This window comes from Cygnus atratus, chromosome 14 (assembly GCF_013377495.2).
Source record: "Cygnus atratus isolate AKBS03 ecotype Queensland, Australia chromosome 14, CAtr_DNAZoo_HiC_assembly, whole genome shotgun sequence".
NCBI classification, from domain to species: Eukaryota; Metazoa; Chordata; class Aves; order Anseriformes; family Anatidae; genus Cygnus; species Cygnus atratus.
In genome coordinates this window covers 4,797,231-5,079,870 of record NC_066375.1, presented here as the reverse complement: position 1 = coordinate 5,079,870, position 282,640 = coordinate 4,797,231, and the positions used below count along the sequence as shown (strand labels likewise).

Below are 282,640 nucleotides of genomic sequence, written 5' to 3'. Positions count from 1 at the left end.
CGGAGAATAAAAGCTCTTGTTCTAGCTCAGGGTAAGTACGTGAGAGGCAGAGCCCAGTAATTTCTGTGGGTTTTGAGCTGGATCGTCCTGCAGTGTCCTTAGGGGAATGGAGTTAGGCTGTGAGCACTGCTTGCGCTGGGCCTTTCTGGTTTTGGAGGGCTGCTGCAAAGGAGGAGCTGGCCTGCTTCCTGTGCCTGCCCGGAGCAGCATGGCTCCGTGCCTTGTCCGAGTGCCAGCAGGGACAGGACAGAGACCTGAGGGCTTGTCTGTGTGTTCAGGTCACTCCTGGGGTGATGTAGGTGCTGGTTTGGAGGTGCCGGGCCCTGTTCCTGGGCCGAATCTTGAGGTGCTCTTGGTTAGAGCACTTTCCATGGGGAAGGTAGAAACGCAAGGAGAATTGTTCAGTGTGCAGGTTTGTAGCTGCTTTATACAGCAGAGGGCATTTTGGTTTGGGTTTTCCCCTTAAATCTGGATTAGGAGGGTTTGTGCTTGCCTCCTGATCCGCAGCACCCAGAGGAGGCTCTGCACGGGAGGGCTGCGGGGTGAATTCCTTAGGGAACTGACTGGGGGCGGAGATGAGTAAGAGGTGAGAACCAGATGGGATCAGAGGAAATAGAATTGTCATCTAATTCCGATTAGATACCCAGAAACCAAAGCCCTGAAATTCACTTGCTGCTCTTGCGATCTCATTCATGCGAATCTCAGCAGTGCCTCAGCCGGTGCAAGGAATGGATAGGAAAGGGCAGAGAGCCGGCCCGCGTCCAAATGCAATCATTGCTATGGAGTTGGGAGAATAGTGCAGTTAAGTGTTCTTTCCCCACCTTTTCTATCTCATGGTTCTTTTCCATTCTGATTCTTTTGTGTTTGTAAGTTGTGCGGCTTCATTATATTGCTCATTTAACCATTTCCAGCAGTATTGGGATTGACAGGTTGAGCTTTCTGCAATCTCACAACTTCGCGGACTGTAAATTGAATGTTTTATGAACTGTTGAAAAGGTGAAAAGAAAGTTACATCTGCTACCAGCCTCCTAATTGCATCAGCATCAAATAGATTATGAGTTTGTTAATGCCAGGTACTCTTGCTGGAAAAATATTTACAACCATGGCCTTGACAACTGGAAGCAATTACTTTGCGGTGTTTTTTCTTTTGTTCTCTGAAACATCAGAGTTCTCTCTCTCCTCTTTCCGCTGCTTTGCTCCCTACAAAAGAAATAGGAAAAAAAATCTGAATTTTAACTCACCGTGATTATCTTCCAAAGTTTAGTGGTTTTTTTTGTTTGTTTGTTTGCTTTGTTGTTTGTTTTTGTTTTTGTTTTTTTTGTCTGCAAAGATGAATAGCTTGAAAATTACTGAAATTAATGTAAAGAAAAATGAGCATGTGTTACTGAAGTCTCTGCTGAGCCCAGCGGTGTGTAGGGCTTGGATGACAGCAGTGGTTAGGTAGTGAGGCAGGTGAGACCATTGCACAGAGGCTGTATCTCCTTCACCTCCTGGTGTCCAGCAGAAGGGTTCCTGAAGCTCTGTTACAGTAATCCTAGGCAGACCTACTTGGACAAACACTCATTTTCCTACAGAGCTCACCTAGGAAAGACTCATTTTAAAAACCTAGATTTCTCTGCTGGCGAAGAACCCTGCTTTTGTTAGAAGCGCTGATCTTTGGCTCCCCCAGCTCCTAATGGGCATGCTGACACTGCTCCCTGCCCTGGTTTGGCAATATGCCGTGGTATCACCATTTGTTTGGAGGTAGATATGTGGGCACTTGTAGGAGACAGTCTCTGCTTGGCTGGACAAAGCAGGGGATGCGTTCCCGTGGTGTCGGAGTCCCCCAAAGTTTGTAACACCACACTTAAGATGATTGCCAGCAAGGAGGCACTGGGAGCTCTAAACCTGAGACATAAATGCTGGTGTTTACATCTGACAATTAGCACAACATGAAAGCTGGCATAATGAGCCTACAAGAGCATCTCCAGTCTAATTTTAAAGCTGGGTGTCTGTCGTTCTCAGCCATCATTGATAAAGTGTCTTCATGCCAAATAGTGCATCTACAGACAGACAGAGCCTCGTGGCTCTGGGTTCTGCCTTCAGGCTGCCTGTGAAATTGTCAACGGGGACGACTCAAAACCTGCCTTCGTGGTGCGACCTGCCCCGCAGTGTGATTGTTTGTGCTTCGGTCGTTACCTACCTGAGCCTCAGCTTAGGGGTCAAAGTGGTTTCCAGGCTACCTAGCTGGTAGCTCTGGTTGTAGCTTGGACCTCAGTCTACTGAATAGACTGGGAGTTGGTTCCTCTCCCACCTGCAGCATGAAGTAGACCAACTTTGGCTCTGGTTTCCCATCCTACCGTTTGTCCATCACAGCAGTGACTTTCTGGGGGGACAGGATTCACCTGCATGTGAAGTAGAACCAACAGCACCTGGGTTTGGTGGTATTGCAGCTAAACGTTGAAGGAGGTTTGTATGTCTGCTCTGTGCTGCAGACCCATGCCGTCCATTGGATTACTTGGACCAACATCCACCTAGAGAAGTTGGTAGCTGCTTGTGATTCTTGTGATTCTTTCTCTCTTCCATCAGCTCCATCAGCTGCTGATGCTTTTGAAGCAGAGCAAATCCTTCAGCAAAGCTCTTCCAGTGTCACGTGGAGATATCGGCAGTGGTTGGATAATAGGCTTGATTACTAAAGCTGACCAGGAATTCTCCCAGAAGTGTTTTTTTTTTTCTCTTTTTTTTTCTTTTTTCTTTTTTTCCCCCAAAAAATCAATGTGTACCATCTTCATTTCCTTGAACTCTCTGGCTTTTGGTGACAGCTTGCTCGATAGAGACTTCTGCAGGACTGAGACAGGATGCGAGACATCTGCCACCTTTGTTCAGATGGGAATAAGAACCACTCCACCTTGCTCTGCATTAGGGATATTTGTTCAAGTCTGTGCCTTGCCAGGTTATGCATGACCTCGGGTCTCCTGTACCCTGGTGAGTGCCTGCCTGTGCTCACTGGGCACTGCCTCACGTGTCCTGCGTCCTTGCAAAGAGGACCCCGCTGTCATGGTTAGGAGAGGGAACGAAACCGAAGCCTCCCTGATGGCACAGGTGGACACCCCAGCCTCCACACCTTCCCTTACCATCCTCTCTAGCTCCTGTAATTCTGGTGGGAGATCTTCAAAAGCTTGTGCCTTTCATCCCTGAAGTGGGAAGGGTTTTATTTATTTTGTTAATCTGGAAGTTAAGTGGGTGGGAAGATAAGTCTGCAGCCCCACTCTGTTTGTCACATGGTCCCAGCTCTTGTTTCCCCTTGAGAGGAGCAGAGCAGATGGAAGGCAGAGATGAAATGGAGATCAAAAGTAAACAGTATGATTAAGTTTTTGATAAAAGGATAAAACACTTATCACATCAAAGCTGCTGAAAAACACATTAAACGTTTCCCGAACATTTTGTGTCCACGTAAGCATTAACTGTACTTGCTACGGGGACGTTTGTGATGGCAGGCAGTGGAGTTGAAGAATGCTGCTGGGGTATTTACCTTGCAGTGGAGCTCCACTGGTCAGGTATTTACCTTCGTGGCCCTGCCGTGATCACCAGCTAGCAGGAGGAAGGCCGAGCTGTCAGCCTCTTAGCTATCCGCCAGCCCACTAGACCTCTCCTGCTGCAGTCTGAATTGAGCCTGGAGAAACGTGAGTGGAAGAAGAGGCAGGCTTCCTGCAGCTTGCTGGGTCCCTGTTCAGTGCGTGGCTAGGCAGCCCTTTCTCCAAGTCATGCCCTGCTCAGTTTTCCAGGTGGGTACTGCTTTTCCAGAGGTTTTAAGACACTTGCAGATATATGTTGGTGTGGAGTTTGTGGGTGGCTTCTCTCCCAGGCACTGGTGATGGGCTGCTTGTTTTGGCTCAATGAATCAAGTCCTTAAATGTTTTGTGTGAACAGCAATAATTTGTAGTGAGAAATGTCTGTGGGCTACCTGCTTTCATCAGTGTGTTGAAATACTGTGGAGTCTGGGGCCACTTCTGGGCTGTTATTTCCAGGTAAAGTAGAAAAAGGTTTTTATACCCAACATGGACTTTTTTTTATAAATATCTTATGATCTGGACTAGATTTTTACTTGTTATAGTTTACACTAAAAAGGAAGCCTTCACTCCCCCACGGGATATTCTCTCCCTACTTATGATATAGCCAAGAAATGGGGAAATACTGCACTGGTTTGAGAGAGACGTATCAGAATCACAGAGAAGTTGATCAGAAGGGACCCTCGTGGTCTCTCATCCAAGCCCCTACTCCGGGCAGGATTAGCTGCAAACTTTGCTCCGGGTGCTTGGAGCCTTGTCTGTCTGAGTTCTGAAAATCTCCCGGGATGGAGACTGAACATCCTCCTCCCCAGGTCCCTGTTCCAGTTGCACTCTGCACTCGGGAGGATTTTCTCGTAGTTCAGCAGGAATTTCCCTCCTGCAGCCTGTGTTTGGTGCCTTTCAGCCGCTCACTGTGCTCCCCTGAGAGGGGCTGGCTCTACCTCTACCACCGACCTTTTCCATGGTACGAACCACTTGGTACAGTAAGGCAAATCTCCTTCAGGTTCTTGTTTGCTTCTTCGTTTTCCTCTCTCAGTGCTTCCCTCGTTGTTCCTGAATTCTGTAGGTGATTGACAGCACAACCCCGTCTTCTGCCCACTGCAGCCAGTCCCACACTCGGAGCGTTTCAAAGCAAGATCTTATTTCTATTTAGAGCTTTTGGAAAGACCATTTTGGAAGCTGCATGAAGAGAAAAAGAAACAAGGTGTCGCAAGCAGGAAAGTCACCGTCCTAAACTCCTGTCTGCAGAATGCCAGCATTAGTTCTTACCAAGATGAGGAGTGCAAGGGGTTTTTGGTCTCTGGAGAGTTGGTCTTCATCCTGCTCTGAGGGTAACAGTGTCAGACAACAGTGAGCCAAAAGCCATGAAGTTAAAGCCTTCAGGTTTGCAACAAAGGCACGTCATTTATGCCGGAAGTGTCACTCCCTTCAGTGGCAAGTGAGGTGACAGCCAGGCACCAGCTCAGATCTGACACAGGCCTCGCCTGAAAACTTGAGATCAGACCAGGAACTTCACAGTATGAAGTGAAATTTAATTTCTTAGCAGTACCCGAGAAGGATGTCTCAGCAACGTTTGTACAGCTGGTTTTATTCAGTCAAAAAAACAAAAGATAACTTTTAAAAAAGTATTACTGTGCATTTCAGCAAGATTTCTCATGTAATGAGATGCAAAAGTTCAGGCAATATCCTGTTCAGATATGTTTCTATTTGATAATAAAAAATGGCGTTGACAGTGAGGGGTTGCACTGAATAAATCATTACTTTGAGTTTTGTTTTACACCGAGGCCGGGATGTGTCCTGTAAGTTCACAGCTGTTTTAACTTTTTCTTTTTGTCATCTAGACAGCTATATGTCCATAAGATTTATTTCTTGATCTATACGGACATGTAATCTTTCTTGGGATTATTGCCATAGAAACAAGATGTAACATGGAGCGTGGTGGAAGTAACAAATGGGATTTGGCAGTCTCTCCCATTTACTACACGGCGTCTGAGCTGTGTACAAAAGGCAGCAATTACTTGCTCTCAAAGCCTTATTAACAGGCACATCTGCACGATCGTTAAAACTGGATACTTCAACTTTCATTCTGCCTGGGATGACGTTTCGATATTACGGTCCTTAAACTGAAATCCTCGCCATCTCGTTTGCCTTGCAGTTGAGGCAGGAGTTTGTTTCCCTTTGGGCTGCAGACCCCAGAGGCAGCCCTGCTCCCGGCCTCCCAGACGATGCCGTAACCCCGCCACTGGCTCTCGGTCCCTCCTTTGAAGGGTGAAGCCACCCCAGTTCTGCTCGTACAGCCTGATCTCCCGCTGGGCTGGGGCTCAGCTCCCGGCATCTCCCGGGGCTTCGCACCCGGCCTGGCTTACGGGCGCTGCCCTTCCCCTCCTCGGCGGCCAGCATTGCTCTGGGCTGGCAACTCCCAGCAGCCTGAGCCCGGGCGAGTAGCTGGGTTGTGCCGGGCTGAGAAGTGCTTCTGCGTGCGGGGCTCTTCGGAGGAGTAACTACAAAATGTCGTGCGTGGGACTAAAGCTGAGCTGGCTGCCAGGGGTACAGCACGCCCTGTAAGCGTGAGGGAGAAACGTGAGCTCAGGTTTGTAAGCCAAATCCGTGGGGCAGCTTTGGAAGTTGTGTGGGACGGCAAAGAGGCAGAAAACGAGATGGAGCAGGGTGAAGGAAATGGCAGAGAAGGATGCCAGGAAAAAAAGGTGTATCTGCTGAGTGCCTGAGGCCGAGCACCAGCAGGCAGGACGAGCCGTCGCAGCAGGCGGTGTCAGCCTGTGGCCCTGTGCCTCCCTGCGTGGGAGGTGGGTGCTGGCCCTGCAGGCCACAGGGCGCAGATCCTGCTCTTCCAGCAGGCAGAGGTTATGCTCGGGAAGGAGAGCTGCGGTCCTGGGAGATGTTTTGTAGCTGCTCAGGGGAGCAGAGATTGGCTCAAGGACTCCTCCCTTTTGTCATCTCTTCCCATCCTCCCTCCTGTTGAGGTAAATCAAATCTCGAAGCAAATTGTCAGGTCACAGAGGGTTTGTGTGTTCAAAGAACCTTGGTCTGGATGATGCATTTGCTGACCTGGGAGCGAGCGTGCGCTGTCCTTTTCCCAGTCCCTGTCCTGCAGCCCAGCCTCTAGCTGAGAGCAGAGCTTTGAGGGGGCTTTCGGAGACAGCTGGAACTGCTTTAAAGCCCTCAGGGCAAAATCTGTCCTCTCCCTGCACCAATTCAGAAACAAAACTACTTTGCTGTACAGAAGAAACGTTTAAAGCTCATTGTAAGCCACAACATTGAGATAGAGCTCAGAATGCAACCTGGACAGCCCAGAAAACTGAAATACAGGGAGCTTGAAACTGGGCTACGTGCTGCGAGTTTGCCTGGCCTCCTTTTCAAAGGTGCTGAGGACTCTGCAGCTCTAGTGAAGCTGATGACTGCTCAGGATCTTTCTGAAGCATATACTTAGTACCTAAGTATAGATCTAGGGCTGACTAGCTTCAGGCTCCAAAAATAGCGCAGGTGTCTGCCTTCTTCCTCTTCCTCGCTTCTCTCTTCTTTGCCCTTTAATCTCTTTATCAACTCCCACATTCTCCGTTTCTCCAACTCTTTCTATTTTTCTGTCCTCCTCCAATTGATTGCTGCTGCTGCTGCTGCTACCACTTGCTCACTCTGATGGCTCTCCTGTCCCATGGGAGCATTTCACAAAGCTCTTCCTGAGCAAACCCAGGCTGGCACCCCCTTTTCTCTCCCTCTTACCCTAAATCCAAAGGTGTAAATCAAAACATTTTCCTGTGTATTTCCTATCACAGGTGTGATCTGCTAATGACAACTCTAAAAGATGATATAATGAAGAGAGGATATGAACAGGAGGCTCTCATTATTGGCTTCTGGTTTTCAAAGCAACCTGAAGGCAGTTGTGGCTGTGAACCTGACGGATCATTGCCTGATGTGAGCTTTTCTCTCTTGCAGGAAGGCATGCCCCAAACGCTGACTTCTACCAGTATGTTTACCCCATGTAGCTTCAGCCCTCATCTACATACTGCAAAAGAAGATGAACAAGGAGGACTGATCTTCCAGGATGGAAACCTTACCTCAGCATCTCTGGATGCTCTAATCCAGCATCTCATACCTACCACTGATTACTACCCTGAAGTAAGCCATTCACAGTACAATAACCAGTTTATTTTTGATGAATTGGGGCAGAGCTTTATGCAAAAGTGCAAATGTGTTCAATTTTGAATTAAGAGGGCTTATGTAAAGGCTGGGTATGTTAATGAATTGCTTTGAATGCTGTTTTACTGTTCTGCATTTGTTTCCATGAAAAAGTAGCTCCCAGAGTTGATGCTGCCTTTAAGTAAGAGAACAGGGCAGGGGGAGAAGCTGTGGCAATGATGAATTAGTGATTTAGCAGTAGGAGCACTTCAGCAATAGCAGTGCATCCCAGAGAGTTTTAGATGAAGACTGAAGCAAAAAGTTTCCAATCTGAACTGGCATTAAATTAGCTGAATTTGAGTAGCTGCTGAAGTCATCCAGGTTTCACTGCACATACAAAGCGTTCCCTCAGTGACAACAGAAACGCTGCTTCTGGTCGCTTCTTAATTTACCTGGGGTTATGATCACAGTGACTTTGCAGTCACTGGACAGCAGGATCTGGACCCTAAGCCTCACTCCATCAGTGAATATTCAGTGTTTCCTCATCAGCAGTGTGAGGATTTAAACCATGAGCAGGTTTATGGTCCTGAAAGCCATTGACTTCACTGGATTTTGCACATACTCAGTGGAATTCAGAACAGAATTTTACTGGAAGACTTTCAAGTGCTAATATGTCTCTGTGGAAAGGCTTGTATTTCAAAGCACCGGAGTAGCATTGACTTCTGGGCAGTTTAGAGAACTACTAAAGTTATCAATGCAGAGCAGACAGCGTGTTTTAAATTACCCGCAGCTCAGTTTCTGATCAGCTAAAAATAAGTAATAAAGAAGCATGTTAATTAAAAAAGAACAGAAAGGCAATAAAAATAGGTAATGGCCAGATTAGTCTGAGAGATTTTCATTAAGCAATGTGTGATAGGAAATACTGCACCCGCCGCTCAGGAGCATGGCTAGGTCTGGGGGAAAGAAGATAATCCAGGCACCAGGGTGGGTTGGGAAGCAAATGACTGAGGATTCATGCATATATTTTAATTTCACTGCAGAAATACTTTAAATAATCCAAGGATTTATCCAACAGACCTGTTCCCCTCAGGTTTACTGATGTGAGGCTGCACATGGTATAGTTTAGCTGATAGAAACGTATTTTGGGGAGTTAGTAGAATAAATGAAATGTTCCCTGAAGGAGGCAGAGTGAGACCTTCAGGGCAGTACAAAATGTGATTCATCTGGGGGTTTCTGAGCTCGCAGCCCTGTACAGCACTGGGATGCCTGAGTCTACACGATCAGCTTCCAGTGGTCTCTGTGCATTCCTGCTGGTGCTGTATCCAATACCTGGGCTAGCTCCTGCAGAGTGACCTACACACAGTCTTCGTTGCACCTTTGCACAGGGTTTGGGCAAGAAAAGTTTGGACATGGATGCCGTGGAGGTAGGAGATGCTGCTGCCTCCTGTGCCCACTGCAACCCATTCTGTTTGAAGGGGCCAGGAATTGATGGCTTTTAGACACACAGCTCTGTTCTGTCTGTGCCAGTGGAAATAAAACCATGGAGTTCAGGGCTTTTATGACTAATATTACCCACTGTGTGGCTGGCTTACAGCAGGTCTGCTTGACTTTCTCCCACAGAAAGCCTATATCTTTACATTCCTGCTGAGTTCCAGACTCTTCATCGAACCCCATGAGCTTTTGTCCCGAGTTTGTCACAAGTGCATTGAGCAGCAGCGGCTGGATGACCCTGTGCTGGACAAGGTTAGTTCATCTTTACATCAGAAAAATGTGAGGCATTTTCAACAGAGTTCTGGGGCTCTGGTTTGTGGCTTTGCCTCCCTTCGGATTGAATGAAACATTCTCATAAGTGTGACGGTTGTTGCTGAGATCCTGACATTGAGGCATCTTAGTACCCATGTCCCAGAGCAGTGCTCCAGCCACTAGTCACTTCAGATCTTCTTCTAATTTCCCTTTCCCACTGTCTCAGTCTTCCCAGGTGACTTTCCTTCCTAACTTCTTTAAGGCTTTGAAGCCTGCAGGATGCCAGGAGGTAGGACATAAACCTCACACACTGTCAATTGCAGATGTCGGCACACTGCTCCCTCTCCCATTTTTACTTAATGCGTCTGACCTTTTTCTTTCTTGCTTCTGGTACAGTATGTAACAGTTCCCTTTGGCCTTACCTGTCACCGTGAACGCCACGTAACAGCATGCAGCTACCCACTAACCTCCCGCTGCCAGCACTGACAGATTGTCTGCACAGCCATGCTGCAGAGCGGCGCTGTCTGGCACACCAGGAGCGAGCTGGAGCAGTAGTGAGGCTGTGACAAGCTGACAGAATGAGCAAATCCAAGCTGTTAGTGCATCACTGCTCCTCCTGTTTTGCCCTAGCAACTCTGCAGACCAGTACAGTGTATACCAACACACTTGCATCCTCTGGCAGTCCCACAGGCACTGTGATACAGGTGGATCCCATTGGATCGCACTCAGAGCCTCAGTGCATGATGGAAGACCTTTCCAGTACACTACCTGGAGCAGGAGATGCATCTTGAGTGCAGTGGAGAGGAGAAGAACATGCATCAGTTGTAATTTTCTAAAAAAGAACCCGAAATTCTGGAATGATTCTCAGGATCAGCTTTCCCAGCTTTGAAACATGATGTTTTTAGCATCAATGTTCAGTCACCAACATCTGAGTGTACCTGCTTCTTTTGGCCTGTGCAAACCTGAGCAACTGGTTGCATGAGTAGCAGGAGCTATGCCTTCACTGCACAGTACAGTCAGCCAGACTCCATAGAAGTCTAGTATTTAGGTTGCACATACAGTGTGAGTTGGAAATATCTGTGTGAGCTGCAGCATCCAGAACAGTTTTTCTGAGGTGTGATGGATTCTGTTCTCTGATGCTATGCCAGATGCAAATTCAGGAGGATTAAAAATGTGAGCATTCCAAAGTTTCACTGCTCATTAAACCTTGCAAGAAATGAGAAACATTATCTTTTTATGATCTCAAATCTACCTAAAGTGAATCTGCATTTTGGACATCCCTGTAGTAATGCACAGTTGGTGGGACAGCTGATTTTGTGTTACTGAGAGTGGGGCTGACTTTGAAACTGCACATCAGTGACCTCCCATCCCCTGAGCCATGTCCTCTGACTTGCACCACGTCCTCTCCTTCCATTCGTAATAGCAGTTTATACAGCTGGAGCAAATGTCTCCCCAGACCTTTGTAGTTTCCAATAAAGCTTTCCCTTTAGCAGCCACCTGCTGGTCTTTGAGCATGAGCTTAATGCTAGCTGACAGCAGTTATTTTTAGAGATGTGGTTCATTGAAACCTGTTGTTGGTGGAAGGCTGAAATACGCGTTTCAACCACCTTGGTTGAAAAGCAGGGAGCTCAAGAGTATAATTTTTCCTGATTACAGGGTACACTTTAGCTACAGTACGTAAGATGCAAAAGAAGGCTGTTTGTTTGGGTCTATGTTTTCTGTAAATAAAGACGCAGTTTGTTGTTTAACGCGATTTCCTTTTCCCATGTTCTTGGATAATGGAGGATGAAAGCTTTGGAAGCAGCTGCACTGGCCGTCTGTTGAGATAATACTAAGGCACCGATTGTGCTGTTCCCCATATTTCCCTCCTTGTTCTGTATCATCCTGACTGTTCCTGCTGCTGCATCCTCAGATAAATCTACACCAAAAGCAAAGTGGGCACCAGCTGTGTGTTCTGTGAGTGGGTGTCCTTATCCTATCATGACCTTGAGCTCATGTGGGAAGAGAGCAACATTGTCAGTAGTCTAGGTAAAGTTACTAAGGCCTGGTGTTTTGTCCATTTGTTCTTCCTCATGTTATATATGCCACCGGTCACTAAGCAGTTTTTTCATCCACACAGAAAGGAAAGAAGCAGAAGACTCACCACTTTGTTGGTCAAGAGATACGTGATAATCATTTTTTTGGGGGAAAGGATGAATGCATACGAGGGTTGTAAGTTCAAAGGAGAAGAACACATGGTTCAAATCAGCCAAAAGGCCAGTTGTTTTCAAAAAAGGTACAAAGGTTGCACCAACAAAATGTCCAGCCAACTACAAACTGGCCAATTGCATGTGCAGAATACTTAAATCTGCATGTAAACCAGATTGTTGTGCATGCATCTAAGTACGGGTATATTTGCATGCCAAAATGTGTCATTTGTGCAACACACCATTAGTTTGCATGTGTGCAGATTTTGCAGGTGCAACTCTAAGTGTCTTCTTTGAAAATCTGGCCCCACATTCAGTAAGATATGTATTTGCTGGGACTTTAATGAGTAAACCCATTTCAATCCCTATGCATCATTCTGGTTTCCATTTCAGGCACGGATCAGAAAATTCGGACCCAAAATCTTACAGTTGCTGACAGAGTGGACAGAAACATTCCCGTATGACTTTCAGGAAGAGCGGATGATTGGCCATCTGAAAGACATGATTCACAGGATAGCCCCATGTGATGAGGTGAGGACGGCTGACTTGTGACATTGTGTGGAAGTGTTCAGTTCATTTTCCCACTCGGTTCTTCGTTTTCCTCCCGCTGTTTGCCACTTTTCTAGGAACTCTGCCTTGGAACTCTTCAAGTTTTGTTCTCCTCTAATGGTTAAAACCTGTAGTAGCTTCCCTGAAAGCCATGTCTCTTGGCGTAGGTACTCCTGTGTTAGTAACACAGGGAAACATCAGAGTAATCAATGGGACTCATCTACTGCATATTCCTGTTTTACAGACGGAAGATCTGATACATAGCATAGACTGAAAGTGGTGCTTAGAATTCAAATAGCAACAGAGGTGTGATCTCCCAAATTATACTCTAGCAGAGGAGTGAAGTATCATGACCTGAGAACAACCATCCTGCCCAAGCCATGGCTTAGGGAGCACTTCAGGATGTTTAATTTAGTGAATGTGGAGTGGAACAAGCAGCTCATCATCAAGTGACATTATGAAACTAAAAAAGATGATCAGTTGCTTAAAGGTGCCTGATAAAGGCTTCCCATCTCTAAGAAAATGAGTAGCTGTGAAAATGGAAACACTTTTCATTCCTTACCTTACGTGTCTTCAATCTGGTAACTGTCTTGAAACAATCTTTGCATTTTGTCATCTTTTTCATCAGTGAATCTAACAAGGGTTCAATTTGCACACTCCTGTCCTGTGTGAAAGAGTTCACAGGCCCTGTGCTTGAGCTGGTTCATATGGTAAAGCTGGCACCCAGACAGAAGGTAGACAGACACAGAATGGCAGACTAATGCCACTGGGATCCCCATCCAAGTCCACGTAGCTCCTGTTGAATCCGGTCTGTTTTGCTGACACGGTGGGATTGCATGGGACAGTTCCTACCTTTAACAAAAAATAAAAATGGTTATGGGCATGTAGCTTCTCTGGGCGTACAAAAGTGGCAGAAGACAGCAGTTCGTTGCCCTCTGGGCAGAAATTCAGTCTATATGGTTACACGGTCTTGGTGTTCAATTACATGGGCTGTGTGTGGCAGAGCAGGACACAGTCAACAGCCCATCTGTGAGACCTGCTTCCAAGTTCAGGTGGGCGAACTCCATAAATTAATTCAGAAACATTAAAAGTACCACAAAGTCCATGAAAATAACAAGGATAAGAGCAAATAGCGCATGGAGAGTTTCTAATTACTTCTAGGTTAACCATGGGATGTGGAAGGACTCAGTCCCATTGGCAGCATCAAGGTCAGGCCACAGATGTGTGCAATTCAGTGTAACAAAAGGCACGATACCCACTAGGGCAAAAGAGGGAGGGTGGAGAGAAAAAGAGGAAGAGTTAGCAGAGTTGCAGCAAAACGGAAATGAAATTGAACCCTCCTACGCACATGAAACACAAGAGAAATGGAAACAGCTGCTCTTGGGCTGGGCTGGCGTCACAGCTGGCACTTTTGGGTGGCTCTCGGCTGGCATGGCTCGGCTGGACCAGCCTGCGGGAGAGACGGGGTGGGAAGGGGAAGCTGCGTGACTCTTCTCTGGAGGTGAAGGAAACAAAAAGGGCTTCCAGAAGGGGCCCAAATCCATTGACCTGAGCAGTCAAAATTCTTCTTCAAGGGAAACAGGCAATGAACTTACTCCTGCCAACCGCCAAGAAAGGCACCAGCATCTGAACTGTACAGACCTACCAAAATCATGTCTACTGGAAAGAAGGAACCAGCCAATGGGGCAGACAGCAGGGGTTTTATGGGTGTAGAGGAAACCATTTTAAAGGCAGCTGCTTTGTATTAAATACCTGCCCCAGTAAAGAGAAGTAAATGGTACAAACCAACCTTCTGTGTACAAAGCAGTCATTTATTTGCCTAACCTGGGCAGATGCTGCACACCTTTGCTTTGGAGCATGCATAGATGAGCAATGACATTCTTGGGTGCTCTGGGGGGCCTCAGACTGGATTAGGTTCAAATCATTGTTTTTCAAATACTACTAGGAACTATAATTGCAAGTAATTATGCCTGAGCGAAATCAATAATTAATTTAAGGAACAGCTCGTATCCTGCAGATGCAAATTTCTTCTTTTAAGGGGCAGCATGAAAGAGTGGTGGTGCCCATTAGTTGTTTGGAAAAAAAGTTGTTCCCGTTGCGGATGAGAGAAATTAAAGATTGAAAGATTTGTGAGGTCATCTGGTCCATGTAGGTTAATGCAGGATTTTCCCCTGCAGTGTATGCTTCTGTCCTTTGTGTAGTCCAGAGGCTCCGTGATGTGCTTAGGAAGGTGTCCATGCTGAGAAGCATTTCTTAGTAAGTGCTGTGATTTGCATTTAGAGCTAGAAATTTTAATTAAAATTTGAGCTCCTGAGCCACCTGCTGAGGCCTGCCGTTCTTCAGAGTAACTTTCCCAGTAAAGAATGAAACATTTTCTTTAAATATTAAACAGTAGTAGGCTTCTTTTGACTGTTAACGTGGCAATGAAGTGAAATAGGTTGACAGAGTCCCGCACACGGCTCCTGTACAATGGGGGGTCACTTGGTGGCAAGGTAATTATCAGCACGTTGAAGGTAATGAACAATGTTGTTTTCACCTACTGAACGTAGTTTAAAGGAGGCAGGAAATACTTTTAAAAGGGCAAAAGCAGTTTTTAATTTTATTTATTTTTTTTCTCCCCTGATACACAGAAAAGGTTTCTGGGTGAGTCTCTCAAGAGCTCTCTTTTATGAATAATCTTTTCTATGTCCATTAACTCTCTCATTTTGTTATGTTATCTGGTTGGCTTACCCAAATCTTTGTCTATTGTTGCCTATATCAAATTTTTTGTGTTATATTCCCTATGACACTAGATGAAACCAAATCTCTTGGTGATGGTGTATTGAAAGACTTGCTAAATATTCATGTCTTTCAAACAATTCTGCTGCTTTTTGGCTTTTCATCCAAACAGTGAAGAATTTGATACTGCACAGACATGGCTGAGCAAAGATTTCTCATCCAAACTCCTTTTTGGAAGCAAACCTGGTTTTCAGCTAATTTTTTTTAGCTGAGTGCTTTAGAAAAGTTTGATTTCGGAAATTAATTTCCATGATTACCAAACATGTTCGCAAAATGCCAAAATATGTCACTAGTTGATTTTCCACTAAAAATAGTATTCTATTCATAGACCTTGGTAGGCTATTCTGAGTTTTGCAAACATACCTGGATGTAAGCTGGAGAAATATTTAGATGGTATTCAGTAGTTCAGGCCCAGAATGGTCTTTGTAAATCAAACGAGTGACCATCTGTTTGAGTAGGGAAATACATGAAGAAGACCAGCAGTCTCTTTTCCTTGGAGCTGGTGTATATCAGGAAGAGATAAAAAGTGAAAGATGTTTTGTATTTTCTAAAAACTATTTCATTTATTTATTTTTACATCTTCCTCACTCAATTTTCACTCCTCTGTGATTGTTTCTGAATGAAACCTCTGTTGATGTTCTTGAAGATGAGTCCCTCCTGCCTTCTAGGTACTTGCTTTGTTTTGGACTTAGCGGCTCTGGTTTGCAAAATAACCTGGCTACATACTGCTTCTCTGGCTGTGCTCCAGCCTGGCTCGAAAGAACATCTTCCTTGCATGAAACGAGAAGTACCTCAGCAGTGTGAAACCTGCTGCTAGAACTGTGTACACATGACAAAGCATTGCAGCAGAAGTTGAAGCACTTGGGATGTTCTGAAGGCTTCCAGCCTCAGACCATAACGGGAACAGGGCAGAAGTAAGCATGTTGTGGAGACACTGCTTCCAGTGTGCAGGTGGGATCCTACGTCAGCAAGGAGAATACTGCCTCCAGTTTCTGGTACTTTGGATACCTAACACATGAGCTCTAGTCAGTGCCGAAAATTGAAGACTACCTGCAGTCTACAGAAGTCTGGAGAAGACAAAGGCTGTTTCTAAACCACGGGATTCAGGACTGCTTCCCAAGCACGCACTTGGGCTTTGTGCAGCCTGGGCTGTGGCACAGGTGTGTGTTGGCCTCCACGGGAAGGCACACGTGGGCCAAGTCCCTGTTGTGACAATAAAAACTGCGTGGAGGGTGCCAAGGTGTACATCTGCTGCACAGTACAGATGTAACACAAGAGGGCTCTGTGCCAGCTCTGGTTTCACACTGGCGTTTTACAAAATGATGTTACTGGCAACTTGACACCACTGAAATCTGCTGGGATGAAGGGGGAGGAGGTATTCCACACGTGAGCAGCCAGAGAATCTCTCCACTGTGCATCTTTGTGCTGGCGGAGGAGCTGATAACAGGCCAGCCTGAAAACTGCTGCCCCAAGTGACTGCTCTCTGAAATGGAGCGAGCACCTGTGCCTGGTGCTACTTCTCTGGTGGGGAAAGCAAATGAGGCCTTCCTGCAGAGGAACACCTCAGCACAAGTATACCCTGTCCTCCATGTGAAGCTTTAGCCCAAGGACTTTTACAATTAATCTTCGTCTTCAGAGCCCATCCACCAGTTCTCTCAGCTTTATAGTGTCTGCATCTGTCAGTCATGAAGAATTGAATTTCTTTCTGCCCATCCTCCATGGCCAGCAGCTCCACTCTTTTTTGTAAAGAGCTGCTCCAGCTCTGAGAGCAACCTGCACAACTTGGTAATGGTCATCCCGCTGAGCACGTGGCCGTGCCTGGAATACGATATGAGCTTCCTTCAGTAGCAATTAACATTTTGGATATTAAATACTCAAAGCTTTGCAGTGCTCAGACCACTTTATCTGGGTAGCAAGTAACAGCGTGCTTCTGCTGCTGTCGGCTTAAAAGGTTGTAGAGAATAGCTTTAAAAACATTTCTTCGTCTCAGTAAGTTAGAGTTGACCAGGAACTATGAACAGGTAGAGTTTTCAGCCAACATGTCACTGACATAAAGGATGGGTACCAAATGCTGCTGTGCTCCAGAAAGCTGAAATAACTCATGTTGCAGCATTACATCTTCTCTGATCCCAGCAGCACTGGTGTTGGCAGCAATATGTGAGTGCTGGTGCCAGCCCAGCCCACCAGCCCTGCTCGCCTCTTCTCTAGGCTGCAGTCTGTTGCTGCGGTCTGGAACACAGAGCTGTAATTAAGCCAACCGATTATTCTGGTAACCTGTTGCTGGCTTAGGAGTATTTTGCAGAAGGCAAAATTCAGCTTAAAAACACACCTTTGTCAAATGCTGTGAGTGGTTTATGTTCCTTTCTCTCCCTGTCTCTCCAGGCCTACTGGAAAAAGATGAATCAACTTTTGCAGACCCTGAATCAGAAGCTTGCAACCCTCAGCCATGGGCAAGAAGGGATTGTCAAGATCAGTGCTGCTGTCTCTGATAAGCTGGTTGCCTTTAAAAGTAAACCGCCATCAATTCAGAGAGAAATCCTGAGCGTCTGCAGTGACCCTTACACTCTGGCTCAGCAGCTGACACATGTGGAGCTGGTACGTAGGAATGGTTTCCAACTTCTGCAGTCAGAGATATTATTTTAAGCCATCAGCTGCTAAGTATTCCAGACACAACCAAAAAATGTCTGCACTGCTGCAGCACATCCCGTGCTGTATCATCACTGCAGCAGGAGGCAGGGTTTGATAGGTTAAGAGATGCTTGGGAAGCAAGATACACATCAGAGTGTTCCTGTGCATCCTGGGGCACATCACTTTACCTTTTCAGCTTGCTTATTCATTAAATGTGTCTTAGTCCCAGGAAGGTCAAGAGGTTCCCCCATCTGTAAGGTACTCCCTCTGAGCCCTAAAACCTGAAGGTGCTATTGAAATGGCTGATCATTAGCCATTTTATTAATTTGGGAGAAATTTTAACAATTCAAATCCATTCTTACAGATACATAAAGTATCTGAGTTGCCTGATGTGTTTTTCATTCTTCCCTTTGTTACTTTGTGCACAGACATCCAAGGGTGTGCAAATACCAAAAAACTCCCCACTTCCACACAAAGTCCTGCTGTTTCCTCCTTAGACTGCAGTTCACTCTCCACCAGAGTTTTGATGGTAAATGCACCAATCGCAGCACCAAGGTCTTGGCCAGAGTGCTGTGCTGCACACCTTTCTCCCATGTTCAGGTCCTCCGTGGGTGCTCACAGAAGAACATAAAACATTATTGCTGCCATCTGCAGATCTTCTGATGTTTTAATAATTTCCTGATTGATTTTAATGGTTTTTGAGTGTCCTGAGATTAGGTTGTATGAATTCTAAAATATCTCCACTAAAATAGTTTGTGATTTGTGACCTACTGAAAATGTTTTTTTTTTTCTAATAAACTTGTTAAAGGGAACTGAAATGGCAAATAAGAAGGGACATATTTATTGCGTGATTAAAAATACTGCCTTTGATATCTGGTAACCTGGTATGATCATGCTAATGACTCAGTTATCATTCCAAAGCATTTTGGAGACTAGTGACAGTGTGGTTTTTTTAGCCCACAACACCTACTGTGGTCCTTGCTCCTGGTGTAGAGGAATATAACCGCTCTGCTGGTGGTGTGACTGGAACTGCCAGGAGCTGGTGGAGATCACTGTCCCTTCCTAAGAGAGTGCTGGGTGCTTTGTTTACTCGTGGTTTGGGTATTGGGTAATGCCTGGGACGCTCTACAGAGTAAGCAATGCCTTGAGTAGGAGCAAATGCATCTCTCGTGCCTGCCTTCCCCAGTGGCACCCAGCCAGCACCCCAGGGCATCACCTGAGCTGCGCTGGGCAGGGGGGTAGGGTCAGATCACTGTGTGCAGCTGGGCGCCTGATTGCTGTGGTTACCAGATGACAGCATTGCTGCCACTCTGACAACTGGGAAACAAAGCTGTTGAGAAATGCTGGACCACAGCAGGTCTGTGGCAGTGCCAAGCACAGAACCGAGGACTTGCTGGCTCCCCCGTGAAGCCTTGTGCATCCAGCACCTTTCCCTCTGCACAGCGGAGAGGGCTCTTGCTGTGGCTTCTCAGTAATGAGACGTGTTTATTCTCATTTTCCTCTTTCTGCTGAAATAACTCTAATTGTTCTTATGAATTTTAATGTCTCGTGCTAGTTGGCTGTCTACCAGTTCAGCAACACCATTCAAAACTTAGAGATAATGGGAAAGTTTTACCAAGAGAACCAGAAGACTGGGATGCTTTCTTATTTCTTCCTGTCTCTCTCCTTTTCCCCTCCAATAGGAAAGGCTAAGTCACATCGGACCTGAGGAGTTTGTGCAGGCATTTGTACATAAAGACCCTCTGGATGGCACCAAGGTACGATTTGTTCACATGCAAAATGGTTCCTGCAGTAACTGTTTGTTCTGGGTGAACTGATGTGAGCTGAACTGACCCATAAAAGCAGTGCCTGGGACATATGTCAGCCAACTGGCAGAGCTGTATTCTGACGGCAAGGATGGGACCTGCTGGTAGGTCTCTTGCTGGCAGGTCGTTGTCATTCCTTCCTTGTGAGAATATGTCCCAGCCAGAGACTGGCCTGCGTGCTGAAATTCTGACCTCTGGCTTCTCCTCCTAACCTGTTTTGGCCAGGGCAGAGGGCCTGTAGCCGCATAGAACCAGGGGGTGTCTGCTCCTGGTGTTAAAGGCGTAAAGACTCTGGACATGATGTAATGCGCACAGCGTGTGCCCAGACACCACAGTAATGAGTCAGTGCGTCATGAATCAACAGCCTCTGCTCTCTGCACACAATAGCTTGTAACCCAAAGCTCTGTGGGGAATGGAGTGCCTGGTCAGGGCTTCCTCCAAAGTTGTTGGAAGCCAGTCGGAGTCTTTCCACTGATTCCAGTGGGGTTTGAAGCAGCGTTTCAGTGAGTGCCTCAACAAGGGAAGAGACTTTCTGGCTGGAGAGTGGGAGTCTGAGATTTCACGTGCTGCCAGGAAAGAAAGAGGGTGGAAAATTCCTCCCCAGAACCAGACCCATGCATGGGCTCCCACTGAGGTCATCCATCAATGGCAGAATTTTATCATTAGAAACAGGGAGACTTCTGTTTGTAATGTTTCCCAAAGAGCGCCAGCATAGCTTGTACTTGTGAAGGAGGCACGGACAGACAAAAAGTGCAGCCTTGGGCTCTGTCCTTCTCTCACTGGAGTTATGGAGATTCAGGGAGAGGGGAGTAAAATGAAAGGGATCAGATGAGGGTGCTGAATCTGAGTGAAGTTTGGAAGAGTGGGAGGGAGGCGGCAGCAAATGAAGTCAAATTCTGTCAAGCCACAGAGGGGAAGGGATGCTAAGAGGTAGAGGGAAATGTTCAGCAACAAGGAGGTGTGTGCACAATGGCTGTAGCTGTATCTAGAATTTCTAATGTGGTGCCAGCACAGAGTAATACCGAGATGTGAAGGGAAACAGCACCTAAGGTGGACAGGTAGGATTAGAACGAGAGGTAGAGAGCCTGAAAGTAGCAGTGGGATGGGAAATCCAAGCAAATCATCTCAATAGACTCTGACGAGATTTTTCTAAATAAACTTGACGGTTACACATGTTCTTCAAATGCAAAACTGAACATTGGGGTTCTGCCCCGTACCAGTCCTGTGACATCGCTGTAGTGCATATTCAGAGAGAAAAGAAGAGCTCAAAGCAGGGATGCATCACTGCATTGCCTTCTTGCATGAAGGCTTCAAAAGGTTTCATTTATGAATGTTTATCAAGCACTTTGAGAGCTGCAGATGGAAGATGCTAGGGAGGTGCTAAATATTGTTGCCGTTTATAAATCTTAACCTTTAAAAAGCTGTCTGTTTCAACTTCAAATGTATGCATTTTACACAAGTTTTGTGGCATTAGCTATCGTTCTTGTGACCTGGCACGGGACAGCAGTGTTGTGATGGAAATATATTCAGAACAAAATCTACGTTTCGTATACTTTTTTTTTTTCCCTGTAACAGGGAACAAGAAATACCACAGAGTGCAAGAACAGCAACTGCTGGGGCTGCTTTGGGTTTTCTTTTTGTTTGATATTCACGTGCTGCTTGCCAATGTTTACTTCTGAGATGCTTTTAAAATATATATATATATATTTATTGTATGTGTAGTCTACTCATAAAGTGGCTAGGAATTTCAGACTTGTTAAGATTTGCCCCCTAGTATGGTACTGTGATTTCTGTTCCCAAAAATGCCTGCATGCAGAATTGCAGGTAAATATTTTCTTTCTTTGAATTACCTTGATTTGAAGAATCTTCATGTAAATCACATTAAGGCCTATTTCTTGAGGGTTTTTAGGTGCTTGTTTAACTTATATAATATGGGTAGTCCCGTTGACGTTCATGGAGCTGTGTTTATGCATTGTGATTTTCTTCTTGGTGGCATGTATTTATGGCAGCTCTGGGAAATGATCATCTGTGTAAAACAGAAATTCAGTATTCTCTGATACCCTCTAGTGGATGCTAACGAATGTTCAAGTAAATCATGTGAACTCCAGAGAGCAGCGTGTCTGTCCTCTACGGACAGTCTCAGAATTTAGAGCTGGGAAAAGAAGTTCTTACAATTCTTACAACCCCAAGCAGCATCTTCAGGCTGGGTGAGCTACCCTGTCACTCTGATGAAGTCAAATTATCTGCTGATACCAAAGTAACTGCAGGAGTCCAGTCAAGTATCTGCTCCCACAGCCCCTATCAGCTGTGGGGATTTATATAAAACTTCATAGAAGAAGTGAAAAACGTGCTTCTTGTAGTGACTCTTACTGAAGAAGTGTCTTGCATGTATGTGACTGTTCCAGAGCAGCCAGCAAGACAGAGCTGGGGCACTGCACAGCCTGTTATCCTGAAAACTCGAGAGAATAAGAGAAATATTTTTCCCATAAAGAAGTAACTAGCAGTGTTTTTTCTTTTGCTTACCACTTGTTCACTTCCCTGAATTATAGGGAACTTTACTGCCTTCTAGAAAAGAGCTGTGGGTGATGGTGTTCACTGAAGTGAGGGAAGTGCTGGAATCAAAGGCACAAACCAGGCGGCTGTGGAAAATTGTGCTTGTTTTACCTTCTCTGCATGGTGTTGTTGCTGCCTGCTGGCTGTTAATAGCAAGCAAGGGTCAGCACAGGCTGTGTTAGTGAGCAGACAAAATGGGGATGTTCTCCAGGGACTGGTCTGAACTGCGTGGGGTGACACACGGGGCGAGACCCCGCGCTTCCATACGGCACCCACCCACCTGCTGCCTTTCTCCAAGGAGCCCTTAATGCTGTCTTCTCGGTACCTGAGAAACATGTGGTCAAGTGATTGCTTTGTGCAGGATGTACCTTAGCAATCGGGCAGCTAACTGAAATGCAATTACAAGTCTTCCTGTGCTTTTTGCTCCCCAGCCTTGTTTCAGTGAACAGAAGAAGACCAGTAACCTTGAGGCCTACGTGAAATGGTTCAACAGACTGTGCTATCTTGTAGCAACAGAAATTTGCATGGTAAGTGGAATATATGTGGCATGCTTTACTGCTGCTTGAGGTACCTGTTTAAGGCGGCACATTAATAAGGAAACCTGGGGATTTATTTCTTATGACCTAGCTAAGCGTCTGACAGTAAGTTTTAGCAGTGCTGCATTCACAGGAACAACCTGATAAATGACAAGCATATTGCAAAACTGGGCTGGCAACACACTGGGGATACGCTTTCTATTGATGTAGTAGGAGCACAGTGTGGAATAATGAACCCTGCAGGGAAAAAGAGAGGAAAAAATGCCTTGAATTATCCTCTGAGATTTCTGCTGGAAAAGATTCTAGTGGAGCAGTATTTGTTAGCTGTCATCCTGAAGCTCTGTTGTGCATGTGAATTCCCATCGCATGGCGCTTTGTCCTGCAGCCCATTGCTGTAGCTGTGACTAGTGTTTTGGTTTTTTTTTTACTGGTAGTGGTTTTAGTTTGTTTAGATTGACCCCATCAAAATGAAATTAATGTTTTCACCTTTGAAGGGGGGAATAGTAACGGGATGAACAGCATACATAGCTCGTGATTTGACAGCATTGTCATCTGAAGATCTTCTTTGGAAACGTGGGGTGATTCCAGCCCAGTTACAATGCGGATTAAAATGCAAGGTTCCATTAAGCCTGGCCATCTTGCTGAAAGGCCCAGAACAGGGGAAAGAGATTAATGCAGGGAAACAAAGCCTTTCTGGGACAAAGGTGCTGTGTCATATGGGTGTGAAATCCTGCTGTAGGAGAGTCAATGGTGATGTGCCCACTGACTTCAGGGAGGCCAGCAGGGAGTGGAGGCACTGCTCCTGGGCTGTTTGGGCTGCCTGCTGCACCACGGAGACACTAACTGAGGCAAGCCTGGGTACTGCCGTGAAGTTCTTCCATGCCATGGCAATGAAAGCTTTGATTTTGGACACTGCCAGTCACCGGCATCCACTGGGTTGCTGGAATAGAATTAGGGCCAGTGGCTGATAGCAACAGGTAGCTTAAGTAGCGTGGACCCTGCTATGTGTGGGATGATTACCTGAGATGCCCTCCAATTCTGCATGTGCGTATTACAAATATTTATTTGTTTTAATTTGCAGCCTGCAAAAAAGAAACAGCGAGCACAAGTCATTGAATTCTTCATTGATGTTGCCCGAGAGTGCTTTAACATAGGGAATTTTAATTCACTGATGGCAATCATTTGTAAGTACAGCTCCTAACCAGATGTTACCACTGGCTGTAACGAATAAAGGGGAAGCCTGACTCTCATCCATGGCTTTTCTTTTCCACTCTCTCCCTCACAGCCGGAATGAACATGAGTCCAGTTTCCAGGTTAAAGAAGACTTGGTCAAAAGTGAAAACAGCCAAATTCTTCATTCTTGAGGTAAATGAATAAATAAAGGCATGCTGCTTGAATTGTATTTCGGGTTTTTTGTTGTTTGTGAATTTTCCCATTCCAATGAACAGTAGTTAGAGTCTTTACTGTTTTTTATTAGTTAGGCTTCCAATAAACAGTAATTAGAGGGCACGTTTTTTAACCACCTATTCGAACAGTTTATGCAGAGGGGTTGGTTTTTATATGGAGAATACTAGGATTTAGCATATATAAAATTTGCAGTCCTTAGTCTTCAAATAAAAGCTTGGAAAGTTATTAATAGAAAAAATCTTAGTTACAGTCATGATCTGTGCCTGCAGAGCTCTCATTGTATCTGTGGTTCACGGGTTTTGTGTGCATGTGGATTTTTGAAGATGTAGGCTAAGCTCTGTTTACAGTTTGGTACAACTAAAGACAAAGCTGCCTTCAGAGGACCCAGGTTGTGTTCTAACCAATGCGTTGTCTTTTGTGTATCTAGCACCAGATGGACCCTACTGGTAACTTCTATAACTACAGAACAGCATTGCGGGGGGCAGCTCACAGATCCCTCACTGCACACAGCAACAGGGAAAAGGTAGGTGTGACCACATCCCATTCACCTCCAAATGGTTGGTGTGCATTGCTGCTGATTGTGCATCTCCTCTCTTCCATGGGGCACCAGTGCAAGGCTTGTGCACTGCTAAGTTCAACTAAAAATGTAAGTCTGCAGCTGAAGGGAGTCGGAAATGGATCACAGGGCTTTTGTGGGGAGGACTTCGTTGCAGGCATCTCTGTATCTCTTGAAAATTCATATTGTTTAGATTGATAAACTAGATGGAATGGACATTCCAGGCTAAAACGACTTCTGTTGTGGTATGGAGCATCAGCTTGGCAGGCCCAGGTGGAGCTGCACTTTGTTGCAACTCTGCCAGCCAGCTTCTCTGTGCAGACAAGCCCTTACTGTAAGTGTATGATTTGAGACAGAGACTCATAAAGGGCACAGCACTCAGAGATGATAAGCTAGTTCTCCATTTATGTTACAGAAAGATGACTTACTGCAAGTCATGCCAGAAAAGTCTGGTCTGAAGCCATTGTAGGAAATTCGGGGTGAAATTCTCTATTTGTGAGTTTTCATTTCATTTGGTTGTTGATGGCATCTTGCTGAGCAAGAATTGAATCGCGAGTGTTAGTGGCAGATATATAGCTTTCTGAGACATCACTGATGCTGCAAAAGATCGGATCGATGAGATGTTAGTGCATAATCCTGCTGTTTTGGGCCTCAGTGTGCATCTTGTTCATTTTCTTCTTTCTTCATTCAGTTCTCTTATTTATTTTTATGAAAGAGTGTTTGTGTTTAACATTGCAATTGCACATAGTAATAAATGGGTAATGTCTGCACAGAGCATGGCTAAGGAAGATACTGCATGAACAAGCATAAGGCAGAATTGAATATCCTTTCACTAGAGGAGCCAGGCTAGATGCTGATCTCACGTCCCTGTAAATTTGATGGCTGAAGCTAATGGAATCTTGCAGCATTTATGGTGAAATGAGATCAGCAGCTGGTCGCAGGCTGACTCAGCTGCAAAGGCAGTATGCTGAGTTGTTCTGAAAAGCACTTCTCTACACAAGGAGGAGACAATGGCTGTGGATATTTGTGAGCAGCAGAAAATTCTGTTAACTCTCACAGAACACAGCAAGGACCCATCAATCTGAGATGTCTTTGGAGTTTAGTTCTTCTGCAACCGTGATATATATTCAAGCCAGCTGCTTTATTGTTTGATTTAATTTCCTGTGGAAGTTCGCAGTCTCTGTCATATCTCTCCCCCTAGGAAGTTAAGATGGAGGACAGAGAGATTATTAGATTGAAAGGAAGCTATTTTACATAAGAAAAAGCCTATATTCTATTTCTTTTGTGTATGTAACATTAGTTCAAATGATCAAGCATATGACTTGGTAGTTGTCTATGCTGGGTATTTTACAGTGCCAGATGGAGAAGGTCATGTCATTCATGCTGTAGGAATTAAGGAATTGTGTTGCCTATTGTAAAACAGATTATTAGTTATTCATTTTAATGACTTTGAGTAAAATTGAAAGAACACAATCCCTCTTTTGATCAAAAATGTTACCTTGTTTTGTAGTAAGCTTGTAGCAAAGCTCTCTCATAGAAGAAAATATTTTTCCTCTAATTGAGCTGTGCTTATAATAGTTTGAGGTCCCAGTCCCCTCTGCCCCTCTTCTCAGCAGTTGGGCACCACAGGAACACGCATGGAGGCCTCAGTTCACCTGCTTGAGAAATACATCATCCACTCCATCAGTCCATCAGTCCATCAGTCCATCGATCCTCAGGGTGCTGGCATGAGCCTGCAGCACAGGCTGTAGGAGAAGATCTCAGCATACCCATGGAAGATCCCCTGACCTCAGTCCTGACTGTTTTAATCCTGTCCTTTTTTTCGTGTGTAAATGGCGTAGTTACAACTACCTGTACTTGTTCGGAAGCAGGTTTGTAAAAAGGCACGGCAAGGCAGCTCTCAAAGCCAAGAGGTGCGATACAGTGGCAGGAAGAAACCTGCCAAAGTGCAGGGAGAGAGAACTGGTAACGAAGGAGGGATGGTGTTTCGTGCAGCATTCAGAGCGCTGTGCTTGTCGGGAGCTAAGCCTGGTTTTATCTGTGCAGTCGGCTGACCTGTTCCATCTCCAAAATAAGGCAGTCCACTGGGACACCCTACACAGTGCTGATGCTGTTTCTCTGATCGGCTTCGAAATGCTGGGAGTGTGTACAGTGCCGTGCCGCGTGTCGCTGCCATCCGATGCTACGGAGGAAGAACACGTCTGATCTCATCAGCTTTCTTCTTCCCGCAGGAGGCAACTGTCCTTCAGCATGTGGGTGGGTTGGGTGCTTTGGGGGGAATCAAAAGGGAGTGAAATAGGAGTTCCTGGCACTGACCCAGATTTTATGCTAGCAAAGTGCCTGGACCGAAGCCAACATTTAAGTGTAACTCTATCCACTTCTGTTGTTTTTACTACAGAAACTTGGAAGGCAAAACATGCAGGGTGACGTATTTTTACTGGGGAAATAAACGGTGACCAGAAGATAGAAATCCTCTGGAGATGAGTGGAGAACTGGTATCCTAGGGAATGTCTTTGCTGCCTTTTGGATGCAGATGAGAACAAACTGCCCACGCTCTGAGCTGACTGGTGGCTTTGTAACTGTATTAGCATGGCACTGAGCCCACGTTAATATACCTTCCTTCTCAGCAAGGCTTTTAGTTTATGTTCAGTACCACTAATGATGGTGACCTAGCTCCCAGGCAGTGTGGAGCAGGCAGAACAAGCTTGTATCTGTCTGAAAACAAGTATGTAGGCAGAAGCTGGCAGTAATTCCTAGCTGGAGATCAGTGTCTGGCTCCAGCTCTCTGGGTGTCTTTTGACTTTGTAAGACCACTGCCATACTGGATACTGAGTATCATAATTTTTGGTAGAAAACAAACCATAGGCTGGATTGTATCCCTTACCTCAGGCTGGTTAGCTAATTGGGATGATATAAAAATGACACTTAGCTCAGTTTGCCTAGGAATCAACCCACCTGACCCTGACAGGAGGGCTCAGCATGTTTGGGGGTTTAGACCCAAAATACTGATGCTGTGCTTTGTTTCCATTCCTGTGTTATTATCATGGTGGTGTATCAGGGTAATGCCAGTAGCTCCTGGAATGTCATTCCAGCCTTTTTTATGGCTATTGCACTGACATTAGAGTTTGTCTGTGGCTGTCCCATAAAAAGGCCAGCAGAGATGCATATCTTTAGCAGTTCTCTGCATGTGTTATTTTAGCTAAAACAGAAATTGGCTTCCACTTTTACAGCAAGAGTAGATAGTGGCTTGTAGACTCCTTGCCTCAGTATGTGTTTTTTGTACTTGCTCGCACTCACTGTTGCATTGTGAAGGCTGTACACTGGAAAACAACAGCTGCCATCCTGCCCTGGGTCTATTTCATAAGCCCTTTCAGCTGATGAGATGGAATACAGCCTGAGATGGACTAACAGTACAAGATCAAATCTTACATATATGATTGCTTGGTTGTCACCAGCTGCCTTGGCTAGTCTTGCGTGCCATGAATGCACTTCAGCTTTGGTGCACATGTAAGAAGCTACGGTTCAGTTAATTCACAAACAGGCCAGTGGAAACACCTGGACACTACCATGTTATGTGCTCTCCTCTAAGTTCATGGTAGTTAAGTTCATACTTACTGGCTTCAAAGACAGGTGTGGCTGCCATGGGAAAATGCTTACAGAGGCTGCTGACTTTATAGCTCAAACCCTAAAACCCAAAATGACCTTTTTCTGTCACAGTGGCACTGCTGGGTACACTCAGATTTGAATGTCAAGTCCAAGAGCCACGAGTGTCAGCTTTGTCCCATACTGGTCCTTTGCGTTCTCCTTCTCCGTTTGAGTTGTGTCACAAGAGGGCTGGATGGAGTTTGCCGCACTCTGGCTGTCTGCTGAAGTGCTGGGGATGAGCTCCAGGAGCACTGCAGATCACCTGGCTTCAAATTTATCCCTGCTGTAATTCTGTTAAGAATTTTACCTTGAAGTAGACTTCTTCTATAGCAAAGCAGGATCTGGCTTTGATGTGTCAGAGAAAAGGCTTGGATCACTGTTATGTGTCACTTTGCCCTGGATGATGGCCAGGGCTCATATTGAATGCTACAAAGATCTCTTTGGCTTCTGTTGGTAGTTTCCTGTCAGCTAACTTTGTATTTTCAATCCTACTGTCTGCAGGTTAATTTGGGGAAGCAGGTTGTAGTAATCAGGCACCAGGAAGAAAATTACGTACCTCAAGAGGTAGCCATGCATGGAGCTGTTGAAAATGAAACGGCTCCTAGTTAACTGTCTGGGCAGTCACCAAATTTTATTCTGTCTTTCCTTGTTCAGAGACAATAGTGGTCTTTGGTTCCCAGCTGGCTCTAAGTTGCTTGGTTTGTGTATTCAACTTCTTTGCTTATAAAGACCCAACAGAGGGAGGAAGGGTTAGGCAGTTTTATTTTGCTCTTAGCTGTCTGATCTTGTCATCAGACAATGATGCTGTGATATACCAAGAGTTAATAAACTGGATTATTTGTATTTTCTTAGTCATGGTAGTCTGTTTGGTGCACAGTGTTTTCAGTTCACACTCATTTCAGCGTTCGTTCTCCTGATGACTGAAGGTGTCTCTATGCCCTCCTGCCCTTTTGCTTGCCTGTCACTTCACTGCTTTGTAAGTGCACAAAACACTGAAAAGTTAATACTTCTTTTTTCTCCTTTCTCCTGGCTGAGTTCTCGTTTCATGCAGGGAAAATACTGAAGTGGAAAGATAATAGTTATGCCATTTCTTTTCACAGATTGTGATCCCCTTCTTCAGCCTATTGATCAAAGACATTTATTTTTTGAATGAAGGATGTGCTAATCGCCTTCCAAATGGACATGTCAACTTTGAAGTAAGATCTGAAAACTGTTTTTATCTATCCCATTCTGACAGCACTATGTAAGACCGTTTGCCTGCAATTTCAGTGCAGACCAACAAAGACTGAGTATGCCAAAAGGGACAATCTCAAACGACCGCTTGAAGGTTAAACCAATCTCAGAATGTTTTCTAAAAGCAATAATGTATATATTTTATACAAACATTACAAACAGATTATTCTGACTTGCTTCATGTGGGTTGGCTGCTAGAAATGCAGTGTCAGCAGTATACATGATTATACATATGACTTGGAGGGGAAGAGGACTTTTTCAGAAAACAAGGAAAGCTGTATTTTCCTTACACACATGTTTTGACAAATCAGTATAAAACACTTTTTACTAAATTTTATCTGCCTTCTTAGCCCTTTCTCACTTTTAATAAAGAGACTTGGCAGAGTAAGACTAACTAATTGTGGTCATTACAGAAAAAATAGAATACAAGCAGAATTACATATAGAGTACAGAGTCACTGTGTTCGTGAGGTAAATATCATGCTATTGATGTAAGGATTAGAACGTGTTATCTCCTGCCTGCAAGTCTTAACCAGAAGAATTTCTATCAACAGAAGTAGGATATTCCCCCGCAGCCCCAGCACTAGGTACTAACATATCCTGTTCTGTGCCAGAGAGGGTGGTTTTATGGTGGTGCAACTTGTTGCTAGTGGCTGTGTGCAGGCACTCGGGTTTTCACATTGTGCTGTGCCTTGCAATTGCTGTGTTCATGTAGTCTGGTGGGGGGGCAGAGATGAAATGCTTTCGAAAGAACTGACCCATGTCAATGAGAAAATGGTTCTCCAGCCCTCAGATTCTTTGTAAATCATTTCTTCGGCATCTCTTTGATCAGTTGCATTAAATTTCTCTTTCAGCCATTGCCATTGTGAGATAGTAAGTAATGCATAAGATAAAGCCTGGCGTCCCCTTAAATTATATCAGAATATTTTTGCCACGTACGTTTACTGTTGGAAGGCCTAAAGAGTTGTGAGGGATTGGAGTCATTCCACTTCATGTAATGTGTATAATTCTGTTCCCTCCTATTCCATCAAAGTTTATCCCCTCTGTTCTTAAGTATGTATAACCCTAGCTTTGTTCCTGGATACATATTCACTTACGTACAAACTGAGACTACTTGTAAGAAGAAATGTAGCACACCCTTTCCTCCCTCTTTCCCCTGTAAATGAATGGTGAAAATGCACTCATCTAAAAGACACAAGGCTCCTTTCTCCTGATGTCCTTGTGGTTGGCACAAGGGATACTGGATCCTGGTCTTCTGCTTGGATGTGGTTACTTTGTGGGATAATGGTACTGTACCTGAATGGAATGGTTTTATCTTCACAGAAATTTCTGGAACTGGCTAAGCAAGTAGGAGAATTTATAACATGGAAACAGGTGGAATGTCCCTTTGAACAAGATGCTAACATAATCCACTACCTGCATACTGCTCCCATTTTTACTGAAGATGGTAAGACAGTACAATCTCTAATCACTGAAAATATGTCTCTTCATCACTACTAATTAACAACCTGATTCATGCTCTGGAGACCTCTCTTACTGACCAGTCACGGATCTTTCCTAGCTTTCCTGTCATGCAGCCTGTGTATTATCCCCAAACTATCAACATGCTTCTGCAGATGAAACCATCTATCTTGTAAAGCTGCTGCCTGATGGCTTTTCTCTAGTCCATAGCTTCTCCATGAGGCACTGTCTAGGAAGTTGCTGTGGTGGCCCTATTTTTGTAATCAAGGAAATAGCCACAAAACCATGTCATGGACTGCTGTGAATGTCAGCTGTCCCTTAGCCAAACTCATTCCGTGATTGATGGAGCCAGGATTAATCCGTTCTGCAAACCAATGCTGTCATTTCTTCAGTGAACACAGCTTGGGGCTGTGGTAGTCCCGCTGACCTCCTTCACTACAGCAAAGAAACATATTATCTACAGAAAAGAATTTTTAAGAAAAATCCTTTCTAGTAATTAATTTAAGCTGTAACTATGAAAAGGCTGGTCTGAAATTATGTCTTTGGTTGTCTTTTTAGTCCTATCTGTCCTTTCTTTTCTTCTTTCAATTTGGTGTCCAGCACAGTGGCCTGTGCCATTTCATATTGGGTCATGTCAGTTGCTTCTTGTACATTGTCACGCACAGAAGTCATCCATAGCTATGTTCCCATAAGCTATACTGGCATTGGGTTTATTTTTTCTTGATTCTGTAGGCAGTTTTCTGTACTGATCCAGGTTAATCAGACCAGACAGCTTTTATTTCATAGATTACTTCAGAACACAAAATAGTCCCTCAAAAATCCTGCCTAAATGCTAAGAGAAATAACTGCCAAAATGGAATAATTAATGCAGTAAAAGGAATATGTACTGAAAGGAGAGAGCATGGAGGCATTTGTTCTGTATTTGGGCTCTGAAGGGACATGAAGTGAAAGTCAAGGGTATCTCAGAAGTGGTGTTTAAAAGTACAGTTTTGGGGCTGGTACACTGAAAAAGAGTGACCTCAAGCCACTAATTGCTTGCAGATTTTCTCTATGTCCTCTGCCATATTCATACACTTCAGGAGATGCCCATTGCAGAAGCCACAGCAGGCCTCCCGTTAGCCAGGAGGAAGTGCTGGGTAGAAAGATTCACCCTGAGTAAAAGATGGGAGAATATATCAGATAGATGCAACCCTGGTACGTGAAGTACAGCTGGACTGTGCTTGTCACACCGTGGAGGAATAGTGGGCCAACCCTTGAGTATTAAAATGTGCTTCAATTATAGCACAGGTTTGAATACTGAGATGGTTCCAGCATTAAAGAGTGAAGCATCGCTAAAGAGTGAAATGAGGACATGCATGTGAACACATATCATAGCCTACTTTTTTTAAAAAAATTGTGAAGACAGTGAGACATCAATGCAGCACCAAAAAAAAAAGACCTGTTTATTTTCTTTTACTGTGTTGCTTCTCTGGTTTCTGTAACTCATTCTTATCTTGAGACTGTTTTGTATCCATTTAAGATACCGTGTTCTCTTAAGCTTTAAAAAGATCGAGGAAGATTAAGTTGTGTTAAGTAATGGGAAAATCCTTAATTTTAAAAGCGTGCTTGCTTCACTGTCAATTCTCTTTTTAAATGTTCATGTAACACTTTGGTAGCAGCACTGTGATGAAGTAAATAGGCCCAGATCTTTTTATTCAAAACTGGAGACCATTTAACTGGTTCGTGTTGTTATAAGAACGTCATGCTAACATATTTTAACTCTGGGCTCCTTTACGGTTCCATCAAAATGAACTTAACAGATTTCCAAAGGTAAAAATGTGAGCTAAACACCAGTGTCATACTGATTACCAGCTACATGATAGACCACCAAGAGAGGGAATTACTGTTGCAGTTGAAATAACGTATTTTTACCTTTTATAGGTTTGTATCTGGCTTCCTATGAAAGTGAAAGTCCAGAAAACCAGACTGAAAAAGACAGATGGAAATCTTTAAGGTAATCACTCATTGTATCAGCTGAGTTCTGGAGTACCTCCAAAATGCTGCATTGACGGTCAAAACCTGTAAAGTGCTGGCATTTGAAGTGTGACCTCTGTTAGAGGTCTTTTCCATTTATGACTAACTTACAGAGCTGGGTCTGTGCTGATGAAAGCTAATCTTAATCTCAAATTATCCACCATTTAAAGGATATCTTCCGCTTGTGCGTTTATACAGTGCTGTACCTGTAATCTTCCTACAGTTTACATCTCTTATTTGTAAGAGATTTATAAGTGACGGTAAATGGTTTGGCGTAAATGAGAATCTGAAGAGAGTGATGTAAAACAATCAGAAAAACCCACATTTGTATTTACTACTTTTTCATTGTTCTTATGTTTTAAATTTGCAGATCCACTATTTTAGGAAAGACTTGAAGATTAAGAGATTATTGCAGTAGGTCAGAGAAAAGAAATCCGCAAACATTTTGCACTACTGATTCCAAAGATGCCTGTTTGGGATGTAGACAATTTACTTTGTTTGAGTTTTTTGTTGTTTTTTTTTTTTTTTGACTGCCTAACATGCTGGATGAACTGGATTCATCCACTGAAATCAACAGAACTGTGCACATGGACGCTTTTCTAACTATGAGAGAGAGAAAGGAAGGACAGACTATTTGTGGCTGTGCCCAAACTGCGTCAGGATCACTGTAACCTTTGCCTCTGAACGAAAATAGAAGAAAATCAGGAGCATGGAGAACCATGGTACTGCAAAAGAGAATGGAAATGTAAAAATAAAAATAGACACGCCTATTTCAGAAGCAGGTGCTTCAGATAGCAGCTCTTTAAACCCTCTGAGGATTATAAAATTAAACTGACACAGCAGCAATCTGGTTAATTGCTGAATGAAGAAAGAAGAACTTAATCTTACATTAGCAGTCCCCCAGCCTTGTTGAACAAAGCACTGACTGCAACAGGTATAAGCTTCCAGTGGATGAAAGTGACGTCACTCGCTCATACGTACACATGTATGTCATATACAGATCACATCAGCATGGGAGAGTTGGACACATCCTATGAATTTTTACAGAGAACAATCTGAAGTATGGCTATTGCTTAGTTACTCTTCCCACCACTGTTGTTGTTTTTCTTACTGTGAATCTCGGCAGATCTGCGGAGGGCATACAGTGTAGACGGTATTCCTTAAATACCACCTCCCCCCAAGCTGAACTGAAGAAGCAAATTACTCTGGACTCACCTTACCTCTATTTAATGTATGTAGTGTTCTCCCTAATTTTGTTCATGGTGAGATGCATCTTTTAGAGGGCTTTATCACACTTACAGAAAAAAGATACTGCATTAGCATTTGAAAAAAATCTGTCAGGTTCCAATTAATACAGTACTGTTTGTTTTGCAACATGATGCTAAGGGGATGGGAAGGGGAAAGTAATTGCTCAGAAGTGGGAACTATATGGTATGCTTTAAAAAGACAAAGGTGTTCAGACTAGAATGAATGAACTAAAGTACAAAATTTGTCATTCATTAACAGGTAACCATTTTTATCTTATTTGGTTTTTAGGGTCTAAACCATATCCACCACTTCCTTACAGATAATACAGAGACTGTGGCTTCTCTTCTAACTTGTACAATGATCATGGTGCTACTGTAATCTATAAGAAATGATAATGAACTGTATGGATATTAGATTCAAAACTAAGCCCTAACAGTAGGCTACTTGTTTATATGTGAAAGGGCTGTTCCACCTGCCCCAAAACAGACCTCAAGAAGCTTTGATGAAACCTAAATGTCATGTGATACTGAACTTTGTTTTAGTACTGACTTGATGCTGGCCTTTCAAATGTTCCAGTCTTTCTCTGTCTACAATGGCAGAACATAACATTTTCTTTGAAATCATTAATTGCTTTATTTCAATTCAGAGCGATTCCAAAGTGGCTGCAGGGTTTGGAAAGATGAGGCTAATCGTAAAACCTGGCTATGCATTTAGCCAGAAAGCTGGAACTGTTCCTGCCCACTGCCAGGCCTCACAAAAGTTACCCATGCATGAGTGAGTTGTTGAAATGTGAGGGGCATCGGTGAGTTATTATTTGAGGGCAACCCAGAAAATGAAGCTGATCTAGGGTACAGTGGCCTGGGACATGTTCTACATGACATACTAAAGCTTGGTAGTGTTTATAGTGCAGTTCTTGTGTTGGGTTTTGATCTGTGAAAACCTGTGCAGTCTGGACCATGGCAACCTGGAATCCACTCTTGCAGTTTTGTGAGATGAGCAGTTGAAGTGAGCAGGACAGTTTTGTCTAAATTTGTGTACGGAGGGGCTTGAGGTAGAAATCCAATTCTCCTTTTCGTTTATCTATCAGCACATGAGTTCTAGCAGGGGCAACGTGTCAGGGGAAAATGTCATCTCAATACTCAAGCTGTGCATGGAAGAACTAAGTGTAAGATCAGTACAACATCATTCCAGCCAGGGAGCAATGATTCTGGTGACACTATTGATACTGTTTGTTAATTTTTGTACATGAGCTGAGAGCTATACAGAGAAATGTACGCACACAGCCATTCCTTCAACCAGAACCATTTTCAGAATGATGCCACTAAAATCCTGTTTAACTCCAAACAAATCCAGAGCAATAACCATAAATGTACCTGCAACAATGCTAATGCTTGCATGTGTTTGCTAAATGGGCTCTTTTTTTTTTCTTTTTTTTTTTTTTTGTGATGTCTGAATCTTTTTAGTAGGCACAGTGTGACTTCATGATGGAATTGTTTTTTTTTTAGTTATCTGAAACCCACTGTAGGTGGATGGGCCCTTCCTTAAAAACTGTTTCTTAAAGCGCAAATGGTCACTCCTTTTCTAATGATCCAATTGAGGCTGGTACAGCTGAGGTATTAACACCCGGAAGATTAATCAAAATGTGATTTCTCTTGATAATATTTCACATTTTGGTAAAGGTACCTTCCTGCATTCAGGCAATTTCATAAGAATGAGTTAAAATTTGGTCTCATAAAGTTTATCAGTGTTGCAAGCTGAACAACATTCATAGTCCAAAACTTTCAAACCTCAGTGCTTAAAATGGAAGCACAGAAGTCAGATTTACGGAGGTATTAAGGGCTTAATGGGGCTTTCAGAAGCACCAGATCATCTTTAAGTCTTTATGTAGTCACACACTTTTTTTTTTTTTTAGAGGTGCTAAGCATCCTCATCTCTTGGTGAATACTGAAGCAATTACTGCTTCATAGAGGTGCATGGTATAGTGACCCACAGCATGTGGTCTCCAGAAATGCTGACTGCACCTTGCAAATAACTCGGAGATGAGAGTACACAACAACTTAAAATGAGAAGACAATACTTTCAAAACAGACTTTAGGAACTGTGGCTTGCCTTCACGTAGCTCTGTGGCCAAAATCCTATTGATTTAAATAGAAACCATTTTCAAGAGTTAAGTTACAGCTTCAGTTGCATTCGTGCCTTATGCTTGGCCTGACCAGGGAGTACAGCTGCAGACAGCAGGGTGGTCAGAGCTTTGCTTCACCAACAGGCATTGCAAAGCCTGAATACGACTGAAATAAAATGACAATTTGGGGAATGATTTCTTTCAAAAAAAATTATTAGCACTATGTGAAATAGAAAATGAGATAAAGCGCCTCTGATACTTATGTTTTCTTGCTAGAAACATGTAGAGAGCTCTTACCATGATTTAAAAAAAGCCGTACCACTTAATGCCAAACACTAGGCTGTTGTACAGTGTGTAGTCAAGACAAGTTACTGTTAGTAATGCCATGGCTTTCTAATTCCACTGTTTTCAGTGGATTTGCCTTCCTGACGACTGTTTGAATTAATGCTCCATGGAGAACAGAGCAAAGCTAGAGCTGTAGGCCTGTGTTAGTATGAAAATCCTAAGCTAGTAAGATGTGACTACATGATGCAGTCTTTCAGAAGCATTAACTTAGCTTCTGTGCATACAGCAACATTTTAAAAGATTTGAATATATTAAATCACTTCTGCATCCCCTCTTGTGTGATCAAAGTGGTAACAAAAGTCCTGTTTTTTCATTTCTTGAGCGTGCCATTCAGCAACCCAGGGCTAGATCCAAAGCCCAGTGAAAAGCAATGAGGAAATTGTGTGCCCCCAGCGTGTGTTGAAGGCAGTAGATAAACTTGCTCAATGCCTTTCAGAAGACACATAATCATACAGTTTTGCCCTCAATTTCACTTCAGCATCAATCACATTACCTCGTTAAAGGTGGGTGGATGATTAAGCGTAGATCCGCTGGCCGTGACTGAATTCGGAGCGTAGAGAACTCTTGCGGTGAGTCTTGCACACAAGAGCCCCGTGCAGCAGGTGCACTGTGCTTAGCATATCGCTGTCCCTCTGGCAGGCAGGTGAGGGTCCCTCGTACAGCTGGCTGGAAGCAAACCGTGATCTCAGGCCCGGCTGAGATGGCACTTCAACAAAGTGCAGACACAGCCACTACGGCATCTCAAACAAGAAGCAGTTCAAGCGTAGGGGTATTTTTCTCAGCTTGAAAGTTTTTTATGATGTGGCCAGTAGCGATAAGATAATCACCCACTTAAAATCAAGCCAGTCTCTTACTGATACCTTTGTTACTTTATCATGCTGTATTGCAATAGTTTGTGCACCTTTTTTTAAAGCACATGAGCACTGCAAATCTAGTTTAGAATGAAGTTCAGGTTAATGAATCTGTAGTTGGAGTTATCAAAAAGAAAATGTGTTAGTAGAAAAGATAGTTATGCGTATCAGTCTAAAAATGTTACGCAGTTAATAGTATCTGGCCTAACAATGACTATTTCGTAGAGGAAGACCGAACCCAAGCACAGGGATGTGTCGGGGAAAAACTCCGATTGATTTTGGTGGGTTTTGGAGCAGTCCTGCAACTATACGGTTTAAAGTTATGTATAGGGATTAAATTGCATTGGCAACTGGTATAGTCCTTGGCCTTTCATTTGAGCCAACTGCAAATCTCAGATGGGCAGGTGCACTTAATAGGGTGAAAATCCAGCCTTGGCAAAAGTTTTCTTTGATATTGTTCTAGTTTCAACAGCAAATTCAAGGAGTGAATTTGATCCAGTGGATTATCTCATCAGAGAGCAAAATTTGGCCTTCTGGCTTTAAGAAATCTTTTTTTTTTTTTCTTTTTAAAGAGGTAGAAATCAGCCTTACTATCTCAGGAGTGTCTTTCTTTGGAAATTAAAACCCCTTTGATTGTAAACATTATTTCCATTGTTGTAACTGCAGAATAGGATTAGGAAGTAACAAGGAAACATGGAAAAGCTCCTTTGTCACTACTCAGAGGCTCAACTGTGGGCCAAAGGCTTTTTTTAAAAAAAAAAAACAAAAAAAAAACGTTAAGTGAAATTACCTCGGTAGTTGGTGCAGGGCATTACTCAGTCATGGCTAGGGAACAGTGCAGATACAGCTGGTGTCTGTATGGCAGCACATACACTAACAGGTGGATGTGGCAGTGATGTTCCTGTACAAAGCTGTCATGCACATCCGTATCTGAGCCTGCACCCTTTGGTTTCTGATGCTAGGACACAATGCTTTTGAAAGGTAAGAAATTCTTGGAAGTTCACCTGAGGCAAAACATACTTCCTTCTCCATGCAACAGAATAATTACAAGAAAATTCTTTAAACTAAAAGAGGTTCCTCTGGAGGATTTGAAACAGTGGAGAATTTGTTACTTAGTTGACAGAAATTTTAAGATCTAAGCACCATGGTAAAATAAGTATGTAAGAGCAATACTTTGACGGTTGTTAACTTTTATATTTCACAGCGTGGCAGTGGAGTGCAAAAAGACACCTGTGCATGTGCTATTCCTCTTAATATCAATGGCAGCTGGGCAGTCCAAAGCAGGAGAGAATACAGTGAAAAAGTGATGCATGCAGCAAGCTGTTCCAATATTTGTGTTTTCACATTGGGTATGTTGGAAAAAAAGCATGCTGCCTTGCAGTGGATCCCTTTCTCTACAGCCATTGTTAGCTGCTCTGTAGTGATCCAGTCCCTGAGCTGATCGGGGAGGCAGCAAGCAAGTTACCCTTTTCAGTGGAACAGATCTGGAAGCGAATCTGTTTTGTATTTATTTATTTTACAATTCTTTTTGCATATTTTCAGATATGCAAAAGTTATCAAATACATTAAGTTAATGCGCATACAAGGCATCGCATTCTGCATTTTTATACTATGCAAGATGTATATTAGAAGTTAATAGCTTGTATGGGTGGCATTTCCTACATTCTGCACAGGTGCAAGACGCTGAAACTCGGGCGATAACCTGAGTTACAGAAAAAAGTAAATATGAGTTACTCTTGTCTAGATCCCCTACCTTGCACTGTGGCAAGACTCAGACTGTAATGCTGTAAATTCGGGGTGGCTTAGAATGCCATCTCTCCCTCTGATACCTTTCCTTCCACAGAAGTGGTATTTTGCTCTATCAACAGCTCCTGCAAAATGCCATAGGAATATTTTTCTAGTTCTCTGCCATACAGGGACTCTGCAGTCATGTGCCAGAGCTGTCACGCTAGGAGTCCTTCTCCCTTCTTCCCTGGCACTAAAAGTGCTAGCCCAGACTAATACTGCAGTGCAGCAACGTTCCCAGGCCTTCTTGAATCCAGAAGACTTACGGGTTCAGAGCTCACAAGTCCTGTAAGTTAAATCTCTGTACAGTAAATTTCCTTCTAATATGTGCACAACCTATTTAATGGACTGCTGACCAGAAAATTCCAGCTACCTTTCAGAGAAAATGCAACTTCCTTAGCGCACTGTAACCGGTCAGTGACGTCACTGCTTTCATCATTTAATTCACTTCTAGAATTCCAGTCTTTTGGGGATAACTAAGCATATGACGGTTTCCTGGTGTTTGGCCCATGAGTGAAAACGGGAGTTTGAAGAGCTGAGAAAGAGTTGAGAAAACAGGGGTTGGAGTCTAGACAGCTGACATGATACGTACTTCCAAAACAGCCCAGGCTGGGTTATCACTTACAGTATGTCCTTGTCTTGAACTAGAAGGAAATTTTTCCAGTAGAATCCTCCTAACTCTTAGTGAGCGATACAAGCACACAGCTATTAAATTTAAGTGTTTCAAGATACGATTCTTACAAACGTGTAAGTACTTCCCTTAGGAGTCAGTCTGTAAAAAGAAATAAAACTGCTAGCATGCCGTACAGATGGAAAATAAATTAGCCGCTGGGTTCCAGAACTGTTGACTCTTAGCAAGTAGTCATTGGTATATAAAGGTGAGAAATCAGATTTTAGTATTTTTTTCACTTTTAGCAAGTTCTGTGAAATGTGACGGTACCAGTTATCCTAAACCTATACCCCAGGAACATATTATTCCAAAACATTTATTCACAGACCTAAACGCACAGGGTAAAAACGAGTAAGCAGAATTGTCCTTATATTCAAAATGAGAAATTCAAAGATTGAATGATGTGTCTGCAGTCACCTGGAAAGCATGTGCTTTCCAAAATTACCCCATATTGACATCCAAATTCTAGTCTTACATTTCATCTGTTATAACTCCGTTTTACAATTGTGCTTAGAAAAATGGGAAATAAATTATTTTTTTTTTAATTAAGAATAAGCTAAGAAATAAAAGAAATATGGATTAAAAGACTGGTAGCTAATGATTGTGGGAGCAATAGTAATGAGGGGCTCCGCTTTTCCTGTACCTTTTCCTTTAAATTAAGCTATTTCATGTTACGATCAGCATTTTTGGGTCAAATCAAAATCCCCGTACCCGCCATAATACTAAACCCATGTAGATTTGTTAGAAGTCCTCAAAGCAAATATCACCACTGTATTAATTGCGCAGGCAGAAAACAGTAAAGTTACTTGAAAGTGGCTGTTATAATTTCGTGACTGTACATAGATCTTGCAAAATGTTAATGGTAATATGCATACTGTACCCCACATAAACACCGCCAGAATAGCATGGTCATTGTTACGCTTTATAGCTGTTGTGGAAAATGTCTTAACCCGCATTCATGATTATAGTGCCCATCCTACTTCCATGCCTTTTTATACAGTTGTGGTAAGATTGTTATGAAATCCTTTTGTCAGTCATGTTCAAGCTAACTTACCTATGTATAGAATTTATATATTAAACCCCCCTAATTTATACTGTGTTTTAACAGTTTGCCTGAACTGTCTATGGTTTCTAAATTTTGTAATGTGAGTGTCAAATTAGAATAATAAAAAAGAAAAATTGGCTCAGCCGTGTGTATTTTGTTTTTCAGCTTTTATTTCTAGTAGAGATTTCAACAGCTCTAAATTATGGTATAGGCTGGAAAGAAACCCTGGTTGCTTTGAAAAAACAAAAATACAAAGATATCCCTGACTTAACTCAGCAGTTCATGAATATGCATGTAGAAATAAAAGTACCTGTAGTGTCTGCTTTTCCTCATTTGTACTCTACTGCTTCGCTCTTCATCCTCATACATTCAGAAGATTGCACTGCACCGTACACTACAAGGAAAAGAAACAATTTTTCTTATTTCCCATTATAAAACATTTTCCCAAATAGGAGTCACAGACGCAAAGTATCATAACAAAAGGAGAAAGCTGGGCCTCAGCGTGAGTATTTTTAGTCCGTTCCTATAAAATTCCATGGTACAGCTGATGTTTAAACGTGTTCTATTATTTATTATTTATGATCAGTATTGCAGTAATCTGGGAGCTTCTAATGGGGTGAAGGCCCCATTTCAGTAAGCATGTACAGAAAGACAGATCCATGCATCAAGTAGCTTAAAATTATATAAAGAAAGGCTCAGAGGTGAAACTCTTGTCTAGGTGTAAGTGGTGAAGTTTCCTTGATAAAAAAAAATAGGCGTCTGCATTACGTTACTTCTGTGTTGCTTTTATTCAGCACAGCCTGGTTCTGTGCTGTTACACGAGCAAGGACTGCAGGCCTGTGTAAGCAGTACCACGAGCTCCAGAGCCTGCAGAAGTGCCCTGTGCAGCCCCCGTTCTCAGCACTGCGCTCGTACAGTGGCAGGCTTCTTGGCAAAAAGGACTACGTCCTCTGCTGAATGTCCTCCAACCTGTAGCTTACTCAGGCTTTCCAGTGTGAAGCTCCCCTGCCTAGGCTTTGTTAGGCTATAAGCACTGCAGTCCTCGGAAGACTCGGCTCTGCCACAAGCAGAGGGTGAGGAGCTGAAGTTGCAGCCATCCGTGAGCCTCGCAATAAAAGGGAACGGATCGGGTCAGCTCAGCCCAAGGGGACCCCAGCTGGGCAGGCACACCGCGTGTTCAGGAGTTAAAACCAGCGTAAACACTGGAGAGCAAACACCTTGCCTGAGCGGCAAGCTGCCAGGCATTTAAGGCACAGCATTTGGATTGCCCTTTATGTGTTAATACGGCTATGAACACGCTGCCGGCTGTGCAGGCAATTCCAGCCTGCCACCTATCCCGGCTCAGAGGGAACAATCCCATCACTCGGCCATGACTTTTCACAATGCACTTGGGAATGAACACAAGTGCACGTGCTCACACAAAGTTTCTGGGGCACTGATTTCCCAAGAAAATTTCCAGCAACTCATTAATAAGGGAAATGTGTCCCTGAGCCCAGACCTTAATTTGCTGTGGCTGAATATTTGCATTTTTCCATTTCCTATTTGAATTTTTGAGTTCCTATCATCTCTTGAATTTACACATACCACAACAATCTGGGACACCTCCTTGCTTGATCATTAGTTATAGTGATTTGTGAAATTAATAGCACTTTTTTTCCAACATATCTTAGAAAGGCTCATGATTGTTTTTTCCATCCCCATTGCTCAGACTCTCCTAAACAGGCCGTATTGTCTTTATTATGTCCCTGAGCCCCTACAGCTGCTACCACCCAGTCAAGTTCTATGATATTCCCTCCATCACTATAAAAAACAAAGCCTGGAACTGCAGAAATCCATAAACAACTAAAGGCAAAGCACAACTACTAATCAGCCAGCCTCTGACACTAACCAGAGGGAGGAATAACAAAACCAATGCATCTTTAATTAAGAGAAAGCAAGCACAGTACTGGAAGTAGTCAAAGCCAGGAATTTTTGGCTCTGCCATTGCGCCTCTTTCTGGGGCTTTGGGCAAGGCAGTCAGCCCATTTTAAATTTTGTATCCAAACAATGAGAGAAGTAGATGAGCTTTACATCTCGCAAATGGCTGCTGTGAGGATGAATCACCTACCGCTCTAAAGTACTTGAAAGAGCAACCAATACAATATTGCATTTTGGAAGCAAATGTTTTGAATGTAGCTTTTCATACATGCACAAATGTCTCCCGCCAGGATAATAACACTGAAATGTAATGTATTCTGTTGTACAGAGTGAACGAAAACATGCTTGTATTGTGTGTTACTCGCTCAAGTTGTGCATACATTTGGCATTGTACAGTCTAATTAAAAAAGGAAATACCTCTCATAAACAAAAGTAAATACCATACCAGTTGGCAACAGAAGTAGCTATAAATGCACTCAGAGTTTCTCTCCCGTTGCTGTAACGTAAATTCCTCTAATTTGATTTTTCACCGTTAGGTCATTCCCATTCTAGAGCAGCTGTTGCTTTGTTTGCACCACATAACCTGGTCATGGCCAGCGAGCGTCTCCTGATTCCGTCCTTCCCAGCGGTACCACCTGAACTCCAGCAGCCTGATGGCTCTCTGCTGCTGGGTCTCCACTGCCACCTCCCGCACAGGAAGGAAAGTTGACTGCTTTCGATGCCGCTTTTCTTTTGAATGTCTGTACAGGTATTTTTGAAAGCACTGGACTCCGTTTAGCACAAAGAGAGCAGTATTTGAAAGTCTGCTTTGTAACACACAGAATACTTTCTCCAAAATCTGTCATAAGGCTTTTGCTTCAGTGTGAAATTTCTTTCATTTACTTTATGTGTGTCTGATGTGAAGGTATGACCTTTATATACCCCTTTTCTTCTTCAAAAAGGTTCAAAATGAAAAGCTAATTATTCTTACCTTCTGACAGATTTATTCCTCCTTCAGTTGTCAGCCAAAAACCTTTAACTGAAAATGGTAAATTTTAACTAGCTCCCATTCACTGCATTTTCATAATGAACAATAGTTGTTTCCACCCCCTTTTCAGTCTGAAAATCATTTTTCCTAACAGGCAAGAACCACAAAGCCCTAGAACCATTTTTTTTTCCTGCTTTCAAGGTATGCTTATTTCTGATACTCCCTTCAGCTACAACCTTTTCTGTTTGAATAAGTGGGACTTCCCCAAACTGTCTCTGAGCTGCTGTACCATGTAGAAGTGCCTGTCATGTACGCAGCAAGACAAAAACAGCAAAAGTGAGACTCCAGAAGAGGCAATAAGGAAGGCACATGAAGTGCTTCTGTCACATCCCATCTTATCTGCCCTGCCAGTGTCACAGGGCACTGGTTTGCCACCAGCCTTTCTTCAAGAGCACTCATGGTCGTCCTTCTGGATACCCCTGAGACATCGCTCCTGTGACACGGAGCTGTGGGAATGGGCAGGGAGCTGGTGCAGAGCCCTCAGCGTGCGCAGCGTTCCTGCACACAGGTCCTCATGTGCCCGCTGTCTCGCTGTATGCTTCGCTTTGTCCCTCCTCACTTTTCTTGTGTTGCTCATGCTCTGAGAGAATTGCTAAGGCGGGGATGTATCGGTGGATGTTGGGAAGACAATGTTTCGCAGGTGTTAGTGCTATCTTTATAAGTAACCACCAGTCACTTACATGCTAGAATAGTAAACCATCGGCACAAGGCCACACTGGGTGCTGACAGTGACGTATGGTGAGGGCCGTGAGGTAACGAGGCCTTTTAAAAACTAAGGGAAAACAAATGGGCATCAACGCTCTGTATCTCAGTTTCCCATCTTAAAAAAGAGAAATGGGACTTTCAGTCTAGTGAAAAGCAGGTTTAAATGCTTCTTTTGCACTCACTGGCAGAATTTTAACGGAAGTTTTAGGAGCACAAAACCAAACCTGTCTCTCCCTTTCGGTACCACGTGCTAGTGCTTTGGGGGCTCACTGAACGCACCCCTGCTCGCTCAACGTGAGGTGCTGTGGTTTGTCTGTCAGCAGCAGACGTTCCCGTGCAAGATGTGGCAGAGCTGCTGCGGGGAGGAGTTTCTGTGTCCGGGACCTTCCCCATGTACCCCCACACCCCCCCGGGCTCCCCCCGGTCCCCTCAGCGCCCCCCCGGCCTCTGCCCCTTGGCGCCGCAGGGGGCGGGGTCCCGGCGCCGGGCGGGGCTCGGCCGTTGTGCCGGCCGTGTGACGTCACGCCGCACGGCGCCGCCGGAGGCGTGGGGGGGAGGAGGAGGAGGAGGAGGAGGAGGAAGGAGCTGCCGGGCGCGGGGCGGCGGCCGCCATTTTGTTGGGGCGCACAGGGCGGCCGCGGGGCTCGCTCGGCTCGGTCCTCAGCGGTAAGCGGCGGGCTCCTTCCCCCCGAGGGCCCCCTCCTGCCCGCCTTCTCCCTCCTTCCCCTCTCTGCTCGAAGCGGTGAGAGGGCTGAGGGGCGCAGCGGGTGCGTGAGGGGCTGAGGGGGCAGCGGGGCCCCGTGGGGGCCGGGGCGGGGGCCGCGCGGTTACCGGGGGCTGAGTGGGCCGGGGCCTGCCCGGGGGGCGGCGGGGCCGAGCCCGATCTCCACCGGCCGGTTCCTGAGGCCTCCCGCGGCGGGGAGGGGGCTGGGGGTCGCGGCTGGGGCTGGGTAGGGGCAGTGGGCGCCTGCTGGGGGCCTGCCCGTACCCCTCCCCCCCCCCGGGCCTTGGCGGACTTCGTTCGTGGTGGCGCAGCGAGCCTTTGACCTCCCCCGGCCTGCGCCGCCTGCCAACTTCTCCGGGAGAGACATTTAAAAAGTGCTGCGTGTGCAGCTCGCCGCAGGGCCGCTGCGGCCTTCCGCAGGCGTGGGTTTTTTTTTGGGGGGGGGGCTTCTCCCAGAGGACCCCTCCTCGGGAGCCGCGTGGCACGGCGTGGGGGCGAAGGCGGCCCGCAGATGGGGCCACACGCTGTATAGGAACGCGTGTGGTAAAGGCAGCTGTCAGTATTACATAAGTGAGGCGCTTCAGCGCATAAATTTAGAGGAAGTGCATAATGTGTTGTGTTTTTTTTTTTAAATCTTAAGGTGGATCCTACAGAAAAATGGGTTTTGGCTGCTTTGAGCCTCGCACAGATCGATTTTCTAACAATTATCTGCTAATTTGCATTTACCTGCCTCCTTTGGGGATAGAACATGCAAATTCTGTCTAGATTTTGTTTGTTCTCTGAGGACTAAAATGTAGTTAAGCAGCAGTTAGTCTTCAACTAAACCTTTTCCTCAAGATTTCTGTGGTTATTTTTCCACCCCAAAACCTCCCTCTTCAGCACTCCTTCTTGGGGCTTTTATTTACATATTTATTTATCTACTACAAAGCTTTATTGCAGGCTGCTTTCTGGCAAACTGGGGAGGGGATCATAGGTAAGATCCTGAATTCACCTATTGTTGAGTAGGGCGTGGGGCACAAAACACTTCCCACCTCAAAAGTACAGTAACTGAAATCTGGGTGTGTTTGGTAATTTGAGTTGTGTAGGTCGAAAATAGAGAAAGATGGCTGCTGAATTAGGTAAGAAGATAAGAAAATCAGGCATGTAAATGAAGGAGTAACAGATTTTAATTTTGTCTTGGTCCTTCAGGAACGATGATTGGTCCTTAAATGTGTTAGTATTTTTATTTCTTACTAATGCATGGTAAATGAGTAAGATTTTTAGGCGACTTGCATCGTGACTGATTCAAAGGTTGCGCCAGTCACTAATTTTTGCAGAATTTAAAACAGATTACTGTAAAAAGGAAAAAGGGAAAAAACATGCTGATATAGGCGTTAATTTGTTAACTGCCAAGCTGTCAGAAATCTGAAGTGTATCAGAAAACCTCTTTTTCAGAAGAAGCTTGCCATTTACGTGAGCATTTACAGGCTCTAAAAGTTCCTTTCTTCATGCCTCTAGTTGGTGTGGAGGCAACCATTGTTGCTCCGTGTCAATTTGCACAATGATATATCACTATTTTTAATGCTACATTTCTATCTAAACTTCTTTTCTTACTGTCAAAAAGTACCATGGAAATCTTTCTTGTCCTGTCTTAGTTAATTCTTTAGAATATGCTAAAACAGATATGTATTTTTTTCTTGTTTTTAAATATTTCTGCTAAAGGATGAATGTAGTTGCTTTTGATGTGTTCCTAATTCTACAGCTGTGCTTTGCTTTCTTTTTCAGTTGTGCATGTACCTGTTTGAACACAGAATTCCTGCATATAACGTCCAGCAACAGGAGCTGGTGGGTTTTGTCTTTGGCAAATCAGCTGTATTGTAAAACAACTGCTTACTCGTGTGCTAACAGAGTTCAAAAATAGTGGTTTGGTTCGTAGGACTGCAATTATATATTAATTTATCAATGTTTGCTGTGATTGTTGCTACAACTTAAAAAAAAAATTTAAACATCTCTGTGTAACAGTGATTTGTAAAGAGGTTTGTGAGAGATGTTTTAGGCTAGTTGGACATACTTGGTTTTCATGTAGCAATTTACGTATAATGTAGCGTAAAGAACGAAATCTGTTTTTTCATAGAGAATGTTTGAAGATTAAGGCCCCTCTCCATGGGAAGGCTATTTAAGGAAATGGTTCTCTTTAGTCACTTGAGAGTTTATTTAAAACAGACTTTAATAACATGTTTGAAGCTATTAAGTGAAGATGGGTTGGCCTATTTAATCTTGAATTGTGTTTTGTAACTGTGTTGGGATGAGGTAACTGCTCACCCAAAACCGAAGTAGTGTATGGGCAAAGCTAAGGAAAGAGGATTGAGGAAATGGTTCTCTCTAGTTCTGACTCGCAACTACAAACCCCAGTGTAACACTTTTGTCTTTTATGTGTTTGTGTTGTGTTTTTTGTTTGTTTGTTTTGTTTTTTTTTATTAGTGGAAGATGCGGCACTCAAAACAAACTCATTGCCCTGAGTGGGATGATAGAAGGAGCTGGGATCAAAGAAAGCACAGCAGCAGCCGTAAACGCAGGAAAAGGTCCCACAGTAGTGGACAAGAAAGCAAGCACTATAAGCCAAATCACGTTTCAGAAAGGTATAAGACTCTGAATCGTGTAGTGATAATTTCTTAATGTGCCTAAAATAAACACATTTTCAGGATATGAGGTTTTAAATGCCCAGAGCTGGTGATTCCTTAAGGTTTGACTCACTTAAGACAAACTGAAGAGGTAGTTGGTTTTGTTAACACAGTACCCGAATCACTACATAGAAATTCTTTAATAAAAACAGTAAATGTTTACTAGTTTGTTTCTCTGTTGTCAGTTAAGTATTGGCATTGAATACATTCAATATTAAATTTCAAATGAGAAGTATGTCTGTTCGTTTACTTAATGTGAGCAAAAGGAGGGGAAGAGAAGGTTTGTTTAGTCACTTAATACAGTGGTAAGTATGAGTTAGATTTCTCTTACTAATTTGGAGGTGGTTTGCTTTTTCTCCCACACTGCTTTCACTGGAAGGATGTGTTTTTCTGTTTTTCCCTTGAGAAGAAGATCCCATGGAATTCTTTTAAGAGCTCATACTCATGCTTATAAAATGCTGGAAGGGGTAGGTGTACAGCAATATGGGGGCACTTTGCCTCTGCAGCTTTAAGTTTGTTTTTTTTCTGGGCAGGAGACCCTTGATCCAGATACTTCCTGAAGTATTTAATGTTTAGGGCAGAGTACTAAGATCAATGCGGCTTACCTCAGAATCTCCAGGTTTTATTTTTCTTTTTTAATGTCGTGAGCTTTGAAACCGTAGAAGGATTATTACTGTATTAAGAGCATTCGATATTGTGTCTTTGGAAATTGTAATTGAGTTGCTTGGTATATTTAGGAAGTCTCTCTCCTTTTTGAGGCTGAATTTCTTTTACTGTGCAAACTGTGGACTGGTTATATATTGTTCCTGTGGATGGCTATGTATTTCAGACTGACAATGTCATTAGATCCCTAATAAAGTTAATGAGAAAAGCTCCACTTCTTTTGAGGAGGGAGTTGATTAGAAAACTTTCTTGTTGTAAAGACAGATACTGTGTAACCCTGTAACTCAGCTCAGTCACTTATCTTGTTGGAACCTCAAGTTTTTGAAGTGGAGAACATTCACTTAAAATATATTTTCAGTCATTATTTGGACGATAGAGCCATAAATGAAAGAGACCATCATGACCGGAGATATGTTGAGGAATACAGAAATGACTTCTGTGAAGTATATGACCACAGGCATTATCACAGAGACTATGAAAAGAGTCACCATCATCACTATAGCAAATCCTCTGGTCGGAGCAGGAAAAGTAGTCATAAAAGGAAGCATAAGAGACATCATTGCTCCAGTCACCAATCACATTCGGTATGAGTAATTTTTAACTTTATTATTAATGAATTAGTGGTAATAGACTTCTTAAGCAAGTGCTAGAACTTCAATTCCTGGTCACAGTACTTTGGGGAAATATTATTTTATTAATAAAGGATTTGTAATTGAATCCATTTGTGAGCATGTGAATATGTTCTTAGTTGAGGTTTTTGGATCAGGATGTTGGGGGGATTATCATCAGTACTGGTTACACACTGGGGATGTAGGTGGCCAGCAGCTAGGTCGCTGGGGATTAATCTGAAAAATGTGATCTTGAAAGTGAAGACAGGTAACTGTGCTGTTTCGCAGTGCAGTTATCACTTTAGTCTTAGAGCATAGTGAACTATTTGTTTCTCAGGTAGACTCTGAGATGCCATCCATCCTATTAATAAAAATAATTGAAGTAATGTGCCTTTTTAATGTAAACTTAACTGGGGGTATGAAACATGCATGTCTGGTAAATTGATAAGAAGAAGCTGCACAATTCTACACCTGATTTCAGAAAACTTTGATAAGTTATGTGCCTGACCAGTGGCAGCTAATGTCTTACTGAAGATGGGATAAGCTTGCTGCTTGCCTTCTTTGAAGGCATGCTGTGTGAATTTCTCATTGTTGGCATTGATGCCCACTGATAAATCTTCAGGTCCAAGTATTTCATGTCACATTTCTGCAATAGAAATGGCAAATTGTATTAGACTATACAATGCAGATCAAATCAAGGGCTTGAGAGTAATTTTTCTTCACTCTCCTTACACGAGGGAAGTAAAATTACTTGATAGTTGATAATATTTAGATTACAAGAATTGTATGTTTTTAAAGAGAAACATTTCACCTGACTGTAAGCTTAGCTATATAAATAAATAACTGCTTTTTGCTGTTTGATAGCAAAGTATTAGAAATAGTGACGTTGCAGTCTTAATCTGTCTTCAATTAAGCCACTGTTTGAGAGTCAAAATTGTGTTGTTTTTTTTTCTGTTGCCTTATCACTTTAAGTATTTATCTGAAAATCTGTTCCTTGCCATGTTTTTCTTCTGTAACATAAACTGTGCCCTGTGAATTTCTGGGGACTGAATTTGAAATTGCTCCTGCCAACTGTTCGTGGCCTGGTGCGTAACTGAATGCCTGAATATCTCCCCGCTGAATGAATTGCGTATTCTGCCCTGAATTCACTCTGATATATTGATTGGCTGGACGATCTTGGTGCCGTTTCCAGAAGAGTCACCGAAGGAAAAGATCCAGGAGTGTAGAGGATGATGAGGAGGGTCACCTGATCTGTGAAAGTGGAGACGTTCTAAGAGCAAGATGTATAGAACATTTTTCAACACTTCTTAAAAACTTTTCAGCAAAAAATCTGTTTAGAATAGTATGTCAGAGGAGGGGGGCTAAAGAAATCTTCATTGCTCTTTTTATTTTGTTTTTTTTTTGTGCTTTTTTGTTTCTTTTGCATATCTTCTTTTCTGTAGAATTTAAGTACTGTGTTCAAAAAGTTCCAAGTAGTAAATGAACTTGAATCTTGAGATTAGAACAAGAGATAGTTTTTTGTTTTTGTTTTTTTTGGCTAACTGTTTTCATGACAACTGTCCAATAAAATAACACATTCAGATGCTGAGATTTAAAGTAATTATGCTTTTGTAATGGCACATTTTTAAATCTACATTAGTAATATTCATTCTTGTTTAAGTCGTTGCATAATTCTAACTTGTGTTTGTTCTTTTTAGATGAAATTGTTGCGACTTTAGGAGAAGGAGCTTTTGGAAAAGTAGTGGAGTGTATAGATCATGATATGTAAGTGTCAGTAAGTACACCTCATGATAAACAATGCTGTTTAGCTCAGAAATTAGAGTTCAAGAATGTTTTCTTTAAAACAAAGTAAGTTGTGGTTCAAATAGTGTTGCAGTATATTTAAAAAAGAAATGGTTTTATTTTGATCTGAGCTACCTTTTCAGGTGACTTCTAGTTGAAAATTTTTAAGGGTTTTTGGATGGAAACAGTATCTTTCCCTGATCATTTTTAAGGTTCTTCAGTCATTGCTTTCAATTCTATAAATGCTTTTTTGTTTCTCCTTTTGCTCTGCGAAAGGCCCTTGCATGATACTAACTTTATGCAAAACGGTATACAGAGAAATATTTTTGGCTACTTTTTCTTAGATTTTTGAGAAGCTGTCTTTAACAATAAACTTCCTTGACCACGTTTGCCTTTGGAACCATCTGCTTAGAGAGGATTCCTTTCAAAAGTAAACCTTTGTATATTCTAGACAGGTTGCACAAGCAGATGGAATAAATGCCTAATTACTAAGTAGATATCATCTGCCCTTTTTTAAAAGGGGAGAGTTGTTTTCCTTCATTATGGTTTTCGGTTGGTTCTACAACCACTGTTGCCGTAACTAGAGGATGCGCAGGTGTGCAGAGAGTATGGAAACGAATTAAGAGACTGACTTTGAGGATGATGCTGAGGAAGTAGTTTTGGTTCTTAGTGAAAGCAACTGCTTGGAACTGCTAAAGCTGTATATTTCTTTCCTTCAGTCTTCATAATCAGACTTAATCCTTTCAACTTTCTCTGCATGCGCAGTAGTCGAGTCATGCTTTTTTGATAGCGTGGTGACTTCAGTGTGATGGCATGTTCAGTGGAGAAGAAGAAAGTTATTGTATTTCTACAACTTGTGTATTCTAAGACATTTAAACAATTAGTAAAACTCAGATTCAAGTTATAGCAACCATATGTTTTATATCTGCAGTTCAGTTTAGTGAAGCAGTTGTAGTTTGTTTCCTCTGGCTTTGGTTTATTCGGTCATTTCACAAGTTAAGACTGCTCAGGAGCTTGAGGTCATGTTGTAAAGGCAGACAGCATTCTGAAGTCAGCAGAATCTAAATACCTCTACCGAGACAATTAAAAGTTGTCCATTAGTGGATAGGATAGAATGGCCTATGTGTATCTGTTCCATTTAAGTAGTAGCGTTAGAGTTTGAATGTTACACACATTGCACACAGAGTGCAGGTCTGTCTTCACTAGTACAAAATATTCAGAATATAAAGTTCAGATATTAAAATAAATTACTTATTTCCCCTGGTTCCATAGGAGCACTGAAAAAGAGCCAGAAGTTGTTGTTCAAGTTGCAGAAATTTGACAAACTTTTGTAGTACATTTTTCAAATGAGAACTTTTGATATTTTTGAGTCATCTTTCAGGTAGATTCCTGATATTTGTTCTACCTTAAACGAGATAATAAGACTGAGAAGTAGGTAATGTAGCATATGCTGTGGGTATATGAACTTGACCAGAACCGGTTTTATACTGATTTTTCCTTTGCAGTGTCCTTAAGTCACGTTCCCCTAATCCAACTCACAGTTCTCTGTGACCTGTACTCTTTGTGTTCACTCTGTCAAAATCAAAATGCTTTCAGACTGTAGATATTTCACAGTAACTGATTCAATTTGTGGTACTTTTCTTTCTTTTGAAGGAGAGGAATGCATGTAGCAGTTAAAATTGTGAAAAATGTTGGTAGATACCGGGAAGCAGCCCGTTCAGAAATACAGGTATTGGAACACTTAAACACCATGGATCCAAGCAGCGCTTTGTAAGTGTAAAAGGAGAATGGCATACTAAGGACTTGCCAAAAGGTTCAATAAATTGAGTTTTCATGTATTTGTGTTTCTCTTTCAAGCCGCTGTGTTCAGATGCTGGAATGGTTTGATCATCATGGCCACGTTTGCATTGTTTTTGAGCTGCTGGGACTTAGCACGTATGATTTTATTAAGGAGAACAGCTTTCTGCCGTTTCATATTAATGACATTAGAAACATGGCTTATCAAATCTGCCAGTCTATAAACTGTAAGTAAATCTCAATACTTTTATCAAATATGTTGCTATATTACCTTTTTTTTTCCCTTTAGGAAATCAATGTATTAATTACAGAATGTTTTTTAACTTCTTTCCTTGTAGTTTTGCATCACAATAAATTAACTCATACAGATTTAAAGCCTGAAAATATCTTGTTTGTGGAGTCTGATTACATAGTGAAGTACAATGCAAAAATGGTAAGTTTTTGTTTTTCCTCTCAGCACTGAACTTCTGTCTTCATCTGAACTCTTCTTTAAAAGTAGTCTTTCTATGCATAAAAAGGTCAAGTGATAATCAGAGTTATGTTTCCTAGATTTCTTGTGCCCTTTGAGACGTGCTGGATTTCTGCTAAGCTGGTAACATTGCTCCAATTCAAACTGAAGTGTTTCATCTGATCATTAGCTAAATTCTTTGCTGTTTAATGAAGTTGTGGCATTAATAGGAATATATTTTTTATTATAGGAATAATATTTTAATGGGTTTGAATTTGGCAAGATCTTTTTCCTTCATTTTTCTTTAATGAGCTGTTTGAATCCCTTTCTTTAAAGTTATTTGTAAGTTTTGAGAAGTATGTCAGGTTTTGCTTTCTATTTGATTGCCCTGAAGGCCCTGTCAGCTCAGCAGCCATTGGCTTAGTAGCTAAGATGAATTTTCTTTGTGATCAACATGTGATGTTGATAATTGGCATGGGCCAAGAATAGGACTGTTCTTGATCAGTTTATTCCTTTTAAATCTAAGAAAACACTAAGACATATAATGTTAGGATGAGAACTTGGCTGCACTAGGAGGAAAAAAAAGCATTTCTTTTTGTGCTGGTGCTCTTTTTTCAAAGTTCAGAAGCTTCCTAGAAACAGAAAAGCAGTATGGGCATCAATACATCTAGTTTATGTATGAGGCTCATTTTTATTTACTAATTCGCTTTCAAGAGCTAAACTTATATAAATGAAAAATTATATAAAATTATATGAATGTACCAATGGATAGCAAAAAATCTAAGACGTATAACTAACTGAAGTTACTGTTGAGGTTAACAAAAGAGGAAAGGAACTCTTACTGTGGAAAGGCCTTTAGATATTCATCTGTCTTGAGTATTCAGATTAAATTGCTTTATGTGCTCTTGTTCTTCCTTGGAGCTGGGGCTGAAAAGGAATCGATGTATTGCAAAGGAGTGTTTTGTTACATAGGTTTAATCTTTAGTATGATTGTTAATTGGAACTTGGAAGATGATTTAGATTGATAATGTGGTATCTTTTGCCTAAGCATGCTTTTAAAAATACTAACAAATAGCATTTGGATTCTCTTACAGAAGCGAGATGAACGCACTTTAAAAAACACAGACATAAAAGTTGTTGATTTTGGAAGCGCAACTTTTGATGATGAACATCACAGCACATTAGTGTCTACAAGACATTATAGAGCTCCTGAGGTTATTTTAGGTCAGTAGAGACTTTCAAACCTTCTGACAGCTTATTACAGTTCATTCAGATGTCTTTATTTTGTAAACTGGAGTGGCTGTTCGCGGTTCTAACAATTCAGCCATCTCTTACAGATAGTGCGGTTAATTTTTTTGAGAGTAAGAGGTAAAAAATATTCTAAGAACACAAGTCCAAACACATTCCTTTCCCCCTTCCCTCTAACAACCAAGGTTTGGGGAGAGGCATGGAGGAAGGGAAATAGGCATCAGTAATTGCATGAAAACTGGGGATATCCTTCGTGAATTACAGGTTTTGAGAATATATTAAAAAGTAATCCAAATTTTGCCTATTTTGCAGCACTGGGATGGTCGCAGCCTTGTGATGTTTGGAGTATTGGATGTATTTTAATTGAGTATTACCTGGGGTTTACAGTTTTTCAGGTGTGTATGCGAATTTAAATCAAATGTTTTTGTTACAGATTTCTGACTTGGATCTTTTAATGATGTCTACCTAACTGTTAGTTTGAAAGGCATAACCTTACAAGCTTCAAGTATTACAGAAATGAGATTGTAAAGACAGCATGCATATATGAAAGTGTGATGTTGTGGACATCTACCTCAGACTATTTAAGATACGTATTGTAGCTTCTTGGATAATGAAACGTGTCTAGAGTTTGAGGGTGCTGCTGAAATTAGGAATAAAGTAAACATACTCATACAAAACTTGGGATGATGTCTAAAGATAATATGGTGATGCCTTGGCAAGCATACTGTTAATAGATGAGTGGTGTTACCAAGTGGCTGAGTATAGAAAAATCTGATAGTGTGCTCGTTGCTTTTTCCACACAGACACATGACAGTAAAGAACACTTGGCAATGATGGAAAGAATACTAGGGCCTCTACCAGCTCACATGATCAAAAAATCCAGGTAAGTACATTATAAAAGGAGTAAGTTACCTAGTATATTTCTATTATAAAGGAAATTTTAAAGGTTCCATTGTTAGTTGTGAGCTTCTGAAAATCAAGAAAGACTTCCAGGTTTGTTACCTACTAGTCTATTGCAAGAAAGTGTGTCAGCTTTAGCTGAATAAAATAGTGTTGGTGTTAGAGCTGTTCTCAACTATCTTAAAATCATTTTCCTTGTCATGCAGAAAACACTATTTTCACCATGACCAACTGGACTGGGATGAACACAGCTCTGCAGGTCGATATGTCAGGCGACGCTGTAAGCCTTTAAAGGTAAGACTGAAGACTTTGATTATTGTGTTAGATTTGCAATTGTGAAAGATCTCTCAAATACTTTTTTTTCTCATTTCAGGAATTCATGCATTGCCAAGACACAGATCATCAAAGTCTGTTTGACCTTGTTCGCAGGATGCTGGAATATGATCCAGCCAAAAGAATTACTCTTGATGAAGCTTTGCAGCATCCTTTTTTTGAACCATTAAAAAAATAAATTCAAAGATCTTTTACACTTCTCCAAGGAGATTTCCTAGACTGTGTCAGTCAACAGAGGTTGCATGAAACTTTTGTAAACTTTAAATTATTTTGTACAGTTAAGTCTGTAAATATTTACATATGTTTTGTATAACTGTCATGTTTATCTTGTTGAACAGTTGTAGTCTTGATTATGGATATCACAGTGAAAAATAAAAGTACTTTTCATTTTTGAAAGTAGTTTTCTCTTTGAAACTTCATTCCCTCCCTGCAGGTAGGGTTAGTTAATCATTTGACTTTTCAGATGAATGGGCTAGCTAAACAAGTCTTTATATTATTAAACGTTTTCAGCTAGCTTTCTTTAAATGTTAGTCTCAAGATTTCAAGGTCTATGCTTACCTAAGAATGTGGTATATAATACCTTTTTCTAGTATTTGGAAACATGATTGAAGATAGGAGTTTAAAATCTAAGTAGATAACCTCTTGTGGGTCCCCTATTTCCCAAAACTTCCTTTTAAACGGCATGTGTTGCTCTTTTAAAAGGAGTCTAGTTAGAGACTCTGGAAACCCGTCTGGTGTTTTTAGTGGCAAATACTTCCCGGCAAATTTATAGGTAAGGTTTGGAAAGTAGCATTTCATATTTTCAGTACTGTTTTGATTGATGTAAGACTAGCATTTCTGTGATAAGGTGTTGTTTTTTTTTTTTTGAAGGACTGTACTGCCCCTGGAAAAAAAAATGCCGAGAAATACTCTGAAGTGGTTGTGGTATATTTAAGCCCTTCTCTTGCAGTAGTAACAAGATAAGCCTGAAGTCTTCAACTACATATTTTTGTGGGGCTTGATCTGTAATTACTGATAAGTAACCTTGACAACAGGGAAGCACTGTCATCAGACTGTAATATAGGAAGGAGGAGGATGGGTTCTCAGCTGTAACTCCTGAACTTAAGTGCTGAGTGGTACTACTTCATAAGCCTCTTTAATCTACTTTCTTACGTAGTTCTTGCTCTTTCATGTTTAAGTCGGTGTTTTCTTAGCCTTTCTCGCTGCTGAACAGGAGGAATGGTAGGGCTCATCTAGGCTGCCTGCCAGTCTAGATGCAATTTGCAAGTTTTAGCCATCTATTGCAGTCTTTGGCATGCAAGTCTTAGGGAGAGAAACAGTGAATTGTTTCAGCTCCACAGGAGCCTCACTTCAGGTTCTGTGCTTGCTGTGCAAGTCCCCAAACACAGTAAGGCTTTAAACTGGTGTCTGTGTTCCACTGATGTGTGGGGCAGGGAGAAGGCTTAATTTGCAAGAGGCTCCAGACATGCATATCTCTGAGCTGGGGAGAGACTACAGCTGAGACAAGGCTTTGAAAGCTTATCTTCTGTAACCAGTGCCACCTACAGTGCTTGATTATATCTCCTAATACAGACACCCCTCTTCCTGGGTTCTTTGCATCATTGTTTCTTCTCTGTGTGACAGAACTCAGCAGTTGGTGCCATCCAGGTCAGCAGTGCCTTTGGTGGGACTAAGGAGGACAGCAGTGAATTTCGGCCCTGACTTCCTCCATCAATACTTTCCGTCCCACGCTTTTCTCAGGAGCAAAGCAGGTACTTGGCTGAGCGTTTCAGCATAAACAATACAAACCAAAACAGTTCTATCAAAATTAGAAAGTAAAGGATTGTGTGTTCTTCCTGAAGGAGTACTTGAAGCTGCTGCTAATGTAGTTACTAAAACACATTGCACTTGCTAAAGGAGACGCATGCTAGAAAAAGTGTGCGTGTATACGTATATACACGCTATCCTGTTGAAATTCACTCTCCTCCTTGTAAACTTTAAAAATAATACTATGACAATTAGTAGAACAACTGCAGCAAGGTGCCAAATAGTTTTGTGGGCTTTACAGCGTTGCATAAATGAAACTTTAGTTTGGAAGGAGGAAGGGGCACAGGTCCAACATTGCTGGGCTCAGTAGCGGAGCAGCACAGAGCTGCTTGTAGCTGAGGAACAGCTGGGTGCCAGGGGCTCTGTCCTTAATCGGTCTGACTTCTCCTCCTTTGGGCTGCCCTCAGTGGCTTTATCTTCACTGGGAACGAGATGTTCACGTGCACGTACCCCCTTGTCTTGTTACTACATGAATATAGTTGGCACAGTTTGTAATCTCTGCATGTTTGGATCAAGTCAATGCTAATCGCCTATCGCTGTTGGTAAATAATGACTAGATCTATTTACATCTTTCTCTGCACTTCTGATTTTTAGCTACCATACCTAGAACAAGTCTGTAAACCTGCGAGTTGTTGTCAGGCAGAGGCAGAGCAGCCGTATGCATCTCTGTAACAGGTCAGTTCTACATTTCACTAAGTGTAGATGATGGGAGCAAATTAAGCTGTCTGTTAAGTGAACAAAACAGGCTTTGTAAGGTGCAAACAGCGTACAAGATCCAGCGCTTCAGAAGCTGACTGAGTAGGGCAGGGGAAGAGTTGCACTGGGGGTGAAACTTCAGAGGAAAGAGGAGAGGAGTTGTGGGGCAGAGGGCTTGGCTGCAGTAGCGACTTGTCCTGTTTCCTCTTACCTTTTCTGGATGTCCCTAGTGTGAGGAGGACTCAGGCCATGATGTGCACATGTTTTAAGGCAAGACGCTCTGAAAAGCTCCCCCAGGCTGATAGTACTGTGTACATGCACTGAGAGCTCAGAAGCGAAGTCTCAGCAGGCTTGTAGAAAGGAGACAGGGAGAAGGAAGGGAAGAGGTTGCTCATAATAACCTGGCGTTTTCCTTCCTGTGCCTTCAGGCATGTGAAGGGCAGGAAATAGTTGTTAGCAAGTGATATAAATTTACCTGGCTAAGTGGTTCGGAAATAGTGGCTACAGAAAAAGCACTACATGTACACCAGGGCAGTGTGCTTGACAGGGCTGTGTGTACAGGTGTGTTTTATTAACACAGTTGCTGATATCACTCCTAGCAGTTTTCTCTAGCGCTGTCCTAGGCTTCACCTGTCTCTTCTAGAAGTCGGGAGTACGTGTACAAGGGTGGGTCTGGGGCCAAGAGGCAAAGAGCAGGTTTAGCTTTGTAGAGTCTAGACAAGCGTTACGTTACCTCAGGATGTTTTATAGGTGAGTCAAGCGTTGATGTGATGCAATCTGTAACAAAAAAGACAAGGACGTCTGGCAAAGTCTGGGGCTGCTTAATGTTTGTCTGGGAGCGTAGCTTCTCTCCTTTAAAGGCTCCCTGAAGCAGACGGGGCGCTTCACTGCGATTCAGTCCGCGTGTTCCAAGGCGCGGTGGGACACCGCTGCGCTTTGCGGGGACGGTCTCTTCCCTAAATCACCTCCCAACCCCATTAGGAGCCGCAGCACGGAACGGGAAAAAGAAGCGCGGGGAGGGGGGGGGGGGACAAAATCCGCGGCCGTTCCCAGCTCCGGCAGGTCACCCCTTAGCGGCCAGGGCCGGGACCCGCTGGAGGGCGCCAGCTCCGCGGGCTGCCGAGCTCTGCGGCCCCGGCCCGGGGTCCGGCCCCGTCCGGGCCCGCCGCTAACGGGGGGGCGCTGGGAGCCGCAGCCCCGGGGCGGGCGGGCGGCCGGGAGGGGCGGGGGGAACACCGAGGGGGGCAGGGGGGGGGGGACAGCTCTCCCGCAGGGGGCCGGGCAGGGCAGCGGGGGTGGGCTCTGCTGGGCGTGATCCCCCCCCCTCCCCTTCCCGGGGGGGGCCGCTCCCGGAGCATCCCCCCTTCCCCGGCTCCCCCCCCCCCCCCCCCCCCCCGCTTCCTCCGTTTAAAGACCGGCTCCCGGCGGGGCGAGCGGAGGAGCAGCGGCCGCTCCGCAGCCCCAGTGCCGCGGCGGGGCGCGCAGCGCACGGGGCGGGCGCTGGATGCGGCGCCGGGGGCGGGCGGGCGGCAGCCGAGCGGGTCCGGTCCGGTCCCCGGTCCCCCCCCCCGAGCGGGTCCCCCCGGAGCGGGTCCTCCCCGCGCAGCGGCGCGGAGCCGGGCGCGATGAGCGCGGCCGCAGGAGCCGGCACCGCGGCGGGCACCGCCACCTCCGCCCTCTGCCTGCTCCTCTCGCTCACCGCCGTGGCCGTCTGCCTGCTGCTGGGCGCCAAGACGGCGGAGCTGCAGGGCCGCCTGGCCGCCCTGGAGGAGCGCGGAGCCGCCGGCCCCGGGCCGCTGCTGGACGCGCTGCAGCCCCGCCTGGAGCAGCTCCTCCGAGAGGTGAGTGAGGGGCGGCCGGGACGCCAACCCCCCCCCCCCCCCCCCCCCAGGGCTCCGCGTGTCGGTGCCGGCTTCGTTGTTCCCTTTGGAAAAGTTTTCTTCTTCTTTTTCCCCTTCCCTCCTGCCGAACGTTGCCCCCTGTTATGTCCCGGCCCGTTAGTCGGAGCGCGGGGGGAGGCGTGACGTGGGGTGGCCCCTCTGGTTGCCCAGAGAAAATGCCCTAGGGGCCGTGTTTGAGACCGTCCCGCTTTCCCCCTCGTTCCACTCAATGGCAAAGGTAATCCGAGTGCTTACATGCTATTTATCCCCGGGCGCAATGGACTATAATTTCCTCGTTAGCAATGCATGCAGATGATCCCTGTTATCTAGGCTCTGTCGCAGAGGATCGAGTGGTCCAGCAGCGCTGAGCTGATTTCTGGTGGGTAGAGAAGAGCAGCGACGGGTCCCTTCACTTTCAGCCCCAAAGTTTTCTGAAATTACTCACTAAAAATTTCTGTGCTGAAAGACCTCTACTTAGCAAACGGTTGTCTACGCCGATGTCCTTCTCTGTAACTAAGCCAAGCCCCCAGGAGAAGTCACGCTTGATCCCAGCACTATATTTTTCCACAGACTGGGGTGTTTTGGCGCTTAGGTTTGGGGCTTTGCACAGGCGGGGGTGATGGGGAGGGCTCCCACCACTTGTGGGAACTGCTTGGAGATCCCACGGTCACTCTGCTGGGTCCATGTAAACAGGAGCTCGCAACGTGCGGTGAGATCCAGCACGGCTTACGGGGCTGCGGCAGGATGCTCCCGAGTGACCGGCTCTGACATCTGGGGAGGGTTTACGCTGGTATTTTTATTGCCGGCCTGACCAGGGTGCAAGGCACGGTGCTGCATTAGCATCGTTGCAGCCATGAAGCCTCAGTCGTGCGAAAATGTATTCTCATGCAGCTCCCTCCGGCTGTGAGCAGCTCCGGGGAGCGAAAGTTGCACCGCGTGTGTGCGGGGGCTGCGTGGGGGGGCAGAGGCAGCGCTGGAGTGAGCAGGAGAAATTCTGCTGCTGCTGTGCCTTACGCTTGGAGCTGGGTACCGCCGGCACCGCTGGACCATGCCCGAGCTCCTGGAAACTTGGTCGCATCGATGTGTCTTGATAAAGGGAAAGGCTAAAAACTATTTTCGTGAAAACCCTGAATACCAGAACAGAGGGGTGCTTGTGAGGCGTAATCAGAAAATCTAGTTAGCGTCTTTTCTGCAGGCAGGAATTAGCCTGCCAGTCGTGGCAGTGGTTCTGTTCCAATTACTCCAATAAATGTGCTTAGCAATGGGAATGGTTTCTGTGGCACTGCCTAAGATCATGTGCAACCTCTTGCTGAGATTTAGTTAAGTGTGGAAAGCTTGTTTTGTACTGGGAATGCTCAGATGGAGATTGTACAGGGGAAAATAAAGCAAAACCACATAATTGGGTTTCTAATGCAAGAGTGAGCTTGTTGAAACGTTTTGTATGACCAAACTTTTGTCAATACGGAAAGCAAATTTTGGGAAGGGTAACAGAATTAAGGAATGCATGGTAGCCGTCGCGCTATCTATTAATCATCATTTTAAACAGGCTTATTCACTGACGTTAAGGTTTCAGAACGTGCCTGTTTCTTGAGCAAATTCCTCTTCGTTACATAAGACCTCTCGCTCGTCAGGCAACTTCTGTCCTTTCTGTGCTTGGGAGTTTCTGGGGAGCGAGAGAATATTTCCATCAACATGAACATCAACTGATGCCTGGGGTCAGTTTTTTTGTTAAACTCTGTTTTGGTCCTTCTTTGAAGTTTACCACAGTATTTCAGAAGTGAAACCAAAGCTCCATATGCTCTCTGTGCATGACCCCTGATACTTTGTTCTCTGTCACTACACAAAAAGCATGACTACATATACCAGTCTTGGGGTTTGTGAGCGTAATTCATGGAAGAGCTGCACATGAAGAGCTGCAAATGCAACACAAACATGCTGGTTTCCATTCCTCTTAGTGTTGTTTAAATGTTTGGCAAGTTAAAGAGGATAGGAAATAATAAAGGAAGGGTAAATGTGTAGTAAAGGCAATGAAAGCTGATTTGGACAACTGAAGTTTAGCTTTTGGCTCCATGACAGACGACCATCTAACTGTGGAGAAACTGCTGATTTAAGGATGCAGGAACTTAGTTTTCCCTCGGGTACTTCTTTAACTGAACTAGCTGCAGAGTCCTGGTTTGATGCCGTCTGAAACATTTCTAACACTGTGGTCCAAATGTGGTGGCATCTACCTCCACTTGCTCTGCGGCAAAAGGCCGAATTCGAAGCACATCATTTCCATACTGGAGTGAAAAAGTTAACGTGAGGATTATAGGAGTATCCAGTTGTTGTAAACAAAGCCGGACCGTTTTGTTCACAAAGGATTTATTGTCCGCAGTAGGCAGAGAGTGTCCAGATTAATCAGCTTCATGACAAGAACAATTCAATGGGAGAACAGAAGACTCGTTCCAGGATTCAGGACAGGAAAAGATCTCCTCTGACTACAAAACTAAAAGGATGGAAGAGCTTCTTTCTTTTCTTCGAGCACCTTCATCGTCCAAATAATTTAAAACAAACACAAAATTTGAGTGATGCTCTGTAAGATTCTGACTGTAAGTGGATGGCAGAAAAGTCTCTTCAGATAGCTTTTCCACTTTTTCTGGAGGAAAGTGTACGTGCTGCAGTAGGCAGCTGGGTCGTTCTGCTGTTCGTGCTTCCCTTAGGACAACTTTTCTGTCAGTTTCTTTGTAACCGAGTTGATACTTTCAGGACCTCTTTGCATCAAGCAGCTAGAAAGGAATGCATAGGATTTCAACAACAGATAAAACTATTTAATCCCTGAAATAAAAGGACCAGAACCTAACTCACATGTAGCCTAATTCCTGAATAGTCCACAGCGGTCAAATATTTGAACACAGACTTGGTCATCAGCTGTATAAAATTCAAGCCTGAGCACCCTGAATCCAATAAGTACACTGAATTTTCTCTCTTTTAAATGTCTGGATGTGGACTCCAGTTGTCAGATAGCTGGTTTCTCTTGTGGTAAATACCTTGGGTGAGAGGGGATTCCCGAAGGACTTAGTAACAATTATGAGCAAAGAGGAGTTGCTCCCACCCTTGCAGGGCTGCCCCAGCCACGAGGTGCTGTGCCTGAGCTAAGACAACTTCCATGTCATCGGGGTTTACTAACTTGAGCTTGGCACTGTCCTAAATGCAGGCACGAACGTTTTGGTAGGCTTAGAGAGCAGGCAGAATGCGCTCACATCTGTCTACAATATGCCACATAGACATTGCTTTAGTTTGGGGAATTTTTACATTTTTAGTAGTCCCACCAATCAGCTTTTCACCTTAAAGATGGTAACACGTTGGGCTTCGGGTGGGCCTGGGGTGGGACAGCACCGCGGACTTGCTGGCACTGCCCCCCCCCCGCTGTCCTTCATCCCCTCACCCCTCTCCTAAAGAAAACTTTCATACTCCACGTAGCATGAATTTTAAGTTGAAAATCAGCAAAATCAGGTCACATCTGTTCTGTAAGTATCATCTTGCCACGTAACCCCCAGAGTTTGGAAGCAGCTTCGCATTTGATTACAGCGGGGCTTTTCCCCGGCATTTGCCTCCCGTTGTGTTCAGCCCATGGAGCAGCAGCACAAGGAGCTCTGCAGCACTGCTTCTGCCACCAAATACGCTGAGATGGTGCCAAAATCCGCACATGGGACTTAACGATATCTAACACAGGACCAGTATCTGCTCCATGAATGGGCATGAATCCAGTCCGTGGGACTTGGCACAAGGGACTTCTGGGCTTTGCAGCAGGAGTCTCTACCTGCTCAGTATGAGGGCATAGACTAGCTGCTTGCTAAGAAACTTTTAGTATTTTGTGTGCTGCTGTAGGTGTTACCAACAGGGGCTGAACACGGCAGGGTGAAACTATTGCCTCACTCGAAGGAAGTGTGACGGATGCTTTGGCTGCTGGAATGCACGCGCAGCATGCATTTAGATATAATGTATTCTCTAAACGGCTATTTTTATTCCTCCTCCAAACAGAAACTGGGTGAAGGACTAGCTAAGCTGCGGACAGCGAGAGAGGCTCCGTCAGACTGCATGTGCCCCCCAGGTAGGTGCAAACGAATCGGCACAGCCAACGCCAGACTGCCCGGGAGCCGACGGCTTGCTGGACCGATGCTGCTGAACTCCTCTTCTGTTTTATGTATTCCCCCGTTTCAAGTAAAATGTGCTAAGAAGTGTTTTTCCAAGCTGAAGCACTCTCTTGTGTTTGAGACTATTAACTTCTTCCACTGCCTTGCTTTGGCCTGTTTACAGATAAAGGAGTTTGAGGTTTGGACAAAAGCGACATTTGGCTATAAAAGAGTGAACAGCTTTACTCGGTTGTGAGCCCTGGGTGTTGGGCCAAAACAATTTAGAAGTAGTAACAAAATCACTGTGTCTTAATGCAAGTGTGATAATTAAAAGCTGCAGCCTCTCTCTCTGCCTTTTAGGAGGGTAGCAACTTCTCCAGTGCCTTGCTGTATGAAAGCTGTCACTGATTGTTTAAATTTCCTCCCAGAGTTTAATGAACTTCTTAAGCTGTCAAAACTTCCTGTTCTGCTGTGGAAGTGCATGCTCCTTGGAAACAATAAACAGCTTAGATTAGTTTGTAAAGGAATCTCATTCTAGAAATACTCAGTAAGTGCTCTGCTGTCATACTGAACGGCATGAATGACTTCGGTCTGATGCACTTCAAACCTTTTGTGTTTTTTTTTTCAACAGAAGTAGCTAAAGATGGGAGAAAGATGTGCACTGCTTTGATGGTGGAGAATGCATGGGCCTGTTACAAAGCTTTGCAAGCAGCAGATAGTTCAATTCTAGTTTTAAAGAAAAAAATTTGAATGTTACATGTAGAAGCATTATAGGCAAATGAGCAGTGTCAGATTTTCCTGACATCCTGGACATGAATCATACCAGAATACACAGCATTAGTGCATGCTCACAGGACTAAACAAAAAAAGATGTTTGTTTGTTTGTTTTTGATTTAGTTTTTGTTCCCCCACCCCTGTAAAATTATGTGTGATAGCCTCAGAAATATTTCGGTAATGATTCTGTGCTGCTGCAGTTGCCCTAACTGGTTTTCAAGTGGAAGGCTGCTGCGGGCGTCCTGCATACCTCACTGCCTCGGAAACAAACCACGTCAGCCGAGACACGAATGATGCTTATTTCCATCTCTTTGGAGACCAGTGGTCATATTGGCTTTCTGCCCTCTGAAGCACAGACTGAACCAAGTCCCTTGGCCCTGTGGGCTGTATCTTGCTCCTGTCCATGCAACGGGGACGCTGCTGGCATGATTAAGTGGTCAAAGGGCTTTTCCTTTGCTCTGCAGAAAGCAATTGGGATTTAAGAGCTCCTTTGTTGCCAGGCACATCCCAATTCTGTTCTGGGTCACTGGGTTTGCTGGTTTCTGTGTTTAAAAGATGGGGGAAAGAGAGGAGGGGAAGGTTTTCCCACGTGCTGCTGAAATGCTCGTTACAGTCATTAGCAACAAATGTCTAGGTAATTTGTGAGCCAAAGGCACAAGTGCTTGTCCAGCGGACAGAAAGTGCTGCAGCAGCGGTGGCTGCTCCTGGCCACCTCTGCTCTGGAGCTGAGCGCTGCGCTGAGGCGAGGACACGCTGTGGAACTGTCGTGAAGCCTCCCAGCTCCTTTTTGGGTGAATCAAAGGACTCTTTACACACAATTCTATTTCTCATGCCAAGTAACCGACTAACAGTGAAGCCTCCATTCACATGCCCCAAAATAGTGTCCAGAAACCCTGTGAGTTGAAGCCGACTCCTCACAGTGGGCTCTAAGGCCAGGCTCTGTGAAGCCCATGGCGGCAGGGCCGTGCCCTCACGCCACAGCCAGGCCCCGCAGCTGGGCCTCTTCAGGGAGCAGCAGCACTCACAAAGTCCCTGCAGTAAGCTGTGTGCTTGGAGCTCGCCCTGCACTCTGGGTTTGTTTTGGAGAAGACACGTTTTGCCTCAAAGTGAGTCAGTTTGGGGTTTTGTTGCTTTCCGGGGGGGCGGCAGAGGGGCAGTGAGGAGGGCCGGGGGCTGGACAGGCGCTGAGGTGCCTGGGGCTGGTGGCCAGCAGAGGGGGCCCGGCCGTTTTGTCAGCACCGCGAAGAAATCTCGATCGTAAAATAAAATAACGATAATAAATATTTTTTTAAAATGCTACTGTGCCTCTTACACTCGGGATGCTCCAAAAGGTGTCTTTGTGTTTGCCATCAACAACACCTGTGTTTGTGGGATATCATGGAAATGTGAACAGATTTGTTTTATTTTATTTATTCAACAAACGTGGTGTGGGTGGTGGTGTGGGGGGGGAAAGTTTTGTGTCATTTTTCACTTCTTTGCAGTTTGGGCATTTCTGTGGTATGGAATGGGAGGAAAACACTTGTGGGAGATGTCCAGAGGTGGCGGCGGTGGCCCTGCTGTGGTGAGGATTGGGGCAGTGTTGGCCCCACTGTGGTGAGGAGCAGGATGGTGGTGGCCTCGCTGTGGTGAGGAGCAGGATGGTGGTGACCCCGCTGTGGTGAGGATTGGGGCAGTGGTGGTCCTGCTGTGGTGAGAAGCAGGACAGTGGTGACCCCACTGTGGTGAGGAGCGGGGCCTTTTGGCTTCAATGCCTCCAGCTATTTTGGGGTCTACAGCCATTGCGTGCTGCCGGTGCTGGCCAGACCGAGGACAGGCTGTCCCCATATGTTGGCTTGCTGTGAAACAGCAGCTCAGTATTTTTATTATTGTTATCCTGAGCCATGCGTGTGATACTTTGCAGAGAGCCTCTCTGTTGCCGTACATTCAGCCTCTTTCTCTGGATGGGATCCGCATACAGCCTTCCTCATAAGATACAGCTTAGCAGGTGCCGAACACTTGTTTACATGGCATTTAGGACAGCCTTCAACTGAGGAGCAAGTGGAAGTGGGTTAAAAACAAGACTAAAACTTTGTGCTTGCAGAAACTTTGTTCACAGTTGTGTGGCCTCTGACTGCTTTTATCTTTTTTTTTTTTTTTTGAAGGAGTCTTTCCCCTCCACCCCTTCTATTTTTTTAGCAGTCTTTTGAAACATGAGGTGTGAAAGGCTCTTGTTAAATAAAACTCTATGTGGTCTGTGAGGAAGTCTCTCAGGCTTGAGGTGCTGGATGTACCATACTAGAGCCTGAGAGCAAACTTCTCTTAAATCCAGTAGAAATAGATTTAAAAACAACAACAACAAACAAAAAACAGGACCAAGTCCTCAGAAAATGCCCTGCCCATCAGCTCATTCTTTGTATATTGCAGACTGAGGGTGTGAAAGTCTCCAGCTCTTTGCGTGGCTCTAGCACTGCGTCTTTCAGCATATGCCTGGTGTCTCCGCATGCTGTATCTCCACAGGCTTTGCACTCAGAGTTACTGAGAAGCCTTAACTCCGAATTTCCTGGCTGCTGGGTGATGCATATCCCTGTCTTCATCTCGAATTCACGCTGAGACAGTATCATATGCTTTTGAACGTATGTATATATTACAAAGCAGCGTTAAATGTTCAGTGTAGTAATCTGATGTTCCAGTTAATATGTGACAAATATTTCCCAATAATGACTTGGCAACACAAAGAGGTGAGTGGTACTTCAGCCTGCAGGACGGCGCATCGCTCCATTTCTTGCCAATTCAAACCATGTGTACTCAGGGAAGTCTATCACTTACAATCCTCTATACCTCTTGCAAACTCTGGAGGCTCTCTTGCTGCATTTTATTTATTTTTATTTATATTTATATTCCTTTTTAAGTACATGGATGGACTTTTCCCATCTTGCTGGGAAAGTTTGGCACAAAATGTTCTGTGGTTCCCAGTGACTTGAAATGTCTGCCTAATTTTTTTTGGTGTAAATGTTGTCTTCAAGTGTCACTCGCTATCTGCCTTCTCCCCTCTTTGTCTCCCCAGGTAATTAGCACAACAGAATTTCCCTAATTGTTGGAGATCAAGGAGGAGAGGGTTCTGTTTGCTTTGTAGTCCTGACAAATGGCAGATGTTTTCCAGCAGGCCAAATGTGATACACTGAGCTCTGCTAACGCGGGCTCTTTGTTTCCCACTCAAGCGTGATAGAAGCTCTCTGTTATTTCTCTGTTTCTGTGTCTTCGATATATGGGTCTGTAATTCTGCATTTTCAAGTCATGATTCCTTCAGAATGCTTAAACAGATATAGAAAAATATCAAATGAAAGCAAGTATTTCTTTTTGAAATTACCAGTGATCTCTGCCTCTGTGAGTTGCTTTGCATCTACTGATCTTAAATGTCTGACGTACTCCTTACTGTCACTTCAGGAGATGTTTTTCTACCCAATGAAGTCATTAAGATTCAGTATTTTTTTTGTAATTTCTGTATTTTAGAATGAGACAAAGAGCTTTACAACATCTTCAAGATTTAAAATGTTTTCTAAACCCTGCTTACCTCAGCTTCTATGAGAAGCCCATCCCTTCCCGTACCCTGCCAGTCACTTTCTTTCATCAGGGTTTACTTCCTTGGTCTGGCTTTGCCCACAGGAGGCTAGGACACTATAATTACAGGATTTGCTTGCACTAAACAACAATCAGAATTCTTTCCTGTGTAGGAAAACCTGTGCCAGGATTTTTAGAGATTAGCCAGAAGCCAAGTGTTAAAGCACCCAAATGATGAAGAACAACGGTCTGGGAAGGACTTTTAACAAATTGTGCCATATAAAAGCAGGAACTCACTTTCTTTTGCATGTGTTTGCAAATCTTACCCCTTCAAAACACGATCCAATTGCAGATCGTAGCAGCTTTTGGAAAAATGCCGCTCCGCGTCCCTTTGAGCATAAAAATTGCTGCCAGCTACATTCCGTCAGCTCCTTCCTGGCGACCATTCCCCGTCCCTTTTGGATATTCGTGGAAGGTCCCAAGGACATCTGGAGCCGTGTCTGCACGCCACATGTGCAGGGGCCGCCAGCCGGCTTCTCCCCGCAGCTACCTGGGATGGGCACTGATACCCTACGGCTTCTTGCAAGGAGCTCCTGGAAAGGAGCCGCTGCAGAGCGCCGGGGCTGCTGTTTCTCCCAAATCAACCAAAGCCACCCAACGGAGCGTGTGTCACCTGTGGCAGTGTGGTGGGGACAGTGCTTGAAGCCCGCCAGCGCGAGCCAGACTTGCTGAAATGTGTTGACTAAACTTAATAGCAGACTGATCTCATGTTGGAGCAGAGCTGAGCTGCGGTGTTTGGCTGGGCTCGGTCTCATCCTTGGGAGCCTTAAAGCTGCGCTTAAAGAGATGTTTTGCATCTTCAGGACTCTGCTGATAGAAATCTGTGAGTCAGGAGCTTGGTTTCTAGGAGCGGTTGCAATAAATGGAAACAAACAGAGGGGAAGGAGTCCTGCTTGGTCTGGCGTCTCCTTCCAGGCGTACAACGAGCGCGTGTGCTGTGTTCTGCGGGGAGCCAGCTTGCAAGGGGGAAGAGGCCCAAAGTCCCTCTTGAAAGTAGATTTGTGAGTGATTTACTCGCTGCTGTGTGTCTGGAGGGGTCTGCTGGTACTGCAGCAGCCGCCTGGTATGGCATGGCAGCGTCAGGCATACTTCTGCTGATGCTGGCTTGCTTTTCTCCCCTGCAAACACCGCTTCTGCCACCGCTCCGCACCCTTCCTGAGGGTGTTGTGCTGCCGGAGGGAGATGCAGGTGTCAGCCAGCCGTGCAGGGGAGGGCGGGATGAATGTGGGAGCTCGAGGGCTGCTCTCAAACCTGAGGTCCCCACCTCGCCAGTGTGCAGGGGAAAAGTTGTCCTCCACTCTCGGAACCCATCGGAACTATACCCTCCCAGATCAGGCGCCGTGTCAGCCAGCAGCGACATGCAGTGCCCTCCTGAGGTGACATTAAATGCTGGATGAGGCCGGGACTTTCCGAGGCAGGAAATAGCGTGGTACCAGCGTTATTCCCAGAGCTGGCAGCGCCTCTGTCACGGAGTCAGAGACACCAGTTAAAAGGCAGTCTGGCCTCCTCGCTGGCTCTCACAGAAGCCCTGGCACAGGCTGATGGGCCGGAGCCATCTCCCAGCGCGACCGCGGCGGTGTTTAATCTGGTGCTGTTTGGTGCGACCGCGGCGTTTGAGCGCTGGGGCCCGGAGCGGTACACCAGGAATTGGCCCTCTCACAGCAGCATTTGTTTTCAGACCACTTCAGCAAAAATTAATTAAAAATGGTGACATCAATGGGAGAAGGCTTTGAAAATTTATTTTTTCTAAGTCTGCCAAAGTTATTTTGAGTGTAATGAAAGCTACAAAAATAAACCTGATGACCATATCCTCTGCGAGAGGCTCTGTGTAACTTTATCTTTGTCTCGACATATGAAGTCATTTATCTAGGCACTGATATTTTTTGCTGCCAGCCCCTCCAGCGCTGCCTGTCCGGAGAGGAGGCGCTGAAGCAGGTTGGTTCGACGCTCGTGGACTGCCTCACCTGGGAGTTCTCCATCTGCTGCCACTTGGTTTCCTTCTTCTTGATCGAATGATGGAAGAACGTCGCCCGTGTGGGCACCGATTTGGCTTTGCAGAACTGATTACGGAAAGTAGCCTGCGCTTGGCGCGGTACCTGCTCTGTCCTGGTGCTGCCTCATCGAGCCGGCAGCGCTGCTGTTTTCCATCCATCCTGTTTGTATGGGGATGGGAGCGTGTTTCAAACCCAGCGTGCTTTCAGTTGATCTTATCTTTCATGCACTGTTGATAGAAGCGAATTTTGGCACAGAAATCATTTTTGGACAGTCAGCTACCTTTGTTGTACTCCTGCAGTGAGAGGTGCCGTATTTTACTGGCACCGAGGAGCTCCAGGCTGATGTTTCATGACTTACATTGCATAAATGCACGCTGCATTGTAAGCACAGTCACCTGCACGGGTGGCTGGGGGCATGCAGATAACAGCCACCAAAGATCAAAGCAGAGCAGAGGAGCTGTACGACTGCTGCATCTCCTCTCCCTCCAGTGGGTGGGCTTTGTTTCAGCCCCATCTGCCCCGCCAGCCTCTGCCCTTCCCACCTGAGAAGCCCTGCACAACCCACAAACGTGGCGTGTTTCCTGTTCTGCCATTTTAGGACCAGAAATGTTGCCCTTACCACGGCGCAGCTTGCTTGGTTCTGTTTTACTGCTCTAAGATGCTGGCGTTTGTTTTTCTTTTTAGGGCTGCGGGGACAATAGGTGCAGTGCAGTTTAAAAACTCCAGATGTATCTTCAGCTCTCCTGTCGCTCTGATAAAGGCCTGTTGGGTCCTGGGGAATTAACCCCAAGGAAATAAATCTATCAGTAGCTTTTGGACTGTTTTACAGATTTCTGGGCGAGTGAGTCCATTTCAGTTCTTGTTAGAGTTTTCTAAAAGGAAAGTATTCCTCTGAACTCCAGCGCCTAAGTAGCAAGCCTTCGTGTCGCCAAATCTGCTCGTGCTTTGACCATCCTGTGGGGAGGGAGGATTGTGACGTGGTGAGAGGGACCCAAAGCTGGCTACAGCTGAGAGTCGGTGGAGGATTTTAACCAAGTAATTATGTGGCAACAGTTGCTCGCTAAGGAGGGCTGCTTGCCTGGTTTACGTGGACATGGGTGTGAATCCAAACACCAGCCCCATGCCTGGGTCATTGCGCTTCTCTCTGCTACCAGCCCAAAACACAAGCCCAGCATTGATCATGCCGGCCGGGACCACACCGAAACTCCAGGTATTATTTCAGATGCAGAACACAGAGTTCGGGGAACTTCTGTCTTATTTTCGCTTGGAAGATGCAAAGAGGTTAAAGGGGAAAACTGGTAAATATGATGAATAAATTCTAGTAACTCTTTGTAGTCACTGGAGGCAAAGAATCAGGGTGGATCACACCTCCAAAAAGTTTGGAAAAAACTATGGTTAGATCATGAAACATTTTTATAACCGAGATAGAAACACGGCTCAATTTCTGTTCAGCTTCTGCTCTGCCATGCTTGGTTTGATGGTTGTGCTCCCTCCTAATTGCATTTCTGATTCTGCAGAGCAGCCTCCTTTCGTCCCTAAATCAGCGGCGGCAGGTCTCCATCTGAATGCTCCCACCCCAGCTCCTCCTGGTATGAGAAACAGACCCTGGGGTACTGGGGCTGCTTGTCTGTGCTGCATCCGGTGACACCCATCGGAGAACTCGCCTGGTTTACGACCGTCCCGTCCTTTTGCTTTCATTGATGAGACTCTTGGGAAGTCGGCTCGAGTGGTGCCAGCAGTGTGGAGCAATGAGGCAGGATTTTCTTTTGCCAAAGGGTTTCGTAACAGAAGCCGCATTAATCAAAGCGCATGGGAATTTTACAGCATGAAAATCATATTTTTGTCAGAGTCTTGAGTAGCTGCTGAGCTCGGTGCGTCCTCCTTAATCCTTGGCACCGAGCAGGGTTTACCTTTATTGCAGGTATTTCAGATCAGCAGTGAAGTTAGTAACTGTCTGCCCATGGACCTCCTGCAGCCTGGGACGGGGGCTCCCGCTCCTCCGTTTCACACGAAGCCGCCCTGCCTGCAGGGGGTCACTGAGGAGCTGCTTTAGATGTGGCCAGCGCGGAGGATTTGGCTGCAGGTTTGTCCACCCGTGGCTGTGAGGAGGTTGGAGGCAGTGCTGCTGCAGTGGTGTCCCTCTGGTCCCCTGGCCCTGGGGTGCCAGGACGGGTGGCTGGAGGCGGCTCGGGTTGGTGCTGGGCCGTGCAGGAGCCTACCACTGAAACGATCTCGCCACACGAGTGCACGGGGCGTGCTGGTCTGAGTGACAGGTCCTCGTGGTGGCACGCTGCACGGAGAAGCAGCACGAGGCAGATTCAGTTGCTGATCTTTTTTTATTTGCACCTGTCTTGCCGTGATAGCCTAGACAGTGAAAAGGATGGATTTCTTTCTGCTTTTCTAAATCGGACCCAAGAGGCAACAATTCTCATCATTTCCCAGCTGTGACCCCGTAGCAATCCCACGACTCGTACGCAGCATCCAGCCCCGGGGGAGGCGATTGTCTCCTCGGGCTGCGCTTTCCACCCCAAGGCCAAGCGTGGTGGGCGCGAGCATTTGCGTTAATGCAGCTTTGCAGGTTGCAATCACATGGCTTAGTGACCTAATTAAACCTCCACCTGCTCTGTGTTTGTCCCCGTCAGTCTTTGTTTTATCCTGCGGCAGGAGAGCTGCCGGTGCTGGGATACTCCCGGACACCAGGGCTCGGCAGCCTGCGCAAGCACAGTGCTTCTTCGGTTTCATCCCCGCGGCAGATGGATTGAGCTCCCAGCCTCTGGTACGAGTGAGAGCTGCTGAAAACCAAGGGGGCGGCACTGTGGGGTCTGGCGTCTCCCCCCAGCCCACCCAGCATGCGCTCGTTCGCTTTTTTTATAGTGACATAGTGGGGCAAGGAGAAGGAACTGCACGTGTGGGATGGATTGGAGTGCAGCTACAGGACCCATGGAGGGGGCTTAGATCCTGTCGCCATTTTCAATGTTAATTTGATGCCAGAAGCCCACCTTGCTCTACAAATTGGAATGGGGGAGGTACTGGTGAAAGACCTCATATTCATCTTTTAGGACTTTCTGTGGCCATACGGAATCTCAGTTGGGGTAGGGATTTAGGGCCGCATTGGTTGTATTTACTTCATGTTTCTGGCACACTTTAAATCTGGACTATTTATTTATTTAAGATGTTAAGAGAGCTTGGCTTCTGCTGAACTACATCTGTCTTCACGGTTTAGTTTCAGAAAATGCCTGCAATCGTGACAGGACGTGGATGCCGAGAGGAACCAATCCGTACCTAGGGAAGGCCGTGTAACACAAGTTACTTGTTACCCCCTGAGTTGCCCCCGGTGAGATCCCCCAAGCCAGAAGGTGGGCGCGGGGCACAAAGCAGCAGAGGCCCATCGTGTGCGTGAGGGGGTGCTGGGGACACCACGGGCCCTCTCTGCCTCGTGGGAGGAACGTCGCAGCGATGACACCGGCGGTGCTGGGGGCTGCCCAGCCCCTGACCCCGACGGTACGGAGAGGCTCAGGCTGGCAGCTCTCAGCCTTTAACTGCTGCTGCTGAGTGGCACCTCCCCAAATCCCGCTTAGCTCCCCAGAAGGCTCCCGCTGGTGTGCGTTGTCTGCCTGGGACCATTTATGCCAAGACAACTCCTGGGGTGGACTTGGCTCCAGACCCACGTGCAATATTTCTTGTGCACTTGCAAGAAATCCCACGTTTCTCCCTTTGCTTCTGGCCTTCCCATGGCACGGCCGTGCTCCTCAGCCGTGCGAGCTGCTCCTGGAGCCTCGTGGCCCCGGGTGGACCTCCTAAGGCCGTGCTGCCACCTGCGTTTGTACCCCGGGTGCCCCAGGCTCTTGGGCGTTTTCCCAGCGAGTACGACATGGAGAGGGAATTGAATAGGTTCAGTGGAGTTCCCAGCCATCTGTACGCTTGTGGTCAGGCTTCTAAAAAAAAAAAAGAGCAGTGCAGACGAGGTCTATCAGCACCGTACATCTGGAAATGTTTCTTTCTGGCTTGACTTTGTCTGGGTTTTCTCCCTGTTTGGTGCTGTCTCTGAGCAGCCCCTGTTCGTGCTACTCCAGCGCGAGGCACGCGGCGTGGAAGGAGCAGGCGGGTTTGTGCTGCTTCGCTGCTAAGAGAGATTGAAGAGCTTGGGCGAGATGTTGAACAGATTTTTCTTTTTCTTTCTTTTTTTTTTTTTTTTTTCCCCCAGCAGATCTGTCTGGAAGATGAGAACAGTTGGTATTGATATGGTCTGCCTCGTGTTTTGGGAAGCTTTGGCAATAACTCCAAGCAAATAATGGTGCTGCCGGGTCCCTGTCGTGCAAACATGCAAATACGCTCAACTGTGTTGTGCAGAGTCCCTGTCAAGAGACTAAAGCACAATACCAGTGGGACTTGAGGGCATGGCTGGTTGCAATAATGGGTCTTGATAGAGAGCTGTAAGGAATTCTTGTGCCATTTTTCGAGAGAGAGCCTGATTTTTGCCTACTGGCAGCTGGTATTAGCCTGTCTGAGAACAACTGTTGCGGTTTGGTTTGCGTTGGTTTGTTTTTGGAAGGTCATCAGGTGTGAGACGTGCTGGTGGAAGTGGGCAACGCGCTGGTGGTGCGGGCAGTGGTGCTGCGATCCACGGCAGTTCTGTGCCACGGATGCCTTGTGTTCATTTGGTTCTTTAACGTTTTCTTCCTAAACTCTGCATCCTAAAACACGGCTTTTCCAGCTCAGTCCTGCAGGCTTGACTCAGGAATGGGGTGACTGCTGCTTGTGGGTCTGCCCCTGCCCTCCTCCCAGGCACGCGTCGATCCTGTGCTGGAACGTGGTGTGGAGGCAGAGGAGCCCTGGCCCTGGCCAGCAGCTGCACGTGCTTGTCTTTTCTCCTGCAGTTTCTTTATTTCTTTGTGGCTTTTTTGTTGTTGTGTTGTTTTGTTTGATTGATTTTTGTTTAGTTTGCTTTTGGTTTTGAGCTCTCCATTTTGTAGACCAGGGCTGTATACAAGTCTTATTTTAATTCCAAAGATATGGTTAGGTTCCCCAAGAAGAAATGTTCAGGTCCGGCTTGGGAGTTCATGCAGCCCACTTTGACATTAAGGATAAAAGCACTGCATTTTAGCTGCTGGGGAGTTGCTTTAATGTGAATTAAGCCAGACCTTAAGGAACTCTGTTTCATTTTCCAAGTGAAAAGATTCACAGTCTTTAAACAGTTTCTTCACACAGACGTGAGGTCAGGGTGCATCGATGCTCGCAGCGTCCCCAGGCGCTGCCGTGCCCTGGTGCTGGCAGCAGACGGCTGTGCTGGAGACAATCAGACACGCGAGGTTTGTAGTAACTGGAGGAGCAGCAGCACAATCACCCCCCTGGTTTGGCTCCCCTCGGTTGCAGCGACACAAAGACACATTCAGGCCTTTGATAAAAGCCAGGCTTCTCCGCTTGTATGCAAGGAAAAAAAAAAAAAAAAAGAGGAGGGGAGACTGCGTTTTGTTAAAGTAGGCACTTGGGGGTTAGCAAGGGAAAAAAAAAAAAAAAACAGAACCCACTTTTTTGAGTTAATGAGGGGATCTGAAGTTGGAAGGACCCCGTCTCCATCCTGTCCATGGATGGTGTTCGTACGGAAGAAGGCTTTTTTTTTTTATAACTATACCTATATATGTGTGTATAAATATATATCCACCATTACATACATAATTCTGTGTGTGTATGTATATACTCATTAGTGCTTGTTAATGTTAAGCGGGCAAAACAAAATGCAATGAAAACAGAAGAGCAGGGAAAGATAAACACATTCCTTCTCCTTGGTGAATAAATGCCATCTGCCTTTACCGGGTTTTGTTCTGTTTTTTTGCAGATTTTATCTCCTCTTTGCTCCAGATAGGCCCCACTAGGTGATTTTGTGCCAAGAGCTCATCCCAGGGGAATATCGTTGTGGGGAACGGGTGACTCTGGTTGGCTCCATCCTGATTTGGTTTGAGCTGGTAATTACGTGTGGTTTGAACACAACAGCTTTGTTGATCTGTGTTGCTTTAAAAATGATTTGATACCTAATTTTGGAAGCCTTGACTGCTGTCGTTGGGGATTTGCTATGGCTGTATCACGGCCGCATGTCTACGTGCCCTTGTTACCCTGAATTTCAGCCTCTTTACACAGTGAGCTCAGTGCCTCTGGCAGAAATCCCATGCAGAGTAACTGAATTGAGCCAGCAACGTCAAACCTGGCACTGGTTCCCCAAGGAGTTTGGCCTTTGCCACCAAATGTTGAAAATGTTTGCTTTTCCCTGGGTGTAAAACTGCATGCGCTCGGGGAGGGAAACACACGCATTGAAGCTGTGTCATTTGGGATCCAAAATCCCCTTTCAAAGCATCGTCACGTGAAGGAGCGTTTTATTCTTTAGCTGCTGCCCTGCAGCCTGATGTGCTGGCAGCCCCAGTGGGGAGTGCTGGACCTCTGAATGCCTCCCAGCATCCTTGTCAGGGCAAAATAATCAGAACCACGTGCTAAACTTTCACACTTATTCATGCTGAAGCTCTTAATGCAATTTTTAAAAGTCCAAATGCACACTTTAAAAAGAATTTCTTGTCTCAGCTGTATAGCTCCGGACCCTTTCCACAGCGAAGAGGAGAGCAGTGCCGACCCCAGCCCGGGAGGCAGCGGGGCTGTGACACGGGAGGGACTGGTGAAGACACCCCTGCCCCACTCACGCGTCACAATGCTGGTCCTGTATGGCCAGGTCCCTCCCTCACACACCCCTTCCCACCCCCTCTGTCCCCAGGAGTGACCCCACTGCTGCTGCCTCCCTTCCCAGGAGGGACGCGAGGAGCGTCTGCTTCCTCTGAGTGTCTCAGGGAAGGGGGTGGAAAAGCAACAGAGCTGCTCCCCCCTCCTGCAGAGGGGAGCACTGCTGCCCTGTTTGGGGCATTAACAAGCAGGGCTTCACCTGCTTCTACCACTAACTGTGTACAGCTGCTGCTCCCCGTGAACCACCTTCAGCCCAGGTGTATTTGAGGGCCTCTCCCTCCCCTTCTTGCAAAGCCCGAGCTCGCTGTGGTGCTGAGAGGTCTCTGTTCACCCGCTGAGCTCTCCTGGGGCTTTTCATCGATGGCTCGGATGGGGCTTGAGTCCGGAGGTCTCCAGGAGGTCAGGACGCGGCTCTGTGGTGAGTCTTGTGGTGTTTACTCTTTTTTGTTTCTTGGCAAGGTGGGCATCTGTAAGCGTGTTAATGTTTGCCGGGCATGTCTTTCAGCCTGGGAATGGGAGTTAAATACTTGAAAGTAGCTGGATTCCCTCTGCCCCTTTTAAAAGATGAGGTGGGGGACTGAGATGCACTGGAGTGGAACTCGTTGCAGCAGGACGGAAAGCAACGTGTGTATGTGTCTACCTGGAGCGGGTGGGCTCACGGAAGGTCTGGCCCGTGGGTAGCTGTGGCAGCAGCCTGCCTGGGTGCTGGCTTGGGAGGTCCTTTTGTGTTCCTGCTGTTGGAGGAAGGTGCTGCGAGCCCTGTTTTTGCTGCAGGGGGTGGTGTGCTGCCCCAGGGGGCCTGTTGGTTGGACGGACTGCCCGAGTGTGCTGTTTTGAAGGCTGTTTCCATTCTTCCTCTGTGGAGCTCCCGATTTGCTTGCCGCAGGCCGTGCTGTACCAGCGGGTGTGAGAAGCACCTAACAGACGTGCACCTTAAGGAGAAATCCCTTGGGGCAGGGTGAAGGGGCCCAACTCCAAGATGTTAAGCCCCAAGACGCTTCTGAGGGGTCTCTACCTTCCCAGCTGTTAACCTTGCTAATGCTCTGCTCGTGTGAAGCACCGCTGTTACTCCAGTAAAGTGGCGTGTGCTCCCCAGGCTCCTGAGCGAGTGGGTTCAGGGGGGCTGCAAGCCACGGTGGGTGGCCTGGCTGGGCCGTCTGTGAGGACGTGGTTGGGGAGTTCAGGAAACCTCGCTGAGATGGCTCCTGGAGAAACACAGCAAGAGGGGACTTGCACAAAACCGGCAGGTGGAGTGGTCCTTATTGCAGGAAGGTGGCTCCTAGAGGTGGAAAGGCTTCCTCTGCAGGGGGAAAAGTCAGCAACCAAGCTCGGCAGCTTTTCCCACGCAGCTCTGTGACTGCACTCCTGCCTGTATTTTCTTTTTTAATGCACGGAGCGTCGGTGCTGAGGCAGGACAAGCCTTTACGATGAAGGAAGCGTCGCCTGCGATGGGCGCTGCAGAACGCGAAGGGGCAGGGGGGCAGACCCCGAGCTGGGAAGGGGCCGTGCTGCGTGCCGGGCAGTGACTGCTCGGGGTGCAGTCTGCAGCTCGCCGGCGCTGACAAAACACGAGCTGGGGCCGTGCCAGGCGGGCGGGGAGGCGGCCGCTGAGCGGTGCCAGCCGGCTGGTGCTCCGTGCCAAAGTGCTCTGGGACCCGACCCCGGCGCTGGGTAGAAATCCGCAATAGCCTGTCTTGGTGTAATTGGGGCCCTGGGTTGAAGCCGTTAATCTCTTCTGTTTGGGGTTGTACCCTTGCCAAGGAGTAGGGAATAGCCTAACGAGTGGGGCCAGCTGAAGCACAGCTCTCAGCAGATCGAGGCCGTTTGTTGAAGCTGTTTCCACTCAAATCAGGACAGAGTGAAAGGGCCTGTGGATGGTGCGGATCATCAGCACCTGAGACTCTGGCTAATATCGCATGCTGAAGGCAATTTGTCTTTATCTGATGGCTTTAAGTGCAAAAGCTGGAAGGAGCAAGGTGAGGGGACCAAGTGGCTGAGATCAGCCTGGGGACGGAGGGTTTGATTTCCTTCTCCTGGCTGCCAGCGTTTCGAAGGGGAGCCAGGAATGCTGTGGGCTGTGAAATGTGTTCGTTTTGCTTCATTGGGTTTGTGCAGCCAAGTCCTCATCGGGGCTGTCACTCCCAGGGAGGGAAGATGCGAGGGCCGCGTTTTGAACACCTCTGTGGGACTATTGCAAGGAAGGGGTCCTTCCCAGGCGTTTTAAGAGATGGATTTTTTTTATTAAAGTCAGGGAGGATGTTTTTTCCTTTTTTGAGCAGCACAAATGGATTTGCTGGTTGGAGCCATAAATGGTACAAATTGGGGCTGAACTGAAGCTTTCTGGTGCCAAGCATCTCACGCAGCTCCAATCAGCTGGGGAGCTGCAGCTGAAATCTGCATTTTTTTTTCCAGCTCCTCTAGGTAAAAATACATCAAAGCTGTGTGTCCCGCTGCCTGGATCCTTATTTAGGGATTGGGCTAGATGTATAAACATCACTAATGTGTTATCATTTAAGTCTCTATTTTCTGTTCACATGCGACTCTTCTGCTCTCATCTATAAATAATGCATCTCAAGTTGTGCCTAGCGCGCTGAAGTTGTTTGTTTGCAGATATTTTTGGTTGGAGGAGCCCTCTTGGTTTGCTTGTCTTCCTTACCAGTTTATGTATCTTGACATGTCATTTCCTTCGTGGTCTTTCCACCCTTCCCACCCTCCCAAAATGGAGCTGCAAATGAATAATTAAAAACAAAAGGACACAAATCCCTATCGTGAATGTCTTTCACATTGGGTAAGACGTGGCTCTGGGGGGGGGGAGGGATGCTGGTGTAATCTATAACTCAGACGCCGCAGACAAACCAACTTGTCACGGGAGCGAACCCGCTTTACAGCGTGAGCCTCTCGTCTTCTCCTGGTAGATGCTGTGCTGCGCTGCCTGCCCTTTCTTGAGCAAGTAGCTCGAGGACTGTGACTTGGTCAGCGAGCCCTCCTCTCCCGAAGCCCGCCGGGCGGCCCGCGCTCTCGCCGTGGCTGCGTGCCGTCGGGTTCATCCCGGGGCTCCCGTGTATGCGACGAGCCGGTTGTGGCTGCAAGTCAGCTCCCAGCTGAACGTAACTTCAAGTCCGCGGGTTGTGCTGAGTCCTGGTTCTAGCTGCTGTTGATAATTGGTCCTGGTTATCGTTACCAGGTCTGTTTAGTCTTTATTAGGATTGAAAGGTTTTTATTAGGACTTGAAGACTTTTATTAGGGTTGTGTGCGCGTTGATTTGTCCAATTGCTCGGTGTCTCTCTGGGAACAGCTCACCCAGACGAGTCTCCTGTTTCCCCAGGCGGTCTAACTGTATGGTCCCTGACATCGTGGTACCACCCTTCAAACAGCTCGACCTTCCAGTTCCAGTTCCGCGCTCTTCTGCCAAAATGATTTCCTCCTTTTCTCCGGTTCCCGTTATCGAACCGTGAAGCTGTTAGTTCTCGTAAGGGTGCTGCTGCCCAGGGCTGGGCTCCGCTCAGACCTGCTCGTGGTTACTTGTGCAGCCCGGGGCAAAGAACAGGGAAACGGGGTACGGGGTTGAATAGCCCCGTCAAGGAGAAGTGATTTTTGTGTGTTGGATCGTGGCGATGTGCTGGGGAGTTAGGGTGCTGTGCCTTCAATGAGGGCGATGGGGCAGGTTGGGGCCTCCTTAGGAAGAAGAGAGGTGCTGGCTGCTCCCCTGGGGGGCCTGGAGAGCGCCACTGGATATCTGCCCTGCGGGGATGCAGGCAGCACGGCCTTCTGACCCCTCCGGCTTTACAGGAGGGACTTCTGCCGAAGCACAATACATTTACTTCTTCAGAGAAACCTAATGCGAGGGGGCGGGGTCATCTGTTTTTCAGAATTACTGTGTAAAACTTCTATTGGAAAATCTGGGGTTATTTCAAGCGCTGACCGAAGGAAAATTGCGTTAAGCGTGAATTCATCAGTCCCCTAAACCCCTCTGAATATGAACAGACAGCAAAAACGAGCAAGCTGCCCTGTAGGAGCCCAGCTGGCCCTTGCCTTAGGGATCCTTCGGGGCTCTCAGGTCCCCAGGTTGCGTGAGCGAAGCCGGAGGCAGCGCTGGTCCTGGCACCCCAACCCTGCTCCTCTTCTGCAGCTCACGCCACAGCAGAAGAGCTGGTGGAAGAAACTGGGAACCTGCTGGGAACCCGACAGTTTGCGAATTTGTTCTCTTTGCTTGAGCGCATGATTTTGGTGCTGTTAGTCTGCTGTGAGCATCCTGCTTGAATGGGAAGCTGCCGTGCTGGGCAACCTTACCTCCTTTTGCACAGCCACAGCTTGGCTCGAAAATAGTTGCTGCGACTTCCAGCAACAGCCTCAGCGACCGAAGCAGGCCTGCCTAAGGCTGCTGCGTTCTGCCACCTCTGTCAGACCCTCACAACCCAGGCAGTTTGCACATAATCACCCTCTGAGCCTTAATTGGTAATGCAGGAGACCAAATGGTCTGTGTAGCGGAGTTGGTGATGGTGCTCGAGGCATTGCTGTGAGCGGGGTGGCTGGGGAAGGAGGGAGGAGTTTGGGGTGGGAAGGGGGCAAAGCACCAAGGAGTTTGAAGCTGGCTGGGTCCTGGCAATAGTACATGAAATACTGGCTCACGCTGAATGAGGAGGTGGTCTTGGCATAATTCAGTGACGAATCTGACTCTTAAAAATGTGTGGCTTTTCTTTAGATTCCCTCTTAATACACTAAATAATCTCTGGCTTTGACGTTTTAATTGTACAGCCCAGATGTAAAAACTTTCCACCAGATCCTGGCAGAAATCCCAGCAAACTGTTTCAAATAGAGAAGTTTTAAAGGGGGGGGGGAAGTGTTTCTTGCACTTGTAAATCCTATTGTTTCAGAGTTTATCAGCTCATATCGAGCTCTCCAGGCTTTATAAGAAGCAGGGTAAGAGTTGCAAGTCTCCGCAATAGAGCGGAGATGTGGTGGTGGCACTTTTTCCTGGAAGTAAATGGTGTATTTGGTGGGTAAGGAGAGGGAAGCTTTGGATGTTTGTTCGGCTTTTCGTGGCCAGAGGCAGGCACCTGGTCCCCGGTGTTCGGGACTGGATGTTACGGTTTTAGTGCTGCTGCCCGGAGTCTAATCCCCGGGTACCTTCTTGCAGGGGACAGGCTTCTCCGTCTGCTTGGTGATCATACTGGGCCTAATTCCTTCTGCATCCCCCCTGGTGCCAGGAAAGATGGGAAGCATGCATAACATCTAGAGAACGCACGTCAAATCCATTATGTAATTTCTAATTCTTTTGAGCCCCTTTGCTCTAACGAGCGAGCTCCTCGAGGGGAGGCATCCCAGCCCCGAGCTCCCACGTGTCGGGAGCGCCCCTGGGGAGGTGGGGAGCCCCTGCGGCTGTTCCCTCCCCCAGAGCAGCGTGCTGGCTGTGCGCGTGTCCTGGGCTCTCCCTTGTAGATCCCGCTGCTCTGGGGGATGAAAATGGAGTCTGAATACAGCTCACGGATCGTCCTGTCCAGCCGCTGTGCTTTTGGTGTCACGGACTTTATGGGGCAGGGGCAGAGGAGGAGCCTCCGCTTGCATTGTGCTTGGCCACACGTTTTCTTGTTTTTCCACAGCTTTAAGGCCGGCTGTCGGTAACGTGGTGAGGGCCGTAGGAACGGAGGGGAGCTGCTCTGTCCTCCTGTCCCTTCCTTTCTCTGCTGGCACGGTGTTGGCTCGGCCCTGCTGCTCTGCAACTCCCGCGCGCAGCCACAGCGCCTGGGTGGCAGGATGGAAAGAATTGCCTTCTCCGGAGCCTGCCACAATCCCCAGACCGGGCGTTATAGAACGTCGGTTGTGATTAAAGGAGCGTGGCGGTGGTCACCCCTCTTGCTCGGTGGGATGCTAATATCGGGCTAACCAAAGCAAGGCTTTTGCACCCAGATTGCCTGGAGCACAGTGTCTCGAACGTGGTGTCAGATCAGTTCAATAGCTTTGGGGGAATTGCGGGCTGTATCGGACAGAGCCTTTGTTGTCTGAATATCTCCCTTGTTCCAATGGAGACTGGAAAACCATCAAGGGAAGACAGGACACAGCAAGCCCTTGTAATTGGGCTGGTAAATCCAGAACACCCAAATGGGATTTAAACCCCAACCGTGCATCTTCCCAGTATCCTACAGAATGTGAACTGATGAAGGCATTGAATCCAGGGAAGATGGATGGGTGGCAGCAGAGGGGCTGTAAATGAAATTCCCACGTGGAACATGGGGCTGGAATAAAGCAGGAAGAAGAACTGGTCTGCAGGCACAGCCACGGCTGTCGGTGAGGGCATCTGGAGCTCGTGAGGGCTTGAGGGCTGGAGCAGAGAAGCGTTGCTGGGAGTTCAGCGCTGCTGTAGCGGTGGAGAGAGCAAGGGGATTAGAAAATGGCTTGCGAACCCCCAGTGGTACGGCCGAGCTGCCTGTGGTGGTTGGCGCTGTGGTTCTGGCACGTGGGAGTTCATCGTGTCCGCGCTGTGGGCACATGGAGCGAGGGAGACGGCAGCTCCAGCAGCGCTGCTCGGCTTGTCTGCTGCAGGCCATGCAGCTCTCCTCCGGTGCCATTAAATATTGACCAGGAGGAGTGGTGGTGGTGGGTTTTCTGTTCGTACGGCTGGGCATCAGTTCCGCAGGGGCTCTCCCAGAGAGCTCGGGTGTCTGACATCGCAGCGAGCCGTCCCTGGCGCTGTGCTGACATCTCAGGTTCCCATTAGCTTGGAATCGCTGTTAGCCTACTAATTGTTTCCCCCGCGCCCTTCTTCTTTTGCCTGCAGGAAAACGTGTGTGCTTTTGCAAACCCTGTTTGTTATTTAGCTCTGGCTTCACAGGATGCCTGTGAAGATTGCTCTCCATGAGAATCGCTTGCAGACCGTTTTCATTGCGAACAGAATCCTGCAGTACATCCATGTGCAGCCGGGTCGGCTTCTCCTCGGAGCATATGTAATGGTTTCTAGATGGAAAGGAAAGTCAGAGATGAAATAGATCATGACATGATATTTTCAAAGTTTATGAAACAATAAAACACAGTAATCATGGTTAAAATTTGATAAATATGTGGTGGTGTTTTTCTAGCACAGAATACAGTTCTGCAATAAACCCTAATTAATACAGTCTGTGTTAAACAGATTAATTCCTTTTAAATTCAGAAACTTTCCATGCCCTGAACTCAGACAAACTTGCGTTTTAGCAGCCAGCGTCTAACCCAAGGAGCGCAAATCTTTTTGCTCTTTTGTTGTTTTTTAATGTATGCCCTGAGCAAGGACCAAAAAAGGCTCGGGCAGCGCTGGGTGGCATCGGGCTCTGGCTGCGTGCACGCAGCCTCCTTCCTTGCTGTGAAGCACGTACAGCCTAATCTCTGTCCGCGTGGGATGTGTGGATTTGTTTTTTTCACGTAGGCAATGTTTTCCCCACCAGCCCTGATGCTTTTCCACCCATGGGCACATTTCCTTGCCCCCTTTCCCCCAGGCTGCAGCGTGTGGCTGTAGGGAGACACGACCGTCCCTGGGAAGCAGTCCCAGTGAGGCGAGCCGCTGGAAGGGGTTAGAACTGAACTCGGGGCTGCCTGCAGCTGGGCAGGTGCATGCTGTTTTCTTCCTGCTCAGAAATGTGGTTAGGAGCCATTTGGCTACTCAGCCTTTGGTAAACCAGAGTTCCGGAATATGGAAGCCATGGGACACCAGCGTGTGGTGGGGACTGCGTTAGGGGACCTGTGTGTTGGCAGCAGGGAGACAGTCGTGTCCAGGGCTGAACTTCCAAGGCCGTTTGTGCATCAACACAAAACTCTTCCTGGGTGGCATCTAAAATTTGTTGTATTGAGCCTTTAGTTTCTTGAAAGCTGGAAGGGTGCCTGGGTTTTTGCGTTGCTGAAATGGACTTCGTACTTGCTACGTACACCAAATGGATCTGCTCTGAAAACGCACCTTTTCACCTCTCTCCAGCTGTGGTTTTCCTAATGTGGGTGTTTGAAACAGACCGAACTGCCAAGGAAAACATGAACTCTTCCACGTGCTGGGAAGGGAGGATTAAGTTCTGCGTCCTGATGCGATGGTGGCTGGACTTCACGCAGGTAGTTCAGACCCAGTAAAATTCCATTCTGGGGGTTGGGGAGAGAAAAGTCTGCGTTGGCACTGACGTGGGGCTCAAGGGCTGTGTACGCTGGCTCTGGTCACGCAGATTTGGTTTCCCTGGAGCAGGGAGGCCTGGCCTCATAGCACCGGTGGAAGGAGCCCCTTGCACAGCTGCTGCTCTGCTGTAAAACTCCTCAGGTGCATGACTTACAGAAACGGTCCACTGAGGTGCGTGAGAACTCGACAGAATTAGGTGGAGGCTACACTTATCAAAGCTCTGTGCTGGTGCAGCTTGCGCTGTGGCTGCTGGAAGAAGCAGTAGCGGTTGTATTGCCTCCGCCATCTGGCAGCGGGGCCTGGGGAGGCAGCGCAGTGGTGCAGCTGGGCTTGGTGGGGTCTCTCCTGGCGCAGTGAGGCTGGGGGGGTCCAGAGAGCGCTGGGTGAAACCAGAGCTGTGCGTGGCAGCAAAACCCTGCCCGTTGTCAGAAGGCCTCGCAGGCTGACAGGTGGCTGCTTGCTATGGGAAGCCAAAGGCAAGCTTCCCGCCGGAGCAGGGCCTGGAAATAACAATTGAAGCAAATGTTTCTGTAAAATTCAGCTTACTGGTATTGCAGCCTGTGCTCAGGGCTGGCTCTGGGCTGCCTCCGCTCTGCGGATGTGATTAAGACCAACTGTCCCAAGAACGTCGGGTTTGCTGCGGGGAGTTCCAGGTAGCTGTATAAATCTTCACATGCACGACTGTGAATTTGGGATGTATGACTCAAAACCTGATAACGTGCCACTGGACGTTTCCTGAGGGAATATATCAATGCCTTGTTTGTTTACCGAACTGATTGACTTTATCATGTCCACAATGTTCACGGCTGTCGCTGGAATCCTTCAGGCAGGCACATTAATGTGTTTTCACATACCTAAAGTTTTAAAACCTAATTGTTTACTGAGTGTTTAGCCATAAAGAATTGTGCCAGACTGAGTTTTCACACTGATGTCTGTTTACACCATAAGCATTTCTGCCATGAGCGCCTTGTGTTAGGGCATTGCACAGCCTGGGCTGATCTCACTGCCTTCTCACCGCCCCTTACGCAGGAGAGGTCCGTGTGTAATGCTGGCGTGCCTCGCTGGGCAGGATTCAATCAGGTGGAGTATGAAATACCTACAGACCTGCTTCTTCTAAACTTTTCAAACTTGGGTGGATCGGATGTCCTCGAATACCTCCTAACAGTCAGCAGGCTGTCTCTGTGCTGGGCTCTGCGAGGGCGCAGCAGCCCTGGCTGCCAGGAGTGTGCTGTGCCATGTCCTGAACCCCCGAGGCAGCAGGCTGGCTGGTTACGAGGACTGCTGCAGAAATGCACTGAGGCTTTTAAGTCTAAATTAATTTAAAGAAGTTATCCCAAGAAGCAATAGGTAGTGAGAAACCCAGCGAGTGAATAATTTTCTCTGCTTAGGATGGTTTCCATTCTCTTTCTCCTCTGGGCACTAAAAGGCCTTCTACTAATTCTGACCTCTGAGTCGAGTGAATGCTTTAATTAATGTGTGTGTCTATTGCTTAACCACGAGGAAAATCACTTGGAAAAAAAGTTGGGGTTGTTTAGAAAACTAAATGGCTTGGATGGTTTCAGCCTGAAAACAGCCCTGTTGGCATCCCCTCCTTGCCCCAGCGCCCTGCTTCTGTAGGAAGTGCGGCAGTAAGAGAGGGAATCCAGTGACCTGTGAGATGGCTGACAGCATCCTTTACCCCTCGGGACAAAATATAATCCTGAATTTCTGCGCTCCTTGTGGGAAGGAGCGGTGGTGGTATTGAGAGACTCAAGTCTGTCCCAGTATACCCCTGCAAATGGGGGCAATGCCTGATGTTGCTTAGGATTTGCAAATAAGATTGAAAACTGACATAACACAGCCAGAACTACTGTCAGGAAATTAACACCTCACTCCTGAGAGCATGTTGGTGATCTCACATCTCCACCTGCTTTGCAGCTGAATTCATTTTTAGATGCATGAAGGTGCCTGTGATTGCTGGGAAGGCCTCGCTGCGGCAAACATTCCTTCCTTTTTCCTTCCCCCAAAGGTCAGTAGCTGCAAATCTGCCGGGTGACTTACGCAGCCTTAACCAGGCTCCCTGTCAGTGGCGTGATACACCCCTGAAGGTATCTCGCATGAGGTCGCGTTTTTTCCCTTGCTTATCTTTTGCTCCCTCTGGGAAAACAACTGTTACCATCCCGTGCTGTGGGAGAATCGAGAGCTGCCGGTTTTCCTCCTCTTCCCTTTGCGTTGCTCTGGCTTTCACCTGATTTACCTCCTGCCTCTGAGTTTCTTCCTGATGGCGCACGGCCCCAGAGCCCCTGGGGTCTGTGGTGCTGGTCCCCTCGCTCCAAGGGGCCGGAGCTCAGCACCACGGCCCTGCCGAGTTACGTTTACACCAGGTTGCTTAAACAGCAGGCTTTTGGCTGTGAGCCTCTGAGCTCTGCCTGGCCCCTTGGGAGGGAGGCGCTGGGGCTGCTGTCAGTGCTGTGGGTCGGCGCTAGGTGGGCACGGGTTATTTAGGGAGCATGAACGTGTGTGAAGCCTGACCTCTGCCAGGCCCCGGACTGACCTGCAGACGAGCACGCCTGGCACCTGTGAGCCCGGCTTCAGCCCCCGAGGAAACCTGGGAGAAAGGCAAAGAGCTGCGTTCTGCTATGAGGGGTGGAAAAACAGAGCTTGACAAAGTAGAGAGGAAAAACCTGCCAGCATTGCACTCATCTATGCCGTGAACTTTTGCCTTCTGAGCTGGAAGTTCGCAAGAGCCAGGCGATGGTCTCACCTGCGGGACGTCCTCGTGACTGAGGGCGGCGATCTGACTCTCCAGGTGGAGTCCTCCTTCTGCCTCTACACCTGCAATCAAGAGATGAATAACGAGGGTTTTATGCATGAGAAGGAACTACTCCTTTTGAGTAATCTTTCCTAGAGAGAAGATTAAGTAACCGTTTGTAGTGATTAGTTCTGAGTTTTTTGGATTGAATCAACAGCAGATGTTTCTTTCTCATGACCTGTATGAGAAGGGTATGTGTTTTCATGCTAGGCTGACTCTTCGGGGTACCCCGGAGGTAAATCAGATGTCTTTAAAAGCCCTAACCTGCCTTGTGCCAGAATGCCGTGTGCCTGTGAAGTGAGTGACAGGCAGCTCTGCTGGCCAAGGCAGCCTGGGATTTCCGTAAGTGATTTTATGCTCTTGCAGCCAGCAAACATCAGGATGTGGTTTTCATACGGGTTTTCATGCTAATTGAGTTATACGTGGAAAAAAACTAACGTGATACGAAATCACCTTCATTTTCAAAGACTGGTCAATTTTTTTTCCTCCAGTCAGAGGTCATCTTTGTGGTTCATTTCAGAAACTGTAGGCTAGAAAATAGGAAGACTTGTTTCTAGCGCGTTACTTCATGTAGCTGGTTGTCTGCTGATTAAGTTTTATAGGTCGTCTTGGGCAGCTCAATTAGCAGGCGTCCATGTGAGTGGAAAGATGAAATCTGTTTAGGTTAAAATGTAAAAATCTGTTCTCTGTCACAAGTATTTGACTCTGATTTATGTGGTTATTCTTTACTTCTTTTTGTTCCTGACAAATGATGCCAATTTGGCTGCTCTGGAATCGGCGATCGTGATTATCTACAGCAGAAATACAGGACTGCAATGCTCAAGTTGGGTCAAACTGCCTTGCAAGAGCATGTTTGAACGTGGCTAATCAGAGAACAGGCATCTCAAACTGCTCCCACCTGGTGCACGAATACCTCGTGTCCTAGGGACTGGGGCGGGACAGAGCTCTGCGGGAGCCTGGGTTGCTGGCAGCAGGTACGGTGCTGGGGTCCTTGCTCCAGTGAGGTCTCCGATACGCCGCGCTTGGGCAGCAGAGCTGCTGGCAGCGACTTTCCTGTCACCCACGGAGCTCTGCCTCACGCTGAAGAAATGGAAGCTTCAGATTTCATCATGGTTTTTCTGAATTGGTTGCTAGACTTTGTTCTGACTCGCTTGCAAAACTTACCTGCAGTTTCTTAGTAAGCTCTCTTGAATAATATAAAGATTCGGCTTAAATCCTTGCTTGTTTAACCTTTTTCTTCCATCTCTGCCTCTCCTGGTGTACAAAAAGCTTTTAGGAACTGTAGCAGGGGAGATGTTTCCCGATCGGTATATTTTTCTCTCGGGAAAATACCTGGATCACCTGTAAAACGTGTATGAAATCCCCAGAGGACCGTTTCCTCTGGAGTGACCCACTTTCTTGGTGAACGCTGAGCACGCTCCCAATAAGATACCAACTGGTTCCAATTTGCTGGGAGAATCCGTGCCTGTGCATGATGTATTTTCAGGGAGGAACTTGCCAGATGCGCTTTTCCTCGGCTGTTCAGTGTGGTGATGTGGGAGCGGTGTGCGGGGCCATCGGCTGTGCGGGGCTGGGAGGCACGGGGACGGCCCCGCCGTGCGTGGGGGGGCACTCGCACGGCAATGCTCACCTGGGAGAGGGGAGGACCAAAAGAAGTGCCATGAAGTCCTTTGCAAGTGTCCTGGTCTTAGCTTGGCAGACTGGGCTGCTGTGCACTGACACGCAGGGGTGTGCCCAGAGCCCAGCTGCACAAAGGATGTCTCTGAGTTAACTGAAAAACACAGATGCTTGGTCATGCTGAAGGCTTTAGGAACAGTAGTTAAAGCGAATCATCTTCAAGCCTTGGAATCTGTACGCGGAGTGTGGGTGTGTTTTGGGGAGAGACAAGGTGTGCACTGTTTCTTCCTGCTTTTGTGTCAGTCTTGCGCTCATGGTGCTGGTACGTGTAGCACCCAGGGAGCTCAGTTACGGAGCATGTGGTACGCGTGCTGCAGACAGGCACCCGAGGGTTGTAATCCCTCTGTTACTGCAGCAGGGTTTAAAAAAAAAAAGTAATCAAGGTAACTCTTTCTGACTTCGTTGTATCACACCAACAAGTTAAGAAAACGAAGTTGTTGCTGTGAACTTGTTTTCAACATCAGCTGCAGGAGGCGGTAATGAAACCGCCTGGATGCACGCAGGGATGTCTCGCCTCTGGCTGCCCAACTCTGTGTGGTTCAGCTCAGTGTAACTGAGCAACGAGCTCAAGTACGCTCTGAGAGGAATCTGGCCCTTCCTCTGGGGCTGGGTCAGTAGCACCGAGGGAACCGAACCCATCCGGCTCTCGGCTGGAAGCTGCGCGCTGCAGCACTCGGTGCCCCTCCGCTGCCGGCTGCATGGCACCGCCTGCTGCTGGCGTGCCTTTTCCCTCAGCACACGTAGTGCTTGCGATATCCAAATCCTCTTCTAAAAGCTCGGTTTTAGCCTGATGTCTGGAAGGAAATGTCACGCGTGGGACAAGTGGAAAATGCGGTGAGTTCTGGTGTTTCAGTGGTGGTCCCTCTGTGTCCCTGCTGCTGGAAGCTGTGAGCCGTGAATAAAGTTTTCCTGTTCTGAATGTGAAATGTAGAAGTCGGTGGGAGATGCACAAAATACTTCATTGCTTACAAATATTTGCAGCTTGTAGAAAGGTTCTTCTCAAATCGCATTTTTCTTTGAGTGATCACAGCAGTGTGACCTCCATGTCTAATTGGGGTGACTTAATAAACTCCTGCCTCGTGACATAAGATCCACTTCACATGGTTTAAAATGGATGCAGGCGTTTTCCAGCAGTTTGGATTTCTTAAAGCAGAGCTTTCTTAGAAATGGATGAAATAAACAGGCATCCCTTTTTAAAGGCTCAAAGGTGAAAATTGCATCATTATGAAACGGCCACCGGGAGCTAGGCCGGAGCCCTCGGCTTCAGTGGCGTGGGGAAATGCATCGGCTGTGCTTAACTGGGGACGTTTCTCAGGAACTGAGGTTGAACTTTGCAGACCTGTGTACTTTCTGGTGCTGGGTGCTTGATCCCACAAGACGAGCACTTGAAGCCTGCTTTCTCTTTCGCTGCAGCTGTAGCCAGCTCGCTGACAAGGCTCTGCGCCACGTTCAGTTATTAAGCACCCTGCTATGACATGTTTTATGTCTTGACCCGAAGACTTATGCCTGTAAAGTCTTTATTAATGATCCTCTGGTGTAGGGAAACCCGCTGTGTCTGTCTCTCCATCAGCGCATAGATTTTCTAAGCGATCTAAAACGATAATTGAAAAAGGTCCCACAGTTGTCGTCGCCCTTGAGCCAGTCAGAGACGAAGGCAGACGATGCAGTCGCGTTGGGACTGTTCTCTGCCAGTTGTTGCCTTGTCCATGGGGGTTTATCTTTTCTCCTTGCCATTAAAGTGGGTTTCCCGCTGTCTGTGAGCGGCCGGGGTCCTGCAGGTCTGTGGTTTAATTGCACATAAATCTAAAAGTGATTTAATGAAGGTCCAAGGCGTTGGTGTCTTCTCGTGCCTCTTACTCTTGCCTATGGCTTGCTTTGGCTCTGGGGCATCCCTGGCTCCGGGGTGCAGCTGCCTATTGCCCACGGGCAGCTCGGGAGAAGCTGGCTGCAGGGGGCAGCTTCCTCCCCGGGGAGGTGCCGCTGGGGTAAAAGCGTTGTGCTGAGCCTCGCCTGGTGCTTGGCGCTTCCTATGTGATTTTTAATCGTAGCATTTCCCTTCTGCATTCCGCTGTCCAAACATCTAATGTTACCCCAGTGCTTGTTTAGTGAGTTCTAAGGGCTGCAAACATGTCATAAATATTAAAACTCAGGACTGGTTAAGTTTCACTACGAGAACGGCGCTTTAATTTTTGCAAACTATGTATTCCAGATCCTCTGGGGAGGATTTTATTTCTCCTAATGCTATGGTGTCAGTTTGGCAAAGAGGGGCATAAATGGATTTTTATTCTTTTTCTGGTTCATGTATCGTTAGCTGGGCTTTCCCTTCCTGTGGGGAGGACCTCACTTGGCTTCCAGACTTCGGAGAGACCCTGGGGGGCTGGAAGCTGGATAGTTTTTTTCTTTATATGTGGCTGAAACTGAGTCAGGGCCCGCAGGTGTGACTTTACATAGCTGCTCTTCATCTGCGCTTCTGAAGTGGAGTGGTGACGGAGTTGTTCGTGAAACACTGATGCGAGCAACTCATTTGGTCCAGCTCTAGGCAAGATGTACGGGCACAGAAATCCTGATGTCCTGTCTCGGTAAGGCCAGCACACAGGATAAGGTCTCCAAAATGAGCAAGACTAGATGATCCGGAGTGGGATTACAGCAGCATAAACTGGCGTGGTAGCAGTGGTACCATCTGCAGCCTCCTGTTTGGGCAGCGATGGACATCTCACGGTGCTCCGGGGGCGCTGTTTTACTGAGCCTCGCTGTGGAAGGTTGTGACGTTTAACTGGCTGCATTGTAAAACCTCTCATCTGCCTTTGGACATGCCCACGCGCCAGCAGGAGAAAACAAGGTCTCTTGTTAGGTGCACACATCTGGCTGCCCCGCTCCTAGGGGGCTTTTTCCCCCCTCCTGCATATGACGAGCTGCTGCAGCTCTCCAGGCCCTCGGAGCTACTGTTCCTTATGTTGTGATAAGCCACAGCGCTTTAATTCTCTTGTGAAAAGCATTGTTTGAGTGTGTTTAGGCTGGAGGAGCATTTATGACTTTTTGATGTGGTCTGATTATGAATATCATGTGTTGAAAACATAGATAACTTTTTTAAACACGCAGCACATGGGGTGGAAGGTGGAAAGCTTTTTTTCTCCGGTCCCGCAGGGGAGGCACTCTGCCTGACACCAGCCGTGACTCTGGCGGTTCACTTCAGGTAACTGCTCGGAGGTTTCCTTCCCGCTGGCTTACGTTTGAAAGAGCCTTTAGGAAAAAACTGATCGTGGCTTCATGGAACTGCACGCACAAACCATAAAAACAAAGCGAACGGGAGCTAAGTACCAGTTGTTTGCCTAAACTTGGGCTTTGAAGTGGGTCCCAAGTGCTGTATACAAGTCTGTGTTCTCCACGTTTTTTGCTGTATCTGCCGGTTTTTCTGTGTCGGTCTCTGCTTGCTTGCCCCCAGAAGTCATGCCTTGAGTACCTCGTGTGGGGCAGTGTGACGCTAACCACTCCTGTGTATTGTAAAATTCGGTATCTGGAAGTGCATTTGCAAGAGATCAGGTGAGACACCTTTGCCTGTTCCCTCAAGGTATTCAGCTCGTGAGGAGCCAGTGGCTGCTGTGGGTTGTCTTCAGCACGGCATTGCGAATAGAGAAGGGTAAATCCAGTGTGACCCCTCCAAGACGCGTGCGTTTGTGTGCCTATAACTGCTAGCAGAGCTGGATCTGCTCTGCTGAATCTAATACCTGCCTGAAGAACAGAAAAATTGGTCCTGTAAAGTTTTGCTCCTGCCAGGCTCGTTCTCTGTTTCTGTATGAACCTAAGTTGCTTTATCATGTACAGGAAAATCAGACTAGGATTTCAGAATGTGAGATTTCCGTGAAGCCAAGACATCAGTAAATGCCACGGACAAGTCAGGTAACTCAGTGCTGGCAACGCTTGTGGTTGCTGAAGCAACTTTAGATGTATAAAAACACTTTGATTAACGCAAGATAGCTGGAAAACAAAGCAGGACTTGCACTGAGTAGGCACAGGATAGTATTCAGCGTAGAATAAGTCCCGCTTGACTTTCCAGCTCTTATTTCAGAGCTCTCCAGTCTGGTAGAAATCTTTCCCATGCACAGCTGCTCGCGCACCGTGTTTGAGCCGTGGCTTCACTTTGAGCTCGCCAATGGCTCAGCCGAAGGTGCGTGCGATGGGGTGGGTCGGGCTGGGTACCAGGGAGGGGTTTTTTGGGAGGGCTCCGCGGGGAAGTGGCTGTGACCCAGAGCCTCTCGCAGTTCAAGGAGCGTTTGGGCGATGCTCTCAGGCGTAGGGTTTGATTTTTGGGTGGTCCTGTGCAGAGCCAGGAGCTGGACTCAATGATCCTCGTGGGTCCCTTCCGACTCGGGGCGTGCTGCGATAGCTTCGAAGGGGAGCGGGCTCCTGCGGGGAGCGGGCTCTGCCGTGCTGCCTGGGCGGGACAAGGGACGGGAGAAATGGCGATTCCCTGGAAAGCCTCTGTAAACCGGTGTGCTTGGGGTTTATTCTCGCTGAAACCCGAAGTGGTAACACCTGGTTTTAGTTGTTAAAGGAGCTTGTTGCCTCCACTACTCTATCAGGAGACCATGACATTTTCCATTACTTTAGGAAAGAGTTTGAGAAGTTTGTTTAACAGATGTACTACTGTGGACTTCTTCCAGTTTCTAAAAATACAAGCCCTGTTTTCTAGTCCGAAAGGATGTGTTTCCAGGCACTAACTGATTACACTACATTTTGCCTATAGTTCAGTAGTGTGTGTATACATTATTTTTTCCAAGGAAAACCCAGAACTTAAAAGTAGTCGGGAAGGAGTCACGGGTGTAAATTACTGCCATGCCACCGAATGTCACCACCCTGCGTGCACACGGTTATGTCCGCTTCTGTAATTGAGATCTGGTCCCAAAAATCTGGCTTACCCTATACATTACAGTTAACTGTACCTTTTTTTGCCTGTGAACATCTGATCGACTCCGCACATGATTTGGGAGAACTTGCTGAATGCCGAGACTTGATGCTGACAGCCGGAATCAATTATGAAACCTAATATGAGATTAAAAGGTTCCTGAGTATATTTGTAATTGAATTGTACAAAATGCCTGATTTGTGCACTGGACAGTGCACAGAGACCACAAGCACAAATGAAGCAAATTATAATTCAATTATATAAATGCTTCCAGAGCACTTCTTCAAATCACATCTTTAAGGCCGCTTAAAGCGCAGAAAATGCTTTTGCTATTTTCTCTCAAGGTACAAAAATAAGCTCTTATCTGACGGATGTCCTCTGTACTGCTTCTGGAAGCAAAAGAGAAAGAGAAAATAATCATTCATGGTGATGAAAGGCAGCCCACTTTGGAGCTACCTTGCAAGCCCTGCTCCAGTTGTACTGGTTTCATGAGGTATCCGAGTTCAGTGCCCTGCAGAAGTTGTCACCAGCGAAGTCAAGGCTGACTTAAATTTAATTCAATCCAACTTGTTCCTAGCTTGGGATTTTTATTCCTCCTTTTGTTTGTAATTTGTTCACGTTGAACTTTTTTTTAAAAAAAAGTTCGAAAATATCAATGCATGCTTGGAAGTTTATCACAACATTGTAATATTTAATTACCCACCAGCTGTTTGGTTTAGCTTCATGAGAAATTTAGTCCTTATTAGAAACAAGTGCCTAAGCCCTAGGAGGGGGAGGAAATAATTCTGAACCCGAAACGAGAAACCGAAACATCAGAAGCATTTGCAATGTGAAGGCTGGAAATCGCTTTTCTCTTCCCAGAAGGTGATTTGTAGCCCAGCGTCACCACCCACAGCAAACAAGTGAGGGTGTAGCTGTGTCCGTGGATCCGCGGAGCTGCAGAGAAGTGGGGGAGGAGATGTGGAGCCAGTTGGCCTGGAGACTTGCAGGAGCCCGGGCAGCCTAGCTGGGAGCGGGATGCTTGGCAAGTCACAGGAGGAATAAGAGGTCTTGCTTGACTTAGGTCTGAGGCTGATTCGTATTGTTTTTTAGCAGGCTACTGTAAAAGTCAATAAATTCTTCTGAAATAATTTATTTTCCTGGTGGGAGAGGTGAACGTAACGTGGCGTTACACTACCATGGAGCCAACAGCAGAAGACTGACAGTTGTGCTGGGCTTTCTTGGCCAGGCTTCCCAGCTCGCTGGGCACTGGTGGTCCCCTGTGTACCCAGTTAAAATATATATAAAAATATATACATATGTATGTCCTGAAAAACGTGAGGGTTGGGAGGGGTGCGACTGGGCGGGCTGTAGCCACTCAGTAGATACCACAGGAAATTGCTTAATGAGAGCAGATACAGGCGTATATCTGCCTCTAAAAAATGCTTGGCGTGCGTGCTCCCAGATAACGTGGGTTAGGCTGTGCTTCGGGAGGCCCACAGGGCAGAATTGGCACCGCTGCGCGGCGTGCCTTAGGAAATAACTGCTGCGCAGATAAGGGAGGGCAAGGTTGCCTATTAATTTTAATTGTAAGTGGTGAACAGGCTTGCTGCTTACTTCAGGGTATCCTAAGGAAAAGCCCCGTTCCTGCACTGCTGGTAACTCTCAGGCGGATCTGAGGGAGGGTTTGTGCCTCGTCCCGCCCCAGGAGCCTGCCTGGGGATGCTCCCGGCGCGGGGCCCCTCGCCCAGGAGGGCCAGCGTTGATCTGGGCGAAGGCCTCTGATGTGAGAGGCTTATTTCTCAGCATCGGATTGCTGCGTAAACAAATCAGGCTGAGAAACAAGCTGTCTGTTTAGATATTTAGCCCCAACCTTCAGTGTTATCCAGCAGAGTAATGATGAACGTCAGTGCTCGTGTTAACTCTTGTGCAAGTCCTGCATAGATGTGACTTACCCTGCAGCTTTAAATGGCTGTCACCTGCACTCCATGAATATTTTAATTAAATCACCTTTTCCACGCCATTATGCACAGCTTTTAGATGTGATGATATAAATAGTATTTCACAGATGTGCTCGGGACAGCGAGCCAGCCGTGCTCCCCCCGCGAGTCTCTGAGTCGGCGGAGCTGCAGCAGCGAGGGGCTGAACGTGGTGCGTTCAAGGCAAGCATCGTGCGGCTGATAGCTCTGCTGGTTGTGGGAGGCATTCCCCAATGTTAAACATCTTGCTCCTTTCAGTTTCCTCTTTTGAAAGTCCTGAAGTTCGAGAGACCGTGTGATGAATTGCCAAAGTTCACGTTTTAAATTACATTCCTTCTGGGCCGTATAAGAAGTAAACGAGCATCATGCTGCTCTTGCATTTCTTGTTCGCTTTATTATGTTCTGGTTTCAAAAGAAGTGATTTTTTTTTTTAAGAAACTTGTGAAATTAAATGCGTTCTTTCGCCAAACTGATGCACGTTCTGATGTAGTGGGGGGCGGGTGCTCGCGGGTGAGGTCTGCGCGCTGTGCGGCTCCGGGCTCCCAGCAGGACGGGCTCAGGGAGGTGCCGAACCCAAGTCACCCACGGGCACCGTTCCCCAACTGGAGGCCGTGGTGCTGTGTCAGCTCTCTAGGGAGTGACTTAACACATGTGCGTGTGCTCCTGTAATTACCTCTTCTCTTAATTGCTTTCTGCCTTGATTCTCGTCCTTCAGCGCGAGCAGTTTGTTCTCCAGCAGTGCCTGCAGTTGTGCACTCGCCTTCTTTGTCTCCCTGGGGATGGCTGCGTGAACCCGGTGGCTTTTGTGAGTGTTCTGGCTCTCCTCTGGCCGCTCGTGCCTCATCCTCCTTTCTCTTGCTCTCCAGGTGGAAGAGCAGCAGGGCAGGTGTCCTTGGGTCTCTGGCCCTGGGGATTTGCTCAAAGGAGTTGCTTTGTGGTATTCTTGGATGTATTTTGACACTAACCGCCCCCCCCCCCCCCCCCCCCCCCAGCGGGTTGCATCTCTCAGCAGTGTGTCTGCAGACTGCAGGACCCGGGCTGTGCAAGGGCTTGGCCTTCCTTCCACGCAGGTATCCCAATGATGAAAACAAGATCTGTCGTTCCAAGTTTTTCTTCTTCCGTGAAGTCCTCATCTTCTGCGTGTGCTATGCTTTCGCTGGGCAACAGGCTGTGAACAAGACCACTGAGAATTAAGAAGAGTCTTGTGTGTGCTTGACTGGGAGTTGGGGCAGGGGCAGCCGAGGTGTATCGGTACCGTACTGGGTGGTGCTGCTGGGTTTTGGGGGAAAAATCTGTAATCTACCCCCAACTTGGGGGGAAGATGAAGGGTAGGGGCTCTTCCTAACCTTTAAGCCAAGCGTGCGTTTGTTTGGAAAGTCTGAAGAGCTTTTTTCAAACAAACGCAGAAGCGTTCTGCCCAGCACAGAGTTTTACAAGAAAATAATTTAATTTCTTAAACTCTGGTGCTCTTTGGTCTGAGAACGTGGTTCCAGGACAGCTAAATGTGCTGTCTGGGGAAAGTCTCCTGAAATAGTTTTGTTTCTCATCTGTTAAAAACTCCTCTCCCTTCCCTTTCCTACCTTAGTTAAACTGTGAGGGTAAGTGCAAATTTATGACGTTTTTGTGCCCAGCTTGAATCTGTGCTTTTTATGAGCGATGTTATACATTTCCTCAGCTCTGCTGAACTGGATGTCTTCCTCTCCTGGAACCATCAGGAAAGCTCCAGCGCAGTATATCACAAATGTATGGTTTAGCTGCTCCTTGCAATAGTAACTTCATTTTTTATTGCCTTTTTAGCCTCAAATTAAGATGTTTGCTAGCTCCCATTCTCCAATGCTTAATTAAAAAAAAAAAAGAGGGGGGGGGGGGACGGACAGCAAGAGAAATAATAAAACTATGAATGAGCTAATTTAGGAAATGGCCCTAAAATACCTTTTGGCAAACTTTTCCAGGAATGGGCAACGTGCCACAACGTGTCTTTGGAGTTGCAGGAAGTTTAATTCTCTAGAGCTGATCAAATTTGCGAAGCTTTGAGCTCGTAGCGGCTCGGTTTTGTGGTAAATCGCCGGGCTGCAGCAACCTGCGTCACCTCAGCCCTTCTGGGATAAAAGGGAGAAAACTCTCCCAGTGCAGGAGAAGTGCTGCTGCTCCTGGCTGCCCCAGCTGCGGGTTGTGGGGCTGTTTTATGCTTATTTCTTAAACGTGCACAGAGGCTTCGTGTCTTAGTCGGTTGGCGTGGTGCAGGCAGCAGAGGCTGAGCTGGGTGAGCAAGGGGCGCGATGCAGAGCTGCACAGCACCTTCCTGCACGGGGCGGGTGCACCGTGTGTTGGGAATCGGCCCTCGCGGGGGCTTTGGGGCCTGGGGGAGGACCACAGGCTGGTTTGGGTTTGCTTCACAGCACACCCAACTGCGGTGTGCGGGCTGAGCTGGCACAGGGCTGGGGCTGAGGGCTTGGGTGAGGAGCCGAGGCTGAACTCAGTGCAGCACGGTGTGGCTTGCTCCAGAGCCACTGCTGCGTGCATGAGCGGGGCTTTCCTTTAGAAGCATGCAGAGCTTTAAATAAAAACCGGTTGTGATCGCTTAAATAAGTATGCAGTCCTGTAGAAATGCAAGTAATCACCTATGCCCTGTGCTGGCTGCCCTGACCTTCGCCTGCTGCAGGTTCTGTCCTTGCAGGGCAGAAGGGCGGCGAGCGTGTGGTTGTGCCTTTGCTTTAGAGCAAGTGAAGAAGGCAGAAAAGTCATCACCTGCACTTCTGGGTGGGAAAGCTGCCTCCTTTCCTCTTTCCAGCAACAAATAAGCTAGAAATGAAGGTGCTGTTGGATGCTGACTTGGCCATGAATGATTTTCACAAATAACTTTTCCATTAAAGAAGGTAGGCTTTTTGCAGAGCAGCAATAGCTCTTCCCCGAGCCCCGTCTGTAGCAGGGCAAGAGGATGTGTAAGAAAATGAAGCAAACCAGACCCTGACCTGCTGCTTTTTATCTCGTTGCCGTCGACCCAACTGATCTTGATTGTTGACTTCTGCGTTCCTGCAGTTTACTTGTTTATCTGAGCACGGGCCAAATCAAACAGCCGCAAAATGTGCCTTTAATCTCCAGTGATAAAGAATACCTTGGAGAGGAAATTACATTGTAATGTTGGGAGCAGAGGAATAACTCCAGTGAAATGCATGCGAAAGCATTGCTCTGCCTTTCTTAAACTTTTTTCCCACCACATTTTTCTCACAGTTCGTCTGAAGGGGCTGGCTGGAGGGGGAAGGGGAGAGGCAGGTTCCTGCTTGCCGTTTTTGAAAGGAAATTGCAAATTATTAATTAGGAAGATAACTGCTCTTAATTCCCCTCAAAATTTTATCTCGGAACATTAGTTTCTTTCCTAAACGATGTGTTGACTTTGCAGTGATACAGCCTTTCTTTTTTTTCCAGGAAGAATTTAACTTTGTTCATACTTGATGCAATATGCTTTAATTAGCTTTAAAAAAAACCTTTTTCTTTCCCCATATTTCGAACTATGAGCTGGGGGTGAGTTATTTTGACTTTCCGACCTATCTGGCTTTGGGATCTCAGGATTTAGCCCTCAGATTCAGGCCCTGAGGAGGGGATCGGGCTTCACTGCCTGGCCCATCTAGCCCAGCGGTCTCCCCTCTCCCAGCTGGAAGCGCTGATGCCCACGTGTTCAGAAATACTCTGCTCTTTAAGTAAAAATAATTGAATAAATTTTCCCATGGGATTTTCTCCTTCAGCCAGTGGGTTCTCTAAAACCTGGTTTGTGTTTTCTTATTTCCCTCTGCTTTTAACTCTGACCCTGCATTGCTCGAAGTTTTACGAGGAAAAACTGCCTTCCGGCTCAGCTGATGCATGGAAAACTTCAGTCCTCTGCAAACTTGGTTTCATAAAGCTATTTGCAGCTGAAGAATGGGATTAAATTGGAAATGCCATCCAGTCCTAACGCTCCCTGCTGTAACCTATGCCCGCACACATACAATGCCTCATATCTGTACCATAACCTCTCGCCTTACCCGGTGGCTTATCTCGGCATGAAATTCCTGCTTAAATATTTTCACTGAGCAAGTCAAAATAAACCGAGGGGTAATTGCTTTCTATAGCTGCTTGTAGCGTTTGGCACTTGTAGGCTCTGTGGAGGTTTTATGAGGCATTTCAGCCTCATGCTTTAAATTGGTAACCCAAGGATAAAGCTGGTATAAGCTTAAGCAGAGTCAGTTTTAATGAAGCCACTTCTTTGACTGGGACTGAGGCGCAGCAGAAGGCGGGTGCCCCGCCGGCACTTTGACTCTGCCCCTGCGAAGGCATCGCTGGGACGATGCTGAGCCTGCGGCCACCCAGCTGGCCTCAGGGCTCGTGTTTTGGGACAGGAGAGAGTGCCCGTGGCATTGAGAGCACTGCTTATGTGCCAGAAAAGGCTCCCCTGGGTTAGGTGACAGCAGCTGTGGGTTTCTTGCCTTTCACCAGCCCTGTGCCAGTGTTGGCAGTGTGAGTCCCGGTTTTGACTGTCGTTTTCCGTAGCTGCCATTTCTAGTCTCCGTGTAGCGCTCGATTGTTTTTGGTTTCAGTCTTGTAGAAGTCAATTGATGCATTAACCCGGTCTCTCAAGTTCATAAACAGCCTGGAAGTCAGAGGAAAGTGTAGCTGTTCCCTGAAGAAAATCCTCATATCGTGTTACTGCCTGTGCTCCGAACCAAAGCTGCTCTCAGAAATGCATTGTAAAACAGCTCTGGTGACCTGAATCCCTGCTTAGGATGGGGTTGGAAGCCGGTTTCCTGTTCTAAGGTGGGGAGCGCTTTCACCAGGGAGCTTATTTGATGTCTAAGAAGAAAATTTGGTATTTTGAACCCAACCTGCTGACTTTTGCCTCTGATATTCTGCTTAGCCTGGGAGTTCAGGACATGGAGCCGGAGCTATGCATCACAGCCCCAGTCTTCTACAGGGGTCTGGGGGAAAAACGTTATCCTCCCCGTGTTGCTTTTAAGTAATACATTTCCATGGTGACTTATGCATTTCATCTCCTCTGACTCTCCAAACAGAGTGAGCTGTCGTGCTTGGTGATATTCTGTAGCCAAGAAAGGGGAGGAATACACAGGTTCCTTAACTTGTTGCCATCGGTATTTTGTTGAGTTTTTGCAGGTTTGGAAAAGTATATGCAGTTGTCCTCTTTAATCCAGACCTTAAGACACACAGCAGTTTAAATACTATGACTTGAAGCGTAATGTTGCCTGAACAGGACAGGTGAAATCAATCAGCTTGCAGCACAGCCTTGCAGTGCACAAAGTGCCTGAGCAGTTACATTTGCACACATTGCTTGGACTCCTGCTTGAAAATGTTGCTTCTGCGCTCTGCTGGAGATGGAGACAGTAGAAAGAAGGATGGACAAAGCCATGTGCAAGGCTTGCTTTCTTCTCTTTCTTGGCAGTAATAAGACCACAACTACTTTATAGGTAGCTCAGAGTGCACGTGGAAGAAGCGGATGCTGAGCAGGTAACGCCATTCGCCGTTGGTCTCCGAACTGGTGCTGTCAGCGAGGCTTCCACGATGCCTTCTGAGGCAGATGGAGAATTGCAGATAAAGCCTTGGGCACTTGTGTTGTGTACTGAGAAAGAGGAATCGTGTATGTAACCTGAAAACACTAAACATTAGCTTCCTGGGGTCAAGTTCATGAAATACTACTGAGGAGTGAGTTATGAAACCACATAGACCTTAAGGTGCCACGTCTCTTGGCCAGCCGGCTTAAAGGCGATTTACGAGTGTGTGGGTGCAAATGGCATCGTTCCTGCCTTGCTGCTGTGCGTTTCAGTCTGTGGGACGCTGCTCGGGTAACTCTAAAATAGGAGGTTCCTGTCAAAACGCTGCACAGACCAGCGCAGTGATCTAAGTGCTGTTCTGACGATGACACTTCTGTATCTGCGAGTGCTGGGGATTCCTGAGCGTTGTCACCCACCTCGAGATATGTGACCTGAGCAGGGGTGTCACGAACTGCATCCTCCTCACGGGCAGCTTTTCTAGAGCTCTCGTGAGCGCTTGTTTTGCTGGATTTTTCTTCTCATAAAGCCATCTTCTTTTGGTGGGGAGATTAAGTTGTAACAGGTCAAGGCAGCAAGGATTTGGAACTCGTGGACAATGTTTTGTCCACATCTGAAATGATGCTTTACGACTTGACAAGCACAAGTGCGGCTGGGTTAAAATCACCGTGTCCCTCAACAGCTTAGTTCTGACAGTGTCACTTCGACCCAATGTTTTCTTCTATTTTGGGGATTAGTCATTGCTTCCTTCTGCTTTTAATCAACCTAATTTATATTAAAAAAAAGCTCAGGCTTGCACCATTCAATTTGTTAATCATGACTGTGGTGCATGCTCTGACGTAGACGCTAGCTGCTGTTGCTGGTTTTCTGCACTGGTGCTTTTGATGTTAAAATGTGCCACAGTTTTTTTTTAATTTGGCTGCAAGCACTTTGCAAGCCAACCCAAACCAGCGCTGTACCTTCTCTCCTCTGCCTGGTGGTGCTCGGGGCTCAACCAGATTTTCAGAGCTGAAGCAGGGTCAAACATCCTCCCCTCATCCATCTAGCTCCCTGGTGGGGGTGATCTGCTCTGTAATTAGTACCGTAAAACTGATCGTTCCCTCACCTGGATGCTTGCTATGCAAATATTTTGGTGCGCTCTGTGCTGAATAGAGACAGTGGCCATTACCTTGGTGTCCTCAGTTACGGAGGCTCTGGGTCACTCTGGAGTTACGAGCAGCGGGTTCTGCCTGTGCTTACGGGCTGGTTGCTCAGGGTTGGAGGTGTAAAACCGCTTCGGGTGACCACAAGAGTGCAAGTCCCTAAGAGGGTCCCCGAGAAGGCTCTACCTGGCCAGCTCTGTCAGCTTGAATGCATGATACCTCGTGTTCTTTGTTAGCAAGGCAGCCTAATTACTGCTTCGTGACAGCTCAGGTTTGCAAACGGAAATGGCGGATGCCAAACCCACCCTGGGCTGAGAGCCTCACCTGGCAAATTGCAGAGTGGCTCTGCCAGAAAAGAGGATAACATGTGGGTAAAACCTACAGGTAGGCTTTTAAAGACCATGATGTCGAGAGTCCAGCTAGTGCCCTGACAGTCCTGATCAGGGCTTTTTAATAACAAATTAGCTCCGTGGAGTTGATTAGCGTTGGGCTTGTGGAGAATGTCCTGCTCCTGTCTTCAGGGGAGCAGCATGGGCCCGGTGGATTTCATGGATATGGGCTTGTTCAGTTGTGTACCAGCAAAGTGTCGGGCAGCTTTGTGCCTCTCGGGGGAGAGGCAGTATCCCTTCAGCACCCTAGGAAGTATGCTCGCAAAAGACAGATGTGCTTTTGAAGACACGAGAGTCTCAGTCCTGCCTCGCAGATCTGCTGACAGTCACCCCACGGCCGTGCTGCCGCGGGCACCCAGCCCTTAGCTTTGCTGGCGGAGTGTCCCGAGTCCTAAGTGATGTTCTTTGTGACCTCCTTTGTGACCTCCGTGTTTGTGGTGCTGAGCAGTCAGTGCCCTGGGTGGCTGTCCAGTGCCGTTTCTCTTTTGCCAGAGCAGTGCAGCAGCACGTCCCGGGAAGCTCCATGTGGAAGGTGCGATGCTTTTTGGAAATTCGGCTCTGCCAGCTGTAACGCTGCAGGAAAGAACTGGAGTGCTTCTGGATTCAGGTTAGCAAAGAGCCGTCGAGCCAGTAGAGCAGCTGCATTTCTGGTGCTGGAAATTCCCCTTGCACGTCATCGAGTTGTCAGAAAAGGTATCAGGGCTGAGCAGATTTTCTAGGTGACATGGGGGTGTAGTGAGGAAATTCTTGAAGAGAAGAAATACTGCGGCGTGGTGACCATGCAGCGAGGGCTATTTCTTATTCCTTTCAGAGGTTATAGCAAAAAAAAAAAGAGCGTGGGTTTCAAAGTTACTCCATCTCTGCAGTGTGGTGTTCTGAGAAGGATACAACTGCTGCAGTAGCAGATGTGTTTTCAAGCAAAAAGATTCGTGTACCACAAACAACAAAGTGTGTGTGTGTTCTGTGGGCTGGGAAGCTCATTCAAACAAACCCATCAACACCAAAGCAAGAGGAACTCGAATCTTTCAGCATGCCGAGAGAAAAACAGGTTAGCGTGCTTCAGCGGCAAGGGGGGCAGATGCGAGCGGGGCAGGCCACTGAACTTTGTAAGCGGCGTGAGATGGGGAGAGGAGAACAACTGGCTACGGGGGAAGAATAAATCGCAGTTGTTTACAGCTCGTGTCTGAGTCAGCAGCGAGCTGAAAGGTCAGCTCTCCTCGGAGGAAGATGATGCTCACTGCTGGCATCTCCTCTCAGGCCTGAGAACAAGACAGCTGGCTGAAGGATGTTCAGGCTGTTTTTATTACTATTATTTTTAACTGAGTGTAGGTGGGTGACATGAGGTAGCTGTGGCCCTGTCACTGCTGCCCTCGCATGGCACTCGGCATCCCCAGAGGCTGGCTGCGTGGCTCAGGACAGCTGCGAGCAGACTTGATGATTTAGAGTAAACCATCCAAGAAATTAAAGACGGATAAATTCAGTGGCACACAATGTTCCCAAAGGGCGTAACTGAAGACATTTCTGAAAAGCCTCTTGCTCTGGGCCTTGAAGTACAAAGGGTTCAGAAACGTCAGGAAAATGTCTGTGTTTTCAGGATCTCGGGAGCACGCTCCTGATTAAAAACTTGGCTTTGTGCTGCCTGGTTTGTGTGCGGAAGGCCTCTTGTGTTCGATATTTTCCTGACAACATCATGCGCGTTGGCTTTCTTGGTTAAAATATAATCACAACCATTAAAGGTAGAGCATTCAGAAATAATACAGCGGGCTGGGACAAGCACGAGGCTACCAGTCCCGCAGGCAAAGTTGTTCCAGTGTTTATATCCTCTGTAGGAAGTGGAAGTGAAGTATTACTTTAACTGAAGAGTTTCTAAGTATTCCAATAAAAAGATGAAATATCACCATGTGTCACGGGCCTTGCATTTAGATGCCTTCCTGCCTGGCCCGGCTCAGAGAAGCACAGCTGGGCAGATGCTCGCTGCCCCTTTCCCTTTCTGTGGCACCCCCGGGGATGTGGCGTCGGGTTAATGCGGGCTGACACGGTTGGTTGGTGGTAGCACCTGAGATGGAGGGCGTTGGACTTGGGTTTTGTCTGCTTGGTGCTGAGCAGCTGGGTCGCCCCGGGAGGCTGTCGGTCCCTTTCCTCATTGTGCTCTTTTGGGTTGGTGTGCCCCTTCGTGCTGTGAGCAACAGGGGAACGCGGGGAAGGAGTTCGCTGCTCCCACGTCATGGAAGAGCAAAATGGTGTTGGGAAAGTTTCCCCTCGCGTACCCAGACAGCGGCTGGCAAAATATCTCCAGGTGACTGGAGTCCTAAAATGATCCGTTCTTGCCCTTGAATATTTTTCCAAAAAAGAGTGGAGAAAAGATTAGCAGTGCTGAGTAGTTGAGCAAGGACGGAGGTGCGCACGGGAGTGTTTGCTCTTTGTCTCTGCCTTGGCAGCCGCTGATCCTTCAGCCCCTTACAGCCGTGTGCGCGACCCGACTTGGTAGTGCCTGTAATTGCGAGGTACTGCTGGGCTGCGTTGCCTTGTGGAGTGTACGGGGGGATTTCAGGAGTCAGACCGGTCATTTGTCAGCTTTATTTATTTAAACTGGAAAGGTCTCGCTCTGAAATACCACGCTGAAGCGCTCGGGCTTTCCTGGAAGTTCGCGGTGCTCTGACAAACTCTGGAGGCCGCCTCACGGCGGAGCTCTGAGGTGGGCAGAGCGCCTACGCTGGGCCTTCGCTTAACGCTTGCTCAGGCTGGGGATGGAGCAGAGACAAATGCTGGCTCTGAACAGCACAGCCCTGGTGGCACGAGGCTGGGGCTGGCTGCAGGTGGTTGTAAAACGGGGCGCCTGTCCTCGCTTCTGCCTGCAGCAGGCTACTGCAGCTCAAAACCACTGCTCTGTAAAGCACGCTCGGAGGCTTCACCAAGACTTGTGCGCTCTAGGGCTGGAGAGGAAAGGCTACGTGGAGCATCCTGCTCACATCTTGGTGTGCGAGCCTTCCAAGAAGACCAGCTCTGAGCTGTCTGCCAGACCCGAGCTCAGTCTATTTATTTTTCTGCAGATGTGTTTACACACGCGGACGCATGTGTGCAGCTGCGCGGTGTTGCGTGTGGAGGCGGCGCGGAATGACCCAACCTGGGGGCTCGCTCCAGCAGATCCGTCCTCAGCTGGCCGCCACCACGCGGCGTGCCGTCCTGCCGTCCCTGGCGGCGTGCTCAGCCCCAGGGCGAGCCTAGTGCTGATTCCTCTCCAGGCCCCGTGGCAGGGAGAGGGCAGCTTTTGAAAATCCTGCTGTTGTCTCGCGTTGCACGGAAATGGATCTCTCTCCCTAACGTGTGTTTTTTGGGGGGCAATGTAAACCAAATCCGCTCGTTCTGCCACCGGAAGAGCTGCTTCCATCCTCTGCTGGCTTTTGTCCCTGTACCATCTGCTCCCTGTTGCTGGCATAAGCTTTCAGGGACTCAACCCAACCCATTTTTCCCCATTTTTTCCCCCAATACCTCCGTACCGTGTCTATTCTGGCTCACCCCGCAGTGCTGCCGGCCAGGGGCCAGCACGGGGCGGGTTGGGGCTGGAGCTGGGAGGAGCAGCAAAGCCTCCGCTGGATTAAACCCTCCTGCGACGGCAGCAAGAGGCTACGCGATGTGTTGAAACATCCATGGGGAGAAGTCTGAAACTACTGCGAGTCACAGCTCTTGTGCCTGGCACTCAGCTCCGCTCCTGATGAGCTGGATGCAGTTTCTGTCCACATCGTTACAGTGGAAATTGTAAATATTTATAACCTACGACTTGGGAAAGCATGTTTGCCAGCACAATGTGCAATTTAAGACTTGATTAATCAGATTGGGATGGATTTAACCCAAAGCGCTGTTACTGGGGGGTTTTTCTCCTCGAGTTTGTGTACATTAGGCTGAGATTCTGGGAAGCGGGCCTCCGCGCGCGGCGAGGGTGACAGGATGCTAGGAAAATACTGGCAAGTCGCATCTGCTTGTGACCTGGTCCCCTGCCTGTCGAATTGGTGGAAGATGTCCCAATTACTTGTAAAGCTTATCTCCTGGAGTTGCTTTTCCTCTGCTCTTTAAATTGTTGGGTCTCTGCCAGACCCAGCCGGGGCAAGCGCAGGACATGTCCCGCTTCCCCCGGCTCCGCAGCCACCGAAGGGCGCCGTGCGTGCTGAGGCTGCGGGAGCCGCTCTGCACGGCTGGGGGGGGCAGTGCTGGGCCCCCGCGTGTCCCCCTCCCTGTCCTGCTAGGGCAGGGCCTTCTGTCCTCGCTGATTTGCCTGCCAAATTTTTTTGGCAAGGTTTTTGGCGCTGGGGCTCCGGAGCGGGTGGTACCCGCCGGTTCCGCCAAACCGAGTGCTCGGCTGCTGGGGCCGTGCGAGGGCTCGGGACCTTCTGGTGCTGGGTGCTTGTGTCCCTGTGCGTGTCATGGCACTTCTCCACCCAGCTCTTCATCTGCAAGCGTTCCCTATGGGACGTGTGCAGGAGGCACTGTGCTGGTGGGCAGGTGGGGCTGGAGGGCGATAGGATGAGAGCAGAACACAAACGGGGCTGTGCCCCGCGGACACGAGGCGCGGGGCTGTGCTAGCCCCCCTTGTTTCTGGCTGGAGAGGGCTGGGGCTCCCTCACAGCTCTGTTCTGGGTCTTCAGAGCCACGGGAGCTCTGCTGGCTTTTGGTTTTGTTGTTGTTTTCCTACTCGGTTGTATGAAGATCCCTCTGTCTTATTCATATTGCAGTGAAAACAAATCACCAACTTCCCATGTGGCAAATACACTTTCAGCCCCCTCTGGCTTATCTGAGGAAGCCTGTGTTTGGGCAGAGCTCTGCGGAGGCAAGCAGCTCCCTGCCTTGTGAAGTCTGCATTTAAAGAGCGCGGGTGCCATTTGGTCACCAGCTGACTAGCTCAAAAACCAAAGGCCCTCTTTGACTTCATGTGCTTTCAACTCATGTGTGGCACCTACAGAGACGACTTAGCAAAGAAGTTTTCCAGTAATAATAATTTCATTATAAGGATAAAAATAAGCGCATGAGTCACATAGTAGGATTAAACACATGGGGAGAATGTCAGCTTCTCGACTACGTGGGTTATTTGGAAGCTGATGGATGGCTTTTTCATAACGTTCGTGTTCTCTTGCAGGTTAAAGAAGTGGAAAGCTATTGTCCTGTTGATTAAAAAATACCGGCCATCTCCTGCATTGAACTCGAATTTAATTCATTTTCACTTAGTTGCCCTTCCTTTAAAATGTCAGTGAGCAACTTAATGCAAAGCTTACTTTCAGAAAAGATGGTGGGTTGTCGCCAGCGCACTGAAGTCAGAGTTGAGGCATGAGGGATTAAAGAAAGAGATGGGTTATATTTGCTAGGGGTGAATCCCCTGGACTTGTATTTTGGTTTGCCGTTACTTGCCCTTATCAAATTAAACTTGCAATTGCTGCAAAACCTTGCAAAACATTATGGCGACGCTTTGCTGGAGTGTTGAGTCTGTCCTAATGCTGATCAGTAGCAGGGCAGCTTACCTGAAGCGTTTCATAACAAAGTATTTGGTGTTTCACACCTCAGGAACCAGAGCTGACCTGCTCCCATGCAGGGAACTGAGCCTGCGTGGCCTGTGCTATGGACAAAAGAGTTAAAATCTCTTTCACCTATTTGTTTCCTACCTGGTCAGCTTCTCAGGGCCCCATGTGGGGATAACGGGGGTCCTCCCCTCCCAGATCCAGGCTGGAGGAGCCGGTGCCCTCGGGGCAGGCTGCGGTTGCTCAGTGCGGTGGTGGCCGCGGGCCCCGAGCAGTCGCCGTGTCGGGGGAGAGGCGAGCGCTCGGGCTCTGGTTTGTGTTTGCCAAACACCGGTACCTGGGGTTCTTGTGAAGGAATTCCTACCTTCCAGTTGATGTTTTTTAATGCCGGTTCCTTATGTATTTTTGTCAACTGGGAGACATCAAAGCTGCTCTGCCCAGGAAAAACAAGAGATAGGGAATGGCAATTGTTTCAAATTAGATCTTAATGGGGTGCAGATGTTGAGCTATGCTTGCTAGAAGTTCTTTGAAACTGCAGATGGTCTGGTAGTTCGGGGGTAAGGAAAGGGCTGGGAGGTTTTTTGGTTTCGTTTTCCCTCCTGTGCATTTGCATGACATGTTAGATTAGGGCTGAATGTAAATGAAGAGGTAATAACCTGCCTGGGTCCCTGGTCTCGCGAAAGCAGTGCTCGTGAGGTTGTTAGCGGAGCAGGGTTTTTTGAGTAACTTGGGCTTAAGCACGGTGCTTCTCGATGTTTTCCCTTTGCATTTAATATTGCTTTGGGTTGGAGGTGAGCGGAGGGGGCTGCGAAGGATGTGGAGGTATCCAACTGTCTAGATGGACCTTGGACTCTTCGCGCTCAGAAGCGGCTGATTCCATTTTAATGGAGCTGGCACAAATTGTCATATTTAAAATGCACGTGGCTTTCTCCGCTTTGTTCAACTTGGTAAAACGTACAGTCTGCCGTCTCCCACTACTTCATGCGTTTTACTGCTCTCTGGGGTGAATCTCAATAAATAACTGGGAACAAGATCAAAGGCCCCTCTCCAAAGGACTGACTGTTCTTAGATGCTCGTGTTCTCTAGGAGAGATGGCTGTGCACATTGGAGGACAGGGTTTGCTCTGAGCTCAATGTGTGTGACGTATGTAACGGCTGCTTTAAAATACGCAATGTTTTGGTGGCTTTTCCCCATCCTAAAGGTGCTGAGCCCTGGTGAACTCAGCAGGGGTTTTGGCACACTTGCGAACCACCCTGTCCCCTCTCAGCAGCAAGCCCCAAAGAGGGCTTTTAAGCCGCTTCAGCACCTTGACGGAGGGGTGTAGCTGCCTGTGCCCATGCTCTGTCCTGCTGAGTATGTCCTGCTCCAGCAGATTTGGCTCCTCTGGTCACAACGCTGAACCCCAGAGCTCCCCTTGCCCCCTGTGAAAGAGGGGATCCCCTGGAAAAAGGGGAGCAGCAGCCCCGGTGCCACAACGCCTTGTGCGGCCCCTTATCTCCGGGGTGAATTTTGTTGGTGCCGTTTGCACGCTCAGCATTAGGCCTCCCGCCAACGAATGCGAAGCAAAGTCCTCATGGTCCCTTTGTGGTCTTCTGCCCGTCTCCCCCCTTTGTGTGTAGGGTTAAGCCTTTTAAATCTAGATAGATAAAATCCCCTATCAGGCTCTCGATGCGCTAGCGTAATTAAACCTTCAGTAACAAGGTTGCACTTTGTCGGCTCACGATTAGAAGAGCTGTAACATCAGGGCAAGCAGCGTCTCAACAGCTTCAGCATCTCGAAGCCCTTTCCCCTTTTCAGTAGGGGCTGAGGGAGATGTGAGTCGGTTCCTGTGCTGCCCAGAGCCTCGCCGCGATGGATGCGAGGAGGGAGCTGCAAAGGACGCTTCCGATAACGGGTCAGGGCCGCTGGGTGTGGAGGTGGGGATGCTGCAAGCACGCCCTGTTGTGTTCCTGCAGGAAAGCCCTTGGTACAGGTGGCGTCTGAGCTTTGTGACGGGATGAAAGGCTCAGAAGATCTGCGAAGAATGGTGAATTGCAGGGAGGAAAAGTAATTTGGAAACACTCGTAATGAAAAGCATTGGCTCTTTTAATTAAGACTGAACACTTCAAGATATTTTAATGAGATGTTAATTCAAAGTGAAGCTTTTATTTTGTGATGACATCCAGTTTACAGCGCTGTTATGACAGCAGTTTGCATCCAAGTGTCAATCTGCAGTTAAATCTTTCATTTCAAATGAGTATTTAGATGAGGGCATTCAGCCCACAAAGGGGAGGAAGATTCCTAACCAGCTGGGGGACAGTTCCTGTAATCGGCGCTGGCTTTGGATCAACATCTGATCTCTGAATACATGGTGTCATCTTCAAGGTGTCCTTGGGGTGTTTGGGTGGGGGGGGAAGTGTGCATTGCGCAGAGTTTTTGGGTGCAAGGAGTCCCTGCCTCCCAGCAGGTGCTCTGGGAGCTGGCGATCCCTTTGAAGCCGCCTGAGGCATTTGGGCGCGCAGCGTGACACCCGACACGGGGGCGGTGGCAGCACCCTTAGTTTCAAGTGACTAGCTGGGCAAATTTGGGTATTTGGGTGAATCTCAGGGAAGTGTTTTCATGTTTATCCTGAGAGGTGTTGATTGCAATTTGTCCCTTTGGAAAGGGTTTCTCATCGCTGCTCAGGAGAGGTCTGGCTGGATTTTGGAAGGGAAAAGGCTCTCGATGTGCAGCACTTTAGGGTGGCCATCTGTAGATCAGCAAGTCAGTAGTTATTAAACTTTTTATATTTATCTTTATTTCCTTTGAGATAAGCCTTGTGCGATTTCGTGTAGGTTTGTGTGACTGCGTAGGAGCGACACGGTTTGTAATCCTAGCTCTGGGTAGCAGTTGCCTGACACCCCCAGATTACAGATCAGACTTTTAAGGCCAGAAAGAATTACTAGGGTCATGAAGTCTGCGTTTGATACCCTGACTGCAGGATTTCTCCCAGAAACCAGATTAAAACCTCTCGTTTTAGAAAGGTATCTAATCTCCCCTGTAAGGCTCCAAGCAGAGGCAAGTCATCCATCACAGGCTGCGATGGGCAAGCTGCAGAGATCTCAGCCTTGGGTTTGGAGCAGCACCCAGGCTTCGCATTCTTGCTCAGAGCTTATCTGGCAAGCTCAGACCACTGGAGCCTGGTGGATTGAGCACAAGAGCTAATGTGGGCAGGCTTCTTCCTTGTGTGGCTGTGCAGAAGCTGCTTTGCTGATCTTTGAGCGTGGAGGCAGTGTGAGCAGCGTACCTGGGCTTTGGGGGAAGATTGGGCTCAAGCGCTGGTGTTTTATGCCGGGTGTCAAAGCTCTGCTTCACTCCTCCCTTCCCCATGCACGCGTCCTGTGTGGACAGGAATAACTACCGAAGCTTGGTGCTGAACACAACGCGCCCGAGAGCATCTTTGTCCACTTGCTTTAGTTTAACCTATGCCGGGGGTACGTGGCTTTAAATTTGCTCGCTTTGTTCTTTAATCTGCCTGGTCCTCTACCCAGAGGACGTGCTGGGGAAGCAGCTCGTCCCGAACCGGGGCGCTGCCTGTCCCGCTCTTAGCGGCCGCTTCTGAATTTCATGAGCAAAAAGTGAGAAACTGCAGGGACCAAAACAACCTGTCACCGCCAGCAATGCCACCGTGCCTATGGGAGAGAAGTGCGGCAAGGGTGGAGGATTGAAAATGAGAAAAAAGCACGAAATAAAGCCACAGTCCTTGGTGAAAGCTTGATCTGCCCTTGGAGCAACGACACTCAAAGGGGAAAGAATAGCTTTTACTTGTTTATTGACAGATAAGCTGCATCTGTGTTGCCTGGTTTTGTAATACGAGATGGCTTATGGGTATTTAAAGTGTATCTCATCATAAACGATAAGCCTCGGCCTCAAGTCGGACCTAAGTGGCTGTTAATCGAGGGCTGGGGGGACTTAAATGGCCTTGAACTTTATTGGGAAGGTGGGGACGCTGATGGGCCGGGTATGGAGGCAGCACTGGTGGAAGTTTCGATGTCTACTGACAAGGCTGGGTAAGCAAGCTTAAAAAAATCAGGTGGTGGTAAAATACAAGCATTATGTAGACGTTAACTGTTAATGAGGTGTTTTCTGACTGGTGAAAAGCTGCTGAGGTTTAGTGACACGGGGATCTTTCTTCTCTGCCCTGCACAAAGCTTTCTTTGTAGGAATTTCTGTCATTAAGAGCTGAGTTAAGGTGGAGTTTTTTTTTACTTGTGTATAGTTCTCTGAACCTTTGTAAGTGGCTACTAGTGAATTAATTTTTTTTGCTTTGCTTTTGTTGAAATTCTCCACTGCAGCAGCCTTTAGAGGCTTTTCCTGGTCTTGCTGGCTGCCAGCAGCCCTGTGCCTTTAGGTTTCTGCTTGCTTTGTTTCAGGCATTGGCATGTTGGCATTGAAAGTGGACAAGCTTATCGAAAAATACTAAAATCGTGATTATCTAGTATGGTGGTGAGGCAAAAAGATTAAAGACATGAGCACCTTCAGGCCCTTGCTATCACGCAGAGAACTGCTCCTCCCGAAAGGGTGGCCTGAGACTCACGTGGCCGTCTGGGGAGCTCAGCTCTTGGGTGGGAGCGTTCGTGGTGCGAGCCTGGGCGGTGCACTGAGCTCCCTGGGCTCTCATTTTCATTTTTGGTGGGGCTGCAGCTGAGCGAGCCCCTCTGGGCTGGGGACCACCGAGCGGCGTTCACTTCCCAGTGCAGCGCGACTGGGGAGGGCTGTGCTGGCTGCCCACAGACCGGGGGCAGGAGCGCCAACTGGACCCGCTGCGTTGTTCTCTCTCCACGACTGCTTTGTTCTAGTCTGAGAAGAATCCCTGTCTTGGACTTGGGAAGCGGCAAGTTCGCCACTGATAACCTAACCTTGCCTGTAGCCTGCGCTCGATGCCCTACGGAGAGGCAGACTGTCCTCAACACAAAGTGACGATTCAGCGCAGAAATCATGCATGTAGTAGGGTTTGTTGTCATACAGCAGTTGAATGGCATGGATTCGTCTGGATGTTTCAGTGTTGCAGGCAAAAGACAGCAAACAGTAAAACTCAGCCAAGCCACGTGCCCGGTGAAGGTTTCACTCAGCGTTATCAGCTCTGGTGGATTTGCAAACTCTTCCTTGTTGTAATTGAATTTGTGATTAGCCCTTTCGGACAGAGTAAAAACACATGGTTAATTTGGGGAGGATTAGACAAGGTGAAGTCCTACAGAGTCGGAACTAGAAGTGCCTCTCCTCGAGTCATCAGCATCAGGAGGCGATGTTCCTTGTCCCTGGTCACTGAATAGCCTGCTGCCAGCCCATGAGCTGTGCACAGCTGGCTGGCAGCCCGGGGCTGGTGTGACACCTCTGAGCTGTTCTTAACAACTCGAATCATTAATGCCTTGTTGCAAAAAGGAGGAGGAAAAAACCTAAACCTTAATGCCAGGAGTTGTTAGGATATCTTAAAGGAAAAAAGCTGAAATCTTAAGCAGGTTGGAGCTTTGCTCTGGTTTTGCACGTTGAACGTAACCCGTCTGCTTTGGGCTTTTTGAGCAGCACAAATGGTTCTGTCCTGGCTGTAAGCTCCCTGCCAGTGATGGCAAAACTGCTTTTCCTTCTCTTTGACTCAGATTCCTGTCTCTTCCTAAATCAGGGTGAATTTGGAAGCTTTATGGCATTTCCTGTTCTCTTTTGGATTTGGGAGTTAGAAGACCAAATTGCATTACAGTTTCGGTATAGCCCACCTAACAACAATTGGGTCTGTGCAGTGTGCACGACTGCTCTGTGCAAAGGAAGTTCTTTATAGCCCTCGGTGGTGACTGTCCGTCTCCATCTGGAGGAGGTCGGTGCTTTCTGGTGTGTGTGTGAAGTCAGAAATTGCAGCTCCCAAAGGGACTCGTTAAGTTTAATCTCGTGGCCCAGGCCATTTCGCTCCATTGTTCAGCGTCGTCACTGGCTGCAGGGATGCACGGGGGGCATCCTGCGTTTGGCGGTGCTGCCATGCTAAGGAAATGCGCTCTGCGTGCCCCTTCCTGAAGAAAAGGCTTAAAGGAAAAATTAAAAAAAAAAAAATCTGAATTTTTCAGGGCAGGGAAATAACAAAACAGGTAATCTGTTTGTAATATCTCCTGTCTTAACTGCAGCACCCCCGTCAGGATCTCCCTTCCTGCTCTCCTGTGACACTTTCCCACCGTACCCCTTCCATGGCACCCCGCAGCACGCGGAGGTGTGAAGCTGTTTGCGCCCTGGTGTAGCATCTACCAAAGCACCTCTGTGGCTGGTCCCTCCAAAATCTGCTCTCGCCCAGCCACCCAAAAGCATCTCCTGCATCCCAGCACCCTCTCGGCCCCTCTTTTGGCTTGCTTTTGACTGGGATGTGATACCCAGGAGCCCCTGGCTGCAGGGGAGAGTTACAATTAGGTACGTGTTAAGTAAAGACTCCGTGTGCTTGTAATTCGCTTTTAGCTTGTCAAAGGAGCTTGATTTTTAGCAGTGGAGTTGCTAATCCCAAAATCTTAAATCCTGGCCTTTTCATCACGGTTCAAGTGTCTTTTAAACCTTGTCCAAGTTGGTCAGTGCCCCGTTGCATCCAGGTCCCTCTTTCCCCAGCCTTGCCGTTCAGCCCTGGGGACAGGGCATCCTCTGGGGCTGAGTGGGACTTTGCGCAGTGTCCAGCTTCCAGGAGCTGCTGGGGGAGGCTGCCCATTATCGCATGAGATTTGGAAAAACATCACTAACGATTAATGTCATTAGTGTTAACGCTGTCTGTCTTTTGCCTGGCCCTCACACCCCACCACCTATGGGGTGCTCCCCTCTTGCTGCCGACACCAGCCCAGCAGCTGTGTGATGCTGCAGGGGGTGAGCACGGGGGATGACTTTTGCCATGCTTTGTGCTTGTGGGGGGGGGGGGGGGGAAGTGAAGCAGTGTACTTCTACGGTATTTAAAGAACCCCTCTCTGGGGGCTGAGCTAGCCGGGATGCCTTGTGCCACCACAAATACCGGCGATAATAGGGATGTGTGTTTGCTTTTCTTAATCATAGCGTGCCCGTGCCTTTCCCTGTCTGCAGGAGTCCTGCTCTGTAGAACTGACTTTAGGAGACTTGTATTTGCAGTTGTACACGCTGGCTGAAACAGGAGGTATTTGAGTGGCTCCCTAATGAACGGGGAGTTGTGCGGCCGTCCTGTGCCCCCTTTTGAAGGGGAGAGGGAGCAGCGCAAGGCTGTGCACAGCACCACGCCTTCATCAGCAAGTGGCCTTTCCTCGAGGACGGCGCGGCGCTCTCTCCCAGAGCGGAGCCGATTGCCAGCTGCAGTCGAAGGCTGATGCTGCCCCCCTGGGTTTTGCTGCTCCCCCTTCATTTCTGTGCAAGAACCAGCAGCCGAGGCTCAGAGATCCCCGGCAATTCGTCTCACTTTGAGTGACGCCGCTTCGCGGGGAGCCTGAGTGCATGCTGAGGCTTCTCAGGGCACGGCGAAGGAGCCACGGCTTTGGGAATCCTATTTTATTTTTTTCTCCCTCCTGCTGCTTTCTCAAGCCAGCTATCTCTGAAGTCGGGGCAGGAAATGAAGGGGCTTGAGGGGTCAGGAGTGCCTGGGGAGCGCTAAGGACGAGCCCGCTGAAAGCGCCTGGTGGCTTTGGGCTCGTGCACAAAAACAGATTTCTTGCAAGTACTTAGAAGGGTTTCTAGCTTGGTTTTGCTCCTAGCCAAGCCAAAACCAAACCTGCAGCCCTTCCAAAAGGGGAATGCAACTGCGTGTTGTGGGTTGGAGCGCGCTGTTGTGTTGGGTTGGAGTGCTGCGGATGCTGTGGGGAGTAAAATGCATGGCTCCCTAGGAGCCCTGCAGGGATCACCTCTGTAGCTGTGCCCTTGCTGCTCTCGTGTTTGCCCATCAGCTGTCCCCAAAAGAAAATGCCAGACGCTGGCCAAAGCTCGAGTCTCAAGCTGGAAGTGTTCTCTTGTAGCTTCCTGCTGGTATTCAGTGTGTAAGAGGATATTTTTAAACACTTTCCCAAAACTTTTGGTATAAATTTTCCGGAGTTGAGCGATCCAGCTCGCAGCACCACTGCAGAGGGCTTCGGAGCGGCTTCTCAAAGGAGTCCCAGGTCCTTGGGGCACGACTGAAGGGAGTGGGAAGAGCCTGTCCTCAGCCTGAGGCCTCGTTTAAAATAGACCAGATTTAGGCGCTGTGCGGGGCAAGGGGTGCTCTCCCCAAGGAACAACCAGTTAGAGGCGCGCAGTGCCCAGGGCGGGACCTGGGCGTGTGGCTGGGTGCCGAAGGAGAGGAGCGGGGCTTTTCTAACTTTTTTTTTGTAATTTCTTGGGCTTTTGTAATTAATTTTATTTTACTCCTTCATGAATAATAGATTTGATATCTGCTGTGCAGGTCTTTCTCCTGGCTTGGTTTACTGAAGTTAGTTCTGTATGTTTTTCTCTTAAAACATCTCGAGTTCCCTCATTTTACAAGTAGCTTGTTCCTTTCTTCTTTCCTTCTGTTAAGATTCTTGTGTCCTTTAAAAAATGAAATAGGCTGCATGTGTGCTCTTCTTTTTTGGGCATTGCTAATAAGCAAACATTTGTAAAACATTAGTTTAAGAATTAATAACCGTTTCAGCTATTCTATCAAATTGGATGTTCCTTCATCTTAGAACGAGATTTTCCAAGTCATAAGGGGACCGACTCCTTTTTGGAAGAACGTGATGCGGTTCTGCCCTGCGCGGTACTCTTACTAGGCTGTGACTTCTTGACCTCCTAAATTTATGTAGATGCAGCTATAAATGTATGGGATTTTTATTATTGTGGAGTTCCAAAGGGGTGGTTAAAAATTCCTGATATTCTTCCAATATCCCTGAGGACAAATCGTTCTGTGGCCTTGAATGTTTTCTACAGCAGACTACGCATGTAAGCTTTCTGTGGCCTTAAAGAGCAGGAAAGGGGTCCTGCCCTAACCGTACGGTGATGTCCCCAGCTCACCAAAACAAACCAGGTGGGCTGCTTATCACAACTTCATTTCTTCCTCTGTTTTTCTTCGGTTCACTTCCCAGCATGGTTGCTCCTGCTGTGTGCCAAGAAGCTCGCCCTTTGGGGCGGGAGGAGGCAGAGGTGTGCTGTAGGTGCCCTGCTGAAAGCCCTCTGTCTCCTTGGGGTCCTTGCCCAGCCTTGGTTGGTGCCAGGGGCCTGGCACAGGACCTTTCTCTGCTTCCACCATCTCAATACCCACGCGCCGCTCATTTGGGGCGACGAGGCGCCCTGTTCTCTTGCTGCCTGGGTCTGATGTTAGGGAGCTGCTTGCTTTGCCAGACTGGGCTACTTCCAGCTCTTGCTCGTTTACTTGCCAGAATTGTGAATGTGGAGCCTCTTAGTGCTGACGCTGCTCTTTGTGTCCTGCAGGTCTCCTGATCCAGCCAGAGCAGATTCACGCATTAGGTTGTAACTGATTGTCAACATTTGCAAAAGCTTATTTCTGTTTGTATTTAGGAAGAAATATATGCTCGGTTTTCAGATGTGGGGTTGTAAAATCATCTCACAGAGTAAACATACGTTCTGCATTACCTCAGTTAGTGTTGTAACTTTGTAGAAAAATAAGTGATCTTCGTCAAAAATAGCAGAGCTGGTGCCAGCTCTTCTGTTGCTCAATTCTTCCAACAAGCACCTTCATGCCTGGGAGGAGCTGCATGCAGGCATCTGCAAAGCCATCTCGTCCTTCCCATCCTCATTCCCACTCATAAATCTCTCTGTAGCTATCGAGATTTGGAAAAGGCTTTGGCTGCTGGGACACTGGGAATGCTACTACGTTGATCAGGTTTTTTGTGCTCCTGTCTTGGTTTGGTTGAGCTGTTATCTTCCAAATTGAAGGCTTTGGGGGCAGGAGATTGCCTTTGCACCATATTTATGCAGTATTTGCCGTGGTTCTTGTGCATGACCAGGGTGGTGTAACTGAAATGCCAAAAAAAATCAAGCATGGCTAATAAGGGTGAAATTTGCTTGGCAGGACTGTAGGCTGCTCGGTTCCCAGGAGTTGACTGAATTTCCCTTACAGATGGCACTTGTGTGCTCGCTTCCCAAAGCAGTTGGACTGCTGTTCTCCAAAACCATTTTGCACTGAAAAATACACTAAAGCAGGTCTGTCCTCTCCTCCACGCTCTTTGTCTGGGTTTTGAAGGTGAGTAACGAGGAGCCAAGTGTCTAGCTGAAGAGAAAGCCACTGACACTGTGTGAGGGCTGTGACTGCTCAGGGATGCCAGGGCAGAGCTGTGAATTCCCTCGCCACCGAAGCTGCTCTCCCCAGAGGACACCCGTAGCTGAGGAGTGAGTAATCCTTCCCGCAGGGCCAGGAAGGAAGCTGTGTGTCTTCTCGGAGTCCAGTGGCACTTCCTTGTCATTAATGGATCTCCCCGTGCTGAACATCAGAAGGGCTGTTACAAGAAAGGAACAGGCACTCGGGGCTGGTCTTTGCTTTAGAAGATATTTTAAGTGTTTGAAATACAATCTGTGATTCATGCTCTCAGTAGTAGCTTGCCAGATCAGCTAAAAGTCAACGGAGGGGTGAATTACAGATGCATGGATAGGAGGAGATGGGAGAATAAAAAGAAAAATATTTCGAAGTTGCAATTAAAATAAACAAAATGCTTGTCCTGGGCTCTGGGCTGGGTCTGATGGGCAGCGCGAGGCTTGCAGCTGTCATTCTCCAGCCTCTTGATATGACAGCTTCATAACCTGGGAGGTCTTTAAATACAAGTAGCAGATCAAAAGCAGGAGGAGGAATTCAAGCCCTGGGCTTGGTGCTCGCCCGTTCTGTTACACTTGAATCTTTGAAGCGTCCAAGGGAATTGTGTGCTGCCAGCACTGCAGCTTCCCAACTTTCTGCAGTTTGCAGACAGAAATGCGACTTTTGGTGCTAACAATGCTAACTAAAAGGCTCCTGCTTGGATTTATGGCCTGATACGCATGGCACTGAAACAGGATCCCCAGCAGGAGCATGCTGGTATGAGCGCCATGTGAGAGGCGTCTGCCGAAGAGACAGGTGCTCACGTCGCTGGGGCTCCCCATCCCGGCATTGTGTGTGCTGGGTAGGGTGAAACGCGACGTTCAGCTGTTGGCCGCCTTTGGTGGCTCTGTTTGTTTGCACAGGAAAACTGTCTGGCACTGCAAAGACGGGATAATTCTGCTCCTGCAGCTGCATTGGCACATTTCCTCTCTGTAGTCCGAACGAATTTTTTTTGGTGCAAGTTGCCACTGCGGCTATTTTTCCCCCGTGCACAATGTGAAGGGACGGGCGGCGCCTCTCTCCTAGTTACCCTTAGGCTTTCACACAATTCCCTTTTCTAAAAAGGGTTAATGAATTTTGTTACCAGTGCGCAGCAGAAATCTCAGTTGACTAGCGCCAGCAACCACCAAAACATTTCTATTCTGCAGCAAACTTCAAAGAGGGAGAGGCAGAAGAACAAGGCTTGAAAGAAGAAGATAAAAACAAACACGCTGGCTATCCAGGATGCTGTAAAGCCTTTATTGCTTTTGCTTGGGAAGACCTTCATAATTCTACCAGACCTGATCTCGAGGCAATAAAATCTTTAAAGGAATCTGTACCGTCATATGTTCTCTCTATACTTGAATTTCATAAGCAGTGTAAACATGGAATTTTACCAGGCTCTAGTCCCAGAGGGAGGCTCTTACATACACAACTAAGAACGAGGACGTTATTAGTGCTTTTCCCAATCTCTTCCTCTTGCACTTTGTTTACCACTTGGATTTCATGGACTCGTATATTTTCCTGAGTATTATCCAAAGGGAAATCACAGTAATTAGTGAGGTTTTGGTATATACTAACATCCTAGTGTGCCTCCATAAAAGAGAAAATGATATGGCTTGGGCGTTTGGGGGCCGAATGGTGCTGTAACCCCCTGCCTGACGGTCACCCCCTTGAAGCTGTCCTTCCTGGCAGTGCCACCGTGGCAGACTGGGCAGAGAAGCTCAGATTTTGTCTCTGTAACAAATGTTGCCAGGAAATCAGGGGACTGTTAGGTAGCTGATGGCTGGGCACTCTATGGATTTTTTTTTTTTTTTTTGAAAGGGGAAAAAGTAGAAACCTCTTGAAGTGTATTTTATTTTTTTAGGAGTGTTTCCAGTTGAGAACATGATTCAACTATATATATGGCTTAGTCTTTTGCAAGTGTTCAGGTGTTAGTGTTTGTAACAGGAATGTCTGTATTGATCTGAAGTGCACTTGCTCGTCTACAGTGAGATCTGAGGATTCACGCAAAGCAGGTTTTTGTTTTTATGATAAAATGTGAAAAGAGAAGGTTCCAGTACAGCGTTTGGCATAAGCCACTGTAATACTGGTAGCGTACAGAGGAGAAGTTCTGTGGTACGGATGAAAGATGAGTGGCTTTTCTTGGAAAGGGGGAAAAAATGTCAAATTTGGGACTGTATTGGTCAGGTGTAATCCAGTTGTAGACTTCTAAGGAAGTCATATTATGAACTTGGTTTACCATGTTGTAAAATCACTACTCACTATTGAATTGTGTTCTTTGAGTTTTCCTTAGTTTCTAACGTATAAATGGATCTTTGACAGATGCAGAAGTGACCTGGCCAAAATCAGATAAGAATTCTTATGTTTATGCGCCTAGAAGGTAAATTCTTTGTGTAGAGGTGGCACTTCTAGCAGTGCTCCCAAGTGGAAGTCTCTTATTTGTATGGCTTCTAAAGTATCTTTCTGAGACTCGTGGTTCTGATCCGTCCTTCTCTCCTAGGCTCTTCCTAACCAGCCTCTCCAACTTGCTAGGCTGTGGCTGTCACTGGAGCTCCAAGGTGTGGAGGGATGTTTGCCCAGGTGGTTCCCATAAAAGCAGGACCGAGCCTGGGGGATGCAGCTGTTAGAAGCTCTCCTTTGCCTTGAGGTCAAAGCTGAACATGTGTTGTGAGGAACTTGGGTGTGGTTGGGCTGGGGTTTGGGAGGTTGTTTTCTAATGACAAGATACATGTGTGTGTGTGTCTGCTGGAACTGCCCAGCAGCTGTTTGATCAGGCAATAAAATGACAAAATGTGGTGCAGATAAATAGACGTGCATGTGGGAGAGGAGTGAGTAGTTATTGGGGAAGATGACGGAAATTTAGGCCTCACCTACATCTTGAAGCCTGCCCCTCAAAAAGGAGACAGAAGGCCTCCAGCGTGTGCAGAGGAGGGTGAAAAGATGATGGAAGACGTGGGGCAGCGTGGGCACAAGGAGCAGTTACGTTGTTGGGACAAACTGCTCTAAGAGACAGCATAAAAGGAAAAGTGTCGAGGTCTGAGAAACCAGGAACAGCACGAAGGTGAAGCTGGGAAGATTGATTACTGCCGAAGCAAAGGCAAGAGAGCATCAAATGACCTCTGCTGGGGGTAGGCCCGCAGCAAGCGGGAGGTGTTTTGGGTTTGTGCTGTGCACAGCTGAGCTGTGGAAACATTGCTGTAGGCTTCTAAATGCTGAAGTGCTTGATGTCTGAGTAGATTCACAGGAAAAACAGTCACCCAAGGCTTTAAATGCAGTGACACGACAGCTAGCTGAGGCATTGCTGGAGGATGGGGAAGCTGCTGGGGAAGCCCAGCGATGTGCTTCTCCCCAGGCACCAGCTGTGGGCACGGCTTGCTTCCTTCTGTCGGAGGAGCCCAAAGCCCCGTCGTTTGCAACCAGTGACGTGTGGCCACGATGAACGATATGTTTTCCTTAAGATCCTGCAGACCCTGCCATCTGCAGTTTGAGTGCTGGTTATAACAAGAAGATGCCTTCAGTCCTTTCATGCGCTACGTGAAATTTGCTAGTTAATGCTCTCCAGTTAAACAGGCCAGGCATGGGCGGATGCTGAACTGAATCAATCTGCCGAGCTGTGAGTGCTGTTGAATGGTGAAGTGCCCCAGTGCCTGCTCTGAGCCCACCAGGTCGCCCTGGTGAAGTCCGTGAGAGAAGGGGCTCTCCTGGGGATGACCGGCAGGGAGAGGAGAGGAAGCAGGTTGTGACCGTAGCGGGGTCTGGATGACCAGCTCTGAAGGCAACATCTACCTCGTAGGCAAGGCAGGTGAGAAATCCCACTCTCAAATCCTTATCAAACATGCTGGAATAATTTCGCTTTGGTTCAAGGCTTTCTCTCCCTCCGCGGTGCCAAGAATAGTGAGTGATCTTCAATTTACTCAAGAATTTAGTTATTGTAACTTCTTTCAGATAGAAACATGTGAACACGTTTCATGATTTCCTTTACAATTGTGTGCATCCATCTATGCAAATATACAGGCTGCTTGAATTATTTAATGTTGGAGTGCTTTGAAAATGTAATGTGCTGTGTAAATGCAAAGTATCAACGATAGTCCCATGATTAATAAGGCCTTTTATTAAATAAATGCTGGTCCTGGCCAAAATTCCAGAGAGACTTGTGGTGGAGCATGTGTACTTAACAGGTCAGAATGTGAAAGTAATAACACACATTCTCAAATAAAAAACACATGTATTTGTTTTTAAACTTGGATATATTATTTTAAATTCTTAATACCCTCACCCTTCTTTGATTAAAGGGCCATAGACTAAGTGGGGTTTTGTAAGAGATTTTCTAACAGATGTTCACCACTGAGAACACTTCAAACTGAAGACAGAACAGATGAAATACTGTAGAGGAAAATATAATATTGATCTTCAGGCTTGGAAGACTCTGGGAAATAATGAGTGTAGCTTTCCTTCTTCAGTTTGTGCCTCGTACCGACCGGGAGGCTGCAGCACATTACGTGCAGCAGTAGCGAGGGGGAGAAATGAACCCGTAAAAAGGGGAAAACTGATTTCAGTCTTATTTAATATTCAGATCATAGAGATGTCAGGCTGGTTTTGCTTATCCCAATGAACACTGCTGAAGTGAGCGAGTATGGGAAGGTGTGCAGAGGCTCAGGTCTCATGCCTGTCTCAGCTGCGTTGTCTGACGTGGAAGTGCTCAGATTGAGGGAGGTCTTGTTATCGAGCCTGATGGTAATGTTAGGTTCAGTTCTTGTTTATGTTTGACTTACTGATTCTTACTTTGAATAAATGAGAAGCAATAAAAGCTTTGTTTGAGCAAAGCTTGGGCTGAAAGTGTGAAGGTTTGGTCACAAATAACTTTGTTACAGGGAACCCTGGAATGATCGAATCAATGAAGTTGCATCAATGCTGGAAAGCTCGGGCTTGTGAGAAGGGATTCTTTGCTAACGGGTAGCATGTGCTGAAGTAAATTAGTCAGTAGTAGTTTTGGGGTAGGAACATGGGGGGCTTCGGCTTCAGCGTGCTGAGGTACTTGTGATGTGGGGTTGCCAAGCAGGCTCCCTGGCTACTCGCATCAAAGTGGGTGCTGTGACGATTGCAAAGGAATCTCAAATCAAAATCTGTAGCACAGCTCTCAATAACATCCAACAGCTCTCAATAACATCCATAAACAAACAGAATACCTACATTAAAAAAAAAAAATTAAAACCACATGAGCAGCACTGCTTTCTTCTGCAGAAACCTCTCAGGTGGCCTGCGTATTTCACTGTTTTGGCACAGTGGGATCCCAGCTTCAGCCTACAGCTTGCCTCTTATCAGTGAGGCACGTATCCAGATGGGGATGGGCTGGCATGCCCGGTCCGCGCGTACCCAGCTGCGGGCTCCCAGAGGGTGACTGCCGTGAGGAGCAGGGTTGCTAAACTGTGGGCTGGAGCAGCTTGGAAATCCACTGCTGATAACTGCTTGGGGGCAAACGGACAGCACCACTGGCAAGTCCTGTCGGTTTGGATAGATGTGGGATAATCCGTTTTCCCCTTCGTCTTGTCTTGTGTTGCTGTGCGGGAGCTTGCGTGGAGCAGCTGGCAGCATGCGTCGATTTTTCCCTGTGGCAGGGCGCGAGGGCCTCGATACTGAGTTGTGGCAGCTTCTCACAAACCATGCTACGCAAGTTAATTTCTCACATTAAACTGCTGAGTAGCTGCTAAAAATGGCTAGCACAGAACATTGCCATCCTTACTGTCACGTGCATCTGTTAGTAGCAGTTTGTGCCCGTGTTTAAGCTGCTCTTATTCCTCCTTTTGTTTATCTAGGGATTTAAGCAGTGACCCAAGCAGGTTAGGGCAGTTCAATCCCATTTCTGCTGTCAACCTCTTATAACTTGCCAGTTATCTTCAGAATTATATTTGCAATACACTATAAAATAAAATCTAAAATGGGTTTCTGATTCTGGAAGAGTTTGGCATATCTTCTAAAAACCTTTTTTTTGCTCTGCTTATTATCTCGAAGCTGTGATGTGGCTATATCTGATATCTCTTGTTTCTGTTTTGTCTATTTTTAAATATTAATAGACAATATGTTTGGAGAATGCTAATATGAAATAAAACTCAGCACAGAAGAGAAGCTATGTTGGAGCTCTCTGAGCACGTCAGGGACCAGCGCGTGTGCCCATGTTGAGATGGGGAGGGTCTGGTTTTTGTTTCTGTGGGACTTTGTTAAAGGCAAGAGGACCGTCTTTCACTTCATTCGCTAAAGGAACATCTTTCACTGGAAATAGGAGAATGTAGGCTGGGGAGTTAAACTGTCAGGGCTGGGATAGCAAAGGCTTTCTGCTTGGGAGGCAAACGGCCCTGCTGCTGAAGGCCGGTGCCATCGATCAATCCATCAAAGGCAGGGCAGTAAGGTAAACAGCGGCTGTAAACAGGGACATCTGGCTCCCATAAATTAACTGGCCATTTACACACTGAGGGCTGTTTGCATGTAAAAGAAGACTTTCCTGCTAATGCTGTCATACGATTTTGATTCTCCTGGTTCATCTGTGAATTAGGTTGGCTTATTTTAGTCAGCTGGACTGAATTTATTTTACTTTGTCACTCTTGAAATGAAGAGGAACTGGGCGGTCATGAATCATCTGACACCGACATTTTGTCTTTTGATCCTCTGGGGTCTTGCTTATATTTTCTCTTATAATAAGAAACCCAAGAAAAGGGGATGATGAGTCTGTCTGCACGAATGCGAGTTCAGACTCCTTCCCCTGAGAAATCTCTTCCCCCACTGCCACCAGTGCTGCTGAGTATAATTGATGGTGCCATAGGCTAAAGAGGTTTCCTTTTTGCTTAAAAATGCTCTGAAAAGTCCCTAAACGGGCGAGCAGTCTGGGTTCCCTGACCCAATGGTAGCAATGCCTCGTGAGTTCGCAGCCAGCCGTGATGAGCCCCGAGGCCTGAGCTTTCCTCGGGTGCAGCCGCGACGCTGTAGCTGAGCGGACCTCCGAACCCCGAGGGCGCGGAGACGCTGCTGCCAGGATGGACGGGGCTTTGGCCGGGCTCCAATGGAAAGACTAAAGCAAACTCAATCCAGTGTAAGGGATGGATTTATGTTCCTGGGCCCAAGGCCAGGGCATGCTGAATGCATCCCAGAAGTGTAGTACTACTTCGTTCACATGCCTTTTGCAGGGTTAAGAGAAGTTTGCCCTTCAGGGTTGCTCTCCTTGATTCATCCGTTCAGTAGTGGGGTGGGCCGGGGGGGTGCTACTAACACCTTGTGTTAGCTGGGGCAAAGTAACCCTGCTGCCGCCTGTGGCGCTGAGGGTTGGCATCCAACTGAGCCTGAAATAGAGACTACTTCTGTGCTTCATCCCGAGGAGAACAACGCATGGGCTCGCTTTTCCAGGAACGTGGCTGAGCTGGGTGTGCTTTTCTACAGGCTCTGGCAGCGGTGCTGGGGGGCTCAGCCTGTGCCCGCGATGCTCCCTTGCCTCCCCAGCGTGCCCAGCCCTGAACTGGGGAGCAGGAGCAATGCTGTGCTGGAAAGCAACGCTTTGAGCACTTCCACGTAGTCGTCTAAAACTGATGAAAGCTGCCCAAATATCTTCCTATTGCCAGCACTTGCTGCATGATCCTGGTGGTCACTACTCAGCAGTTTTCGGGGTTATGTTGGGCTATCTCATCTCGCTGGCAGTGAATCGAGCACAAATGCTGTTAATTTGATGGATAAACTGATGGTGGCTTTGTGAACGGTACCAAAATATTTCTGAAGCTCTCCAAGAGACGTTAATGGGATTTGATTTGTTATTGATTTGATCCTTCTGGGTATAATTGCCAGGAAGTGTCATGTTGGGGAAAAAGAAATGAAAAAAGTATTTTAAGGGAGAGAAGTGGGGGGGCGGGGGGGACATGTAAGCATGAAAATAAATGAGCAGCTTTACCTTCCTGCCCGTGTTTTAATGGTCCCTGTCCTTGGCTCCCGGCAGTGATCCCTTGCCCATGGGGACCTGGGTTCGGCCTGCAGCAGCCGGCTGTCCTGTGAGGGACAGCCTTGGGAGGGCCACAGGAATTCCTCCTGTCCCTGGTATTAGGTTATTAAGGCTTTGCAGGCTAAAATGCTGTCCCTGTAAGCCAGGTGTGTCTGTCAACAGTTAGGCTTGAGTTGTTTCTTTAATTTTTCTGCCCAGCAGATGTATTTGAGGGGGCAAGAAAGAATCAGTCCTGCTACATGAAGGCTTTATCTAAATACATGCTGGAGGGGAAGAAGTGCTGCTGGCATAGCTGAGACAAAATGCTGACCCTAGAGCCAATGGATTAGAGAACATGTGTTTTTCTGCAACTTTTTTAAAAATTTGAGACTATGCAAAGATTTCCCCCCGCCCCCATTTGGCAATCTCTGCCACGAGGTATCGGGATTTTACTTTGCCAAGCACCTCGTCAACTGCATCCTGGCTTGGCCGGGCGAGCGGACCCGCCACGAACCCGTGAGCCCGCCTGGTGGATGTGGGCTTCAGGATCGGGCCCAGCTGGAGTGCAATGAAAAGAAACTCGCCATTGCATCCAACCAGGGGATCCAGCTCGTCTGGAGAACGCGCTATGGGATGATTGTTTGAGCCAGTCTGTGAGCCACTTGGGAGAACACTGAGTAAATACGTTCAGTTGGATCGGGCAGGCTTTGTAGTAAAGAGGAGATTAATTAGAAAGTATTCAGAGAATAATAAACATCACCGAATTCCTGGATTCCTGCCTGCAGATTTATGAGTTCATGCTTCAGCTGGGTAAATCTCTGCCTTAGTTTCCCCTAGAGGACGGGGTGTCATCCCCAGCCCTCATTCCCTGTTGTTACCTTGAAATCGGAAGATGCTGTAAGCGAAACAAGATGTTAATCGCTCCTGTGAGCCTTCCATCATACGGGCTGGTCTGACGCGTGCTGAAAGTTGTGCTGATTGCTAAATGGTTGTTCCTGTCAGGGGGAGATTTAGGGAGGTCCCTGTCGGGCCTGGGGTCTCGGGGAAGAGCTCCCCCGTGGTGACTTCTGCCTTCTGCTGGGCACGTTTCCCCGAGTCCCCGCGCTCCCCTCCTCCTAACAGAGGAGGCGTTTTTCCAACGTGAGCACATAAAACCGAATGAGTCTGAAAGCAAACACGCAATTTCATTGTCATCAGAGGTTATAGCCTGTTCTACGGCTCTGAGTTATCGTTTTCCGTGCTGGTGCTGGCACTTTCATTGCAGAATCACTGATTTTTGCTGGGACCGAGGGCTGCCCCGGGGAGGGGAGACATAGCACTGCCCCAGCTCCTCCCGGGAGTATCCCGTCTGCTCCGAGGTGCCCTGGGGTCTGGAGAACCACCAGTGCTGCTGTAGGAAATGGAAGCACTTTGGGGAGAAGTTCTCCAACAAATGTTCTCGCTTCCTGCTGCCCAATGTGAGACCAAGTGTAGGTGAGGAAGACGGACATGGCTCATAGTGTCCTGCACAGAGAGTTTGAGCCGTGGGGACCTGATACCCTGGGGCAAAAGAAGAGCTGTCTCAGAGCACCTTACTAGGTGAGACTTGCTAGGAGGTAACATTCATGGTGGGAGCGCTGCTTGTTTTGGGTGAAGGAAAAGCTCAAATGGAGACAAACTTCTCTCCCCCCTTCCCTGCTGAGCAGAGTTTAGCAGTATCCATTGCCAGGCTTTGTGCTGTGATGGCTTTTGGAAGAGGGACATGATCGGAGTTGATGGGGAGCTCTGTGCTGCCTTCACTCGGTTCAGGGGAAGCGCTCCTCAGCACGACGTCTCCAGGGTCTGACCGAGAAGCGGGCGGTGGGGCCCCGGGCACCTTCCAGCGGGGTCTGCCTGCCCCCTGCCCTCCCCTCTCCTGCCCCAGGAAGACGGCGCTTGGAAAAACTGCCGAGTTTCCGACCTGCCTGTTTTGCTGAGGCCTTCTGCTGTCAGGCCACCGAGATGGTAAATAGAGCAGCGTGTGACTTGGCGTGGCGTTGAAAGAAGCCTTCCTCTTGCTTCCTTCTGCCCACTCTGCTAACTTGTGGGTTTCCATTTTCTCAAGGCGGGCCACGTCGAATGCTCTTATCTCCTTTCCGGTGGATTATGGGGAAGTTGTTTGCGTGCACCCGAGCCACGTCTCTTGGGCTTCATCTGCTTTCCTTAAAACGAAGCCGGCTTTCAGAAGCTGCAAGGCATTGATGGCAAAACGTGAGAACTGTATTTGGGTTTTGATGGTAAAGATACAAGCAGCAGGTTTTGGGGGTTTGGGTTACTTCCGAAGCTCAGAGCAGGTAGGAGTTTGTGTTTGTGCTTCCAAAAGTTACTCCAGAAGGAACAATGTAGGTCTCTGTGTGGCTAAACATCGATTCCCCTAGTGCTGCTTCTCATGCTTCGTCAGTAACAAAAACATTCTAATAAATGTTTCTATAGTGGCGTTCAGTAATGCGTCCTTATGAACAAGTTGAAATATATCCATAAACTCCAAGCAGACTTTGTTCGTCAGGGTTGGCTTCATTATTTGAATCTCTGTCCAGTGCTGTAAAATGTAACAAGCTCTTTGGATATATAGTCTTGGACTTCTGCTACTTAGTTACGGATGTTTTTTCTAGTACCTTAATTTAAATAATCAAATCGATACTGCTTGCTTTTCCAAGCAGAGAAATGGTTTTCTGTGGACAACGTGCTTTGATAAGAAGAGATTAAAGTAGCAAATACTTCCTTTAATGATGTACTGAGATACAGCTTGCAGATATTCCTTATAATTCAGGATTTGATAAAAGTCTTCCTAGGTTTATAGCACATTCTTTGAGTCTCATTTCCCATTGTCTTGTTCTGGTATAGAGGCTATAGCTTATTAAATGAGGAGCTGGAGTTTAGTTTATTAGGGGTAACTCTCTTAAAACCTACTTTCCTGTACAGATGGGCTATACCACTTTTAAGTGACTGACGGACAGAATGAGCTATTTATTTTTGTTACTGCCTGATAGAGAAGACTTTCCCCAGGGATGCAGCGCTGCACAACTGACCCATTGCATTAAATAAATTCTCTGCTTTCCTTTGGAGCAAGCAAGCCAGCCTATTCCCAGAGCAATTACGGATGCGTGCCCCTTCCCCTTGCTGATTCATACCACATTGGTACGCAGGCTGTAAATAAACAGAGCTGAATCTTTACCTCACTGTTTTGCATGGGAATGAAGTGCATGGGGCTGGCTGAGGGCGGTGTGCTCCGTTTGAACTCTGCAAACTGCTCCCACTGCTGACAATCGCCTTGAGGCCTCCATCTCCTGGAACCAAGGCATCCTTCTCCTGGAAAAGGCTTGGAGGTGGGTGCTGCAGACACTGGGGTCTGCAAGATCAACCAGCCCACAGCTGCAGCCCGAGGGGTTATAAAGGCATAAAGCAGCAACCGTGGCACGATGGCTCCGATGGCCAAGCATGGTTACAGCTCCCAGGAGTCTCCATCTGCCCTCAGCAGGCACCTCGGGACGAGCAATGCACCTTTTGGTGTCCCAGGGCACGGCACTGTGCCGCCCCTGGTACCCGGCAGGCCCAGGGGTGCAGGGCAGCGCTCGCTCCGCAGTGGAGACGATTAAAGCAGCTCTAACGCTGATTCTCAGCCCTGTTGCAGATTTCCTTTCTACATTTTACAAACTGCCGTTTGCAGGACAGCCCGCTTTATCTTGCTCTCATCTGAGAGCTTGACGTGAGCACAGATGTTGCGGACAGAAACCCCCAAGGAATTGGCACCAGCTCCGCTGCTGTGCCTCGTTCATTGTGCGCTGTTCCCCTAACGAGCAGGCCTGCTCAGGGGCTGAGCACAGCGGGCTGGCCTGCCTTCCTTAGCATACCTGACACATCTGCTGCCTTCTTTCTTCACGCAGGGTTTTCCCCAAACACGACTTTGTTCTCATCGCTACGGTTTTACTTTGCTTTAATTCCCGTTGACTTCCCACCTTCTGATAAGCATTTAAACCAAGGAATTATGCAACAGGGAAAGGAACAACCTAAGCCCTGTTCCCAACATGTTTAATGAACAACAGAAAATGAGAAGGAAGTAACGCTACTGCCAAACCCTAATGTATGACATAAGTTCCAGCAAACATCACAAACTTGTACACGCAGTCCGAGTCCTAACACTCGGCTTAGGGTTTTATGGGAAATTCTACCTCTGCAACAGCTTTCTTAATAAAAGATGCCGGGTGGTGGTCTAAAACGGTCAAGAAATCGTCCTCATTTTGCTTCAGGTGTTGACAAATTTTCACTTAGTGTTGGACTTGGATCTGAGGCTCGATACAGCTACCGTTAGTGCACACGTTCAGCCTCTGAAGTCTTGCCTCTGGTGAGGGAACTCTACAGGAAGAACTCTGGAAATCAATTTCTGTATTCCTTGGCTCTGATCGCAAATAAGAAAGGCGTTTTGTTGTCTTGCAGCTTCAGGTCTTGTTTCTACTGCACAGCAGCTGAACTTTTTAACTTCAAAATGTACCTGGTTGATGTGGCACGAGCACTTCGCTCATAAAAGGAATGCTTTCACCTGTAAGCGCTGCTGTTCCCAGGGCGCGGGATGTCAGCCGTTCCCAGGCGTACGAATTTCTCTCTCTCGGAGTTGTAAAGCTGCATACAGAAGGCAAACCCTCTCTAACAGTACTCCTGGGTCTGCTCTGTGAAACGTGCTGCTCCTCGCTACCAGAGGTGTCCTCTGACAAAGTTTTGCACGGGGAGGTGTCGGTGGCTTTTGCAAGCGTCAGGGCGACCTTCCACAAAGTGCTAGGTTATGAAGGTGAAGGTTACCCCAGAAAACAAAGCAGCGTTGCTTTTTATTTGGTGTTTCGTCACTGTAGATAAGTACAAAGCCTGAAGTGCAATGTGACACACTCCCCCACCGGCCCTATAGTTTTGGGATGTTTTATTAGCTGCTACTGTTGTGTTGGGTTTTCTTGTTTGGTTCGTTGATATTGTTGATTTTAGCTGTTGAAAAGCCAGTTCTCAAGTGGGTACCACACTATCCTGTCCCATGTAGTCTGGTAAAATCCCATCAGGCTCACCCTAACCTGCACTGAGGGCTGCTCGGCTTCCCTGGAGCCCAGCCCAGCTGTGGGATCTGGCTTCACGGGCAGGAACCCAGAATATCCCGTGGGCTTTAAATGGTTAATGGCTGTCAGTCCAGGCTGTGTGCACTGACTCCATCTATTTTCTGTATCAGAAGCTGGTATTGTGATCAAACCGTCAGTTTTCTTCCTGTGAGAACATGATCTGCTTTGCTGGAGTATTAGAAGGACACTGAGTCATTTGTTGTGATTATTTTCAAAAAGAGTTCAGTGTTTGTTGTAGTAAAACATAACAGCTTGAAAGAAACTTGAGTCCTGCCCAGGAGTAGATGGGTCTTCCTCAGTTACACGTACAGCCTCAAGCTTGTGTGTGATCACAGCTAATAGGAGATCTGAGGAGTAAATGAGCTCCATCCCTCATGCCTTTATGCTTCCATTATTAGCAGCAGCATTTCATTAAGAACCACGGAGCCCGAGGTCCTAACGCAGGCTGCAGGAAGGGATGCTTTGTCCTGGACAAACGGTAACAAGTGACAAACACCTCAAGAGGTGAAGGCAGAGAAAAATGACTTATGGCACTGTAACCTTGGGCAAGTCGTTACCCGAGGGCAGCAGCGACTAAACCGAGACATCCTGGGGCACGGCCTTGCCTTTCGACCCCTGGATCGGATCTCCTGAATTTTCGTCTTTATCCCAAGCTGCCCTGCTACTCCTGCTAGGAGTCACTGCAGAGGTTTTCCATTCACTGCCCCTTTCTGATGGCTTCTTGGCATGTACCAGTGTCTTGCTGAGGATGCCGTGCACAGCAGCTCCGGTTGCAGCAGAGTTTTGGGGAGCCGGGGCTGTCACCATCACTAGCGCGTAGCTGTCAGCTGGAGGAGCTGCCTCTGTCGAGCAACTGCTTGCCACTTTAGATGCCTCTTGAAACTTCCCCCCCCCTTCTCTTTGGAGTTCTGATTTTACTGAGTTTCTCCTTGTGTATGTTGTTTTATGGTGATAACTGTGCCTTGCCGATGCACCTTAAAACTGTACAGGAGTTGCTTAATCCGAGCCCTGGAGTGGTGCTGTTGACAAAAGATGTGCACGTGTTTCCATATTTTGATCAGTATAGAAACACTCGTAGTTGTTAATGGCTGTTTCTTCTAATAAAAGGCTTTATTTTAAGAGATGTCAAGTACCTCTTGGAGCCAGAGTGGCTTGTTTTGAGTCAACCATAAAAGATCTGAAATACTAGTAGGAGATTTTTCCAATGAGATTTGTAGACCGTATGTGAAGGTAGTGTGTTAAAGTGGGGCTTTTTGAAACATGTCATCTTCTGGATTATGGTAACTGTACATAGAGAAAAACTTAAGCTAGTGGAAAAATAAACTTGCTCTTTGATTGACATACTGACATGCAGAAACAATTAGATGGTTGTGCAAACATTCAGGTTCTCTCTGAATTCAACTGACAGAGGCTCCAAGCACAATAGGCTTCTAAGGTGCATGTTTTCAGGACAAAAACATTGGTTTGCTACCTGTTTTTCTTCTTATCCATAGGGAATGTACAATTTAGGGAATTGCGAGGGTCTTGTTAGAAGCTGTGCCAATGAAGGACCTTGATGTTGTTTCTGGCAGCCAACCAGGGAAGGATTCTGAAGGCCCTGTTCCTACGGCGTCCATGCGGACCAAGGTCGGGATGTAGGTGACCCAGTACGGCTGGATACAAAGACCGTTTTGTACCTCGAACTGCCCGTTTTAGCGTGCTAATCTTGTTGTGTAGTCGAGCTCTGCTAACTGTGCCCCAGCACCTGCACAGGAGAGATAGCCCTGGTGTGGGTGGGTGGGAGGGGGCGCAGAAGTCCTTGACGCTGCCTTTAAGGAAGAAAGCGGTGGTGCACCTCGTGTCTCTGGGAGATTGCTGGGGAAAGTAAACATTGATTATTTTTTGTAACTTGTGTCTTAGATGAGATTCTGAATTAAGGGAGGAACGTTCTGGTTGAAGACTTAATTGAAGTCAAGATTGGTCGTTGTAAATCCATTGCTTATTTCTTCCTTGTACGTGTAACTCGTGGGCACAAAGCCCCTCGGGGAGAACTGCTCCTCACCAGCCAGCGAGGGGAGCTGGGGCAGCAGCAGCGAATCCCAAGGGAGGAGGAGGATGGATGGGAGGATGGATGCCTGGAGGTTTAGCACTTCCTATCCCTCTAGTTGCCTGAAGTCTAATCCTACAAACGTGAATGGGGAGCGAGGGGCAGGCTTCTGTGGAAGGGAAGGAGCCCTGTAGTGGGCTTGCGGGGCTCATCAGCAAGAGCTCCTGGTGGGAGATCACCCAGGCTTCGAGCCCACTCTCACTGAGGGCTGGTGGAAGTGGTTTTCCTCTTTCTTGCCACAAAAGGAAGGAGAGAATACGCTCTGCTGTAGCTTTGAATTTGTGGGTAAAGTATCAAGTTACTAACTTTGTCAGTCAGAAAAGGTTTTGATCGATTATCACCCCCTCCATTATCACCCCCTTCCCAAGTATAATATCAAGTCCCGCAACTGTAAAGTCTGTTGCAAAACTGATGAGATGCCACTGCAAAGTTCTTGCCTATATGTGGTTCTGTGCACATAATGCGTGCAACTGGTGCTGTGTGTGCAGTTGCAAGGATAGATAGATGTATAATGTGGATGTGTAAGCAAGTTGGAAATGTGTAAGCAAGGTGGAGTGCAGTGGTAGGTGGGGGAGCGCCTGCTCCATCATGCGAGGAAACCTCGCTGCAGCTGGGGATGCTCTGTGCATGCACCACGCTCGCGTGATTGCAGCCCGTGTTTCATGTTTGGGACGACCGTAAATTTTGTAACAGGACAAATGTTTTTTTTGAAAAAACTCTTCCATGGAATATTGTGCTGCTCAAACGCTGAAGTCATTTTGATTTACTACATAATGAAGTTATACGTGGCTTTGAAATATTATGTGCGTAGTTTACCAAGAGGGCCTTCCAAACTCTTTAAATCTCACCACAAAGTATCATGACTGCGGAATGGCTTGTATTTGGTCTGTGGTTTTGCAAACAGTCTCCGAGACTGGAGTTTAGAAAAAACAACAACAACAAAAACCTCAGAACTTCGAAACATATCCCCAGCTCTATTTTAAGATTGAGAGCTACAAAGGAGTTGGAAGAAGTGGGAGCCAAGGTCTGCTCTTGGTTACCCTACTGAAGTAGGGAGTTATTTCAAGCTGTCGTCCAACCGATGCTTCTCTTAGCGGCAACGCCAACATAAGTAGCATCTGCCTTTCCACGTGGTGAAATGGGCTGGGAACCAGCTCAGCGATCAAAAGTAACGCGTGGAAGGGGCTCTTCTGAGTCAGGGCTGCTGTCCCGATCCCGTACCAGTGGCACTGGCACCCAAGGAAATGCTTCTTGTGTTGTGCACTTGGCTAAGAGCGGCCATGCTCTTGCTGTGTGGAGTAGCAGAGGCTTTCTGTGGCCAGCTGCTCACTTTCTAGACAGAAAACCAGCTGAAAATCTCAAACCTGCTGCTGTAAGAGGAGAGCAAGGGGATGCACTGGCCAGGTAATGAGCTGTAGGGGAAAGGGCTGGCTGGGGCGGCTTCCTCTCACCCAGCCCTGCTCACGGACGTAGGTGCTTGGTGCTGCCGCGGTGCTCAGCCATGCTGAAGTGGCTGAGGGTTTTGTACTTGCTTTCCCCAGCAGAGATCAGCTGAGAAGCAACATCTGGTTTTCAGCTTGCTTGTACCTGGAGTTTTCAGCTGTGTTGACAAAGACCCAGGGAAGCTCACAGCAGTCTGCCCCGGGCCATGTGGTGAATCAATGGCTTATTTCAGTTATAAAATGATCACCAGCCCGTCTCGCTTGTAGTCCTGGTAGTCATTGCTGAAGCTGTATGACTTTATTAAAATACACAGATGTCCTTCACCTTAATACGCCAATAATTCCCATATTGCTTGGAAATGCAGAGACACGAATCCAGCCAAATTGAAATGTTGCTGGAATATTGCATTCCTAATTATTAAATTTGATCTCCTTCAAGCACAATGTGTTCATGTTTCATGTGGTTCGTGAAATATCACCTGGACTGTGCAACCCCAGGAGCTGAGAGATGAACTGTTCTTTACCTTCTGTATCTGAAGAGTTTTATCTCTGAAATAGCAATTGAATGCAGAGCTGAGTCTTGCATGGGCAACTTGGGAGCTGCTCACTCTTTGCTGAAAGCTAAGTTAGCACAGGGGCGTCCTGTGCTGAGCCACTTGTTTGTGGTTTTCCTTTTGAATACGCTTCCACCTTAGCTGACAGCACAGACGTGCTGCCGTCCTGTTGAGCCTCTCACGCTCAAGCTAATGCTGAATTTCTGCCCCCAGCTGGAGCAGGGCATTTGGATCACCCACGGGCTCAGTCAGGGGCATGCAGCACATCCCAAAAACAAAGCTCAGAAAGGGAGCGGGTGGTAGCAGGGAAAGGCAGCCACCGTGTTCCTAACGCCATTTTATGTGAGACCTGCTGCTGATGTACAGACTGGAGATTTAGACAAAATTTGGGTGGATTGCAAGCCTTGCCTCCGTCCCCAGTGACCATGAGGCCCCGAGGATGATGGGGGATGCTGGACCCGTAACACCAAACAGAACTGGAACCAAACCTCCTTTTGCCATGAAGTTTTGGGTCTAAAAGTCTAAAATATATATACGCTCACAGATGTTCGTGCTGCACTTTCCCGTAGCAGCTGGCAGCTGGTGTCCCGTGGGCACAGCCTCGTGCCCGCAGCTCGGGGCTGTTGGCTGCTGCGTGCCAGAGGCGGAGCAGAGCCGTGCTGCGAGTCTCCCCGACCTTCCCTAGCTCAGATCAGCTGCACATGGGTGTTTAGGTTGCTCTGCAGTTGGTTTATTGCTTTCGCATGCTGCTTTCATTATACCTTACAGCCTCCTCTTTTTTTTTTTTTTTTTTTTTCAATTTAGGGGAGGGAATAAAGAGAGAGGAACAAATCCAAAACTAAAATTAGTCATTTGAGAAATCCGTGTTTGTTTTTCATTTGTTTGCAGTTAGGATGGGCTTGGGCTGGGGGAGGTTTCCTAGGGAGGGGGCTGCCAAGATGAGCTGTGGGGCTGGGAGCATTGATGCTGCTTCTCCCTCCCTGCCCCTCAGTCCTCCTGCAGCCACACCTGTGCTAGTGTAACATCAGCTCTTGATGTTTTATTAGGATTTTGCTCCTGGCTGTCCTCACCGGTAGCATTTATGTGGCAGAGACCAGTCATGGCCAGGCCACCCTCCTTGGCACTCAGGAGCACCTCGGCGACCTCGGGGCTCCTGCTGTCCTGGTGCTGCTCCGTGCCGGAGTGCCTGGTGGGGCGGTTCTGAGCACAATTTGTCGTGCTCTGGGTGTCATCCCCCATCGCCTCCCCAGGGCTGGGGTGCTTTGGTGGCTATTTCTGATATTTACGAAGGGTCTGTCAGTTAGTGCTCAGAAATTTGTAGTGTGTCGTCACGGGTTGCTTGCTTTGAACAAATTACAGCTTTTCAGATGCTCACTATTGAGGCTTTTTTCTTCTCAGTCTTTCTCAGCCGAGCTTATCTCAGCTCGAGAGGGTTCAGAAGGCTCTCTGTCCTGCCCCGTGGTTAGCAAACCTGCTGCTGGGGTATTGTAAAGCTGAAATGAGGTGAATCCCCTCGATCCCCCTAATCCCTCCTTGCTTCTGGCTTCCCCTGTGCAGGATCGCGCTCTCCCAGAGAGCCGCTGGGATGGCTTTAAAAGCAGCACGGTACTGCTTCGTGCCGGGGGATCGTGCGTCTTCCTGATGGGGCGCTTCTCCCAGCTGCCAGTCTGGACTTCATTTTCTCTGTTTTCCTCGGGGTCAGGTGGCAGCATGCACCACGTCGGGGCTGCCCTCTGTCCGTGCCACCTCTGCTCGGCCAAGTCACTGCAGGCTCAGCCGTGGCCGCCTCGTCCCTTTTGGCCGCGTGCAGGCAGCGCTGTGCTCCCAGCAGAACTGGGGAGTGACCCGGTGCCAGCCTGGGCTCTGGCGGGAGCAGAGCAAAAACGAGAGCTTTCTTCCTCGTTTGCGGCCTCGTTATGCTGTGATCTCTTATCTAATATATAGATCGTTTTTGTTCACATTTTTCTTGCGGAATTACGGCTTCTCAGTTCTCTTCCTCCCTTTGAAGGAGCTGCTGGGAATGACCTTTCCCAGCAATAACCGTGGCAGAGGGCTACGATGCGTTAACTTGCACCCTGTTGCTGATCAAAACGTACCCTGGTGCCTTTTTACAGTGCATCAGTTCAGGCATCAGCTACGTTTGTATTCTCTTTTAAATGTTGATAAATCCCCTTGTATAAAATTTAATTTGAGATTTATAAGGAGAGATTTGAAACAGGAAAGACATCTGAGTAGAAACTGGAAAAAAATCCTATTAACGACGTGTTATTGACTTTGACGTCAGTCAAACAGCCATAAAACATGCTCCAGTAAAAGTACGCTGAGAGCAAAATTGCCCGCTACCTTTCGGCTCCGCTGATTTAGTTCTTCGATGTGAACGTAACTTCCTAATGCTGGTTTTGGACATATTTTTATGGATTTTTTTTTTTACGTATAAGCCGCGGAGCATCTCCTAAGATCCCTAGTGATCACTTTTAACCCCTTCAGTAACACTCCTAATAGAAGCCTCAGAAGAGCAGCCCGTTGCATTTGCTGTAAATAATTTCTGACGATGTTTTGTCAAGACGCAGAACACATGGCTCGGAGCTGCGCAAGTGCCCTTTGGGTGGAAACAGGCTGCGCTCCGAGTTTACAAAAATTGATCGTGCCTGGGCGCAGGGAGGAGGGAGAAAATGCACTACATATCCTCCTTCCTCCCACCCCCTTTCCTCTCTGGCATCAAATAAAACGATGTCTCATATGGTAGAGCGCGCGGTTCCTGATGAGCTTACTGTCTCCGTACCACCCAGGATGGGTCTGGTTCTTATTGTGCGTGCTTGCACACACAGGGCGGAAAGCCAGACCCCTTTGCCGAAAAACAAAGGTTCTGAAGCACAGATAATTAACAATTATATACCTATTACCCCCAGGGGAGAAGCCTGCAGGATGGATATTGTTCTCTTCAGGTGGCATACGTGCACGTACGTGCAGCTTGGGATGGGGAAGGAGAAGGTGCCCTTGTACTTGGCCTCTCCAGCTTGAACTGTCTGGCTCTGACTTCTGGCTTTGTGGGCTCACCGCATCTCTCCTGCTCTTGATATTTACTGTACAGAATTAACCTGTGGCCTTAGCTTTTGCTGCTAACGTCCTAATGTTTGGAATAAATACAAGCATAAATGCCAGCACAGCCGCGTTACCCACCAGGGAAAGGAAGGGTGCTGCGGTGAGGGGCTCTGGGCTGGAGGAGCTGAGAGCTCTTGGGTTTCGTTTCCTTCTCGAGCACAGTGTGAACAGCAGCAAACTGTTGTCACTTTTTTCTCCCGTCTACAAAGCGCAGAAATTGCCTCCCTGAAGTGCCTGGGGCTCCGTGGCTCTGATCTGACTGAACTGGCCTCCCTAAAAGCAGGGGAAGACGCTTTGGGCTAAATGTCTTCATGGAGTGAGAAATACAGTGCTTCATCCTCGGCCATCAGCCCTCCTTCGGTGGCAAAGCAGAGGAGTTGGACTTACTTCTGGCAAAGTAGAAATTGTATTTTAGTGTTTTGTCCAGGTTCAGAAGCCCCACAATGAAAACTTGGGACAACGTTGGCTTGGGCTCAGCCTGAAGGTGCTGCCTGGGGTCCGGCAGCTCCTCACCTCCCCAAGAGCGAGGAGGACGGCTGCATGGGGGAGCCTCCCAGCTGCGGGCTCGCTTGGAAGAATTTTCTTGAAATCACCTCAAGTAAATTCTGTTTAAAAAATGAAAAAGGAAACTTCTTTCCCACGCATTTTGGGATGACAGGTTTACGACTCCAGGGATGCAGAGCATGTCTGCGATGCACTGGGCAGCTTGTTTAGAGCTTTTATCTGCTTTTGAATCCAAAGTGTTGCAATGCTAAAGAATCAAGGCCCACCGTGAATGATTGGGATGAGAGGATAGGTAGAATTTGTCTGAGCTTTTTCTTCCGAAGAAACTTCAGATTTTGCCTTGCGGTGGATGTAGGAATATGGTCCTGTCACTGCTAGTTACTACAGCAGTGTTAGTAAACTCCTGGGAGCTTGGGCTCTAGAAACTATTCCAGGGAAGGCTAAAGTCATCCTAGAGACGTAAGCACATCCAGTGAGAATTCCTGTAGATACGCATGGCTTGGTATGAGAATGGACTGCATCAGGTATTTGTTTTTTTTTACAGGGATCTGTCACAAAATGTTTTACCAAGGGGCTGCTGCTGGTTCTGGGTCTGGGCTTGGCACCGCCCTGGTGGGAAAGTCTCGCCTTGAGACTCGCAACGTTCAGATAAAACGTGAAGCCCACGTTGGGTGTTTTTCTGGTAAATTGAAGATTGTTGTGGCATGCTCCCAGAAGATAGGGGAGCACCCCTATGTCATGTTTTCATGTTGGGAAACCCTCACGAAACATGCCCTGAGCTGCAGGGCTGGAGGCGAGCCCTCGCGGAGCACATAATAGCTGCTCTGTCTGCCCCCACCGGCACGGGGAGCCGGAGCTGGCACCGCTCGCCTGCTAGGGGAAGCACAACTGTGCGGAACAAAACAGCCTGACAGCCCGCAGAAATCTTGGAGACGCCAATACACTTCATCAGCCAGTGTTTTTGTGAGGATTAGGTGAGGTATTTTGATAAAGACGCACGGGGCGCATACAGGAACCATTGTGCGTTTTCGGCTGGTGCGCCGGGGCAAATTTGCATTAGCACCGATGTGCGAACGTGCACTGAAAGGCAGCCGAAAGGACTCTTCACATGGCCCAGGAGGCTGCTGACAAGTGTGCTCACTCAGGCCCCTCCAATAAAGCCGCTCGCGGGCCGCAGCGATCCCTCCGCGGGCAGCGCTGTCGGAGGGGGCCGTGGCCGGTGGGAGCCCTACGAGGGCTCCAGCAGAGAGCCGAGAAGGAATCGGAGAGACGGGCAGAAACAGTTAGATAAACAGAGATTATACTGAAGATATTTTGCTTTCATTTTGATTTATGACAGCTGCGCAGCCAAATCTAAATAAATTAATCTTGCCTAATACAAACAGAGTCATTTATCCCGCGGGAGGAGGCGGTGCTGGGGGAGGGATGGGATGTGACAGCAGCTTGTAGCACGGGGACTCCAGGCTGGGAGTTCTCCTTGGTTTTGCTGAATTTACTGTTTTCATTGGGGTGCTTGCTCATGCTGGAGATGTTTGTGGTAAATAAGTTGACTGCTGGAAGCACGGAAGCAGTGTGTTAGGTACACAGCACCGTCTTGGAAAGGAGGAAAGGGACTGGCAGAAGCCGTGTGCTCCCCGCTGCTGCTCAGTGTGTTGGCTATGGCCTGAGGGGCTCAGTGTCTGTTTGTGTGGCCCAGGAGACACCGTCCTCATGGGTCTTGACATCTGTTCCTGAGCGCATATGGGCATTTGTAGGCATGTCCAAGAAGACAGGAAAAAATAATTTTTCCATCTTGCAGATTCAGACAAAAAAAAAAACTTTGATTTTGCTCGGACCGAACCTCCTAAGTTTTAGCAACGTGTTTCTTTTTGGTATGAAATGCTGAGCTCCTTCCTCTCAGGCTGAGCGGAGTAAATCCAGACTGACATCTACAAGCAGGTCTCCCAGGGTTGTCCTTCCTCAGCCAGGTGTTTTCGGTGTAGCGGAAATGAGGAGCTGGAGCATTGGGAAGCAGCTGTAGGAATTAGCTCTCCAGGGCAGTAAATCCATAGGGCTGCAGCTCCCAGTGCTGCGGGGGGGATTTTCACTCTGCTTCGAGCCCCTGTAATTGTGCTCGTGAGGGAAGTCGAGTTTAGCAGCTCCCCTCCTCTGTGGTTTGAACTCTAAAAAAGAAAAAATAGCTTGTTTTTAAGTTTGGGTTTCAGTGCTACTCTTAACGTGCCCTTTCCAAGAACTGAAATCTGCCGCCTTTGAAAATGACACTGGGGTCTTGCACCCGCTACCCAAACACAATAACAAATTCCTTGTTCAGGTCTCCACCGTAAGACCCTGGGCTGTTGTGTTCTCCTCATCCCAGTGCCGCAGATATCTGTGTGCTCCACCATGGCGTGTCCACTTACAAGCTTTAATGGTGCCTCTTGGAGAAATGCAGAATGGTATTTGGGTTGGGTTTTGTGTTGTAATGAAGTTTAAACTCAAACAGCCAAAGTATTTGGTGTGCAATAACAAAGGGATAATACTAACAGAGATTTTGGTCGCTCTTTAGATGGAATAGGGAAGGTGCTAAGAAAATGCAGCTGATCCGTGATCTCTGGAAACTGTTTTGATGGTGCGAAGCCTCGCTACTACGAAACTGCTCATGCATACACCCCTATTCCTGAACCCCCATCACTCCAAGTGCAGAGGCAGCTGAGCAGTGAGACCCGTGCTCTGACAAGCATCGCGGAACTGAGAAATCAGACTGAAAACGTGCCTCCGGAGGTGGCGTGCTGAGGTCTAGGCAGCACAGCACACGCGGTTTCTGGGCTCTGTGCTAAATACCAAAGAGCACCCTCCAGAAAGAAAATAATACGTGAGGGATGCTCGGATAGGTTTTAAAGTATCAGTCGCGATGAGAAAAGGAGCAACTTCCCGTTTGCATTGGCAGTACTTTATCGCAAAGTGGAAGTGCTGTGTTGACAGCAAATAAAATTATCTGTTAAGATTACTTTTTATCTGACTCTTCTGATCTCTTCAGTGTTCTTTTTAAAGCAAACAGAGATGTTGCAAGCTCCAAATTGTTCTTTTATAGGATTCTTTACTCTAATGTGCGGTTTCATTGGGCTTGGAAAGTTTTCCTCTTTAAACTCGGTAGGAGGAGGAAACAGGAGTTTCTGAGAAGAAAGGACTGTTGGCTCCCTGATAACGGGGGGGTTGCTGCCAGTAACTTGCTGGTTCAGAGCTCTCTTGACCTGGGCAGTAATTGAACTTCTGTCGTCCTATCTGGGAAGGCAGGCAGGTCATTCCCACAGATGCGTGCACGCTCCGATTTGGGCATAATCTCTTTGACGTGACCAACAGGGAATTTCCTATGTTTCTGTTTAACAGCAATTAACTGGCCTCTCATTCCTTTGGAAATGGATTTCGGGAGGTGCGTGGCAGTGCGGTGGGGTAGGGAAAAATGGTGTGGTCTGGGGGATGGGGCACAGAGCTCGGCATTGGAAGAGCTGGGTTTGGGTCTGGCTGTGCACATCGGTGTGGATTACATACCTGTCTGTGAATCTGGTGCTGTGCTGAGGGTGAAAATCACGTAAAGGCCGTGCTGTGAGGTTTCCAGTTCCAGAAAACCCCTGTGAGAATCCTCGCTTGTGTCCTGAATAGTAACTGGCTCTTACATTCACCAATTCCTTGCAGTGGCAATTGCCTCCTAATGCTGCAAGTAAGTTTTCCCTGGTTTTAAGCAACCTGTGCCATAAAGCCTAAACCAGAAGGTGCCAAAGTAGCCACAATTCACAATCTGCTCTCAATTGTAATTAGCCTAATTCCTTGTTTGTTTTTATGTAGAAACAATTGAAACTGCTAAACTTTGCTGGCCCTAAAATAAAGAAACAAGCAAGGGTTAATAACTAGGTTAAGTAAAATGTCATGCAAAGGCAGCTTGTTTCTGCGGTGTCACTTGAGCTTCAGAAATGTGTATTCTTCTTGGAACAAAAAGCTCTTCAAACTGACAGCTGAAAACCCAAAGGAAAACATAATTCTGCGGTGACTTATTCCCATCAGAGCACTCAGATATTTAGTGTCTGACCTACGCAGCATTTTAAAGACAACTGGATATCAGCCACAATCAGCATGTAACACCGGACAGAAGGGTGGTAAAAGGCCAATGGCTTGGTGCTTCCTCTCCCCTTTTGAAGACTCGCACTGGAATATTGTCATAGATGCCCAAGAAAATGTATTCTCTCATACGAATTCTCCTATACGGTTTGGGAGTCAAAAAGTATCTCAAGGTATGAAACGTCAAAAGCTGGTGGTCAGGGGCAGGATGTTAGAGTAAGCGCCGTACGGACATTTTTAAAGCCTCCATGACCTCAAAGCCCAGATACGGGTGTTGGGTACAGAGGGTCACTTCCTGCACGAGTCACTAAGAAACCCTTTAGGGAAATCCAAGGTTTAGAAATTCATGGTGCAGTGCCAGAAGTTTAATATGCATAGGGCTATCCTTGTTGGGTTTCTTTTCCTTATAAAAATACTTTGGGAAGTGAAATTGCTGCTTTTCAGGATCCGACTCTCTCTCGAGTTTTTGCAGCCCCAGTAGTACCTTGCAAGTCTTCTTTCCTTCATGCAGAGAGGTTGGGTTTGCTTATTGTCGTGCCTTTGAAATGTTTCCTATCTTCAATTGAATCTTTTGCATTTATTTCTTAGCTCACTGCTTGTTGCGGTGTCTGCATAGACGTGGCCAGTGCTGGGACGTGGCAGGAGAGAAAGAAGGGCAGAGGCAGGCAGTTGTTCTTCATTTGTCCTACCAGTCGTACCAATGTTACAGACCCTGCCACGTGGCAAAGACCAGAAATGAGTATTGTGTCCCACATCTTTTTACCAACTTGCCTTCTGCTCTCTGGACTGGGGACAGCCTGGTCATTGCCTGTGTGGGGCCACTGTTGCTACAGAGAATATTCCCTGTTTTATTATCGCTTGAACAGCAGCGGCTATTTGAATTCCCAGCCTAGCAGTGAATAAAACAGAACCAGTTCTTACTGAGAAAACTGTGGGTGTTTAGAGCAATAAAACCAGGCCTGTTGTTTAAGGGCTCGACTTAGAGCAACTGTTGTTTACGACTGTACAGACAACAGGATTGCTTGTTGAGGGTGCTTATTTTAGGCTAACATTTTTGTGCAGATAAATTGTCTTTGTCCTTTCTGCCCCCACTTAGATGATTGCTGATACTGTAATTTCAGTAACTGGGATGCCGTGGCATGGCTTGCGAGCTTAAGCAGTGCTGCGAAATTGCATGGGCTTAGTTTGCACTGGTTTGGGTAGACGTATGGGAAGTACTCACGCTTGTATTTCTTGTGGTACCTGTATTTAGGAACTGTGCAAAAGCAACTTGAAATAAACTGTCACTGGGGGAAAAGAATGGGATGAGAAGAATCAGACTTTTCTTGAAAATTTCCTGGGTTTGCCAGCTGCTGGGTTTGTTTCATGAACTATACGTAAACCTGATGGAATTCCTCTTAGAAATCTCGCTTTTGACTGCACTTGTGCAGCTTCCCAGGAATTGTCGTGTTGGCAGACTCTGCTCTGAGAGTCATCCAGATTCAAGCTAGACCATGCTCCCAGGAGGGTGTATTTTTCTTTCCCAAGACCTGTGCAAGCAGGTTTGGAGTTGGTTTATGTATATGTGTGTGTATATATATATATATATATATATGTGTCTATATATATCTCCTATGTTCCTGGAAAGGGGAGGAATATAAACTTTGTCAGTAGCTTCATTATTTGGTGTTTTTGTGCTTCCTGGCAGCCCAATTTGGACCAGCAAGTTCTTTATGGAGCAAACAGATCGTGATGTGAGGTTGGTTAAGTGTCTTGCAGCTCTCTGGGGCAGCTGCTGAAATGGATCAAACAGGATCTGAGTTCACCTGAGCAGGGAAATTGGCTGTCATCTGCTGTTTCCCCGTTACGGCGGGTTAGAACGGTAGGATCGTAGGACATCCTGAGGTGATGGCACCTTCCACGGGGTCCATCAGGGGTGGCCCTGTAGGATCCAGCCTTTCCCTTCGAAGGCTGGTGAGGTCGCTCTGTAACCCTGATCACCTAAATGTTTGCTTTCTGTCCTCTGTCTGAGCATATCCAGACGCTGTGGCAGCGCAGCTCAGGTCTGCGTAAGATCAGAGCCAATTCCCTGTGTGGCCTGGGCTTGGTTGCCCTGCAGTCTGCGAGAGGATCTGCCTCATGTGGATTTCTTTGAACTGGAACTCAGTTGCAGTGTGTGGGGTTTTTGAACTTCTTTCTAAATTTAAGAATGGCTTTAGAGCATGCACTGTTTCAGTAGCTGTATGACAAATCAAGCTTTTGGCAAATAAGGCAAACCCTTGTGTGCAGCGTGGGCTCTGTTCTGTCCTAAAGAGGCCAGTTGAAGTCATGCTGATGTGATAGCAATAGCTCGGAGATTGATGGGAAATCTCGCTCCGACAGCGCGTATCGGAAGCAGCTAGAATTTTACATACAGTGTAAACAAAAGGATGATCATCAACCATAATTAGATTTTTATGGGTTTGTGAGCTGACTCATGGCCCTTGGAGCTTCTGCGCAGCAAGCTAAAGACATGCCAAGGTTTAGAAGAGCATGATTGCTCTTTGGCTTGTAAAAATATCAAGTTTGGATATCCAGCTGTTGTGTGTTCCCTAATAATAATAAGACAAAAATGTTGTAACCTTTACTCATCCCTTCTTCCAGCAAACTTTCCATGGGGTTGGGTAAGAGCTTCAGGATGTAGTTTGTGGACGCTGGCTGTTAACGGTAGACTGGAAAGCCAGCAGCAAAAATAGTCGAAGGCTGATGTTCCTTCAGTTTTGGGGGGTGCCAAAGAGAGCAGGCTTCTGAGTGGGCAGCAAATCTCAGCCCAAGCTTTGAAGTGATGAAAATTATCAACCAGAAGAGACAGCCCTGGCCTCTCAGGAGATCTGACTGTGGTACCTTGTGGCTGAGGGGCAGGCAGTTGTGTAGGGCACTCCTGAAGGTCTTGAAACAGCCGGGGAGAAGTTCCCTTTGAAGCTCTGAAGGTGACTGGCTCCTAAGCATGTCCCACAGGTCCGTGTGCCCACAAGGCATTTAGAGCTTCTCACAACTGTTCCTTGACACACAGCATACTGGAGTAGCGAATTTCTCTTTTGATCTGCAAATCTGTCAACATTAATTTTGACTTGAAAAACTGTTCACAAAATATACTTTCTCGAAATGCAGCTTGCCACTTCTGTGGTCCCTGAAGCAGTCGGCGGTCGCTGTAGCTCCTCTGGCTCTCTCAAGATCCAAGGCTCAGTTCTGGCACCCAGAGATCTCTGGGGGAACTTGCTGGATAGGGCCTGGGGACAGCAGTGGTGTCCCTTCTCTGTAGGGCTGCGCTGCACAGCCTGTGGTGTATTCTCCGTGAGTGCACCTCCATCAGCACTGGTGCTGCAGGTGTGCCCTTCCCTGGGCTCCGGTGCTCCAGGCACCAGCTGTGTGGGCTGGTGGCTTTGCACGGCTTTCCCTCGCCCGTGACTGTTCCTGATACCTTGCCCTGGAAAACTGCTCGGGTTATACATCTGCAGCAAAAGCAGGTACAAAGGCAGGAGGTTTACTAGCACCTAACTACAAGTTTGTTGTCGTGATTCAGAAAATGCCAGTAATTATTTGCATCCAGCTTCTTGTCTCTGTCTATTGGATTGAATCGCACGTGTAAGGGACAGGAAAGCCTTTCTGGGTGACAAAATAACTGCGTCATTTCTCTGAACAAAAAGAGAACTGATAAATATGGAACTGCTGTCCCTATGGTTCTCTCCCAGGTTATTTAACGTGTTGAGGAGATTGTCTGCATAGTAAAGATGCTGGGATGGTTTACGTGAGGATGCCTGTGCTCAAAGGACTTATTAACTCCGGTGGTGCTGCTGCTGCTAACTTTAAACTGGGCAAAGCACCTGATGAGTGTGTGGGCAGGAAACCATCCTGTAGTACTTGGGGTGGGAAAAAAAATGGACAAGAAAACTGAGTAACATTTGTATACTTCTAAAACGAGGAATTGTGAAAACCCCTAATCAGAAACAGCAGCTTCGAGCAGTTCAGGGTCTGAATTCTCCGTCGCTTACTCTTCCTTCCTCGCCTCTCTGCCCAGTTACCGCTGGGCGATGCTGAAGGTCGGTAGCCAGCTGACTGGGAGAGGCTTGTGGCTGTTTGCAAGTTCCCTCCTGACTCCAGGAGTGGCTGCTGTGTTACCTCTGCGGAGATCTCAGACATCTGTTGTGCATTTGTCTATGGCAAGAATTACAATCCCCAAAGGAATTGTTGGCTGATGTATAGATGATGCCAGATGAGGAAAAGCACCGTTTGGCACATTCCAAATTAAGCAGCTCTCCGTGTATGACACCGTCATTTGGAGATGATTTACACGGCCACTCTTGCCATCAGGATGTCATCTGCCTTCTCCGCGCTGTCGAGCTTCAAGGCTTGGATGCAGCCTGACTACTTAAACACACTGCGGTGATTGGAAACACACTGGGGAAAACAAATGCATGCGTTTGCCTTTTGTTGCAAACTGTTTTATTTCAATGGAAAGCAGAAGCGGTGGAGTCATTCTCCCCCTCCTTTCCCCGATGTTGATGTCAGGGTTTCGAGGCTGACTGCCTGAATGACGAGGACAGTGGTATTTCCATAGGACAGGGTCCTCATCAGGCTTCAATGTGTTCCCACTAACGCGGAGGGAGAAAGCTTTAGTCTCCTTCCCATCTCTGCCAGATGTTTCCATGCATTAGCGTTGGTATCTCGTATGCTCTTCCAGCTGCATTTTGTCCATAGGGGATTATTTTGTTTTCCAGCCCTTCTCCATCTCGCACAGAGTAAAAATAACTGTGGGCAACTCACGTTGATCTGCGCTTCTCTCCAGATCAAGTCCGGATATTCCACTGGCGTCACCGCAGCTCTGGTGACTTCTGCAGGACGACCGGGTCTGGTCCCCGGGCCGCTTCTTGCCCCTGTACATGGCCGTAGAGGGGGCTGTCGGCCCCTGTAGTGTCTGGTCCAGCGGCTCCGCTTCTCTCCAGCCCTCAGCCAAGATGCTCACAGAGGGGTACCCCACTTCATGTGGCCATGAGCGTCGTCAGGTTATAAGTAGCAAAATTGCTAACATTAAATCTTAAACAGTGCAAGAGGATCCCAAAGATCTTGCGCCCCTCACAGCCTCCCTTCCTTTAGGAAGTCTGTGTGTAGACAGAACCATCCCAACTGCAGGAGTTGACTTGTGCCCCTGAGCTCTACCTGTGGGCAGTTCCTTACTTACGGGTATACACCGAGTGTGTTACAACTCTGGCATGTCCAGAGACAAAGATTTTATTCTGTACTCAACTCTGATGGTCTTTGAGACCGTGGAATTGCTTAATCTGCAATCCTTGGCCACAAATGCTGTCTTTCCCCACGAAAGGCTTCCAACTTGAGGTGGGTCCAGTTCTGCAAGCCTTTGAGTAGAGTCACAGTTCCCCCAGTGTACGTCTGCCCTTGCTGGCTTAATGCAGCGTGTGCTGGAGTAAAACCCGTGGCTCCGAGGGGATGGCAGTGGTGGCTTCTCCCCTGCGTGTGACGACGACACAGGCAAATGCAAGTCAAGCTTCAAACCACAGCTTTTGTTCTTCTAGATAGCGTAATGGTTTCAAGGTGAATTTAGGACAATTTAGACAATTGTCTTACTTCCTGCTTTTGGTTTGTGGAAGCTAAACTTGCTATTTTCAAATGAATAAGAGCAAAAATGACTTTCCATTCTGTCCTTGGCACTGTATCAACCCTTAAGTAGCAATGTGAAAGTTTTAAACTGTAAAAGAAATAATCGTCTGCTCTAATCAACGTTTTAGAGGGAAGGCTTATTAAAGCGCTGATACATTATCTGAAACTTTTGAGTACTGTTCCTTCCATTTACAAGAACTTGAACTTTCCGTAGCTGCTCCGATAAACTTTTCAACGGGGTTCAAAAAGTAACAAATGATCCCATTACACCATACATTAAAAATCTATTCGTCTTACGCTAATGAGTTCATAGACAAACATAAAATACAAATATCTGTTCCTTTTACATTGTTTAAATTGCTACTGTCAGGTACTTCAGCTCCAAATGACAATGTGTGTTTAGAAAAACAAATACATTAATGTTTCATGTTATTTTAAAATGTCTATTTGACTCTTTTTCAAATGATTCATGTTGTGTTTGTGATCCGAGCCTGAAAGTATGCTAAAAGGACTGGGGAGAGAAAACTTGCTTAAAACCCAGAGGATTTCCAATACTATTGCCAAAAATCAGTGAAATAATGATATAGTAAGAAATTGGAACACATTGCTGTTTTTTTATCTTTAGCAAGTTTATTTAAAATACAATAACTGATAAAACGCCAAATCCATTTAGTGATGAGACCTATAAAGTGGAATGCCTGGGTAGTTATCCTTCTGGGTTACACTTCATTTGCTTCCACTCGTGGTTTGTTTTTGAGACAGGCAGCTGTAATGTCCTAGAAAAAGCACTTGTGTATTATGAGGGTCTTTCTCCTCAAACATTGGCTGGTCTTTAAGTTTGATATTCACCTCTGATATCAAATTCTAATCCAGAAAGAGCAATGACTTTTGACATCCTTTGTGGGCACGTGTGCTAAATGGAAAGGGCTGTGGGTTTAAAGAAATAATAAAAATGCCCTGTTTGGCTTAGTCTATAGAAGAGAGAGCTAGTAGCTCCTATAGATATCTGGTGAGGAAAACGTTGGGCAGTATCTCTCCCATACAGCTTCTGCCTTACCCGTCTCGTGCTGTGAAGACACGCCGTCAGCATCCTCCGGCTGCAGTAGCGGCGCGTTGATGTATGCTGGTTGCCTTCAGTGCTCTGATGCAAGCAGGGCTGGGGAGCGCTCGAATAGCTGGTGTCAACTAGCATTTAAATAAGAGAGCCAGCGCAAGCCGTCATTGATCAGACAGGCAGTTCCTGTGCTGAAACTGTAACACATGTGAAGCGCAGTTACGGCGAGGAGTCGGGGGCTGTAGCGGCTGATGCAGTTCAGCTCTGGTGGCTGTGGACTATCAAGTTGTCCAACGCGCCCTGCGGGGAGCGCCGTGCTTCGGCTCCCTCTGACTCGGTCAGAGATGCTCCAGGGAGCTGGAGGCAGCACGGGGATGATCTGTCTGCTCAGCCCGCTTCCCAGCAAGTAATCACATTTGTTTAAACTTCAAATCAGCAAAGCACCTTCTTGAAACCACCCTTTTCTGTCCACGCTCCTCTGGAAGCTGTTCCAGATCTATTGGATGAAAACTCGTAATTTTCAACATCAGCTTTTTGTGGTCAGTTTATTATATTGATGCCAACACTGTTCTGAGGCTTAAACAGTCTTAAAAACTGAACAGGACATCCTTCCCTCCTGGGCTTGTAGTCTCTATTCTTCTAGGCTACGCATGGCTCGGTCCCTTGGCCAAGGCTGCACCTCCGGTGCCCTGCTCCTCTCTGGCCACGCTGCTTGGGGAACAGAAGCAGGAATAAAAGTGCTTCAGCTAAAAGCCACCTTCCAAAGGCAACACCAAGCCAGGCTTCTCTGGAGTTTAATTCCTTTACGTTTATTGTATTTCCTGACGGCAATTCAAAAAACGTGTGTGAGAAGTGCGAGAACTCTTCTGCGGATCAAAGGGACCCTCCTTTAAAGCGAAGCGGGTGTGTTTGCCATGTCCAGACATCGGTGAAAATGCCACAGTGGTGTTTTGAGTCCTAAGGCAGCGATTGTGTTGACATCAATTCATAGGGAACAAAAGTAAAATCAGATGTGGGTTTATTGCTTTAGCACTCTGCATATTGAGCATTGTCTCGCGTTTGAATAACTCAAGTTTGAGTTAGTTTTTGACTACCCTTACACTTGGCAAACCCAACAGGTGTTTTTAAAACAAAAGGAAAGATAATTCTTAATTTGGTTGATTTCTTAATTTGGTTGGATTCATGGGGGTGGGGCACTAATGTGAAGCCACCTGTTGTAAACCTGCTTTTTCTAGAAAGCGTCCAGGCCCGTGACGTTGACAACAGTGCTCGCGTCCTTCTGAAAACACCTGGATGCGAAATGGGACCAGCCAAGTCAAGTCACGTTCAGCACATGAAGTGGTTTCGCAGAGCTTTTTTCTGTCACAGCGGTAGAAATGCTGCTTATGTATTAAAATTATTTTTGAGCTATGCGGCTGAAAAAGAGCCGATCATAAAAGCACTGTCCTGAAAAACCAGCTGTGTAAATACTTCAGTACATTTTTCCCTCCTGACTTGTTATTCTTTCCCCCCTCCTTTGGAATAGCAGATTATTCGCTTTTCCTTAGCAAAAGGATCTTTGCAGTTTGAAGTCTCCCGGCTGTAACTCCCGGGGGACCTCTGCTCTCCTGCAGCCCCCTGCAGCAGCGTGTCGAGCCCTCACCATGCCATCAGTCAGAACGAGATCTCAAGGGCCCTGGGTGTTTCCTCGCCGAATAACCAGCTGTCACACACGGTGACAAGGACTGGGTGGCGAGTTTGTTGTCTGGCTGCCCAGATCTATGGCTGTATCATTCCTCATTTTGGAAACGAGCATGGGATTCCACCTGTAGGTCTTGCAGATGGAGTTGTCTGAACCCGGGCTTTTAGTCTCTGATCTGCTTTGTAATTAACAGTATCACTATCTATTGTTCAATCTGCTGGAATAATCTGCAGGAAATCAGTGTGACTTCTCAACCGAGATAAGCAGACTTTGCTTTCCTGTTTTCACAAGGGCTCTAGCTCAGCAAGTTGAAAAATCCACTGCTTTTTCTTTTTTAAGCTCCTAATAAACTCTTTGTGCCTGCATGTAAGCTTCAGGCAGGGCAGCAGCGCTGCCCAGAGAGCAGAGCACTGCCAGCTCCCGCTCCAGGGACCCGGGCAGACCCGCACAGGACCCGTGGCTGTGCCTCACGAGGCTTTGCATCCCCTGTGATTTGGGTGCAGCGCTTGTGGTCGCTACCACCCGGTGCATCTGCTCACAAAATGCTGCTGGGGCCATGGGTTGCAGGCCTGTAAATAGCGGGGCTGTGCCGGTGTGAGGTGGCCAGTGCCAGCTGCAAGGCACCGCAGCTGAGACCTCCGGTCTCATTGTTGCTATAAGCTCAGCCCCAGTTTCTCCTTTATTAACACCTGGTATATGCGAATATCGAAAAGCAGAATGAGAAGCAGAATCTGCGGTTTGAAACACCAGTGCCAGGCTGGGGGACTGCTGGTGGCGTCTCCAGCCCCTGGCACGTAAATGCAGCCTGGCAGCTGCTGCTCAGGACCCGCATGGGCACGAGGGGCAGTGTGACTGGGGCAGCGCCATTGGCACGTGCTCAGGACCCGTCCTTTTCTTTTTCACGCTTTTACAGTTTCATCCTCAGAGCTAGAGGCCGCTTATAAGTCAAAGTGAGCTATTTTAAAACTTCATAGGCTTCAGTTGTGGCATACATGCTTGTCATTAAACCGCAGTCGGTGTATGAACTTGAGAAAGGGGATCTGCCTGGAAATAGTACAGCTGACGGTGTGCTCCCAGCGGTGCTGCCCCCGTCCCAAAGCGCGCCGCAGGCTGCGCGTGAGCCCTGTGAAAATCATTTGTTTGCTGCTGAAATGCAGCTTGGGCCTTCTCACATCTGTGCTGAGCTGAAACAGAAAACAAACGCAAAAACGGCGTCCAGCCGAGGCTGCAGGGGACTCTAAGAGGCTGGAGGCAATTTCTCTGGCCGATTTGGTGCAGCCATTCCCGACTGCACCTGTGAGTCTTTCCTGGCTGCATCCTGCAGGAGTTGCACTGTCCGTGTATTGCTCACAAATTCGTCGCTGTACTTGAGGCGGGAGGGGATCGGACCTCCAGGCTTGTGGCCAGAGACAGGATTTGTGCGCTGTACACGCTGTTCCAGAGGTGACCCAGGAGTTGTTTATGCTTCTTATCACAAAGGAGCCGAGCAAAGTGGCCATGCCAAGCTCCTCGTGCAGGACCCAAATCACCCTGCGCATGTCTGCATGGCACAAATCGCTGCGGGTGCTATGGTGGCCAGCCAAAAATAGTCTTACGTGGGACAGGCGTGGATTTCTTTCATCTGAAGTGGGTTTGGACACTGCTTTTCCATCACTACGTTTGTATTTATTTATTTTTAGTGGTCATTAAAAGTCTTAGTGGGAAAAAGCTTTGCCTCGATAGAGCACGTAGAGATGGTGGTCAGAATATTCTGCGTGCTCTTCAGGTTCTGCCTCCAAGGAGGGGCTGGAGCTGTTAGCCCTTAACCTCCCCTCTGCTTTAGAGATGTCAAGCCTGTGTTTGAATTGGCACTTTGTGTATGCTGTATCCCTAAACTGAGGGACAGAATTCCCTGTTTGTTTTTTTTTTTTTTTTAGTAATTTGAGTAAAACTTGAGGAACATTTTTTAGAATGGCGCAAACTTCTACGATCACAAAAGAAAAAAAGGCGGTAACCACCATAATTCTCTAAGCGTAATTTACAAAAAATACTTACAACCCACTAAGTAAATGTGATCTGAATAAGAAAATGATTTTGAAAGACTGTTTTAGCTTAGCTAGACCAAATTACTGTCAGTCTGGTTAGTGCTTGATAATAAACATGCCTCTGATTTCTGAAGTCACTACTGTATAATCTGATTACAGCTGATGCGCTTGGCCCAGCTCCAGCCGTCGCTCTCGCCGTCGCCTCCTTCCCCGCGGGAATGTGCCAGGAAGAAAACCTCGCTTTGAAGCAGAGCTCAGGAGGCTGGCGCGGGGCACGTGGGCTCGCGCCCCAGCCCCGGCTCCTCGGCTGCCTTCCCTCAAGGTGACTCCTCGGCTTTAGGGGCGTTCCTAGCTGCAAGCGGGACAGCGGCTGAGATGGCAGCGCCACGTGGCCCCAGGCTGGGTGGGTGTCGTTGTAGGGCTAGGTGTTTTTTCCCCAAATTAAAGGTGGATTTTCAGAGGTTCTGCCTCTCCCGAGGCTGTGTTATCTGAAAGCTGTGAACGGAGGGGTTTCTGGAGGGGGTTTTATCAGATGTCACCTGAAGTGCTGCTTCTGCTTGCCTCCCAGCTGAGCACCCTGGCATCAACGTCGGGCGCTGCTCAGACCCAGAAACTTTGCCCACAAACCCAGCCGTTCCTGGAATTTGTCTTGTATTGAGCTATAGGGCTTGGTGATTTATTTTCTTTTCTGCTGATGGCCTTTTCAACAGCACGCTCCTCTTGTACGTGTGCTGCAAGGGAATGCTGTCGTCTTCTGCTCTGAATGAAGCAGTCACTGCGGCGATGAGGGGCTGGAACTTCACACAGCCTCACTGGAGTGGGATTTTTTCTGGCGATAAGCACTTAATGAAGAGTTTTATTCTTATAAAAGTAACTTGGAAAATTATTTTATGCTTTTGCCTGCTTTACGGGGGAACTCTAAAAAGCGAGCTGGTTATTGCAAGAGTGGTTTCTTGGGCAAGTCAAATGCAAAGGTTCTTCTCTTCTAGATATGTATTATTTCATTTCTTGGCAGCTGGGTTGGTGTTAGTGCCTGAGCATCTTCAAAGACTATAAAAGTGGAGACTTGTTATTCTTATATCAGTGATTTTGTCCAAGATACTGCTCCCCGGATGCTGTTTATGTACAGGGTCTGTTTCTTATAATTCCAAAGTTGCTGGCATTAAGGCTGATGTAGGAAATCAGAAACAGTGTCTTCTGAAATGGAAAAAAAATAGAAAATCCTTTGCCTGAAGGTAGCCAGTGATGAGTAAAAGCATCTAAAAGAAAAAAAATATATAGTTAAATCTTTCCATGTTGCTAGTAAAATGGGAGAACTATGGTGGTTTTCGTGATAGCGAGCTATTCCTCGACTGGCAACTTCTCCAACCCTTGTGGAAAAGCTCACGAGGTGCAGGATGGACCGAGCTCACGGGCAGGGAGATATTGCTGGGGGGTGGCCCAAAAGCTGGAGCAAAGCTTCTGAAATGGCAGGGTTTTCTTTGTCGGTTTTCTTGGTTTTGGTTTATTTTTGTGGATTTTTTTTTTTTACTTTTCCTCCTCAAGTAAGGTTTTGGATAACGTGGTCACAGAGGCTTGCTGTTGGTCCGGGCTCTAAATTCTTTGAAGCTGGTGATCCGAGTCTTATCTGCGAAGCAACCAGGCCTTTGCAAGATAGTAGCGATGGTCAAGGCCGGCTCTGCAGAAGGGCTTATTGGCTTAAATGTGGGCTGTGTTTGGCCATTGACCTTGAAGTCTGCTCACATACCGGTGCTGAAGAACCCCTTGCTCCTGCTAGGTTGCTGTGGCGGGGCGCCGCAGCCAACACATGTGCAGGGTGAGGCAGTGGTGTTGGGAAAGCACGTGGTGGGATGAGGGGCCGCACACACGACCTTGTCCCCAGGGACAGGAAGGCAGTGACCCGTTTGGGACGGACGTCCCTGAGGCTTCTGAAGTCCTTGGATCAAGACCGAGGCACTGCTGGCACCAAAAGGGCCGGTTGCTCTGCGTCGCTCGTTCCCCTGTGAATTGTGAAAGTGGCCTCCAGTCAGCCGCGTGTGTGCAGGGAGGTGAACTCCGTGTCTATATTTTATAAACTATAGCCTTAGCTAATAGGAAACAGGACCGGGCTCTGTTTGCATAATGCTTAGTCATTACGCTAAAACAGATTAAATTTTTATATTCCAGCTGAAAAGAATTAGATATAGAAGATTGACACGCAGAATAAGAGAAGATTGGGACGAAAAGGAAAATGTTAACTTGAAGGAAAAAAATAGCTCTGAAATTGCATTTAATGTTGTTTAATGGATTGCTAAGAAAAGCACCTGGAACAAGACATAATTTCACATAAACTACAGCTCGTTAGTGGGTTCTTAATGATGGAGACTGAATAGGAGCCTGAAAGAATTCAGGAAAACAAATCAAGCTGCAGATGTGATATAAAACGTGGTACCTCGCTTCCTTGTGAGCTTCATCTCTAAACTTTCCAAATGGTTTGTGTTCTCTGAAGTGCTTCAGATACCGATATCTGGGGAGTGCTCTGGTATTCTGATAAGTTGAAACAAAATATAAGGAGTCTTTCTGCAGCTTGAGAGAAGCATTGAAAGTCTGTATTTGTGCAGAATGAAATCTGCACCAAAGGGGTCTGGGTTGTTGAGATATTAACTATTTCTTTGCCAAGATGAGGAAATTTGCCACAAAATTTAAGGGAAAGCATCTGTTTAGCCGTTCTCTGCTTTCCGCAAGACATGAGAATGAAAACTTGTGGCCCAAGCTTTTTAGTTTTCAAAACAAACTTGCTCAGGCTCCCGAACTGGATTGCTGACTGGAGGAGATGCACAGGCCCGTGAAAACTATGAACTGGCGCAGAGGTTGCATTTATTTTGTAAAAGCACGTCTAATGTTCCAGTAAATTCTTTCTGTAGAAATATATGCTTTCCTAAGAGGAAAATGGGCCATTAGAAAAGTTTCCCTGCTTCATTGTCTTGCATTTTACGTGTTTCCGCAAAGGTTTGAGAGACTTAGAGCTCAGACCTTTACTGGGACTGTAAATCATGGAGTTTCATTGGGTTTCTTCTTTTTTGTTGTGTTTTTTTTTTTTTTTTTTTCTATAAATACCTATCATTGCCAAGGCAGACAAACAGCTTCAGGGTTAATAAAGACAGAGGAGATGCAGGTTCTTCCGCAGCCATGAATGTTTTTAGTTTATTTGTTGCTATTGAATTGGAACACGCTTTTCAATAAAACTGGAAAGGAAATGCTATTATTTTCCCACAAAATTGTGCCAGGAAATGAATTTGCTGTGATTCAGTTTCATCTTGGAAGCAGTGGCCAGAGCACTTATTGAAAGCTTTCAATTATTGCAGCCGTGGTTGTCCTACACATGGCTCCAAACTGGGAATCCCGGTCCCTGGGGGTTGCTCGGAGGTGGGACTCAGAGTCCTTCGTGGTCCCTTTTCTCACCTCTGCCTTCAGGTCTCACGTCAGCCTGCGCTTCCCTGCTCCCCCCGAAGCTGCTGCTGGGCCTCGTTTATTGCTCGCTGGGTTTTATGGCACGGATGACGCAGGAACAGGCAGGAACCAGCATATCCACTTAGCACCTCTCTGCTTTTATAGAGCTGTAAGTCCCGTTTCGGGGTGTGGTGTGCGGAGCCGTGGGCACCACTGGTGTGCAAGCGTCCGTGCGATGGATCCTCACCACCCCAAACCATGAGAGTTGTAGCGGGACGGGGTGAGGCTCTGCTCATCATCTAGGCATCGTTGCGCCTTCGTGGTAATTACTGTGTGACTAATGAGTTGAAAAGAGTTTAAAACGGTTACATGGAAACTTTGTTCTTGGGGACTGAGTTGTTGTGGCTGCAGATCCTAGCTGGAATCAAGGGTAGAACATCTTGCACCAAAACATCTTTGTGTGGGGCGTTGGTATAGAACTTGTTTTAATAAAAACATGCTCTTTTCCTGATTTTCTTTCATTACTTTCCCAGCATGCCCGGTCTCTGCAGCACTCCTTCCTGCACCTCAGCTGTGCTGGATCAATACAAAAGATAACAGATTTTATCAGACCTTTCTCTGTGAAAGCAGCGCTGAGGGACACAGTTGTAGTGCAAATGGAGTTGCAAGCTCCTGTTGCTTTTCGAAAACACACGGCTCAGCTGCAAAGCCGGAGGCTCTCCAGATGGAAGCAGAGGGGGTCCTTGCTCAGGAGGTACCAGCAATTCCCCTGCCTCCTCCCGCTCCTCCGTCAGGGAGCTCCACACACCTGCACCAAGCAGAATTCCTGAATTCAGCCTGAAAGTGATGAAAACAGCTTCATCAGCTCCCGGTCCTTCCCCAGGGTCTCCGTTCTGTGCTCTGCCTGCTTTCTCCTTGTTCGCTAGCATAACGAAGTTGCACGTAGAGTTACTCTGCTCGCTGGGGAGGGATTTCTCTGCATAGGTGCGGTGCAAAAACCAAGGCTGAGCCTAGCCTTCCTCCTGCTCCACCCCAGCATGGTTCAGCTCTTATTTTGCAAATACTTGGCTGCAATGACTTGAGAAATCGTGGCAATTTGGTTAATGTTATCTACCCTGCTTTCACTCGCCTCTGATGCTGGGGAAGAGGAGACCTCCCTGCTGCAGTTAATCCCCAGGGTGAGACCACCCTTTCTCTTTTGTTTAAAATCTTCGAGTTGGTAGATTAATGTGGTGGCATCTGCAGCTCCTCACTTTCTGGCCAGGCTCCCCGGGGGAGGCGCAGCAGATGTCGGGACCTGCCGCAGTAACTGCAGCAGGAACCTCGGCCAAGTGGAGCTGCTGGAAGAGCTCTGCCCCACAACGGCAGTCCCACAGCGCTGGCAGCTCCCTGCAGAAATGATCCGATCTCGCTCAGTCCTGGCGAGAATTGCTGTGCCCTTGGAATGGGGCAGGAAGGTGTCGGGGACGAGGCCGCTCACCCCTCTTTGCATAAGTTACGTGTGAATAAAAGAGCCGTAAAGCTTCAGGGACATGGGGTCCTACAGCACCAGTTGAACTGAGGCTCAGAGCTGTGGCTGCTGCTCTTGGGATGCACCTATCTAAAAATCAATAAATAAATTTGCCATTCCTGTGCTCCTGGAGCTGAGAGGTTTTGTGGCCTTGTGCCTTTTTCTCACATTGAAGGTGACCGCGGACATCCCTGCCTGCTCACCCCTTGCTGTTCCTTCATGGCACGTGAGCGCAAAGGGGTCTTTGTGCTGGTCCCCTTGACTGGAGGCTTTCCACCAGGATGATTTTTTTTTTTTTTTTTTAAGCCAGCTGTTCCTGGAGCGGTTGCTTGGGGGGCTTGGTGTGCGTGTCTGCGTGTTTTGGAACTGCAGAGGGGTTTGGGTTCTGCTTTTTAGCAGACTCATAAAATTCTACCAGGGTCTTTAACGCGGTGCGTACTGCTAGCACTGCTGCTCCGCAGCTGTATGCTTATTGAAATGTTTTATTATTTCAATAACATTTTGAAAGGGATGTTTCCCTCCCAGCTCGAGGGAAGAAAATTGAATCCCCTTTCTGTTGTCTCATGGCCACGGGACTAAAACTGGTGTGCTCGGACCTCGCCTGGAAAGGCTGCGTTGCCTGTGCCCATGGCTAGTGGTGCGGGAGAGGACGAGGCACGTCTCTCACAGGAGAGAGCCTTTGCAAAGACCAACTTGTCCGTATATTTTGCTTAACACGAGAGGTTGCTCGTGAGCATAAAGACTTTTTCCCAAGAAATCCAAAGAGGTTTCTGCCTGTTTCTGTGCTGCCATGTGCTCTGGCAAGGAGCAGCAGGTAATACATACTATAAAATGTCAAAAAATAGTTTTTTATAGAGATCCGCTAGATTATATGATGATTATCATGAGATTATAAAGTAGAGATGAATTCACGGCCATTGATGAAAAGAGCAATGAGTCTCTCTGCTCTGTACTGACGATGTGGCTCTGCACAAAATCCCTCATTTTCCCTTATCTTCACGTGTCAGGCCCTGATGCTGCCCCCTTGGTGTGCCCGTCCCGCACAATGCGTGCCTGGCACCGTGTCCCCACCAGGGCTTCCCAGCCTCCCTGCTCCCAGCCTGGGTCAGTTGGGGAGCTTTGAGTCATCGGGACGTTGGTTGGGCCCTGCCCGTGTCGTGCAAGGAGGGGTTTACTTTGAATTTGCTCCTGGCATGGGTTCTGTTGAGCAAACGTGTGGCGGGACCTTGTTTTATTGCTGTCCTTCTGTGTTGTGTTAGTTCATTCCTGGCTTGGTGTGTCGGAGCGGTGGCTGATGGCTGACATTAAGACCAGGTTTTTGCGTGCAACGTTCCCTGTTCAGATGGAATGGGTGATGTTATGTGAACACACAATCACTTTTCAGTTTCATCCATTTTTTGTCCTTTCTTCTGAAGGGATGAATTCCTACATGTATAAGAGAAACTCGCACGTTTCTAGGTTGTCTTTTTGGGGAAGATTGGATAAGGGGGACTGATTACCTGGAGATTAGGAAGAGAAGTTATGTTGATCCCGTGCTGAAGTTGGGTGCTCTGCTTAAACGTGTTCCCAAAGGTGACGTGCATAACCAGTTTAATCCTTATTTAAGAGGTAAGGAGCAATGGGGCTGAGCTGGGGGCCAGAGCAAAACAGTGTCTGAATGCTGAGCCTGGACCCAAGACCTGTGCTCTCCAGGTCTGTCCTTGTGTTCTTGAAGGGTGCTGAAAGAAAACAGGTGTTAAACATGTTTGAATTTTGCACTCTTTGTACAAAAAGAGTTTGCATTTAAAAGAAAAAAAGAGGTGACTCCAGCAAAGCAAGCAGGGAGGGATGAGCCGGTGAGTTTTGCTGGGGGGAAATAGGCATGCTGCTGGTGAGGATGGGGCTGCGCTTTTGAAGGATGGAGGGAATAAGAATGTTTGGTCTGACGTGCTAACTTAGAACCTAACCAAAGTATAAAAGCTCAAAACCAGCAGAAGGGCCCTGCTGACAAATCCTGCTGGCTGGAAAGCTCCAAAGGAGTGCTCGCTCCTGGCCGGCTCGGTGCTGGCAGGGGAGCGCTCCCTTTCGCAAGGCCGGGTTGTATGGTGAGCACATGTACACGTTAATATCTTATATTCGTGTTCATATGAGCATTTTTATTACTATTTAATGTTAAGCAGTTGTCATTTGCACTACTTTCATGCCTTCAAGCTCCAGCTAAGTGGACACTGTTGTCCTCAGCTCAACAGAAGAAGCTGCCAAGAAGTTGGCGCTGGTGGGCTCAGCACAGGAAAGGCACAGAGCAAAACCAAGGTGAAGCCCTAGCTGCAGAACAGCACCAAAACTGCCAAAATTTGCAGTTATCCAAGTACACGGAGTGGCTGAATGTCTGAGGTGGTTCTGGAAAAATTTCCTTGTTGTTTAATTGTAGATCGTTTCTTGGAATGTCTTCCAAGACTGATGATTAAAGAAAGTCGCAAATTTAATAGCGTGTTATTTGCTCCCAAGAACCAAAAAGGAAGGGAAAAAAAAACTTCAACTTGATTGCTGGGGAAGCACAGCAGGAAAGTGGGACTGAAGGCCTGTTTAGGCTGACTTTTAGATCTTCACTTGCTTGATTTCTTTCCTCACCCCACCATCCCCAGCAACACATGCGAAAATGAAACGCACAAGGTGTGGGCCTGACGATAAGGCAGGTCGCTTTGTTTGGTGCTGAGCACAGGGTTCTGTAAGCAAGCCAAAGGATTAATGGAATAAGTTCCTATAGTCACAATGAAGGGATGGCCTGATTGCCAAGAAACTGTCGTCCTAATGAACTTGGATAGTCTGTCTGTTGGAGACACCAGAAAATGGAAATGGGCTTGCGTAGCTTTATTATTTTCAAAAATAGACTTTAACTAGAACATTCTGTATTCTTTCCTGTTTGAGTAAAAGCAGGGGCTGGTAGAGGTTGAAAGCAGCAGATAAGCTGATGTGGAGACACATGTGGCTTGAAGCTCGGGTTTAAACAGCAAAGAGACCATAATCAACTGAAGGTAAAAAAGAAAAATGTTCATAGTAAAGACTCCTGTTCTCAAGGCATCATTGCGCATTGGTATGAAGACAAGTTTCGATTAACTCCAGATAAATTCTTTTTTTAATGTGCACCTCATGCAGAGTGGAGGTTTGTCACTGTCCGTCTTTGTTACTAGGGTGAAAAAATGTGGAAGCGTGTTGCTGCTCGAGCATTTGGGGCCGTAATGTTAGAAATCAATTCAATGTGGTCATCGTATGAAAATGCACTGAACAGCCCAGGTGCTGCTCCGACTTTCGGTTGGAAAGGATTAATTTCCTTCTTAATGGGTAGTATAAGATAGGACTCTGAAAGCTCAGTTTTGTCTCCAAAGATTGTTTTTTCCAGGGCTGTTCTTTGCACCCAAAAGGTGGCGTTTCAGTAAAGTACCGTGGGTTTTCAGGAAGACCTGTGGCGGAGTGGGAGAGAGGACCTGTTCCGACTGGCATGAGGCATGGCCAAGCATGAGGACCTGGCTGGGTCTCCCTCGGCGGAAAGCTGGACCGTGGTCGCTTGTGCCTTGCATCTCTCTGGGGTACCTGGAGTGTTGTTTGCATTTGATGGGATCTTTTGCATCCCCCTTGTGAAGTCACTTGAGAAGGGTGTCTGTATAAAAATGTTTTGTGCCCCAGACGCCAAGAAAAAAGGGAAAACTATTTTTACAATTATTTTTCTACGGTAGAAGTGCAACGCAGAGCCTAGTGCTGGTCTTTCATAGAAGCTCTGAATATCAGAAGTGACATCGTGATTTTGGTAAAGCAGCTGAATGGTATGGGATTATTTCATGCAGACAAGAATTAAACATAAGAAGACTGCATGTTTGCCTTGAGGTGTTGCCCTTAGTTTTCAGCAGTAAGATTAGAGTGTAAGAAATGAAGGTTAGCTACAGAAATTAAACCCCAAGAGAGGGATTTGCTTGCTTTCAGTGTGTTGTGTCTAAAATGTAATGGGTGGGAAAGATGTAAATGGTTTTTAAAATTAGTCAGTGGTGGAGGATGTAAACGGGCAAGTGCAGCGGTACGGGTGCTCTGGCTGGTAGCCAGGAGGTCTCTGCCTCTTGAACTGGAAACCAGGAAACTTGACCTTAGCCCTGTCCATAACTGTTGTTAGTGGGGTAAACGTCTCAAACATCTCTGTGGAGCTGTTCTCTATCTGTAAAGCCTGAATAACCATCTTGTATACATGCTCTTTGAGCTCTTCCAATGAGAAGCTCCCTGGAAAATCCCAGAATTCAATATTAAATGCTGACTTTAACCTTTGTTGAAAATTGAGACTGTTATTTACAAATTCCTTTTAAGTAAAACATTTCGTAAAATTAATGTTTTTACTGTAGCAAAATACAAATGGCTGATAAAGTAAGTTCTATAAAAGCAGTGTTTAAACAACAATTTAATGTTTGCATCTACAGGATGTTCAGAGGGCAATTAAACCTGCCATAATACAATGACTAATATAGTAATATGGGCTTGAATTATCCGAGGTAACTCTAAGGCAAGGATCCTGGCTTGTGGCTGGATAGCACTGGAAGAGCTGCTTGTCACGAGGTGTGAGAGGAGCTGAAACGGCACTGAAGACAAACGGGGAATTGGCTGGTTATTGCTGGTTTAACGAGCGTGAAATGTAAGTCGAGGAGGGCTCCACAATTCAGGTTTGGGCTCCTAAGTGTCTCATTTGAGCTGCTGTGCAGTGGCTCCTTGATTCCCACACCATCAGTTTTCTCCTTAGGAACTGCAAACTGAAGGCAATGGCTTTCATCATAACAGCAATGAAAAAAACATTTACCTGTTTGAAATGTTCAGCAGGGAAATGCTCAAGAACGATGCCTTGTGCTCCAGGCAATTCATCCAGTTTGATGAAATTCTCAATTTTTCCTTATGGCTGCGTGTGTACAGATGTGCCACAAAGCTCTGAGCACTCTATCCATTTCTGAGCATGATTAATTCGTGTCCGTACCAGGCAGCTTGTTGTGAATTAAACTTCGCCAGCTAACAGATAATTTTTCTAGCCTTTAAACCAATTTACGATCTAGCTGACGTGCTCTTTGTTTTACTAAACCTGGCCAGTCAGCACCGTCTCTGCCACCGAGCAGGAAATTAATCTGTGCAGAGATTTGACTCTATCAGCTTTTGCACCTGCTGCGTGTAATTGTGGAGGAGTTTGGCAAACTTTGGGTAAGAACTGCATCCTTAAATTGTGTTTGCAACAGCTCCCAGCAATATTCCCCTCCCTGCTGGGCCACCTCCCCAGGGCACCATCTTCCCTCCCGCCCAGCTGGGTGCACCCGAAGCACCCAAAGCCCCGGGGAAGGGTTTGGCTGCATCCTTTGGACAACCCAGAAGAGAGAGTCTTGGAGACTGCACGGCTCACAAATAGACAGCAAATGTAGCACGGGGGTGATCTGAAGACTCTTTTTTGGTCTTGTACCAGTGGCTGGGAGCTCAGCCACCATGAGGACCTTGCAGGGTACCAGCCTAGCTCCTTGGTTGAGGATACAAGCAGGGGTGCAATTGGGCTGAAACTTCAGTGGGGTAAAGAGAAATTGCAAAGGAACTGTTCACTAAATTCTGCATTTTTATTTGTGTGTTCATATGAATGCTTTACAAAAAGAAGGAATTTCCTTCTCAGGTGTTGATTGTACTCTGGAGTTGCAACTGGGGAGCTCTTCACAGGTGAAAAAACAAATTGTACAGGGCCATTTGCACAGTGAAGACGACACCCAGCTTGTGTGCAGCCCGGTGGCAGTGGGGCTGGGAGGTGCTGCTCGGCCGCAGCTGAGCCACATACCTGGGTGTGGGATGGCGCTCGCGCTGAACACGAGACACTATTAGGGCTAGTGTTGGTTTCATTCCTGCCCTTCGCTCACGGATGAAAGCTTGAGAATGCAAGCAATTGGGCTTACTGTTTGCATGACTAGGAAGAAGCAGTTGCATTTATTTCCTTGAATTTTCAGGGGTTGCGGAGACAAAACTGTCGTGCATCTCACTGGCCGCTGTGAATCTCTCTGCATCAAAAAGATGCAACAAGATAAACTTGAAGCAATCTGAAACTAATTCAGAGATCCCAAGGAGATCCCACTAAGTGACCAGTGTTTTGCTGAAGTGCCAGCAATTTTTCTTCCCAATTTTGTTTTTTCTCTGAGCCATATCTAATGCCTTTGAAGTAGCTTAGTTCAGGCCAAAATTTGTGAATGCTGGGAAACCAGCAGTTCTGAGCGAGGAAAAGCCTTTGTAGTCTTTTCAGACACAGAAATGGACTAGGCGGTGTTTTTTTATTATTATTTTATTTCCAGGCCTCCAGCATTTGGCCCTTAGCTTCAGCCTGGTCGCATTAAATACATGCTGCAACCCTACAGGGCGGTCGGCAGCCGAGCTGGGAGCTTCCTCGACGCGGAGCCCTGCTGGGGAGAGCATCTCCTGTGCTCCGTGTGGCCAGGTTTTGGGGGTAACACGTCAGGGGCTGAAACTTGACTGGCTCTGAGACGCAAAATGGTGCCTCTCCTGGGCACTTGCATGGGTTAATTAAGCCTGTGATTAATGCCAGGAAATCTAACTTTGGTTAAAATGTATGTGTTGCTTCAGCTGACAGACCTGGAGGTCAACGACTAGCAATTGTGCCATTTCTGGTTTATATTTGGTTCACGGTTGGGTATCCAGCCTCTTGTCCTCAATTCTTAAACTGGAAACTTGTTTGGAAATGATGTATACAATTCCTGTTACCATCTGATTTCCAGCCTGGCACTGGGAGAAGCACCAAATATTCTGACAAGTTGGAAAACGAAGATAAAAACAGTATCGTATCCCACACTTAGGTGCTCCCTGAGCTGAGCAACACAAGTCCATATCTTGCAGCATGAATCTTGCTGTGTCGGTAATGCCTGTGCAAGTGGAAGCTGAAACTAATGTTATTTCTATCGGGGATTTAGGGTTTTTGTATTTTCCTGTAAAACTGTGTTCCTTTCAATCTATTTCAAAGAAAAAAACTACAGAAATTCAAATACAAAACAGTCTGGATGTCATCTGGAAATTATTTGACCTCTTACATTGGCTCTAAAAGAAATCATAAACAAATAAACAAATCTTCTTTTCTAAGATTAAAAAAAAAAAAAGACACTTCATTTAATAACTAGATTGAAAAACAATTTGAAACTTAGTGGGGGGTTTTGTGTGTGGCACAAGAAAGGAAGGAGCCCATTTCATTTTAACGGCGAGAGGCGATGCTGCCAGTCCGTTTGGCATTAACCCCTTGTCGGGGCGGGTGGAAATTCCCATCATGCTGAGCACCCCGTGGTGCACAGCCCCGTGCCTCCTGAAGCTGGTGGATTTGGGGTCTTGATTTGGGGGATTTAGATGTTGCGGGAAGGGATGTGTTATTGTATCCTAGAGGGAGTGAAGTCTGACATCTAGTATTTGGAAAGAGTCTGAATAGATGGCCAGAGCACTCCCCAGTTGCTCTAAATCTACACGAAGATCACCAGCCTTTTTTCTTGTAGAATTTAATAGACCAGTTTTCTCTACCTTTCAAAAACTTTTAGATCTAAACACTCAGTTTGGAGTGTGGGGACGTCCCTACTTTTTTTCATGAGACGTGGTCTCATCTCTCTCCCTATCTACCCCAACAACATGAGGCACCACTGTACGTCTCTTGGATGAAACATGTTAGTAGACACAAAACGAAAAAATATTTGTCTATTCTGCTGTGGACAGCTCTTTAGGGTGCTGTGGAAGTCTAATGCTCAGGAGTTCTGCAGATGTTTATTTTATGTGAGTTTGTTGGAAACCAACCTTGTTAGGCATGGAGCATTTCTGTGCGTCCCTCTGAAGACAGTCAGGCTCTCTTCCTTCAGCATCTTTGTCTGAGGAGACGAAAGGAGGGACACAGGAGCAGTTGTGTTTGGTCAAACAGGGACTTGTTCAGCCTCAGACTACCAAGGATCTTCTGGGCATGAACTTAGGATGCTCAGTGAGTCCACGGCCCAACTGAGCTTGAAAACCCCTTTCCTCCCTTCTTCTAGAAATAAATAGAACTTTTTAGTGACCTGCAAGGAAGGGCTGGACCAGTTTGAGAAAAATAGGTCTTTTTTATGCAGGAAAACTGTTGTGGGTGGTCTGTGTTTTCAGTCAGGTTGAAAGGACTGGTTTGGTGGGGTTAATGTGCACGTCTCCAACGCACCCCAAGCGTACGGGCTCCCCAGGGTTTGGGCAAAGCAAGTTTCTCCCTGGCGGCGGGGATGTGCATGCACTCACACTCGAGTACTTACCATGTTTCTATTAAGATAATTCAGCCAACAAAACATATAGCCAAGGGTGATAGAAATTGAGGAATGCAGACTCGTTCTTGGCAGCTTGCATCTGGCTTGGAAGCGTTTCAGGGGTTGGATTAGATCTCGCTGCTCCGTGGGTCAGGCCTGGGGTAATTGCAGAGGCAGAGGTGGAGCACGGCTGAACCGGGGATTAGCGCAGGGCGGCGCTGAGTAGGGGGCTGCCATCGATGAAGGTGACAATGACAACGCACCAGGAATGCCTCATCCTAGGCATTTCCACGCTGGCTGTAGTATTTCCAGGAGTATTGAGCCTGTGGGGTGGGAAGAGATGGCAAAGCTGCTCTGTGTTCGAGGCGGGTTTCTGCCTGGGGTGAGGAGGGAACGTGAAAGCGCCCTGGGCTTGTCTGGTTCTGCTTGGTTTGCTCCGGGGCGGGGGGGGGGAAAATACCTGAAGTCCCATGGTGATAATTTGACTTTTTGCCCTACTGTTGTTTCTCTGAAGAATTATTCCTGTTGTCATTAGTTCGCCTGGTTTTGTGCAATATGTGCATTGTATGCAAATAAGTATGGCAAAAACAATGTCAAACAGGCTTGCATTTGAGAAAAGTTAATATTTCTCTTGGCAGTTCTTTGTTCCCTATGTGCTGAATTAATTTCTTCTGCAGGCTCTTGCTCCATGCGTGTCACGATAGGGCCTGAGTGACTTGCTGAGAGGGCTCCGCTTTCCACCTAGGTGGAAATTCCTTTTTACAAATTGCAGAAATGTGGCCATTTCTGAATGTCTTCTAGAGCAAAGACATCATCAGACCAAAAGATAAAATTAAACAGTTTGATCCGAAGCTACCACAAGCAAAACAGAACTGACCTCGGCCTCGTGCTTGGGTTTCTGCAGCTCGCTGGGCTGCCTGCGCCAGGAGGCTCTGGGCTGGGATGCGCGGTGGGTCCGGAGCCGTGGCTCGGTGCTCGTGGCCCTCTTGCTGTGTGCCCTGGTAGAGGATATGTAGCTAAACATTTGGATTTCGTTCACTGTCAGGAAGGGCTGAGAACAGAGTCGGTGCTGGTCTACGCTGCACTCAGTGGGCACGAATTGCCCATGCGGTGGCTGGGCAGGAGGTGCTGCTGATGGGGTAGCACAGCGTCAAGGCTGGGGCGTTTCCCAGCCACTCCTCTGGTTGTCGGAGTGGGTCTGCTTAAATAGCCGGGGAGGCAGATTTGGGTTTGTTTGCCAGGTTTGACCATATCCCTCTGGTTTCGCACACGTTGGCTGAGCGGTGGCCGTGTGAGCCCTGTCAGTGGTATTGTGGCTTTCGTGAAAGGAGCAAATCCACCTGTGCCCTCGGTTCCACTGCACAGAAACGGCGAAGTGGCGCTGATTTTGCAGTTGCTCGAAACTGAGAGTTGTGTGGAGTTAGGAGTGCTTCTAACTTCCATTGTGCTGTCTGGGCAGCAAACCTCCTCCTGTCCCCATGGGCTTCCCTTGCTCCTGGGCTCCAACACTGCTCTAACAGAGGGAAACGAACAAGTTCTCTGGATTTCAAGGTTTCGGTTGCTTAAACGAAGACGCTGACATGTCCCAGACCACGTCCTGGTGAAGCCCCGTGGGCAGGAGCAGTGAGGTGGAGCGGGACAGGGGCCTGGGGCAGCCAGCTCGGCGGTGCCAGAGGAGGACGGACGGTTCTGGGGACGCACACGAAGGTCTTGCGCTGAACCCATCCGTTATTCTTGTGTTTATTTCTCATTCTGTCAACTTCAGTTGTGTTTCTGGCAACTGTTTGTTTGCTTTGGGCAGTGATAGTTATATTAGAGTAAATATTTTCTAGTGATTGTCAAGTGTCCAGTTTACTTTAGTTTCCTGCAATTTCCTGCTATAATTAAAGGGAAAACAAAACACCTGCAGAAAACTGGGCTTTTTCAGGCAAAACTCATACCTCTGAAATTTAAAAAGGGATTTTCAGGATTTGAGAAGTGGAAAGAGAAGCACTGTCTACAAGGTCGAAGTGAGCTCTCCTCTGTGGCTGTGAAATGGCACCACAAAACCTGCGTGAGTCACTGCTGCCAGAGTTAAGTGGCCATGGGAAACGGATGGTCATTCCCTCGTTCTTGTTTATCCTTTCCTTCCTTCCATCCGTTTCCTATTGAAACTCATTTTTGTTGTTGTTTGTGTAGATGAAGGAGCAGCGGCTTTGGAGCGGGAGTCTTGTGTGTGTGTAAAACATGCAGTGGCTGCGTATGCAAAACATGCCATAGTCTGCCGGTTGCTATAACAGTAACAGCACAATAAATCCTCGGAGCTGAACCATGCTGGCTATGTGTAAGCTGGGACATATTTCCATTGCTCAGTTTCTCTTCTTAAATGTTTTCTGCAGTTCCCCATTCACTCCCATTCCCTGCACAGGCGGGCGCAGACACCGTGAGCCGGCTCATGCACAGGGCTGGCCCTGGGATGCCCTACTTTTGCAAAACTCCTTTTTCTTGCAGCAATATGATTGCGGGCTGGATTTTATTTATTTTATCAAAGCCACTTTTCAATATGAGAACAATTAATAAATGATTATGGAGAAGAAATACAGCGTTTGTTCTCCAATCCCTATAAATAAGGTAATTGCCTTCTCCAGTGGGAGCAGAGTTGGCAAGAGTTTCACAGGGAACTGTTGAAGTGCAGTGTTTGTTTGACATGTTTCAAATGGTTTACCAAGCAAAATCAGACACAAAAGGAAACCGGGTTGTCAGTCAACTGCCCTGCCTCGGTCTGTTCATGTCCCCCCGTCAATCAGAGCAATAGCAGCTTTCCTGCGTGGCTGAGGAGCTTGTGATAATTTTGGTTTTTAGACTTGTGATTTTTTTTTGTACATCCGACACAGGCTTTTTGGAGGATCTGATTTATTATATGGATTTAGGCAGAGCGTTTGCAAGATTTACTCTGCTTTGTGGTATTACGGCAAATGTAAACACACAATTCAACAGCGCCAGAAGAAAATGAAGGTGGAAAATAGCCTTTGTCAGCAGCAGGAGGATTTTAGAGCTGTGAAAAGGGGTAGAGACAGCATTGTAGCCGATGGTCCTTCTCGTGGAGGTGAAAAATAATATGCTGTCACTTTGAAGGGCTGTGGAGCGATGTTGGGGGAGCCTTGTGCCCTGGATGGTGCCCACATTGTCCTGGCCATGGTGCAGGTGCCGCTCGGGGTCTCTGTGCCTCGGACACGGAGGAGCGCGGGGCCTGTCAGAGCTGTGCAGCTGGCTGCTTCGCTCAGATGGATCTTGTTTGAGCTCCGACGCAAGCAAAAAGATAAGAAACAGAAACATCGGCTAGAGAGAGGTTTGACAGCCAAGTTTTGCAGAAACCAGATGGCATTCCTCATTTTTCTTTCACCCAAGTAACGTGGGTTATCCCACCTATCTGCCTGTGGGTAGGGAAACGCCTCCCTCTCACCCAAAAGCCTGGTTTTCACCAGATTTTTGGCTGTGGTTGCAGTGAGCTCCCTCGTTACAGTTCGGGCAGGTCTGTGCAACCATTCCTGAGCTTGTGGCCGTGATCTGCAAAGGTAACCGGTGACTTCTGGGGTCCTTGCTGCATCGGCAGGTGCTCTGCTCTTGGCACCTTGGCACCTTTAAATGTTTTCCAAGACCTGCAAGTGGAAATGTTCGGGTTTGGATTTCTCTTTTGGGCTGGGCATCATTGTAAAGTATTCCTTGAATCCCTCCAAGATTCCTTGAATCCCTTCTGTCCTGCAACACTACGTGGCTGTGAGCTATGCGGCTGTGGAGGCAGTAAATGCCGGAGGGCTGGTCGTGAATAATGACTAATAATGAAATGACACCAACCCGGTTCTCGGAGGAATGAGTCAGATGTGCTAGAAAATTTTCATCTGGGGGGGGGATAAGGGATGAAGCAGTAGTTTGAAAATGTTACGATCCCGTAGGCTGCTATCAGCGTGCAGGACGTCTACGGGGTGCAGATGTATGGACCTGAAGATGTTGTGAGTTGAGCTAATGAAAGCCAGACCAGCCTACAGCCCTTCGCTGTGGCCTCGCGGGTCATGGTTTGGAGAGCAGAAGCGGGAAACCGGAATCTAGATTTTTTTTTCCCCGTGTGCAGTGCTAATTTCCAGCCATTACACTTTTATATGTGGTTAACTGGCCTTCTAAAGGCTTCATTTATCTCCATTTCAGAATGCAGCAGTATATCTATATTCGTGAAGGACTCTCAGGGTTTCTGCTTTAAGTACTTTTAGATCCTCAGGTGAAATTAGATCCAGTATATCAATAGTTTAAAAGCGTATCCTGGAACCTAGAAAACAAAATTGAAAGCAGGATTCAGCTTATTGTGTTGTCTTAAACCCAGGTCTGATTTTAGTTAAAAACTTGGCAAGATGTGGTGATAGGCATGGTATAAAAATGACTGGGAGATGAAGGCCAACCCCGCTGCCCCGCTTTGGGGAGGGACTGGCCTTTTTCAAGATCTTTTGAGAATGAATTGGATTTGGAGAGTTTAAAAAAAAAAAACTATGGTAGAATATGACTGGGAAAATAATGGCTCATAGAAAGAGCTAATCGAGCCTCAAACTGATGTATTTGGGGAGTGAAGTTTCATGTGTTGATCATGTTGTGCAGATCTCTTGTCCCTCACCACCATCTCGCCCGTGCTCCTGCGCCAGCAGCTCCAGCCCATGCGATCCCACCGCTCATCCCCAACACCAGCCCAAGAGCCTGGATGCTCTGAGCCTTTCCCTGCCTTCTTTCTCTGGCCTTGTTTCCTGTTTCCGCCATGTCTCGCACCATTTTCTCAAACTTGGCCGCTTTAAAATACAAGTGGAAACCGATGGTGGAGTCCAAACTTAGTAACATATTGGATAGCTTTGCTCTCAATAATTGCCTCTTTCTTTTCATCTTATCTCAGTGTTTAAAGAACAACAATACCTCATCTCTGTAAAACTTTGAACCTCTTTCCTGGATGTTGTTTGGTAAATCAGGCTGGCGATCCAGCAGTTGTTTAGCTGATCTCTGAAATCTGCAGATGATCCACACTGAAGTGTCTGGAGCTAAAAGGTTGCACCTTTGGTATTGTCAGAAATAATTTAAATTTCCTGTTTGATCTCTGAGATGCTCTTTGCTATTAAGGAAAAACATGTACATCTCCCCTAACATCTCCCCCGCTGCCTTTCTGTCCTATCAATCCTGCCTTTTTTTTTTTTTCCACTTTAAAATGGGGAAAGAGAATGCATTTAGCTGTCATGTCAAAAGATTTATAAACCTACTGCTTTACAGACAACTGAAATTTTGGAGCTGAAAATAGTCTGAGTACCCTTGAAAGGATGCGTTTGGCTGTTTGGGAATGAATTTAGCATCTGGAAGAGGCAGCTGAGCAAAGTCAGTCACTTCATTATGACTTTCGGAGCTGTTTGCAAGACTAGTGATCCTAAAGCAGCCAAATAAAACAAACTATTCATCAAATAAGATGCATCAAGTAAGCAAATGAACACGGTTAAACAAATCGTGGTGGTAATTTTGGTAATTTGTAAATTTAACGTGCACTTGCAGAGCGCCACAAAATATGTTGCATTTTGGAAAGGCGTTTGCTGAGCCGTGCGTTTGGAAGCAGTTCGATGCAACGCGCTGGCCCAGGAGAAGACTTCAGTCTACAATGAAGTTGTTACTGAAACGTTCCCCAGATGCGTGAGCAATATATCATTCCCTCTTTGCATTGAAATAAAAACAATCATTGCCACTGAATCCTGGGCTAGAGCAGGCCCAAAACATGGCAGAAATGGGCTATAACAAAGTTTGTCTTAGCAACTTTTGTGAGCATTGGCTTGTGCCATCTCATTAATTGTGCCTGTTCCCCACCTTGTGCCAACCACCTCCAAGGCATGGTGTGTGCCAAAGAAATGTCAGCACGCTTTCTGGTGTCTCAACTATGTTTTTACGCGTGCCAATATACCTATTCTTTTCTTCTGGTCTTCCTACAGCTGTTTTGTGCTCGCTCTCATTGCTGCCTCTGCTCAGCATCCGCGTTCCCAGCCTGCAGCAAGCTCTCCTGCGCCCCAACTGTGGTCTCTGCAGCTCCTTCACTGGGGCTGGCCATGAGCAAGAGGCTGTGTGTCTCTGTGGCTACGTATCCTAGAGTTTTGTCTTCTCATGGCAGCTGTAATTAACCTCGGCTGTGTGCATTAAAATATTTCTTTATTATGGGGATGCCCAGAGGCACGTGCAATTGGTGCCAGCATCCTGCCTGGAAGTGCTGCTGCTCTTTGTCTTCCTTATCAATGCCTTTGCAGTGTGCTCCTGCTCATTAGCTGCATTCAGGCTTGACGTGGATTAGTATTAAAGCTGGAAGTTTAATCCTGTAGGTGGAGGCAGTGGCAGATACAAGTGTTGCTCTTAATTTAGTCATAAATTGCTCTTATTTAGCAGAGTTCTTAAGTGTGCCATTGAGACCTCGGCTAGCGGTCTGAACTGCAACTGCCTCGGCGTGTTTCCGCTGGAAGTGGTGCAGTACGGGTCAGGAACACGGCAGTAAAAGAGCTGATATTGTTTGGATCATTCACACTTGCTACAGGAAACGCCGTATTCTTCTCAAGAAGTGAATATGGCCGTAGCACGTGTTGGTTGTCTCTATAATGGAAACTATTTTCCATAAAGTTTCCTATATTCCTTTGCTGGAAGGCTCTCAGATGGGTGGGAAAGCAAGCTGTTTACACACAGCAAGTCTGGTGTCTGCCCAGGGTCATCACAGAAAAGACAACGGTACCTTCAATTCCACAGTCAGAACGAGGAGACACTTGATCACATCTTCAGCGTGGTGAAAACTCGAGGTCTGGGTATTGCATTTCAATGCAACAAATTTGAAGCCTTTAAAAAGAAATATTTTTTCACCCTTTACATCTCTCTGTAAAAATTTTTCATCACTGATTTCATTGCATTATCAGGACTAAAATGAGAAACATTGCTTACGAGCAAATATAGCATTTGAATGGGAGCCAGGAATTCCTTTTACAGTATAAGCTTTTGTGTGAAATAAAAGCCAAACAGCTGCTCACAACTTAAGTCAGAGTAAGTGATCTAATGCTATTGCTCTGGTCTCAAATTTGAGGCTAAATTGTTTCTTTGCCAAAGACCTCGTGCCAACCTACCTGGTCCCAATTTGTGAGAACAAAGTACATTGTTTCTGCTGCTCCAGGAGTGAAATCTCTTTATTTGACGTTTTTTCCATCATAATTTCACCCCTGATGTAGGAAGCCTCTACAGGGTTGAGACTCTTCTCGCCTCTGAGTTATGTCTCAAGTAGGAAAATGTCTCCGTGCCAGGCTAGTCCAGTGGGATGGTTTTATTTTAATATATTTGGAGACTCTTGGCCATTAATGCATTTGGCATTTAATATATTTTGTTCTTTTCTCCTCGGTTCTCATTCTTTCTGCTGGTACTTCAGCAGTGCCCTTCATCGGCTGCTCTCCAAGCTTTCCCTGGGACCCCCTCCCACATGGAAACCTCCTACCAGGAGCCAGCCCTGAAACCTGCCCTGCAGACCCCTCCAGAGCTGAGCACTGGTGGAGCACTGAGCCTCTTGTCCTCAGGGAAGAGCTTAATTTGGGTCAAGGCAGGTATTAATATACCCAAGTGACTTAATGAAGGGTACCTGTGAACTTCGGAAGCTCCTAAATCCAGGAGGTAACGAGGGACTGGTGCATGCGGAGTGGTTGCTTTCCAGTTGTCTAATTCCTCCTCCATGCAACCCCACTTGGATGTCATTGGGAAGATGGAGGGAATGCTTAAAATAAAAACCGTGGCTCGGTGGTGTTTAAACTTAAACCAATGGTTCGCATGCTTTAGGGGGGAAGAAAAAAAGGTTAAATTACCGAGGAGAAAACTCTCCCAGCAATGCAAAAGGCAGAATATTTCCCTCCATGCTTGTTAGACACGGGCTGTGTCTGTCAGATACACCGTTACGTACTTGCCTGCTCACAAAAGGTTTTAATTTCCATAGAACCTAAAGAGAAATTACTTCATACTCGCTGAGTTGTGCTGGGAGCGTACCGTTAGAGCTTAAGTTCTTGTAAGATTTATTGTGAATGTATCTGCAGAAGGGGGGAAAAACCCTGTGGCCAAGAAATGCCATGGCCTTTCCCATGATGGCAGTGGCCTTGGCTGGTATGGGTAAAACCTCCGAGCAACTCCAGCCTTGTTCATCGCAGGGCAAACCAGAGGACTTACGTGCTTGTCTGGATTATGTTTATTTTAATAGAAGCTAAAAATGAGGAAATTTGAAGCACTGTATGTGTTGTATTTAGAAGCTTGTATTGTTTATTGAGCATTTTTCTGTCAAAAACTAACTGCAATTTTAAGAGTTTGGGTGGTGTGATGTGCACAGTATAAAAATTTACGTGCAGAGAAAAGGGGAAAAAATCCCCAAACTCACCTGGTCTGCCTCCGATGCATTAAATCAGCCACCTGATTCACGTGGGGCTTTTGCCTGTGCTGCGTCTGGCTCCTTTCTGTCCCACCAGCTGCTGGTTAGAGGGCGTTTTCCTGGCAGCGAGCAGCATCATTTCGTGCCTGCTGCCCCTCTCCTCAGGCACATCTCTAGCTCCCCAAGGTCACAATGGCGTTAATAATAGCTCTGCCCTGTGTGCCGAGCGGCATTTTAACAGCATTGCTCAGGGTACCTCTCCCAGAGCTGTTCAGTGACACATTTACTGGTAGAGCGGAGTTCCTGATGGCTGAATCATGTTTCCTTTAAATGACGCTGCCCAAAAGATCACCCGTCTCGTGCGCCGTGCCTGGCACAAGCGGTGAATCGAACCGCACGCGGTCAGCGATCGTCTCGTGCACTGCTCTGTGCTGCAGCGCAGTTCGCCACGCCGTCCCCTCCTGCAGCTCTCCGCCGTGGTTCCCTGGCTTCAGGGGTTTGCTGGTGGCAAACGACGTGCCACAAACCTTGGAGTTTTTCCACGGGGATGCAAGTAGTGGGTGTACCTGCAGCGCCTTCGTTTATACCTGCGTGTGTTCGTGCCCCAAGTTCTGAGATGGTGCCAGGTGCTGGGTGAGACCGGTCCCAAAGCCCTGCGCCTCATCCCTGTTCCAGGAGCCCCTCAAACAGCCATGCCAAGGGAAGAGTCGCTCTATCTGTGTGCAGGAGAGGACTTCATTTTCCTCTTTTCCCTGCCGTCAGTAACTGGCTGCTTGCAGATGGTCTGCTTTCTTAGAGGGACTTGTGGGATTAAAAAAGGGCAATGTGAATCCACACCCATCCCGTGTTGGTGCTCAGGCACGTTGGGAGAAGGATCATCTGTGTCCATCTTGTAGCACTTTGCAGGACAGATGCCTTCTTATGAAGTCACTGTGGTAGTTACGCTGAATGCTTTACATTGAGAACAATTATTTTGAAACAGCCAACATTGTTCATGGCCATAGCTTAACGAGATTTATTTGTGTAACCCTGCTGTCAGTGTGATAAAACATGATTAATTTATTTTCTGTGTAGTACAATCTTTACTTAAATTTCACAAGGGCTTCAACAACACCAGCTTGTTGCTCATCACCTGGCCGGCTTGCTGGAGACTGCAGACTTTTTTGGGAGCCAAACTGATGTAATACCATTAGGTTTTCAAAATCAGTCATCAGCGTTTGATCCTGGCCAAGTTCAGCTTAAAAATAGAAGCTCCAAATGGTGGCTGCAGTCAGGTCAGAGCAAAACTTAAATCCCCAGCGGTGTATTCTTCAGCTTCCCCTTATCTGAAACATCTGCTGGAACATGCGTGTGCTGGTGGGGTCTTGCTTGCACCACCACATAGAAGAAACTATTCCTAGCCACGGACCTTCCTCCTCACGTGTGTTCTGCGTGGAAGGAATTTGGCTGTGCGGTTTTGATGTGGCTTGTTTCACTGAGATGCGCTTTTGCTTTGTTATTTGAAGCATGCAACAACGTGGAGCCTTGGCCTGGGGTTAACGCAAATAATGAAAATAGAAACAGCTCCCTGAGCTGGCCGTGGAAGTCTTTGATGGGCTATTCTTGGCCCTCTTCGTTACGATGATGCTTGTGAGGAAGCGTGTAGAAAACGAGGCAGAGGAGGAGGAAGTGCTTTCTGCATGCTGAAAACTTGCTGGGGGGGAGGAGAGAGGGTTTGCAACAGAAGAGAACTGCTGCTTTTGAAGATCCCAGGAGGAAGAATTTAAGAGCTCTTTTAAAGACGCTGAAATTGAGACTTGTAATAATGCAGCATGGGATGAGCTTTGAAACAGGAAAACTTTGATTTTTATGTTAAAGTTTATTGGTAACATGGAAGCTAAATCTGTTGGTGATACTACTGTGATCGTTGTAAACATGCTCCTAGGACCCGCTTGGCCCTATCCATCTCTTGCTTTATGGTTTGCACGTGGCAGATTGAGCTCTTGGTTTGGGGAAGCTGAGAAACGAAGGGTGGGGAATCCTGCCCCAATGGGCGCCAACCAGAGACCGCATCCTCAGATGTGCTCCCATAAAAATAACATTTAAATGCAAAATATAAGCTTCTTTGCTTGAAGTCCATCGTGTATTTACTCCTGTGCAGTTACTGGGATCTTTTCTAGGTCTACGAGGAGCGGGGTTATTCAGCTGCTCTCCAAGTCCTGTCTTGCCAGTTTCTCTTCTGCAGTTTGTGCGTATTGAGTAATATGCAAAATGACAGAGACTATTTTACATTTTGCTGTGGGATCCTGGGTCTGGAACAGCTAATTCTGATTGTAGATAATAAGCATTAGTTTTGAGTACTTCCGCGCTCCAAAAATGCAATTCATCAAAACCCAAGTACTTTGTGTCAGATCTGAATGTTGCACTAGAGATTTTGTAATCCAACATGTCAAACTTGTTTAAATGTGAGCTCGTAACTGAAAACCAAAGGAAGCAATAAGTGCTTCATTATCTTGCTTACCTTATAGAAGTGTCTTACAGTTTTTTGGGGAAAAGAGAAAACGAACGCATTGCTGCAAGCAAAATGCACAACCGTTTCTTGGGCTGTAGAGGTGCTCCCAGCGCATTGCATGAGTTTTTTGGGTTTGCAGGCATGCTGGTATCTTGTAGGGGAAGTTTACTGACTGGCGCAGAGCAGTGCTCCACCCCACCTGCTGAAGAGCTGGGCATCTCGGTCCCTGGGGACTTCTTGCCTCTTCCAGGAGGTGGCTTTGTGTTAGCAAGTACTTCAGCAGAGAAGAGCCTACTTGCACGTGCCTTCTGAAAGAGCTGTCCTTGGGGGTATCTGCTCGTTTGTTCCAGGCAATGATTTGCTTAGGATTTTTTAAACTTTACTAGGTATTTTGAGCGTGCAGAAGCATATAGGTATGATGAACAGAGGTGGTCACTGTTCTCATAAAGAAATGCAAAAGCCTGTGTGCCTATGTGTAGGCGCCTGCCTTCTGAAGGGCTTTCAAAGCTACCGTCTCTGCCCAGGATTTGCACTGAAGCAGCTGCCTCAGCGCAGATGTATAAAGCTGAAATCTGCTATGTAAACCTTCCCACCTTGCATATGGCAGCCCGCACAGCTGCCAAAATGTGCATCCTCTTGGTTTAAAAAGAAGGCGGGGAGCACTCCGTACATCTGCTCCTGCCCTGTGCCAGCGCATTATCTGAAAGTGGCCTGAGCAAGAGCAGCCATAACAAAAGGCAAATAGCCCGTGTTTGATGTGAGTGCAGTTGTGGCTTTATTCCAGTCACTTCTTAATTTATATTTCAAATTCAGTTTATCTTCGTGCCCTGGTGACTAAACAAAAGAGCTGTACGCACTTGACTGTTTGAAGAAACTGTCTCTGGGTGTGGGGAAAAAGGGAAAAAATGATTTAAGGGGGTGTGTGTAGGGGGGAATCCAGAGTACTGGGCGAGCAGCACAACCTCACTTGCCTTAAATGTAGCGTGATCGGCGCTTTGGTTTGTTTCAACATGTGCCTATATATCATTTCACTCTTTGAATGATCTTGAATATTATTTTTCCCTTTGTAACAAGCATCCACCCAAGGGAAGAGGAGCCTTTGTTGGCTACAGCTAGGAAAAACACTGAAACGCCCCAAATTTGCCTCTGGTCTTGAGTTGTGCCATCCCAGGCTAATGTATCTCTCCTGTGGGTTTTGTTGCTGGTGGTGAAGGTTACGTTTGGGACACGGACTCGCTCTGTCACCTCGTGTAGGGATGGTTTAAGGCTGTTTCCCCCAGCTCTGCACCCCATCTCATCTCACTGGGAGCCCCTCGTTGTAGCTCAGCTGTAGTTAAAGGAGAGTTTGTGGCGTAAACCTTTGGTGCCCAGGTGCTCTAGCCAAACCACACCACCTCGAATGCTGCCCGGTTGTTCCAGCTTGGGTCCTGGAGCAGCCTTCTTCCCCAGGAGACTGAGCACAGCTCCCCAGCATGTGGTGAGGAGGATGCTTGTGTGCATCCTTGCTCAGGCAGGCTGCGTGGGGGCATATGAAGGGAAATAATTCCTTGCTTGTTCTGTATCTTGAAAGCAACTGGATCACATATGGAGCTGCAAGGAGCTTTCCTCCACTAACAACCAGAGCTTGCTTTCTGGGTGGCTTTTCTACTAACATAAACCGTAGCCCGGGACTTCAGAGTTTTTAGGGCTCTTGGACCAAATTTGAAATGAATCTTGATTTTTTTTTTATTTTTTTTAATTTGGAAAACCTCTGTAGACTGTAGGTGCTGCATGTTTCCAATCTGCGTCTGGTATTTGCTTTGAATCTTTGGGTCCGTTGGAATCCGGAGCCAAGAAGGTTCATGCAAAACGTTGTGACCCAAAACTGTTTAATCTTCAATCTGTGGTCTCAGAGTCTGCAGTCTGGCCTGAATACCTGATGAGTATCAGCTGAGCAAGCATCGCAGAATCTGACTTCTGTCCATGAACCATAAACCTTTTCCCCAGGGAACAAGAAAGTAAATTGGCCTTTGTGCAGGAACAGCCAGCTAGAGCGGGGCTGCAGCTTCCTAGTGTTCAACACCAGGCCCTGCGGTACGCTGCAAAGGTCTCCTTCCTTCTAAGTAAAGCCATATGGAAAAAAAAAAAAAAAAAAAAAGGCTTTTCTGAGAGTGGCCGAACCAACCAATTTGTTCAAGCTATTCTTCTGGTTGACTCATTTTTAACCAGAGGAGAAAAACCAAAAAGGGAAGATTGAAGACAATTTGAAAAATGCCAAAAGGGAAGAATGGGAAACAATGTAAACCACTTCAAGCTCACAAAAATGAAAATTAGAAGAAATGCCAATTGCATGAGTGGGCGGGCCCTCCAAAATGGTGTAAAACTTGATCTTTTTTTGCTGGCATTTAACACCCACCTTAATTTTGGTAAACACCAATTTACCTTATGCCCATCAGCAAGGCAGGTGGTCATAACGTTCATAAACTCGTGCAGTTGAAGTAACAGGGCCCAGCAATGCAGCTTCCCAAGTTTGAGAATGTCAGATTTAATTTAATTTTGAGGGGCAAAATAGTGTTTGGTACGCGTGGTGCAACAGACCTGCTTGCCCTGGTACTGATGGATTACTGAATTTATAGGGCGACCCAGTTTGCAGTTACTCAATTTGCAACGGGCAAATTAGTTCAAACAGGGATAATTTACTGCCCTGTGGAGAACTGTGTTATTTGGGCTCTTGACAATATTCTGCGAGCTACAGAACCAATGTTGACTTTAATTTTTCATTTGCTTGCCCGCAGTAGATGACATGCGTGGCCACTACCCAGCAGAGCAGCTGAGCCAACCCCGTCCATTTGCTGTGAACTTTTAACCTTGTTTCTGCAGCTATTCCTTAGATGCACCTATCACCTCTTCCTCGTAACGGCTCCAAATAGCAATGTATTTCGTGCTCTTCCTTTGTCTTTGTGTTATTAAATCTGTCATCTCGCTGGAAGGCTCGTGGCGTTGTCAGGAATCGCGCGTTGTGCTCCGCGCTCAGGCTGTTTAGCTTGAACGTGACACGTTGTTTAAAAACAGACCGCTCCATGCTCTGTGTTCGTTCTCCTCTCCAAGCTGTCTTTCATAAAAATGTAAATAAAGAACTCCCAGTACTGATACAGCGGGGCTGGGATGGGTAGGAGAAAAGGCCCAGCGATTGCCCAATTGACATTAATGCAACATAAATCTTAATTATATTGAACAAGCATCAGGCTGCAGGATCTGAGCAGTCGGAGTCGTTAGGGAACAGTTTACAGTTAGCATTTATCTTCAAACAAATTCCCAGGCCTCCTTAATTTCCATTGTAGCCTCCTAATGGGGTCTGAAACTAGACACGTAACTTGGATTTAATGTTTAATGGTATCTGGATCAGGCAGAGATTTTTCTTCCATCGCACGAGCGCCGGTCCACCTGAATGAGCCCTGGTGGTGTTCAGGTGCAGCTGCGGCACCTGCGGGTGTCCGGCACCTGCTGCCACGTACCTCATCTCATCCCCAGTCTGGTGGCAGCAGCTCTGCTTGCGAAGCTCCTGCAGATACCTCCCACCACGATTTCCGTTGTGCAGACTGGGCTTGGCCACACGTGCGCGGGTCCGTGGCCCGGGGCTGCGGCTCGCTGCCGAGTGCCCCAACCGCCCGCTGGAGGTGGCGGTGTCCCTCCTGGTCCCTGCTCAAGTTCTCTCAGCGGAGACTTTTCCAAATTCGGCTGTTGAATGGCAGCAGGATTCTGTATGTTCGGTCCAAGTTGTTTTTCCTGCTCTTCCAGTTCGATTTCTTTGACCGATGCTTTTTTTTCAGACAAATACAGCAAGGGGAATGGAAGAGAACGAATTTTATTTTCTCCCTCATCTTTGGTTTGTCTCAATGGTTGCTGCGAGCGTGCTGTACTCATAGGTCCAGGTGTTATTTCTTTTCTTACAGATTCCCTTCTGGAAAAGATAGACTGTAAAGAATTACACGATGTAGGCAATAGTCAATTTTTACCTTATGGTGTGAAGTAGTAAGAAATCCCTTTAAGTTTACTACCGATTTTTGTAGTTGTTTAAACAGAACGTTTGGTTTCTCACACTCTCAATCCTCGGGGCCCAACCTGAGCTTTATGGGAGCTCGGCACGCTCTTGCCCACTGGCACCAGCCCTCCTCTAACCGAGTTAAAAGCATCGCTACCAACTCATTAGTCCCTCGTTTCAAAACCCAGCCTCTCCTCCAGCTTCATTGGCACATTCCCTGCTCCCAAGAAACGCTGTGCTCCCCCCCTGCCTCTAGCAGCAGAGAAGTAAAACTGTTACGGAGCCGCTCGAGGTGAAGCGCGTCGCGGGACTGCGAGGGATTAAGCCAGCCCCGCGTTTCGAGCAGCCCCCGCAGCGGGTGCAGGGGGAGGCTGGAGGCTGCTGCGGAGGCATTTCGTAATGACAGGGGAAAAGGAGAGGACGGGCAGCAACTCCCAGCAGTTGCACAGGGCCTGAGCTGGGCACCGGCACGCTCGGGGTTGGCCCGTTCCCCTGGCTGGCATGGAAAGGGGCTTTTCTGCCCCCCAGGAACCTGCCAGCCAGCTGCTCGAGGAGCTCCCATGGATGTTTTCGACCGACCCCTTGCAGGGTGTGCCCTGGGCTTGTACCTGCAAATTGTCACCTCCGTAGGGAGAGCGGGGACCGGCGTCCTGCCTGCGGTGCCTGCTCGGGGTGTGCTGAGGGACAGAGGGACAGGCGGCTGGTGGGTTTACCCCGATGTTAGAGAGAAGAGCCCCAGGCTGCACCTGGAGGTCCAGTCACACGTTTGGGCACAGAAATGTTTATGCAGAAGGGGAAATCTTGATAGGAGCGCAGGAATATCTAGGGATCTTTGTTTATTGTCCTTTGCACCTAAACGCTAACAAAGCAGCAGAAGGCAGAGGGAGCAGGGTTGTTTCACATATAAAAAGTGAGCCCTTGTTTTTGTTAACGTTGCTGACACCCGGTAAACGCCTCCCCAGCGCTGGCTGACCTCCTGCAGAAGGCTACCAGCAGTGGCTTTTTGTCCCCATCTGGCCACGTGTGTATTGAGGGCGCATGGAAGCTGCCAGCTCCCAGCCATGGGAGCCTGCTTCCATCAAAGATTGCAAAACCTTCGCCCGGATGCGATGTTACAGCTGCGTCAGGACCTGGGTGCTCAGCTTGGGCTGCAGCGGCGTTCTGTGTTCTCGTCTACTGCTTATGTGCCTTTTGTCCTTGATTTGAGGACATGCTGCCCCTTGCAGCTTTTTATTGACCACTTAGCTATTGCTGCCCGGCTGGGTAGGAGAAGAAGCAAATGTTTTATATCTGAAATAGCAGGTGTATGATGGGGTCTAGGCTGCTTCGGCAGTCAACGTGGGAACTTCTGACTTGGATAATGGTTAGGAAGAAAAGATTTCTGTTCCTCACTTTGGTCGCTGTTGTGACTTGCAAGATTGCAATTGAGTCCTGGAGCACTTAAGACCCGGTTCCCTTTGCTACGTGGGCAGTGACAATTTCAAAAGCTGCTTCCTAGCTTGCCTAGAAGCCTTGCCCCTGGTTTTTCACTAGAGCAATGTATTTTGCCCAGAAGTGTTTGGGATGGTTTGCAGCCTGCTGTTTGTGGTGGCCGGGGAGCTGGGGAGGGCAGGCGGTGGTTTCGGATGTAAAAGGAAGGGCTCGTGGCTGCCCCCTGTGCCCTCTGCCCATCGCTAACCCTCTGCTTTGTTTCCACAGGCCCTCCGGGGAGGCGAGGGAAGCCTGGACGGCGCGGAGAGCCCGGTGAGCATCGCGGTCACCCCACCGCTGTCACGGGGCAGGGCACAAACCTCCCGGTACCGATACCATCACCTCTATCTGATGGGCTGGCTCCTGGTTAAACCGCAGACTGGCCTCATTGGGGAGTCAGATTTTTGCCAAATGCTGGTTTATATTAATACTCTTTTGTCACTTTGATATCTGGTGCGTTTTCTTCTGTCTCGTGGACTGGGAAAGCACCGATGTTGTGTCAGCTGGGGAGCAGCGCTGCTCGCGTTCTGATTTTAGGTTGGAGAGCGGAGAGATGTGGTTGGCACTGCGCTGTCTAAGGAAAACAGTGACCCCAGTACAGGAATGTACCTAGAAAGCTGCAGGTAGTTTGCAACTACCTCTACTTATCAGAAAACAGATAAAATTTTACACACATTTTCTCTTAAGCTGTTGAATTTTGAGTGAATTAATGGGGACCAGGGAGATTTTTACTTAGCCGGGAGGCTGCTCTGTGCTTCTCGTTGGCTACAGCAAATACCCAGCTGGGTTTTCCAAACACAGAACTTTCTGGCCATCAATTTTTACTTTCCTCTCTGGGGAGAGGGAATCAGGGTTTTGTTTTGCAAGCTATGAGCTGATCTCTGTGGAAGACAGACAGGCATTTCCCTTCTCCTCCATCGATGTTATTTCATGGTGTTTTCTGAGGCATTTTTGCTCCTGAAGTATTGGGGATTACTCGCAGCCAAAAGATGGAAACTGCACTCGCAGGGACAATGAGGGATCCCAGTTCTCTTCATTAAACCCCATTTTCCCAACAGTTGTGCTGTAGGAATAACCACCAGCTGGCTTTGATTTTTGTCATGTGTTTTTGAAACATAACTGTGCTCCTTAAAGCCCTTATTAGAGTACAACATTCAGCCGTGGTGAGGACTGCCGATGAATCTGGAGTATTTATACGCAGGTATTTATGTAAACGTTTTCCGAGGTGTCTTCCTTGTCCACAGAAAAATCTGGGAGGCAGCTCTGTTGCTCACAGCGCTGAGCTCAAGCGTGCAGTCTCCTTCTCCCTGCTTCACACGACAGCTTCTGAAGGGCCACTCTCGTCACGCTGCAGCACACCCGTAAGTGCTACCCGAGTAGCTCCGTACAGACGCCAGCCACCTCCACGACAGGTGATACACTGGCTCCTGCGTGCCCACACACCCTCAGCGCTGGCTGTGGTGGTACGCCCTTGAAAAACTCCAAGCAAATGCAGAAGGCAGAGCAATTCATACCACATCAATGCTGTCATCGGGTCGTGGCATCTCGGAAGGCTCGCTGTCGTGTACTGTCACCTGGGAGGTCTGATGTCGCATTGCAGCTGTCTGAGCATCCATCTGAAGAAGCAGAAGGCTGCCAGGGAGTCAGTGCAGGACCAGCAGGAAAACAAGTCATGAAATAAAGATGCACAAGTTGTTAATAATTGATATTTTTCTGATTTTTTTTTTTTTTTTACAATTGCAAAGGAAAATCGAGGAGAGCGGGATATATCACTGGGAAAGGGAGAGCCACAGGGCACATGGCAGCAGCGGCCATTTGAACTGATTTCTTCTGAAGTATTTGGCTGGCAGCAGCAAACACCGCCGTGCATCGCAAGCCACACACGTGTGCACAAACACTCGGTGGGGCAAAGCAGCTAAACCCAACTGGTGCGATGCAGCCCCTGCAGACTGCTCTGCTCTGCTGTGGATAGAGATGCAGAGAGCAGGCTTCCCTCTGCATATTGGTTTTGGCTGAGCTGCCAGATGTTTGTTTTCATAGAAAGCCTGAATATATATTTCTATATTTGTTGGAGAACCTGACCACACATAAACCAGGTCCTTGTTCCTGTGCTACAGCTGATAAACGTGAATAAAACTTTGTTTGCCTAGAATGATAGCATCCACCCCCAGGGACCCGACGTGGTTATGGTCTTACAGCCTCCAGACAAACACTATTGAAGAGCCAGAAGGCTCAGTGCTGATTTCAGCCCTGCCAAAGGGAGAATTTCTTTTTTCTGACAGTTGTTGAAATGGTAACGTTGAAAACCTTTTTCTGATTCACATTGAAACTTTCATTTCATATCTTTTATAAACAAGTAGAGAAACTATTAAGAGATCATCCTGTCCCTTTTCAGTCACACTCTCCTGTTGATTTAAAACAATTCTCAATTCTACTTTTCTTCTACTCTGATGGATTCAGATCATAAAGGAAATTAATCCAACAGCTCTACATTTCTCTAAGCTAGGAATTTGTCATCTTGAAAGCACACCGAGTCAACCATTCTCTACTACAGAAAGAAACAATACCATTAAAGACCCATTTTAAGCTAATTCTATATAAAACTGAACTAGTTGGACTGTTTTGAAATGGGGCAGCGTGGTTGCACAGGCTTCAGAAAGGACTGAAAACCTGAGCGTCCTGTGGCGGCACGGTCGTCCCCGCTGTCATCTCGCTGACCGTAAACACGAAGCCCAGATACGTCGGGGAGCGTTCCTGCGGCTGTCAGTCCAGCTAAACAAAGCCCGGAGTTATGGAGTCGGGAGGTGCTATCTGACCCGCTTTATTTACTCTAGCAGCCGGCTGGCCCTGGGAATCTCCCCTGAGGCTCCAGCAGGGGACCAGCCGGTGCCATGGGGCTCTTGGAACAGGTCACTCGTGCCCCTGGCAGTACCTGCTCTGCTCCAACACGTCCCCAGCTCCATCAAAATGTGTCAGCACACGCCGGTTCCCCCACCAGCCCCTGAAAGCTTTCAGCTAAGCAGGATTCCCTTCTTTTTGTAAAGATTGGTCCATCCTGGGGTATGGCTGAAGGATGGATGAATCGTATCCAGGATATGGGAATTTAATCTGGTTACGTGTCCAGGTCTCCATGTAACTGGACTGTGGGCTGGCAGCTTGATCCAGAACTCAGAATCCCTTCAGAACAACCAGGAAGAAAACACATCTGAAATGGGATGTCTCTGACTACATCTTTACTCCCAGCACGTGAAGCAAGATCTGGTTCTGGACGTAAACCTCCCATCCTGACGGCGTGTTGAGGGCAGTTGGCTCTTTCAGGCACAGAAATTGCCTATATGGGTAGGCCTGGAAGGGTTATCGTTATTTGACAAAGTATTTCTTCACTGGAAAGTGTTGACTTAGCAAAACTTCTGTCTCTGGCAGCGAGTTTTGTTTACAGAAATTTTCTGTTTCAGAAACACTTGTAAGGAAAAGGTTTTGAAATTTTGAAATGGGATAAAACGTCCTTCTCCCCCCACCCCAACTCTGTTTCCAAATTTACATTACACTGCAGTTGTTTCTTCAGCTTGAACTTCTAGAAAAAAAAAGTTTTGGTACCAAGTAATTTTTTAATTATTCTGCTACATCTCTTCTGTTTACAGAAATATCCCAGTTTGGAACAGGGGAAACTCTAAGGCTCTTTTTAAGGAACGAGAGCAAAGCAGTTTCTGTGCAGAGAAACATGACTTCTCTCCCAGCCCTACACGTACTTAAGCCCCATATTTTACCCATTAAGACTCTTCCAAGCCTCTTGGCCATGCGATTGTACAACCGTAAACGTCCAGTTGTTCTTATTCAGTCAGCGCATGTGTGCGTGCGAGTAAATTGTAGAGGGCTTTCTATTTATTTGGGAATTTCCAGTGCTCCTTGCGCTTTTGCCATGATTGTTCTTGTGCATACGCCACCGTAGATGGAGGAGTGCTTTGGCTTCTACCGAGCGTTAGGAAAAATCTCATCTGTCCTACATTTGCTCTCAGCAGCAAGCCTCTTTGCTAGAACGTGCACCCGCGCTGAGGCACGGACAGGAATTACTGAGGCCAGCAGACAGGGACAGCCGCTTCTTCCCAGTGGTGCAAAGCTGATCCGTGACTTCTGCGTGCTGCAGCTGTCCCCTTCCTCCTTGTCCATCACTCAGTTGCTCCCCTCGCAGCATCCTAGCTCAGTAGCTGTGTGTATAAACACGCAGCACGTGTTTTTGTGGAGATATTTGTGTGGGCATTTGTGAGTTTTGGGTATACAGAGTAACGTTAATGGTAGTCAGTCAGGAAATCTGGGTCACTTGTTGTAAAAGTTTCTATTTTCCACTCCCTCTGGCACAACTGTTCAGATTCCTAAGGAATCTTTTGGTGTATCCAAGCATCTCCGTGCCCTGGCAGTTTCGGAGCCTAGCCTGGTCCCCTAGCACAGCAGTAACGTGCTGCGCGTAATGGAAAAGTGTGGCAAATTTCCCTCGCTACAGCAAACCAATCATAGACCAAATTTTATGCATTGCAACTTATTTTGTCTGCCCTCCTTTTCCTTCTGAACTAAGCCCCCAGGTTTACTTGTTATCAAATTTCAGATGTACAAAAGCTATTTCTAACTCTTATAATAATTTCTAACCGGTTTCATTCTTTAGGGCTTTAAAAATATTCGATCTACTCAAAATTATTAGCAGGGAATTCTGGCGAATTTCTCTGAAAAGAGCACGTGTCCTGTGCTGTGTGCCTGCACCTAGGAGGTGGCCAGGTCGGGGACAGCCCCTTGGCACGCAGTGAACTTCTGTTTGCTGCTGCCTTGCAAAACGCTTGACTTGCTTCCACAGGAGACAGCCGTCTTGGGGCTGAGCTTTTAGAAAACACGTTCTGCAAGCCAGCACATGATGTTGTTCTTAGAGGGGAAACAAGTTTGGTTCAATAGGTTTCACTTTAAGCCTTAGTGAAGATTCACTGGCCGTGACTGCCGCTGAAGAGGAGCCTAACTCCCCAGGTGTCCCTGGGGAGCATCCTTCGTGGCATCTACAGAGAGCCCTCAGCTTTGAGCCTTGCATTTTAAAGGAGCACTTGCCTGCATGCGCTGGGAGAAAACGGTAGCTGGAAAAAGGAAAAAGGCAGCAAATTCCAAGGAGATTATAATTGGTAGCTGATTGAAATCCCATATTAAAATAATTTCCTGGCCGATTCTTATTTGAGACTTAGTTTTTAGTTTTCTACAAAAGGGCTTTTGTGGGTAGCTTGGCATATAAGGGAGTTAATAAATCAGGTTTATGATTCTCAGTTAATAAATTGGCCGAGATCCATTGACTTCTGTATTCACAAGAAATTAAACCAAAGAAAGCACGCTAATAGCCCGTGTGAATTTTAGCACTGAAACTTGGCTGGCCCTGGGTAGGGGGCAGATCTGGAAGTTGTTGCCTCCTCTCTGTGCCCCCCGTGCTCTTGGCTGCATGCAGAGCTGGCCACGTTAAGCTGAGAAACACGGGTTACTGGGCTGATTTTTGGCAGCAGGCTCTGCCCGTTGTTCCCTGGTCCCAGTCTTAATTCTCAGGCTTTCAGGGGGTTTCTCATTTAGCTTTTCAACATACGATTTTTTTAAACAAGCTTTAAAAACATTGAATATGTGTTAGCCTGAAACGCGCTTCTCGTTGTATGTTATAGAATAATACGCGACGAAGAAAGCTGTTTTTTCCTCCGTTTTAATTTTTCCCACATTTTTTTCTTTTTTAATTGTGATTTGTTTCTGGTTTGGATCAGACAGGAAATGGAGCATGAAGGAGCCCAAATCGGAGAGCTTTAGGATGCCTCACAAACGGGAGTGAAACATGGCTTGCATTAGGCCGGGGGCTCAGCGCTCACCTCCGGGTAGCGCCGAGCGGGGCGAGCGCTGGGAAAGCTGCAGGAATCAGTCTGGCACGTGGCAGGGACCCCTGCCCTGCAGGGGAACGCAAATTTTTGTTATTTATTACTGTTTATTAACTGCTGCTAACCACAGCTTCAGGCTGTGATGCTGGTACACGCAAACCTACTGTAGAAGGTGTTTTTTTCCCCCTGGATTTAACGCATCGTGCATCGGCCGCTCAGCTGGCTCTGAGCACGGCAAAGCCCCCAGGCAGGATGCACAGAGCATCCTGCACATGCAGGAGCTTGGTGTTGTGACATGCTTTGAGGTCGGGGGCCTGAATGACAGTGACATTTGGGATCTGTGCATCACTCTGGACTCGAGGGCAGCCGTAGCAACATCCTCACCAGGTGCTCTGTGGTTGCACGTGGTGCTCTGGGTGCTGAATGCAAGCAATGCCTCATGAAGTGCCCAGGGCCTCGCACGGGGCAGAGAAGGGAGTCGCGCTGGGAAAAGGGTGTAGGAACGGGGTCTTACGGCTGCTGTAAGTGCTGCCCTGCCACCAGCGGGTGAGACGGTCCCGCACGGGAGCGGGCGGGTGGCGTTGAGTGCGTCCAGAAAGTCATCGCGTTGGGACTGAACCGAGAAGTACTGCGACTTCCTGATTTTTCCCCTATTATGTGCTTTTGTTGTAGATTATACTTCATAATTAAGTGACTCTTTTCTTTGTTTTTCTTTTTGTTTTCCAGGACCTGCAGTAAGTATCGTGGATTTTACTGTTGGATCAACAAAGTTAAGGCTGCCCCTTCCCCCTCCCCTTCCTTTCTGTGTCGTTGCAAAAGCACAGCATTTTTTGGTAGAGGTGTGTCTAGCAGCACAATTGGTACCAGATGCTGCTGTATTTTTTTCACAATTGTAGACAAATGGTGTGGGGGGAGTTTTTAAATGTTTAACTTGCTGCCCTCAGGGACTTCCAGTAATTTTAAACCAAGCAAATATTCAGTAAAGAGTTTTCTCTGTAAAGCGTCTTTACTCAGCTTCCATTTAGCTGAACGAGTGCTGTACTAATATTTTAACGTTTTGGTGGGATTTTTAGTCCTAAAGCTCTGTCTCGCTTTTCTTATCTGTTGCGTTTCCATCGCTTAGTATGGGTTTGGTAGGCTCGCAAAGGGAGCTGGAGGGAAAGACGTAGCTCGCTTGCTTCTCTTTGAAGTCTTGGGGAGAGTAACGAGCATTCCTCCCAGTGCGACCAGAAAATTTATGGGGAATTTGTTGTTTGAAGGGGTAATAGTTGAAAATGTGTCAACTCCTCTTTCCAAATGTTCAGACGTGCCTTGCGCTGTGCCACCACCACATCCAAATCTGATGTTCTCCCGCTGCTTTTGGAGCGAGAATACAGCGTTTCGCTTGGGCCCTCTGAGCTTCTGAGGGATTTTTAAAGAGAATTTATGGGCGTTAGGTGCTTCTGTTTTCCTTCTACCTTTCTTCCCCCAAAGCCGGAGGAGAAGGAGAGGTTGCAGGCTGTTGGCAGCCGCGTGTTCCCTTGTTCACCGTTGCATTAACAGAGATGTTTCTTCACGTCACTCTTCTTATAGAGCCTCACTGGGTTAAAACAGGATTGTTTCAGGAAAAAAAAAAGTTTTCTAAGTATTCCTGGGCTAATTAATTTCCAGCTCTGTACATCTGTTTAGAGGCCAAAAGCTGACAGGGAAATGCATGTGGAGCACAGGGGCTGTCACAGCGCCATGGCTGTGCTTCTCCTGGGATGGACGCCGCCACCGGTGGGGTTAGTTCATGGCTGTTAGCCCTTGGAAATTTTGCTTCTATTTCAAGTTTATTTTTTTTAGCCCAAAGAGGGAGTTGAGCTAAATTATTATTTGGCCAGGTTTTGAAGAAGCAAATCAGGGAAATTTAAGACTTAATGGCTTGGACTTGACCGTTCTTTGAGATCTGAACACATTTGCACTAAAAGTTGTGCCCAGCACTAGCAATAAATCCAAGATACTGACTGGCTCGAGAAACGCAAACAAACGAATTTTCCCTGTTAGTTTGTGTTCCAAAACTTAGTCTGTCAATGAATTAATTTTCCTGTAAATATTCTGTAATTAAAAACTGCAACAGAGCCTTTCTACCCACACAATAAAAATGACTCCGTGGGTTTGTGAAATGTTGGTTCTGGGGGCATTCACGGGGCAAGCACCATCCGAAGGGGAATGGGGTAAAGTCCTGCAGCCGCGTGCTGCTGGGGGGCATTTCGGGTGTTGGGGCCGGGCCCTGCGCTGCTTCTGCGGGGTGGTGGTGTCATTCCTCTCTGCAGCTCACGCAATTCGACTTAATTTGAAAAGTATTTTTAATTTCTTGCTCAGTGGCAGGTTACAAATGAAGAGGATATAGGCTATTCAAATCTCCGTATATATACTTATATATATATATGTATGTCTTTGAAGGGACTTCCCATAAATTACTTTGGCTATTTAAAATGGGTTTATTTAACCATTTCAGCTCTACTCCTGCTGTTATTAGGGGCTGTTATCAGCCCACACACGGCTAACTGTGTTACGCTTCTTCACGTGTGCTCTGCTCACTTCTGGTGTATGCGGCGTAGGCAACATATGGCGCACTCCTAATTTTTCTTTGTCTCTCCTTGGTTTCGTTTCCTGGTTCCCACGGCACGATTGAATTGCAAAGGGAGCGCAGGGGAGATTTAACACAAACAAGACATTTTTCTCTCCCCTTGCCCTTCTTTAAGAGACAACTCCTGTTTTAGTTCATTTACAAAAATAATAATAATCCTGCATTTTTAGTTTAAGTAGTATTTGCCAGGGACTTCTTTAAACATAATATATAATAAAAGTCCTAGAACCCACAGAACCACAATATTATTTTATTTCAACAGTAGTGCATTTGACTCTATTAGTTTCTTCTGTTTCTTGATTTTGGCCATAAGGAGTTGATTACATCTTACATGTACGGCATCACACGCTGCTAAAACTGTATCCTTAATTCCGTTGTTCCCTGGTAGCAGTTGTTCTGGTATTTCATTTTGGCTGTCATAAGCTAGCTGTGTATATGAAATTATTAGAATTTGTGGTGCAGGATTTGTGGCTGTGGGATGATTGATCATCCTGTCTGTGAGTGAGGGGTATTCTGCTGCGATGTGCTATAAAACCTCTGTTTCAGAGGGTATTAAAATCACATGCTGGGTTTCAATTTCTACAATTGAAGGATAGACTTACCACATAGTGTAATTAAACATTTACAGTCCCAGATATTAACAGACACTTTATGTATTAGCATGCTGACTGGGGAGCTCACCAGCGAGAGAGTTACAAGTGTTTCCTATTTGTGTGTGTGCTCCAGTGCCATACGTCTCCATAAAAATCTCGCTGTATGTTTTATCCCAAGACTGTGATTTGTTAAATAGGTGGTTGTTGAAGTCAGTGTTGTTTCTGGATGAATCAATAATGCTGCAGGAGGCATTCAGAGCTTCGGGGCACTTAGCAAGAAGCGAGAACCACCGTACCGCGTAGGAGCCAGCTGCCAGAGCTGCTCATGCCATAAGAAATGGATGAATCTCCCTGCGTATCTGCAGCATGCTGACATAACCTATGTTTATAGTAGCATATGACACTGCTGTACCAGACACAAGCTTTACTGCCTACTTGTGTACCAGCTAATGCTTAACAGCTCCTTCCCGGATATCTGCCTTACGTCTGGCTTGCAGCAGGCTCTCTGCAGCCCCATGCAGTGCCGCCAGCGTAGCTCCTGGTGTGTTTACAGCAGCTTGAGCTGTAAATGCCTTTGGGAACCCTCTGAGGGGAGAAGAAAAGGCGAAATACCCTGGGTGGGTTGTATTTTTCTCTGCTGATCTTGCAGGTGTTGTTAATGACTTACGGTCTCTCCCCGGAGCATCCTCTTCTTTCTGCTTCATTGCAAACAGAAGTGAGGTTTAGCTGGGAGAGCCTCATCCTCGAGGAAATGAATTGGTCTGAGAGGGGGAAACCTGCACTGGACCAGGTGCTGCAGCAGGAGTTTAACACTCAGCAGTCAGCAGTGAAACCTCTCCCCAACGTGTGGGATGGAGCTATGGGTGCACTGCCAGGATCTGGCCGATTGCTGGGGCAGCGGGGTTGGGTGCGAGTTGGCGAAACCCTCGGTAAGTAGCCAAAGTGAAGCGCAAGGTCAAAGTCTGGGGAAATGGGCTGTAGGCGTGACCTTTTTGAGAGGAAAACTGCCCTGAGAGGTTCCTCTGGAGGGAGTTCAGCCCTGGGGCCAGCTGGGGAGCTGATGACCCCGATCCTACCTGCTGCAATGTGCTGTCGTGCTGCTACGGGTGCATTGACTGACTTGTTATCTCGCTTGTTCCCCACCACAGGGGCAGTCAGGACGCGATGGTTATCCGGTAACTCTGCTATTCCTTTTATTTTTATTCTCTTTTAATCTGCGCTCTGTGATCCTATCTGACTTTTCCATGACACTTGATTTTCTTTGTGTGTCTTGATCTTTTTTTTGCCTTCTTTCCTCCCTCTTCATCGGTGATAGCCCTTTGAGAAGTTCAGCCCTAAAACTCGGGAACCTATGCAATATTCTCCAGTAATGGTTACACGGATGAAAGGCTTGAACTCTTTCATGGTATTTCATGTTTTTTCAGTGGCGATGAATTTCACAGTAGGTTGGGGCCCCACCGACTGTTTGTGAGAGAAGCAGCTTGGTGTAAGGGGCTGGAGGAGAAGCCATATGGAGGTCAGGAAGGGGGGGGGACACGGGGCTCTGTCTCCCCCAGCAGCACCAGCCCGCACCAGGGGGCTCACCGTGCCCGTGGGGCCTTGGCAGAGCAAGGAGGGCTCAAAAACGCACAAGCAGCTTGCTGGGAGCTGAGTTTAAGCGGGGAGACCTTGCTTCAATCGGACCATTTAATAGCAGTTTAAGGGTGGCTTCATGCTCTTGCAGGATGTGGCTAGCCACTGATGGATGAGCAGTGCTCTTGACCGGAGGTAGGTTTGCCTCCTTCTTCTCTGTGTTGGTGATATTCCAGCAAAGCTTGTGCCTGTGGTTGGGTCGTGGAGCTCTGAAAATCAGAAATGCTGAGATGAAATAGCGATTTTTCCCTAGGACAGAGCATGCGCCCCAGCCTGTCCTGGTGGGTGGCCCCAGCTCTGTGCTGAGTCCAGGTCCCGGTGAGGGATTGTGCTGCTGCTCCAGCTCTCCTGGATGGTGCTGAGGGCTGACAGGGACCTCCAGCTCTGCCGCCACACGTGCACTAGGAAAACAGCTTTAACATTGCTAAAAGATTTGTCCACTCACCCCCTCTCTCCTTGCTCCCTGGGACCTGCAGTCCAGACAAGCTCAGATGCTGGTTTTATTCCTGGCTGTGCAGAACTGTGTGAGCCCAGCCCAGCAAACAGTGAGTTACTGCACCTGCGTGCCTGTGGCTGCACTAAGTAGCTTTATCTAATAAGGAGGTGATAATAATTGCATTTCCAAAGCAATACATATACCTGAATGGCGAAACTCAGCATAAAGCAGACTTCAGAGTCTAATTCAGCAAAAGCATATGGAGAGACTTTATTACATCCAGTCGCTTAGTCAAACTGATTTAATTAGTTCCCTTCAGGCTGATCAAATAAACTCTGAGCAGGTAAAAATTCAGCAGATGGATTTGGTCCTCATCCCAGCTGTGGTTGCCTCCGTTAAAGAGGTCAGGGCTGGCGGAGAGGGGTGAGCAGGGCTCCAAAGCTCAGCCTGCGCTGCAGGGGTGATGCTCTGGATGTCCTCTTGGGAGAGCACTGCGTGTGGGTGGGCGCTGCCTGGGGTGGAGCTGGGCACTGGCACGTCTGGAGGTGTCTCTAATGTGGCAAACCTCAACCCAGTCCTGTGAGCGGATGCAGGGATGTTGTGCGTTGTTGCACGCATTTCCTGATCGTTCCTAAAATTTCCCTCCTTCCGTGCTTTCTGCAGTTCCTTACCAAAATTGCGTAAAACTTGAACTGTGAGCAAATGCAGAAGTAAAGTGGAAATTAAATGGTGTTTGGGATCAGAGATGGATGTGGTAACGCTTCCACCTCCTGGGTAGCAGCGCTTTGATTTTCTTTGTGAGCTGCTGGTGTTTAAGCGAGTTGAAAATAATTGAAGCTTTACTCGGATGAAGTGAATCAGAGCTCTAGAGACAGGCCCGAAGACAAAATAGCATTCATAAGATGCTTTTAATCTTTTGATAGTTAACATCGTAAGGGGAGGGGTATGGGCCCTAAAATTAAACTTTACTGCAGAAACAATTTCTACTTTATGAGCTCTGTAGGTTCGTTATTGTTTTATAAACCCCAGAGAACTGGTTTCTATTTTTAGGGTTACGGCATGCCCTACTGTTACTGCAGTAGCAGACCTGGGTTTGTTGATTTTTTCCAGTCTTGTTCATCTCAGTTTTGAAATCCTGTTGAACGTGGATCACAACATGTCTAGTGTAGCTTTGTGTGGACCGAGGGATGCACAGGTCTGTCTTCTCCCTTTCTCCCCCCAGTTTCAGCCAAATTTGACAGGAGACTGTGGGGGTTAGTTTACTGTGAACTTCTGATATTGGGGCAGGTTAAGGGAAAGTGAGCATTTTTGATGACTGGTGACAAGGCATGAACTTGCGCTGCTGTACGTGTGCCTCTGCTCTACCAAATGCTTAGAGGGTGCTGCGGATTGCGCTGGGAGTCTTTCTGTTTCTTGTCTGAAAGCTGTGATTCTGCCTTCTGTCAGCTCCCTTCCCCGCTCAGGTCTGCAGGGTTCAGAGCATCGACGTGTGAAGCCCAGAAGGTGCTCAGCTACCACAGCAACAGGGAGAGCAGGTAGGCTCTTAGATGGTTTGAGCAGGTCTTTTAATCCAGCTGGGCTTTTAGACTCATGTTCAACAGTTAAGCATGTGCCAACAATAACGAGTCTTGCTCTAAATCCCTTCTGGTTTCGAGTATCAGGATCAAGTGAACGAAGTGGAAATAGAGCAGGAGCCCTCTGCAGTTACGGGCTTTAAGTGCAGCAGCTCAGGTTGTTTCTCCCGGTGAGCTGGGGCTCGTTGGCCAGGCACGACCCTGGTCAGGACAAGCCTTTGAGCTGTGTTAGTGCAGCTGCATGGAGGGCACGGGGGCCCTTTTGTCTCTCTGGCCCCGGTGTTCAGTTCCCATCTTGCTCTCCTGTGCTGGATGTCATCGTCACCTGCAGCCACGTGTGGGACATTGCTGGGGCTGGAGCAGGTGACCGCCTGCTGCCGCACAGTCCCTGCTTCCAGGCCTTTCTGGGATGTTCACCTGCAAATTTTGGATCAAGAGGGACAGGGATGTCATTCTTAATAACTTGGATAACTAATATATTTCTTCTCTAAACTCCTGTGACAAAGTCCGCTCTGGGCTGCACAACACAGTGGAGGCTGCACCGTCCCACCACTGGTATGTTCGCAGGGAAGGCAGCAAGGAGGGAACCTGCTACCGTGTTTTGGATAAAAGATGGCACGGCGAGGATGACGTCTCAACCATCTCTGTTCAGAAGGTCCAGAGCGCACACGGGGAAGCTGTGGCTTCTCCAAAATGTAGCCAGTGACTGCAGCACGGGGGGCATTTGTGTACGTGAGAACCCAATGAGCCATTTTCTATCAAGGCTTTAAGAAATGCAGGACCAAGGCAGTGCCACTGCTGCCCTGCCAAGAAATACACAGCGTTTGTGTGCAGGTTGGCCCCAAGCAGGCAGAGTGCTGCGAGGACTGGGTTAGGAGGTGCAGCGGGTGCGGGAATGCACGGTGAGCTGCCCGGTCTCACCGTGGGGGACAGTGGATGGGCCAGCACCATTTTATGAACAGGGCATCGCTGAGCACCTGGCTCAGGGACCTCCCATCAGCTGTGGGGACAGTGCTGGGGCTCTGGTTGTCCCCGCTGTGCGTGCTGTGAGCGGGCACAAGTGGGTGCTGTGTTTTCCCTGCTGCCCTGGAAGCATCGCTGAGCATGGCCGTGGGCAAGACACCAGCTACTGCTGCTCAAACTTCATTGTTTCACTCTGGTGCTCCCCTTGCCAGTATTCTGAAGAGATGACAGCAGCCTTTGGATCAGATTGATGAGCAAAATTTGGCTGACGCTCCCGGTGTTTGCCAAAAGAGTGCCCAGCCCCGAACCGAAGTGCAGCCCCAGAGTTGGATTCAGAGTTTTTGCACAGCTGTGCTGGAGCAGAAGAAAAGCAGATGTGCAGCCGAGATGATGACCAAAATGTGTTTCTTGCTGGGCAGAACGAGGCGCTGGGGCTGTTCCTGGGACTTGCCCCGAGCTGCACTTTCCGGGATGAAGATCCCCCTGAAGCAGCGGTGCGGGTGAGCGGGAGGGTGGCAGCATCAGAGCCGGTGTTGTCCCCACACTGCCCGTGATTTAGTGGCTGAGAGGGAACCCACGTGGCCGAGCAGCTCACCTCGCCGTGCTGCGTGCTCGGCGCGATGGGGACACTGCTCCTCAGAGCTGCGGAGGAGCAGAGGGGGGCTGGCTTTGCAGAGGGCTGGCGCAGGGGTGCTCTCGGCTGCTTACGTTAGCGGCGCGGACAGCCGCATCTGGGGAGGATGGAAAACAGAAAAATGAGGACCAGATGGAAGAGCTGTACTGGAAGGAGGCTTTCCAGCTGACCTTTCGGTGCAGGCGGATCTTCCCATTATGTAGCCGCTTGCTGGAACCAAATAATCCATGGAGGGAAAACACAGTGGCTGGGTGGTGCCTTTAGCTGCCTGCCCTCGTCCCGTTCCCCTGCCCCACGTGGGGATGGTTTTCTCCTTGCCTTCAAACTACTCAGCTGTCCTCCTGCACAGTATTTCTCCTCTTCCCTAGTGAGCTGTTGCATTTGCTGCTCACCAGAAACCGTTTCCTTCCCTCTTCCCATCCACCAGAGAGGCCTTCTGGAGCCCAAGTCTCTGAAGAGTTTCATCTGCCTCTAACTCATCTCTCCCAAAGTCAGTCTCCCACTCTGGCATCCAAACGTGACATCCCGAGTGGAGAGTTGTCACTTAAAGTGGGAAGAAACCAAAGGAACGAAGTTGATTAATGAGGCGAATTACTTCATGTGCATGTCTTCATTAATAAAAAGCAGAGCTGGGAATAGACTTTGCAGAAAAATTGTGATATGAAACAGAGTTGTCTCCTACTTTATATGTTTTCCTTGGAATATTATCATCTATTTTTAGTTGAGCAGAGCGTTATTCATTTGGTTCATCTAGTGTGTGTTTGCCTTTGAATTTTGTAAATCATTTGTGTTGCCTGAAAGAGCCTCAGTGTTGTTCTGCCCATCTCTTGCAAAGGTGGGAGCTCTTCAGGGAGGCAGGGAAGGAAAATGCCTCAAGTTCTGCGTGCTTAGAAGTAAGGCAGCTTCTTACTCAAAATAATTCAGTATTGAGTAACAACATCCTTTTCTAATGACCAATAACTATGCCATGATGAGTCAGTGGAGTTCTGGTAAAGGAGAGCATCTCGTTTTCTGTTTTTTAACGATGTGCTTTGTGATAGGGGCCCTTTGAACCCTCGTTGCATGCTGGCACTGTGCTGGATGGTCTCTGAAAACAACACACTTTGCACTGGTGCACCTTGCAAGGAATAATTGCTCAGTCACAACTGAAATATTCTTGCACAGGGTATTCTCACATATTTATGGTCTACCTCAGGCTAAGGAGCTGGTGGAGCTAAGCAGCTCAGCATCTTCAGAAACTATTTTGGGAGCTCTGTGCAGTGAGCTAAATGCTCAGCTGTTGTGCTTAGAGCTGGAAATCAACTTGTAAGGATGATAAACTCTGGTTTTAATTAATTTTCAAGACAAAAAGTGAAGCCAAATGTTATTTCTGAGCTGATGTCTGAGAGAAGGAGTTGGGGGAGCACACGCAGGAGGGAAGCTGGTTCCTCCACTTGCAAGACCCCAGCGCAGCAGAGCAGCACGGCCCTGGCTTTGGTGGCATCTCCATTCCTGGGCTTCAATTGAATGAGTTTTGGGGTTTCTTCCCTGAGCAATTAAAAACCTCAATTAACAGATAACTCAGCAAGGGAAAGTCCATGTAAGCTGTTTGCGTGACCCATAAATATGCTGTGAACGCAGGCTGGTGTGCAGGAAATGAGGAACACGTGCCAAAGCCAGCTCTTCATGGGAGTTTCTCCATCTTGTTGTGGTCACTTGGAGTTTACCAAAAAGCTCCAAGAGATGGGTTTAGTTGGGTGTGTTGGGAACAGCAGCTTAACCCTTCAGGAGGACTGCCGGGAGCGGGAGACCATGCTATGTAGGGTCGAGTGCGTGGATCTCAGACTTCTCTTGGCTTTTGCAGTAGGCAGATGCTTTCTAGACCATGGGTGGTAGCTCATGTACAGACACAGAGTGCCTGTATGTTGCATGGGTGTTTCGGTTTGTTGTGCATGCACATATTCTAAAAAATAAATAAATAATATCTGACATCATTAGATATTTTCAAAAACTGCATCATGTAATTTGTATCCATCTCCTAAATGGTTGCCATTGTGAAGCTCAGTTTTCTTAGTTTTCTTATGACCTTCATCAAGGTCATAACTGTTGAACTACAATTATTGCCCTTAATTACAGGGTTCAGTCCTGTGTTTGTTCTTGCGAGTGTCTTTATTCATACATATTCAGACTTCAAGGATACTTCTCCCAGTAGGACCCCAAAAGACGGAAGTAACAAACATTCATTTTACAAGGCAAACTTTTTTAGTTTCAGTTTTTTCATTTCATTTTAATATCAGTTTTGTGGCCAATTCACGTAACTATTTGCCTAGCAGGGATAAATTCTTTAAGCAGGGAAAGCACATCCAGTGTGTTCTCCTGTTAGGTCTGTTTACTGGCTCTCTTCTGTGGAGACAACAATGATTTTGCAAAGAACAGCTCTTAAGGCAGCTGTTTATTTTTCTATTGATTTAGAGGTAACTCTTAAACAGGGGAAAGAAAAAAAAAAGTTGCCTTATATCCCACACAGAAGAGGAATTGCAGATGCATTTAGTTATCTTCTGGGCTTCCCATTTCTCTTCCAGCACTTCTGGTCAATCAGAGGAGAGAACCTCGCTAGGCACCAATGACATCTGCAAGGAGGATTTTTCTGCTCCAGTTGCACGGGTGGATTTTTGACACTAAGCACACGTGGCAATTTGGGGATGACTCAAGGTGGCCGCCTGGGCCCCACCTGGTTGGTGCAGGAGGAGGCTTGGTGAGGAACTGGCTGCAAGGACGGGTGGTGGAAGATGTCCTTCGCCACCCGAGTGCCTGGTGGAAGCAGGGCTTTGGTTTCTGGCTTCCTGTACTGTTTTCTCTGGTTCACCACTTTGGGTACGAGTGCATCTGTGTCTGTCTCTGGTATGTTTGGACACAGCCACCTGGTACCGAGGTTTGGCTTGTAGGCAGAAGAAAACTGAGAAAACCCAAGAAGTTTGCTCATCAACCACAAGGGAGAAGTAATCCCAGTACAGCTGGAGAGCTGGGATGGCACTGGCAGGGTAAGAATACGAAGACAGTAAGAGGCTGAAGTGTTTGCTTCAAATGTCAGTATTCCTCCAAAACAATTGCTTCCCAACGTCAAAATTTCATTCCTACCACAGAGGCTGTCTGCTCTCTTAGCTGGACATTGAATGCAAATTAAATGCAAAGTATCCCCAAAACCAATTGGGCACCGAGCGCTTGCGAGAAGCAGTCGCACGGTACACATGGAACTCATTTAAACCTCAGAAATTTGGGGGAAGTCAGGGGACTCTTTCTTCCATAAAAGCACTTTGTTGTTTTGGAAGAGAACCGGTGCCATGTGATGCACAGATGAGCGAACGCTCGCTTGCGAGCTGGCGCTCAGCGCAGATGCGGTGATCTGGCGTGCCTGAGCGCGGGGGAGCAGGAGCTGGCCCTGAGTCGAGGCGCTCGGTCACGGTGGCTCCTTGGTGCCCTGTGTGCTGGGAGGAGGGGATGAGCCCTGGCTCTGCTCTGGCTTTGCTGTGTGTTTGGTCCGAGCAGGCTCACTCGCAAATTGGAGCGAGCGGCCCCAGTGCAGCGGTTTCTCTCCACCCCTTTGGACTGGTCGGCGTTAGTTTTGCTCCCAGGCATTTTTCTTGGGCGTCTTTGAGAAGATGTCTAGCAAAACAATGGGGGAGTTCTGTGAACAGATGGAAGGAGGCTAGTTTTGTGTTTGAGGCAGATACTGAAGGGGAGAAGTCCCTTATCTCCATAACGAACCCCCAATGAATGTTGTTGGCATCTGGGAAGAGAGTTGGGAGCTGTCGTGCTCCAGGAAGCCTACGCTGCTGATGCAACGGAGGGGCTGAGTGGTGGACAGGGTCCGGCTGCCTCCAAAACACCCTCAGAATAGGGTCTGGGCTTGTTTTTATCTTGTTTTCTATTTTTGAAGCATTTCAGAAACCCTCCCAAGCATCAGTGTCCTGTGTGAGGGCGCTGGGATCTCCTTGCAGAGGATGGCTGTGCGGCGGGTGGCTCACGGCCACCGGGTGCCCTGCGTGGCCCAGCCCAGCCTCCAAGGTGGTGGCTCTCTTGTAGAGCCCCACGGTCTGGTTTGCATTATGGGTGAAGTTTTTTAGCAAATTACTGCTCGTTTCTGCTTTGTTTCTATCAAAAAATGGACAGAAGGCTGCCCAGCAGTCTGAGGACAGATTTTATTTTTTGTTTTTTTGGAATAGAGCACAGATTTTGAGGAGTTGGTTTGTTAATACACGCCTGGCCCTTACCAAGCTTGTATCCCTCATGGCACAGCAGGTCTCCTCCTAAAAAAGTAGTTTTTAAGGTTTGCATGCAGTTGTGAACCGGAGGAGAATTTCTATTGGACTATACTGAAGTGGCTTTATTTCATATTAACAAACAGAGTAAATTATTAAGCAAAGATTGTTAATAAGCGTGTTCACATTGACAGAATTTATATATACTATATCTAATATAATACTGTAAAATGTTATATTACGTGCAGTAATATATACTCTATTACTGTGTGAGCACACAGCTATAGACACAAGTGTAGGGCAGTTCCCCCGGCAGCGATCCCATCCCCGTCAGACCATCCCCACCCCGTAATTAACATGAACACCCCCCTGCCTTTAAGGGTCTCAGTGCCTGACTCAGGCAGGCAGCAGCAGGGGCGCTGCCCTGGGCTCAGGCCGGCCTCTTCTGGGGACCCCAAAAAGCCCCCGAGGGACCTGGGCTCACGGCTGTCACCTGCGGTGACGTTGCCGTCGGTGTGTGCACCAGGTAAGTTCTTCACATATGCTGTCGGTAGGGTGTCAGCCACCTCTGTGCATGCATTTAAATGCTGTTGTTTGGGAGAGTAAAGGATTCTCGTGGTGGTGCTGGCAGATGGAGTAGAAACGTGGGAGATGAGTGGCTGGAAAGCTGCCTGGCCGAGAAGGACCTGGGAGTATTGGTTGATAGTCGGCTGAATATGAGCCAGCAGTGTGCTCAGGTGGCCAAGAAGGCCAACAGCATCCTGGCCTGTATAAGAAGCAGTGTGGCCAGCAGGTCTAGGGAAGTGATTGTTCCCCTGTACTCGGCTCTGGTGAGGCCGCACCTTGAGTACTGTGTTCAGTTTTGGGCCCCTCGCTACAAGAAGGACATGGACGTGCTCGAGCGAGTCCAGAGAAGGGCGACCAAGCTGGTGAGGGGTCTGGAGAACAAGTCTTACGAGAAGCGGCTGAGGGAGCTGGGCTTGTTCAGCCTGGAGAAGAGGAGGCTCAGGGGCGACCTTATCGCTCTCTACAGTTACCTTAAAGGAGGCTGTAGTGAGGTGGGGGTTGGTCTGGTCTCCCACGTGCCTGGTGACAGGACGAGGGGGAATGGGCGAAAGTTGCGACAGGGGAGTTTTAGGTTGGATGTTAGGAAGTACTTCTTTACCGAAATGGTTATTAAGCATTGGAACGGGCTGCCCAGGGAGGTGGTGGAGTCACCATCCCTGGAGGTCTTTAAAAGACGTTTAGATGTAGAGCTTAGCAATATGGTTTAGTGGAGTACTTAGTGTTAGGTCAGAGGTTGGACTCGATGATCTTGAGGTCTCTTCCAACCTAGAAATCTGTGTCTGTGTCTGTGGGTTTGGTCCTGTACTGAGGCTTTGGGGAAGGAGGAGAGGCAGCAGTGACGGGGGCGAGGCACGAGGTGACATCCGGCAGCGCCCCTCTCTTGTACTCGGTTCACCTGCAGTTGGTGCCAGTGCTTCTCAGGTGCTGTTAGAGGACCCGGGTTTCGTTGCTCAGTGCCTCTTCTCATTGCTCAGTCCCTCTTTTCCCTTCTTGCTGCAGTTGTGAAGCTGGAGGAGCCTGGCTGGCTTTCTTTGCTTTCCTCGTGACGTTTGGTGTGGTTTTGCTCTGAGTAATGGCCGGCACAAACCAATGACCCACAGCACAGACATCACAGAGCGGGGTGGGATGTGACCTCTCCAGATCTGCCCCATTTATCCCAATAACCTCAAAGGTTTCTTGGTCCTGGACAAACCAACGCAATACCAAAGCTCTCTTTGGCCAGCACAGCTGGGGCTGGATGGGTGTGCTCATCCACAGCCTTTGCCAGAGCTCTCTTCTAATGCAAAAATGTGCCGAGGAACCGTATTGCCAGCGGACACCATCCCTCTCGCGAAGATTTATGGTGCAGCCTATAGGATTTATGGTGCAGGCTGTAGGAAGGGACGGTCCCCACTCCCCGGCTGTGCCGCGCTGCAAGCCGCGGCATTCACAACACCCAGCGACCCCGGGCCCTTCACGGCGATGCTAAAATATTGCCATGTCCTTTTGTTCTGACACTTTCCTCCTTTTCGAATTTAAGATTTTACGATTTTTCAAAACCACAGAGACAGAGATTGAAGGCAGCCCTTTGAATCTGTTAAAATTTGACTGCAGGGTTCCTTCCGACCCCTGTGCTAATTTTTAGCAGAGCAGGAAACATTAAAAATAACCATGAGAGAAGATTTCCCAACTCAGAAGGATTGTCCTCTTAATCTCTGGCTGCATTTTCACTCGATGTTTTCCTCCTAACATTCCTGCACTGTTGCTGGAGCGAGTCCATCCCCACCAGCAGCAGGGATGGCACTGGAGGAGGAAGGCAGAGGGCTGGCCAGCCTGGCTGGCACCCGGCCTTTCCCTGGGCAGGGTGAGGGATGGAGCAGGGAAATGTTTACTTACTGCAAGAGCTTTTGCTTGCGAATCAGAGCTGCTTGCAAGCTCCATGTCTTCCCTCTTTGGTGAACGTAAAATTGTTCCCAAGCCTTCAGGCACTCAGCATTGGGTGAAATCACCTGTCGCTGCAAAAATTTCGGTGCTACATCTTGACCCTCCTGAGCTTTTGCTGTGAAATGGGCACATGCCCCAAAAAAAGGCTCTTTAGGCTCTTTTTTTTTTTTTTTTTTTTTAATTGTAACGGAGCACATCCCCTTCCTCTGAAGCTGAAATGGGAGCAAAAGGCTTGTAGTAGAGCACGGGCAAGGGCACGAGTGAAACTTATCCCTGGGCAAAAATCCCAGCACGAAGCTGCTGCAATGCCTCCTCTCGCTCAGAGTGTATGGAGAGCTCACCCTCTCCTTAAGCTTTGTGCTGGTCATTTAAGTGGAAGCGCTTTTTGTTCCTCCAGAATGAAAACTTACATAGAGGTGGCTTTTGAGGGGGGAATAGGGAATTGCTGATTTTCTGTTCCTTAGTTATCAAACAAACTAAAGATGGCTTCCTGTTCAATTAAAACGGCAGAATTCGAGGGAGAGATGATGATGGTCTCGACACATGGGTGCTCCTGAAAATTGCATTAAACGAGCCCAGGTTTCCAATGCTGTCCCCTCACCTCCCCATGCACTTTCCTGGCTGCTCTGCAACGCGGTGCCTTGGCTCCCGCAGCCCCGTGGTGGGGCACAGCCGTCGGGTCCCCGGCCCAGGCTGACCAAAGGTTTCCGAGCCTGGGTCCCAGCGTTGTCCGCTCAGCGGAGCGGCTGGCCCGGAGCCGCTTTGAAAGCCCCATGAATATTGTTCCTCTTGAGCATTAAATGCTTTCCCTCAAACAAACATCCTTTGAATAGGCCATTGTTTTTCCTTCTGGATGTCCCTTTGTGGACTGATACAAGAATAGCTAGAAGCTGATGAATTGCTATTGTAATTTTTTAATATTTTTTTTATGCGTGGGACTTCTACTTCTTGGAGAACTCGGACGTCCTGTGAGTTCCTTGCTCTGGTCCCAGTTTTTTCCTCTGGAGATCACCAATGGCTGTTTCAGGTGAATCATCTCCAGCAGCCTTAGTTTCAGGAAATAAACTTGGTGGACCCGATGCCTTGCCCAAGTGTTACGATGTAAAGAAACATGGTAAGATGAAGTATGGAGGGGTGTTTGTTGGGGCAGGAGTAGTTTGGCTCAGCTGTGTATTTGTACATAAAGCCTTTGTGTTGATGGATATGACTGCATTCACCTGTAACTTTCATTAATGCTACGTAGCAGTTGTTCACTGGTAGTCCCTCTTAAGAAATAATACACATCATGTAAATAATATAATCTATGTTTGGTAAATTCAGAAATGTTGTGCATATAGGGAGCCCCATTATTTTCAGGTGAACGTCTTTCATCCAGCTCCCCTGTCCTTGCAGAGCAGGTACTGATGCCCAGGACTCAGTCCTCTGGCTTTGCCTCTCTCCCGACCGAGCTGTGCACATCCCAGGGTTTATATTCCAAGCCCAGCCACACAGTTGCTGCAGACTGATTTATTCCTTACCGATGGCTGGAGCTGGGAGCTGGAAGGATGCTGTTTTAAAGCAGCCCCTAGGGTCCTCTTGCCAACATCTTTTTTTTCCTCTTTTTTCTCCATTTCAGCATCATAGATTTAAGCTAAATTAAAAGAAGGTTCACCCTAAAGAGTTCCCTAAGACTTACAGAAGACAAGTCCTCTATGCGGGAGGAGATGTGAGCCCAGCGCGTTTGTAGAGCGAGCTGTGAAGATGCCCACGCGTGTGCAGGTGTGGGATGTGCTAACCTCCAGGCTCCCTTTCACAAGCACAGCCCTCGTGCTTGCAGTAGGCAGAGAGGACAGCGACGCTGGGCTGGTGTTTGGGATGGCAGAAGGCTGAGCCGTGCCGCTGGGCCGGGCTGTGCTGCCCAGTGGTTTGGCACAGCCCCTCGGCTCCCTCTCGAGCGTGTCCTCACCCAGCCACACACATCAGCCTGGGCTGGAAATCTGGGGTGGAAGCAGGAGGCCCAGTGCTGTGTGGACTCAGCCATTGGGCCATCTCTCTTTGGGAAACATTTGCAGGGCTGAGTCCTCTCTGGATTTAAATGAGGAATGGGTTTAAGTTCCTAGGCTGCAGGCAGTGGATTGGGAAATGCCATTCTCCTGGGATCTACCACAGCTTTTGTGCTGCTTCTCCTCATCCCTGCCTGGCTCTGCGCAGCCCCAGCTGGCGGCAGGGTAGCTGCGTCTGTTTGTCCGTGGGCATTAGAGCACCTGCTCTTCCTCTCCCCGCATCCATCCTTTCTCACGAGAAGGCTTCCTACAACACGAGACATTCAGCAGCTTTGTGTTAATCGAGGACCGTGTGCCTGGAACGACGGGGCAATAGTCTCTTACCAGGAGGATTTACCGTGCGCTCCTGCAGCTACCCTAAAAAAGGGAGACCTGGAGGAGAGCTGGGGTAGCTCAGTGCTCGGCCCCACAAGTACAGGCATGTTTCCAGCCTTGTGTCGCTGCAGATGAGCAAAGCACGTAGGTATCGGCCTGTGGGATAGATGCACCCTTCCTTCCTCTCCAGCGAGACATCCCATCCCCTCAGTGAGACTTACCAGTGTGGTTTGAGGGCGATAGCTGCTGCCCACGGAGTGCAGCAGGGTTTTAGCAAGTCCTTTTCAGAAACCAACCAGTTCAGCTCCGAGGCAGCTACGAATTGCTCCCAGCCACCCCTCACTTTAACCAAACCAGGTGTGTGTACTCTCAGTCCTTACAGTCCTGAGGCAGTCCCAAGTGCTGTGCCAGAGCAGTGTCCCTGTCCCTGTCACTAACCCTGTCGCTTCCTTTCACGCCTCTTCGTGCTCTGCACATTGTTGCCTCTTACTCGGCTTCTGACAACCTTCTTGCTGGACCGCATGCATGAAGGATTAGGTATACAAGTAACATAGCCAAAGATTGTACTGTATGCATCTAGAGCCTCTTTCAGAGCACGACTGATATTGCTGTGTTTGTAAATTGTTGGTCTTTAATTTCATTTTTTTATAATGCTGTCTTTTCCTTCCCTTTTCAGGGGCCCCTTGGCTTGGATGGCAAACCAGTAAGTAGCACCAAGTGCCAAATGTGTCGTGTCTTTATTCGCACTGCTCTGCAATGGCTGGGCAGAACCTCAAATATGATCCAAATCTAAATATTTTCTATACGTATAACTGTTTATTGGAAAGACTGCATTTAGAAAAATTAGTCTGTGGTCTGAAACTTGTGCAAGTTTAAACCCTGAGCAGGGGTGGAACCACAGGGTGGCAATCCCGGTGCTGAAGGTGAAGTGGAGTTGGGATTCTACAAGTTTGAGTGTCTTTTGTCTAAAGAGCAGATTTGGAAATCTGCAAGTTTGAGTCTTTTTTGAGCGCTGGTGGCTGGGGGTCACAGACTGAAGTAGGCTTGGCCACGGATCTCCTGTGCTCTGCTGGAGCCAGAGGTGGGACGAGCTTCACGGCTCCTCTTGGCTGTGGCTTGTCCTGCCGTGGGCCACGCACCAAGTGTGGGAAACAGACTGCCCTAGCTACTTGGAAGAAGCAAACCAGTGACGTTGGTCACGGGCTGCTGGCAGCACACAGTGGTGTCATGGCAAGAATCATTTCCAAGCTGCCTTTATTCAGCCCCAAAGGAGCGCGGGCAGGCAGCACTCAAGTGAGGGGCGAGCTTCCCTGGCACTGTGTGATCCAGTGCTTTCTGGAGCATCCTGGGCTTCGTTTCCTGAGCTGTTTTCTTGACTTGTTTGTTGCTCGGAAGCCCTTTGGACACTCAGGTGCTCCTTTCTTTTCTCGCTGCTTTCACAGAAACAGCCTTGTTGACTTTCGTTGGCAGAACGCTGGCCAGCGGTGAATCCTTCAGGCAGATCGTTGCTGCGGGAGCTCGTGGCTACCTCTGGTGTTTTGTTTCCCAGTCCCACTTTATTCCACGTTCACTAGAGGGCACCATTTGAAATCTTTTCAAGCTTTGGTCCTCAACTACTCATGTTGTTTTTTGTTGTTGTTGTTTTGTTTGTTTGTTTTTCCAAAGTGGGCAGAAGTCAGTCTTTGCAATTGAAAAGTTATTCCAGATACTTATTTTTAGCCAGCTAGAGAGCATTTTGTTATAGCTGTACGTTGTTTTGTAATAGCAGAGGTTGCTTTTTATCCTGTTTTTTATCCTATACTTGAAGATGGTAAGTGTGAATGAAAAGAAAAATGTAAAAAAAAGGCACTGGCAGGGAGGGGAGAGACTGGAAGGGCAGCTCCCACCACTGCACCCATGGCTTGGCTTTGAATTAGCAGAACCCCGTACTGGCCGTGATGCAAGCCTCAGCACCGTGCTCTTGCACCAACAAGGATGCAAATGGCTGAAGTCGTGCACGTTGGGCCAGGAGCAAGACCCCTGGGTGAGAAACAAGGAGAATCTGAATGTAAAAGCAAACTTATCAAACATCCAAACTCAAACCAGACTGCTTGTGATCTCTTCCATGAGAGCAAGGGGCCAGCAGGCTTGCTCAGAGCCAAATTGCCAGCAGGAGGGATGCTGTGCAGGGCTGCAGATGCTGCTGACCTGCCTCCTTCCCATGCCGCGTTGCACTGCTCCTGCTTTGGTGAGCACCATGGGCTGGCCTGAACCGAGACTCGACATTTTTGTGCCTGAAGGACGCAGAGCAGGCACATCAAAGCCTGGCCCCGCGGCTTCTCTTTGGGACTGCAGCGTGTCTCTGTCTGCCTGTCGTACAGAAAGCTATTTGGAGGGAATATGACTTATGTCTTCAGCAAATAGGCCAAAGAAAGCAGCCTATCCTCCTTGTTTATTTCAAACAGATGTATAATTGTTGTAATGATATGCTGAGCATGTGTTTTTCCAGAAGTGATTTAATACTTCAAGAAATGTCTCGCATCTCTTCAGCATCACGTGTTCACAAGCGGCTGTCGCACTGCCTGCTCTGCCCCTGTCCTCCTCTGGTCCCTGGTCCTGGCACGAGCAGGCACAGCCTCCTCGCTGCTTCCCAGCAGTGTATGACTTAGAGTAATAGTAACATGGCTCAGGGTGGTGAATTCTTGTAGTCTCCTTGGTTTTGATGTTGGGCTAAGAGCATATGTATTGATGATTCTGCTGGTCCTTAATTGTCACACCTTCTTATGTTTTTCCAGGGACCTCCAGGACCAAAAGGGGAAAAGGTAAAGACTGCATTAGCATGTGGTTGTTCAGAAACCAGCGGTATGCCCTTATTCTCCTGCGATTCTCTGAGTTCGGGTTGCCCCAATATGCCGGCATGGCATCGCCGCTGCGTTTGGTTGGGACGTGGAGCCGTGACAGCAGGTTCCTGGGTTGCTTTCAGAAGAGCCCCAGGAAGGGGAGGGCAGAAGGAGCTGCAGAGATCTAGGAGGAAGAAACATGGCCTTAAAGCTTGTCCAAGCTGCAGGGTTTGCGGTTAACTGCTCAAGGGGTAGGGGAGTGGCATACAGCTCTCCTCTTGCTTTCCCTCCAAGAGCAAGGGAGCTGAAAGGCTGCGGGCTCCATCGCTCTGTTTGCATGACATCCTCCCGTGAAATCTGAGCAGCCAGAGAAGCTCATTGCTGTACTGAAAGTGATGTTAGTCCCTGCATATGTAGGACATAAGCAGTTGCTAGGGGAGCCTTGGAGTTGGAAGCAATCTGCTATTTCAGATTTATTATCTGTTTCATCGCCTGCCAGGGCAGAATCTTTCCCTATTGTGTTGTCTCGAAGCCTTCTCCTCCCTGGTTTTGAATATGTTAAGCAATAGGACTCTTCCCACTTCCCTTGTGTGCTGCTCCCTCGTCCAGCTGCCCCTGCGTTTGGTCCTTCGCATTTGAAATTTGAACTCTAATGGCTGACCCTTGCTGTTTTGCCTGACGTGCAGGGTGAAGCAGGGGACATCGGCCCAAGGGTAAGTAGTGACACGGCATGTTGTTTTACTCTAAAATGTGCTTGGGCTTGGTCACCACACACATCAAGGCTTCATGCTGCTTTGTCCCTGCAAACTGGGGAATGGTAACAGTTCTGGAAATGTTTTACTTTGCCATCGGAGCTCTTTGCTTTGGTGGTTTTTCTAACTGCGAACATGGGAAAACAAGAGTTGAAGATCTTCAGGTACCTCTTTATCGGTTTCAAGGTTACTGGGCTTTCCTACCCCTTACTCCTTCTTCCAGTGTCAGAGACAAACTCCATGCTTCTCTTGAAACTGTGCTCCTTTTCTGTGGGCATTGGAGTGCCAACGTGGTGCAGTAAGAACAGCGTCCCAAGGCAGGGCCCGCACAGTGCTGTGCAGGACGGAGGTTTGTCCTCTCCGGCTGACAGCGCGGTGAGACGCAGACAACGTCTTGTCTGCCTTTGAAAATACAGGTTTTTAAGTGACTAAGTGATGAGGGAAAACTGTTCTGTCTATAACAATGACATTAACGGAGCCTTGTGCAAATGGCTCTCATGGGGACGCATAAAGCTGAGATTTACCCAACACAGCAGAGTGGGTCCCTGCGAGGTGTGTGGGGGATGCGTCTGTCCCGCAGCCCCCTCTGTGACACTGTTGCTGCTGGCAATGGCAGCGGTAGCACCAGGTGTCCCACGTTGGGATGAGACAGGAGCTTTTGGCACACAGCCCTGGGGGTCCCGAGGCGGTGCTGGTGGTGTGCCTGGGTTCGGGCTGAGCCAGTGCTCCTGTACCCACAGAAACCCACAGGGGAGAAATGCTCTGAATGCTGAGGAAAACCCCAGTGCTCAAACTCTTCAGCACATAGCATGTCCCTCCTACGGTACGATTGCCTCAAACAGAGGCATGAAAGTGATCTGTTAATTCATGCACTGTGTGCAAGGAGATCCTAATCTGCACATGGGAAGTGGATGAATAAATCCCAGCCGCCATCATCACACCAAAACTGGACCTGAGTCAGGCTCCCAAGGCACAGGAGAGGATTAGGGCCACCCTGTCCAGCCCCAGGATGGGACTTGTCTGATGGACATGTCTCGTGCCCCTGGTGAACGACTGCCTTTGCCCAGGCTGAGCAGCCGTGGGACCTGTTGAGGAAGGCAGAGCGATCCGTCCCCTTCCCGTGCTGTGATTTGGGAAGAACAAATAACGATCGTCAGTGGGCTGTTTTGCTTTGTTTTCGTTTCATCATTTGGGGGATCTGTTGGACACTGGGAAGGCTGAACACTGGGGGCGTATGCCAATGTGCATTTCAGTGAGCAGTGGTGGCCTGTGCAGTGTAGGACGTGATCACTTCTTAGATACTGCTGGTCTGTGCTTAAAAGGCAAGAAACTTCAGATAATTTAGTCCCCTGCACACCGAGGTGCTCTGGTGCCCAGGTTCTGCTGGAGCTGGAGGCACCCGAGACCTGGCTGGTGGCTTTCAATGGCATTGTCAGAAATGCAGCCAGGACCTCAGTGGTTAATGGCCAGAAATGCCTCAGAGTCATTTCTCGTTTTCCCCCAGAGGCTGTTAAGTGACTTTTTGAAGTTTGCCATTTTCTGAAGCAGCTCCTTGGGTGCATCTGGAACTGTCACCCTCGGGCTTTGAGAGCCCCTAAAATTCCTCGGACAGATTTATTCCCCGCCTGGCTGCGGAGGGGCTCGGTGTATGGTCTCAGCCTTGCAAGTGCCCACCCACGTACTCAGAAAAGGCTTTAAGAGGTGATTCAGCTGCGCAAGGGCATGAGTTTTTCCTCCTTGGCCGGAGCTGTGGATAACTTCTGTGGGAGAGGGCACCATGCAGGGCTGGTGATTTGCATGGTGCCGGAGGAGATGCTCGCCAGGCTTCAAAGCTCCCACGGTTCGTGCTGCCGGGTGACTTGGGAGCCCACCTCCCAGCCCTGCTGCAGGAGGTGTCAGGGGAGAGGCTCGGTCTGGACCTGCAGACATACAGGTATCGGCTCCCAAGGTAACGTTTGTCCTGCTTTTTAATCTACCGATAAAAATATGTGCTTTTTTCTCCTGATCTGCATTTGTCCAGATTGTGTTTTACTTTTGTTTTACTTTTTTTATGTGTTCGTGCCTCTTTGCACAAGAATAATAAAAAGTCTCACAAACAACTTGGGAGGAAAAGAGGAGAAACAAGCCTGGCAGAGCCCCGAACGAGTAGGTCTAACAAACAGCGCCTGGCTGTGAAAACAGCTTCCTTTATGTCTCCAGACATTCCGGGTTGGATTGGATATGAAACTTCTCAATACCATCTGGCCCAGATTATTTTTTATTTCTTAATTTAATCTATCTTCTTCCTCAAGTTTCGGTGGTAGCTTTGTTTAGCTGATTTTGAAAGATGTCACAGCAAGTCATCAAATCAACGGGAAGATAAATAACTGTGAATACATCCAGTGCTGCCTCGCTCCTAAATGTGCATGGCTAGGGGAGATGGAGTCGGGATAGCGTGTGTCAGTGAGCACAAATATTATCATTAGGAATGATAGATTAACGAATAGCACTTGGCGTGTTTTCAGGGGGACCACAGGCAATGGAAGTGAGATGAGGGCAATTAGGAATTAGCTGCTGAATATGTTGGTGTCTGCACTGCCTCTGTTTCTGTCCCTAATTAACACCTGCCACCAGCAGGGGTAAAACCCATAATTATTGCACACGTGAGTGTGCCTCATGCAGATGTTGGAGGGTGATTTTGGGAGACCTGAGGAAGCAGTTCGCATTGGGCTGTTTTAGGTACTGTATATTTCTGGGCTTGCAGAGGGTCCTGTGAGGCTGCTGCACGGCCACAGCTGACCAGGGTGGAAAGTGAACATGTGAGTGTACCCAACACGCTGGCACAATGCCCATGGGTGCGTTTACAGGGAGAAACCAAGAGCAGATGTCCTCTCTGCTCTGGGGAGGAAAGGGGGAACGAAAGCAAGGACGCTGCTGAGGCTGGGACCGCTGTGCCCTGCTATTCAGGCTGGTATTTTGCTCTTAAAATCAAACATATCCTTACACATCTAAAAGGACAGTTTTTATAATCCAGACTCATTCCCTGAGCTGGCTTCGGGGTGACCACTCTGGATTTATTACCCTAATTTGGTTAATGCTGCTCTTACCAACAATTCAGGCATTTTGACAAAGGATGAGACTGATGAACGTTTGCACGTCTGGGCTAGTGGATGTGCAGTGCGTGTGGTAGCAGCATCAAATTCAATCTCTCGAGAGGGGAAAGGGGCTTCCACTTGTCCATGTCCTTGCATGTTTTGAAGGAACCCAGGTATGTCTTCTGGCAGCAGAGGAGACACCATGGTGGGAGTTGCTGGAGGAGGTCAGGTTAAGAAAAAGTTAAGGGAAGACTCATGAGCTTTGCCAAAAACATCTCGGGCACTTTCCTGCTGGGACGTAGCAGCTGGGCTGGTGGTGGCTTGGGTGACAGTGGCTTGGCTCACAGTTCAGCTGCTCTGCATTTGACCTGGTGGCCAAAGTGGTCAGAGCCTGTTGGTTCTCCAGCTTTTGTTCCCTGTGCCTCCACAGCTGCTGGCCACAGAGAAAAGCTCTCATCTCCAGCAGCCCATGTGGTGCTCTCCCACTCGGTGGCCAGGGCCACCAGTAACATACCAGTAACATCAGCCTCTATGCTGAGCTGCTGCAGGGTTAAACGCTGGCTGGCCACATGGCTGGAGTGGCTGTACAGCTGGGGGCTGGTGTCAGGCTGCAGGTGGAAAGTGGAAAAGTAGCTTTTTCTCTTTGTACAAAAGTAAAGGTGCTTGCTGAGCTCAGGCTGCAGATGAGAGCTCAGCAGGTAAAGCATCCTGCAGAGTTCACCACGACAGTCAATGCAGAAACGTACGGATGCGGTCAGAGTACCCGTGTGTACTTGCTGCAAAGCTGTCCTGAGGCTGGGCAGGAGGTGGGCTTGCCTACAGGCTGCTGAGCCCCTGATTGCATTTGTTATTTTAAACATCTAGCCAAAAGGTCAAATCTCCTGGCAATTTGGACAAGGGTTCCTTTCCTTATAAACCTTCCAAAATGTTCCTGGAGGACCTGTTCTCTGCTCCGAGGTGGCTTCGCTCCATCCCTTGGGCTTTCCTCTTGCAAGTCCTTCTGTGGATGCACGTGGGGATGGTTGGAGGGAAGGGAGCAAGCAAGAAATCCTGAGAAAGGAATCGTCCTACTGCTCCTCTCTCGATAGATAAGTGGGAAGGCTAAAAGACAATAGCAATGACTACTGACGTGGTCTGAATACATTGTTTTTGCATCATATAAATCTGAGAGATTTATCTGTGCTTTGCAGGCTGGGGAATACATCAGTATTTGTTTTAGCCTTGGAAAAAAAATATAATATTTGGTCTCAGGAGAAATGCTGTGATATATCCCCTGTGGGTTTTACTGGAAAAATGCTCTGCATTCTGCAGAAAATCCCTGCGGTGGGGAATCCTCCGTACCCCAGCAGCCTTGAATGTCCTATTGTGCCGTAAAATCATGAAAAGATATTTGTTTCCCTATGCCTTCTTGCTGCCTACTGAGCCTCCAGGGTATCCAGAAGGTTAAAACCACCAGGGTCATCTACCTAGATCTCTTCCTCCTTGAATATCAATTAATTACCAAAGAGAAATTGTTATGATTTTTATGGCCTTTCAAACTCATTCTTTCTGCTGTGCTTGCATCTTAAATTCTTGCTCTTTCCTCTTCTGCCTTCCACTTCGCTGGGCTAGATGGTTTTTCCCCGCCTCAATCACGGATTTCTGGCTAACGATCAGCTTGTCTTTAGCCGGCGAGTGCTCAAGGTACACGTATTGAATCTGCCCCCTCTGGTTTGCTGTGGTTCTTTGAGCTGCTTTTATTCCTTCTTGCTGGCTGATCGTGCACTCTTGCTATTTCACATTGTCACTGCCACGAGCTACACTCAGGTCTTGTTAGGAGTACCCTCGGTGAACCCTGTTAGAACTTATGGGGAGTTCTGGCAAAGCAAGGAGATGTAAAAGCCATGGGTTTTCAGCATTTGGCCCTTTGTGGGAAGTGGGGATCAAGCAACAAGTCCCATGAATGTTCATGGGACAAAGAGCAATGCTGGTATTATAAAACACATTAAAATGTACTTGTCTAAATCCTCATATTCTAAATGTGACTTTTTAATTAGGCAAAATTCAGTGGGAGACTCTTTGAGTTGACATAATTGGATGCAGTTTTCAGGATTTGCAATAGGATTTTTTAAAAATTATGTAAGCGATTTAGGAGCATGGATCTTGTTGAAAGGCAGTGGGATTTGTGCTGTTAAGTCACTTAAGGACTTCTGAAAATCCCACACTTGTCCCTGATTTGAGGGCGGACCACATATTAAATGCAGTCCTGTTGCTGCCTCGGTGGTAACCCATCCAGATGTTGCTAAAAGATTTACGAGACGGCCTTTTCGTGAGGATTTGCATTGTGTAGCCACATGTTGGATGTGCCCGGCCCCAGCTCTGGGGCTGGGCTGTGGCAGCCGGCGGTGGGTCGGGAGCCGATAACCGGGCAGCGAAGCCCCTCATGGTGCTCCCATCCCGCACGGCACGTAGCAAGCCCCTGCAATCACCAGGAGATGACTGCTGCTTTTTTTCTTTGCATCCCAGTAGGGTGTGAGCTAAGCTGGATGTTAATGTATGACCACAGCTGTATTTAAAGTCTACTAAGTGCTGCTTTTTTGTATGTGGCGTTTTTTTTTGGTGTGGTCCACTAAGCTATGGATGTGTGTGCATGCTCCATGCCAGCATGTCCTTGGGTTTGGGTTATTTCTGGGTACGTTGAATTGGTGGTTTCCATGCAGATGGTCGCTGGGCCAGGGCTTAATGAGATAAAACCCTGTTAGAAGGCGTTGAGCAAAATCCTGGTTAAGGAACCAAGCACTAAGGGCTCGAAGCAGCTGCAAGCTTGCTCCCAGCCTCCTGAATTGGCAGCTTAACCCCCGAGGTGGTGGGGGCCAGGAGAGTGCCCATGGCCCAGGGATGCAGTGCATGTGTTGAGGGCACCCCACGCCAATGTCAAGCTGCCGGGCTTGTTCACGCCACTTCGTCTCACCATGTCTGTGTGAACTTCTTCCAGGGCGATCAAGGTCGAGAAGGAGCCACTGGCCCCCCTGGTCCGCCAGGACCCCCAGGTGCCCGGGGGCCTCCTGGTGACACAGGAAAGGATGGCCCAAGAGGACCTCCAGGCCCCCCTGTAAGGACCAGAGATGTGCAGTGTGCACATACTGGGTGGTCCCCACCCCAGTGAGGGAGAGGATGGTGACGGAGCATCCCCTTCCCTGGTGCTGCCATCCCACCTGCTGTCTGGCTCTGGTGGCTGCTCACACCGTGAAGCTTTGGGGCATGGGGTGAGGGAGCAGGAGGGGTTTCCATCTTCAGCTTCAGAGCAGTGGGTTGGAGCTGGAGTGTGTGTCTGTGGCCACTGGCTGTAACTCAGAGAGCCCAGAGGGGATCTCTTCCCTTCGGAAAACCTATTGCGAATCTCCAGATCACTGGCAATTCATTTAATAAAGAAATAGGCTGAAACGCAATGCTGTTGAACATCCTAATTATCACTGGGCATTTTGGAGAATGAGGCATGATGGTTTCAATGTCATCTTTTTTGTTTTTTGCAGGGTTTTAAAGGCGACCCGGGAGAGGATGGCCTCATGGTTAGTATTGCCCAGAAGCGTTCGCGTTGCACTGCCCAGAGCAGTTGGGCGAGCCCAGTGTACGTGCCCCTCGCCCCGCATGCTGTGCCTCAGCCTTTAGCTCCCTGCAGTAATCAGTTATGTGCCATTGCTTATTGACGCCAAAATTATTATACATAGAGTGCACATGTAAGAAAATATTTATTACTGCTGGGAGCACAAAGAACTTACAGCTGTATTTATATAAGGGAAGATGGGAAATCGGCATCTGTGTCATTTTTTTCATGGGGATTAAAATACTCTTGGAAATGTTTTTATCCTGTCTTTCCCTATTGTCAAATAAGTATAACCAACCCCTTCTACATTCAACAGGGCGCCAGGGGACCCCCAGGGCCAAAGGTGGGTAGTAAGCTATCTGTCTAATTTTAACAAGAATTCTTGAAATATTTCAGCATGGTGGGGAGGGAATGAACATATGTATTTCACACTGGAATTGCTCTCATCCATATCGACCAGATACAGAATTTCTGAGGTATCGAACTAGCCATTGCCTTGGAGCTGCAGATGTCTGTATCAACGTGTCACCTACACAAAAAGCACAGTCACTGCCCGTGTTAAAATCTTGAAATGAGGGGGGCTGGAAGGAGCTGGGGGCGTTGGAAGTCAGCATGCTGTAGCAATGTGCTTTCTTGTGTTTTGGACGGGTAACACAGATCGACACAAGCCAAGTATTTTAACTTTACAATTAGCTTTGAGTATCAGTACGATTGGTCTTTTATTCTGTTATTTCCCTAATCGTCTTTCTTTTCTCTGTTCCTGTTGAAGGGTGAGCCTGGCATGCAAGGGAAGAAGGTAAAACAGTAATTTTTCTTTGCTTTGTTCAGCGCTAGCCTGGGGAAACCACTTCCAGAGGCCAAAGGGGAAGCCGTAGTCCCGGCTGCCTGTAAAGGCCCAGTGCTGGCATTCCCTAGGGTTTCTCGCACGTGCTCCACAAAGAGCTACGACTCCATGACCCCAAATCACAGATGCTCTTGTGCCTTCAGCATGGCTTTCATTATGACAAACAGGCCAGAAGCTGCAATCACATCTGCCCAATAGACAAAGAATGAAATAGCAAATGCCAAACAAAGCAGTAGGTCTGAACCCTTTCACTCAAATAATTCAAGCTCAACTGAGAAGCTTTTGGAGGACATTACCTCCCAAAAGGCCCTGTGGTGGCTGAGTTTCCTGGGAGGGCCCATGGTGAGGCATGGCCGCACACAATCTCGGTGTGGTCGCTACTCATGGGCAGGAGAGGGATTTCCCACGCTCTGAAGGATAGATGCTTTGTGTGGCTGGGGTGTTGAACGCACGTGGCCAAGCTGTCCACGTTTTCTGCTGTTGGCACCATCGAGAAGTGAATAAATCATTGCCTTCAGCAGAAACCAAAGTGCTGACAGGGCCCAGCCCTTCCCTCTCTCTGCCTTGCCCCAAAACAGACATGGCCATATGTGTTTTGCAGACCAGAATTTCCTTAACATTTTTGATATCTGTCCAGCAAAATTAATCTCTTGAGCACCTACGGGGCAGTTTTATTTCAGGGAAACAATGAAATATGACACATGAAACCCAGAAAATCTCCTCCCAGTATGCTGGTGCTCGCAGTGAAGTTGTGAGGATGGGTGGTAGCTTGCAGGAGGCCTTTAGGAGGTCAATGAGGCTCCCCCAAACCCTAAATGGATCAAATACTGAACTCCTATTAAAGGTTTGAGAACACCTTCCCCAGGGGCACTGTAAGCAGCGCAGTGCCCCATGGCCGTGCCTCATCCTGAGGAGCAGAGGAGGCAGGGGCAGAGCTGGGAGGGAGCAGAAGACCACATTGCAGCCTCCCAGGCTCTGTGCTGCTGCCTTCCCCTGGCCTCCTGCAAACCCGAGTGGGTCTCAGGTCTGCCCAAGGCTCGATGGGGATGAATGAAGTGTTGGATCCTGATGGTATGCGTATGAGCTCTTTGTGTTTCACTTTATATGCTTTGTCTCATCAGGGTGATGATGGCATCCCAGGGGAACCAGGACTTACGGGCTCTAAGGTAGGTTTCTGCTTGTCTATCTAATGTACATGCTTGGCAGCATCTTTTGCTCTCCAGTTTTCTTGTTGGCACAGCATTATGGTTGGGGCAGGCTGAGAAGTGCAATTCCGCCTGAACGTGGAAAAAGAATAAAAAGCTCAAAAAGAAATGTATAACCCCTCCCTCTGCCTTGGTAGCTCAGCCCAGAAAGCCTGGAGTTTGCAACTTGTTGGCTGTTGCAGAGAATCGCCATGGAGAGCCGCCTCTTGCAGAAATAATTCAAACAGCGTTGCTGGTGGTGGCCCAGAGCTGGTGTTCAGGCTGGGAGGAGCCTCCTGACACTGCAGTTTTGGGGCTAACTTTGCAGCTCAACGTACCACCTGCAGCCAAACTGCTAAGGCTGAAAGCTTCATTTTACCTTGAAAATCCCCCTTTTGGCACATAGGTAACGTGACACATTTTAGGCTAAAAGCAGAACTTTGCTCACTCATGCACGTAAAAGTAAACACAAAGCAAGAACGCTACAACCTGGAGAAATCTGTTCTCCACCCCACCCCTATACCATTCACCTAAATTGTCTTCCTTTCAGGGGGAAAAAGGAAGCACAGGTCCGAAGGGAGAGAATGGCACGGACGGCGCGCCAGGACCCAAGGTAAATAAATACCAGTCCATCGGGGAAGCTGGGCGCAGCGCTGTTGAGGCAGCACATTTCAGCTGAGTAGGTGTTATAAGCCTTTACTTTCTAAAAGCCTCATAAAATGCCAAAAATGAAACAAACCAGGGGGATTTTGAGCAGTATTTTACCTTCTCCTGGCGGCTTAATGAAAGCTGGACATGGATATGAGAGTTTTTAAAACTCATCTCCCTGAATGTTTTCCATTGAGTGGCCTCTCTTTCCCAAGACAGCTAAATCTCTGATCGCATTTTGATCTTCGTGTACTGATTGTTGTGGTATCGCTTCAAAGTTGAGAGTGCTTATGTGCCTTACTGTTCTACTTATCTCCGTAGCTGCAAACAAATGAACTAAGACAGTCTTGATACGTTAAGTGGTGATGATATAACATGGACAGCGTTCATGAGCCACTATCCCCCCCCAGCTGCTTCTTATTTAGTCAGATCTATACCCAGTTGTGCTTTCTGTATCAAAGAGCCATGGCTCCTTGTTAAGCACGAGACCATATAGGATGAAGAAATGCAGGCTTGGATGACCCTTAGCCATTTTTTTCTAAAAAACGTAGTACCGGTGCTTGTTTGTTCCCCCTAGGATCCACCAAAATGATTTTTTCCTATGAAGAATCTTTGTGTTTATACACTTTGTTTTTATTTTTTACTTTTTTGAGGACTTTAATTTGACCAATGTATAGATTTCCATGGGTATGGCAAACAGTGCCTTTCTGAATGCATTTCAGCTTTACAAAACCTCCCAACTTTCAAAAAAACAAATTGGCACAGATTTTTTCCTTAAACTTGCCCTCAGAAATGGTTTAAATGTGTCAGCTGAAGCTTTCCACGCACAAAATTCAGCCTAAAGCAACAGAAACTGCAGCAGAAAGAGCCAGAGCTTGGCCCGCTGGAAGCAGAAAGCGGGGCTGTGCGATGGCATGGCACATCGCAGCCGCAGGGCACTCGGCTCCCTGCACCTTGAGATGTGTTCCTACTGTCAGCTAGCTCACACTAAGGTTGTTTTACAAAATATATTTGCTCTGAAGTCAAATCTGTTTTTAGTTTCTTTGTTGTGCTTTTTTTTTATTTTCCTAGGAGCAGCAGTTCCTTGTTGGTGTTGTACTTTTTTTTTTCTTTTTTAATCTAAAACACATATTGGCATCTCATGCAGTTACAGTAATTTTGAGATAAATATTCCATATTTTCTTTGGTGTCTCTGAACCAAAAATATGATTTCGATTTTCAGGGTGAACCTGGCGAGAAGGGTGGAATTGGCTCCATCGGACCACGGGTATGGATGTTCAGGATTTTTTTTTTCTGTTCTGCGTTGTGTATTTGCCTTAACCCAAGCTCTTCCCCACCTCCTCTTTCTCTTGAACACGTTGGATAATGTAAGGATCGATTCTGTGTTAGAAAATACAGATGGTGCATATTTAAACAAATCATTATGTAGATACCAAATACTGCCACTGAAGATGGCACTGAAAAATACAGTAAAGTCCCATTTTCTTATCAGTGCGACCATCCTGTGACTTTTTGAAAGATGGAAGCTGTGAATAGGGGTACTCAAATAATAATGTTGATGCACTTCTCAGTTACGTACATTTATAGGCTGTTGAGGCTCGGTTGGATGACGGTTACAGCTGTCAGTCTAGGAACTGATTAAATTGGTGTCTGTAAGGTGATAATCCCCCAGGCACCTACGTTTGGGGTCCTTGCTGTCGTGCTGCCTGCTTCTCAGGTGCTGCAAAAACTAAACAGGGTTCATCCCTCATTGCAGGGTCCCCCTGGCCTGAAGGGGGAACAGGGCGACACTGTTGTGATCGACTATGATGGCCGGATCCTGGATGCACTCAAGGTGAGCACCGCAGCAGGGCGTGCTGATTCCTGCAGCGTAATGGGAAGGGAAGGGGCTGAAAGGCTGCTGAGCACTGCCTGTCCCTGTGCTACTTCTCCTTCCTGAGGTCTCGACACAGAGCCAACCAGGAAGGAAGAGTTTATTCCACCCTGCATGTGGTTTTCACTGCAAATCACCTCAATTCGGCTTTCTCTGAAGGCAATCGGAGGATGGGGAGCGGTGCCCAGGCACTAACCTGCCCCTGCATCCACAGGCAAGCAGCATCAAGCCTCACGCTGCCGCTCGCATTAGGATTAGAAGGCAAATAGAATAAATATTTAATTACAGACACATTTGAGAACCATCCTAATTGTTTTATAACAGGCTGCAGGGATACACAAAGTGATGGTAATTACCGTTTGCCAGATGTCTGCATGGGTTGCTCTGACAGGAGCGTGGCATGTAGCTCTGTGAGTGGAGGTTGTGGATGAAAATCCTTGGAGAGGCTCCCCCAAATGTCTGCAGATCCCCTCTGCTGGAGATCTCTCGTGTGCTGCATGTGGACATTGCTGGGGACACGCCACAGAGCGCAGCTAACTTCGCCGTTGCAGTTTTCCTGCTTGCTCCCTGTTTCCAGTGTTTGCACACTTACCGTACCTGGGTACAGAGCTTTGAAAAGTGATTGCTTTATGCAACTTGCAGTGTGATCAAGTGTAATAGTGTTTGAATATGTAGTCAAGGAAAAAAGGTTCTTGGGGGTGTGATACAGGGTTGTTTTTCAGCTGAGAAGCCATGAGGTTGCTCTTTGAGGTAACTTGAAGTCACAAAATATTTGTTCATCCCAAGGCATTTCATGCTCTCCATACCCAGCAGAGCAGAGGAAGAAAAACGTGCTCAGGGGTGCAAGACTTTCCTGCTGCCTTTCCCCTGTTTAAATGCACCTCTCCAGCCAGTTATCACCGTTTCCAGCATGGTGCTCCTCCAAGCCCAGCTGGCTGGAGAGGGCAGAATGCAAACAAGTAAAATAAAAATTGAAAAGCCTAAAGTTGTGAGCACACCTACAGCCCAAAGCATTTTGCCTGCTGCATGTTACCCCTGGCTGGCTCAGGGTGTGTTTTCCTTTGCACAAACATCCTCAGGGCTTGGGACCTTCAGGCCTGCCTTTGTGCAGCCCCGTGTCTCAGGGACGGCCACTGTCACCCACTGCCAGAGCTGCTCCGGCACCGAGGTGACCGTGTGCCATGTTAAGGACGATGCAGTCGTGCTCATGCCTGTTTTGTTTGCTGTTTCAGGGTTCGCCGGGTCCCCCGGGGCCGCCAGGCCCGCAAGGCGCTCCAGGCCCTAAGGTTAGACCGACCTCTGCTGCGCAGGCTGTGCCTCCGAGCGTGTTCGTTAGCGGCTGTCGTGTAACGAGGCACACACTGCATGTGGGTCTCCAAAAACAGGGCAGGCGATGCTGGCTGTGGGATTTGGGACTGTGTGCAGTGAAGGAAATGTTCCTCAGTGCTTCCTCTGGCTGAAAAAGCAGGTTTCCACACTGCAGCCAAGCTGGGCCTACCCTTCTCTGATCCTTGGCCTCCTCCAGAGGCAGGTGCCAGAGGAAGGGATCCACTCCCAGTCCTATGCCCGAGGGGTGCAATCCCAGCCCCTCTGGGACTTGTCACCGTGTGGGAGGCAGAAGGAAATGGGGAAGATGCCTGAGGTGGGGCTGGGGGTGCCTTAGGCCCTGCTGAGCCCCCCTCCTGCCTCATGCCTATGTGCTGCATGACAGGCCTGTGCCCTGTCACCTTGTCCCTGGAGCCCTGCCACTGATTGCCGATAGCCTATAGTCAGTTATAGCTTCCTTAAAAGAAAGTTTGATCTGTGGAAAAGCATGTGTCAGCAGTTGGGACAGGGCAGGATTTCGGTGCTGCTCAACCCAATCCCAGGTCCCACTGGGCTGGTGAAGCTGGTGTCACCAAACCCTGCCTGTGGCCCTCGCTGCGGCTCCTCAGCCTCGCGACACTCAACTGATAACCACAGCAGTTGATGCAAGTGACCAACTCATGTCCTTTCAAAATGCTTTCCTGGGATCATTTCCTGATTTAATTTACTGTTGGCTCTGCTTCCTTTGTGTTGCTTCAGGGGGAGCTGGGCCTGCCGGGTCCACCTGGGCTAGATGGCGAAAAGGTAGGTGGGCACGGCTGGATCGGGCAAAACGGTGTGGGAGAGCACTGGGAGCTGAGTTAGAAGCTAACTGCGTGTCCATGGTGGCCGTCCCTGTGGAAAGCCAACCTCAGCCTGCCCCAGGAGCAGGCGCTCTGCCCCACGCTGTCCAGCTGCACCTCCAGGAATTAAATGCCCCCAGCCCTGAGCACACAGATGCTGCTCATGTCCACGTCTGCCAAGTTAAATGGGCTACTTCTGTGAGCTGTTCATGAGACACTGTTTCAAATTCCAGCATAAACCTTCCAAACCCTAAACTGCTGCATTCCTTGCTTATGGCCAAGTGAAATTCTGCTGTGTCTGCAAAATCAGTATATGCAAGTTTTAATGTTTAAGCATGTTTTCGTGAGTTGGTGCTGTATGAAAAACAGCAGAAAGGCAGAAATGGGTTGCTTGCTTCTGTTTTGAAGACCCATGTTTACAGTTTTCTCCAAATTGTTGTTTTCTGTAAAATTCTAGGGTCCCAAAGGAGCTAAGGGTGACCAAGGCAGCGCAGGGATCGCGGGACAGAAAGGAGAGACGGGAGAAATGGGCTTATCGGGTCCACCGGTACGTCTGCTACTTGCTGCCTTAATGCACTGATTTCTGCAAATGCTTGGTGTGTGCCTGGGTTTTGCTGAGTTGAGCAATGGCTTGTCCACACCACAGCGGAGCTGGAGGATGCGAGAGCTCTGAGCTTTCCTACCTAACGATGCTGATAGTGGCTGATTTCAGAGGGCACGAGGTGGTAGCATTGCTCCCCAGGAATAAACCAGAGCTTTGCTTGAGCAAGGGATGGAGTTTGGGGGAAGATAAATGCATTTTTCTCTTCTTGTTTTTTTTTGGAAGATGCAACGCCATCACTGCCAAATTCTTATCTTTTAGGGAGCAGATGGGCCAAAAGGAGACAAAGGAGACACTGGATCGCCATGTTTGCAGAATAACCATGTAAGACACTGGCACCACAAAGCCTCTTCCAGGACAAGGGCAGGTGAAGGTGGCAGGCAGGCAGTCCGTCGGTGTGGTGGAGAGGAGCAGAAAACATCCATTCTCCATGAGAGCTTCGAGATGCCTATAAATGGGGCTTATTTATTAAGCAAGATCAGGGAATTTTTTTGGCACTGCAAAGTTGCTTTAGATTTGCTTTGATGGTTGAGATACTGAATGCCATTGTTATGTTTTGCTCTCAAAGCATGCTGAGCTTTGTGCCGTTTTATAGGCCTTCTGCACTGTTCATTTTTCACGCCTTTTGCTTAAAAGTTGGTGGGTTTTGATCATTTTTTATTAATGACATGAGAATGCTAGTTCTCTTCTGTGTTTTTTAATCAAAAAGGCTGTTTCCTTGTGTCTGTGTGGAAAATAGCCTCTTTATCCATTTCACAGCTAACAAATGCACGGAGTACCGTGGCTGACGCCTCTAATTTCAGAGGCCAGTCTGATTCTCGTGCTTATTAAGATCCATTTATTCATAAATTCTACAGGCATCTCTTTGATTAGCAGATATCTGGATTGCCTCTATTAAATCAGAGGGCAGGCTACAGCGATCCTGGGCCATGTGAGCTTTTCCTTCCCAAACTGCCTGCCTTCTCTCTGCGACCGCGTGCCCAGCCCCGTTAACGTGCTGTTTAATTCCTCTGTGCAGATCATCCCGGAGCCAGGACCCCCCGGATTGCCCGGCCCCATGGTAGGACTTGGGGACACGGAGTGTGCGATAGAGCAGAGCTGCAGCTTCCTTACCCCATGCACTTAGTGAAGGAGGCTGAGGGTGCTTTGCTCTGTTTAGCCACAGTGGGCTGCTGTGAATTTAGGGATTAAAAAATAAATAAAAAATCAGGGAATAACTACAGCGCGGCTGCCATCTTTGGAGAGACAGAAGCACCTGGTTTAGGAGAGCACATCAGCCTCTAGCAAGGTTGTGCTTCACAGCCACGCAGCTTTCTCACAGTCCTGAACCAATGTACCAGAGCTCTGATAACCTCCAGAGCTGATTCTTCGGGGTCTTATTGCTGCATGTTATGCAATCCAGCCCTTTTCAGTTTTTTCCCACCAATCTGACACAGGAGAACCAAATAAACTACCACCTGTCTTGAAAAAGAAATATTTGGCCGTTGTCAGCCCGTAACTTTAGTGAGAAATGGTTTGGGAAGCAAACTTTGGGGGTTTGTGTTTAAATTCTGCTTTTCAAATGCACCATTGTCTTTCCTGCAGGGTCCTCCAGGAATCCAGGGGCCTAAAGTAAGTCAATAAATTAAATGTCACCCACTGTTTCCAGGCTGCCAGTGCATTATTTGCAGGATCACAAAAGACTGTCAGCTCTGGGGACTGATTTTTTTTTGTTTTTGTTTTTTTTTTGTATTTTGAAAATAAGCCATTTTTCCTTCCAAATAGGTTTATGATATTAAATGCTTTCCTTTATGAAGTCCTGATGGCCTGCAGCACATTTAAGTCTGGGTTTCCAAACCCACAGGCTGAAACCCTTAGTTTCAACTGCTTCTCTTAGGGTTTGGTCAAGAGGAAAACATTAACAGCAGCGAGGGTGTGAGCTGATGGAGATGTCCTTGTCCTTGGCTGTCCTTGTCTCAACTGCATTTTGGGCTGGTGCTGTGGCTTTTTTATGCTTCCACTGGTCTGCCTTAGGGCGCTTTCCTGACCTTTAGCACCAACTTCTCCCCTGAGGGCATTTCTGAGGCCCGGTTGTTGCTTGGCTGATGCCAGTGTTTCATTTCTGCAGGGCTTGGATGGTGCCAAGGGAGAAAAGGGGGATAGCGGCGAGAAGGGGGAGCACGGCGACCCGGGACCGGCTGTGAGTTGTCTTCCCATATCTGACTTCTGTCAATACAAACCTACCTTACAGCAACTTTCCTAATGCTGGTTTTACTTCCCTTTTTTTAAGGGTCTCCCTGGTGCCCCCGGGCTCATCGGCTTACCCGGTACCAAAGGAGAGAAGGTAATCACTGCTGTGGGATGGGAGAGGTGGAATTGCGTTGCAATCCTAAAACAGGGGCTGTAAAACCCCTGTCACAGTGGGTCCTGCCGGCACAGAAAGGCCAGGGGTTACGGGTGCCATCCTGAACCTGCGGGGCTGCTCTGTGCACTCGGTCCAGCATGTCTTCTTTTTGTTTTTACAACTGCAGGGAAAGCCGGGGGAGCCAGGACTAGATGTGAGTATGGAGACCATTAATTGTGATATGCAGAAATGCGAACACGCAAGTAAATGCCATGAAATTGTTTGACATTCTCGCAAAAATATATAGCTAACGTGGTATGGGCTACTGTCCCTTTGTCCATGGAACAATGTCAGTAGGAAAAGGCTTAATTCAGACCAGATGCTGGGCGGCAGCTTCCACCGCACAGCGGTAACCCCACCACACCGTGGTACATCTCTGCTGAACTAGAGGTGCTACGGGAGTTCCCCTTCCCCATCGAGAATATTTGTATTGGATTCAGGAAAATAAAAATGTCTTGTGGATGAAGTATTATTAGGCTATGTTAAAGCACTAGCTTTCCCAAGAAATCGATGAGATCCAAAGTCAGGACAAACGTGTCGTATCCTTTGCCGACGGGAGGGCAGGTTGGTTGCAGGGGGCTGCTTCTGTTAACTGAGACGCTGGGATGTGCACAAAGCAAACTTACAAACCTCTTCTTTTCCCACCTACAAATTGTTGTAATAGGGTTTCCCAGGACTCAGAGGAGAGAAAGGAGAGAAGAGTGAAAGAGGGGAGAAGGTGAGTGGGTTATGGCTGTAAGGATGTTTGTGGGGACGAGCTGTCCAGAGGAAGGACTGGCTGCTCCTCTCAGGGGGCCATGGTGGCAGCTCCTGCAACCCTGGGGTCCCCTTCAGCCCGGCAGCATTTCTTGGTTTATTGCTGTGGGGCCTTTTCTGTGACAGAAGTATTTGTCTGCAAGCCTGTCCCCCCACTGCAGCCTGCAAACACTGGAGGAGCTGGAGCTGCCTGACAGCTCTGGGTTGTGAAGAATTGCTAGTTTTGGTTTATAGACCTTGAAACTGGATCTAAGTTAGAGGTTTTGTAATAAATAGGGATCCTTAACTAAAAGGGTGCCCGGCTGGTGGCAGCAGCTGCGAGCTGGTGCTCCAGCCGAGCTGGCAGGGGCTGCCCCAAAGCCCTCGCTGCCAGCTACCAACCTGGTTTCTAGCGGAAACCGGTCATTTGCTCAGTTTGTTATAAAATTATCTATTAAAATATTTCTACCCAGCTTCAATTGAAGATTTTCACTCATTTAATTGCTCAATTGAGGTTGCACCAGTGCAGACATCCCTACTCTGCGTGAGACTTGGGACTCCGCAGCTGCTGTGCAAGTGAAACCGAGGTGTGTTTTCCCTGCCAGTCACCCTTCCTGTTCCTGATTCTATTTTCCTGTTGCAACAGGGTGAGCGAGGAATCCCAGGGAGAAAAGGAGCCAAAGGGCAGAAGGGGGAGCCTGGCCCTCCCGGACTGGATCAGCCCTGCCCCGTGGTACGTCTTTTATTCTGCTCATCCCTGGTGTGCGTGGCAGGGACTGTGAGTGGCTGTGGCTTTGCAGCCAGGGAAAGCGAGGGAGGATTTGGTAGATCTTTATTTCGCAGTAAATCAGAGCAGATGGTTATTGTTTTCTCACTTTTCTTAATGGTTTGTTTTATCTGCGCTGCTGGAAGTTCACTGCTCACTGTAAGGGCTCCTCACTGGCCAGATGGGAACAAGCCACAGCAGTAAAAACAATCTTTGTGCAGAGACCTTCTTATTGTAGTCGGGAACAATGGGCTTCAGTAATGCTCTTCAGGAGATAGCGTGCCCTGGTGAAGCTGCCTGCCTAGATTTGAGTACGTTTGCAGTTGGGGAGTAACTTGAGGCACGGGACGGGAGGCGATTCGAAAGCAAGGTCGGCTCTTCATCCCGTCGGCTCCCACACCGAGCAAGGATGAAGCTGGCTCTAGCTCTCCCGCGTGGGGAAGCGGGTTGGTGTTGATAGCATCTTAATACTGCCAAAGAGATGTGATGTATGAGCTCCTGAGGCTGCCAAAAAGTGCCTCTGGGAGCAGAGACCTCCCGTGTTTCTCAGCCCGAGATAGCAGCTCGTGGCTCAGATCTGTCCTTTCTCAGACACATCCTGGGCCAGCGTCACACAGCATGCAGGCAAAAAGGCGTTCCAGAAACCTTCCTCCAGGTCTGCGGAAGGTGGATTGCTCCACAATGTCTCAAACCTTTGATGTGGCCCAGAATAAAATCTGCACTGATTATTTGGCCTGGTACAATCTACCTCCTTTTCATTACTGCTCTTCATTTAATTGACTAAAACCAGAGAGATCCATCCCCTAAAATGCTTTGAGCTTGCAGGATGAAAGAGTAGTTTGTATCAACTATCGAACTGAAACTACTCACATGTAACTCAGCTGCAGCTAACTCGTAGTGCCAGGTACCTGCTTAAACACGCTCCAGAACAAAAAATCCTGTATTAAGTGCGTGGTGTTCCTCTCACCCCAGCAGCACAGCCGTGGCAATCGAAGCTGCCGTGCAGCTCCTGTACCAGCACCAATGTCCCTCACTCAACGTACTTAATTTTGCTTGGAGACTGAATGTGAACACAATTATTTTGTTTCTGACGGATCACCTTTCTTCTCTTAACATGCTGGATGACTTAACCCTCATCTTTTTCACTGTGCTGTTCAAATGTGAACCTCTGGTCTGCGTACAGGAGATATTTCCCAGATGAGACTGTGTGTGTCTGCGAGCTCCCCACCGCACAGCGCCTCTGTTGACTTGCTGTGTCATCAGAAAAGGATGTGCGAAGCTCTGACAATGTGCTTTCCTTTCTGCTCACACGCTGATGTCTGTTCAGTAACTCCGGTGTCGTTCTCAACAAGCAGTTTTGTCTGTTTCTGAACAGGGAGATCGTAGCATTTCGGGCAGCCAAGGGGAGCCAGGCTTGCCAGGCCTGGCCGGGGTGAGCGTGCCCTGCCCGTTGGTACAGTACCTGCTCTTTGCCTTTCTCGCATGGCTTGTGTGTGCTCCTGCTGTGCCTGAGCCCTGTCCTGGGGAGTGAACCCTCCAGGGAGAGAAAGCAACGCGAGGCAGCAGAGCTGAACACGCTGCTTTGCTTTGGCACTCGAAGGACACCAATGCGTTGTGCCTTCTTCCCACGGTTAAAATGCCTTCAGACAAGGATCGAGGGCAATGGCCATCGCCAGGCGTGTCAACCCTTCCCAATAGCACGTACTGAAATTCGGTTCTCGTTTCTCACTACCTATGGCCCAGCCTGGCTCTCCTCGTGCCTGTGCTTCTGCAGCCCTGCACGTCAGGCCCCCGGCTGGGTTTTGAAAGGCTCTCCCTATGCGTGCTGCGAACCTGCGGAGCAGGGCTGCAGTTCACTGGCACTTGAGGCATCAAAAAGGTGTTTGCTGTGGTGTTTGCTGTGTCAGCTCTGTGCTGCAGAGCTCGGGTTGAAGTCCACCGATTATGCGGAGGTTCACGCTCTGCTCTCTGATCCAGAGGGTTCTGCATGACTAGCTAAAAGAGGTCATTGTTTTATTTTCATTTTTTTAACCATAGAAAATGCTGCATGCTAGATGATTTGCAGTTGTCTTCAGAGAAACAAAAGGGCAGTAAGCTGTCTCTCTTTCAAAAAGTTAAATTACTTTCATATGTGTCTAAGAAACCAATTATTAGCAGCAGGCCTGCTCCAGCTCTTCGTATTTACTCCCCGGAGATGTTATATTTACTAAGCATGTCCCGTCTGAACTACAGAGAACACGAGACCCATCTATGCTGCCGGTGCAGAAGGTGGCTTCTCCTGCAGGCGACTGCAGTGACCGGTTAACGTGGCACGTGCACGTGTCCCACCTCGCGTGTACTGCGGGCTGCCTGCGTGTCGGCTTCGTCCTCGGTGCGGCCGGGGGCTGCTGGCTTCTCGGCGACTGCTTTCGGTCCAAGAGCGCGAGCGTGAGCCTCGCACGTGGTTTGGGAAGCGCTCTGTGAGCCGACAAGTCCTTTTGGGATCACTCGAGTGAAACGTGGTAGAAACGTGCGGAGTCTGATGGCCAAAAGAGTATTTGCAGTGCGTGGGAGGGAGAAAAGGCCGAGGGCAGCGATCGGCCCTGTGAGGGTCGGTGTGCTGGGGGGAGCTCTAACAGCAGCCCGGGGCTTCCCTGGGGGCAACAACTGCTCTGTGTGTTGTCCCCATTAGCCTTCACCCCAACAAATCTGAAAAACACACGTGTTGCACGTTTTTTGTCTCTTTTTATCATCATGGACCAAAATATTGACTGGTGTCAGCAGAAATCTGTGCGTGCTTCCAAGTCTGTAATCTACAGGAAAGCGCGTGCAAATAACCCGACCTGTCACGCTGTGAGCAGCTGCAGAGGGTCACCTTGCTTCACTGCATCTGTTTTATTGGGCATAGGCTATTTTACATATAAAATCAATACAGAATACAAAAAATGTGATGACTGACATTTACAGTAAAAAATGTAAAAATGCATTTTGACCTCTATTTGCACTAGCAGTTCTCTCTGCTGCAGACACGTCCTCGTGGCTTCCAGCCCCTGCTTAGTTTGGAGATGGTTCTGAGGGAGGGGTCAGTGCCTGGGTGCTCTCTGTAGCTCTACAGGCACAAATTGATGCAATCAGAGATCCGAGAGCCTTAAAAAATCCAGCATCAGAAAAGGCAGCTGAAGTCAGCTGTTTTCTTCAAAAGTATCTTGAAGGAGTCGGTCACACACAGTCCTCCGTTCCTCTTCTAAGGGGCTCCCTCCTTTTCAGTGTTTTCCTCCTGGTAAGCAAGCTCTTTAGGCTGAGTTCTGTATGTTTCTTATATCTCCATCAGAAAAAGACAAATATTTTCACTCCCTTTGCATTGTCCACAACTCATCCTATTTCAATCAGTTCAGCAACTCGAGATTTCTTAAAGAAACTAAGTACTGCAGAATTGAATTTAACACAATCAGGTTATCATCAAAAAAATCTACCAACCCGAAAAGCGTGTATTAACAGAAGATACATTTCCACATCGTGCTTTCCATGTATAGGTCTGATCACAAAAAACAGAAACGGCAGATTATAAAGTTAATTAACTGAGGTTCCAGATCTTTATATTTGTTGACATTTCCCCTTTTGTTTAAAGGAAAAGAATGTGTGGATTTTTATTATTTTTTTTAACCCTGGGGTGTACTCAGCATCAAGTTGTGACACTGCATAACTATTTCTGTGGACATACAGTATGTAGATTTTGCATGGTAATTAACCTTACTGCTGAACCTCTCATCGCTGTTGTGAGGATTGAGCGTTGGGTTTCTGGGTCTGACACTGAAATCACTGTCAGCAGAAATTTAAGTCTGTAAATTCAATTTTGCAGGGACCAGATGGACTGCCAGTAGCGGGATGTTGGCATAAGGTACAGTAATAATAATAATAATAACAACAGATCCTTGAGTAGGCCCTGGGTAGCCGGTTTGGTGCACGGTGATTGTACGACTGCGTTTCCTTTAAGCAGCAGGCTCTGCACCTGGCAGGCAGCGTCACGCCTTGTGGGAGCAGGATTTAACCTCATTTCATGTCGTGGTCCCCTCAGCAGCAGACTGGTATCTGCACAAGTGCTAGGAGCACCACTCCAAAAACTTGCTAAGCCTGAAAAATCGTTCTCGTAAATGTTGTCAGTAACAATGCACTCTGTCAGGCTCGCTCAGACGAGGCCTTTGTTATGGCCCCAGCAGCTTTGGAGCCACTCGGGCAAAAACTCCACGGTCCTGCAAAATGCGCCTGGGTAACGCACTGCGTCCTGGCTGAGACTGGAGATGGGGTTACCTTTTGTCACAGTTACAAAACATCTATTTCCAAACTGAGGTTTTTTTGCCACTGCAATTATAAATCACAACGACTGCGCTGCTGCAGTGCCTGACCAACACATCTGGGTGCACGGGGTCAGGTAATTCCTGACGGCTCGTGCCTCGAACAGCCAGGGGGTGTACGGGAGGGGTGGCCAGTGCCAAAGGCCGCCCGGGAGAACGAGGAGAGACGTCTCCCCCCAGACAAGCATCTGAGCCAGACTTACATGAGGGTGCTGAAAGCTTGTCCTCCAGCAAGGCTGTGACGCTGAAGCTGAGCGGGATTACTAACCCAGTTTCAAATGTGGTACGCGGACACACATCAATTAATAGCAGGCATGTCACTAACTGGCTGCAACCCTGTTAGAATGTAAGCACGCTCTTAGCATATAACAGCTTTTAATTTTGTGGTAAGTTGTTTGGATGTACTGTTAATGTTCAGAGAAATCTGACCATCAACCCTTACATTAACAGGAAGATTAGTAGTGGAGTGTTTCTCTTGATCAAAATGTTTGTCTGTGTTCTTTTTCAGTGATCTCTAAGCATGAAACACAGTGTGTAAATAATGTGATATATTTTGATCTTTTTAATTTTTGTATAAAAAAAGGAAAAAAAAAACCTTCAACAGTAATATATTGACCTTTTTTTATACTGGATTCTGCCATTTATGGACTTTGAAAATACTGTAAAGCTCCCAAACCCGTCAGATACGCATGGTAACACCGAGATGTGATAAAGGTACCGATGACCCTGGCTGGGAGTGAGCAGTGCTCACCGCTAACGCTGCTGCGTGAACTAACAGCACGGAGACGGCGTGTTGCCTCGTGTGCCTTACCGCACGATGCAGGGACGAGTCCCTGCCCTAATCTGGCTCTCAACTCTGTATTTGCATTGTACGTGCGCACTACAAGAGTGAAAAAAGCTGGCTGAAAACAAAAAAGAAAAAAAGGACGCAGCCCTAGGTATGGAAGCAGCTGCTGTATGCCATCTGGTCAAACAAAAAGACTTCAAACTGGCAGAGGAAACAAAGCCAAGCTCCCTTCGTCGCTACCTGCCCTTGTGATGGAACTAGCGAGCCTCTGGCGAAATGCAACAAGCTGGACTGCCTGCGGATCTCTGTTCCTATCAAGGAAAGCTTTGATCTCAAGAGGGAACGCCTCTGGGTCCTGCTCTGTGGCTCAAGACGTGCAAGCACTTTGTTACTGTAGATCCCACCGTGGAAACCTCCACTGCAAAATTTCCAACAGAGCAACACGCTAAAACTGCCAGTCCAGAGCTGCGCCACAGGGAGGGCTCTGGTGAGGTCTTTTCTTCAGCAACAGAGCCCAGACTGTTGCTACTGGGCTTCCCAAATCTCGGAGTTTGGGGCATTTGTCTTGGTTTGTAGGGTTCATTTGCATTTGATTTTCTTGGGTTTATGTGGTTTGATTGTGAACTCTGTAGCTCTGCGCATTCTTCACCCTCCTTTCATTCCCCTTTTCTGGTCTCTTTCTTCTAATTATCTTATCTCAGGCACATCCCATACAGAGCAAGGTAGTGAATAAAATGATGGTTATGATTTTTCTCTGCATATTGCCTTAGTGACAGAAATTTTTTTAAAAATTGCCAACATCTTTACCAGCTATGTTTTTAAAGATTTGGGGGAAAAAAACAAGGATTATGCAGTAGAGAGCCATAAAAAATATTTCAGGGAGGAAGAAAATGGCTTACAGACAAGTCTGTTCAGCTTACAATGGAGATTGAGGCAATCGGATTCCTTTAGAGGGAGGAGATACTTTATAGAAACAAGTTCATCCCATGGCTGGAAGCTGAAGCTACGTAAAATCACATAAAATAGGCCATGGCTTTTTAATGGTGAGGCTGGCTAATCCTAACCAGCCCAGTGATGGAATCCCCATCACTTTAATGCCTTTTTAATTTCACAGATCGTTTCTGGAGGAAATACTTGAGCCCAATACAAGTCGCTAGCCTGTGTGTAGGAGTCTGAGGTGAAATTAAGAGCCTGACTGTGATCAAGCCAGATGATACAAGGGCTCTTTGTGGCCTTGAATTTAAGAGAACAGAAGGGAATCATTTTTGGTGTATTGAGTAAATCTGAACCCTGTCACATCCTTGTTCCGCTGCATCTCTGAGGGCAGCGGTGCCAGAGGGGACTCACGGGAGGGGATGCGGTTATCGGCCCCAGGGGAACCTGCCAGCTTGGTAGATGTGGACACACAAGATTTACGTTTGTAGGCATTAAACTGCTGTTACCTAGCTTTGATTGATTGCTGCTTAGGGGCTACGCCTAGGTGTTGCTTGCTTTGCGGCTACACTTCACGTCTTCACCAGTTACTGACCGTACTCTTGGTGCTGTATAGACTAAATCTGTAAATTCAGATCATCTAACAAATCAAAAAACAAGAATTATTTAACTCAAAACAGCAATGAAAATGCATTTTATTTACTTCCATTTCATGATGTTAGCTATCACTTTTGGTGCGGGGGGTTTTAAAGGCATACGGAGCAGTTGAACGAGCTCCCATTGGCTTTTAATTCTTTTGAAAAACCCCTTTCCTGCCCCAATTTAAAGCTAATTCTTCTGTGGAAGGTTGAAGGCAAATCTCTCATTGATGTCAGTGGGAAGAAGATCTGTAATTGTTCCCTTACTGTACAGTTGCTTTTCCCGTCTCCCCCAGTCATCTCCAAACTAAAACAATGAACTACTCCAAACCACGCTGTGGGCTGCTACGCTTGATATCCTGCAGATGTCCTGTTCGTGGAACCTCTATTGGTATCAATGAGAGCTCAGTCCCCAGAATGACTGCAGAAAGCACAAGAATCTGGAAGTGTCCACAAACAATCTACAATGCAGATAGAAAAGTCTTGTTTTACATACGCTGGCAAAAACTAAACAGCTTTCTATCTAGCTCCTACTTGAAGAAGTTTGATATCACTGAAGCTACGAGACAAGCTAACCTCCAAAGCTTATGAAATTATATTAAAATTTATATTTTCTCTGAGGAAATACCCCGAAGTCCTATTATCTTCAGGTAAACAAGTCAGTATTCCGTCTTCAACTTGTGGAATATCCAGTGCTTGTAGGCATCAACTGTGACCACTGCCAGGCCTGCAAAACATCGATACAGAATACCAAACAGTGCTTTACCCGCTGCTCTGACCGCTCTGCATGGCAGCCTTCCCCCTCCCAACACAGAGCCTCTGGCGCCACAGAACCCCAGACATTTCCTTGTAACAGAGGAAGAGAGCTCTTTTTTCGTCACCTAAACTTCTTAACCGGGGTTTTTCTTCCCCGTCCCCATGGCACGTTCTGGACCACTCGTGGTGCTTCTTTGACCGTCCGGGAGGAAGGCTACGATCATCCTCCTGCCACCCTGGCTACCAAACGTTTTAGAGGTAATCTGTGACAATTCCCAGGTAAAGGCCTTCTGCAAGGGGGGTTATGCTGCTGAACGTGGCTTGTCCAGCACCCAGAAAAGATCCCTTCGTGCACTTCCACAGCCGGGTGCTGGGGATGCCGCAGCTTTGCTGCCCTCGCACAGACCCATAGCCTGTGTGAAGCAGCTGCTCTGGGCGGCTGCTTCCGTTTCCATTACAAGTGGCGGCAGGCACAACAGGCCTTGCAGAACGCGGCACCCGCTGTCACCAGCTATGGGGAGCGAACCAGTACCTCTTCGAGGGGTGCTGGTCACAAGCCTGGTCTGGCAGGCAGCCGAAACCTGCAGAAAGCAGAGCTCCAGGAACGGATGTGGCACAGCTCCCCAGGCACAAATATTGCGAGAGGTGCGGTTGTGATCTGTATTTTGAGTCCTCCCTGGTCCTCCACCGTGATCGGTGCGGGTAGCCTGTGTGTTTTGAGCTGTCCCCCTTGTGTCATACAATGCAAATCAGAAACTGTGCTAGAGCAACTGTTCCTTAGTACGGTCTAAGGAAATCTATTCAGACTTCCACGCGCCTTCCACACACGGATTTAGAAGAGTAGGTTGTTAAATGATAAATTGGTTCAGAGCAGTCATGATCTTATGAGGAAGAGTTAAAAAAAAGATGTGCTTTGCTCAGCAAATTCATGCCAGAGCAGTTGATTATTTTCTCCTTCCATATGAAAATGTTTATGTGTTTTTTTTAATACTTTGAATTTGCAAATAGCTCATGAAGATAAATTTTACTTTTAGGTAGCATTGGCAGTCCCAGTCAAAACTCAGTAATTATCTCAGCCTCTCACACAGCGTAGGGCGTTTTTCCCTCAGGAAACCTCTTTTCTTCTGGCTTGGGAGAACGTAAGATTGTTTTATGGGAATTCAGAAATGCAGCTAAATGTTACCACTAGATGTCAGTAGCAATAAAGATGATTGACACGCTAAAGATGATTGAGGCTGCTAACGCTCGTGAAATGTAGGTCACTTTGTGACCGAGCAATTGATTTATCTCGATCGCTGAAATAGGTAACGTGTTAGCTTTGTGGATTCATCAGTGAACAAACACTTGGGTTAAAACACTCGAGTTACTTGTCTTGGGGAATCTAAAGCCCAGTCAACTCACGTTTATCTTTGTTTTCTAGTTTACAAAATGTATTGGTACAGTTTAACTGACTATACAAGCACGGTGATTTCCATTCTGCTCAGATAGCCACGTCTCTGCTGCCCGGGAGCACAGGACAAGCAGCCTTCTGTAAGATTTGTTCTATATCAAATTTAAATTACTGACCATCTGCCAGAGTTCGGCTGTGAATGTATTTTGGGGGGGGTGACCACAGCCAAACATCCCCCGTGTCTGTGGCTTTGGTGCCCAAAGCGTGCTGGAGGCTCCACGGGCCCCGTGCCAGAGGGAGCCCGATGACTTGGCCTGAGCCGATGGGGGCAGGTGAGATTAGTTAGCTGTGCAGCTGACCTAATTGCGGACTTGGCCAGCTAGTTCAGGAGTATTTCTCTGGGTTGTGAAACGGGTGGCAGATAAAACCTGCGCTGACTCCAAACTGAACCCATTTCAAAGCCTTAATGCGCTGGGACTTTAGTTTAGAAGAAACAACAAGGATGTTGCTCTATGCTTTGTTTTACTCTCCAGGGGAACTCTTCTTTCACCTATACGCTGCTTCTAACGCTCGCTGTATGTATGTCATGGTAATGAATTTATTTCCCTATGGATTTTTCTCCTGTGTATTGAAATACGAATTTTCTTGTAATACCAGACTTTCTGATGTGTGTTTTTTTTTAGGGAACCAAAAGATAAAATATTTGTGAGCTTTTTATCTTTGCATTTGAAATTCTTAAGCAAACCAGTAAAATGCACGTGAGGTTTCAGCAGTTCAAGACATCCTATGTAATGACAGAGTGTGTTCCGCAGGGAATGACACCGCTCATTCCCCAGGTTTTTAAGGTTGTTATAGCTGTTGTCCCGGAAGCGCGTCTGTTTATGACCACGGCTTTCGTGCAGGAAAGCCTGTTTTCTTGTTTGGTTTTCTTCCCTTTCCCCAGCTCAGCGTCCCATTTCTGCTGGTGGCCCTGACTGCAGCCAGCACGAAGCTGAAGCAGTCCGTACCTGCAGAGCCCCCAGGCTGCAGTGCTTACCGTCTGCCCAGCCCACAGCTCAGAATGAATCTGTGAATTTTTGTACATGTGGCACTTGATTTTCTAATCAATACCGTGAACTCTTGGGCCAGAATGAAAGATCTCACCCACTTGTAACAGGCACCTTAGTTAAAATACTTATGATGCTGGAAATTCCCAGATTTACTGTAATGGTACACAGCCACCCTTGGTCGATAACTGCGTCCTGTTAGCCTGTAAATTCTCTACGTACTACCAAGTAATACTGGGTCGTGGTGTTTGGATTATTGAATGCTGATTTAATGCTGCCCTCTAGAGGCCATCTTTTTTTAAATGAAGAAACAAATGTGGTGCCACGAGGGGAAAACACTCCCCTCCTGCCCCAACAACAGTGCCCCTAATTGACAGCATACATAGGGATGGGCACGTCTTTTGTGTGGCTCTAAGGTTTGAATAGATCATTGTAGAACAGAAGCGCATACACATAGACTTTAAATTTTTTCCAAATCTTTCTTAGGAAATACCATCATATTCTCATGTCTTATTTTTTTTAATCCAATTGTTGCCCAGATAATTAATTAAAGGTGTTATGCAAATAGAACTAGGTTACCAGCCAAGTTTCCATCTTAAAATGTTAGAGTGGAGGCTTTGAGTTATTTTCCTTACATACAACAGGTTTGTTTTACAAAAATACTAATAACAATAAATGATAGAAATGTAAAACTAAAGTGTTTGCAAACCACTTATCTTGGACAAATTACAGATCTGTCTGAACTCCACTCAGTGAGTTTGGTTCCAAGTCACCAGGGCAGGAGCGGATCCAGTCCCACAGACCTCAGTAGGTAGCCAAGGGTGGAACAAAACCTCTGTGCCACTTGACCTCGTTTCAGGCCCCTAAGTTCTGCCTGGTAAGTACTTGTTGATGAGGTTAGTAGCTCAGCCAGGCTTTCCCGTTGTTCAACCAGGAAGATTTTAAAGCGAGAGATGAAGAGGCCCCAAGATACTTTAGCTTTGCGAGACAATCAATGTAGCATATACTGACCTGGGCAACCTTCCAGCACAACATTTATGTAAGAGCATTTCTTGGACCTGTTTGCAACGGTTTAAAAAAAGGTCTAGCAAATAAGGGAGAAAAGAACATGCCCCTCCCGTCAAGTCTCGCTGTCAATTATTGGAGTTGCCCGTGTTTTCGTGGTGTCCCCGGCACTGCGGTGAACTGCCAGCAATGTGGCACAGTTTTTGCAGCTCCGTTCTGGGGCACCTATTGCACACTGAAGCTAAGCAGTGAGTACACGGCCTGGATCTGTAAACTTAACAATTCCTTCTGTTGTTTTCATGTTCCTAAGTGAACCACTGCAACTTTCCCATATGCTTTTGTCATTAGATAGATGGTGCAACAAAAGGGATGTCTGACTGTTGTGTAATCTGCAGCTAAAGTAAGTGCTGAAAACCTGACACTTCGAAATGAATGGGAGGAGGACTTAATAGACTGGAGGACGCTATACTACCCTAGAGAGCTGGGGGGTGGGAAACCACAGGGAGGCTGGGAAACATGAATTTTCAATGCATAAGAAGTGGCGTTATTGACAGCAGAGTGCAATAACAAATACATTAGCATTTGCGGTTTTCCTATGTCTTAGGACAACAATCAATCCCTGTTCGCTAAGTTCTGGTACAAGTTGCCTCATAGCTGCTCAGTTTCATGGAACAGTCAGCTAACTTGTATGTCTGTGTGTGGCTTCTTATATAATGCGGACAGTAACGGTTAATGTTAAAGTGGAGATGTCCCAAGTACCTGCAATACGTTTCTGTGTAAATGATGCTAAGTGCACTTAGGTTTTTTGTATTGTTAAACACTGAATTGTATGCTTAGCTTTTAGAAGTGCATATTACGTCGCTTTCTGAAGTAGGTGAATAACAAATCTGCTTTTTTGCTATTAAATAAAAAAGTTAGGACCTCACTGAATTACTCAACGAATTTCCAAACCAGGTGGAAGAGATAGTAAATTGCTATTAGCCAGAATGAGGGTTGCAGTCCTGCTGCATTTGCTGGGTAGTTTCGTAGATGGAATACCATTTTATAGACAATTCCATAGCATAGCAGCTTCTTGCATTACTATCTGGAGTTCTTTTTTTACTCAACGTGATGAATGTTCAGCACAAAATAGCAGTCAAAACTGAAAGTCATCAGCTCTAATGCATTAAGTTACTTTGGGCACATAGGTCTTTTCAAACTGGCAAGTACCCTGACATTTAGGTGCTATTTCTGAAACATGTAATTTGAGAAATTTAATTGCTGGTATTTAAAATCTAAATGAAAATCTGACTTATTTATATGCATCTTAGAAAAAAATACATGCAGTATGTGCTTTATCTGTCCTTATTTGTTTGAAATTATGCTGATAAGGCTTAATCCTCTACCACGTTATGCAAATACCCCTTATATATGGCGAGTGGGTGCGTCACTTCAGTGAAGCTGTTCAGAAGAGTTAAGGCTATTTGCACATGTGTGCAGTTAGGAAACGGTGAAAAGTAGTTTTGTTTGAATGTACTTACATGGTATTTTATACAAAGCTGACTACATCTCTGTAAAATGTATCACCTTTAAAAGTATAATTATATAGAGATATTAAAAATACAAAAAAAAAATACTTAACATCTCTATTTGCAAAATTTTGCAATTTTTAATCACGTATGTGCCACAAAGTGTTCTATTTACTCACTTCTTTGGGGAACAACTGCTTTTAAAATGAAGGCATCAATAACAGTATTCCTTATCCATTGTTTTAACGTGTTAAAATGGCATTAATTAGTACTGCATTGTGTATTTCTAGTTTAAAGCTGTAATGGACAGTACATTAGCTTGAAACCTCCAAAAACATTTTTTGTGCTTTTTGTAATAAAAGCACAGACTAGATTTTCAAAGACGGTCTCTCTGTACAGGTTACTTTGACAGTTGTGTGAATATGTATGATGAACTCTGCATTTGTAACCAAGAATAAACCTTCAAAATTGTAAATGTTCAGGATGTTACTATAAATAGCTACAAAGTATCTTAACCAGACAAGAGTTCAAATAAAGATTACCGCCATTAATAACACTTCCTCTTCTGTCTTTTGTTACTTAAAAACTGACCTATGCAACAACTGTTTTACTTCCTAAATTCAACCTAATTTTAAGCACACAGCCATTTGGTTCTGGATACTCCGTATTAACAAAAAGCTTAAATTGCTCATATGTTTATCATATATACTTGCAACTAGAAATGTTTGGTGGCTACATTTAGCAAGTTGATCAAAATTAAAAATTTTCTGGAGTCCTCTTAGCAGATGTCTTCAGTTTAAAACGAATGCAAATGAAATCTGGCATCTTTTAGAACAAAGGTCATGAACGCAGTCTGGGATACAACACCTGCGGTAGCAGAGGCCTGGACCCATCCCAGGACAGGACACCCCTTCTGGTTCTTTACCTTTGTATTTTTAAGAAATTCCAAACCAAATTGAGCAGAGGACCATCGTTTTCCTTTTTAATCCTAACCCATTGCACACCCTAGGATGGGCTCTTCCACAGTCAGTCAGGACTGCTCACCTGGCACTGACCGAGCACAGGGCTACAACACTACACGGGTTTTTCACTTTCGCTTAGAGTATGCAGTTAATTCAGTTGGAACACCTACGCTACAGCCCCAACTTATTTTGGAATGTAAAACAACTCCCTCGCTGTGCAAGCCGCTCAAAGGCAAGGGTGCTATGACAGCTCTAAGGCGCCTGAAGGGCCCTCAGAAACATTTTATTGCTTGCGAGGTGCCTGGTAACTAAACGGGCTCGGGTGCTGTATACTGGCACCAGTTTGCACTCCGGCCCCACACGGGCTGACAGCAGCCTTGCAGGATCCCGGCGGAGGCAGCCTCTCCCCTGGCCGTGCTACGGGACCTCCTGGTTGAAGCCACCACAAGAGAGGAGCCCAGCCTGGCAGGTGGAAGAGTCCGAAGGCGCTGGTGAGTTACTTCCCTACCCTTCGTGAAAGCGGATAGCTAACGGCACCTTTTGGCTGGGGTTCAGGAGTGGGCGGGAGGCCAGGGGCTGCGCTCCCTCATGGCAGGCTCAGTTACGGTGCCGTGACAGCAGCTCTGCTCCCACCGAATGCCCTGCTACAGTACGATGTGGCAAGGAGCAGCACGCTGCCGACACATCCACCAGGCACCCGAGCACAGCGCTGCCGGCTCCACGGCCCGCAGGGGGAGCGGCCGGGGCCGGGCTCCTTCCGGCCGGGGCCGCCCTGCGTGGGCAGCAGCAGCGGCACCGCCCCGGCGGCGAGGCGAGGCGAGCGGCCTCATGAGGGGAGAGCGGCCATGAGGCCGGCGCAGCGCTCCCGCCACGAGACCCTGGCCCTGCGGCAGCAGCTCATCGGGTAAGTGCTGCGGGTGAGCGGGTGGGCAGGCGCTGCTGCTCCCCGCCCGGGCCCCCTGCGCGCTCCCCGGGCTGCCTGACATGGCTGCTTGGGGCTGCCTGACGTGGCTGCTTGGGGCTGCCTGACGTGGGCCTGGGCCTGCTCCGCCCTGGCTGGGAGCGGGGCAGTGAGCGTGGCACCGGGCGCTCGTCCCTGCACACGGCTGCAGCCGGGCGAGTTGAGCTGACCCCAAACGCTCAGATACTCCGACTGCTCGCTGGCCAGGCAACGATTTGTGCTTCACCAGTGCTTTAGGTTTAAGCGAGCAACACCGAGGGGGTAAAGTCTGTGCTGATAGCCTCCAAAGCCTGGGTTTTACTCGGGTTATTAGCCGTAATTACTGTTTCTCAAGGAAGAGAGGAGGTTATGAAACTAAAGCATAAAGTTCCCTTAAAACATGTCTGACACTGCATGCCTGGAACTGCTTATAAAGCAGTTCTTGTCCGTTTGGCCGAGAGCACTCCTGGCTCTAACCAAGGAAAGTGCTGGAGGCTCGGGATGGTGCTGGACCAGCGCCGTGCCCGTCCCTGGACCCAGAGGGGGCTCTGCGGGGCCCGGCACCTCGTCCTTAAAAGCTCATCGGTCAGGAATCTTAGACACAAAAAACCTGAGAGAATCAGCATACGTCTGCTCAACTTAATTCTAGTAAGTAGAAGACTCGCTTCCAGACTCCCAGTTACTTGCTTTGTTTCAAATGACTTTACGTTCTTAGTTTTGTAGAAAGCTACCAGCCATAGCAGCAAAACTATTTGGTTTTGACCACAGGAATTGCCCCTTGTGTATTCAATAATCAAGGCTGCCTTAATCAGTAATGTTTTGTGACAATAAGAGGCAGGCTGGAAGTGTAAATGCTGAACTTGTATTCGAATTGAGAATTGTGCTAGTTGCACCAACCTGAAGAACACCATTTGTGTTTTTGTAGGCAATTTGCCCTGTTACTGGGAACAAAGACCCAGCCTCTCCAAATGCCTCTTTAGCACATGTTGAACTGTCAGGGTAACTTCACAAAAAAAAAACCTTGTTTTATCAACCTACTACCAGTTCACACAGAAACTACAGGATTCCTGTAGGGACACTGAATTATTTTCTTATTTTAGCATTGTCTTTTTTCATTTGTTTGATAATTTTTAAAAAAATATATTTATCATCAAATTATTTCCCTTTTCTTTTTGTTTAAGCAATCTTCACTAAACAAAGCAGTTGCCATTAGCCTTCAGTGCCAATTATATCCCTGTGACTCTATTTGGGTAGATGCATTTCAATTTTAATTGTCAAATGCGTATCAGTGAAACAAAACAAGCTCACTTAATCAGGCCCAGCCTTATAGATAAAATCAAATCACTCAGGAACCACCTGCACCATACCATCTGGACAATCAGTACCTTTAGCAAGAACCAAGAACATAGTAAAAATGGTAATAAGGTAAGACAGGCACCAAAGTTTCAAGAACAGGAAGGGCAGACAGCGTAGATGAAATGTAACTTCACAGGCAATTCCTGTGTGCTGTGCTTGGGAAGTCCTAGGGAAGGGGTTTCTGTTCTACGGTGTTTTTTTCCCCTACAAGCCTAACAAAATTTGACTACTGTGTCAGAGCACAAAGGCTGTTCTCTTCCTATCCCCAGCTTTGTTTGGGGGGCCAGAAGTAAGATGACAGCATCTGCTGCTGCACTGGCGAAACGTCTTTCTCTTGATTAACTGAACTGAAAATATTACTAGCAGAATAAACTGTGACTTGGGGAATATCACTAATGCTTATTTTGCTTTCTGATGCTCCACCACAGCTCTTCTTGCAAGCTGTTTTTTTCTCATGATCCAGTGAAGATTGTGAAGGCCAAAGGCCAGTACATGTATGACGAGAACGGAAGACAATACCTTGACTGCATAAACAACGTTGCTCATGGTAAGTTCAAGTCCTGTTATTTGACACCATATTTTCCTAAGCAGAACAAGGAACCATCAGTGCTTTTTACCTCTGTTCCTTTGTGTTAGGGTGAGAGGTTATTTAACCAAACAAGTAGAAGCAGCCCTTCTTGAGCCTATAGCCTGGGCAATAACTGTTCACATTTGAATCTGTGCGCATGAACACGATGCTTTCCAGACTTGCATGCTGTTCTGTTTTCACAGAAAGGTACTTATTTAAAGCATACAGAGCTTTGTACCTGAAAATGCGAGTCAAGCATCTAACTGTAAAACTCACAACTGATAGTTTGCTGTACTTGTAGAAGTTACTAAGGGGACTATCACAGGACCGCTGCTCAGTGAGGTGTATTATTTGCCTTTTATGAAGCAGCTGTTTTTCTTACAGTACTTTAAATTGTTTTAAAACGGTCAGTGCTGCCAGTAATATCCTAGTAGGGCTATAATATAATTCCTTGATGGTAAAGTTTATCTGCATATATGCAAACTACTAAGCTATTCAAATGCCTGTATTCAAAATAGCAAATTGAACGCTGTTCCATTATATATTATTTTCAGTATTCAACTACCAACCATGAAATGTAATAACAGGCAATTTAAAATTTTCTGAACCAAGAAAAAGAGTTTTTAATGAAGGCTTTCAAGGTGTACCAACGTTATCTTATGCTGATAATACCATTAACGTCCCACAGCTTAAATACGAACATCAGTGGCAATAGTTCTGTACTGTTACAGGACGTAAGCATGAAGTCAGTTATGTGCTTGTTAACGATCACCGTGCATAACGCGGCAGAACCCTAAAACCCCTCTCCCCTCTCTTGCAGTTGGACATTGTCACCCTGATGTTGTAAAAGCAGCCCACGAGCAAAATCAACTGCTAAATACAAATTCTCGTTATCTTCACGACAACTTGGTTGATTATGCAAAGAGGCTCTCAGAAACACTACCCGAAAAGTTGTGCACCTTCTATTTCTTGAATTCCGGGTAAGTCAGCTGTGTCAGACTTTATACCGTTTTTACACTAGTTACATACACACAAGTGTAACACTTATCAAGAGCCAACTGCATGATCTGGAGTGGATGACTATAATATATATGTATTTTTAAAAGTGGCTTGAATTTTTTCTGTTTTGAAGAAACTGGTCACTTTTAGAACTTCTGTGCCTCTGAAGTTCACATTCACCAAGCCTCTGCATCAGGTAACTGAACAAGTGCTTTATCTCAGACGGGTTTTATTCTGTTTATAAGGCCTTGGACTACAAACAATTAATGTAAGGATTTACTGTATTAGTTTCCGGTCTGACTTGTTTTCTGAACTTGAAATTTTTTCTATCATCAAAATTCACTCTAATGATGCATATATCTTGGCTTGTGGGAGTTCCTGTATTCCCAAGCAACTTACAGTTTAAAATAAAATGAACTGTTTGCAAAGTCATTTCTGTAATTCTGCTTTTTAAGATGGATTCTACTCTGTTGAGCAGACCTACCTACGGAGTGCAAAGCACTACGGATTACTAAGGGTGTGTCAGTACTTCGCATCTAGTTCTGTGTGTTCTCTGTAAGGGCAGTCAGAATTTTAAAATTCAACTATCCACACTGAAACATTTATCAAATTTTTCAATTGTAGATCTGAAGCTAATGATCTTGCTCTAAGAATGGCACGGCAGTATACAAAACATGAAGATGTTATAGTTTTAGACCAGTAAGTATGTTTTATTTACTGCAGGGTGCAAGGCACAGTTCTCACAGTTCTGCGCTGGGGTCGGAGCATTACTGTTGCAGTAGGAAGGCTGCAGCTGGGAAGCTGGGAGAAGTAATGTCTCCCTGCTCAGTAGTTGTGAGACCACCTGTGAAGTAGTTAATGTTCAGGTAGGACTTCTCCAGCACAAGGCAGACATCGCCATACTGAAGCAAGGCCAGCAGCGGCCTGCCACAGGGTAAGGAAGCTGTAGACTTAAACGTTTAGAAAAATTGGGTTTGTTCTGCCTTAGGAGGAAGCTAGCAGGAGATCTTACTGCGATCTAAAACTACCTCCTGGGAAGGCACAAAAATGTGAAGCCAGGTCTGAAGCTTCCTGGTGACAGGAAGAGACAAGGGCCATAAGCTGAATTCTGATGGGACATAGGAAAAAACTTTCCTACTATGAGGGTGGTCAAATATTAGAACAGGATGGCCGGAGAGAGACTGAAAACTCCATCCTTGGAGGATATTCAGAAGCAGGCCAGATATGTCCACACCTGCAACTCTCTTAATACTGCTTGTGACTTAGACTGTTGTGATTCTAGTCACTGGCCCCAGAAGACCAACAACATGGACTACTGTCCCCCTGCATCCCTGCATGTTCAACTACCCGTAAGCTGACTGACAGGGATCTCAGAGCAGGTCTCAGCTAAATGACTGTATTTGCACTAGGTGACACAGCCCATCTACTTTGTTTCAGCTGTCAGTAATGTTAATCCTAAAGAATTATTGATACTGAGGAAATTACTGCTTAGTTCTCCTGATTGTTTTTAAGTGCTTACCATGGACACCTGACATCCCTGATTGACATAAGCCCATATAAATTCCGAAATCTAGAAGGACAAAAGGAATGGGTCCATGTGGTATGTACCTATAGCTACTGGCTACTTGTAAATTAAATCATCTTATTTATGATATACTAAATATAGAATAATTTGATCTATTAAATATAGAATACACTGTTCCTTTGCTTAGGCTCCTGTTCCAGACACCTACAGAGGACTGTACAGAGAGGACCATCAAGATTCAGTAACAGCCTATGCTAATGAAGTGGAAAATATTATTGAGCAAGCACGTAAGAAAGGCAGAAAGGTAAGTGTGGTTTCCTTAACCATTTGTCTTGCCTTGGAAATGAGCGCAGGTGATGGTCAGTGCCATTCGACATTACTGAGCTTAGTGATACGGACTTATCAAAAAGAAAATCATGTAACAATAACCCAGTGACCATCTAATAATGCTAAGCTTGCTGTTAACTTGATTTCCACAAACTCCTCTATCGTGTGTTCAAACATTACATGGTACATATGTTTCAGATTGCTGCATTTTTTGCTGAATCCCTGCCAAGCGTTGGTGGTCAAATCATTCCACCAGCAGGCTATTTTCAGAAGGTTGCAGAGTAAGTGGCTGTTCATTATCTTCACTTTTAAAATTTAAAATGCATCCTCTATAGAGGAATTTATCTGTCTCCTGTAGCGTACAGCTTTACAAATAGAAAAAGGTGAACACTTATGCTAGAATGTAAGTTTTGCCTGGCACAGGCCTCTTTTTAAGCACATGGTACAGACTTTAGACCTGCCCAAGTTTGCTTCCAAGAAGTTTGCAAAGCACTGCTTTCTGCATGTTCTAAAACAGTAATTATTATGTTCAGTCTCCCCTTAAAATATAATAAAAGCTGTTATATGTTACAGGCATGTGCGCAAGGCAGGCGGTGTATTTATTGCTGATGAAATTCAAGTCGGCTTTGGCAGGGTTGGCAAGCACTTTTGGGCATTCCAGCTTCAGGGAGAAGACTTTATACCTGATATCATCACTATGGGGAAACCCATAGGAAATGGGCACCCACTTGCCTGTGTAGCAACAACAAAACAAATTGCAGAAGCATTTGCAGCCACAGGAGTGGAGTATTTTAACACAGTAAGTAAAAAGTTGACCAAGCTCTCCTTTTTAAGATGAGCCCTACTAGTAGAATGAGATATTAATGCAACATATTTTTTTTTTTATATATCTTCATTACCCTACACCATTACTGTTAATATTAATGACATCTTTCTAGTATATAACTTTTATTTACTGGCTCCATCAAATATCTATATATCAGTATGCTCATTCTATCACTGAAGCTGCACCTTCAGTGACAAGATTGCATCTTCCTTCCCTTTCACCTGCTACGTGTTCCTTTCCTGAATTCAGTTTGGAGGAAACCCTGTTTCGTGTGCCATCGGATTAGCTGTTTTAGATGTGATAGAGAAGGAACACCTCCAGGCTCATGCCACAGAAGTAGGCAACTTCTTGATGAAGCTATTCAAGGAGCTGAAAACCAAGCATCCCATCATTGGTGATGTCAGGTATCTGTGCCTTATTTACAGCCTTGGCTGCTTTTTGTTGGATTGAATTGTTCATGATAAACCAAACTCATACAGTTTTTAAGAGACTCATCATATCTTTGCTTTTAGCAAAAATCAGGAGCCTACTGTGTATTAGATTAAATCAAACTTGAGCTAAGCAACAGTCCAATATACTTGACCACTCTAGGCCAGTATTGCTTTATGGATTTCCATGCTAAAATAGCTCACTCTCCTGTTTAAACTTTTAAGTGCACAAAGAAAAATCAGTAAGTTGGATAAGAAATATATTCATCATGTATCTGCTCAGAAGGGTAGCACATGACTAGTCTGTACTGTGATACTATACTTCTGCAAAACAGCAATACCATTTCTATCACTAGCCAACAGCCAGCCTACAGTTTGCGTGCCATTAAGGTTTGGTCTCACAAAAACCCTTCTCGATCCTTTGGTTCACTTGCAGTTCCTTCTTATTACATAGATTCACCCTTTATTGACCATTTCTATTTCTTTCAAAGGGGTTCTGGCTTATTCATTGGAGTGGACTTGATTAAAGATCAAGCAGAAAGGACCCCAGCCACAGCAGAAGCAGAGTATCTAATAACAAGGTACCTGGGACAACCATGTGGTTCCTCACCATGCTAGGCAAGCACAACATTTAAAAGGAGCCTGGTACTCTGCAGTTGCTAAAGTATAGCCAACTGGAAGAAAAAGACACCACTCAGTGCAGACAAGCATTGTCTGGGCAGCCAGCGTATCAATGCTTTTGAGTTTTTCTGAACTACATGCAAAGGTGAACGTAATTATTTGTTATTCCTCTTTCCAGGCTTAAGGAAGAATATATTCTACTGAGTACAGATGGGCCAGGAAGAAATGTACTTAAATTCAAGCCCCCGATGTGCTTCAATATGGAAGATGCAAAACTTGTTGTGGACACAATTGACAGGCTACTGACAGGTACTACAGACCAGAAAACTGCCTTATAGTGGTTGCTGTTGGACTGAGCAGCTGAGCCTGCTTTCCAAAAGTCCTGAAACAAAGCCAAGGTGGTGTAGGCACTGAACACATAGGAAAGCAGTCACTCAAAGTTTAGTCTTCACTTCCAAATTACTCCATTTTAAAGTTCCCCAAGAAAACTGTTTACTCCACAGATGCATATGCCACCTTTCAAGAGAGTTTTGCTCTGGTACAGGTTAGTGTTTACTCATCTGAGCAAGGGGAATTGTCAAAGTTAAATTTCATTCTTGAAAGCCATCATATTGACGCATCTGACACTCAGCTTTTTGTACAACTTGTGTGCATTCATTGTTAACTAAGTTAGACAAAAACTTGTCTCAGCCACGAGTTGAAGTTCTTGCTTTTTGTCCCTCTAGATATGGAAGAGCAACGTCTGAACCAGGACAAAACAGCCACTTGTTCTACCTAAGCAGGTACTTATTTATATTCACTCCTTACACTATTATTTAAAAGCTAAGGGTTCTAAGGTTAGCTTCACAGGCACTGCCACTGGCAGTAGATCAGGCCTAAGTATTCTCAGACATGCTTTTACTTGAAATTAGTTTCCAGATATTTTTGGCAGTCTGGAGGCATGGACTAGACTGGGATATATCTGGCATTCACAGCTACCTTCTATTAGTCTGACACCTCTGGAAAACACTGTGTATTCACCTGTTTTCAAACTAGGTCCAACAAGTCTCAGAAATGCCTACCCCGAGCACAGCTCTTATGACAGTTGCTCGGTGCCTTCTGCCTCCAGGCAGAAGCTGGCGCAGCTTCATACAGCGTGCAGTTAGTCAGATGGATAACCACTTCTCAGCAAGCCTTCCGTAGCTGCCCTTAAGAAGGTGTGCTGCAGCACTGTATGCTCTACATGCCACCATTGGGGATCCTCCACTTAAGCCAACAGTTTTATGAAGAGCTATAAGCAGTACTTTTACAGCCATAGCTCCCACTTCACGTAACATTTGATTTTAAAATACTGCCTTTGGTTTTCTTGAGCATTTCTTTTAACTACACAGAATCATTTCAGGTTTGTGGCTGATGTATCACAATTAAGCATCAACTTCACCCCATACCCAGAGGCTTGTAGGCATCAATAAGACAAAACCCTGTTCAGCTTTTCAAACCTTGCAGGTCCTGGTATCTGTTGTGGCCCTTCTACAGTTTGCTTACAGAGAACATCCAGCTGCTACTCATTTTATCACACCCTCATGAGCAGTGAACACTTAGTTAACACCTTGGTAACACCATTTTGTTAACACCACTTTGGTACACCTGGCACTTCCTTAGCCTACTCCAACCAAAAGACAACAACATATGTTTTTAACCAAGTACCCAATGAAGCTCTAGGTACCTGGGTATGAATGTAATCTATGTGATGAGTGCTGGTCTCAAGCACCATACCAGTCACACTGCTATGGCCCTACATGCTAAGGAAAAGGATGCAGTTCAGTGCAATAGCATAGCAGGCACAAGAAAAATGTGTTAGTATTTTATTTAGCAAATTAATGGAAAGACATACAGCTGTTAGTACTATGTATTCTTGAGAACAGAAAGATTACTCACAGTACCAGTTTAACTTAGAAGCCTAACAACTTAGCGTGCTTGTCCACAATCTAAACTAAGCAAGAAAAGTGTTTTTCTACAAGAAACCAAGAACGGAAAAAGCCTCTTACTAAGTACCAGTATTACACTTACATACAATGTAAGTGGAAATGAGGCAATGAAATAATTTCTTTTAATTATGCATTTACAAGGAAACATTTTTCCCCCCACAGGTTTCAAACATTGTTCAAGATCTACTACTAAGAAGTATTATTCTACCATGAAAATGCATGTTTAATCTTCATCCTAGCATGTCTTAGACCAGATAAGTTAACCTTTAATTTTTTGTTATCTTGCTATTAAGTAAAAGCTTTAGGAGAAATAAATTTTATAAGAGCTTGTTTCAACTGTGGCAGTTGTGTGGAATCAGCTTTTATTTAACAAAATATCTAAAACTGCTTACGGTAGCTACTAGGAATATATTCCTTTATAAACTGTTTTCAAAACTCATGCTCTTTTAGGTTTATGCCTGTTTAAAAACTAAGATGAGCCAATTGGTTATTTCTGTTATCTACAGCTACCTATAGGAACACCATTCTAGCTGCCTTTGCCAGGCACCTCTGACCAGTTTCAGCAGGCAGCTCCATGCTAATGAGGTCCTCCTAGTATATACTCAACAAGAGGTCTCAATGAGCAGATTAAGCCAAGAACTTCAGCCCCAAACTCTTAACACCAAATGCATGAGGAACAGACAGCTGAGGGTCACAGCTCCCAGGGCTGTTCTTAAGAAATACTTTGTCCTCAAGAACTATCTGAGTAGGATTAGTAAATCAGCAGTATGTCACAGCCATAAGAAACAGCCTTGCGTACAAGCCCTTGCTTTCACCAGGCAGTTAGCTATTCTTTGCATCACACACTTTTCATGCAAAGAAGGGAAAGCCAGCTCTTCATTTAAGTGCTAGTATCCCCAGTTTGTGCTTAAGGCCACATCACCTGTAAAGGAAGCATTACTTGAGGACCTACTTCCAAACAGCACCAATGTAACAGCCAGCTGACAAGCTACTGCTAACACACTAGCCAGAAACACTGCAGCAGTACATCCTGGCACAACACTATGAAAATCCCCCTCTAGAGGGCAAACCATCTGCTAGGAAAAAATTCTGCTAACCCTTCAAAAAGAAAACAAGTAGAAGGATGGAACACAGTAAAGCACTTCATTTTTCCATCTTCAAGAGTAATACTTCTGAATACTGTACTCATTTAATTGTATGTAGTTTTATATTTTATAGCTGGGCATTGTTACATACTCCAATAACATAGCTATCATGCCCACTATATGATTTTAAATCTGCTTCAATTTTCTTTATACTCAAGATTTCTCCTTAACCCCAGTCAAAAAAGTCTTAGAGACTTAACTTCAGTTTGTTTCCAGAGACAACCAGCAGGGAGCAGCATATTATAGCCCCTGCAGGAATAGCTGCTTGCCTTATGAAAAAAGTGAACATATCACTAACATTTGTTTTTCCTCTTTTCTTAGTTACTTGATTTGGTTGCACTTCTGGTTTGTTTGTTCAAATCATACAATAAAAAATTATCAGCTTTAAAAGTAATATCAAACCAGTTACTGCAACAAAGATTAGAAGTTTACTCTGCACAGCAGCACTTACAATTTGGATTATTTTTAAATTTAAGATTGTGACTCCTCTGCAACAAGACAGGCAAATCAGTTATGTAGAAGTAGTGATAAAATACCCAAAAAAAGGAAAGCATCTCTCAAATCAGTCATTTGTCTAGAAATAGGGCTGCATCACTAGCAGCAGCTTTGTTGTTTTTCCTCCCACAGCACAGCTTCAGTAGAAGTTCTAAAGAACTGTGTTTTTTTGGGGGTACACAGTAAGACTGCAAAACTCAGACTCTGCATTGATAATTTAATGTCCATCTAGCCTGTCTTTCATGACAGGTCTACATATTATTGAGAGCTTGTAGGAATCTCTCAGACTCAAGACACTGAAACATGAAGGAAGTACAGCTAGCTTCTTGCATAGCTCTTGTGCCTCCTCCTGCAAAGCTGCCTAGACTGCCAAGCCCTACCTGAAACCTATGCCTCTGGCTCCTCCCACAGAGCCTGCCAACGCAGGCATTACTAGTTATGCTGAGCCTCTCTGCTTGCCTAGACCATGAGCCAACAGCACAGCCTCCCCAGCAGCTGGGGAATTCCACCCAAGTTCTCTTCCATAACCTCCAGGCAGAAGTGACTGCAGTGTAGCTGCCACTTAACTGCAAGCAAACACAGCTACCTACCAATAAAACCCTCTAGTTCCGAGATTAAAAGCATTAAGCCCAGCTCTTCATCTACCAAAGTACTGCCATGAGCTAAGTTCTGAAACAACACACCTCTGTTTTACTAATACATGAGCTGAAGAATGGCACAAGACACTAGATTACGCCTTTTTTATTTCAAAAGCTAGGATAGCTTCAATATCCATGTCATGGTGAATCAGAACACATGTAAAATACCTTACAATACATTAGATTCCAAAAAGGTACCAAAAAGTACAGTAAAATTAACACTTCCGTTACAGGAAATGTATGACACAAAAACAATACAAAATAAAAAGGTGGAAAGTGACACTGGTTCCCTAAGATGCATCTCTTTCTGTACAACTGGAGTAATGCAGAGTCCATAGTTAACTCCAAGAGGCAGTCCCTAGATGCAGAGCTGCAGCTTTAAGCAGACCCTCAAAATCAGTTTCAGTTTAACCTATTAATAAAATCATTAATTAATATCTTCAGCAAAGCTGAAATTTACACACCACACTGTCTAGACAACTAGTTATCTGTAAGTATTAAACATGTAAAACATTTGCAGGGAGCTCTTCCAAGTAAGATGCACATTTAACAGGCCATAGAAATTTATTGTAAAGTTAAATTTGGTACAGAACTGAAATCTCCATCTACAGCATTGTATACAAAACCTATGCAGTCATTTTCCAAAAGAGACCATGCCACTGCATACCTGAATAAGTTTGATCAATATGGCTTGTAGTTATTCTGATGGCCACCACGCCTTGGTGTCTTCCCATAATTTGCACTGCCTTGACCTATGAACAAGACAACAAATGCATTAAACTGCTAATTAGTTACGCTTGCTTATACCCAATACAGTTCTCTTTACTTACTGTAATCATAGCCTGGTCCATATCCATAATACCCATATCCTGAATAATCATAGCCTCCATAGCCACCATAACCTTGCTGATAGCCGTATCCTTGATTCCCATAACCCTGGTTCCAGTAATTGCCATAACCTTGATTCCAATTTTGACTTTGAGCTATAGAAGGGAAAACCATCCACAAAATCCCATTTTAGTACACAACTTATTTTGAATGTGTCCATACTAAAGCAGTGCGTGTAGTACTTACCACCGCCTCTTCCACCTCTGCCTCTTCCTCCATAGCTACCTCTTCCTCCACCACTACTGAACTGCTGCTGCTGGTATACTTCTTTTGGCTGTGCTACCTTTATCTCGCACTGAAAACGAAGAACAAGGAGGAGTGTGTAGATCGTCTTAGAGCAGCGCTGCCCAAACCTAGCCACCCAGGGAAGCCAGCGGTTATCCTAGAGGCTAAGGACATGTATGTGCTGTGCTTGCTCCCTGTCACACAACCAAGACAACTGCATATCCAGGAGCATCTGATTTATCGCACCGCCTGGGCAAAGGTAAGCCACTATCAGCAATTCAAAGCAGGCCACTGCTTTCAGAGTACTTCATGCCGCCCGTATCCCACCATCAGCTTCCCCACAGAAGAGGTGGGGAGGTCACCTGAGCACAGCCACTACCGCTCCTGCAGTGGCCACAAGGCTGCCCTGCATCCTGCAGGACCTCTCAGGCTAAGGTGCTCTGCTGGCCTGCTTCACCTGAGCTGCACTGACTGAGGAGCTACCAAGAAGGCTGAGAAATAAGCCAGAGTGAGTTCCCCTGGCAGCCTTCATACACCCTACAGACAGGGTCTGTGGTGGGCTGTAAAGTACACTTAACTCTTAAAGTCACCTATCGAATTATAAGATTAGGTGAAAGCCAGAATTGCCATGTCCAAGATTGGTTCCCAAGCTCCAGCTCAAGCTGTCAGCCAGCTTCTACTTCCTGAATCTGCGCATGGTGAGACATGAAAACTCCTGCTCCTGGGAAAGGAACTATTCCCTGCAATGGTACCTGAGTAAACCCAGCTTGGAGTTCTTCACACAGGATCTTGCTTTAAGGTAACGTGCTGTTTTTATTATTACTATGACAAAACAAGCCATAGTTGCAAGATATACAAATATGATTTCTCTGCTCCTTGCGCACATGACCCTTCCCCGCTCCTGACAAACTTTATTGCTTACTACAGTATCTGGCAAACAATGAACAGGTAGGTGCTTATCAAAAGTTTACCCTGTACTGTGTGTTAAGTCCAGTCTTAAACTAAGAGCAACCCAAGTCACTGCATGAAGCAGTGTAAAAGATTCAACAGGGCAGGCTTTGAAGTTACTATATGGTTGGCACTGGACACAGCAAAGAGGGACACCTGCCAGCCAGCAAACATCCCTTGCCTCCAGTCCTTCTCACTAGCTTCACACCTGAAGCTGCATTAGCTCCTGCCACAGATGAGCACTGTCAGCTGCTCAGAGCATCTCACACCACTGTTAGAGCAGGTCACACAACCAGCAGGCCAGGTTTGAGGGTCAGCATACATCTGCTCTCTGGTTCCTGCAGCAGTACCAGTAAGCCCTGCATTTATGCAGTTACTCTACGCAGAAAGAAGAGTACTGGTCTGCTCAAATGGCTTGTATCACCATACTGATATATAAACAAGCCAGTTTTTCTGTGTGTTTAAGTAACACAATTAGATCCTTTGCCTATAAAAGCCCCTACAACACAGCAAGCGTTAAAGCCACAAATACTGGCAAAGAACCTTGGTAGGCTCTGTGACTGAACATATGCCAAAAAAGTTATGGTAAATTGCAAGCTGGCCTTATTGTACTTTGGGTACTCTGAAATCAGAGACCTACAATATCGTTTTCAGAGTAAGGGTGTAGTGGTATTATGCTTAAGAACTTGGTCAAAAAATTTACAAATCCAAAGTTTTTACCTTGCTTCCACTGACGTTATGGAATTTCTTCTCCAAAACCTTCTTCACTGGATCTTCTTCCTTGAAAGTGATGAACACAAACCCCCTCCTTTTGTTGGTCTTTGGATCCATTGGAAGTTCAATTGCTTCAATCTGAAGACATGAAATACCGTTTTTAGACTTGTATTTTAGCAGAAGAGTTGAGTACATTGCATTGGGGACAGTAAGGCTGAAAGTAAGTTTTGTATCTATGCATATTGTGCAACAAAGTTGCACGAATCTTCCTATAGGAAGATTAGCTTTCAAACCAGAGGCTTTGACTCTACAAATCTTAAAAGGCACTTTTAAGATAAATATTATGGTTTGTTACAGGTAAACTTTCTAATTAGCCATGTAAGCAACTAGTGCAACATGTGCATTCCTTGCTTTCAAGATGGGTAACCTCTGGATCAATTGTAAAAGCCTTGATTACTTCTAAAGTTAACATTTTGCAACTTGCAAATTATTAGTCAACCAAACAGCAACCATAGACTATGCTGTGTTCCACTGTTTAGTAAGATAACATTACACACCTCTCCAAACTCTCCAAAGTATTCCCTGATTTTCTCTTCTGTGGCTTCAGGGTTAAGTCCCCCAACAAAGATTTTCTTCACTGGATCCTTTTTCATTGCCATGGCCTTCTTGGGGTCAATTAGTCGTCCATCTAGCCTGTGTTCTTTCTGTTCCAGAACCTGAAACATAGTTTGATAAGATTAACTCAAGCTGAAAAGTTTCCCTATAAGTTCAGAATCTAAAAAAAAAATAGAAGCTTAAATTCACCTTTTCAACACTGCCAGGTTCTTTGAAGAGAATAAATCCAAAGCCTCTGGATCTTCCTGTGTTGGGGTCCATCTTTATCGTGCAGTCGGTTACCTCACCAAACTTGGTGAAGTAATCTTTCAAGTCTTTTTTGCTTGTATCCCAACTGAGGCCGCCAACGAACATTTTCCTGAAATTTCAAGAAGAGCTATTTAGACTCAGGAAGTACTACAGAAAAGCACATGCAGCAAGATGCTCAGGCTGGTGCACAACTCAGCAGCATTGTCAGAAACAGGGCCAAGTGCTTAAGATTAAACACTTCTGCATCTTGTCAAAACCTGACTAATACTACAGGAGTGCACAACATGGTTTTTCTTCCCTCCTCTTTGAAGGAGTTACACAGTGCACCCTAAAGTTTATGACATGCCATAAGAAACAGTAAAGGTGGCCTAATGTATTCCTTAAGAGTGACTTACATTCCTCCAGCATGATTCTGCTATTTGCAAAGCAGTATTGATTACCAATTACTGCCAGTTCAGTTTTTGGAAAGAAACTGGGGTCATTTCTAGTGCTTTGAAAGCACTCAGGCTAGAAAAGGGCATCAAAAGCAAAATACTTAAGACCTCTTATGATTTGGATAAATGGCTGTAAAAATGTTAGTCCTAAGAACAGCCCCCAGAATTTAACCAGACAACTACAACCCCTAAGAACAGCCTCCTACAGCAGATGGGACTTTGGACCTGCCTCAACAAGTACGCTGTGCACTTCTTCCTGTTTAGGTCCTGAATCTAGTTCTAGCTCACCAGTACTACACCACTCAACTAGCCTTCCCCTTCCTGAAAGGCCACGATACAGCACTTCTCTACCCACTTGCCCACACAGAACAGCTCCAAAGCATCACAAAGAACTAGAAACAAATGAAGTCCAATGCAGAACTGAAGCTAACAAGCAAAACTAAGATCTGTCAATAAGGTACTTATCAAATGCCTCACTTCCAATGAAAACATTAATAATGCGACTGTATTTTCTATTTTCAGAGTTTCCAAGGTAACAAACTAAGCTTTTGAAAGCATTTGAGCCTTTTTACTTAAAGCAGTTTAAGTTGTCATTGCTCTGTTTACAGGCAACCCAGATCTGGCACTAGAAGCCACCAACACTTTAGAAACTAGACTACGACTACATAAAATTGGCTTTTGGTGTTAAAGTGTAACTGTGACTTGCTGAAGCCAGCATCCATTGATGCTCAAAAGGCAACATAATTAAAAAACCTTTAAGTGCTCTGTTTTCTAGGTTCTTTGCCTTGAACTGGATGGAACCATAACCTTTGTAGGCTCAGTCATTTTTCAAATCAAGCCCTGCTCTCTCAAGTGCAGCATGGTACAGAAGACCCAAGCAAAGTCCGTGTGCTTCTCACAGCCATTAAAAAATAGGCCCTAAAGAAAAAGCCCTACAAATTTTACTAAGCCTTTCAGTAACAGGTAAAAGTTAACTTCATGGCTTCATTCACATCAGAATAGCTGACCATGCAGGACTCCTATAATCTGCAGACCTTTTTGATAGCATACCCTGGAACCATTAAACACACAGAATGGATCCAGAGAAATTCAAAGTTTGGGAGGACAAGAGCAATTTGTCCGCAGGAAGCTTTAGCTGCTTTATGCCCAGCAGACAGGGCTATGGTAGACAGGCAGACATTGCCACGTGCTAAACTCATCTTTTACCATAGGAGTAGATATTACACTTTGTGATTTACAATCCTTTGTTGTTTTTTTTAAGTTATCACAATCAACACCTACATGTACATAAATATCACAGTGTAGAGCCTTTGAAATTAAGACCAATTTCCTAGTATTTAGTTTCCCCTTCAGAGGCCACACAAACCAGAAAATTGCGCTCTTAAGGTATAGTTATTTTCTTCCCCCCCCTCAGCACATCAACACAGATAAATCAAAGCACGTTTCAGCTGTTAACAAAACAGCGTCAGTGTCCTGAACTCTGCCTTGGACCAGTCCGCATGTTTAAATTTTCACATAGTTCAATCCCTGACAATAACTGCTTTTCTTAGGGGTTTTAGTTCACATCGATTTGGGGTTGAAAACTTATCTCCTGCGCAACAAAGGAGAAGACAAGACACTAACACCCACCATGAGAGCAGAATACTAAAGATATATAAAGAAAACACACATTGTGGATGTGGTTCTTAATCTTTCAACAGTGGAAAAGGCACATCCAGCCCTAGGTAATGGGAAACTTGTATAAGTCTAACTCCTTCCCTTAGAGCCTAAATCTATTATGCTACAGTGGCTTCAGCTCGCTGTTAGCCTCAGGGAGCTGACCCCTCTGATCAGGCCCAGTGACAACAAAGGAAGTTCCAATGAAATACACGGGCAGAGAGGATCACAAAGACCCTCTTCAGAAACAGGCTGCAGTTTTCAAGTCGAACATGGATATTCATAAAAATAAGAAACTGACAAACTACAACGGTAAATAAATTAATCTTAAAGCTGAAATCCAACAAAGCCATCAAGACTCCTCCACAAATCACTCCTGAGTGATGAGCAGTTTTCTGACAATGCTGCCAAGTAGTACACCAAAACCGCTCTTTCTTCCCCAAACGCATCACACATCACCTCGGTCACGCCGTTTTTCCCCTCAGCCCCTCCAAAAATACTTAAGACTACCACGGCTACCTCCCAAGCGCGAGTTATTTTTTTGGAGGCGTTACACAAAGCGTGCTCGTGTTTACACCAACGGCGAGGCTCATCCATGCGGCCCCCGGCAAGTTGGAAGCAGCCCGCCCCCCTCCGCCAAAAACCAACTCCCCCCGTCCTCTCCTTCCCTTAAAAAGGCCCGAGGAGGAGAGGAAAACGCGGGCCGGGAGGCGAGCCGAGCTCAATCCCCTTCCATTTTCCAGCGGGAGCAGGCGAGCAGCGCGCTCCCCGCCCCTCCCCCAGCCACCACATGGCGCCAACAAAAGGCAGCTCCAGAACAAAGGAAGCGCTGCTGCTGCTGCGAGTGCTGCTGCTGCTGCTAGCGCTGCTCGTGCTGCTGGCGCTGCTGCAGGGCCGCGGCTCGCCCCAGCGCTCCGCACCGGGGCCTCCCGCCCCCCCCCCGCATCCCCCCGGCCGGGCACCGCCGAGCCCCGCAGCGGGCCCGGCTCCCGCCCGCCTCCCGGGGCCCTGCCGGCGCCTCCTTACCCCGCGTCCTCCTCGTTCTTGCTGGCGTTGATCTGGTCGCCTTCGGCCCCGTTCTGGCTGGCGGCCGCCCCCGCCGTTCCCGCCGCCGCTCCGGCTGCCGCCGCCGTTGTGGTCGCCGCCGCTGCCGTTGCTGCCGCCGCCGCCGAGCCCGCTGCTGCTGCCGCTGCCGGGGCCCCGCCGGTGTCGGGCTGCTGCTGCTGCTGCTGCTCCCCCCCGGCGCTCTCGGCCGCTTCGTGCCCGTTCTGGGTGGCGCCGGCGGCGGCCGCCAACTGCTGCTCCGTTTCGGACATGCTGCCCCGGCCGCTGAGGCGAGAGGCGCCTGCAAGAGACGGGCGGAGCGGGCGGGCGGTCAGCGGGCGGCTCCCCACGGCCTGCCCCCCCCCCCCCCCCCCGCCGGGCCCGGCCGGTCTGATCCGGTCCTTGCCCCTCCCCCCCCGCCCCACAGGCCCATACTCACTTTAAAACCCGCTCGCGATAAAATCCGGGCCGGCCGGAATCGGATTAAAATCCCCCCTAGCCCGCCGAGAGCCGCCCGCTGCGCTCCGCCGTCCCCTCCCCGCGGCGCTCCGCTGCTCCGCGCCGCCGCCTCCTTCCCCCCGCGACACGTCCCCACCGGCCCGCAGCCCCAACGCGTGGCCGCCTTTATAGCGCCGGAGCCCCGGGCACATCGCAACAAGGCGCCTCGTCGTTGGTCTCCGCCGCTCGTCACTCGCGGGAGGCTGCGGGTTCTGATTGGCTTGGCGGCGCGCGGCGGGCGGGGAGGGAAGCGGTTGGCGAATGGCCGCCCGCGGCACTGGGCTGAGGGGGGAAGGCGCGCGAGGGGCCTCGCGCCTCGGCTCCCCCCTGAGGGGGCTGTGAGGTGGCCGCCGCCTCCCCGCTGCCTCAGGGGCTCGCTCGGGGTTTTCCCCTCGGCCGGTTCCGCTGCTGCTGGCCGGGCTCTCGGCTGTGCTGTGGCACAACCGGGGCTCTCAGCTCTCAGCCCAGGCCTCGGCGCTTTGGCCCAGGCAGGGCTGGGTGAGGGGGGCAGCGCTCCGTGCGGGTCCGCCGCAGGTTGCTGCGCGGTGTGGGGTCCTGGTGGCTCTCGTCACAGGGGCAGAGCTCGGGGTTGGGATAGACAGGCACAGCTTGCAGCCACGTCTTTAAAAAGGAAAAATTATGCCCTTTGCTTGAGGGCTAGAAATAACAATTATTTCCTAACTCTATGTAGTAATGAATGCGTGTGCTATAAGGGTGCTCTGCCCTCTCAAGTATCTCCCCTGGCTCTACTTGGGTACTTGCACCCGCTATTACAAGGCAGAAAAAATGCACGTAGCTAAGTGAATATAGCGAGGCATTATATTGTTAGGCAGCCTAGTCTAGGATGCAGGCTGTCCTTCAGCAAACTGCTTTTAGAGCATCTTTTATCCTCTACAAGATTTGTTTTCTAAAGTAACAATTTGGTAAAGTTAGCATAGACTATGCTGTGTGTGATTTTATAACCTTTGTAGCTGTACAAGCAGCAATCACTAAAGATGAGCACAAAATAAAATCAACAGAGTATGTTTGGATTAAGGGCTCGATCCACTTTTTTAAACTTAAAAACAGCCCACTGCCTCCTCGGGCTATGAGCCAGACCTCTTAAGGGAAAGGAGAGGGGGAAAAAAAAAAAAGAAATCAGTGTTATAATATCATATGAAAAATAGCCCTCTGCTACAGCCAAGAATTTGAAGCCACTCTTTTGTTATGGTGCTGTGGCTTGCCACAAGAGCCATTTTAACTGGTCCAAGCTGCTTTGGATTCCCATGCACACGCGCAGCAAGACTGTCATCATATTTGTTACTGGAATTGCAGGTTTTTTTGCATATAATTTCTAGAGTTTAAATTGTTGGACATAATGGCTATTTGCTTTTGTAAATCCTTTTTTCCTCAAATGTTTAGTGCCCACGAACTGAAAAATATTAAAGCAGTCTAAAAACGTGATCAACATGAGTAATTTCAAGAATGTAAGAGCATAGTATAATATACTGATGTGTGATTTGTCAGCCAGGTGCTCTATTCATGAAGGATATTAATGTGTAAATATTCTGCTACACTTTCAGCCCAAGCTATAATAGCTCGGAATTTTATCTTTAGAGATGTTTATCTCAACCTAGTCTGTTGACAGCGTCGGGCAGGCTATGGACGAGCCCTACAACTAGCTGTTAAGGCTAAAGTTTGTGAATGAACGTCATATGAGGTCAGGTCCAGTTACAACAATATGAAGAGTACCTAACCAGCATGCTTGAAGATTGTAATGCCTGTAGGACAGGTTGTATCTGTTATCTGATAAAGATGCTTATTGTTACAACACTACATTTTTAAACTGTTTTTCTTACATTGAACTTTAAATAAAATGTTAGAAACAACAACAACAAATATAAGATGGTCTTTATCCTGATTTATGTCATCTCAGAGAACTTGCCCCACATCCGGCAAGAGAACTTCTGTTGAGTTCTTTTAGGCAGCCTTGGCTAAGATTGTAATCAGTTTATACCAAAAAGGTATGGTTTCTGATTAGAATCAGCTAAGCCATGGTGTCAACTGCATGTGTTAATTTACACAGTGCTGTCAGTTTGCTTCCATTGGAAAATATCCTGCAGTTGCGTAAATCACTACGGGGGGAGCTAAGATCAGACTGGTATTTGCAGGTTCAGTTAAATGTGGGGGCTGACACGGTGAATGCTACCTCCCTTCCTCACTAGCCACTTTCTTTTTTGCAGGTTTCTATGTATGCAGCTGCTGAATGGAGACACGTTCTGAAGTTACAAGTTCACAGACCAGCTTGTAAGAGTAAACTGAAATGGGCATCATTTTATGTGAGTCTGTCATGTAAGGTGATGGAGATCATGCTCAGCTGATGGAGAGAACCTGAGTGGTTTCGATTATATAATTTATTACTTAATCTCCCTCTGCTCTGAACATCCCCTTTGTATTTCATGAAGCCTTGCTAAAGACTTGCATGATTGTCATTTCATTTGGCGTTCTCCATATGCTTTTCCCTTTCCTTCTCTTTTTCACTTTTCCTTCTTACTTTGCTGAACTTGTTTCATCTTTCCTTTCACAGCTCTTGCACTGATATTTTGGCACATCATCCTTTTCCTGCTTAACAGTGCTTCTTTAAATCAGTTCTCTTTTCCAGCGGCCCGTTTCTTCTGGTTAGGTCCATCTCAATCTCTCAGCTTGGCAATTCTAAGTAGCAGTTCCCAACTGTCAAGTCTTATCTGTGATTCCCAGTTGCCCCGTTTTAATGTCTGATGCTTTTTATGTCCCATATCCAACAAGAGGATAACAACATGGTTGTGTATCTGGTTTGGAAACCGAAGACTTGCATGACTAACAGAGCCACTCTTTGCATATCTACGCATTGAAGACTGAGAGAGATGATACTATGAGCTGTTAATGAGTAATATTTTTCTCACCAGGCCCCATCATGACACAGGTTATTTAAAATAATTCATCTGGAACCTGGGTTTCAGTCCTGCCTTTCACTCCACACTCAAAGCCTGTGGTTAATCAATGAAAAATAGACACACAGCTTGTTGGGCAGTAATCCTTACGTGACACATTTACTGCTGAGAAAAAAACTAGCATTCTGTTTGCTATTTTGTTAATCCTGTAATTACTGTTGTTATTAATGGTGTTGACTGAAGTTCAATTGAGTTTTACTTGTGTATGAACTTTTGAAATTGGGCTTAATTTTGCCAGTCTACCAAACTTGTTTACTCCAAGCCCTGCCCTTGCTGTCTGCTCGTAGGAGTTTTGTGCCATACCCATCTTCATTGCTTCCTTTCTTCTTTATCCTATTTCCTTTTTATTTCCATTGCATTGATTTGTATAGTTTCCCTCTTACAGACAAACAAACAAACAAACAAAAAAACATTAACTGGTCTGAAAATACTGAAGTAATTTATCCCTTTTCCCAAGACTGTGTCTATCTTGTGTAAGTTGATGGTAAGCATCTCATTCAGGTCACAGGTGGCCTACTATACACAAAATATCACCCGCAAGTTAGTTCTTATGCACAATATAAATAAATAGATTTAATAATCGTAATAACTATGCAAGTAGCCCAGTAGATTTTAACATAATTTTTGAAAGTAAGTGGTCAGAATAAGACTGCAAAAAGGATGCCTTACGCTACACTGAAATAAGATGAAGATGCATTTAAGCAAGTATTTACAATATAACTTAAAAAAGCACTTTGTTTAACTGCTTGTCTCTTGCCATTTGCATATAATAATAATATTGCTATTAGATTCTTCTTATAGTCATTTATTCATTGTGGATAGTATCACACAGAGTACTTAATCCCAGAGCTTAGTGGTCTCAGTCACCCAAGGCAATATGATGTTACACATCATGTAGAACAACAAGAGAGAGAAGAGGTGGTGCTCTGAAAGGTTGGGTGGAAGCCTAATATCTATATGCAGCATCTCTACGCAATGCCTATATTCAAACTGGGAGGAGCTTTATAGAAAATGGTAAATCAATGCTAGCCTCTACAGGTGTTCAACATGAGCTCATCCTGAGCAACAACATGGGACAAAGCAGGAAGGTCTTTATTTGAAAATGCATTAGTAGAATTCAATTGCATTGGCTGGCTCATATTGTAGGAGCTATCCTTTGTGGAACAAAAGGTAAGTAGGACTGGATCGATGTAAGAATGGGCTTGCAATTGAAGACTAACAGTTTTGTGTGTGATAGAAAAGACTTGCTTTGAAAAGATGTGGAGAACTAGCATAAACAGATGAACAACAAAAAAAAAAAAAGTCTTGCAGAAGCTTTCTGAATGGAAACGAATGATTTATTTGTTGAGGCCAGAGAAAAGGATGTCAGCGATACAGGAGATTAGGAGAACCTGTGCAAGAGTCCCAGCCACGTCAATAAATCACAGATTTACATCTCCCTACCTTGATTTACATCTCCACAGCAGTTTAGATCAATCTGAGCTTGAACCTCACATTCCTGGCAGTGAGGTTCCACCCCCTCCTTTGCACAGCTGGCTGTAAAATAACTCAGTAAAAAAGTGGTGGTTTTCAGTCAGATCGTTTGTCTAGCACACGGTCATTACCAAGACTTTAAATGGAGACAGCTTAAGTTTGAAAGGAGACAGTAGTATGAGGCTGACAGAGAAGGCAAGGGAGGAGAGACCTGAGATCAGAGCTCATCAGTGCTCTTGCAGATGAGGGAAAGAAACACAAGGGGAACCTACTGATGTGCCAAGCTGAAACAGCATTTGGGGAAGCAGCAACGGCAAGAATAATTGCAAAAACTAAGATAGGTGGATAATTAGCTGTGCTAAAAGTGACTGACCAAAAGAGGAGATCAGTTTAAGACCTGTTGAGAAACTTTCAGATGACTAGAGGAAGCAAAACTATTTTTGAAGTGGATTTAGGGTAGAACCAGACAAGAGATGTGGTTGGAAGACTTTTAAAAGTGAGGTGAGGAGAAGCACTTCTACTGAAGGATTTTTAATTTTTACTTTTTATGTAAAAGAGACAAGTGCGTCTCTGTGGGTGCTGGGGGGTCAGAGCAGAGCGAATGACTGAAGATGTGAACAAATCGAAGAGCGAATGTGAGGGTGATCAGGAAATTAAATAGGATGAGGTCAATAGGGCAAGCGATGGAGTTACGGAGGAAATTTAGATAAGATGTTTGTTATCACTTGGAGATTTGTAGAAAGGGGAAGCATCATGAGAATATTTTGTTAATTTTATCTTTAAAGACAATTGTGAGATAGCAAATAGAGGAAAGCAGAAAGAAAGGCTTGAAATGGGTTAGTCAGCAGCAATAAAAAGCTAGCTAGGATTACAGGCATGCAGATAAGCTGCACAAGTAGAATTGTTTAGCTGTAAGAAGGCAGAAATGGAGGAGGGAGCAGGCTTGCAGGAGAGGAAGTTAGCTTGATCACAGGATTTCCGTCAGAAACACTTTGCACTGCACAAGCAAGCATGGATGAAGCAGGTGCCGAAGGTAAGCTGGTGCTGTGGGTAGGTATGACAGACTTTATCATGAGAGACAGAAGCAAAAAAGTCAGTGGTGGGTGAAAGCTGTGTATACAGCAAATGTACAGCTAGTAAATTTTTATTATTTTTTTCTGTGTTTGACATCAAAATGCATGTAAAGCTAAAATATGTGCAAGTTTCATTTTAATCAGTGCAACCACTCAGTACTCTGTAGTTTTTATTGTTATCCAATACAATTTTACATCATTCTGTTTTTCTTGTTAAAAACTAACAACCCACAAGGAATTATTTTGTCCACCTTCTTGCAGTATTTGAGTACAAAGTTCTGAAACAGTATTTTTTCGCTTAAAAAGTTACATATCTTTGCTACTAGAGTGAAAATACACCTGCAGCCCCAATCTTTGTGTGTTATTATATTCCGTGCCAGCTAAAAATAAGACAAGCAAGGCTTGTTAAACCGCTTAACAGATAAGATACAGCAGCAAAGCTATGCCTGGAGAAGTATTCAGAACTGTAATGGTTCATTACATCGTAATTAAAATTTTACTGTCTGATTCTCTCTTTTCTTTAACTCAAAATCACATTCCTGGCCTACAGAAGTTAGGGAAAATGATTCAGACCAGCCTTTTAGTTATCTGAAATATCTGTTCAAGCACTATAAAGATAATATACATACAATAATGACATTAAGACAGAGTTGTAAAGTTGGGTTTATAGAATCCAAGGATTTTGGAGAAACCTTTGAGATGCTCTCTCTGTAAAAAGATACGTCTTTGTTAGGGAACACATAATGTTATTCTCTTAACATATGGGGCCACTTTAAATGTGTAAGGCTGCATTATTAAACTGTCGTGGGAAGTGTAGCAGGAGGAAACGCGGGGTAATTGGCTGCAGCTTTAGATGCAGCAGCCTGCTCATTGGAGAGCAGAGGATTCTCTGAGATGCTAAAATTAGACAATCTCCGCCCTCCAGAAATGCTTCTGGAAACAGCAAGGAGGAGAAATTCTGACACAGAAAGATGGGGGAAGGAGCAAAGTGCACAGGACGCTGCTTGTGGAGAAGCTTCAGCATATAAGGGTGCACAGAAGGATACATATATTTTTCTCTAACTTGGGCAACTGGCAAAAAATGCACACAAAAAGGAAACTGCAAGAAATTTAGTGTTTTACAAAGATAGTAAATTCAACATTTCTTATGTAATAATCTGAAGTATTCACTGGGGCTCAGGAGGCCTTGGAGCTGCTAAATCTGAAGTCGGGCTGTGAGACATACTCATTTACTTTGAAGAAAAATGACTCTTGCTGCACTAACTGAACTAAATGAAAAAGCAGATGAACTTGCAAATCTTTCTACCAGCCTATTTTTCATAAAACATGTTTCTCCATTATCTGAGATGTTGCTGTGCTTATAATGTCTTCAGATTAACTGTTGGATAAGCAATCTCTGTCAAGGAAACAAACATCATATGTCTGTATTAATGAAGGAAAGTCTGTGTCTGATCAAGTCTTGTGCATTTTAGTTTCTTGGAGCCTTTGTTTTTCAAGTTATGAGAATAAAAGCAATTTCAATCTTTGATTTTTTTAAACATGCTTCAAGCTGGCTGGAAAGAGATGGTGTGATTTTGTTTCTCATTTCTATTTTTACACTATTTACATTACTTGTGAAAAATAAGACTAAGGCACGGTGTGTCTTTCTTACACTAAAACCAGCTTTTGCAGTACACTTACATTTCTTCTGCTAACCAGGGGTACGCGATGTCAGCATTTATGCCTTTTTGCTTTTTCTCCTTTGCGTCACCTTTCAGCCAGACTTCATTAAAAAATGATGCCTGAATACGCGGGTGTTGGCCCCGTTTCACCTCAGGGGCTCCTGAAGGCCAGGGGCAGCTCCCGCTGGCGGTGACAGCCATCTCCTGGGCTCCCACCATTTTTGATAAGGGCGCCGGAGGCCCAGGGGAAAGGAGCCGCGGGCGTTATCGGCGCTGCCGGCCGGTGCACGCCCCGATAGCGGGCCAGGCCCGGAGGGGAGCGGGGCGGGGGCGGCCGGGCCCGCCGGGGCACTGAGGTGAAACCGGGGGACGAGGCTCGGGGACCCCGGGACGTGTGGCCCGGCCCGGCGTGCGCCTTCAGTCAGAACGGGGAGACTGCTGTTTCCTCGTCACATGTCTGCGATAAAACTAGTAGCACTGGATGGAAGCTGTATTTCCAAAAAAAAAAAGGCAGAATGACGGTATTGAGGAGCTGGGGGCTCGGGGCGGCGTGCCTGCCTGCCGTGCCGGGGCTGTGAGCTGCCGGAGATCCGGCAAGGAAATAACCAGGGCGCGCCGTGCACTGCCACGACAAACACCGAGAGTTAAATAACCTGCAGAGCGCTTGCGCGCTGAAACGCTCCTTCCCTTTTCAAACCCATCAGCTCTCACAAATCGCCTTCCCTCTGCTGATGGGTATCAGCCCGCTGCGAACTCACGGCTCCCGGGGCGGTCCCGAGCGTGAGGTAAAACCCGGGCTTTGTCTGGGCGCAACAACAACAAAAAGCACAGCGAGCCCCGAAACCCCCACCCGCATCCACCACCTCTTCCCTATTCCCGTATTTATTACACGAAGCACTCAGAAAGGGGCGAGCGCGGGCTCCGAAGCCAGCTTTGGGCGGCGGCACACCCCACGCCCGGGCGGCGGCGCTGCCCGGCCGCCATTTCGGAGCCCCCCCCGCGCACGCAGGCAGCGGAACCCGCCCGCCGCTGGGGCGCGGAGGCCATCTTGTGGCCGGGCCGGGCGGAGCCGTCGCCTAGCAACGGCGGCGCAGCGGGAAGGTGCGTGGCATGGCGGCGGGCCCGGCCGCCCCGGGGCAGAAGGGGACCGAGGTGCCGGCCCCGCGGGGGTGTGGGGGCGAAGGAGCCGCTTCCTCGCTTCAGATCCTTGGGGCTGCCGGGGCAGGGAGCTGCGGCTCCAGGCTCGCCGTGTGCGGGTGGTTTCAGCGCGGTTTCCTCAGTACCGGTGGTCCTGTGCTGGCAGCCCCCTTCCCGGGGGTCCGGGGTTGTTCCTGGCAAAATATTACCCCGGGCGGGTGGGGTGAAAGGAAGGAAAGTGGTCCCAGTTCCTAGGAAACCCGTCTGCACCACTTCCAGTAGTCACAGAGCAGTTTTGTAGTCTAATAGCTTGCTAATGGCCTGATCCAATCAGTTAGGAAACTGGCACTTTGTCTCGAGTCCATAAATACACGAATTAAATAGCAATTGGGAAATACCCCGCGGCTTGCAGATGGATCAGGTCCAAGTGATAAATCCCGTAGAGCGTTCTTCATGCATAAGAACGCAAATTTTGGGTTTGGTGGAACACACGGGTTTTAGATGGAGGATGTTGGGGTACTGCAGTGGGCCTGGCTCTTTTGTAGGTAGTACAGTCCTATATAATGTTTCTCTCGTGCATTGTCTGAGTTAGTGACATTTAAGAGTAATTTATATTTCATGATTACCTAACATTTAATTTTGGCTTATTTTCTACAAAACATTACTCTACTGAAAATGGGAACGTGAATTACAGGGTGCTCACTAGTCCAGGGAAGATCTCACGTGGATGCTCTGAAATGGGGATGACCTGCTTTGTTCCTAGAGCGCACCACAAGTGTCGCTGCAGGTCTCTGAATGGTAGAGAAACCCCAAATATCATGAACTTATGTCATTGCAGTACAAAAGAAGCATTTGAGTTCTGACGTAGAAGCGAAGATGCAGATGTTAATGCCTGAACCTCAGATTTTTGTGGAAAGAACTCTGGCCCTCATCAAACCAGATGTCGTTGATAAAGAGGAAGAAATAGAGGATGTCATTCTCAGATCAGGATTTTTGATCATTCAGGTAACAGACTGTGTTCCAGAGAAAATAACTGCAGTTTGTAAGTCAGAACAATATTTATCTTAACTTTCAGCCATCAAGACAGTAACTAAAAGCTCATGTGTACAGAAAGCATTTGTCCTTTTCGTGCTATTGGCTGCAACTGCCAGAGCAACAATTTTGCTGACCATGGGAAAACACAGACTTTGTTAATAAACTGGGATTTAGCAAACATATGTAGCAGATAAGTGGACTCTCCAAAGTAACTCTTTGGAGCATCTTCTTTCCAGCAGCACAGTGTTTCTTGTACCCATTTGCCAAGTGAGTGCTTCCAGAATTAGTTGATCTAGGTAGGTGTCCAATTGTGGTCTGACATGTTTTTTGGTTTCCAGTGTTGTTTTTTTTGTTGTTGTTGTTGTTATTTGTTTTTGTAAATAGGCTTTGTGAATGTTTAAATTCATAACAAATGTTTCATTTAAATGGGCCTTGCTGAGTTCTTTTTAAATTTGGATCTGACACAGTGGTCATGGGAACGTTGCCTAGAGCATTGCTGCAACCCTTCTGCTACTTGGAAAGACTCTAAGGTGTGATTTTCAGCAGAGATTGTGTTGAGGGAAAAATTTGCCTTTAGCTGGCAAGGAAATGTATTCTCTAGGCCCTCTTTTAGGGGGCTCGTCATACACTCTCTTTGTAAGAGCAGATGAAAAAAAATGTATTAAAATAAGCCAGACTCACTAGATTACTTTGAAGCAAGGGATACATCAGGATCTGCGGCAAGGAGCAGCCAGTAATGCAGCTCCGTGCCTGGCAGGAAGTCATTTAAACTTTTGTCCAGAAACAGATCGTAACGAGGCAAAAACCCTTCCTCCAGGTTACCCAGCGGGGCGGCCGCTGGGTGCCGCTGTCCTACTCCTCCTCCTCTTCCTCCTTGTGCTGGGGCGGTAGTACCCTCGGTCACGGCACTTTGCTCCGGTTGAGCAGCGACTGGGCTTCTAGATATAACTTTATCTCCCCATCTCTTTATACAATATATTTATCTTTTTTTTTTTTTCCCCTAAAAGTGTAATCTTTCATTCTTGTGAATGCTTCTTTTTCCTACACTTTTTTTTTAATTTCTTTCCCTACATTTCTGGTTGTTTTATTTATAGGAAAGTCATCAGAGATGAGATTATTTTATATTTTTTTTTAATTAGAATACACTTTTAGCATCTTCTGATGCCGCCAGTAACTTTTGGCACTGAAGCTGTTAGGAATGTGAATTTGTATTACTATGTGTCATGTAAGATCAGGCTCAAAGAAAGCACTTTTTAATACATTTATTTCTCTTTTCGTGACTGCCCTATGCCCTCTGATGGATAACCTACTGAACTTGTAATCCTGGCTACCTGCAGGCTAGGCAGCTATTGTGAAAACCATAAAGCCTAAGTACTGAATGAAAAACAGAACAATTGCATAATTAACGTTGTGGGTTGAAATCTATGCAAAAGTAGAACATTATTGTGGAACAGCTGAATAATTAAATACTGTCGTTCTAATGCTTTTCACTTTTTCTATACGGTGCCCTGACTGTACTTGAAGTCATTCAGCAGTTTTAAATGCTGTAGTTTGTGTACACTGAAATCACATCTTACTCAAATGGCATGTTTGTCTGCTTAATTGACACGGAAACCTCTCGCTTTTTGTTGCTCTGTGCCTCAAAGAGGATCAGGTCTGGGATAATCGATTAGGTTGGGAAGTTACTCTATGTCTGTTAGGCCTGCACTTGAAAATGTGACTGCACCAGAGAGCTGTGTGGTATCTGTGGTAGCAAGCTATCTTAATTTAACAAGATTTTTTTTTAATTCTCTTTTATTTTACACTTTGTTTTTTTTAGAAACGGAAGCTCCAGTTAAGCCCAGAGCAATGTAGCAACTTTTATGCAGAACAATATGGAAAAATGTTTTTTCCTAATTTAACAGCCTATATGAGCTCTGGACCTTTAGTTGCTATGGTTCTTGCCAGACATTGTGCAGTCTCGTACTGGAAGGAATTGCTTGGACCATCAAACAGCATAAAAGCTAGGAGGACTCACCCTCACAGGTAACTCACTGATTTGCCTTGGTTAAGTCAGGAGGGTTTTCTCATTCTCTTAAACGAGACCAGAATTTCTCTGTCTCCCCCTCTTCTTCTCTGCCTCTTTCAGCTGAGATGCAGATTTAGATCGGCCTGTTATCATCTTAAATTATGTGTAAAATAACTTTTCACCTTTTTTTTTTTTGGAGTAGGTACAGTTAACCTCTTTTTCCAATAATGCTGTGTGAGAACACAAATTTTTATTTTTTGCTACTTTGTTTAAAAAACAAAATCAAACCACTGCTTTGTTAACTAGTCCATGTATATTGCTTTTATACCCTGAGACTGTTGAGATCTGAAGGAGATTTGCAGCTGCCTACCAAACAGTTCTTTCTCTTGATTTTAGTTTAAGAGCAATCTATGGGACCGATGATCTGAGGAATGCGCTTCATGGCAGTCTCAACATTTTCTCAGCAGAAAGAGAAATTCGATTCATGTTTCCAGAAGGTAAAATGGTGCAAACAATATATTGCCAGTGTTTGGGAGGATAGCACTCTCCTCAGTTGTTGATTGTCTCTGTTCAGACTCTAAATATAATTCAATTTAGAAGGGCTTGGGTTGGTTTGCTTTCTGCAAATGTGTATCTCTTTAAGTTGATATTCTCTGCTACAAAGTGCATACCAAAATCAATTTGAAGAGCTATTATAGTTACAGAGACTGCCTCTACTTTTCAAACTCTGTAGTTTGGGAATTGGAGCGAAAAAGGCTGGTAAATGAGAGGAAATGGGAAGCTGTTATACTCCAGCATGTTTTTCTGGCACTGTCAGCCCAGGGACTCCTGTTGGCTCGAGAAGACTGACTCCCTTGGGTTTAGGATGAGTAATTCCTGTTCAACAGTAGCTGAATGCTCACATTACAGTGCAATTCCAGAGTTAAGTGCCAGAGAAATGGGCCATAGCACCTGGACAGGCTGGGAGATGATCTCTTGTTTGTAACATTTGAAAGATGATTTTGGTCTTTGACAGAAAGATGCAAGGGAAACTGACTAGAAAAGTGTCTGTTTTGTTAGCTGGATCCCTCAGTGTCAGAAAAGTTGTTACATTTCCCTACAGACCATACCTCCTGTGAACCATGACTTTTCTTCATCTTGACGACAAAGATAGACTTAATGTGAGATTTAGAGTTTTCAGAAACCAGCTTCACACTGCAAGAAGGAAGTACTAAACACGGGATATATTGTTTCTCTCCTACCCCCAGTGAATCTTCAAGGATATAGGTGTTTCCCCAGACGATCCAAGTTCCTCTCATTTCATAATTGGCTATAATTAGCAAGATTACCTCAGGGACATTGTAAAGGGATTTAAGTAGTTTCTTTACAGTTGGCTGTGTGAGAAGCTCTACCAACCATTGTGTATTATTAACTTATATGAGCCTCTGCTTACCTATGAACTACTGTTGAAAGAATGCCTTTTTTGATCGTTCTACAAACTGCTGTCAAATATGTGGTTACTCTTTACAGTGATCTTGGAGCCAGTTCCAGCTGGGCAGAGAGCTAGGGATTACTTGAACCTTTGTGTAAATCCTACCTTACTAGCAGGGCTCACTGCACTTTGTAAAGAGAAGCCAGCAGATCCTATGGTATGTACAGTATATCAGCATCATGTTGTGTGCTTTGTGATACGTTTCCTTTATGTTAGAACTCCTGGTCTCTGTACGTAGGAAAACTCTTCTTCTGTTAAAGAGCTGTGCTCCTTCAGCTACCTGCTAATGAGGTAGCCAAATAACATTTGCCTTTCAATAAGTTGGTTTGTTTGTTAACAGATGAAATGAGGGCCAGGACTAAATGAAATCAGCTTTGATGAAATGACAGTTGTTTTAGGTGACTTCTATAAAACTGTTGCTAACACGTAGTTGTTATAGACATCTGGAAAGGTAAACGAGTGCTATCATATGATGCCAAATACACATTTTTTATTTTGTTTAATGTTTCTGAGGTGCGTTTGAAATGAAATAGCTCTAATAATAGATTCTAGGTGAGATTAGATGCTAATCACACTGGTGGTAGTTATGCGGTTGAGTAAAACAATGTAGAGTTCTTAGCAAAGCTGCCCGTATTTTGTCATTGTTACGTTTTATTTCATATTACCTTCGTCCTTCTTTAGGATAAACAATTACCTTGACTATATGGCATTGATAAGATTTATTTGGGCTGTTCCACAGTTCACCAGGAAAACTAATTATGATTCTTCTGAGTAAAACCTATCCTGCATAATCAAACTGACCTATGGAAAATTCTGTCATCTTAACCCTTTCTATTTAGCAAGTTGTTGCATCTTGCACTTCTTTCACAAGTTGTTCCTTTTAACCAAGAATTTCATACAAATTGCAGTTCTTAGTGGAATGACTAGAGTTCATTTCTTGCATTTTTCTTCTCAGGCTCTACAGAAATTGGCTTTCTCTCATCTGGGAAAATGTGGGGGGTTTGTTTGTTTGTTATTTTTATTTTTTATTGGTAGTATTCTTAAAGTTCAAGTAATTCACGCCAGTACTTCTTTAAGAATACAGATAATTAGTCAGTGTGACAATTTACTGGCAGCTGTGGTGGATTCTACAACATCAGTTTTCTAATCAACATTGCATTTTTTGGAAAGATGCCGCAGGGAAAAAGAAAGCAGCCTTAAAAATAATTCAGAGGTGTTTCTGTGACCTGTATGATATACATGAGGTCAGATTAAATGTACTCTGATTGTTCCAGTTCTGTAATCTGTTCACTTTATCTGTATGTCTGGCACCGTTAGCATAGAAATCTAGAAAATAGAGATGGAAGATTCCTGAAGTAGTTGTTTCATCCACCCCTTTGCCGAAGGGCCCAACCGATTGTATGTAACCATTCCTAACTAATGTTTGTCTGGCCTGTTCTTTAGCACTCCAAATGGTGGAGAATCTACTGTCTCCCTAGGCAATCTATTTCCGTGCTTAATTACACTTACTTGAAAACCTTTCACTAAAAGTTAGCCTAAATCTCCTCTGCTCCTGTTTTAAACCCATGACAATTTTTGTTTTGTTTTACTAGCCCCAGAGGACATTGCATCCAATGTAATATCGCTTTTTTTTTAAGCAATCTATTGCATATTTGCACAGTGCCACCATCTTTTTTTTTCCCTTCAGTTATTTCTTCACTACATTAAAAAAAAAAACACTCTTATTTTTTCTGTCTTACCTTGTAGGCCACATTTCTCTAAATCTGTTTGTTTCCAATTAATCTCTGCATTTTCAGCACAGTTTTCTAGCATATTTTTTAAACCTATCTTTTTTGTAACTGATAATTAAAGGAGAGTGGTGCTTATCTTACTGGTCTACTATTCTATCAATTCTTTCACTTCACTTCATGGTATCTGTTTTACATAGCATTCCAGAAACAAATCGTTGACGGCCCTGTGAAGTAAATAAGGATGTGTTAAATCTTCTCTTCACAAGTGGAGAAACTGAAGCAGAGGTTACTTTGCCTAAGGCCAGGCCAAGACATTGGCAGATTAAGTTAGGACTCAAGACATTCCTACCTCTCACATTCTTACTTAAGTACAATATGCTGGAAAAGTCGAAGACTGTGGCACTTTTAATGAATCATTACTAGATAGGCTATCTGTAAGTGTTGCTAGGAATAACATTTTAAGCACTTTCATGCATATTGTACAGCTTCATTCCAAAACAGAGTTCAGTTTATTTGAAGTATGGCCAAAATATTCTTATACACAAAGACAGACATTTCCAGGAAAAGTTGTCTTCTAAACATCAGCGTGAGTTATTCAAATCAATGCAAACTGTGAAGATTTAAAAGAACATCTAGAAAAATCAGGCTATTTGTATGTTCATTTTTTTTCTGAAAGGTCTTCACTTTGCAACACAGTAGGAGAGTGCATCAGAGGCTTCAAACAAGGCTCTAAATAGTTTTCTATACACTATGTAGGAAGAAAAAAAAGAAAATAACAAGAACAACAACAAAACAAAACTGAAAATGTGTGTTTAATTTTTCTTTATTATACATACAGACTTGGCTTGCTGACTGGTTGATTGAACACAACCCTAATAAACCCAAGCTACAACATCAAATCACTGAAGAAGAGCATCGGGAGTGAAAAACATCACTCAGTGGAAACCATCTCAAGCATTCAAATTACATATGTATATTATCGTTGGCACTGTATCCCTTGCCTATACAATTAATATAATCTGAAGTAAATGTTGTCTTAACTACCCATGTCTTTATGGGATAAACCTTTCAGTTAACAAGGATTTAACAGTTGTAGTAGCTTTTCTGTTGACTTGGAGAATGTAGAATTACATGATAAATTTACTGTGTCAGGTGATTAGAAAAAGATGAAATGATCTTGTAGTGTTACTTATACTGCTGCTTTCCCCAGTCATGTTGTTTTGTCTGTTTGGGGAAAACAAAATTATTTAGGCCACTGCAGATTCCTAAATGACATACAGCTGGCCTATCCTTTGTGAAACTGCGACTTGTTTCCAGCACTTGTTAAGAGCTGCAAATCCCATTATGAAGGAGAGGTACCTGAATGTAACTTAGAAAACAGTTACTGGCATCATATTAGCAACTTGAAAATTTGGTTGTTGGTTACATCACCGAGCTATGGTCACTCTTACAGATGATTCACTCAAGACTGATGTATTTTGTCAGAATACAATCTGAAGGCCTTAATTAAAGCTACATTGAATGTACATTTCCTATCTCGACAGAAAAAAAAAAAACACAGTTGTTATAAATCAGTCTCAGATTTCCATTAGAAGTCACAAGAAGGTTTACTTTAGTCAAGGACTAATGATACCTTCCTACATTTGTTTGAAGAAAGGTGTTTAATTGCAACAGCTCACCTTAAGGGTGTTTTTTGTGTTCTACTGCACTTAAAAGGTCTGCCGCTTTCTGTTGTTTTCCTTGTATTGTTGGTTACACTTGGACTTTAATGTGTTCTGTTTGAGAATTTCAAGAGAATGGGTTAGGGGCCGGGTTGTTCAACGGACAATGTGTTAATCATGAGCTATTATCTATTATTAATGTAATTGGACTGTTTTTTTTTGGGGGGTGAGACATGCTTGGGGGGCTTTTCTGTTTTCTTAAGTGTTGCCTTTGCGCTGTTAACTTCAAGGTTTGCATCCTGTGGCTTTCCTGCTTTGCATGGAGAAAACGATGTCGTTCTCCCAACTCTGAAATATTAGTATTCTTGACTAATACTAAATAAATAAACAACTTCATAGTTTATTTTATGACAAGCCTTGCTTGATTAATTACCAGAAACATTAAACTTTTTTTTTAAAGCTAATTGTTTATCTTTTCAGTGGAGTAAATGACTGTTGCCACCCCAAAGAATAAACATACAGAAAAGCAATCCCTACAATAGTGAGATCTACAAGTCTTGAAACTCTTAAGAGTTTTTTTTTTTTAAAAAAAAAGAAAAGCCCAAACCCTCAAATATGAAGAAAAAAGAAAGAGGTTGTTAGAAATTCTCTGAACAGATCTCTTTATAACTAATTTCTTTTGCCTACTATTATTGTTCCCTATAAGTGTCTGATTGCTGCAATTATAGGACAGTTGTGCATTGTTGTTTCCTGTCAGCCAAACCAAAAAATTCCTCTTTTGAACAAGACAGAAACTAAAATTCAGTGAATTCACAATGCATTCTCCTTCATTTTTTGTCAGTTATGACGGTATTTGCTTCCTTATTTGATGTGTTGCAGCTTGACAATAAATATCTCCTTTAAGTTACTGCTGAAGTTCTTAGTTTGTCTTTTGTGACAGACCTGTGTTGTGTTATACCTATACGAGATTCGTAACTTCCCCAGCGAGTATGTGGGTTCTGTGGTATACCAAGAGGGTAGGAGCAAGGGCAAAACCAGCTAAAGTTACAAATGTTATTTTTATAACTATGCAATGTAAAGTATCAGTCATTCAAAGTCATTCAACCCATTTTTTAAAGGGAAAGAGAGGAGATGCATTCATCCCTTGGATGCCATTCTACTCGCTTTATCTATACACCTCGGACAGGTGTTAATCCAGAAAATCTCACAGCTGCGATCTCGAGGGAAGCTGCATCAATACGTAGGATGTGGGCAGGTCAGTCCTAGGGATACCGAACAGACAACCAGCCTCGTCCCCTGGGGGAGCTGTGACACCATAGGAGAGGCTGTTTGAGGCAGTGCTGCTTACATTTCAGTTGGTCTTTAGGATTTTATTTGGCACAGAGCTTGGCCAATGTTATAAATCCACATCACAGAAAGTGTAGCCTTAGAAAAAACAGATGAATTGAAAGATGTCTTAAAATTTGGTGTCAGCAAGGCAGGCTGCTCTTTGTGAGAACTAGTGACCTGTCCTTTCTCCGTTGAGTTAAAATAATTATCTTACCTATTGAGTTTTATTAGGTATTTTTAACTTTGAGGGAGCTCATTTTAGTTTTACTGCTTGGGTGCTGGAATAGAGCTATGTCCATAAAACCAGCAGTTCGGTCTGTTTGCCATAATTCTGTTTTTTCAACTTTCTTCTGGAAATTTGCTTATCATATGTTTGCTATCACCTGCCCTGGAAGTTATTCTTGGTACTATATAGACTGAGCTAGTCTGAAGTGTATCATTGTTCAGCCTTCCTGTCTTGTAAGGGATTCGTTATCTTTAAGAATAGACCAGTTAAACTGCCAGGAACCTTGAACATACTTTAAAGATAGCAGAAACCTCAATCAAAGCCAGCTCCCCTTTGCCTGTAAGTCAGAGCATTCCAGCATGCCAAGCTTCAGAAATGAGTTGCTGTACGCAGCTCAGGACTTTCATTCAGCAGCTTGAAACAAAGCGTGTTACATGGACGTTTGCAAACCCTCATCTTTCCTCACTTAGGAAAAGAGGAGAGAATTTGTCTTTCTTCCTTCATTGACAATTCTTCAAACAACAGTGATCTAAGCAAAATTCATAGATTGATGATAAATTGATGGATGTTTGTCACATGGCACTATATGAAGGGAAGGAATGACTCAGTCTCTTACTTTTTTTCAGTGCCATATTAGAATAGCAGAGTCTATTTTTAATCTATTTATTCATAAGGGCCTTAGTTAATAGAAATTTGTTAAGCCAGAGCAGTCAGATCGGGATAATTCATGCTATTCTGGTCGCTAACTGTTGGTCATTTTTGGGCTTACCTAACAACAGCGCACGCTTTGAAAGTTCTGTGGTGAAAATGCTGTTTTTCCACTTTCCTTTTTTTTTTTTAATATATATAATAGTATAATAATATAATATATTTTTTTAAATATATATAATAATGCTTTTGAGTAGAAATCTGAAGAGTAATAATTTTTCATTTTGCTGGAAAGGACTCTGCACATCATAAAAAAGATAACTCTCAATTATTTTTCCAGTGCTGTTTCCTTTTAGATGACTGTCGGTAGATTTGTTCATGGACTAGAAATAGGACTTCAGTCCCCTTTACTGATTGCCTCCTAACTTGCTTTACTCAAACGGACTTAGCTTAAACTCATGTTGCAGTGAGCATCACAGGAAATAGGTACTTTCTTGTTATGCTGTCAGTGAAATGGAATAAATGGCTATCTTTTGGATGGTGCACTAGTAGCAGCTACCTGTACCTAGAAATTTCTGTAGTCTGGACAAGCTCCTCAGGGTGCAGAGTGTCAGCAGCATGACTGATATGCTGAGTCTCCTTGAGAAGGTGCCCGTCAAATTATTGTTATGCTGCCTCCTGCCAGGTCATCGTGGAGATGCTGCCTGAGCTCAGGGGAGAGCCTATTGTTGGTCTTCTGAGCCAGAAATAAGGCATTGTTGTGAGCCGAAGCAGTCGGTGGGAGAAGACAGCTTGCAGATAAGTGGGTGAATGATACTTTATTAATGATAACGCTGAAGGATTAAGAGTTATCTTCAGTTTTCTGCTTGTGAGTGTTTTACAGCTGAGGGAGGGAATGCTCTTGTACAAAGGACTTCATGTAGTGCTTTGTGGGGTATGCTTACATTTGGCTTGTGTGGCACTATATTTTCTCCCCTGAGAAAATCTCTTTGCGTAGCGATGGATTTTAGGTTCACTCCCTCATGCTTAGCTGCAGTACTATTCTGAAATCAGGTTATTAAAAAAGAAAAAAAAAAAGTGTTACCATGTCTGCAACTTCTTTACCATCATGTTTACTTTATTTAAAATTCTTTTCACCTGGGATTTCTGAGTCAGCCTGGATGGATCTTCTGTATTACTAGAGAGAGAAATTGCTGAAGGCGGTTGGGTGCAGTCTGTCATTCCCAGACTGCCTGGGCAAGTGCTCACATATGAACTCACCCTAAATTCCAGGGAATTTTTATGTGCAAGAGGCTAATTTGGCTCTAAATTCTCTTGGCTTTTATAAACTAGTCTGCAAACCACCCATGTTTCTTTATAATCTATTTATAGGCAGTGCCTAAGTTCTCATTTCCTTGCAAGGAGACGGTTGTTTTTTGTGACGTTTCCAGAATCTGCACTGATTGTCAGGTTAGGAAATTCTGCACTTCCAAAAGCAACATCTTACTGCCCTGCTGGCTCTCGGTTCTTATCTCTTTTAGGTGTTGTAAAAGTTTTTTCTTACTGGGTGGCATTCCTGTTGCAGTGTGAATGACGGCAATGTTTTGTACGTATTTGGGTTTGTGTCAGTCCTCGTTTCTCTATGTGAGAAAATTCCCAGGAGTATTTAACGTACGCGTGCGGATAAATCTCCTGCATGTCCCATAAAGTAGTTTACTACAGGCCAATATAAAGCAGTCATTACAGGGTGATGTTTAAACTTCTGAGATTAACACAGTCTCTCGATTGCACTTACTTATTTTTATAATGTGTAATTTAGCAACTGAACTGTGAAAAGTTATGGTGTAGGAAGGACTCCTTAAAAGCATTGGTCCCAACCGTGCTTTCAGTTGCTTCACTGTCTATCCAGAGCAACTCCGTTCTCTTATTTAAAAGGAAGCAGGAAAATCTGAGAGCTACTCAGCTGGTACGTGACACCTACATCTGAAATGCACTGTCGGATGTTGGCATGGCACATCCTGCACTCCGACTGAGAGTAAAGAGTTGGTGCCTGATTTCTCTGGAGTCGGACATGGACGACACTGTTTTCTGCGTGCAGGACACTTTGTCATGTTCCATTTTGCTAAGGGAGTTTTGCAATGGTGTTTTTGCCTGGATAAGGAAAGTCTGAGCCTCTCTGAAAACCAGATGCTTTCTTCTGTGGCCACCATGAATCTAGATAGCTGTGAGATCATTCCCTCCTAACTTACCACTTCCAGCTAAACTATGCCACGAGCTATTTGAGAATCTTTTTTTTTTTTTTTTCCCTTCTGAGGTCTTCCATGTAAATATACTGAATTGACCAACAAAGTTTTGACCGTGACTGTCTTTGTTTTGCAAAGTTCTCTTGTAAACAGGCACCATGCTGACTTCCCTGAATAGCACCATCAGTGCAATTGAAAGGGAGCAACAAAGGCTTAGGAAATGAAATGTCCATTCAATTTCCTATTCATGTAAATGATAGTTTATCATACTGATTATTAGGTTTATGTAGTTAGGATCAGTGATGACTCTTAAGCCTTTTATTGCCTTTTTTTATGAACTGCAGTAAAACATTGCCTCACCTGAACACTGA

General features: G+C 46.7%; 6 protein-coding genes across 17 annotated transcripts; 5 read left to right on the top strand and 1 right to left on the bottom strand.

Moving 5' to 3' along the window:
* Positions 1–7,505: 7,505 nt before the first annotated feature.
* On the top strand, positions 7,506–33,274 carry RASGEF1C (RasGEF domain family member 1C). Of its 2 annotated transcripts, XM_035560695.1 has the most exons (14): positions 7,506–7,682; positions 9,303–9,425; positions 12,005–12,142; positions 16,852–16,854; positions 17,321–17,533; positions 19,249–19,323; positions 22,356–22,451; positions 23,542–23,644; positions 23,746–23,825; positions 24,295–24,390; positions 29,169–29,264; positions 30,624–30,747; positions 32,682–32,754; positions 33,145–33,274. In XM_035560695.1, exons 1-14 carry the CDS (start codon positions 7,506–7,508, stop codon positions 33,167–33,169), a joined length of 1,422 nt encoding a protein of 473 aa, XP_035416588.1. In that variant the 3' UTR covers positions 33,170–33,274. The 2 variants fall into 2 exon arrangements, with proteins under 2 accessions (XP_035416588.1, XP_050569562.1); XM_050713605.1 differs by lacking the exon at positions 16,852–16,854.
* An 11,752-nt stretch (positions 33,275–45,026) lies between these two features.
* On the top strand, positions 45,027–56,048 carry CLK4 (CDC like kinase 4). 3 transcript variants are annotated; one of them, XM_035560712.2, is made up of 14 exons: positions 45,027–45,155; positions 46,978–47,037; positions 47,674–47,831; positions 48,895–49,120; positions 50,337–50,427; positions 50,842–50,908; positions 52,580–52,696; positions 52,784–52,950; positions 53,062–53,156; positions 54,266–54,395; positions 54,732–54,814; positions 55,223–55,302; positions 55,526–55,613; positions 55,693–56,048. In XM_035560712.2, exons 2-14 carry the CDS (start codon positions 46,984–46,986, stop codon positions 55,828–55,830), a joined length of 1,494 nt encoding a protein of 497 aa, XP_035416605.1. In that variant the 5' UTR covers positions 45,027–45,155; positions 46,978–46,983; the 3' UTR covers positions 55,831–56,048. The 3 variants fall into 3 exon arrangements, with proteins under 3 accessions (XP_035416605.1, XP_035416607.1, XP_035416606.1); XM_035560714.2 differs by having other exon boundaries at positions 45,058–45,231; XM_035560713.2 differs by having other exon boundaries at positions 45,059–45,256.
* A 3,731-nt stretch (positions 56,049–59,779) lies between these two features.
* Positions 59,780–235,725, top strand: COL23A1 (collagen type XXIII alpha 1 chain). Its single transcript, XM_035560637.2, has 28 exons — positions 59,780–59,995; positions 64,055–64,124; positions 184,577–184,621; positions 190,954–190,961; positions 194,580–194,606; positions 208,432–208,458; positions 210,530–210,556; positions 211,261–211,287; positions 217,375–217,491; positions 217,913–217,948; positions 218,300–218,326; positions 218,753–218,779; positions 219,949–219,993; positions 220,562–220,624; positions 221,882–221,926; positions 222,416–222,493; positions 223,765–223,818; positions 224,597–224,641; positions 225,137–225,226; positions 225,542–225,604; positions 226,299–226,340; positions 226,865–226,891; positions 227,388–227,459; positions 227,550–227,603; positions 227,791–227,817; positions 228,328–228,381; positions 229,045–229,131; positions 233,003–235,725. The coding sequence occupies exons 1-28, from the start codon at positions 59,780–59,782 to the stop codon at positions 233,048–233,050; spliced, it is 1,548 nt and encodes a 515-aa protein (XP_035416530.1). The 3' UTR covers positions 233,051–235,725.
* Positions 232,024–261,709, bottom strand: HNRNPAB (heterogeneous nuclear ribonucleoprotein A/B). 8 transcript variants are annotated; one of them, XM_050713540.1, is made up of 9 exons: positions 261,568–261,709; positions 261,111–261,429; positions 257,935–258,103; positions 257,688–257,846; positions 257,137–257,268; positions 255,430–255,538; positions 255,186–255,338; positions 255,023–255,107; positions 232,024–232,465 (listed from the first exon to the last, which is right to left on the bottom strand). In XM_050713540.1, exons 2-8 carry the CDS (start codon positions 261,398–261,400, stop codon positions 255,037–255,039), a joined length of 1,083 nt encoding a protein of 360 aa, XP_050569497.1. In that variant the 5' UTR covers positions 261,401–261,429; positions 261,568–261,709; the 3' UTR covers positions 232,024–232,465; positions 255,023–255,036. The 8 variants fall into 8 exon arrangements, with proteins under 8 accessions (XP_050569497.1, XP_050569498.1, XP_035416533.1 ...); XM_035560640.2 differs by lacking the exon at positions 232,024–232,465 and adding an exon at positions 235,878–236,580; XM_050713539.1 differs by lacking the exon at positions 232,024–232,465 and adding an exon at positions 235,878–236,314.
* On the top strand, positions 243,286–252,418 carry PHYKPL (5-phosphohydroxy-L-lysine phospho-lyase). Its single transcript, XM_035560638.2, has 13 exons — positions 243,286–243,424; positions 245,245–245,363; positions 246,205–246,364; positions 247,008–247,082; positions 247,896–247,983; positions 248,096–248,212; positions 248,434–248,516; positions 248,809–249,034; positions 249,311–249,465; positions 249,981–250,070; positions 250,289–250,419; positions 250,836–250,892; positions 252,240–252,418. The coding sequence occupies exons 1-12, from the start codon at positions 243,366–243,368 to the stop codon at positions 250,886–250,888; spliced, it is 1,356 nt and encodes a 451-aa protein (XP_035416531.1). The 5' UTR covers positions 243,286–243,365; the 3' UTR covers positions 250,889–250,892; positions 252,240–252,418.
* A 7,778-nt stretch (positions 261,710–269,487) lies between the features above and the next one.
* On the top strand, positions 269,488–278,751 carry NME5 (NME/NM23 family member 5). 2 transcript variants are annotated; one of them, XM_035560822.1, is made up of 6 exons: positions 269,488–269,903; positions 270,778–270,944; positions 272,794–272,999; positions 273,379–273,479; positions 274,492–274,610; positions 277,022–278,751. In XM_035560822.1, exons 1-6 carry the CDS (start codon positions 269,534–269,536, stop codon positions 277,106–277,108), a joined length of 1,050 nt encoding a protein of 349 aa, XP_035416715.1. In that variant the 5' UTR covers positions 269,488–269,533; the 3' UTR covers positions 277,109–278,751. The 2 variants fall into 2 exon arrangements, with proteins under 2 accessions (XP_035416715.1, XP_050569500.1); XM_050713543.1 differs by having other exon boundaries at positions 269,903–269,954.
* The last annotated feature ends 3,889 nt before the right edge of the window (positions 278,752–282,640 follow it).

Excerpts from the sequence above, each read along its gene's own strand:
- RASGEF1C (XM_035560695.1), top strand. The coding sequence starts at position 7,506 with ATGCCCCAAACGCTGACTTCTACCAGTATGTTTACCCCATGTAGCTTC. Across the intron at positions 7,683-9,302 it reads CCACTGATTACTACCCTGAA|AAAGCCTATATCTTTACATT; the intron begins GTAAGCCATTCA and ends TTTCTCCCACAG. Across the intron at positions 23,826-24,294 it reads CCAAATTCTTCATTCTTGAG|CACCAGATGGACCCTACTGG; the intron begins GTAAATGAATAA and ends TTGTGTATCTAG.
- CLK4 (XM_035560712.2), top strand. The coding sequence starts at position 46,984 with ATGTACCTGTTTGAACACAGAATTCCTGCATATAACGTCCAGCAACAG. Across the intron at positions 50,428-50,841 it reads AGACGTTCTAAGAGCAAGAT|ATGAAATTGTTGCGACTTTA; the intron begins GTATAGAACATT and ends TGTTCTTTTTAG. Across the intron at positions 55,614-55,692 it reads GACGCTGTAAGCCTTTAAAG|GAATTCATGCATTGCCAAGA; the intron begins GTAAGACTGAAG and ends TTCTCATTTCAG.
- COL23A1 (XM_035560637.2), top strand. The coding sequence starts at position 59,780 with ATGAGCGCGGCCGCAGGAGCCGGCACCGCGGCGGGCACCGCCACCTCC. Across the intron at positions 221,927-222,415 it reads TTGGCTCCATCGGACCACGG|GGTCCCCCTGGCCTGAAGGG; the intron begins GTATGGATGTTC and ends CCCTCATTGCAG. Across the intron at positions 225,605-226,298 it reads CATGTTTGCAGAATAACCAT|ATCATCCCGGAGCCAGGACC; the intron begins GTAAGACACTGG and ends TCCTCTGTGCAG.
- PHYKPL (XM_035560638.2), top strand. The coding sequence starts at position 243,366 with ATGAGGCCGGCGCAGCGCTCCCGCCACGAGACCCTGGCCCTGCGGCAG. Across the intron at positions 247,083-247,895 it reads GATGTTATAGTTTTAGACCA|TGCTTACCATGGACACCTGA; the intron begins GTAAGTATGTTT and ends ATTGTTTTTAAG. Across the intron at positions 248,213-248,433 it reads CACGTAAGAAAGGCAGAAAG|ATTGCTGCATTTTTTGCTGA; the intron begins GTAAGTGTGGTT and ends CATATGTTTCAG.
- HNRNPAB (XM_050713540.1), bottom strand. The coding sequence starts at position 261,400 with ATGTCCGAAACGGAGCAGCAGTTGGCGGCCGCCGCCGGCGCCACCCAG. Across the intron at positions 258,104-261,110 it reads AAGAACGAGGAGGACGCGGG|GAAAATGTTCGTTGGCGGCC; the intron begins GTAAGGAGGCGC and ends TTGAAATTTCAG. Across the intron at positions 255,539-257,136 it reads ATAACGTCAGTGGAAGCAAG|TGCGAGATAAAGGTAGCACA; the intron begins GTAAAAACTTTG and ends CTTCGTTTTCAG.
- NME5 (XM_035560822.1), top strand. The coding sequence starts at position 269,534 with ATGGGTATCAGCCCGCTGCGAACTCACGGCTCCCGGGGCGGTCCCGAG. Across the intron at positions 270,945-272,793 it reads CAGGATTTTTGATCATTCAG|AAACGGAAGCTCCAGTTAAG; the intron begins GTAACAGACTGT and ends TGTTTTTTTTAG. Across the intron at positions 273,480-274,491 it reads TCGATTCATGTTTCCAGAAG|TGATCTTGGAGCCAGTTCCA; the intron begins GTAAAATGGTGC and ends TACTCTTTACAG.